The 288,358-nt window shown below is 40.7% G+C and overlaps 1 protein-coding gene and 2 non-coding genes across 3 annotated transcripts; 1 reads left to right on the top strand and 2 right to left on the bottom strand.

Moving 5' to 3' along the window:
- Positions 1 to 9,353: 9,353 nt before the first annotated feature.
- SH3GL2 (SH3 domain containing GRB2 like 2, endophilin A1) lies at positions 9,354 to 225,548 on the bottom strand. The gene is made up of 9 exons (XM_065907835.1): positions 225,038 to 225,548; positions 63,986 to 64,054; positions 49,206 to 49,278; positions 22,227 to 22,370; positions 19,874 to 20,007; positions 17,866 to 18,024; positions 15,337 to 15,440; positions 13,191 to 13,321; positions 9,354 to 10,917 (listed from the first exon to the last, which is right to left on the bottom strand). Exons 1-9 carry the CDS (start codon positions 225,080 to 225,082, stop codon positions 10,718 to 10,720), a joined length of 1,059 nt encoding a protein of 352 aa, XP_065763907.1. The 5' UTR covers positions 225,083 to 225,548; the 3' UTR covers positions 9,354 to 10,717.
- On the bottom strand, positions 25,401 to 25,507 carry LOC136148780 (U6 spliceosomal RNA). The gene has a single exon (XR_010659556.1). It is a non-coding gene; the product is annotated as a U6 spliceosomal RNA (small nuclear RNA).
- TRNAC-ACA (transfer RNA cysteine (anticodon ACA)) lies at positions 33,299 to 33,370 on the top strand. The gene has a single exon. It is a non-coding gene; the product is annotated as a tRNA-Cys (tRNA).
- Positions 225,549 to 288,358: the final 62,810 nt, after the last annotated feature.

The raw sequence follows: 288,358 nt of genomic DNA on the forward strand, positions 1-288,358 counted from the left end.
TCCATACTGTGCTCCCTAACAGCTATATCAATTTACATTCCCACCAAATAAAACTACCATATGTCCTAAGAATCCCACTACTGGGCATATACCCTGAGGAGGCCATAATTGAAAAAGACACATATACCCCAATATTCACTGCAACACTATTTACAACAGCTAGGACATGGAAGCAACCTAGATGTCCATAGACAGATGAACAGATAGAGAAGTTGTGGTACATATACACAATGGGATATTCAGTTCAGTTCAGTTCAGTCGCTCAGTCGTGTCTGACTCTCTGCGACCCCATGAATCTCAGCACGCAATGACTCCTTGTCCATCACCAACTATCAGAGTTTACTCAAACTCATGTCCATCGAGTCGGTGATGTCATCCAGCCATCTCATCCTCTGTCATCCCCTTCTCCTCCTGCCCCCAATTCCTCCCAGCATCAGGGTCTTTTCCAGTGAGTCAGCTCTTCTCATGAGGTGGCCAAAGTACTGGAGTTTCAGCTTCAACATCAGTCCTTCCAATGAACACCCAGGACTGATCTCCTTTAGGATGGACAGTTTGGATCTCCTTGCAGTCCAAGGGACTCTCAAGAGTCTTCTCCAACACCACAGTTCAAAAGCATCAATTTTTCGGTGCTCAGCTTTCTTCACAGTCCCAACTCTCACATCCATACAAGACCACTGGAAAAACCATAGGCTTAACCAGACGGACCTTTGTTGGCAAAGTAATGTCTCTGCTTTTTAATATGCCATCTAGGTTGGTCATAACTTTCCTTCCAAGGAGCAAGCATCTTTTAATTTCATGGCTGCAATCACCATCTGCAGTGATTTTGGAGCCCCAAAACATAAAGTCTGACACTGTTTCCACTGTCTCCCCATCTATTTCCCATGAGGTGATGGGACCAGATGCCATGATCTTAGTTTTCTGAATGTTGAGCTTTAAGCCAACTTTTTCACTCTCCTCTTTCACTTTCATCAAGAGGCTTTTTAGTTCCTCTTCACTTTCTGCCATAAGGGTGGTGTCATCTGCATATCTGAGGTGATTGATATTTCTCCCAGCAATCTTGATTCCAGCTTGTGCTTCTTCCAGTCCAGCGTTTCTCATGATGTACTCTGCATATAAGTTAAATAAGCAGGGTGACAATATACAGCCTTGATGGACTCCTTTTCCTATTTGGAACCAGGCAGGTTTCATGTTGTTGGACATGTTGTTCCATGTCCAGTTCTAACTGTTGCTTCCTGACCTGCATACAGGTTTCTCAAGAGGCAGGTCAGGTGGTCTGGTATTCCCATCTCTTTCAGAATTTTCCACAGTTTATTGTGATCCACACAAAGGCTTTGGCATAGTCAATAAAGTGAAATTGATGTTTTTCTGGAACTCTCTTGCTTTTTCAATGATCCATCGGATATTGGCAATTTGATCTCTGGTTCCTCTGCCTTTTCTAAAACCAGCTTGAACATCTGAAAGTTCACAGTTCACATATTGCTTAAGCCTGGCTTGGAGAATTTTGAGCATTACTTTACTAGCGTGTGAAATGAGTGCAATTGTGCAGTAGTTTGAGCATTCTTTGGGATTGCCTTTCTTTGGGATTGGGATGAAAACTGACCTTTTCCAGTCCTGTGGCCACTGCTGAGTTTTCCAAATTTGCTTGCATATTGAGTGCAGCACTTTCACAGCATTATCTTTCAGGATTTGAAATAGCTCAACTGGAATTCCATCATATCCACTAGCTTTGTTCATAGTAATGCTTTCTAAGGCCCATTTGACTTCACATTCCTCATGTCTGGTTCTAGGTGAGTGGTCACACCATCGTGATTATCTGGGTCGCGAAGATCTTTTTTGTACAATTCTTCTGTGTATTCTTGCCACCTCTTCTTAATATCTTCTGCCTCTGTTAGGTCCATACCATTTCTGTCCTTTATCGAATCCATCTTTGCCTGAAATGTTCCCTTGGTATCTCTAATTTTCTTGAAGAGACCTCTAGTCTTTCCCATTCTTTTGTTTTCCTCTATTTCTTTGCATTGATTGCTGAGGAAGGCTTTCTTATCTCTCCTGGCTATTCTTTGGAACTCTGCATTCAAATGGGAATATCTTTCCTTTCCTCCTTTGCTTTTTGCTTCTCTTCTTTTCACAGCTATTTGTAAGCCCTCCTCAGACAACCATTTTGCCTTTTTGCATTTCTTTTCCATGGGGATGGTCTTGATCCCTGTCTCCTGTACAATGTCACGAACCTCCGTCCATAGTTCATCAGGCTCTCTGTCTATCAGATCTAGTCCCTTAAATCTATTTCTCACTTCCACTGTATAGTCATAACGGATTTGATTTAGGTCATACCTGAATGGTCTAGTGGTTTCCCCTATTTTCTTCAGTTTAAGGCTGAATTTTGCAATAAGGAGTTCATGATCTGAGCCACAGTCAGCTCCCGGTCTTGTTTTTGCTGATTGTATAGAGCTTCTCCATCTTTGGCTGCAAAGAATATAATCAATCTGATTTTGGTGTGGACCATCTGGTGATGTCCATGTGTAGAGTCTTCTCTTGTGTTGTTGGAAGAGGGTGTTTGCTATGACCAGTGCATTCTCTTGGCAAAACTCTATTAGCCTTTGCCCTGCTTCATTCCGTACTCCAATGTCAAATTTTCCTGTTACTCCAGGTGTTTCTTGACTTCCTACTTTTGCATTCCAGTCCCCTATAATGAAAAGGACATCTTTTTTGGGTATTAGTTCTAAAAGTTCTTGTAGGTCTTCATAGAACCGTTCAACTTCAGCTTCTTCAGCGTTACTGGTTTGGGCATAGGCTTGGATTACCGTGATCTTGAATGGTTTGCCTTGGAAATGAAGAGAGATCATTCTGTCATTTTTGAGATTGTATCCAAGTACTGCATTTTGGCCTCTTTTGTTGACCATGATGACTACTCCATTTCTTCTAAGGGATTCCTGCCCACAATAGTAGATAAAATGGTCATCTGAGTTAAATTCACCCATTCTAGTCCATTTTAGTTCACTGATTCCTAGAATGTCGACATTCACTCTTGCCGTCTCCTGTTTGACCTCTTCCAATTTGCCTTGATTCATGAACCTAACATTCCAGGTTCCTATGCAATATTGCTCTTTATAGCATCAGACCTTGCTTCTATCACCAGTCACATCCACAACTGGGCATTGTTTTTGCTTTGGCTCCATCTCTTCATTCTTTCTGGAGTTATTTCTCCACTGATCCAATGGGATATTACTCAGCCATAAAAAGGAATACATTTGAGTCAGTTCTAATGAGGGGGATGAACCTAGAGCCTGTTATACAGAGTGAAGTCAGAGAGAGAAAAACAAATATTGTATATTAGTGCATATATATGGAATCTAGAAAGATGGTACTGATGAACCTATTTGTACCACAGCAGTGGAGATGCAGACATAGAGAACAGACTTGTGGACAGTGGGGGAAGAGGAGGGTGGGATGAATTTAGAGAGCAGCATTGAAACATATATTGAAGTGAAGTGAAGTGAAGTCGCTCAGCTGTGTCCGACTCTTTGTGACCCCGTGGACTGTAGCCTACCAAGCTCCTCTGTCCATGGGATTCTCCAGGCAAGAATACTGGAGTGGGTTGCCATTTATATGTAAAATAGGTAGCTGGTGGGAATTTGCTCTATGACACAGGGAGCTCAAACCTGGCGCTCTGTGACAATCCAGAGGGTGGGATGGGGTGAGAGATGGGAGGGAGTTTCACAAGGGAGGGGACATCCGTATACCAGTGGCTGATTCATGTTGAGGTATGGCAGAAACCAACACAATATTGTGAAGCAATTATTCTCCAATTAAAAATAAATTAAAATTTTTTAAAGAAAAAAAAAGAATCATAGATCTTCCTGACACAAGTGGGAGGTCACCATCTCTTAGGCACACATAAGAGGTGAGAGATATTCAACAGCCTGAGCCTTAAGTGGTTAGCTTTCATTGGATCCTTTCAAAAATGGCCTTTTCTTTTCCTTGGCATTGACTTTAATATGGGGACTTGTAGCAGGTCCCAACAACTTGATCTAGAAATTACTGGTAGCCACCTCTCCATGTAGCCTGGTAAGTCTTCACCAGTTATGACACAGTGTTCCTAATGGAAGCTTCAGGATGTCTCTTTCTTCAGCATTAAGTCCTTCCTGTCTCCATCACCACCCCCATGGAATGAAAGGCAGTCTGCAAAGCAAGTTTTTAACTTTATAATCATAAACCTACTTTTATTACTGAGGGGTGATTTTCTTAAGTGGAGTTGATTTATAATGTGTTAGTTTTCTTTACCCATTCATCTCTTGATGGACACTTAGATTGCTTCCATCTCTTGGGCTATTGTAAATAGTGCTACTATGAACATTGGCAAACTTTCAATATCACAGTAATCCAAGTCTATGCCCCAACCACTAACACCAAAGAAACCAAAGTTGAATGGCTCTAGGAAGACCGACAAGACCTTCTAGATCTAACACCAAAAAAGAAAGAAAAAGATGTCCTCTTCATCATAGGGGACTACAATGCAAAAGTAGGAAGTCAAGAGATACCTGGAATAACAGGCAAGTTTGGCCTTGGAATACAAAATGAAGCAGGGCAAAGGCTAATAGAGGTTTGCCAAGGGAACGCAATGGTCATAGCAAACACCCTCTTCCAACAATACAAGAGATGACTCTACATATTGACAGCACCAGATAGTCAATACCAAAATCAGACTGATTATATTCTTTGCAGCCAAAGATGGAGAAGCTCTATACAATCAGCAAAAACAAGACCAGGAGCTGACTGTGGCTCTGGCTCATGAACTCCTTATTGCCAAATTCAGACTTAAACTGACGAAAGTAGGGGAAACCACTAGACCATTCAGGTATGACCTAAATCAAATCCCTTATAATTATACAGTGGAAGTGACAAATAGATTCAAGGGATTAGATCTGATAGACAGAGTGCCTGAAGAACTATGGACAGAGGTTCGTGACATTGTACAGAAGACGGTGATCAAAACAATCCCCAAGAAAAAACGCAAAAAGCCGAAATGGTTGTCTGAGGAGGCCTTACAAATAACTGAGAAAAGAAGAGAAGTGAAAGACAAGAGAGAAAAGATATATCCATCTGAATGCAGCATTCCAAAGAATAGCAAGGAGAGATAAGAAAGCCTTCCTAAGTCATAAATGCAAAGATATAGAGGAAAACAACAGAATGGGAATGCTAGAGATCTCTTCAAGAAAACTAGAGATACCAAGGGAACATTTCATGCAAAGATGGGCACAATAAAGGACAGATTGGTATGGACCTAACAGAAGCAGAAGATATTAAGAAGAGGTGGCAGGAATACACAGAAGAACTATTCAAAACAGATCTTAATGACCCAGATAACCACAATGGTGTGATCACTCACCTAGAGCCAGACATCCTGGAATGTGAAGTCAAGTAGGCCTTAGGAAGTATCACAATGAACAAAGCTAGTGGAAGTGATGGAATTCCAACTGAGCTATATCAAATCCTAAAAGATGATGCTGTGAAAGTGCTGCACTCAATATGAGAGCAAATTTGGAAAACTCAGCAGTGGCGACAGTTTTCCAAGGTGGTAAAGGTCAGTTTTCATTCCAATCCCAAAGAAAGCTGTTGCCAAAGAATCTTCAAACTACTGCACAATTGCACTCATCTCACACACTAGCAAAGAAATGCTCAAAATTCTCCAAGTTAGCTTCAACAGTACATGAACCAAGAACTTTCAGATGTTCAAGCTAGATTTAGACAAGGCAGAGGAACCAGAGATCAAATTGCCAACATCCATTGGGTCATAGAAAAAGCAAGGGAATTCCAGAAAAACATCTACTTCTGCTTCAATGACTACAGCAAAGCCTTTGACTGTGTGAACCACAGCAAACTGGAAAATTCTTAAAGGGATGGGACTACCAGACCACTTTACCTGCCTCCTGAGAAACCTGTATGCAGGTCAAGGAGTACCAGTTAGAACCAGACATGGAACAACAGACGGGTTCCAAATTGGGAAAGGAGTACATCAAAGCTGTATATTTTCACCCTGCTTACTTAACTTATATGCAGAGTACATCATGAGAAATGCCAGACTGGATAAAGCACAAGCTTGAAGATTGCCGGGAGAAATATCAATAATCTCAAATATGCAGATGACACCATCCTTATGGCAGAAAGTGAAGAGGAATTAGAGAGGTGCTTGATAAAAGTGAAAGATGAGAGTGAAAAAGCTGACTTAAAACTCAGCATTCAAAAAACTAAGATCATGGCATCTGATCCCATCACTTCATGGCAAATAGAAAGGGAAACAATGGAAACAGTGACATATTTATTTTTGAGGGGCTCCAAGATCACTGCAGATGGTGATTGTAGCCACGAAATGAAAAGATGCTTGCTCCTTGGAAGAAAAGCTATGACCAACCTAGATAGCATATTAAAAAGCACAGACATTACTGACAAAGATCCGTATAGTCAAAGTTAAGATTTTTCCACTAGTCATGTATGGATGTGAGAGTTGGAGCATAAAGAAAGCTGAGTTTCAAAGAACTGATGCTTTTGATGGTGGTGTTGGAGAAGACTCTTGAGAGTCCCTTGAACTGTAAGAAGATCAAACCAGTCAATCCTAAAGGAAAACAGTCCTGAATATTCATTGAAAGGACTGATGCTGAAACTGAAGCTCCAACACTTTGGCCACCTTATACAAAGAACTGCCTCATTAGAAAAGACCCTGATGCTGGGAAAGACTGAAGGCAGGAGGAGAAGGGGATGACAGAGGATGAGAAGGTTGTATGGCATCACTGACTCAATGGACATGAGTTTGAGCAAGCTCCAGGAGTTGGTGATGGACAGGGAAGCCTGGTGTGAGGCAGTCCATGGGGTCACAAACAGTCAGACATGACTAAGAGACTGAAATGACTGACTGACTGATGAATATTGGGGTGTATGTGTCTTTTCAAATTAGTCTTCATCTTCTCTGCATATATGCCTAGGATTGGGACTTTTGGGTCATATGCTAACTCTTTAGCTTTTTTAGCTTTTGAGGAATCTCCATATTGTTCTCCATGTCTCAACTAATTTATATTCCCATCAGCAACTTAGGAGTGTTTCCTTTTCTCCACACCCTCTCCAGCATTTAGTGTCTGGAGACATTTTGATGATGGCCATTTTGATTGGTATGAGGTGATGCATCACTGGAGCATTGATTTTCATTTCTCTGATAATCAGCAATTTGGTTCTTAATCTGGTTACTAAGATGGTCTTGAAATGAGTCTTAAAAAGTGCCCACATGGTTTGATTTAGAACTCTAGAAGCTGTCTTGAAAAGAGCCTTGGGATAATCTTAACATCCTGAACCAATGCTAAATGGACACAGAATAAGAGTTGACAAATTCCAGGGTGTGTGTTATATACTATAAACAGTGTAAGGGAAACTTCAATTCTCAGTCATGCCATTCTTATTGTTCACTTTTTTTTTTTAGCAAAGAAAAACTAAAGGAAAATAGTTTATCAGGAAGTTTTCTCTTTAGAACTTATCAGACATATTACAAAAAACAAAATGACACAACTGTCTCATAATTTGTCATCTCAGTTCAGTTTATTTTCGTCCTGCTTCTCTTTCCACCTCAGACAGTTCATTCTATGATTAGACTTAGGAAAACACGTATATGGGGGTAGATTCAACTTCTCAATGGTGGTCCACAAAGTTGCCTGCTGTTTTCTGTATGTAAAGTTTTATTAAAAGGAATTTACTATTCTCCAATAAAAATAAGGAATTCAGATAGTTCCAAATCTGGTAAGTGTATTGTTAATGATCTCCAAAAGACTCCCTTAAACATTGAGTTCTTCCTGGAAGCTGTGGTTTTTAGTTTAATTTGACGTTAAAGCATTATGAGATTACTCTGTGTGGTGCTGGGTCTTGCTGTTAGCTTCCCTTTGATGTTACAGAACTACTACGACACAGGCACAGTCACATTGGTACGTGTAGCATTAAAGACTGGTTCTTTAAACCAGTAAAGCATTAAAGCTTTACTGGTTCAAATATTGCTTGAATATAATCGGCTGCTTTCTGGACTTGTTCTTCTGTATGGCTCATCTATTGTCCTGTCATTGTATCAACATCACACTTTCTTAATTACTGTAACTTCATGTTTTATATCGAGAAAAAGTCATCCATCTTTGTTGCTCTTCTTTAGGAAGAAATATACACTTGCGTTTTCACATAACTTTTATGATATGCTTGTCGATTTTCAAATACACACAAAAAACTTCCTGAGATTTTGGTTGAAATTGTGCTAAGCCTATAGGTCAATCTGAGTAGAAATAACATATTTACAGCATTGAGTTTTCCAATCCATAAATATCTCTTCACTCACTTAGGGTCTTCTTTATTTTTTCTCAAACATGTTTCATAAATTTCTACCTAGAGTTCTTACATAATTCTTATAAGATTTATATCTACGGACTTAAATTTTTAAGCTTTTGTAAATGATACATATTTTAATTAATTTTTTCTAATTGACCATTACTGGTATATTAAATTTTTGGATATTGATTATACGTCCAGTAATCCTATTAAATTTACTTATTGAGTCTAATAGTTTACCTGTGATTCCTCTGGATTTTCTCCATTCACAGTAAAGTCATTGGTAATTTCTTCTTTAAATCGATTTGAAGAATTGATCTGTAATACTCTAACTCACAGGGTGAAAAAAATTTCAGTTAGAGAAATTGATATATAATATACTTGTAGTAATGTATCTTCTGTAAATCTTTAGGAGTTAGATTAAAACTATTTGCTTTATATTAGAATATTTGCATTATTGCCCTCAGCATGGAAGAATACAAGGACACCCAGTACACAAAGAACATGTTTATTTTCTCAGGAGCTCAAGAAATGCATATTCTGTATGCACTGCTCCCCTCCTCCCACCCCACATCCCCAATATACACCCAAGAGAAAAGAATGCTGGCTTTTGGCCAATCTGTATTTCCATGTCCATTCCTTTCTCTTCAAGCATGAAAGAAAACAAAAGACTGATTGAAATGAAATCTCTTATTTGCTCCTCTGAACATTATATTCTTCTCATGATATCAACATGATGCTATCTTATTTAACTTTTATAGAAGTCCTTTTCTTCCTACTTTCTTATCGTTTTTTTCAAATCTCCTCCTTCCTGGGGTTACCAAGAGGTTACCAGTGTCCAGGCTAACTCCTTCTTGATAATGGAACTTGCCCTGCTTACAGAGAAGTAGGTCTGAGGTTGGAACCAGGTCTGCTTTGGCTGTGGCAGAAGGCAATGAAGATTAGTCCACCCACTGCTGGACCCAGACAACTAACACAAAATAAAGCACCAGAGCCTTTGGTTCTGTCTTCAGCAATATTTATTGGAAACAGCAACGCTTCCTGTGGGAAGACTTTATACATTAAGCAGTAAGATTTGCCTTTCACTCCACATGATCCACACCCGCGGGTGGCACATCCGAAGCAGCACACTAGACCTCTGAAAGAATCTGTACAGCTAGATAAATAGAACTCTGGATACCCAACAAGACTTTAGTGACTGATACAAAAACAACAACAACAACAACAAAACTCATAAGCATACGCATAGCACTGTACACACAAAATGAAGAGGAGATAGAAGAGACAGAAATAAATGTCGTTACTGAACTGCGAAAGAGTCTTGCATATGCAGCCACACATCTTAAACTGCTAAGCACAAAAATCATCTTTATTTGGTCCTCATTGAGGGCAGAATATGCACAAACGATGTTCAAAGAACACAAGGTGAAAGTGGAATGGGAAGATAGTTACTGTTTCTTGGTCTGTGAACTAGTCGGGAAATGGTTTCGAGTGCTCTTCTTCTTGTGTTTCTGTACCAAATGGATTCATGAAACATGTAATTCATAAACAGAACTGAAGTGAAGACATCTGTTCCCCCTTCCGTGTACCTTCAGAAATGCCCTGTATACATATCTGGCTTCTGTACAGCAAGAAAGGAAAGCTTGGAGACCAGGTCCTTTCCAACTCCTCATAGCAGAGAACCTCTTCAGCTCCTCCCACAACATGAGGACCATCTTACTTAGAGATAAAATGGGAATCACCCTCTGGTTTTAACAGCAGCGAGGGAAGAAAACCAGCTGAGCCTCAGAAATAGGCATAAGCAGGGGAACAAAGGAGACTTTTCAGAGAAGGTTTTGAACCCACACTCAACACTTTCTATGAGAGCGTCCAGGGATTCACTCATTCAGACAAGAAGATAATTTGCTGGTGAGGGAGGCTTTCTTGGACAGTTCTGTGACTCACACGTTTGGGAGGGGTTGATGTGAAAACAAGAACTTTCTCTTCTACTTAAACGGAGAACCTGAGACCTTGAGACGGCCCGCCAGTGATAGATAATATCTTCAGTAGGATGGTGGGTCTGTGATGTGGCTCATGGTCAACTTCTCAGAGGCCACAGCCTCCTGAGAACTGTGTAAACAGCAGTCTGTGACTACTGGCTGGTCTCAAATGGTACTGGAAAAGCACACGCCATGCCCACCAGACTAAGAAGATATCATCCGTCACCATGACTCCTGTGGGGTCACACAAGCCAACCAAACGTACTCAGTGGGGCTTGACGACTTGGACCACTGCAGCCTGCACTGGGATGTATTGTAAGCGGCATTACCAAAGCAGTGGTTAAACCTAACTATCTGGGTCAAGAAGAGGTGAGGCAGCCCGCGTTAACATCCTAGTGGGGCAGAGCAACCAGAATCTCCACATAGTTGATGGGGAAGAAGCCTGACTGGCCGTGGAGCATGCCCTCATACCAGTTCTCATCAATCTGGTTAGTGAGTGTGATGACATCACCCTCTTTAAAACCCAGCTCCCCTTCATTCTCAGGTTCAAAGTCGTATAGAGCTCGGCAGCACGGCTGATCCATTGGGGCACCTGGGGGAAGAGCAGGAGAGAAGAACAGAGAGACAAGGGGAATTTAACACACGTGACTACTGCCCGCCGCACCTGCCTGGCTGGCTGCCCCCGGGTTCCTCCCTCACTCCTCTTCCTGCTGAAGCGTCCTCCTGGCCCTGGTCCCCAGTGTCTGCTGCATGGCACCTTGCTCTCTGCCAGTCTTCCGAAGTTTTCTCACGTTTCTGGGAGTTGCTGAATTCCTGTTTCTTTTTCCAGTATTAAAATTTGGTCACATCTATTCTTTTGATACATACAACACAGTCCATCGAGGCTGGCCTTCCTAACAATGTGCAGAGATGGAAGGCCCCATGACTTAAGGAGTCTCAGTGAGATCTGGACTTCCCAAGTGGCACTAGTGGTAAAGAGCCCACCTGTCAATGCAGGAGACGTAAGAGACGAGGGTTCCATCTTTGGGTCGGAAAGGTCCCCTGGAGGGGGCATGGCAACCCTCTCCAGTATTTTTGGGGAAATCCCGTGAACAGAGGAGCCTAGTGAGCTACGGTCCATAGGGTTGCAAAGAGTCAGACACAAGTGAGGTGACTTAGCACAGCACAGTGAGATTTCGGTTCATCATGGAGCAAGGCCGAAATTCTTTCCACACTAGCATTTTAAGATCTCGGCCTATATGAAACAGTACAGTTCATTACATGGACAATGTTTTGCAGCATCAGAATAACAGTGCGGTCCACACTTCTTAAAGACCTCAGTCTCTGGAAGTTGCTATAATATAGCAAAAAACAAGACAGTATAAAATGTTGTGTTCAAGTTCTTACTCTCTGTGACCTTGCATAAGGCACTTCAGTCTCAGTTTCTTTGTCTAAAATTGGAATGAACAGCTAGAATTCATTTCATGGTACTACTGTGGCTATTAAATGAGATTATATAAAAGTCATATCATTATACCTGTGCATTAATATACTGCATATATGACTATGATGTGTGTCCATCAGAGCTATGGCATAGAAAAATAACATATTTTACCTTGATTTAAATAATGATGGATGGGCCCATATCTTAAAAGAGATCTATATTAAATCAGTAAGCATACTGACAGAGGAGGCATACACATATACTAACAAACTCAGAGAAGTGCATGCAGATCCATGCCACGTAGATGGCTTTGAAGGGGAACAATAACATTTATTTATTTTTACTTAGAGAAAGCAAGTGAATGAGTCTCTGAGAGAAAAGTGGAATATGTGATTGGTTTCTGAGTGCCAGAGAACAGGTTACCTATAACTTACATGACTAGTCCTTGTAACCGGCTAACTTCTAAAAACCACGCTGCCATCCACACCTGGAGTGCTCTGGGCAGCAGAGCTCAGCCCAAGGGGCAGAGAGCTCCCGCCAGCATCACACTCCTCACTTCTTCCCTCTGTCATCTCCTGAGGAACCTGTGTTTCCTCTCATCGAACACTCAGCACTGGGGATGCAGGAAACACAGAAGAAAGCTGCATATCCTTACAGTCCACATCTAGTATCAACAGTTCCTCTTCTTCAACCAAGCAGATCACTAAGGCTGAATATATCGCAAGCATAGGCTCTTATCCGATCTGTGTGTAGCAGGTGGACAGCAGTGGTGTCAGATAAAAGGATTCATTACTGGGTATACACCAATATCCTTGATAGAAAATAAGTTTTCACTTTTATTGTTCCAACCTGTTACCACAGCACAGTGAACTGGCTGGAGGGTAGGGAGAGGAGGAAAGTCGAGCAGCTACTGAGACTCAGAATATGTTCATCTGCAAATATATTCACCCACATGTTTCTTTGATCCCAGAAATCCAACAGTTTCCTAGAGCTGCTGTGGGTTATAAGTGAGTGTATGTGGGCACTCACTGTCCAGGGGCATTCACCTTTATGCAGGCAAGACTCACAGAAGCAGAAAAACAGGTGAAAAAAACCCCATGACATCCCTACAATGAAACTGACATATTAAGGTGACTTTAAGACCACAAAGTCAGGTCAAAATCAAATGTGTTTGCTGCAGCAGGTAAGTGTGGGCTGATGGTGAACAGTGAGAGGAAAAGGGACTTACAGAGAAAGTTTAATAGAGGAGAGAGAGTACAAGAGAGGAAGCGAGAGTCAATGAGACAAGAAGGAACTCCGTTAAGTTTCTGTCTGACAACACCATTCTGTAAGAAATATATTACTGTGTATTCCTCATGTGGCCAGACTGAACCACTCCTGAAGTGGTCAACTGGGGGTGCCCAAGGCCTATGGAATAGGTTCTGCAGCTATCAGCTCCTTACCTGCAGGTTTGGGGGTGCCTGTGTGGGAGAGGCCCCCATTGGGCTGAGTGCTGTCCCCAGTAGAAAACTCCAGGCTCATTCGAGGTTTAGGCTGATACTCCCTTCTTGGCTGGGATGAAGCTTGTCTTATTCTGCATTAAAAAGAAAAAAGGGATGCAGCCAATTAAGACTCAAAAAGAAAAGCCATAAAATCCAGAAAATACTTAGGTTACCCACCAATCTACCATTGTGGAATATGAGAAAGGATCCTCAGTTTTCTTTTCTGTGTCTTTCTCCATATTTTATGCCAAAGTCACACTCTCTATGGTTGTACCCTCACTGTCTTCATTCTTCCTCTCATTTTCTCCCTCATTTAACTCAGAGCTCACTTTGTAAGGATGCACTGTGTTAGGTGCCAGGAATACAAAGACCAGTAAGTCACAGGTCTTACCCTCAAGCTTATGGTCTGGTGGGAAGACAGAACAAAAACAACTGATTACTGTAAACTGCAGTAAACACTATTATGGAGGTCTGCATAAAATGTTATAGGAACACAGAGGTGGAGCTGGGGGTGAGGAGTCTACCTGTCCATGGAGAAGTCAGAGAGGGTTTGAGGAGAAAAGTAAAAGATGGTTAGCAGTCATTTCTAGATGAATAGCTATTCCCAGAAGACAGTTATTCCCTGCTGAACTTGAGAATGTGTGGAGGGAGGAGAGGAGGAAATATGGTATAGTTTGGGTATAGCACAGAGGAAGGAGAAAGAATCCAAGGGAGACAGGAGGAAATGGGAAAGGTACAGGCAGCAAACGTAATTCTGCACACCCCGAAGTGTTTTCCACAGCGCCAGATGCTCACTAAGCAAAGTGCACGGCCAGTCTGCAAGTGTAGGGGGAGTTTAGGGTATGGCAATTGTAGACTGACAGTGGCTCTGAACATAGTTCAGAGGGAAAAAAGAAAAGTGGCCTTCATGCTCAGCAGATGTCACAAAGATACATCGTGTTTCTTTAGTACGATGAAATGCATGGTTTCCAACCCTCCTAGAGGCTTCAGAGCATTACACAGGTTTCCACGAGGGTTCACTGTCCAAACACTAGTCAAGGACGACACTGAGGAGAGGAAGAGGCTGGCCACACGGCAACAGGCTGAGGCAGTTTCTCATAACACAGCCCTGTACCTGCAGGAGGCCCTGTGCATTTATAGCCGTATCAGCTCTGAGAGCCTAATCTGGCCATACGCTGAGAATAAAATCTGAGGCAATCCTTTGCTGTGCACACATTCAGCTCAAATAAAATAACACATATGACACAGCGCAGGGCCACCACACACAGCTGGGCAGGCTGTGCCCCACAGCCCTAATAACTAAACCACCCCGGCCAGGCTAGGGGCCCATCTGAGCAGGGGGACAGGCACGAGTAATCAGCCCCTCCGAGGGACTGCATCGCCACTTAGAGAAACACAAAGTGCGGAACGACGCAGGCTTTCCAAGAGGTTATGCTTACACGGGAGCCCCGGTGGCCCCGCGGCATGACCCTGAGCCCAGGTCTGTGGTCTGTTAGGTGAGGTTGACAAAGCTTGGTTTACGGGGCTGTTACGTGACCGACGATGATTTGCCTTCAGTACCCACGGCACAGCCGGCCGGCAAATCACACCCATTATCACTAGTAGCCTCTTGAGGGTCCCATCAAAGTATTACCTAAGTACTGATCGCTCATACAACACATGACGATTGTCGTTGAGTCGCTAAGTTGTGTCCAACTCTTCAGTGACCCCGTGGACTGCAGCTCACCAGGCTCCTCTGTCCACAGGATTTTCCAGGCAACAATACTAGAGTGCGTTGCCATTTCCTTTTCCAGGGGATCTTCCCGACCCAGAGATCAAACCTACGTCTCCTGCATTGGCAGGTAGATTCCTCACCACTGAGCCACCAGGGAAGCCCAAACACAACATTAGGAAGGAATGAAGGGAAGTGAAGGAAGTGAAGGAAATGAAGGAAATCAGAGCCTAAGACAGTATAAAATCAAAACAAATGATTCACAAGTTGCTTATGTAGGATCAGTAGGAATTTTGAAGAAAGTTTTCTTCTAATGTATTCTAATATTTCCACTTCTTTATACACCATTTCATAGCAAGAAAACGGAAATGGAAAATGCAGGGAACTGTACAATACCTTTCCTCCAGTCTGACAGTGACCTGCTGCAGGATCTGGACGGCCTGCTTATGGTATTCCAGCTGGGCTTGGACGAGCGCAGACAGCTGGCTCACCTGCTCGATCTGCAGATCAATGGGGGAATCACGTCTTAGTTATCAGTTTACAGTCCTTAATCATCTGCTACTGCTCAGTCCAAATGGCGCAGCTACCCCTGACATACAGCCCAGTGCTCAGCGGTGCCCATGAATGTGCAGTGAGCCAGGCTAACTGATAGTTTTGCAGGTAACAAATTGATTAAAGACAAGAAAGCATCCCTGTGCTTGGAAACTCTAGTTCTAGGAGAAGAAACATTAGTCAGAATCCTCCCAGAGATCACAAAGTTCTCATTAAACAGTCTCATGTTTAGCCACAACCTTCTGATTAGGATTTGGCTTCTTTGATTGATTTTCTATAGGACAAAAGATGCATTGACAAGAACATTCTTTGCTCTCTATACTTCTTATGCTAAGTCAATATCAGTGCTGTTAATAAAAATGTAAATATTGATTTCTCATATAAGGCACTATGGGAGACAGTGTAGTCTGACAGAAAATCTTTTGTTCTCTCTGACCCTCATCTGCAATGTAAAAGGGCTGGGTTAAGTGACACCTTGGGCTCACTCCACCTCTAATATTCTGAGCATCCTTGGCTACTCTTCATGTTGTGTCTTATGATGTGATCCAGTTGAACAGTGGCCTCTGAGTGAATAGAGGCAATGCTACCCCATGAGTATTGGAGGGGGCTGGGTCCTTGGTGAAGAGAAGGAACGTTGTCACTCAGGTCACCCTCTTCCTCATGGTGTTCCTCCTCAGTAGGTAGATGGACACATTGTTTTACATAATCACAAACTAGCAATGTTTCTGGAGAGTTTGAAAGTCTGGATATGTTCAACATGCCTCCCCTGTCGCCAGTCAAGGGGGGTGGCAAGTACCTAAAGACTCTGTAAACATCTTGGCAGAAGCTTGTGAGCAACTGATGCGGCTAGAGGTGAAGATGAGCAAGGACAGAAAATCTGGTTAACAGGTCTTATGACATGAGTGGTTAGAAAGCAACTTTTAAAGCCATGAAAAATAATTCAGCACTCTGGAAATGTGAAGGCAACTTTTAAACTATCTCACCTATGTCCCAAATGTAGTATCTATGTGACAATCTTCAACCTTAATCGTAATTACCTTTGGAAAGAAAAGGTTAACTTTACCTCAAAATATACACCATCTTAACCATACAGAAAGCTGAGCACTGAAGAATCAATGCTTTTGAACTGTGGTGTTGGAGAAGACTCTTGAGAGTCCCTTGGATTGCAAGGAGATCCAACCAGTCTATCCTAAAGGAAATCAATCCTGAATATTCACTGGAAGGACTGATGCTGAAGCTGAAGCTCCAATACTTTGGCCACCTGATGTGAAGAACTGACTCACTGGAATAAGACCCTGATGCTGGGAAAGACTGAAGGCAGAAGGGGAAGGGGATGACAGAGGATGAGATGGTTGGATGGCATCACTGCCTCGATGCACATGAGTTTGAGCAAGCTCCAGGAGATGGTGATGGACAGGGAAGCCTGGTATGTTGTGGTCCATGGGGTCGCAAAGGGTTGGACATGACTGAGTGACTGAACTGAACTTAACATATATTGGACACATACTTACTGACTACACTGACTGATTTTCTTATTTAATCTGAAATCAATTTGCCTTACATTTCACATTTCAACAGACTATTTGTTTAAACTATTGGACTTATATAGGCCATCAGAAAGTGAAAGTCATTCAGTTGTGTCTGACTCTTTGTGATGCCATAGATTGTAGCTTGACAGACTCCTTGTCATGGGATTCTCCAGGCAAGAATACTGGAGTGGGTAGCCATTTCCTTCTCCAGGGGGATCTTCCTAACCCAGGGATTGAACCCAGGTCTCCAGCATTGCAGGCAGATTCTTTACCATCTGAGCCACCAGGGAAGCCCATATCATCAGAAACATCCTTTATCTCCCTACTATTTATAATAGTTTAAGATTATTAGACAAAAATCTAGTTACACCAAATGTTTTATTGTGTTGTCACCTCTGTGTGTGTGTGTGTGTGTGTGTGTGTGCACGCACACACTCATTTGTATCTGACTCTTTGCTACCCCATGGACTGGAGCCTGCCAGCTCCTCTGTCCATAGAATTTTTCTATGCAAGAATACTGGAATGTGTTGCCGTATCCTACTGCAGGGTCTCTTCCTGACCCAGGGATTGAACCCGAGTCTTGTGTCTCCCTCACTGGGAGGTGGATTCTTTATCACTAGTACCATCTGGGAAGCTCACAGCAAACTACAAGAATATAGAAACAGCTTTACAGTTTCTCAGTCTACTTTGTAATTTTAAATTATTCTTAAAAATAACCACCTACTGAAGCTTTCATCACATAGTACTATCAGTCATTCACATTTTAAATTACATAACCCTTTAACACATTAATCCTGTTCCTCAAAGGTGAAGTTAAATTAAAAACCACAGGAGAGTCACTTACATCCATCTCTAAGAGATTGAACATGCTTGACTCAGCAATTTCCTTAGACTCATCAAATTTCTCCAGAGCTTGACGTAACTCTTCATCAGGAATCTTGCCTTGTCGTTTCTTCTTGTAATCAAAGTCCAGGCGTCGACCCTCCAACTTCTTTAGATGATGCTGAAAAAATCAAGGGCAGAAATGGGCTTTGAAGGGACCTATGGAAAAGGACTATTTACAGCTCGCTTCCCCACCATGCCTATTTGCTTCCAAAATAAGGCAGGCTAAGTTCTAAAACATCACATCACCAGAGAAATAAAGAAACACACATCAATGGGGGCAAATGCTTCTAAAGGCTAAGACATTTATGTCTGGGAAACACCTTTAAAAATAATTAACAGCAAGAAAGTAATTGTGGAAAATACTGATGCCCTTTACTGTTTGCCCCTGCTGGGTCAAAGCTAAGGTGGAATATATGCCTCTCCGCCCTATGACTAGGTGTGGAAGCTAGAAGGTGTGTACACACCCTGCAGGTTTAAAAAGCACAGGCATATGGGGCTCACAAGTCTCCATCTTCAAGGAAATGGTATCTCGTGGGAAGGCAGAGGAAAAATGGTTTCCTTAAAATGAAATGAGAAAGAAAAGTATTCTTCCTTTTCATATCAAAGAACATTAGTGCTGGAAGGGATTTATTTTTGAGGTAATCCAGTCTATTAGAATCACCTTAAGATGCTTACTAAAACTACCAATTCTTGATCACCTGAATTAGAATATCCAGGGCTAGGGCCTAGGCAACTCAGTCTCAGCACTTACCCTAGCAGACTGATGCAGCTTTAGGAGAATCATGGATTAATTTCAGTCTCCCATCTGACAGATGATGACACTGAGTCCAAAGACCTAACTTCAAAGGGACCTTCGTCAGGACCTAACCCCCAACACTGCACAGCAATTCCTCTTTGCATCACCCCTGGATGCATAGATGTGTGAACTGCCAGGTGTGGGACTGCCCAGCCTAGCCCCAACGCCTCCAGTAACCAATTAGCAAAGTAGTTTCACAAAGCCACAAAGTAGTTTTTTTTCCTATGAGCTGCAGTGTCCCACTACTAATGGGTGGGAAAAAGTGTGCTGGATTTCTCTTGACCCTGGGTGTTCAGGGAGTGAGAGGGAAGGAAGTGAAAACGAAGTTGGGAGTGGGGAAGAAATGAGAAGGAGGGAGGAAGAATATCCTTGATGGTCCTGCCACCGCACACCCTGCCTCCAGCCCATGCCCTGTCCAAACTAAGCACTTGTTCCTTTGGAAGGAATATCCTTTCAAAATGTCTGAACCTGCAGTCAGCTGCAAGACAGAGCACTGGAATCAGAGAGACATGTTAGGTTTGGAGTGAATCTGCCACCTAGCAATAGCGTGACAGGGTTGAAGATTTAAGCTAGAGATTGCAGAGACTTCATTTATCTGAAAATCAAATTTCAGACAAGTTAAACAGATATCTGTTGAAAGAATGAATGAGCAAACATTACACACCTAGTTAGAGGTTAAAGCCAGTTAGACATTATTTATTTGAAAAAACTAAACTGTTCTACATGTTTTAGAAAGGATAGTTGGGTATTCTTCCTCAAGTCTAACAACCATTATGAAAACACAAGTTTAAAGAGCAAAAGAACTATGTATACAAGCTAACAACTGGTATGGCTGGTATTTTAGAGGGTGAAATCATCTCAGAAAACAGAGAATAATTAATAAAATTGTGTAGTCAGGGAAAGAATATCCTTCGGGAGAAAAATGCTTGAAAAACTTGAAAACAACATGGAGAAATTAAATGTAATACTCATGAGTGGCACCATCATAATAGTGGGGCAAAAAGTACTACATTTATCATTTATCTTGATTTTTCATGCTGGATTTTTTGCAGTTCACATGCTCAGTGTTGACAACATGCATGTAAGTTTTTAAAAATGTTTCCTAAAGGAAAAGGGGACCTGCATCTGTTAAATTCCAACATCCAGTTTCCAAATAACTAGTAGCAGGTACCTGAATTTCCCTCAGATCTTTGTCATGAAGATTCTGAAGGGGGTCAATGAAGTTCTGCTTCACTTCCATGTCCAAGGAGTCCTTTACCTCCGAGAGTTCCCTCATGGCCTCCCCCACCTCACCAAGCGCTGGGCCTGCAAGGTAATAAGGAAGCCCTTGAACATTAAAGAACAAAGATGAAATGCAATTGCAATAACAGGGCTCATCACAGACCAAACCCAGGAACAGCTGCCTGTCTTCTGAAGACAACCAAGACAAGAGACAGAATATAATGCCCTCTGGAGATCAGTGTATCTTCCATCTGAGACAGCTCATCAAAGTTCACAGCAGTCTCAGTGCCCCTGGGGGTGGGGGCTGGCATTCCTCACTATAGATCACATAAAATTTTGCTTTTCCTTTGAAAAGGAATTGGAGGCTCCCTACCCTCCATTGGAGGAGCCTCTTCACGAACGTGAAAGAGGAGAGTGAAAAAGGTGGCTTAAAGCTCAACATTCAGAAAACTAAGATCATGGCATCTGGTCCCATCACTTCATGGGAAATAGATGGGGAAACAGTGGAAACAGTGGCTGACTTTATTTTTTGGGCTCCAAAATCACTGCAGATGGTGATTGCAGCCATGAAATTAAAAGATGCTTACTTCCTGGAAGGGAAATTATGACCAACCTCGACAGCATATTAAAAAGCCGAGACATTACTTTGCCAACAAAGGTCCATCTAGTCAAGGCTATGGTTTTTCCAGTGGTCATGTATGGATGTGAGAGTTGGACTATAAAGAAAGCTGAGCACCAAAGAATTGATGCTTTTGAACTGTGGTGTTGGAGAAGACTCTTGAGTGTCCCTTGGACTGCAAGGAGATCCAACCAGTCCATCCTAAAGGAGATCAGTCCTGGGTGTTCATTGGAAGGACTGATGTTGAAGCTGAAACTCCAGTACTTTGGCCACCTGATGCGAAGAGCTGACTCATTGGAAAAGACCCTGATGCTGGGAAAGACCGGGGGCAGGAGGAGAAGGGGACAACAGAGGACGAGATGGTTGGATGGCATCACTGACTCAAAGGACATGGGTTTGGGTAAACTCCGGGAGTTGGTGATGACAGGGAGGCCTGGTGTGCTGCAGTTCATGGGGTCGCAAAGAGTCAGACACAACTGAGCAACTGAACTGAACCCTCCTTTGTAAATACTTGTGCATGTGTGCTAAGTCACTTCAGTCGTGTCTGACTTTGTGACCCTATGGACTGCAGCCTGCCAGACTCCTCTGTCCATGGGATTTTCCAGGCAAGAATACCGAAGTGGGTTGCCATGCCCTCCTTCAGGGGATCTTCCTCACCCAGGGATCGAGCTCAGGTCTTATGTCTCCTGCATTGGCAGGTGGGTTCTTTACCACTAGTACCACCTGGGAAGCCCTCAATAAGTACTTGCGTGTGTGCATGCTAAGTCGCTTCAGTTGTGTCCAACTCTTTGTAACCCCATGGACTGTAGCCTGCCAGGCTCCTATGTCTTTGGGATTCTCCTGGCAAGAATACTGGAGTGGGTTGTCATGCCCTACTCAGGGGATCTTCCTGACCCAGGGATCAAGCCAATGTCTCTTACATCTCTTGCATTGGCAGGTGGGTTCTTTACCACTAGCGCCTTCTTTATTTTTATCTATTTATTTATTTTTGGCCACACTGAGTGGAGTGTGGGACCTTAGTTCCCTGATCAGGGATAAACCCATGACCCCTGCAGTGGAAGCGCTGAATTCTTAACCACTGGACGGCTAGGGAAGTCCCAAGTACTTGCTATCCCCTAGAGGAGATCTGTTTAAGGTCGATGTATTCAGCAAAAACTTGGAAGGGAGAGCAGGGCTCAATCAGGAAGGACAGTCATTTGCTGTGACCTCACATTGTGAAGGAGTAAAAACAGAAGGTGGTTAGTATGGCAGCTGAAGGTCCAAGGAGAGCGAGGTAAAGGAATTCAGTAGGGGGTGTCACATTAGGTACCCTATACAGGTGAGCAGAAGCTAAGAAAAAGCTTGTGGAGTGGGGTGTTGACCCATGCTGAGTGTGACAGTTCCCTCTGCCCCAACGCTCAGTCACCACCAGACACACACAGTGGTAAATATCCAGGCATCTGACTGTGTCTACCAGTTATGGTAATGATGGGATCTCGTGAGGGAGAAAGAAAATGAAAAAATTTTTAAGACAAATGACACTAAAAATGACAAAACAACTCTGAAAACAAATATGGGGCTCATGTGTACAAGACCCAAAACTGAGAATCAAAATGGTCTTAATTATTTCCTGCAGGGTTTTTTTCAGTGGCACTAAGATCCCCAGGACAAATGAAAACGGAAAATGTGAGGAAGCACACGTTACCAAAGTTGCAGTCATCTCCAAGCTCTCTTCCAAACTTGAGCATGGCTTCTGCCAGCAGTGCCTCTGCCTGGGGGTAACCTGGCCCTTTCTCCTGGCCGCGGATTTTTGACATGGTGTTGATCATGCTGAGTTTGGCTCTGGAAGCTGCAGGCAAAGAAATAAGAGACTTTCAAAGTAGGCAGTGTGATGTAGGAAAAACAGGGCTGGGTAGACAATCAGGCCTTGAGCAGACTCTAAACCAGTTCAGCTACTGAAAATTGTACCTTCACCAATGTCTTCATCTATAATATGTGCAGGTTGGTCCACAGATAAAATACAAGCATGCCCTTTTCATCACTAAACTCTCCCTTTCAGAATCTCATGAGGAACTTAACAGGAAAGTCGAAGCTCTCCAGGCGAAGCTCCCACCTTTGTGTCCTCCTGCCCATCTTCCCATGTCCTCTCCTCACTGCTGTGGCCATGCACTTCTTCTGTGGACCTGGGAAAGCACTTAGAAACCATGGGATTATGTGACCTCTAAGTTCTAGGACTCTACTTTTTTTTTTCTTTTATTTATTTTTTTTTAATTAGTTGGAGGCTAATTACTTCACAACATTTCAGTGGGTTTTGTCATACATTGATATGAATCAGCCATAGAGTTACACGTATTCCCCATCCCGATCCCCCCTCCCACCTCCCTCTCCACCCGATTCCTCTGGGTCTTCCCACTGCACCAGGCCCGAGCACTTGTCTCATGCATCCCACCTGGGCTGGAAATAAAAGCAAAACTAAACAAATGGGACCTAAAGAAACTTAAAAGCTTTTGCACAACAAAGGAAACTATAAGCAAGGTGAAAAGACAGCCCTCAGATTGGGAGAAAATAATAGCAAATGAAGAAACAGACAAAGGATTAATCTCAAAAATATACAAGCAACTCCTGAAGCTCAATTCCAGAAAAATAAATGACCCAATCAAAAAATGGGCCAAAGAACTAAACAGACATTTCTCTAAAGAATACATACAGATGGCTAACAAACACATGAAAAGATGATCAACATCACTCATTATCAGAGAAATGCAAGTCAAAACCACAATGAGGTACCATTACACACCAGTCAGGATGGCTGCTATCCAAAAGTCTACAAGCAATAAATGCTGGAGAGGGTGTGGAGCAAAGGGAACCCTCTTACACTATTGGTGGGAATGCAAACTAGTACAGCCGCTATGGAGAACAGTGTGGAGATTTCTTAAAAAACTGGAAATAGGACTCTACTTTTATATTTCAATTCTAGGAGCCTATGGACTGAAGGAAGAAATTCATTGCTAATTCTTGCAACATGGGCCTTCTGCCATGTTTCACTTCAGTTCAGTTCAGTTCAGTCACTCAGTTGTGTCCGACTCTTTGTGACCCCGTGAATCGCAGCACTCCAGGCCTCCCTGTCCATCACCAACTCCTGGAATTTACTCAAACTCATGTCCATCAACTCGGTGATGCCATCCAGCCATCTCATCCTCTGTCGTCCTCTTCTCCTCCTGCCCCCAATGTTTCACTTAGACCATGTATAAAATAGAACTATTTGCAAAATCACTTCTTTACTAAGATTCTGACAGTAAACAGACCCATGAAGAACAGAAATATTGTGTTCATTAAAAATACTTAAGTACTTCACTTGAACATAACTGCTTTGGAAAATGAGTTTTGTGCCATAAAGACAGCATTTCAATTTCCTTTTTGCTTTTATTTTTATAGGAGAAGAAGTCTAGAAGGTAAATCCAGTTTTCATTGATGAAACAGCTTTATTAGGACACTGTTAGACCCACTGATTAACTTGATGCTATGGTTTCTCAGGTTCATTATCAGAGTTGGGACTGTATATTAATGTAGGATTCCATCTGCATGGCAACCCCTTACAGAATCCCAGATAATGCATACACTTCAGTATTTAGTGGCTGACGTTTCATCTTGAACATTAGGTTCAAATAGGGTTTTATTTAAACTTCGGGTTTCAAAGGTTGAATCTGGAGACAAGGACAATTATTACGAGAGGATCCCCTTCTAAGCCTGAGCCAGGGATATTATAATGAACAAGACACCTATGGTCTCTATCTTAACAAAGTTTACAAGGTAGCACCTATTTTAAAAGCAATTAGAGTGAAGTGTATATACTAAGTGTCATGCAGGGAGATTACAGCAAGTCACAAAAATATAGCAACACCCTAGTTTGTATGGGTGGACCCTGCAAAGAAGGTTTTGGGAGAGAAGCATCTTTAAACTTTCAGTCACATAATGATTAGCTGTTAGTCCTGCTAATAGCAATATGCAAAGCCTGGTGGTACCTGGTTGGAAAAAATAAGAATATAAAATTCACATTTTCTTTACTCCTCATAGAAAAGTGTATCATCCATAGATTTAAAACTTGAAAATGGGATATGAAGACACATTTTTGGGGGGAATAATATCATTAGAGTTTATATTCAAAGATTTTTCTACAATAAGCCATATTTGAAATCCAGGAAAGACAGAGTCCCTGACAACATACTCATAGTATAGTGAGGCATCAGATACGTAACAGTGGCAGCAAATATGATAAAAGCACTACACACAAGGTATCAGGGGAACACAGGGAAGGAATAACAGCAGCACAAATAAAACTGAACTAAGCAGACGTCAGACAGTAAGAGGGAGCAAATGAATAGAAGGAAAGAAGATAAATGGAGATCAAGCAGAGTAATGAAACCACACATGGTGGTTAATCCTTTCAAATCCTGTTTTGACCATTTTACACTCTAAAGATTTATTCCTTTTAGGAAAGCTGGTTACTGATTCGTGCTTATGTCTTGGTTCTGCTGAGAGCTGTCTTCTGGTAAGTAATTACCTGAAGTAATTGTAATAGTTAAATATACTGTGGCTGATTTCCAGATTCATCATTTTGAATGCTGTTCAATTGTGAAGAACTTTATTCTTTCACTAAGTACTTAAGAACATCTTAAATATGTTCTACATTTTCATGAGAAGGGGGAAGAAAATCATGTTCTATTAGTTTATCTATTTCTTCAAATTAAAATATTTACCTACTGATTCATATATTTGGAGAAATGGGCTTTTAAATTTATTCACAACTATTAAGTATTTTTAAGACTCTTGGATTAGTAAGCTTCTGTGTTCTTGAAAAACTTCATCAGATCTCTAAACTAACTTTTTTTTTTGCTTCACAAATTTGTGTGTCATCCTTGCATAGGGGCCATGCTAATCTTTTCTGTGTTGTTCCAATTTTAGTACATATGCTACCAAAGTGAGCACTAAATTAACCATTTTTAAGTGTTAACATAAGTGTTTTTAAATGATTTTTAAAAGCAGTACTTTAAGAAACAGAGAGGAAGCCTGGAAATTACAAATCGAAGAAACTAAAATTCCTATAATCTCAGTCTAGATAGCATCACCAAGTTGAATCTGCTCCTAGGCACCTTTCTCTTGTTTTCTAGAGGGACCTAAGGCCTTTTCTTCATATTATCTTTATGTTTGCCATACCTTTCGTTTTTCTTTCAAATCGTTACGATCTCTGTAAATAGGGCCCCATCTTTACTCCCCCACCTTCACTATTCTAGTTCAAGTTGCCCCACTAAATTTATTATAGAGACAGCTTCCAAAAAGCAACTTCTCCCCTGGCCCATGAGAGCAGGATACAGGCATGTTGCTCTGCATATCTCCTAGACAGGATTAGCGTAAAGCTGTACATGCAATAGATGTGTAACCCTGGCTGCTGAAAAAGAATAAATGCATAAACAGACTATCTTGGAAATTCATATGATCATGGCAGTGGTTTTCATAAGGAGATGCTGCTCACCACAAATAGAGAAAGCCTGTGCATAGAAATGAAGACCCAGAACAGCCAAAAAGAACTAAATAAAGTTATTTTTAAAAGCTTTAAAAAACTATTTTCTTTTTTTTTTCATTTATTTTTATTATTGGAGGCTAATTACTTTACAATATTGTAGTGGGTTTTGTCATACGTTGACATGAATCAGCCATGGATTTACATGTGTTCCCCATCCCGATCCCCCCTCCCACCTCCCTCCCCATCCCATCCCTCTGGGTCTTCCCAGTGCACCAGCCCTGAGCACTTGTCTCATGCATCCAACCTGGGCTGGTGATCTGTTTCATCATAGATAATATACATGTTTCGATGCTGTTCTCTCGAAACATCCCACCCTCGCCTTCTCCCACAGAGTCCAAAAGTCTGCTCTGTACATCTGTGTCTCTTTTTCTGTTTTGCATATAGGGTTATCATTACCATCTTTCTAAATTCCATATATATGCATTAGTATACTGTATTGGTCTTTATCTTTCTGGCTTACTTCACTCTGTATAATGGGCTCCAGTTTCATCCATCTCACTAGAATTGATTCAAGTGAATTCTTTTTAACGGCTGAGTAATATTCCATGGTGTATATGTACCACAGTTTCCTTATCCATTCGTCTGCTGATGGGCATCTAGGTTGCTTCCATGTCCTGGCTATTATAAACAGTGCTGCGATGAACACTGGGGTGCACGTGTCTCTTTCAGATCTGGTTTCCTCAGTGTGTATGCCCAGAAGTGGGATTGCTGGGTCATATGGTAGTTCTATTTCCAGTTTTTTAAGAAATCTCCACACTGTTCTCCATAGCGGCTGTACTAGTTTGCATTCCCACCAACAGTGTAAGAGGGTTCCCTTTTCTCCACACCCTCTCCAGCATTTATTGCTTGTAGACTTTTGGAGAGCATGAAAAGATGCTCAACATCACTCATTATCAGAGAAATGCAAATCAAAACCACAATGAGGTACCATTACACGCCAGTCAGGATGGCTGCTATCCAAAAAACTATTTTATATTTTAATAATATGAGCATATATTACTTCCATTATGAAGAACTAAATTTAACATAGTTCCCACTTCCTTTTCCAGCAGGAGACCTAATTTAGTCGTGGAACTGGATAAACAATACTCACAGTATCTTCATAGTCTGGGCACTGCTCTAACCTCATGGGTCTTCCCACTAAAAAGTTCTACTGAAAACTATATTCAGTGGTGCAAAGAGAATTGGCTTAAGAAGAGGGAAGCTCATGAGGATTAACAGGTGAAATACCATCAAGGAAAAAACCATCAGAGGCAAGGTCTCAGTGAGTCCACATGTAGGTGATTTCTGGAAGGAAAGGCATCGGGTCAACTGAAACAGCAGGAAGTGACATCAGGGTGATCAAAACAGGCTGATGCATCCCGCAGAGGGCTTCCACTGCTTGGTCTTCTGCTAAGAAAGGGGGTGGGGAAGGCAGTTTCTTTTTTGTCCTCAAAAATCCAGATTATCTCTTCAGAAAGAGAAACAGGGGCAGCCAAAGCTCGATCAAATCAGCTCCTGACTCTAAAGCATCATCTGCAGCATCCCTTGACGTCCTTTTTAATTCTGGGCGCAGCTAAAGGGAAGCCAAAGCTCTGCTGAGAGTGAAACAGAAGCTCTCGTCACGCTGCCAGTTGGACTTATCCTCCTCTGACCTAAAAGTGTGTCCCTGTGAGTCACTGCTTGGTCTCTCCTAAGTAACTAGCATGGTAACTAACTGGAATGTGGCAAACCCAGAACTTCTGCTAAACCTAAATTTTAAAAAATTCATCTTTTAATTCAAATGAACAGAAAAACAAACCATTAGATCTTGTCTCTCATGAAAAGCAGCATAGGACATTAAAATACACATTAGTTTTGACTCATTCAAACAAAGGAAAAAAATCCAGGCTTTAAATCTTGCTAGATATGTATCCCTGAGCATCAATTCTTTCTGAAAGCAGTTATCAGGGTTCAGTGATAAACAGCCGAAAGAGTAACTAGCACACACACACACACCATAGGTGAAGGCACCCCTTTCTACCTTCCATGTTCCCTTTCTAGGGGTGTGTGTATGTGTGTGTGTGTGGAGTGTCCCACCACCAACCTGGGTGTAGGGGAAACTATATTTCCCAGAGCCCCTTCCCTGCATGTTTCCAAGCTAGAGCTGCTCCAGAGTGAGGCCGTACGAGATCTGGGAGGCAAAAGTGAAGCGGCAGCCATACACTCGAGCCTAGGATGAACCCAGGTTCCAGTGTGTCCTCGAGGTCATACTCTGTGCCTAGCTCTTCTTCTCGAATGTTGATTCTGGTGACCAAGAGTGCCCCCAGGCCCACCACAAGATTGTGCTGCCAACTCACAGAGGGGGTGACCTTAAGGAGCCAACCAGCTCCCACAGCTTTCCTTCCATGCCAGCTGCCCTTTGCAGCGCCGCTTCCAGAGCTGGGCCTGCACACCCTCCAGATCCCCAGAAGTTTGTTTACTGGTCAGGGCTGCTCAGTGAACTTTCTCTGATCCTTAACCCCACTTTTTTGATCTTTACTTACCCAGCTCTTTCTACAACTATATAAACTCTAGTTCCTTTAATAAATCTCTTAGTCCATAGTATCCACTATGGCTTCGCTTCCCTTACTGAATTCTGACCAATGTGGTGGCTGATGGACTAATATCTAAACTACAAAAATTTATGATCTATTCTTGATAGAGCCCTGAAAATAAGTCAATAAAAATGACCATAAATATTTCAATTCTGCAAATCTGTTTTCAGGACAGACATAAAAGAAAACAGCTGTAGGTGGGAGTTAGCTGCTAATAGTGGGAAGAACTTTTCCAGTAGTCATGTATGGATGTGAGAGTTGGACTATAAAGAAAGCTGAGTGCCAAAGAATTGATGCTTTTGAACTGTGGTATTGGAGAAGACTCTTGAGAGTCCCTTGGACTGGAAGGAGATCCAACCAGTCCATCCTAAAGGAGATCAGTTCTGGGTGTTCATTGGAAGGACTGATGTTGAAGCTGAAACTCCAATCCTTTGGCCACCTCATGAGAAGAGCTGACTCATTTGAAAAGACCGTGATGCTGGGAAAGATTGAGAGCAGGAGGAGAAGGGGGTGACAGAGGATGAGATGGTTGGATGGCATCACCAACTCAATGGACATGAGTTTGGGTGAACTCCGGGAGTTGGTGATAGACAGGGAAGCCTGGTGTGCTACAGTTCATGGGGTCGCAAAGAGTCAGACACGACTGAGCAACTGAGCTGAACTGAAGTGGGAAGAACACCAGAAAGGACAGTCGGTTTAATAAGGTGGAATTAAGACATAGACTTTGGAGTCAGATTGTCTGAGTCCAAATCCTGGCTATATTTCTTGCTGGATGATTTGGGCCTCATTTTACTCATCGGTAAAACAGTACTTCCCCCTTATTGGGTTAGGATGATGTAAAGATTAGATGATAATATTGTATGTCACAACATTGGTACATGATAAATACTCAGTAAATGTTGCCTATTTTAATGAATATCAGACATGCCAATAAGTTCCCTGTGGGATTTTGTGTGAGTTACTCTACCTCTCAGGTTCTTCACTGATAAAAAGGTGAAAAAAAGGAGGCAGTTGGATAATTACTAAAATTTTTCCAAGTTCTCTATATAAGGTGATTCTTCTTAGATAGAAGAAATCTCCAAGAAAGCCTTCAGACACAGGAAACTTCAGCAGTTTTCTTAAGTTGCTAGGACTGTCCCTCTTCTTGGAATGACCTTCCCTCTCTACTTGCTCAACACAATACCAGGCACACCTTTTCTACAGTCTTTCCCAATTACCCTTTACCTCTACTGCCTCTGAGTAGACGTGATCCTTCCCTCATTTTATATCTCTACCATGCCCTATACATACACTGATAGCTCACATGATACTTTATTTCTCTCTCTTCTGCATGTCTGTTTGCTGCTACAAGCTGAGAAATTACATTCTACTAATTCTAGCACAGGGCCAAACATATAGCAGGTGCTTACTTATTAACTGTGGGCTGACTTATTTTATTTAAAAATTCTGACTTTTTATATCATTTTCTGTATACATCATTTTTTCTAATCCTTAGAAAAGACTTCCCTGTTCAAAAGCACAACAGTCTCCTATTGTGCTCTGAACAGAGTGAAAGTCTGCTGATAAGATCTAACTACACAGAAACTCTGAGATCTGAAAGGATGATTTGGGAGAGCAGGTCATGCTGATGGCAATCTGGCTGATGTTTCCCTTGTATACAACCAGATTTTAAGATTTCCGAGACTGCTGGGTCTTTTCATGTCTCCTGACTCCATTCTTTAAAGTGCAGAAGGGTGGGACCTCATTTCCTATTCCCTCTTATTATTAAAACCGAGTATCAGGAAGCAAGTCATCTCTCAACTACACCATGAAATGCTGCTTTATGGGAAAATGGTAAGAAACTGATCATACAATCTCCTGAAATCAAGACAGAGGCTCTCCTTTTTTCCAACAAAAGAGGGCTCCTATGCTAAAGTATAAGCCCTAAGGGGATAAAAAAAGATCAATAAAAATCAATACATAGGGGAACTGGAAACAATTATGTATCCCCCATTACAGAAAAATTATGAATTTGTACCCCCTGAGTGAAGTGAAAACGAAACTCGCTCAGTCATGTCCGACTCTTTGTGACCTCATGGAATTCTCCAGGCCAGAATACTAGAGTGGGTAGACTTTCTCTTCTCCAGGGGATCTTCCTGATCCAGGAATCAAACCAGGGTCTTCTGCAATGCAGATGGGTTCTTTACCAACTGAGCTATCAGGGAAGCCCTGATTGAAGAGGTATTTCCTAAAAATCAGCTTTCTAAAGAATTTTTTTCACTAATTAAATGAACAAAACATTTATTGTCTGAATAGGACTATGACAGAGAGACTCTAAGAGAAATAAGGTCCAGTCTCTGTCCTCAATGAGCTTATTGTCTAGTTGGAGAGTGAGAACACGCTCTACTCACTGTGATCCGAGGCAGATTCAGGGCATACTGTGAGTGAAGTTATAACGTATTCACATCACAGAATAGAGCAACGAACTCTGCTAGAAGACTAAGGCCGGGAAGACTTGGGAAACAGGTGACACCCTAGCTGGGTTTCTGGAGAAGTGAGCTGTAAAGGCAGTGGGGTGGGAATAGGCGCTCTAGGCATCTGGAGAGTGTGAGCAAAGGCATATGGAAATAACTGGCACATCTGGAAACTCCAAAGTGTCTGTGGCTGAGGTGCAAGGGCAAGGAGAACAAGGTCAGTAGGAACCAGGTAGTGAAGGGCCCTGAATTGCAAGCTAAGGAGCTGAGATTCTCCTATCGAAGGTTGCTGACAGACAGTTATTTAACATCTAGACATTCAAAAGGGCTTTAATTCAAATTAAATTAAGTTTAGATTTGGGGGGAAAGAGTCCCATCATCATTGTAGGAAAAGAGGGATGTGGGAAGGAGTCTTCCCCAAATGGGAAGCCACTGGAAGCTGGGAGACCCATGAGAACACTGTAATTTAACAGATGAGTCCTAAGGAAACAGAGGGGAGAAGAGAAATGAACTTTAGAGTCCTGTGGTGAGTAGCACTAACAGGACCAGGTGACTGATTAAGTGTGAAGAAGGAAGAAGAGGGGCATTTAGGCTGGTGTTAGGGCAAAGGATGGCTGCCCATTAGAATTGCCTGAGGAGGTTTTTAAACTACTCATTCCGTCAAAGGAGGTACTGGGTCAACTAGATTCCATAAGAAAAAAATGTGACTCTTAACTCCACCTCACACTATACGTAAAATTAATTCTAAGTGGATTGCAGATCTAATTATGGACACCAACACAGTACAAGCTTTAGAAAATGAAATAGGAGAATACATCCCTGACCTGTAGAGTACACAAAGATGTTTAAAACAGGACACAAAAACACTCTGTCATAAAGAAAAGTATTTCTAAATTGGACTATGTTAAAATTGAGTACGACTATCCAAAAGAAATCATCATAAAGAATTAAAAGACAACCAAAAAAAAAGAGTTAAGATACTCACAATACGCATAATTCAAAATAGGACTTGTATCCAAAACATTAAAAGGAAAAAAACTCTTATAAATCATTAAGGAAAAGATAATCCAGTTTTTTAAATGGGCAAGAAGTTCAAACAGACAGTTCACAAAAGAAGATATTCAAATATCTAATAAGCATCTGAAAGGGGCTCAACTTCATTATTCTGGCAATGCAAATAAAACCACATTGAAACATACCCACAAAAATGGCGAAAGCAGAAAAAAAGAAAAAACTAAAAAAATATCAAGTGTTCAGAGGATGTAGAACAACTGGAACTCTTAAGTTTTGCTGATGGGAGTAAGAATTGGGAGAACATTTTGGAAAACAATTTAGCAATATCTAACTGCAAAAGCTGAAAAGACACCCTATGCCCCGGCAATTCTACTTATAGGCATACATCCATCAGAAATGTGTATAAGGGACATGTACAAAAATGGGCTATTCAAAATAGCCAGAAAATAGGAACACCCAAATGCGTATCAGTGAGAAAACAGATAAGTAAACTGTGCTCTATTCTCACAAAGGAACAGCAACAAGAATGAAAGAACTACACCTATATACAGCAAAGACAAATATAAAGTTGAGCAAAAGGAGCCAGATCTGCAGAGTACATGCTCCATGATTCCATTTAAGCAACGCTCTAAAACTGAAAGAACTATCTGGCATTAGAAGTCAGGGCAGCTTGCATCCGGCCAGGCACTCGTGGGAGGCCAGCAATGTGCAGTTTCTTAGACTAGGTACCTTTACATGATGGTATCAGTTTGCAATAATTCACTGGGCCATATACTCAGGATCTGAGCACTATACTTTCTTATATTGTAGACCAATAAAAAGCTCAGGGGAAAAAAAAAAAAACCTTGATGTCTGTGTCCTACTCCCAGATGTCTGAGAAATTGGTCTAACCATCTATAGTTTTTAAAATCCCTTAGGTGATTCTAACATACACCAGGTTTGAGAATACACTGCATTCCAATCTCTAGACTGAATACCTGGCTAGGGGATGATAAAAATTTGACATGATTTTGGGGAGACTTGTGGGAAGATGTATAGAGGTGCTTCAATTTCAGCAAATACAAAGTCTAATAGAATATCCACAAGATTGGACTAAACATACAACTAAATACATGGATCTTAAGCCCAAAAGGATCAAGGATCAACCTCAGAGAGGGCAACATACAGTTTGACTTCCCTGGTGGCTCAGGTGGTAAAGCGTCTGCCTACAATGCAGGAGACCCAGGTTCAATCCCTGGGTTGGGAAGATCTCCTGGAGAAGGAAATGGCAACCCACTCCACTATTCTTGCCTGGAAAATCCCATGGACAGAGGAACCTGGTAGGCTACAGTCCATGCGGTCCCAAAGAGTTGGACACAACTGAGCAACTTCACTTAAGCCCAAAAGATGGTAGATTATCTAAAATACCTGGAATCTTTTTTTTTTCTTTTCCAGTTTTACTGAGATATAGTTGGCCTATAATGCTGAATAGGTTCAAGGTATACAATATAATAATTTGATATATGCGTATATCAAGAAATGATCACTACAGGAATATGTATCCTCACACAGTTATAAATTTTTTCTTCTTACAAGAACTTTAAGGACACTCTACTCTCTTAGCAACTTTAAATATGGTATTGAAATACAGAATTCAAATCATGTGGTACTGTTAACTATGGTTATCAAGCTATACATTACATCCTTAGTACTTACTTATAACCAAAAGTTTGTACCTTGGCCAGGTTAAATCCCTGGGTCAGGAAGATCCCCTGGAGAAGGGAATAGCAACCCACTCCAGTATTCTTGACTAGAGAATCCCATGGATAGAGAAGCCTGGCAGGCTACAGTTGTGGGGTTGCTAAAGTGTTGGACACGACTGAGTGACTAATACTTTTTTTTCCCACCTCCAACCTCTGGCAACAATCTGATCTCTGTTTTTATGAGTCTGGTTTCTTTAGATTTCACATGTAAGTGAGATCATACAATTTTTTTGGTATGTATACATCCATTCATAACATGGAATATTATTCAGTCATAATAAAGAAGGAAACACCTGGAATCTTGAAGGCTAGGCCATTAGATAAAAGAGAGAAATTCCCCCAAAATCAATATTAAACAAAATTCTACAAGTTTTCTTTTTCATCTGGTTTTATATTTGGTAGGTAGCTTTAATTAGAGTCACCATCAACCAGGAGCTTTACCTAAACAATTTAAACTTAATCTTCACAACCATCGCCAGCCTGTGGGTCTCACTGCATCATTCCCATTGTGGAGACAGGACTGAGCTGCATGCACAAGGTGAAGATGTAGAGACTCAGGGAGACAGGAGAATCTGCCCAAGTTCTAAAGACAGAATTTAGACTCCTTTGAGGAGCCAGAAATAACCCCCAACTGCTTTCTAAACTGCTGAGAGAACCATCATGGAAGCAAATCACTGCCCTCCTGGCATGCTGCGCTTACTCCTTTAATATTCTCCTAATTGGGCTCCAAAATCACTGCAGATGGTGATTGCAGCCATGAAATTAAAGGACGCTTGCTCTCTGGGAGAAAAACTATGACCAACCTAGACAGCATATTAAACAGCAGAGACATTACTTTACCAACAAATGTCCATCTAGTCAAAGCTATGGTTTTTCCAGTAGTCATGTATGGATGTGAGAGTTGAACTATAAAGAAAGTTGACTGCTGAAGAATTGATGCTTTTGAACTGTGGTGCTGGAAAAGACTCTTGAGAGTCCCTTGGATGGCAAGGAGATCAAATCAGTCAATCCTAAAGGAAATCAGTACTGAATATTCATTGCAAGGACTGATACTGCAACTGAAGCTCCAATACTTTGGCCAGCTGATGTGAAGAACCACCTCATTGAAAAAGACCCTGATGCTGGGAAAGATTGAAGGCAGGAGGAGGAGACAACAGAGGATGAGATGGTTGGATGTCATCACCAACGTGATGGACATGAGTTTGAGTAGGCTCTGGGAGTTGGTGATGGACAGGGAAGCCTGGTGTGCTGTAGTCCAGGGTTGCAAAGAGTCAGACATGACTAAGCAACTGAACTGAATGACCACTATGCCAGGGGACGCCTTATCAAGTCACATGGGACAAATTGTGTAGTTAAGCTCAGGAAGACCCCTGCCCAGCGAGTGCTGCAGAGTCTTTGGAGCAATCTGAAAGATGTATCTTATCACTGTTGGTATTATTTTCTGAGGGCTTTTATAACAAAGCTATCATAAACTGGGTGACTTCAAACAGTCTAATTTTCTCACAATTACTGAAGCTTCTTCCCTACACTGACCCTATCCATCTCCTCCATTTGGCTGTTCCTCAGTTGCATCCTTTATAATAAATGGGTAAACATTAAACAAGTATTTTTCTGAGTTCCAGGAGTCATTCTAGCAAATTAGCAAGCCCACAGAGGTGGTCAGAAGCACCAGAGGCTCAGGCTTGGGACTGGCATCTGAAATGGGGGCCTTATGGGAGGACTGAGTCCTTAGCTTATCTGATGCCAACTCCAGATGGACAGTGTCGGAACTGAGTTGAACTGTCCGATCCCAGGTAGTCAGAGAATTGGCTGGTGTGGGGAAAAAAATATACACATACACATCTAGTGTCAGAAGTGTCTGCAGGCAGAGTATAGAGAAAACACAGTAGTTTTCCTTTTACAGCTCTGAAATAGCATGCAGCACACTCATATGAGTGAGCACTGAGGTTCTGACAGGTATTAAACCTTGCAGAGATTGCTTTTCTAGAAAGGTTTCGTGGAATGTCAGGACAAGTGGCCCCAAGCTTGTGAGGACAAGAAAATGTGGTGTGTTCTCAAGGGGTTTGGTCCCAAAGAAAGAGATGGCAGAAGATGGAGTGCTCCTTTACCTAGAAGGAAAAAAAAGAGAGAGAGAGTCCTGAGGTCGGGTGTTTTTTTTTAGTTTCATTATCTAGGACTGAGCTACTGAACTAAACTGTACTAGGATTTAAAATCAAGGTTTACAGCAAGTAGGATTTCTGTAGCTCTGGAAATAAGCAGTCTCTTTGGAACAGGGAGGGGAATGAAGAGTCCCAGCAAAAGGTGAGCAGAGGTAAGGGGCTGAAGGCAAGCAGGGTGGTGAGCATGGGTGTTCACTGCAGGGGACAGGGATGAGGGCGGAGTCTGCACCTCATCTTTCTCCTCCCACCAAACGATCATGTCAGGAGCGTTTACAAAGAGACCTTTCATAAATCATAAAAAGTACAACCCGCTTTAAACTGCTGTAGAATGCTCTCAAGAGTAGCTTCTTCCTCTCTTCAACTGGGATATTCCAGATAAGAAAACATATTGACAGGGTGTCTGTCACAACAGGGAAGAAGAAAAGCCACCCCCACCCTGGCTAGTGTTGATGAAGGCAGCTGACACACTCAGGCAGAAGATGTGGCCACAAAATTCCAAGCCACATCCTTGTCTTCTGACTGAGAGGGGAAACCTAATGGATTTAGCATCCATCAGGGAATAAATTTTCTGGAAGCCTATCACTTCTTTAAAGGACAGACTTCCTTTCTCATCTCTTACCTACATTACAGAAAACAAATTAAGCTGCCTCAAAGAGCAGAGATTTTTATCAGACAAATGCTTAATGATTTGTACTAGTCTTCATAAATGCTACCATCTGTTCTGAAAATTTAGAAAAATCCCTGAAATATCTTTGAATAACTGAAGATCATGATGACATTTCATCCCATAGCTATCATTTCAGTAATATCTCCTATGTGTAATTCACATACATAATCTCTTTAATCCTCCCCCAAACACGAGAGACAGCTTTGGCTTCTCTCATTTTCCAGATAAGGAAAATGAAGCAGAAAGAAATGATGCAGTCGCCCAAGGACACGAAGCAACAAGAAGCTGAGGAAAGACCAACCCCTAGCTGTGTCTCAAAAGCCGAATGTCCTCCCATGATGCCACTCCGACTCTGGCTGCTCTATTACTTTTTCATTAAAATAGGTCAAATTAAGACATGTCAGCAGCAAGATGCAGAGCTCCAGCTATATTTACACTTGCTAGCTGTTTGAAAATGCAGAGGTGAGGGAGTGTGATACCTGCTGTGATTCAGGAAGTAAGATGAGCAGTGCCCCAGAGTGAAGAGACTAGAGATCTCTCCACCTGCGTGACCTTGGATGAGCCACCTAAACTTTGGACCTCTGCTTCCTCACCTTGAACCTGAGAAGACTGGATTACCTGATTTTCTTAATGCCTCAGATCTAACAATCTCTTTTACATGCCCTCGAATCCACTAGGATAAGTGAAACAGGTCACTTGTAAATAAGTACGTGGTATCTAGCCCAGTATACACAGAGCCTTAATGTAAAATTTCAAAACCAAGAAACTCGTCCTTTGCAAAACCATCGCTGAGATCAAAACCAGTAAGTCTTACTTTAAACCTCCAACATAAAGATTTTACCTTTGTTCTATTTTTAAACCCTTCTTTACTCTGTTTTTGTTTCTACAAGAATGAAGACAATAGCCAGACTCTTTCCTAATGATCTGGTTTATGTGTATGGGTCTTAAGGTTATTTACTCTTCCTTATTGTAGAAAGTTAATAAATTTTATTATGAAATTAATTACTAAATACAACAGATATTGTGAACAAACACTGGTAAAATTAAGACAACCAAAGTGATATATTTAGATGTGCAAATACAGCCTCTTTTGGAAGATAAAAAAATTGAACTTGCATTTTCCTGTGATGAAATCTATTATCACTGCCTACTAATTAGTGCAAGGACATGTGTTGTCAAAGGAATACAGGGACAGGGTTCAGACTGCAGCTCTTCAGAGAAAAGCAGGCTGACCTCACCCTCACCATGGTTGGGTAAGGGGAGAGATACTAATACTTAGTGACCGAAGTGCAGTGATGGTGAAAGGAGGTGCTACATGTAATCAGAGCAGGCACTCAGCTCAGTGTTCATTCCTCTGTTCCCTTTCCCCACTTTGGGTGGGGGAAAAACGCAGATGATGACCACTGCGTGAAAAGGTCCACCAAGAGGAAAAATCTATTTACCTCATTATTATTTATCAAAGCTCAATGATATCTTTAGTTGGAACAAAAAGTTAAGTCTGAATTATATCAACTACATTTGTAAAGTCTTTTAGAGAGATTACAATTGGAATATGAACATCAATCCCCAAATCACACTAAGTTAGATTTGGGACTTAATACTTGCAATGAAATGTAAGTAATAAGTAACACTTTAGCATATATTTCATGTTAGCAACCTGTGATGACTGTGTATAATGGCTTAATTTTTCCAGATGAAATCTCAGAATATCTGCATGTCTGAGATGAACCCTCTGATGCTCCCTGCCCCGTGAGCAATGTGTTCCCCAGTCTTGCACACTAACAATTATTAAAGGGGCAAAAGATTTATATGGTAATTAGGACTTGGGCAAATATCTTCAAACATTTGCAGTTTTGTGCTTTTTTTGGCATTAAGTGTTAGAAGGTATTGAGGAAAGGAAACAGCATGTTTTTTTTTACTGATTTATACAAATATGCAGCTATACCAGGGAAGCATGCTACTCTCAACCCAAATAATAGTATTTATAAAACACTTCTTTCCATGGTAGCAAAGCTCTTGGTTTGCCCCTGCAGAGTGGGAAGCAGCAGGGAGGTGTTTTAAGACAGAGCTGTGCTATGCAGTCAGCATCCCTAAGAACCCATGAGATGGGACAGCAAACATCGCCCACCTCCAAACTGGGTGTTAGAAGGTACCAGCAGAGGTCTCACAGCGTGCCCTGGGAAGGCAGGCAATTACATCCCAGGAGCAGAGAATGGTTCCTGCTATTTGAAAAGCACACAACCCTTTGTGGACTAGCATCATGAGCCTCCGCTTCATCAGGTTTTCAGAGCAGACAGAACTAAGAGACTGCTGTGGGGAGGGTCTTGCAGGGGGACTTTCCCTGGAGGCCTTATCTGTGGAGGAATTGCTGGGTAAGCACCTGAAATACCCTGAGGCAGGGTGGCAGGCCACTGGGAAGAGGAGAGTGACATTTCTTGAGCCCTTACAAAGTTCCAGGCACTGTGCCAAGTGCTCTTCACTGTGACATGTTTCAAAGAGATCTTAGTCTCAGCACCAAGTGGACTTGTCCTACCACTCCCTGAGGGGTTCAGGGGATGCCATGCTAAGCTGAAAAGATTTGACAGGTTTTCCCCATCTACTTCCTGCTTCCAGGTAAAAGAGCCAAAAATGATAAAGTCAAATGGCCTTTTGATTCCAGCAGACAGTGATACGCTTGAAATAGGAGCTCTGGCTGGGGAACAAATAGCCATATTGTATTAATTTTCCACTGTGTAACAAGATTCCACAAAGTTAGTGACTGCAAGCCACAGATTTATGACCTCACAGTTTCTGCAGGTTAGACGTCCAGGCACAACTTAACTGAGGCCTCTGTTCAGGGTCTCACATTCAATTGAAAGGCGACATTCAATTCAAAGTATTGGCAGGCTGCCTTGTTTATCAGGAAACATCAGTAGGGATGAGTCTGCTCCCTGGCTCCCTCGGGTGGCTGATAAAATTTTACTTCTCTGTGGGAGTTTTGACTGAAGGCCCTGGCTTCTTACTAGCTGTTGGCCCTTAGATCCTTACAGGCCACCCCTGACACTCAGCCCCCTCCTATGACAGTCACAATATGGCAGCTTGCTTCTCATAGACCAGCAGGAGGATCCGTCTCACTCTAGTCTGCTAAGAAAGTTTTATATAATGTGATCTTGGGAGTAACAGCCCACAGTTTTGCCATATAATGGAACCTAATCAAGGGAGTGGTAAATGGTAACCCCATTACTTTTGCCATGTTCTATTAGTTAGAAGGAAGTCATCAAGATCCCACCTATACTCAAAAAGAAGAGATTACCAAGGATGAAATCATTAGGGGCCACTCTAAAGTGTGGGCTTCAGAAGGTAGCTCAAAAGGTAAAGAAGCCACCTGCTATGTGGGAGATCTGGATTCGATCCCTGGTTTGGAAAGAACCCCTGGAGAAGGATACAGGCTGCCTACTCCAGTATTCTGGCCTGGAGAAGTCCATGGACTGTATAGTCCACGGGCTTACAAACAGTCGGACACAACTGAGCGACTTTCACTTTCAGTTTTCTAGAGTGTATTCTACACACATGGCAAGACTGAATGTGGCTTCATATTTTGTAGCATATGACAATGAAGACAAAATGGACTAAGGAGACAGTCATATGTGAATATGAATTCTGGTTCCTTGGCTGCAAGACTTTGGACAAATTATTTAATCTCTCTTGAAGCTTCAATTTTCTAATCTGAAAATAGGAACAACTATTATCTATATAAATATGAATGTGTTGTCAATAGCTTCAGCTATTGTTTAATGGTTTAAATAATGTTCAATATCTTAAATTTGAGATTATATGCACTTTTGTACTTTTTCTAAAGCAACTGTGAACTGTGCAATGCATTAACTGTGCATGACACCAAGTAGGTATTATATATACAGAGTAATAGGCTCTGATTCCAGCCTGTTCAGGTCTGCAGACCATGACTCCATCTGAAAGTTTAGCTACTCCTATAGATGAAGTTTCAATATAATTAACATGATTTGATTCTCTCATTCAGCAAATTAAGCACCTAATAAGCACTACTATGCTAGGTGGTTGGTATTATCTATCTACCTATCTTTCTATACACACACACACATGCAAAAACAGACATACTTCTGTCTTTGATGAGTTTATGGTACATTGGAAGAGAAAAACTGCATTCATTCAATAAATAATGAGGGCACTATTTGTATATTAGGGATAATAAACAGGACAAAGTCCTTACTCTGATGGAGATTATATTCTACAGAAATGTGGGTGATCAGTGGATTTTTTTTTTAAAGGTAAAATAGAGGACAATTTAAAATCATGATAGACTATTAGAAGGGGATCTGAAAGTAATCAGGAAGGGCTATTTCAAATAGAGTGGCCACAGAAGGACTGCATAGGGGGGTGGAGTGACAAGAAAGAATAGCTATTATAGGGGCCAGAAGAAGAGTGTTTCAGGCAGAGGAACTTCCTGCAAAAAGGCCCTGAGGCAGGAACGAGCAGAGCACTGCTGAGGAATAGCAACAAATCAGTAAGAATGGACATCACCCCAGGCTCAGGGGCAGAGCAAGAGCTAAGGCCCCACAGCCAAGAAGTCTCTTCTCAGCTCCATGGGAGGCCACTGCAGGATAACAAGTACAGGAACCACAGACATGATTGACACCTGGAATGGAATGAACTGGTTGCTCTGTGGGAAATGTAAGACAGGGGAGTAAGAATGAAAGTTGTCAGGATACTGAACAAATGAAAACTTGTAAATATTTTGATAAGAACAATAAACAATAAGAACCAGCTTTCTGACTTCAACGTACAAACAACAATAGTTGCAGAGATAAGTCACACCTTACCAAGTAAATATAGAATAAAAGTTTAAATAGTAACAAGGGCCTTGAGAGAAAATAAAACAGGGAAAAATGGCTGAGAATGAAAATGTTTTAGACAAGATGGTTGGAAAAGCCACACAAATAAGGTGATGTCTGAGCAGAAATCTGAGTGAAGACTTTGGGAAGACCTGGAGACAAGAGATTCAGGCAGGAGGTCTGGTGCAATTCCAGGAATGAGGGTGCTAAGTGCGTGTGAGGAGCAGTGCAAAGGCTGGGGACGGTGATATGGATGGACTAAACAGAAACTGGTAGAATTACAGGAAAGGAAGTCTGATCATCGGATCCTCTAACCTACCATGAGGTTAGAGGATCATGTTATTCTATGTTGTCTATGCTGTCTTTCCATGTTATTCTCAATGGGGAACCACTGGAGAGATTTGTGGAGGGGACTCAAGTGAAGGTGTCATGACGACACTGAAGTGGACCTGATTCAGATATGATTCAGGGAATGCCTCTAGAAGAGGGATATTTAAGCTGAGGGATGAAGGATGACTAAGAAGACAGGGGTCACACACGGGGCAGGTGGGGCATTCCAGGAAGAGGAAATAGCCAGTGCCAAGTAATCTTTTGTAATCTGTCCTTATGCATTTTCATTATTTTTCAGTGTCAGGATTTAGAAAAGCTAAAACTCTGGCTATGAGACTCAGTACAGACTCTTTATTCTTTAAGTGGAAGATGGATATATTCATTTGTGCACTTATTTAACAGACATGTTGAGGGCAAACAACACAGCAGGCACAATGCCAGGAGCCCTGAAAGACAAAATGATGAACATGACTTGGGTCCTGTCCTCCACACAATACAGCAAATTCAATGTGTACTGCAGCCAAGCATTTGAAGGCATGCCTGCCAAACAATACATGTACTGATTTTCAGCTCTACTGCATAATCACTGTATTTATGCATCTTTGGAAGGAGATGACTAAGAGGGTAGCCCATGGGGAAGAAATACAATAATTTGATGTAATAGCTTTCCAGGGATTAATCAAATATTTTTAAATTAATAGAGGTAACTTTTATTTCTACAGGCAACATTCCACAAATGAGGTTTGAAATTATTATTAAGAAGTTTTGAATAGACATTTACTGACTCTGACTTAATGTCCCAACTTCAGGCATGTGGAGAACCCTAGAACGTATAGGCACTCACAAGAAAAGCACTTCTCTAGAGAACCAAATCTCAACGGAGCCTGATATTTTTCATGTTTCAACTGCTTTTAATCTACACATCTTGGAAGTTTGTACAGCATGATGACATCAGGGTCAGAATAACCTTTCAGTGCAAACTAAAAAGGTCTTGTGTCACCACCACTCTGCTAAGGTTGTGAAGGAAACACAAGCAATCCCGCATGCCTACTGTTTTATGTCATGGGAAGTTCTCCACTACAGTCCCAGAAAATGGATTTGCAGAAAGCTGAGAAAAAATGAACATCAAATCAAAGATGTCCTGATCCAAAATCAAGAGTCTATTTGTCTTGAAAAAAAGCAACCATCAATATACATTAATCAAGAAACGAAATGTCAAACACATATCAAAGTAGAATACAGAGTTTGAATGGTGAACTATCTAGTCCTGTGCTGACCACTATTGAACCACTGGACACACTGGGATGCTGAGCTCTGACCTGTTGTTGCTGTTCAGTCGCTCAGTTGTGTCCGACTCTTTGTGATCCCATGGATGGTAGCACGCCAGGCTTCCCTATCCTTCACCATCTCCTGGAGCTTGATCAATCTCATGTCCATTGAGTCAGTGATGCCATCCAGCCATCTGGTCCTTTTGTCCTCTTCTCTTTTTGCCTTCAATATTTCCCAGTATCAGGGTCTTTTAGAATGAGTCGGCTCTTTACATCAGGTGGTCAAAGTATTGGAGCTTCAGCTTCAGCATCAGTCCTTCCAATGAATATTCAGGATCGATTTCCTTTAGAATTGACTGGTTTGATTTCCTTGCAGTCCAAGGGACTCTTCAGAGTCTTCTCCAACACCACAGTTCAAAAGCATCAGTTCTTTGGTGCTCAGCCTTCTTTATGGTCCAACTCTAACACCCATATATGACTACTGGAAAAACCCCCAGAGTTTTGACTCTATGGACCTTTGTCAGCAAAGTAATGTCTCTGCTTTTTAATATGCTGTCTAGGTTGGTCATAGCTTTTCTTCCAAGGACCAAGTGTCTTTTCATTTTATGGCTGAAGTCACCATCTGCAGTGATTTTGGAGCCCAAGAAAATAAAGTCTCTTACTGTTTCCATTGTTCCCCCATCTATTTGCCATGAAGTGATGGGACTGGATGCCATGATCTTAGGTTTTTGAATGTTGAGTGTAAGCCAACTTTTTCACTCTCTTCTTTCACCTTCCTCAAGAGGCTCTTTAGTTCCTCTTCACTTTCTTCCATAAGGGTGGTATCATCTGCATATCTCAGGTTGATATTTCTCCTGGCAATCTTCATTCCAACTTATGCTTCATCCAGCCTGGCATTTCGCATGATGCACACTGCATATAAGTTAAACAAGCAGGGTGATAGTATATAGCCTTGACATACGCCTTTCTCAATTTGGAACCAGTTCATTGTTCCACGTCTGGTTCTATCTGTTTCTTCTTAACCTGCCTACAAGTTTCTCAGGAGACAGGTAATGTGGTCTGGCACTCCCATCTCTTTAAGAATTTTCCACAGCTTGTTGTGATCCACACAATCAAAGGCTTTAGTGTAGTCAATGAAGCAGAAGATGTTTTTCTGGAATTCTCTTGCTTTCTCTATGATCCAACAGATGTTGGCAATTTGACATGTGGCTAGTCCAAAAGGAGGGGCTTCCCAGTTGGCTCAGTGGTAGAGAATCTACCTGCCAACGTAGGAGATGCAAGAGACATGGGTTCGATCCCTTGGTTGGGAAGATGCCCCAGAGAAGGAAATGACAACCCATTCCAGTATTCTTGCCTGGCGAATCCCCATGGACAGAAGAGCCTGGTGGACTACAGTCCATGGGGTCACAAACAGTTGGACACAACTGAGTGACTGAGCACGCAATTAAGCACAGTCCAAAAGGGTATGTTCAGTATGTGTAAAATATATACCAAATTTCAAGACTTAGTATAAGGAAAAAAAGTAAAATTTTCCAATGATTTTTAATATTGGTTAAAATTTTGGATATACCAGATTAAATAAATTATCATTGAAATCAATTTTACCTTTCTTTCTTACTTTTTTAATATGACTCCTTAAAAAATATGACTACTAGAAAATGCAAATTACACATGTGGCTTGCATCTTATTTTTACTGGACATTGCTGATTTAGCATGCCTGCCACAGGTATCAGAATACTCACCTAAGAAAACGGATTTATATCCTCTCTGATGATCCATATGCTTAGGTATCATGAGACTAGGGCCTCACAGCCAGTAGACATTCACAGGACTTTTTGAGTTCAAATTACTTCTTATCTAAGCAGGTTGGGAATCTGTACTGGCTTACACTGTTCCTGTCAAGAGTAATTTCACAGTCCAAGCTGAAAGACTTCACAGCTCTCTGTTCTATGTCCTTTAAGCCCTGCAGACCTGTGACCCTACCTGCTAGTCCTTACCTCATCAGTTAGCTAGATTTCCAGAAGCGGTTAGCTGTGAAGGCCTCTGGGAAGCTCTCCTCAGAGTGTATGTACCTTGTGCTATTAAGACTGTGAGTCTCAGAGGGCAGGGGCCCAAACGTGGTTCTGTTATCTACCCCCACTACGTCGAGAATTGCATAGGTCTCTGTAAAAAAGCAAATGCATTTGATAAACTTGTTGGTTATATGAGTAGAGGTGATGGTCTGGGGAAAGGAGTTTTTCTTTCTCTCCTTTGAATTACAGCAGTTTTATCACATTAGCCATTGGCTATCAGCTGTGCTTCATGATTCATTTGTTCAAATATCCCAATGTCACGGGCTGCCTGGAACAGAGCTGGGTTATGGGGATATGGGCGGGGAGGCAGGGGTGGCAGGGGGCAGGGTGAGAGGTGGGAATAAGGCAGGCAGAGTGTTGTCCTTACTGGTGAGGACAAACCAAAGCACACAATGACAGTAAGTGTGGCATGTGTCACCAGGGGAAAGCAGTGGGGATCATGAGAGGGTCATTGGCCTGGGAAGCTAAAGTAGTCAATGTCCAGGAAGACTTCTAAATGACCCTCTTGCCAAACCTGAGGGGCTTGTTTGCCTGGCAAGGTGGAGGAGAAAGGGGAGGCTGATTATATACAGAGGGCCCTTAAGCTTTGCTAAAAAAAAAAAAAAAAGAAAAGGGTAAAGCACACAAAAAAGTCAGACCTGACAGAGTAGGAAAACAAAAACAAACTCCTAAAGGCAGAGAAAAGCCATCAAAGGCTTTTGTGCAAGACAATGACATGAACAGATCTGCCTTTTAAAATATCACTCTGGAGGTGGTCAAGAGCAGATGGGGGGCCTACACAGAGCACAGCTACAGATGCACAAGAAGAAACCCACTCTCTTCGGTCATCGTGTCAGCAGGAACTAAGTTTCGAGTCTGTAACAGATGTGTATGCCCATAAGCACAAGATCTGGAAGCCAGAATGCATTCTAGAGTATGAATCTAATGCAAGATACTCTCAAAATACCCTTAAAGCATTAATTTCCACAGATGGGCCTGTGCAGGTAAACCTGTTACTTTGCATAAGCCTCTATCCTGACCCCAACCTAATCGTTCTTATTTAAGACCAGAAGCCAGTGATCCACATGGGATCCAGTGACCCAATTTCTGGGGTCACAGAGAGGCTGAGTGATCGAAGCATTCATTCAACAGCACAAGTTTGGGAATGTTAGGCTCTTCTGAGCCCAAGGACTGGGGACCAGAGGGTGGTAGCTGCATTCTTGTGTCCTCTTTGCAAGGACACTGGGTCTGAACAAGTGTACTAGATCAGCCCTCTTGTCCAGGAGCTCCAGCTAAGGTCTGCTCTCAGGGCAAGAAATTCATGGAGGAACTAAGCCATACCTCTTATAAGCCAATTAAACACATCAAATTCTATAGAATGGGCATATGGAATTTTGTTTTGTTCTGGACCCTTTTAGATGACACTATACCAACTTGTGATTTCCTGGTGATGACCTTAATTGTCCTTCTTGGTGTCAGATGTTCATTCCATTTTTAAATAGCCATAAAGCCAATATGTTGGTAGATAATAAGCACATTCAAGGTTCTGTTAAAAATAAATCATTTCTAAAAATTCAAATCTCGCTCAATTACCTCTTCCTGTTATCTTTTTTATTAAAATAAAAATAAGCCTCAATCCCACAGTATGTTCCCTTTCTGGATTTCTGTCATATCCACTTAACTAAAAGACCCTCTGCATCTAAACAAAGAACTCACTCTTCTCAGAAGCAAGGCTGTGCAATGGAAAGTTCCTGTGCTCAGGGAGAAATCAGACCTGGGTTCCAGCCCTGGTTACATCCCTTCTTGGGTGTGTGACTTCGGTAAAGTTTCTTAAGTTCTCTGGCCCTGTTTTTTTTCCTGAAGAAAGTTAGGTTAGCCTACTAAATCAGTTTTCTAGGTCTGCCATAACAAGGTGCCACAAACTGTGTGGCTTAAAATGACAGAAATTTACTTTGTCACAGTCCAAAAAGCTTGAAATCAAGATGTGAGCATGGCTGCTTCTTTCTGAGGCTCTCTGGGAGACTCCTTCCTCACCACTGCCAACTCTGGTGGCTCCTGACATCACTCAATACTCTTGACCTCTGTCTTCATAGGGCCTTTGATCTTGTGTCTCTCTGTGTTTTCTCTTCTTCTTATAAGGACAGCAGTTGTTGGATTTAGGGCTCACTATAACTCAAGAATGAGTTCATCTCAAGATCACTAACTGATTCAAATCAGTTAGAATCACTAACTGATTCTAACGATCTCAAAATATGCTATTTTCAAATAAAGTCACATTTGGAGATTCTGGGTTGCCTTGGATTTAGACGAACATCCTATTCAATACAGCACATCTCCCTACACTGAATTCCACTATACCTAGGAAAACAGACTAAGGATCTCTGTTCATGGATATTTAGCCTCTTTCCTACAATATGAGTTGCTCAACTGTGTTTGCTTTTTATATCAGAAAATTACAGAGAAGACAATGTATATAACTAGCAAATACTGAAAATGCACTAATGCTGAATAAATACTATATTTTCCCTCCTCCTGCTTATATTTAATCTTAACCCAACAATAGTAAGATCAAGTAATCTTAGCGCCATTTATGTATAAATCCTGGGAAATGAGTGAACACTTTGAGGTCCTATTCAAAGATAAAGACAAAAAACGCCCTGACCTAAACAATGACTTCTATGGTAAGACAGGGCAAGTAATTCCCATTTCAGAACTGACCTACATCACAACTATTCAAATACTAAGGAACATGTGACATCTAAGGGAGTCCCTGCAACTCTGTGGAATACAGAGGGCATGACAAAGGCTCCAGGTAAAAATGAGAAACTTCATTTTTGTTATTCGTTACCTAATTTGCCAACCATCTGGTCCACTATCTGTTAAATGCCATAGCTTTTCATTTACTTCTATATTTTCATGGCTTTTCATTTACTTCTGTATTTTTCTTTCTCAAATAATCTCATCTCTGATATAGTTTAAAAACCAGTGAGAATGTCATTCCCATAATTTGTTCATGTTTAAAACACTGAAAGATGAGTGAAAGTTGCAGGCAGTGGCAGGAGGTGGTAGAGAGCCCGTCAGCACTGACTGTACTGGTCCACCTCTGCTTATTTCAGGTGGTTCCTTTTCTTTTCTCTCACCCACTAGGACTCAGTATCCAGACACAGGGGCTGACAGTGCCTGGACCACCTCCCTGAGCACCACCAAACACATAGAAATTTCAACCTGAAACTCCCAAATAAATGAGTTTCAGGATAAGCAGTTTTCCCGATATTCATACATTTCATTTAAATATATTCAACCTTGCTTCAAGTTTCTATACTCTGCAGTTAGGAACTGCTTTACAGGAGGAATGGCAAGGAGGTCTATCATATAAAGCCACTTTGCTCTGTTACACTGTGTGCTCTGGGAGATCACCCCATGTCTGCCTGGATCTTGTTTTCAAGGTATAGCTCCAATATCTCTATTATAATTCCCTTCTCTTATAAGTGTAACAGGTTAGCAAGAACAAACGCTGATTGACAAAGTGCTTGGAGAAAAATTGGGGCAAAGAATAGCCCTCCACAGACTTTAGTGGTGTATATGAACAAAAACCCTCTGTATTTAAAAAAAAAAAAAAAGTTCAATTTTCCTACTTTTTCACACCATTGGTATCTTACTATGTTTTATCTGAAAATTTTCCCTAAAATTCTTCCTTACAAGTCCTCTCACATGAAAGCTCAGTTATTACTAGCTTGCAGCTACCCTGACATCAAGTGCCTGCCACCCACTGTCCACACAGCACTGTTTGTTAATTACACTCTAGTCAGATAAATTATCACAGACGCTTCCAGTTACTTCAGTGTGAGCCTTAAAAAGTCCTCCCTCCCCAGTCAAAATGTTCCACCTGAAGACACTGGACCTCCAGAAGGGAGGATTGAGTATGCAGAAGTGCACCAAATGTAGCCTGTGTACCAAAGAGTAACTAGAAGCTCCCTGGAGGGATGCCATGAATGTATAAAATGACCCCTTACCTGGATTGGGTTGAAGGTACTCAATTGTTTTCGTCATTATTTCCATCACAGCCCTGCTGGTGACATCCACTTTCTGAAATGACAAAACAAATGTCTAAATCAAGCAAATAATTAGCTTTAGAAACAAAGTTTTTGCTTGAGCATATACACAGCCACTGATGGTTCAACAGAGCAATGATGAGTCCTGTGGTGGAAGGTGAGGGGCTCATGGAGCTGTCAGAAAAAGTCAGACCACTGGCTTGCATTCAGCTGTGTTCCATCAGGATTTGGAAAGCCCACTGAGCCAGAGAGGAAGCTGGAAAACATGTTTCAAAATATACTTCATTATCTCCTGGTAAAATCAGGTGAATACAGCCACCTTTCACTGTACATTGTCTGAGGTGGTCACTAAAAATGATTCACTATTCACTTGGTGCAGGAAACCCCACAGAATCTTGCTCATCCAGAGGTTCAAATCTTTAAGAATACTGCTGAAGCTGGCCAGGCCATGGAGGGTATGCATATCCAAACAGCCATCAAGTCTCTGAAGGATGTCACTTTACAGAAGCAATGCATGCCATTCCATCATTACAATGCTGGGGTTGGCTGATGTGTCCAGGCCAAAGAGTGGGGCTGGACATGGGCCATCACCCCAAATACAGTGATTTTTTGCCTCACCTTCCTAAACATTCAGGGAGCAATGTTACTCCCTGTTAAGGGTTTTGAGGTAGAGTCTCTGGCACTGAGCACATCCCAGGTGAAGCGAAGATGGGGCCTGGACTTCCAGAGTTCATGGATGGATTAATCCCAACATAAGACCTCCCTGCCATACTGAGATGACGCCTACTGAAAAAGAGCAAATTGCTCCTCAACCTGAAGAGGAGGTTACATAAAAGGAAAAGATGGACCAGAAGAAACTGAAGGAAAAAAACACATGACCCAGGAATAAATTCAGCTTAAAGTAAACATAAATTAAAAAAATTAAGGTCGATAGTACTCTGTTATGACCCTTTGTATTTCTGTTGTCTGTTATGATTTCACCATTTTCATTTCTAATTTTGGTGATTTGACTCTTCTCCCTTTTTTTTCCTTGATGAGTCTGGCTAATGGTTTGTCTATTTTATTTATCATCTCAAAGAACCAGCTTTTAGTTTTGTTGATTTTTGCTATAGTCTTCTTTGTTTCTTTTTCACTTATTTCTGCTCTGATTTTTATGATTTCTTTCCTTCTGCTAACTTTGGGGGTCTTCATTTCTTCTTTTTCTAGCTGCTTTATGTGTAAAGTTAGGTAATTTATTTGATTTTTCTCTTCTTTCTTGAGGTAAGCTTGTATTGCTATGAACCTTCCTCTTAGCACTTTTACTGAATCCCATACATTTTGGGTTGTTGTGTTTTCATTTTCATTTGTTTCTATGCATATTTTTATTTCCTTTTTGACTATATGATAATAAAATGAACAACTTGGAAGAAATAGATGAATTCTTAGAAAAGTATAACCTTCCAAAACGGAACCAGGAAGAAACAGAGAATCTTAACAGACCCACTATAAGCACAGAAATTGAAACTATAATCAAAATCTTCCAACAAACAAAAGGCCAGGACCAGATAGCTTCGCAGGTGATTTCTACTAAAAATTTAGAGAAGAGCTAACACCTATCCTCCACAAACTCTTCCAGAAAATTGCAGAGGAAGGTAAACTGCCAAATTCACTCTATGAGGCCACTATTACCCTAACGCCAAAACCAGACAAAGATGCCACAAAAAAAGAAAACTACAGGCCAATATCACTGATGAACATAGATGCAAAAACCCTCAACAAAATTCTAACAACAGAATCTAACAACATATTAAAAACATCATATATCATGACCAAGTGGGCTTTATCCCAGGGATGCAAGGATTCTTCACTCTTCAAAATTCAATCAATTTAATACACTGCAGTAACAAACTGAAAGATAAAAACCATATGATTATTTCAATAGATGCAGAGAAAGCCTTTGACAAAATTCAACATCCATTTACGATAAAAACTCTCCAGAAAGCAGACATAGAAGGAACATACCTCAACATAATAAAAAACCATATATGATAAACCCACAACAAACATCATCCTCAATGGTGAAAAATTGAAAGCATTTCCCCTAAAGTCAGGAGCAAGACAAGGGTGTCCACTCTCACCACTACTATTCAACATAGTTTTGGAAGTTTTAGCCATAGCAATCAGAGAAGAAAAAGAAATAAAAGGAATCCAGATTGGAAAAGAGGAAGTAAAACTCTCACTGATTGCAGATGATATAATCCTCTACACAGAAAACCCTAAAGACACCACCAGAAAATTACAAGAGCTAATCAATGAATATAGTAAAGTTGCAGGATATAAAATTAATACACAGAAATCCCTTGCATTCCTATACACTAACGATGAGAAAACAGAAAGAGAAATTAAGGAAACAATCCCATTCACCACTGCAATGAAAACAATAAAATTCTTAGGAATAAATCTACCTAAAGAAACAAAAGGTCTATAATAGAAAACTATAAAACACTGATGAGAGAAATCAAAGATGACACAAATAGATAGAGAAATATACCATGTTCATGGATCAGAAGAATCAATATAGTGAAAATGAGTATACTACTCAAAGAAATCTATAGATTTAATGCAACCCCTATCAAGCCACCAACGGTATTTTTCAGAGAACTAGAACAAACAATCTCACAGTTTGTATGGAAATACAAAAAACCTCAAATAGCCAAAGCCATCTTGAGAAAGAAGAACAGAGGTGCAGGAATCAACCTGCCTGACTTCAGGCTCTACTACAAAGCCACAGTCATCAAGGCAGTATGGTACTGACACAATGACAGAAATAATAGATCAATGGAACAGAATAGAAAGCCCAGAGATAAATCCACACACCTATGGATACCTTATCTTTGACAAAGAAGGCAAAAATATACAATGGCGAAAAGACAATCTCTTTAACAAGTGGTATTGGGAAAACTGGTCAACCACTTATAAAAGAATGAAACTAGAACACCTTCTAACACCATAAAAAAAGTGAAGAAGAACTAAAGAGGCTCTTGATGAAAGTGTAAGAGGAGAGTGAAAAAGTTGGTTTAAAACTCAACATTCAGAAAACTAAGATCATGGCATCCGGTCCCATCACTTCATCGCAAATAGATGGGGAAACAATGGAAACAGTGACAGACTTTACTTTTTTGGGCTCCAAAATCACTGCAGATGGTGACTGTAGCCCTGAAATTAAAAGACATTTATTCCTTAGAAGAAAGGCTATGACCAGCCTAGACAACTTATTAAAAAGCAGAGACGTCACTTTGCCAACAAAGGTCCGTATAGTCAAAGCTATGGTTTTTCCATTAGTCAAGTATGGAAGTTAGAGTTGGACTATAAAGAAAGCTGAGTGCCAAAGAATTAATGCTTTTGAACTGTAGTATTGGAGAAGACTCTTGAGAGTCCCTTGGACTGCAAGGAGATCTAACCAGTCCATCCTAAAGGATATCAGTCCTGAATATTCATTGGAAGGATTGACACTGAAGCTGAAACTCCAATACTGTGACCGCCTGATGCAAAGAACTGACATTTGAAAAGATCCTGATGCTGGGAAAGATTGAAGATGGGAGGAGAAGGGGATAACAGAGGATAAGATGGTTGGATGGCATCACCAGCTTGATGGACATGAATGTAAGCTCCGGGAGTTGATGATGGACAGGGAAGCCTGGCATGCTGTGGTCCATGGGGTCACAAAGAGTTGGACATGACTGAGCAACTGAACTTAACTGAACACAAAAATAAACTCAAAATGGATTAAAGATCTACATGTAAGACCAGAAACTATAAAACTCTTAGAGGAAAACATAGGCAAAACACTCTCTGACATAAATCACAGTAAAATCCTCTATGACCCGCCTCCCAGAGTGATGAAAATAAAAGCAAAAATAAACAAATGGGACCTAATTAAACTTAAAAGCTTTTGCACAATGAAGGAAACCATAAGCAGGTGAAAAGATAGCCTTCAGAAAGGGAGAAAATAATAGCAAATGAAGCAACTGATAAAGAATCAAAAATATACAAGCAGCTCATGCAGCTCAATACCAGAAAAATAAATGATCCACTCAAAAAATGGGCCAAAGAACTAAACACACATTTCTCCAAAGAAGACATACAGATGGCTAACAAACACATGAAAAGATGCTCAACATCACTCATTATCAGAGAAAGGCAAATCAAAACCACAATGAGGTACCATCTCATGCTGGTCAGAATGGCTGCTATAAAAATGTATATAAACAATAAATACTGGAGAGGGTATAGAGAAAAGGAACCTTCTTACACTGTTGGTGGGAATGCAGACTAGTACAGCCACTATGGAGAACAGTGTGGAGATTCCTTAAAAAATTGGAAATAGAACTGCCATATGACCCAGCAATCCCCCTGCTGGGCATACACACTGAGGAAACCAGAATTGAGAGACACATGTACTCCAGTGTTCATTGCAGCACTGTTTATAATAGCCAGGACATGGAAGCAACCTAGATGTCCATCAGCAGACGAATGGATAAGAAAGTTGTGGTACATATATACAATGGAACTTTACTCAGTTATTAAAAAGAATACATTTGAGTCAGTTCTAATGAGGTGGATAAAACTGGAGCCTATTACAGAGTGAAGTAAGTCAGAAAGAAAAACACCAATACAGTGTATTAATGCATCTATATGTAATTTAGAAAGATGGTAATGATGACCCTATATGCTAGACAGCAAAAGAGACACAGATATAAAGAACAGACTTTAGGACTCAGTGGGAGATGGCGAGTGTGGGATGATTTGAGAGAATAGCATTGAAACATGTATATTACCATATGTGAACCAGATGACCAGTCTAGATTCAACACATAAAGCAGAGCACTCAAAGCCAGTGCACTGGGACAACCCAGAGGGATGGGATGGGGAGGGAGGTGGGAGGGGTCTTCGGAATGGGGGGACATGTGGCTGATTCATGTCAGTGTACGGCAAAAACCACCACAATATTGTAAAGTAATTAGCCTCCAATTAAAGTAAATTAATTTAAAAAATAAAAAATGGGGAAAAAAAAGGTTGAATTATGAATCCTACTTTTTCCCCAGAGGCATTCACTGGATGTCAACAGAGGGCCAGGCATGGTGGCAGGTTTCACTGCTCTAAAGAAAGAAATGTGAAACATCGACTGTTTGAGTAAGAGAAGGAAAGTTTTTATTAACTTCCGAGAACACTGCAAGTTCTTGAACTTTGGGTTAATTGTAAATGAAAACCTTGGTCCTACGGTCCATCCTTGGGAAATTCTTAACGGTCAGTATTTGTACTCAGCACTTTTCCCCACATGGAGAGCCAGTGCAGGGAGGCCCTCTTTACACTCCTCCGTGAAATTCTTTTCTTATCAACTCGCATGGTTCAGTCTACAGGGTAAAATGACTACTGAAAATTAGTGCATCCTTCTATCCAAGCTAAGTACATAGAATACATTAAGTATGAATGAAAGGAATTGATTTTTTGATGGTAGAATATCAGGCTATCAATTAAGTTCATGAGAACTTCATTGCTTTGAGTTCGAGGGCTCCATCCTCAAAATTTTTCCATAACTTACTATATCTATAAAGTCAGCCTTTCATGGGTAGGGTAAAGCCTCCTTCTCTTTTATAATCAGAAACCAAACCATAACAAGAATATTTTATTTTTCAGCTTTGTTTTTCAATATTCAATCATTTCCACTTCAGTGGTAGTCAGATTAATGTGTTTTAAAGAGTTTGTAACTACTGGGATTAAGAGAGGAAAACAACTTTTTCTTATGCCGTCATCATGGTATCAAATTACCATAAAAAACACTCCTATTTTAGAGATGCCTGTTCACGTGTGTATTATGTACCACATCCTTTTGGCTAACTTGAGCTTTTAACACATCTTAGATTTGAGTATGTGGCTAAGTAGTATTTTATTCTGCAGTAAGTAGTGGCTCCCTGGAATTGTACAGTGCAAGACTTATGTGGCTGTACACGGAGGTCTTGGAAATATTACCAACCAACCACTATGCACGCAAGGTCAAGAAAATGAAGTCAAAGGGTGTGTTCAGGAAAAAAAAAAAAAAAAACAGGCCGAAAGTCTAGGTTACATGTGTGACAGGATGAAAACACATATTTTCTGCTGGCTATATGGCAGAGCTTAAGGCATCTGATGGCAAATCTATTCAAATGACCTGTGTGGTTATGATGGGAATGAAAAGAGTTCCAAAGGTTAAGGTTTCTAAGGGAGAGTGCCAGAAGGACTGAACTGGCCAATTGTTTTTCTGAAAGTGAAAGCATAGGCACGTATTCCTCTGTCTTTTTATTTCAGTCTTCTCAATACAAAGATTTTAACAACTCCCAATACATTAGGAGGTTCCTTCTCCACTATCCAGCCTTGTGATTAACAATTGTGGGTAGGGAGAGAAAGAACTCCCTCAATCCTCTTACTCACTATCACATTTTCCTTCTTCATGCTGAGACAAAGGTTGGAAAACTATGGCCAGCAGGCCAAATCTGGGCCGCCATCTGTCAAATTTTTTTTTTAAATGGTTGGAACAATTCAAAAGAAGACTATTTTGCTGCATATAATGACTATGTGAAATTCAAATTTGAGTGTCCTTGAGTAAATTTTATTGGAATGCAGCCGTGCTCCTTCATTTAAGCACCATCAGTGGTTGCTTTTGCTCTTCAGCAGCAGAGGTGAGGAGCCACAAAAGAGACCACAAATGCCCTCTGGCTCACGAAGCCCAATGTATGTACAGAAAATGTTTGCTGCTCCTGTGCTGAGGTTCTATTGTACTTTCACAAAGGCATGCCATGTTGAATCTGTGGATGCCCATCATTCCACCAGCTACCTCAGTCTTCAGAGACAAGATACAAGAGAACTGAAAAGCACCAGATTGACTAGAACGGGGCCTTTGTTTTGAGGCACCTGAACATGACCTGCCCTCATCGGAAAAGGAACAGTCAGTGTTTCCTGAACACAAGTGGCTGCATAGGTGAAAAATGCAGCATTTTTTGCGGACTAACAAAAGGACTGAAAGATCTGACCTCATACCATCAGACAACATTATACCAGATTATACAGCATTATACCAGATGATGTCACAGGGGACACAGTAGCAGAATTTAAGGACAAAAAAATGGACACCTTAAAATGGAACATAGTTTGTGGGCCTAGTGATCAATACTATATAGATGAATTAGGCATCCACTTGGACATAGGGCAAGTTACAATGTTTACACAAAAGAAATGTTAAAATATCATATGAAACATGAAAGTATTTCAAATTCTTAATTTTTATGTCACTGAAGTTAAGAAAATATACCTATTAAGAACGTACACACACCCACTTAAAGTACTGAGGACCTGAAGGAGAACATGTCACTAAATAAGCCATAGAGATCTGATGAAAACAGCATCCTGGGAAAGCTTGTCTGGCAGTGAGATGCAGGCTGGTCCAACAGGGGGTGTTTTAATAGTTCCCTCCTGACTTGGAAGAATCAGTGTACCTTCCCCAGACTGCTGTACTTTAGAGCAGTTACCTTATGTATTTGGAAAGCCTGATTAATAAACTGTGTGCTGACAACAAAAATAAACAACGCACTAGGCCAAGGTTGCCCCAACATATTTTTTTTTGCTAATCTTCTTAGATATTTACCTTTAATGAACACTGACTTGGGAATATGTGGAAAACACTTAACTGAGAAGAAGCTAAGTTTCAAGATAAGCAGAAAAATATCTTTAAAGCTCATCGTGTTTGGGGCTCCCGTCCATCCTATAATTCTATACCAGGGAATGAGTGTCTCAGTATAGTAATCCACATCTTCTTTAACACTACAATGAAGACATTCACATATATGACAGGTACACTCAGGGATGTGTAAAACCCTAAGCATGCTTGCTGGGACTCTATTCCTTTCCCTTCCATTTGAGATCTATCATTAGAATCCAAGTAAGAAGGACATTATTAAAAATGACACTATTGGTGGTGGTTTAGTCACTAGGTCATGTCCAAACCAACTCTTGTACCCAATGGACCGTAGCCCACTAGGCTCCTCTGTCCATGGGATTTCCCAGGCAAGAATACTGGTGTGGGTTACCATTTCCTTCTCCAGAGGATCTTCCCGACCCAGGGATCAAACCTGGGTCTCCTGCATTGTAGGCAGTCTCCTGTATTGTAGGCAGATCCTTTAACAACTGAGCCACCAAGGGGCCCGACATGACACTATTAGTAACAAATTACTTGCCACAACAGTCAAAGGGGATGACAACTAGTGTGCTTCACACAGAATACGGGAACTCTGGGTTTAGTCTCTGTTTAAACATGGGCAGTGATGGAGAACTCAGTAATTCCCAAGGCTCTTTTTTATTTAAAAAGTTCTGACAGCAGTAAGTTCTTTCTTCTGTTAAGCCTGAATCTGTTTTCCTATAGCTTCTACTCATCAATGCTAGTCTACCACATGGAGTTTAATAGAAGGATCTAGTCCCTCTCCACCCAATAACTAATTATATATGGAGATAATGGCTATGGACCTTCTCCTGTAGAGCATCTCCACAGCCTGCTCTGCAAATAATACACTCTCCGCTCTCATAAGGAATGACAATCGCTCCCTTCTTCCCCAAATCTGCTTGTCTTCAAACCTGAGGCTGCCCTTGTATGTATGGCTGACTGAGTCCCTTTGCTGTCGACCTAAAACTATCACAATATTGTTAATTGGCTATACTCCAATGTAAGGGCTTCACCAGTGGCTCAGCGGTAAAGAATCCATCTGAGATGAAGAAGATGTCATGGGTTCAATCCCTTGGTCGGGAAGATCCCCTGGAGGAGGGCATGGCAACCCACTCCAGTATTCTTGCTTTGGAGAATCCCATGGACAGAGGAGCTGGCAGGCTACAGTCCACAGGGCTGCACAGAGTCAGATATGACTGAAGTGATGGAGCATGCACTCCAATATAAAATAAAAAGTTTAAAAAAAAACTTGAGGCTGCCCCTTCAGATAAATTCCATTGTTGTTAAAATGGTCTATAGCAATGCTTTCAACTTGAGGACTCCTGGTTTCGATAGCTTTATCTTAGCCCCCAAGATGGTGGCTACACTTTGTCTTGGGATCCCAGACCAGCCCTCAAGATGATAGTGATAAGCTATCCTGATACCCTGTCTTGGGATCTCAGATGATCCCCCAAGATGGCAGCTTTAGCTTAGCCTTAAGATGATAGCTACACTTTGCCTTGGGATCCCGGATGAGTCCCCAAGATGATAGTGATAGCTATACCTTGTCCTAGGATCCCGGATGAGCCCCAAAGATGATGACTTATGGTGAATGGTGCTTCCAGATTTGTGGTCTCCAAAGAAGATTTAACTCCAGGACCAAAGACAATCTCAGTCACTCAGAGCTTTGTGTAGATTTTTATTTAAAGTGAAAATGATAGAAAAAGCTTCTGACATAGACATCAGAGGGGGTAGGAGAGTACCTGCCTTGCTAGTTTAAATAGAACATTATATACTTTTCTGCTAGCTGATGAGAATAGAAAAAAATACCTCAAGGCTGTGAAAATTTTGCCCATACCCTTTCCCATAACATACATCCTGGGATGACATCGGCACAAGATTAGCCAAAAGGAACAGGTTATCCCAGACCTCAAGGCTGTGAAAGTTTTACCCAGACCTTCTCCCATAACATACATTCTGAGCTCATGTCCATGAGCAAGAGATACTGCTGGCTAAGAGGCCTATGTGTCTAAGGCAAAAGAACGTGAAAAAGAAAGAATGTTCACCTCCTTCTGAAAGGGACCTTAGGCTTGGACTCCTCATCACCCTGCCTAACTCTCTCAGTTTCAACAGCAGAGATTTCCTATGATACTTCTCAGGCTGCAAAAGGAGACACTGTATTCCTTGGCTTGGACTTCTACATAACTCATGTACACAGAAACAAGAGAAAATTTCAGAATTTAACTCAGGTGTCCTCTCTTCTAGAAACATTCCACTGATCTACCCAGTCTGAGTTAGGTCTTCCATGATAATACTTCCCAAAATACCAAGCACTGTGTCATGTAAGACACTCATCTCTGTGCCTATTTATTCTATCAAAACTGAAAGCTCCTTGAAGGCAGGAACTGTACCTTAATCATCTTTGTATTCCTGGTGTTCAGCAGGATGCCTGTCACATAGAAGCATTTATAGTTATTTCATGCGAATTAATGAACATAGTCACACACACACATACAGAATCACTGCAGCAACTGATGCAAATCTGTGAGGAAACCAGAGGTCCCTTAAATTCCAGTACTTTCTCTTGTTAGGGGAAGCACATTGACGGAAACCACTCACCCTGGCCAGGCCCCATAGTAACCATCTGCATGAGTTATTTTGCAACAGGAGGTCCTCTGTAAGGAACACAGATCTAACAAGCCACCACCAACCAGAAGAATTTGGGAAAGATCAAAAGGTGGTCCTAGCACCTCCCAGAATCCTTCTCGCTGGCATCCATCTAGGCTGAGCAATCCAGGCACTGCCAGGAAGGACCCTGAGTCAGAATGATTAGCAAAAGATAATCTGAAAGCTAAACTCATCACCATAAAACCTGACACTGTAAGCCATGTGGCAGAGCAGTTCTCCTGGGTTCCCTAACCCTACTTCTCTCTGCCCGGGCACCACTTCCCAATAAACTCTCTTGCTTTGTCAGCTTGTGTGTCTCCTTGGACAATTCATTTCCATGTGTTAGACAAGAGCCCACTCTTGGGCCTTGGAAAGCATTCCCCTTCCTGCAACACTCTTGCCAAAAAATCTGAAGCTTTTCAAAGAAAAATATCCACACAATGGATTTTTGAGGAATCCACACAATGTTCGAAGAAGCTTGTAAGCAGCAGATCCTATTGAAAACTAACAAAGAATTCCATGTGAGACAACTATGAAGAGGACAGAATAGGTGATAGCAGGGTTCCTGCAGAGACAATACAATGGAAGGATTTCACCCAATCAGCTCCTTGAGGGGAAGGCTACAAGGGCTAAGAAGTACACAGGTAATTTTATTGCATCTCAGCAGGAGAGTTAGTCAGGGGGGCTTTTTTTTTTTAATTTATTTATTTATTTTAATTGGAGGCTAATTACTTTATAATATCGTAGTGGTTTTGCCATACATTGACATGAATCAGCCATGAGTGTACAAGTGTTCCCCATCCTGAACCCCCCTCCCACCTCCCTCCCCATCCTATCCCTCTGGGTCATCCCAGTGCACCAGCCCTGAGCATCCTGTCTCATGCATCGAACCTGGACTGGCGATCTGTTTCACATATGATAATATATATGTTTCAATGCTATTCTCTCAAATCATTCCACCCTCACCTTCTTCCACAGAGTCGAAAAGACTGTTCTATACATCTGTGTCTCTTTTGCTGTCTTGCACATAGGGTCATCGTTACCATCTTTCTAAACTCCATATATATATACACGTTAATATACTGTATTGGTGTTTTTCTTTCTAACTTACTTCACTCTGTATAATAGGCTCCAGTTTCATCCACCTCATTAGAACTGATTCAAATGCATTCTTTTTAATGGCTGAGTAATATTCCACTATGTATATGAACCACAGCTTTCTCATCCGCTCGTCTGCTGATGGACATCTAGGTTGCTTCCATGTCCTGGCTACTGTAAACAGTGCTGTGATGAACACTGGGGTACACGTGTCTCTTTCCATTCTGGTTTCCTCGGTGTGTATGCCCAGCAGTGGTGTTGCTGGGAAACTAGGGATACCCACTTCTCTTTCCAGTAGTCTTGCTTGATGCAAACCTCTAATCTATCTCATTTTGTTGCCTAACTGTAACCCTGAGAACACAGCTGAACATATAGGTTCTCTATTCTAAATGCTTGATGATCAAAAAACCAACCATGGAGAGGTGATTCTTCTGCAGGCTTGGGAACACTGCATAAAAATCTTTCTGTGAGTAATAAACACATTAACAGAAGGCAGTTTGGGAGTCTAAATCTAAAGCATGTGTTTTCCAATTACCACATAAGTCTCCACCTTTAATGTGAATTTTAACATGAGTGGAGAGTGCAAAACTTGGCACCGAACCACAGATAAGGCAAAAGATAAGTGGAATTAAATAATTTCCACACCTTACTGAAATCTAAATCTCTCAATTTACCTAGTTGTAAGTCCAAATACAAAACCACAGGTGTGTTCTTCAATCAACAAAACTTCATTACAGGAATAGTTAGATTTTGAAATAAAAACTTCAGAAACTCATTATTTTCTGGGAAATAGGAGAAATAAGTGTTACCTGGTGGCTCAAACAGTAAAGAATCTACCTGTCAGGCAGGAGATCTGGGCTCAATCCCTGGGTTGGGAAGATCCCCTGGAGAAGGAAATGGCAACCCCCTCCAATATTCTTGCCTGGAAAATTCCATAGACAGAGAAGCCTGGTGGGCTACAGTCCATGGGGTTACAAAGAGTTGGTCACAACTGAGTGACTAACTTTCCTTTTTCAGACTCAGAGGGACACCTGTGGGTCTTTGTCTGAAGTAGAATATTTGTAAGATGTTCTTTTATTTCAATTACTTTGCAAGATTGGTATGGATTCAAAGCCTTAATTAGTTGTTCAGTTATAAAGTCTATTCTTCGAATTTCTTCTTGATTTTAGTCTCATTTTTAAGAAAGAGAAAGTTAGTTTGTCTCAGCTTTGGCAGTGGGCTACCGAGCTTATCACCTTATGTCCTGGCAGAGGTTGAAAGCAGGACTCCAATTCTGATTTCTTAGTCCTAAATTCCTAAATATAATACCTGCCTAACCTGTCATTAATGACAGGATTCTGACCAAGTGGCATATTATACATTCCCTCTGGGGTGGGGTGGGGGGTGTAGGGAGACATCAAAGGATAAGAGGGATGAAGGAAGACATAGGCAAGATTGGTGCAAATTAACAGACCTAAGGGGCTGCTCATAAAGACAGTTATGGAACTCCAATACAAACGGGGAAGGAGGAGTCAAAGCCAAGTTATTCTGAGTGGGTGTGTCAGATTCTAGAGCCCCAGATGCTGTAAAAGAAGGATGGGTAGAATTCTGTTTCCAAAACTGTGAACAGCAGTGGCTACTGGCTTTGGCTGAAGTTCAGGTGGTATTTCAAACCATCTGGAGATGAGAAATAAGAGACCAATGCAGACTTCAGTTCAACGGAACCAAGTGACTGTCAGGCATTCAGTGTAAGAGGCTGGCTTTCCAGACTTCAGGTCGGGACTCAGGACTCTTATATTAAATCTCCTATCAGTGAGGGTCCTTATTCTATCAGTGAAGTCCACCTCAAAAACTTGGACAGAAATACCAGCTAGATAAACACTGAATAGTCTATTTCACAAGACTCCGGTCGCTGGGCAACTCATCTATTCTTCAGGAACTCCAACATGTTTGGTCCTCTCTTGCTTGCTGTTTCCTTTACTAAAAACACATTAGGCTCTGTTTATTCTTGCTTATTTTTTATATCCTCACTTAAGTATCAGGAAAGTCTTCCATGACCACCCTATGTGGATGAGTTTCCTCCATTCCAAGCTTCTCTAGTGCCATGTTTCATTACCCTTGCCACCCTGGACAGTAATTGTCTAAAGTCTGTTTTCCCCACTAGATTATGAATTTAATTCAGTCAGGAACCTTATCTATCCTGTTTACTAATGTATCCCACAAGCCTGCCTCAAAGGCGGTATAAAACAAAAATTTGCTTTAATTCATCAATGAACTCTTCAGAACAAAAACTGAAAAAGACAGGGCAGAAAGCCTCTAGGAAGTTTCTGCTTGATCCTTCATGCAGGAAGCAAAAAATTAATAGCAAAACTGAGGTAGCCCACTGCAACTGATATAGACTAAGTAAAAAATGTGGTTTCTGGGTATCACAGGCTTTTGACATTCTCTCTGTTCAAGTACATGGTTTGGATTCCCAGATCCTTCACTCACTCACAATTTAACATCTAAAATAATTAATTGCATGATGTAATATCTGTTCTCCATCATAAGCCTATGTATCTTTTTCAATGAACAGCCTCAAAATGAAAGAAAAGCAAAAGGGAGAATATGGCATCTGTCACAAGAAAAATGAAAAGGCGTGTGTTGTCCACCCCCCCACACTCCCACTTGGTGAGAGTCTGCTCTTTTAAGGAAGACTGTTACATGATTTATATTACTTTTAATCCTTAATAAATCTCTGAAGAATGAACTTGTATTCTCCTTCTACATTTATGAGAATACAGAGGCCCAGAGCAATACCCTGACTTGTGTAACAGGCAGTGCAGGTGGAACTCAGGCCAAGAGCAGACAGGCTCACAACTACATTCACTGCACCCGCTGACGCTTATGGCACAGTCCCCTCAGGGAAGTTCTCGAAAGCTAGAGAGTGACTCAAACTCTCCCCAAAATATCTGATACATCATTCCCCATCTTCTCTTCTTTTCATACCAGCCCAGTCCAATTCAAACACCAGCTCCAAATTGTCCCTATTTGGAAAAGTGATGATAAAATCCATCATGACATTTCACCTTCATGGAGGCTTTGTTATCATGATAGTAAAAAAAAAAGGAAAAAAAAAGCACTTTACATTTTCTGTTTTACAATATACATTAAAAACAGAGTACTTTTAAGAGTAACTTTTGCTTTCTCAGGGACCAGTGGAGAACAGCTTCTCCTTTCCTTTCTCCCTTCTCCACTTAGTATGCTGGGAGACTTTATGTCAAGGGAACTCTAAGTTATAAAGACTCACCCTCTCCATCTCTTTGAAGTCATCATCTAGCTTGGTTCCTTCAGCTCCTCCAACCTTCTCACTCACTTTCTGTAAAAAATAACCAAAAAAAAAGTAATTATTATAAATAAATTTTCTTTTAAAAATATGTGTCACAAGTTTTAAGTGCTTTGACAAATAATCATCTAATATAACATCACAACTATTCTCTGACATGGGTAGGCAGTTCCATTTTCACAGGAGGTAACTGTGTAATAGAGGATATGAATAATTTACCAAAATCCATGCGTCTGGTAGATACTGAAGCAAGAATTCAAAGCTGTGTCTTCTAATTTCAACTCCAGTGCTCTTTCTATTATATAAATCGTCATACAACTATCGAATCACTAACATTTTCCTTTTGAAAGTTCCAAGGGACAAAAGCATCATACAATAATCATTTCCCTCGATAATGGATCTAAAATGCTACCTAGGTAGAAAATTACTGCATCTTCAACCTATTCTTCAATGGGCTGTTGAACAGATAATCACAAGCATCTATCAAACTGGTATGAAAAATATCAACCTAACTGATCTTCAGATAAAAGAACTTAAATAGTTATCTTATAAATCATCCTGTAGCTGTCCATATCCTTATAAACATAAGATAAATTGTGTGTACAGATGTTGAGGGTATTTCTTTGCTACCCAGTCAATTCCCATTATCATACATTCTATATTCATCAGTTCACATATGCAAATGTACATTTTCTACTTGTAGGATTCATGCTCATTAAAAAATTAGATATCCTATTCTGTTTTGAAGTAAAGATCAAATTAAGCCTAATAAAAATTACAAAGGAATCACAAGAAAAAATACTTGCATTAAAAACAGGATATATTAAATGTTAATGACACCAGGATGTCATTCCTCTTAAAATAACTGTAAAGGTAGTTAGATGCTTTTTCCTAAGATGTCACTGTGCTACATAAAGTTATCAGATACACATACTGAAGTATAAGTTTTCACTTCCTTTAATAGCCATTGTGTTGAGGGTCTTTGCAAAAGATCCCCACCGTGGTCAGACCTGCAGCAACCTTAGTAACAACTGGGTCATCCAAGTAAGCTTGGTTTACCTCCTTCTAAAAGGGCCCTGGGGTACATGGCTCCACTTTCTGACCTTAGAAGCTCTGATATCCCCTTACTGGGGGCTGAGGTAGAGTGCTTACATTCCCTTTCTCTCACTCCTGTGTTCTGCCACCAGGAAGAGCTTTAGAAGAGATCACTCTTGGAAAAATCAAGAGTCTGAATTCTTTCACCACTCTGGCCCAGATTTCACCTCAGCAGCAGTAACAAAAGGAATATGCTGTGATGAAAGGTCATGGCATGGACTGCCATGGTACACAGTGTTGTTATGCAAATTAAATTGCATAAAATATAAAAACTCCTGTCTGAACCTTTAAGGCATGCAACATATCCTAGTTTACTTCTCTCACCAATAAACTGCATCTCCTGGGCTTCGCTGGTCTGTTTAAAAATCCTGCTCTTTTCTATCAGTTTATTTAACTGCTATTTAATACCTTAAGAAAAATCTAGCAATTTTCAGAAAAGTGAGACTTGCATAAATAAACTTTTTTATGAGGCTTGCATAAATTTTAAAAAATTACCTGGAAGGCAATTTCCCCAAGTAAGCCCTAGGTGGCTTTGCATTCACACCACAGTACTGAAGAGCTGTCCGTGGTGCTGGCCATTTCTGCCTAAAGTTCTTTAGATCCAAATGGTCAGATGGCCAGAGTTCGATTCACCGTTTCAACCCTCAGTCCTTGACATCAGCCCTCTCACTTAACTTGGTTCCTAAGTGGTGGTGGCTATCAATTATTTCAACAGTCTGCACAGATCTAGGCTTTGTGTTGCATCACTATCAACCAAATAAAAGCCCATATCAACTGATCTGGCATGGCAGTCAGTTTTTGCCTACTTTCTTAAAGATGTTACCAAGCCAGAGAGAGATGGAAAGGTTTTGGAATTCCTAGTGGAATTCCAAGTGTTAATAACTTAACCTGCATGTTCAAGTTTAAGTCATAGAAAATTAGGAATAGAAGGGAACTTAAAGGTTACTATTACCAAATTTTTCCTATCAGCAAATAAAATTTATTCTGATTTTTACACTAATTACCTCCCTTTCACACTTTGCTCAGTGATGGCAATTTCAGCTCATATTTAAGCCCCTCTTGGGTCTTATTCTTGACCCAAGAATGTGGTTATCTGTTAAATTTAGGCTGGGAAACTCTATAATCTTGTTGAATTCCTATGCAATAAAGAAACATAAGCCTCATACTCCCAACTCAACTGTCTCAGTTCTACCTGACTGTCTGCTATGTCAGGCCCAAGGCCCCACTTTGGTTAAAAAGAATCATTATAGATATATTCCTCCCATGATCCATGAATGAGATGTTTAATTTTCATTTGCAAAACTGTCACAAAAACCAAGTAGCTGAAAAATGTCTCCATTTATAGTAACATTAGAAAATCCTGGTAACCTTGGTTAATCACATTTTTACCATATATAAGCAATAAAGTAGGACCTTCATCAAAACCACAAGAGCTTATATTATACTTTCAACCCATACTGCTCAACTGAAAGTAATTTTAATTTCCTCCTTTTTTATATCCATCAATAGGTTAGCACCAGAGTGGCTCACTATATCATAGGAATACCATGGGATCACACTGGCCATTAGTAATTCAGACTAGTCCTGGTAACTCACACAAAGCACAACTCATCAGTCCATTGACTTTAACTATGTGGCTTAAGTACTCTGTGTATATGTGTATGTGTGTGTGAGAGAGAGAGAGAGAAAGAAAGAGTGTGTGTGTGAGAGAGAGAGATGGTGGGGAGAGAGAGGGATGAGGAGAGAAAGGGAGGGGAGGAGGGCAGACAGAGAGGAAGGAAGAAAGAGAAAATACAAATCTATTCTCCACAAAAGCTGACATTTGAGCTTGTCTAAGAGAAACTGTTCACCAAATATATTGAATGAGGCTAACAGATACTGGTCTTGGTCTGATTGTTGGGTTGATATAAATTTCTTACCTGATTTGATTCATGGCAAAAGAAAGAATATTCAAAATGACATCTACATTGTTCTCTGGGCTATTTTTTCCCCAAGTCACAAAGGATCTAAATATACCAAGGCACTGAATTAAATAATGTACTAAATAACCATCTTCTCATTCCTTGCTGCTACTAAGTCACTTCAGTCATATCTGACTCTGTGCGACCCCGTAGACGTCAGCCCACCAGGCTCCCCCATCCCTGGGATTCTCCAGGCAAGAACACTGGAGTGGGGTGCCATTTCCTTCTCCAATGTGTGAAAGTGAAAAGTGAAAGTGAAGTTGCTCTGTTGTGTCTGATTCTAAGCGACCCCATGGACTGCAGCCTACCAAGCTCCTCCATCCATGGGATTTTCTAGGCAAGAGTACTGGAGTGGGGTGCCATTGCCTTCTCCGTTCTCATTCCTTAGGAGTATGCCAAATATTTTCTCCTCCTGTTCTTTAAATAACATTACTAAAATGTCTATCACTTTTGTGTATGTGATTCAGGTGAGAAAGACAGGATCCCTGAGCTTATCTGGCCAACAATGAGTTTTGTTTTTCTTGGTGGTGGTTTAGTCACTAAGTCATGTCCAACTCTTGCAAACCCATGGACTACAGCCCACCAGCCTCCTCTGCCCACAGGATTTCCCAGACAAAAATACTGGAGTGGGTTGCCATTTCTTTCTCCGGGTGATATTCCCAATCCAGGGATCAAACCTGGGTATCCTATATTGCAGGCAGCATCTTGACCGCTGAGATACTAATATAGCTCTTGTTTTCCTTACCTAGTATCATTTATTTAAGAATTGTTTTGCTCTACTGTATTCCTGTGAGGTGGTTCCTAAAACCAAGATTTCATATTATTGAATATTTTCCGATGTTGTTTAGTATACTTTAGCTAGTGCACTCACTTTTTGAGAAATTGATCCCCTATTTAAATAAGCATTAGCAAAAGTTACTTAAATCAAACAAAACAGTAAAAATGAGTCAATACGCCCACCTGTACCACCTAAAAACAACTTTCCTGTTCAAAATCTTCCAGTGTACTCACCTAGCACAACACTGAGAACCTCTGTTTCTGATCTTATTTTCTATTACACTCTCCATACATATTCCAACCAAACTCAAAAATCTCATCTTCCTCTATTTATTCTTCATTGTATTCACCATAAGATATACTCAGTAAAGATTTGTGGACTGAACTACAGTGCAATTTTGTAAATGTTAATGTTAAAAAGACCAAAAGGACACGTAAAGTAAGGCAAACAGGACTGACCATTTCACTCAGGGATGGTTTTTCAAAAGGCACAACTCTTCAAAGAAAGAAAATAAAAAATATAATCAACTCACATTTTAAATTAAAAGTCTTAATTCTGAGTCTGCAGTCGTGTTACCTCACGCTATTGTTTTTATATGCCAAATAAGAAAAATAAGGGAACCAACAGCAGGAGGCAGCTTAAATAAATGACCACTGTTCTCAGCCCAAAGGATGAGGATGCTGCAGGCTCTCCAACAATGACTCATCCTCCCCTGCATGAAGTGTCACCTCTAGGTAAAAGACACTCCACCCTCTAGCTGCAGCTCTGATACTTCCCTATATTGCACTTCAATCAAACACTGAATATCCAACTACCTTATCTCCAACTGCCTTTTATAAAGGTCTCCTTGAAAATCACATCATCAGTGAAATTCAATAGACTTAAAGACCAAATTCATTCATACTACACACACCTGCAAAGTTATTTACTGTCTGATGTCCCTAATTTTGTTTAGCTTTGTCTCATTATTCATTATACAAAGCCAGATTTTCTTACCAGTCCCCAAATATGCTGCGTTAATTCCTTTTGCCTTGTACCTGAACCTACTTTATTTCTCTTTTCTAATTTTCAAATCCGGCCAGTTACCTAAAATGCTAATCCAACTTTCACCTTCTCCATCTTCATCTTGAATGCCCAACCTAGATGGAAGTTACTAGATTTCCACTGCACTCTTACAAAACACACCATCTGTTAGACTCCCTGGAACTAGCTACTTGATGAGTAAAACTGCTGAGAACTTTTGCTTATCTGATTATAAAATTCAAAGGTGGGAATCATATCACATGCAACTTTGTCTGAAAACCTTTGTAGTACCTAACACAATGCACAGCAGAAAATCATCAGTTGAAACAAAAATGTGTCTCAATGAATTATTCTAAGAATAATTTTATTCTTAGAATAAAATAAATAAATATTTATAAAATATTTATAAATATTTTATTCTCAAAATAAATCAGAGGAGGACCCTTAATTACGAGTGAGCACTGGTTCTTTATCTCATTTCTGAGAGTTTTATCTCCCCTGTAAAATGTCATAACTTTTTTCCTGTGGACAATAAGTAAAAATACAGCAAACTCAAAATACTGCTTTCCCAATATTTATAGAAAGATGTCACCTATGAAAGAAAGAAAGTGAAGTCGCTCAGTCGTGTCCAACTCTTTGTGACCCCCCTGGACTGTAGCCTACCAGGCTCCTCCATCCATGGGATTCTCCAGGCAAGAATACTGGAGTGAGTTGCCATTTCCTTCTCCAGGGGATCGAACCCCGGTCTCCCGCACTGCAGGCAGATTTTACCCTCTGAGCCACCAGGGAAGTCAAATAAAAGAAGTCCATACTCTAACTCTAACTCGATGAAAGTTCTTTATTATTCATTAGTTAGGTACTAAAATTAAAATGATAACACTTGACAACATACCTAATATTCAGAAGGAAACAGAAAAGTCAAAATCACAGCAATATTATCTTGGTATTTGGCTAAAAAGAAGTAGATCTAGCTTTTCCAGATGGTGGTGCTGCCATGTATCAAAGGGAAGCTGGATATAATTTATGGGATAAAGGTTTCACACTAGTTTTCCTCAGCTGTCATTAAATTGGAATGCTTAAATGCCATGATGTTTTGAAAGTGAATTTCAAAAACTATATATTATTTTTCTCAATCAAGAAATTTCATATTTTCTTGAAAACGAGTAAAGGCATTTTCATCTATCTAAACTAAGTTAATTGAACTAACTGCGCTAATTCTATTTCTCACTATATTGAAGAAAAATAAAAAGATTTGTCAACTACAAACTGGTGTTTGCCAAGGGCATTTGCCATCTGTCTCCATGGGGATTGAATCCCGTGCTGCTGCAGCTGCTGACCTTCGACACACCTGTGTCGAAGTTCAGGGTAGAGAATGAGTCACTCTGTGCTTCAGTGAAACCGGTAGAACGGGTCTTAAGATATTTTCAGGAACTGACTGCAGGATCCCAATCCTTGTATCTCCTCATATCTAGAAAGCACTAAATCCCTTCATGGTGACACCAGCTCCTCAGCAGTAACAGAAAACCTCTTGTAAAGTAAGTGCTTAATTGCAATGAACACTCCCTTCACCAAAATCACCTTCCCTTCACCTTCCCTCACCGTGTGGAGCAGCTTCTCAGAGCTCTCTCAGGTCTGTGTCCTGGGCTGCAGTCCTCATTCTGCCCCATATAAAACCTGACTGCAACCGCCACATCGTGCATCTTTTTTTGGTGGACAGGTTCCTCTCATAGTTATACCCCCTGCCCCAAGAATTCAACAGAATGAGGAATGCTTTTCTTTGAATGTCTGGAGCCAAAAACTTTAGAATGAGTTAGAAGAACCAAGCACTTGGCCCTTTTCCCAACTTTCAGCCTATCTTGCTTTTTGTCAAATACTATATAGAAAATGCAGAAACTGATTTGCATGACGTTCTAAGCCTCTGGTGTGGTTCACCTGGGTTAAGAGTAGTAAGTTTCTAAGCTCTGTTGCACCAAACTGAGAACTTCCCATGCACTATGTGGCTACTTAGTTACACACACACCTCAAAGGGAAACGGTAGTATTTATAATAGACATGTTATGCAAATTTCAGTCCCTCCCTGGAAAGACAGTTTATACTATCACCTACAGCTGCATTCACAAGTGATCCTATTTCTGTCTTCTAGAAAGAAAAAAGAAAATTAAGTACATAAAATGTACATGATAAAAAACCAATAACCACTTCTCTATTTTTCATTCATCCAAAGAATCTAGTTCCTCATCAGATAAGGGGTAATTTACTAAGGGGGATTCACAGAATTTGAAAATATATCCATAAAGTTTCCCATCCCTGGCAATAGGAAAAAAATCATGCATTTTCATAGTCTACAGCAATAAGCCACCAAAACTGAGCAAAATGTAAAAAGACAGAGTCTGCTAAAAATAGACTCCAAGACTTAGGGCTAGAATTATGTCATATACTATTTTTTTTAAGTTCTATTTAAAGCTCAGTTATAAAATCCCTTGAGAAAAAAGCAGAACTTAGAAAGAAAAAAAAAAAATACCAGTAATTCATTTGGGATTTCAGTACCCTCTAATGAATGGCCTAAAACCTAAAGCCCTATGACTCAGCTGATAAGGCAAGGGAAAGTAGCCCTAGGTCTTCCATTGTTAAGACCAACTGTTGGGAAGCTCTTTACTTTTTTGTAAACTGAAACCACAAACTTCTCTGGGTCTCTGTTTCCTCATCCACAAATTGGGGTAGGGTGTGGTGAGATAACCAGGAAAGTTCTAAGGTGTCTTTCTATTTAAAATTTGATGTCTACATCTAGTATGGTTAATTTGATGAATCAATTAAGCTAGGCTACAGTACCCATGCTAGCAAGGTAATGGTCAAAATCCTTCAAGCTAGTAGCTCAGTCAGTAAAGACTCTGCCTGAAATGCAGGAGACCCAGGTTCAATTCCTAGGTGGGAATGATACCCTGGAGAAGGAAATGGTGACCCACTCCAGTATTCTTGCCTGGAGAATCCCATGGACAGAGAAGCCTGGCAGGCTACAGTCCATGGGGTCACAAAAGTCAGAGATGACTTAGCGACTAAACCAACACCAGGCTTCAAAAGTATATGAACTGAGAACTTCCACATGTACAAGCTGGGTTTAGAAAAGGCGAGGAACCAGAGATCAAATTGCCAACATCCCTTAGATCAGAGAATTCCAGAAAAATATCTACTTCTGCTTCATTGATTATGCTAAGGCTCTTGATTGTGTGGATCACAACAAACTGGGAAATTCTTAAAGAGATGGGAATACCTGACTACGTGACCTGCCTCCTGAGAAACCTGTATGCAAGTCTAGAAGCAATAGTTAGAAGTGAACAAGGAATAACTTACTGGTTCAAAGTTGGGAAAGGAGTACGTCAAGGCTGTATATTGTCACCCTGTTTATTTAGCTTCTATGCAGAGTACATCATGCAAAATGCCAGGCTGGATGAAGCAAAAGCTGGAATCAAGACTATCAGGAGAAAGACAGAGATGACACCACCCTAGTGGCAGAAAGCAAAAAGGAACAAAAGAGCTTCTTGATGAAGGTGAAAGAGGAGAGTGAAAAAGCTGACTTATAACTCAACATTCAACAACTAAGATCACAGCATCCAGTCCCATGACTTCATGGCAAATAGATGGGAAAACAATGAAAACAGTGACTGATATTATTTTCCTGGGCTCCAAAATCACTGCAGATGGTGACTGCAGCCATGAAATTAAAAGATGCTTGCTCCTTAGAAGAAAAGCTATGACAAACCTATGCAGAGTATTAAAAAGCAGAGAGATCACTTTGCCAACAAAGGTCCATATAGTCAAAGCTATGGTTTATCCAGTAGTTGTGTACAGATGTGAGAGTGAGACCATAAAGAAGGCTGGGCACCGAAGAATTGATGCTTTCAAAATGAGGTACTGGAGAAGACTTTTGAGAGTCCCTTGAACTGCAAGGAGATCAAACCAGTCAATCCTAAAAGAAATCAACTCTGAATATCCATTGGAAAGACTGATGCTAAAGCTGACGCTCCAATACTTTGGTCACCTGATGCAAAGAGCCAACTTATTGGAAAAGACCCTGATGCTGGGAAAGATTGAGGTCTGGAGGAGAAGGGGGTGACAGAGGATGATGAGATGGTTAGAAGTCATCACCAACTCAACGGACATGAGTTTGAGTAAACTCCAGGAGAGAGTGAAGGACAGAGAATCCTGGTGTGCTGCAGTCCATTGGGTTGCAAAGAGTTGGACACAACTGAGCAACTGAACACCAACAACGGTACTCAGTTATTCAATCAAACACTAACCTAGGTCTTGCTGCACATACTGTATCTGGCTCTTTATGACCAATCTGGACTGTGGCCCACCAGGCTCCTCTGTTTGTGCAGGTTCCTAGGCGAGAATACTGGAGTGGGTTGCTATTTCTTCCTCCAGGGGATCTTCCTGAACCAGGGATCGAAGCTGCATTTCCTGCATTGGTAGGCAGATTCTTTACCACTGAGCCACCTGGAAAGCCCCAGGATAGTCTATAGATTTGTGGTTAATTCCACAATCAGTTGAGCTTAAGTAAACACAATTGTTCTTGAAAATGTGGGAGGGTTGCATCAGACCAACTGAGGGCCTTAAAAACAATACTGAGGTTTCCTTGAGGAAGAAAAAATTCTGTCTCCATATCCTACTGGGTCTCTTTCTCTGAAGAGCCCTAACTGATGCGATTTCTGCCTGCTGGAGTGCTGTTTATAGTACAACAAAGGTAGATAACAATTAGAAAAGGAAGGGAAAGAGAAAATACCATGAAAACTGTCTGAAGACAAAATGCTATGGAACTTTTCCCCTCTTGACCTCACATTCTCAGACTGGGGTTATTTTGAGGCAAATCTCCTTTTAAAATTAAAAAGAAATCATCTTTGGTAGGAGATGCCCATTAAAGTAGAGTAACTGATAGTCTCTGGGTCTCAGCTGCAGGGCAGGCAACTGAGAATATGATCCATTTCTCTCACTAATGCTTGGACAGTCTTCATCCATCCACTCAAGGTAAGTTCCTCAGCTTTGCAGAAAGCAAACATCAGGGACAAGCTGCAAGCCAATGGGTATTTGAAGACACTTGAGAGACTGCCTATAAGTATGTCACACATCAATTCATTCAGTTCTCCATACAGCATTTTATGTCACCAAATGTGGCACCTGAGCTTTATCCTGAAATAAATGCTCTTTTCCTAAAGCCAAAGGAAGCTGGCACCATGCTGTTAGCTGCAATAATAAATCGTAAGCTATAACTTAAGTAACAGTAAGGAGAAGATACGAAGAGGCTGAAGAGACAGTCATGAATGTGGAAGGACCACCTCTTGGCATTCAATGAAAAAATACCAGACCAACCATCTTATATAGAAAATCACTGGCCTGCTAATGTGTGGGTGGGCTCAGTCATGTCAGACTCTTTGCAAAACCCACCAGGCTCCTCTGTCCATGGAATTTTCCAGGCAAAAATACTGAAGTAGGTTGCCCTTTCCTCCTCCAGGGGATCTTCCTAGCCCAGGGATTGAACCCGTGTCTCTTGTGTCTCCTGTACTGGCAGGCAGATTCTTTACCACTGTGCCAACTAACAGAGGAATTCCACTGGGAACAAAGAATAACCACATAAAACTCAGAAAGATGGATCCCTCTCTGAGATATCAACTTTGGTAACTCATGCTGTAGAAATTCCATCATCTGAACCCAAAATGTTAACAGCACCTTAATGTCAAGGCAGATACAGATATAGATTTCATTTACAATCTGGGCAGAATTTCCCGAGTGCTAAGCAGCCTGTCGCTGCCTGAGAAGACTACGCCCTGATAGATGCACAGTCTGCTTCCACTCTGAGCTTCAGGCTCTGCTGCCTGCACTGCAGGCGAATCTCTGGAGACTCACACCTTGCCAGTTCACGCTGAAGTCAGAGGCGGAGAAGCGGAGGAGGCTCCCCACCCCAACCATACAGATTCCTGGTCTGCTTTTTACTCCTTATTTCTAGTATTAGGATTTTGAGTTCTAGTAAATTCTAGTATTAGAATTCAGTCCCTGCAAGGGACATTTCACAGAGAAGGCTGATGCAATAGTTAGAGCATGTATTCAAAGTAATGTCACTGCATCCCACATCTGAAAGCTAACCTGACACCTTGTTTCCCAGTATACTTTCAAGGTGGAAAAGAATCTACTCACTTTACTGTCCCATTTCCTACTGTCTCAGTCAATTCTGCACCAGTAGTTATACTCTACACTTTCATATACATATATAACATAAAGACACACATACATACATATATTCACATATACATATATAACGTACATACACATAAACATACTTATATACTTATATAAACACACAGATACATATATGTGTGTGTATATATAAGAGTGTGTATATATATATATATATATATATATATATACACATACTACATGATAAATAACAGAGAAATATTTGGCATGTCTACAGGCTCTGAGTTGCTCAAAGTTGTATACCAAACTGGGGACATGCTCTAGATGCACCTCAGCACTCCAAACTGGCACTAATAGCTGTCTTTCCTTTCAAGTTTCTGCCCAGTGCTTTTCAATCATGTGGGAGCCTTGCTCCTGAATGAGCTGACTGCTTGCAAAGCTCTAATAAAAATATGCCAAAAAATGAACTGTGGAAAATTCTGAAAGAGATGGGCATACCAGACCACCTGACCTGCCTCCTGAGAAACCTGTATGCAGGTCAGGAAGCAACAGTTAGAACTGAATATGGAACAACAGATTGGTTCCAAATAGGAAAAGGAGTATGTCAAGGCTGTATACTGTCACCCTGCTTATTTAACTTATATGCAGAGTACATCATGAGAAACGCTGGGCTGGAGGAAGCACAAGCTGGAATCAAGATTTTCGGGAGAAATAGTAACCTCTGATGTGAAGAGCTGACTCATTGGAAAAGACCCTGATGCTGGGAAAGATTGAGGGCAGGAGGAGAAAGGGACCACAGAGGATGAGATGGTTGGATGGCATCATCAACTAGATGGACATGGGTTTGGGTGGACTCCAGGAGTTGGTGATGGACAGGGAGGCCTGGCAAGCTGTGGTTCATGGGGTCACAAAGAGTTGGACATGACTGAGCAACTGAACTGAAAACTAAGGAAAGGACACAGGAAAGGATACTGTTTTTTAAAATTTTTCTCAGGCTCACTAAAGTGCTAAAGTCAGCTAGTGAGTAGTAAGTGGTGTACACAGAGCCCCCGGGAAGCTGTCCTCTTATTTGTTCAATTTGGACATGAGAGAAAAGATGGAGGAATATTTGGAAGGGGCAGACTCTTGAGAAGAAGCTGGCACCTCTTTTAATAACAAAAAAGGTGAAGTCAAATATGTGTCAAGACAGGGGCCCAAGGGTAATTGTTCTAAAGTCACTTTCCTTAAGCTCTGGAGTATAGGGAAAAGAAAAATGAATCAAAATTTTTAACAACTTTAATGACACAAAGATCACTCATTTAAAGTACACAATTCAATGACTTTTAGCATATTTACAGAGTTGTGTGACCATCACCATAATCTAATCAATAAATCAAGAACAGTTTCATCATACCAAAAAGAAGCCTGGTACCCATCAGCAGTCATCCCCTAATCCTCTCCCCGCCACTCCATTTAATGCTCCCTCACCCCGGCAGCCACAAATCTACTTTTTGTCTGTATGGATGTGTCTATTTTGGATATTTCATATAAATGGAATGATACAATTACGTGGTCTTTTGTTTCTGGCCTCTTTCAGTTATCATCATGTTATCAAGGCTCATCCATGTTGGGGCATGTATTAGTACTTCCTTCCTTTTGTGGTTGAGTCATATTTCATTGTATGAATATACCATATTGTCTTTGTCCATCCATAAGGTAAAGGACAGTTTGCGTTGTTTTCTAGATTGGGCAAATCATTTTACTTCTCAAGTTTTCTGACATAGGGATAATTCAAAACCACCTCACAGGGCAGTTGTGAAGATTACAGAAGATAACTAAGTGTTTTGCAGACTACAAGGCACTTCATCAATGCAAAGGATTAGTGTTGATCCTCTGTAAGCAGCACCACATGATTCTGTTACTTAGGAGTAACCTGGGGACACCAAACATGGTGACCGTAAGGTGGAGCCTTCCAAAATGCTTCTACCCAAGATTAACTTGTCCTAGAAGGAAGGCATAAACACCTTCCAATATCCAGGCCAAGTAACGATTTGCGGGCTGTTAATATACACAGCATCATTCCAGAAGAGGATCTTCAAAGAGCAAAATGGTGTGTCTGTGGGCACACATTACTAATTAAAGGCAAACTGAAGATTTTCATTTAGGAATGCAATGCTATTCTGAGAAACCATTTCTCAGAAGTGACCTCAAGTTTTCTGTATCAAATCAGCTCACATCACCATTCTGTGTTACAGCTGATCATGGAGTTAGCAAGAAGAGGTTAAACAGGAGAATGTGAGAGGAAAGTTAACACATTCATGAGCCCATGAAGTGTACTTTTTGTTTTGGGGGTATGGAGCTTTTTTTTGGGCAAAATGACAAGTTCCAATTCTAATGTGGGGTGATACTGTAGGAAAGAGGGAGTCTGGTCACCCTTCAGAGAGAAGCACTGTGGAGTAAACTTACGTTTCTGACAGGACTACATCATCCCTTGGGTACCGGCGTGTGCTGGAGGGTAGGGAGAGGAGCAGGGAAGGGAAGCACTGAGAATGTGGGGATGAGAGGAACACGTGTGTTATGGTGAGACAACCAGGACTTTCCAGAAACGGGACTGAAACTCAGGTTCCCTGATTCCCACATCAATAAAAATCCTGTTTTCAAGAGGGGGTCTACTTGGGTTAGCTTTAATCAATAGATGCCAATCTGTAGCACTGGAGGATGGTTAAACATACAAAAATCCTTTAAAATATTTAACTTGCTTTCCATAACTGTTTTTATTGTTAGAAGTCATTGTTAAGCATTTTCTAAGTAACTAAAAAGAATTGATTAATATCAATTAGGCTTTACTGTCCTTCAATAATAAATTCATAACTCCTTTCTTTTGCCTAAGGACTCGCTGTGATCAAATCATCACTAGATCAACGCTACCTTCCCCTGTTATAATTATAGTTCAGTCCTTCAGTTGTGTGCAACTCTTTGTGACCCCATGGACTGCAGCATGCCAGGATTCCCTGTCCATTACCAACACCCAGAGCCTACTAAAATGCATGTCCATTTAAAGGGTGATGCCATCCAACCATCTCATCCTCTGTCATCCCCCTCTCCTCCTGCCTTCAATCTTTCCCAGAATCAGGATTTTTTCAAATGAGTCAGTTCTTTGCACCAGGGGGCCAAAGTATGGAGTTTCAGCTTCAGGATCAGTCCTTCCAATGAATATTCATGATTGATTTCTTTTAGGATGGACTGGTTGGATCTCCTTGCTGTCCAAGGGATTCTCAAGAGTCTTCTCCAACACCACACTTCAAAAGCATCAATTCTTTGGCACTCAGCTTTCTTTATAGTCCAACTCTCATATCCATACATGACTACTGGAAAAACCATAGCTTAACTAGACAGACCTTTGTTGGCAAAGTAATGTCTATGCTTTTTAATATGCTGTCTAGGTTGGTCATAGCTTTTCTTCTAAGGAGCAAGTGTCTTTTAATTTCATGGTTGCAGTCACCATCTGCAGTGATTTTGGAGCCCCCCCAAAATAGTCCGTCACTGTTTCCATTGTTTCCCCATCTATTTGCCATCAAGTGATGGGTCCAGATGCCATGATTTTAGTTTACTGAATGTTGAATTTTAAACCAACTTTTTTCACTTTCCTCTTTCACTTTCATCAAGAATCGCTTTAGTTCTTCTTCACTTTCTGCCATAAGAGTGGTGTCATCTACATATTTGAGGTTATTCTCCTGGCAATCTTGATTCCAGCTTGTGCTTCATACAGCCTGGCATTTCTCATGATGTACTCTGCATATAAGTTAAATAAGCAGGGTGACAATATACAGCCTTGATGTACTCCTTTTCCTATTTGGAACCAGTCTGTTGTTCCATGTCCAGTTCTAACTGTTGCTTCCTGCCCTGCATACAGGTTTCTCAAGAGGCAGGTCAGGTGGTCTGGTATTCCCATCTCTTTAAGAAATTTCCATAGTTTATTGTGATCCAATAGTCAAAGGCTTTGACATAGTCAGTAAAGCAGAAATAGATGTTTTTCTGGAACTCTCTTGCTTTTTCAATGATCCAGCAGATGTTGGCAATTTGATCTCTGGTTCCTCTGCCTTTTCTAAAACCAGTTTGAACATCTGGAAGTTCATGGTTCACGTATCGCTGAAGCCCAGCTTGGAGAATTTTGAGCATTACTTTGCTAGTGTGTGAGATGAGTGCAATTGTGCGGTAGTTTGAGCATTCTTTAGCACTGCCTTTCTTTGGGATTGGAATGAAAACTGACCTTTTCCACTGGTGAGTTTTCCAAATGTGCTGGCATATTGAGTGCAGGGCTTTCACAGCATCATCTTTCAGGATTTGAAATAGCTCAACTGGAATTCCATCACTTCCACTAGCTTTGTTCATAGTGATGCTTTCTAAGGCTCACTTGACTTCTCATTCCAGGATGTCTGGCTCTAGGTTGGTGATAACCACACCATTGTGGTTATCTGGGTCATGAAGATCTTTTTGTATAATTCTTCCATGTATTCTTGCCACCTTTTCTTAATATATTCTGCTTCTGTTAGGTCCATAACAATCTTTTCTTTATTGTGCCCATCTTTGCATGAAATGTTCCCTTGGTATCTCTAATTTTCTTGAATAGATCTCTAGTCTTTCCCATCTTATTGTTTTCCTCTATTTCTTTGTATTGACCACTGAGGAAGGCTCTCTTATCTCTCCTTGCTATTTTTGGAACTCTGCATTCCAATGGGTATATCTTTTCTTTTTTCCTTTGCCTTTCACTTCTCTTCTTTTCACAGCTATTTGTAAGGCCTCCTCAGACAACCATTTGCCTTTCTGCATTTCTTGGGAATGGTCTTGATCACTGTCTCCTGTACAATGTCACAAACCTCTGTCCATAGTTCTTCAGGCACTCTGTTTATCAGATCTAATCCCTTGAATCTATTTCTCACTTCCACTGTAAAGTTATAAGGGATTTGATTTAGGTCATACATGAATGGTCTAGTGGTTTTCCCTACTTTCTTCAATTTAAGTCTGAATTTGGCAATAAGGAGTTCATAATCTGAGCCACAGTCAGCTTCCGGTCTTGTGTTTGCCGACTGTATAGAGCTTCTCCATCTTTGGCTGCAAAGAATATAGTCCATATGATTTCGGTATTGACCATCAGGTGATGTCCATGTGTAGAGTCTTCTCCTGTGTTGTTGGAAGAGGGTGTTTGCTGTGACCAGTGCGTTCTCTTGGCAGAACTCTGTTAGCCTTTGCCCTGCTTCGTTCTGTGCTCCCACAGCTCCTGGTGAAAATGAGCGAGACCCTGTGGGGCCTTCCCAGGGACAGACAGCCCCCACCCTTTGTATCCTACACCTGCCTCTTGTTTGTAAAAACTTTCTCCTAGGCTTTCCTGGAGTTCCAAAGAATAAATATAATCAGAAAAGTGAGAAAATGCAGAAACAAAGGAAGACAGTCAAGCAAGACTAAATAACAGTGGGTTAGTCATAAAACAAACTCAAGGACCTTTGGTTCCTCCTAAGAGCTATAGGTAATATCCTGGGCCACATGCTTGAATGGCTCTGCAGAGCCTAAAATCTCTGCCCGGTGGAAGAAGCTAACTGCTGATGACCATGCACATACAGCCCCCGACCAGCTGAGGCCTGAGTATAGTGCTGACCCCTGCGTCCTCATGTGCTTAGCTCACCACCCAGCAGTCAGAGAACTGTGCGCTAGCCAATCATGGACCCCTGACCCACTTCCTCACGGTGTCTTTAAAAACCCTTCCCTAAGAGCCATGGGGGAATTTGGGTCCTTTGAGCATACGCTGCCCACTCTCCTTGCCTGGCCCTGCAATAAACACTCTTTCCTTCACCACAACCTGTTGTCAGCACTGGCTGTGTGCACATTGGGTGAGTGGATCCAAGTTTGGTTCAGTAACAGTGGGTCAAACTCTATTCAGCACTTGTTAGGTTTTATTTTGTATTACCATCAACTACTTGAACACATCTCTAACAGATGTTCCTGGAAAGCAGTGATCTTGGTTTTGAGTGCCCAGAGCTGATCTGGCACATGGCTGGCCTACAAAATATATGCAGATGAAAAGGCGGTACACCAAGCTATACACAAGTTTGGTCTCATTTTTTTTCCCCTATTTCATTTCTATTTGCTATCATTTCCCTGAACAATCACGCATTTATCTTTTCTTCTTTCCTTCAAAATATCTCTCTATTGATGATGATGGCAAACGTGGATATTGTCACAGGATAATTAGCAGCAGCTCTGGAAATAATTTCCAACCGTAGTACCACAAACAGTTTTTTTTTTAATGATTATTAAGATACTACGCTGGTATGACTATTGATAAGGATACAATGAAAATTTTTTTAAAAATCTACAAATGATAAATGCTAGAGAGGGTGTGGAGAAAAGGGAAACTTCCTACATCATTGGTGGGAATGTAAGCTGGTACAGCCACCATGGAAAACAATATGGAAGTTCCTTAACAAAGTAAAAATAGAGCTACCATATGATCCAGTAATCCCACTCCCAGGCATACATCTAGAGAAAATCACAATTTGAAAAGACACATGCACCCCAATGTTCACTGCAGCACTGTTTACAATAGTCAGGACATGGAAGCAACTTAAATGTGCATCAATAAAAGAATGGATAAAGAAGATGTGGTACAGATACACAAAGGAATATTACTCAGCCATAAAAAGAATGAAATAATGCCATTTGCAGCAACATGGATGGATTTAGAGATTCTCATGCTGAATGAAGCAAGTCAGACAGAGAAAGACAAAAATCATATGATATCACTCATATGTGGGATCTTAAAAAAGGCTGCAAATGAACTCATCTACAGGACAGAAACAGAGTTACAAATGCAGAAGAGAAACTTATGGTTATGGGGGTAGGGGTGGAGATAAACTGGAAGAGGGGATTCACAGACACATACTACTAACCAATAAGGGCCTGCTGCAGAACGCAGGGAACTCTATTCAGTATCCTGTAGTGGTCCATGCAGGGAAAGAACCTAAAAGGAGTGGACATGTGTGTATCCATAGCTGGGTCACTTTACTGTACACCTTAAACTAACACAACATTGCAAATCAGCTATATCCCAATAAAACTTAAAAAAAGAATATAATGAAAATAAGAGAGTAGGATGGAAGCAAGGATGAAGTAGGATGAAAGTTGGACTACTCAACAGCCATTTAAAACACTAGGGATTAGACAAAACAGTCAAAAGCGGTTCCTTTTTAATATGCTTGTTGCCTACCACATCTCCACCACCACCACCACCACCATGTTAGAACCTGGCTACTTTCCAATCTCTATTGTTCAATCATTTGGGAAATATTTACTGAATTCTTTTTATATGTCAGGGATTCAAGAGACGAGGAGGAGGATGGGCAAGGGCCCTAGGGTATACTGGGTAAGCATGGCTCCTCCAAGAGCCCAGCATGAAAGATTAGAAGGGAAAGAGGATTAGAAAGGGAAAGAGAAAGCACCCAAGATGAAACTGGAGATGCCGGAAGTGAGAGAGTCAGTTCCTAGGTAGGTGGATGAGAAGTCCAGGGTTTCTGAGGAGGAGAAAGGGGTTCGGAGCCCTCAAGAAGGAGAAAGGGGTCTGGGGCTCTCAAGGAGAAAAGGAACAATGCTGTTTTCTACATTGCTTTGTCTTCCTCAATATAACAATGTATCTTGCTCGAGGAAACACTTCTCCTTAACAAGAACCTTCTGACTAATCTTGTCATCTTAAAATGTATATTATGGGAGTGGTCTAGTAAGGTCTTTCTATTGTTTGTTCTAATATTGTTAATTTAAGATGTACTTTGTGGAAGTGGGTCTGAAAAAAGTATATAAGGCCTTGATAAGGCTAGCCAGTGGGGCACTCTCTGCCCACCTTCTGATGTCTATGTCAGAAGCTTTCTCTGTTCATTTTCTTTCACAAAACTCTGCTACACAAAAGCGCTTGAGTGATCAAGCCTGGTCCCTGGTCCCGAAGCTAAATCTTCTTCGGAGATCACATACCAACATCATTCACCGTAAGCTATAAGGAGGCAGACACTGCAAGCCCTTCTGAAAATATGAGAGTCTTCATCAGAAGAGCAATGAGGGTAGAATGAGAGGATATATGATTTTAAAACCTCATGCTAGATAAACTAACTGCAAAGTCACTCAGCCAAATAAGAGGTCACAAAAGGATGGTGCTTTAGGAACAGGTTTCATCCCTACTGGGAGGGCTACACATTTTGCTTTCATTTGCAAGGCCACAAAATCGTGATTGTCACAAGTCTGGCATGCACAGGAGAACATATGGCTTCTTTCTGAAAGAAATCTTGCCTGCATCAAGTTCCAGATTTGCTAATAAAAACATCCTGCTCTGTAAGGAGGCTTAGAGAATACAATTTGGGTTTGTTGTTATTGTCCTTTTGTTTTCGTTTTGGTTTCCTTTTCTACACAGGACATGAAAACTCACAGTGGGATTTAATTTTCCGGAACCTAAAAAAGATATTCCCAATGAACTGTTATATAGTTTTCTGTAAACTGTGTTTCTCTGCAGTGAATTACCGTCTACTCTTACATAATATTTCCTAACTTAGAGCATGCTCAACCTGTCATTTAGAGCTCAGATGAGTATCTTTAATGCAGCAGGTTTTTGATATCACTACTGGAAGAGAAAATTATACTGTTAGGTAGTTTTTGTAAAAAAAAAAACTGAAGGGGAAGTCTCAATTCAATTCCTCTGGTACACATTCTCTACTAAATATAGGTGCCTTTCTTTTATTCACATAAGGAATTAATTTCACTCAAAAAGGTATGATGAACATATCATGGTAGAAGCTGGATTTTAAGCACCATAAGAAACAGTTCTCAAAGAAAAATTAAATTAAAAGAGGAAGACTATTTTCACGAAGAAATCTGGCACATGATTTCAAACTCCAAAATGTAAATACCCATCTACACATGACTCAGCTGTTAAAAAGCTAATCTTTTCTCCTATTTGTTATGGATACATACAAATAAGTAAAATGTAAAAATAAAATCAAAACTTCTTTTTTGTCCCCTCTGCCCTCCCCTCTGCTCCCCCCTTCCCTCCACCCCCCGCACAGTACCTCTCTCCTTTCCAGGGGCAGTTTTGTTCTTTTCTTGCCCACATGTCTGTCTTAGTTTGGATCTTCCCAAAGCAGAGCCTGGATCATGGATGAAGTGGCAGCAGTTTATGTGGATGGTGGTCCCAGGGAACAGGATGAGGGAGCAGGAAGACTAGGGCAGAGAAAGGCAAGGCCGTGCAGAGTGTGTGCTGGAGCTGGTTACCACATTAGGTGATACGGTTTGCCCCTGTAGGGGTCCCTGTGAGGAACCTTGTGGAACATACCGCAGTGCAGGAAGTCCCCTCTACTTAACATATATTGCTATGGGTGGAGGCAGACAATTCATTTTAACTGCTGTACTGTGTCTCATGGTAAGACTATATCAAAATTTATTTTTTCAGTAATATATACGTGGGTAGTTTTCTGTTCTACACTATTACAAACTGTGCAGCAACAAGTATCCCTCTGTGAGTGTCTCTTGGTGCATAAGTAAGAGTTTTCTCCAGGATATATGCCCTGAAGTGAAACTACTGTCACAGGTATGCATAAATACAAGAATCTTCAACTTATTTCATTACTGCCACGTTACTCTCCCAAGCAGCTGGACCAACTGATGGCCCACCACCGGTGTACTGTCTGCATATCTTCCTCAATATTCAGTTCTGCCACACTTCTTAATCTTTGCAAATCTGATGGTTACGAATGTATATTACAATAGTGTCTTAATTTCCATATTCCTGATGACTAGAAAACCTGAACATCCTTTCACACTAACTGATCTTCTGGGATACCTATTCTACGGGCTGCCTATGCATATCATGTGCCTATTTTTTTTTTATTGTGGTTGATACTGATATTTCCTCTGCAATTTTTCTTACTCATGCATCGTATGGTAGTTCTTTACACCCCTTCCATTTTTAAAGTTCTGGCTGTCTATGACTGGCCTAGGTCAGCAGAGTAGACCTCCACACCCAGCAGAGGTCCCAAGTACCCAAAAGCCCCACTGTATATACAATCCATTCTGAGTAAAAACAAACACATTTGAAAAAATCTGGTATTCATCTGCTCATCCATCCAGGGACATCTACTGAGTACTTACTATGAAGTGACAGTCATGGAATTAGCAACAGGGACATAAAGACATAAGAAACCACAACCTAAGAGGCTCATCCAACTGCAATGGATTAATCACCAGACAAGCTAAATGTCACTTAGCCTGGAGCATAGCCTTGAAAAATCAGGAAAAAAGAGTGTGATGGAATGGTGATGTATCTGAGTAGATATGGTGAAAATGGGGGTTCCCTCTCTTCCCAGATCCTGGTCTAGGGCTATGGTTTCATCCAAGAGGCATAGGCTATGCTGTCAGCACCTCTCATTCCTCCACCCCCAACCCTGTCATGAAGAAGCACAAATTTGGGCAGGTGCTGCTGAGAGGACTACATCTCCTTCCCCGACTCCCTTTTCACTTGCAGGGCAGGGCTTGGTCCCAGGAACACCAGGTTGAGAATGCTAGGACTCCAATCATCAAGTGAGCAATCCTAGCTCACTCATCAGGCAAAGATTCCACACAGAGGAATAAGCTAAGAGACCACTCGGCGCCTGCTTGCTGAGACAGGTTGTCACTCGGGGAGAAGTGAGCTACTCTCCCAACCCAGAGCTCTGATGTAATGGCACAGAGGTGCAGCCCAGGAGAAGAGGCAGGCCCTAATGAAAAAGAGCTCCACCATGCTGCCCATATCAGCTGGTTTTACCTGGGACATAGTAGGGAGATGTCTGGGGCTTCCCAGCTGGCTCAGTGGCAAAGAACACACCTGCCAACACAGGAGATGTAGGTTCGATCCCTGGGTTGGAAAGAGGCTCTGGAGAACAAAATGGCAACCCACTCTAGTATTCTTGCCTCAGAAATCCCATGGGCAGAGGAGCCTGGAGAGCTACAGTTCATGGGGCCTGAAAGAGTAGGACACGACTTAGCAACTAAACACCACCACCAAGGGAGAAGTTCATGCCTAAGGACACTGTCAAAAACCACGAGAATTTTGGTGGCAAACAAATAATTACCTGGGCTAGTAGCTTCATGATGTAAGTACCATGATGGACCATATATATCATAAAATCATAGACTAATCAAAATTTAACAAAGCTTAAGAGACATTCAAGAAGAATGTTCCTAGGATCACACTCATTACTGAGGGTTCTAAAGATTAAAGGCATATCCTAGGCTATACCCATTCAGGAGTAACCAGAGTTACTGGTGAGAGCAACAACCTTTCACTGGGGAAGACATGAAAGTCTCCCAAGTCATATGCAAATCCATCAGTAAAATTAGAAGCCTTCCTGACTCAAAAGACTTAAGTGCAAACTTTAACCAAAATACTGGCTAAACCATAAGTCACTCTAGCCTAAGAGGAAGAGGAATAAAATGATATTCATTCCTCATGGTCTGGAAGACTGTGCAGAGCCAGGGGTGAACCTTCCCTGGAGAGACGGAGAAAAGACCTCTGAAACACTAGACTCTGGTTAAAAGTGGGGGGAAACTGTAAAGTCCCTGAAGTGTGAAAGCAGTCTACAAACCACACACACACCTAAGTAGCTAAGGCACAGCATGGTATAGATGTGCTCAGTCACTCAGTTGTGTCCGACTCTTTGCAACCCCATGGACCCCATGCAACCCCAGGAGCCCACCAGGCTCCTGTCCACGGACTCCCGCAGGCAAAAATGCTAGATGCTATTTTCTCCTTCAGGGAATCTTCCTGATCCAGGAATCAAACCTGTGTCTCCTGTGTCTCCGGCATTGGCAGGTGGATTCTTTCCCAACTGAGCCACCAGGGACCCTGAACACTGGAGTGGGTTGCTGTTCCCTCCTTCAGGAAATCTTCCCAACCTGGGCAATGAACAGGTATCTCCTGTGTCTCTGCATTGGCAGGCGGATTCTCTATCACTGAGCCACCTGAGAAGCCCCAGCCAAGGCAACTTAAGCACAAACTTTGATCAATCAATAATTTATAAAGACACACCAAAAACTCCTAAGAAGTCAGGTCAAAAATAAAAACAAAAAAAATCTAAGCAAGAAAATTATAGTGTGGGAAAAACAGATTTCACAGATTTAGTCCAGCCAAGTCATTAAACAGATAAACAAATGACTGACCAAACAGCAACCTCAATAAACTTTCTTCAAAAGGGAAGTGGAAAGAGATGTCAGTATTCAGAGGTGCTACAATATCTTACCTAAAATATGCAGTTTTCAACAAAAAATTGAGACACCTCAAAAAACAGAAAAAAGAAAACTCAGAAAAGTATAACCCATACACAAGACAAAAAGACAATAGAAGCTTACAGGTGCCCAGAGTTATATTTAATAAGACTTGAAAATAGTATATTTTCAATATAGTAAATATTATAAATATGCTCAAAGAACAAAAGGAAACCATGCTTACAGAAGTGAAGGAAGATATGATGACAGTGTCGTATCAAATAGGAATATCAATAAAAAGATAGAAAATTCAGAAAAGAACCAAATGGAAATAATAGAGTTAAAAAGGATAGCTACTGAAATGATGAATTTAGTAGAGTGGTTCAGCAGATTTGAACTGACAGAAGGAAACTTGTTAATAGATGAATAGAGACTATGTAATCCAAAGAGCAGAAAGAAAAAAGAAGAAAAAAAATTTAAAAAGAGCTTCAGAAAGGTGGGAGACCATTAACTATAGGACACGCACATACCAAAAGTATGAGAAGAAAAGGAGAGAGGATGGAACAGAAATATATTCAAGGAAATAATGGCTGAAAATGTTCCAAATTTGACTTTTAAAAAAATACACTAATCTATACTTCTAAGAAGCTCCATGAACTCCAAATAGGATGAATTCATAGAGAACCACACCCAAACTCATCAAACTGCTGAAAGCCAAAGATAAACTGCTGAAATCAACAAGAGAAAAACAACCTGCTCCATTATGGAACCACAATAAAACTGACAGTTGATTTCTCATCAAAAGCAATGGAGGCCAGAGCAATGAAAGAAAAATAAGGAAAAGACATATAAGTTTTGATTGTGAGACAGAGAAAGTCCCAGAAAATACATTTGAGAAGGGTCTTCATAAAAAGCAGAAATGCTCAGGCCAAGAGAGGAAGAATTATCTCAGGAAGGTAATGCTGAGAGAAAATACGCAGAAAATATGGATCTCATCTGTTAAAAGGTCTTACCTAAAAACCTACCTTTTCATTAAAGTCAAATTTTTAAAAATCTCTCATCTACATGATTTGAAGTTTGTGAGAAGCTAACAGCTCTTTCGTCTCACAGATGACTGAGAAACCAGATCTGTCAGTGAGGCATTAAGAATTTAAACTGATGCATGAAACACATATAAACTCACTTTTTAATATTCAGAAAGAACTGACTAAATTATTAACTGCTTATAAATATGACATGCGGGTGATATTAAAGGCAAAAGTGGGTGAGAATAATTACATCAGGCAACCAATTTACTCATTCAATTTTTTAATTAAAAATTTATGATTTCAATGATTTTAAAAATAGTGGACATCCTGGAGAAACACTAGAAGGCTTCTAGAACACTGATTACTGATGCTACAAAAGAAGTAAGAGATATACAAGGTGAGAGTTTGAGGGTACACTATAAAAACTTCAGAAACAATGCAAATGAAATCCACAAAGACCTATTTACACCACGGCAGTAAGCTTGCTTCACCTCCAGAAAACACTGCAGTGAGTTTCTTTTCTTTTGCTGCTTTTGTATATTTTAAATGTGCTTTTACTGTAGAGTACTGCTTACTTTTTACAATTGAAGCAAATTTACTAATCAGGTACTGGGTGATTCAGATAAAGACATCTCTGAGAGAAAGGGGCATGCGGCACCATGAAGCTGAGATAATGAGCTAGCTCAGAGAACTCACTGATTATATTTAGAATGCCCTGGATACACCTACACCTGCTACTTTCTACTGGAAGCCTGGTTGTTATACTCAGATTTGGACATAAATTACAGAAGAAAATGGCTAATTTGCCAAGAAAATAAGCGGCAGTGGTAGCAGGAAGAGAAGTGACCCAGAAGTGTGTAAACCCTGATGAGCCATTTGGTAACAGAGCAAACTTTTGTAAACTGATACTTTATGGCACACTCAAAAGCCCAATAGTTAAAATTACAAATCTAAAACAAAACAGAAATATTTCCAAAAGGAAATGAATGTTCATGGTGGCACGGAGAGAATGTTTTCTCCTGACTAATGGATATTAACTATATTCAGTCAGTTCTTGTCCAGCACAGGGAGGATTTGTTGTTGTGTTCTGTCGCTAAGACATGTCCAACTCTCCGCAACTCCATGGACTACAATACGCCAGGCTTCCCGGTCCTTCATTATCTCCTGAAGTTTGCTCAGATTCATGTCTGTGAGTCAGCGATGCTATCTAACCATCTCATCCCTTGTCACCCTTTTCTCCTCTTGCCCTCAATCCTTCCCAGCATCAGGGTTTTTCCAATGAGTCAGCTCTTAATATCAGGTAGCCAAAGTGTTAGAGCTTCAGCCTCAGTCCTTTCAATGAATACTCACAGTTGATTTCCTTTAGGATTGACTGGTTTGATCTCCTTGCTGACCAAGGGACTCTCGAATCTTTTCCAGCACCACAATTCTGAAGCATCCATTCTTCAGAGCTCAGCCTTCTTTATGGTCCAACTCTCACATCGCACCTGACTACTGGAAAAACTATAGCTCTGACTACAAGGACTTTTGTTGGCAAAGTGACGTCTCTGCTTTTTAACAAGCTGTGTGGGTTTGTCATAGCTTTTCTTCAAAGGAGCAAGTGTCTTCTAATTTCATGGTTGCAGTCACCATCCTCTGTGATTTTGGAGCCCAAAGAAATAAAATCTGTCACTGCTTCTACTTTTCCCCCTTCTATTTGTCATCAAGTGATGGGACCAGATGCCATAATCTTAGTTTTTTGAAAGCTGAGTCTTAAGCCAGCTTTTTCACTCTGCTATTTCACCCTCATCAAGAGGGTCTTTAGTTCCTCTTCAATTTCTGCCATTAGAGTGGTATCATCTGCATATCTGAGATTGTTGACATTTCTCTGGAGAATCTTGATTTCAACTTGTGATTCACTCACTCGGCATTTCACATGTGTACTTGGCATAGAAGTTAAATAAGTAGGGTGACAATATATAGCCTCGTCATACTCCTTTCCCGATTTGGAACCAGTCTGTTGTTCCATGTCCAGTTCTAACTGTTGCTTCTTGACCCACATACAAAATTCTCAGGAGACAGGTAAGGTGATTTGATATACCCATATCTTTAAGAATTTTCCACAGTTTGTTGTGATCCACCATGGGGTAGCAAAGAGTCAGACACAACTGAGCAGAGAGAGGGGGCTCCTACAGTTTGGGCCAATACAAGGAGGGTAACAGCCACACACCTATGAGAACCTTTAACCTTGCAGGAAAAACTGTCATAAGTTTAAAAGTGGATACTAAACAGGCTCACTAAATAGAAGATTTTAATCATCACATTTGCCGTGTTTTGGCAAGTACAGATGAGGTCTGGGGTTAACTTAAATAGAGAGAAGAAGCCTGAAAAGCCACACTTTCTCAGTTCCAATTCCCTCAATTTCTGATTATGCCATCTTGGGCACAAATTGCACTTTCTCAACACTCTCAGATTGCTCATCTTAAAAGAGTCTACAGATTGTACTTCCAAGTAGATACCGACACTGGGAGAAAGTGAATCCTTACCTATACTTATGAATATTCTACACACATCTGGGGCTACATCTCATTTGACCAGATATAAATAAGAACTTCACAAAGAACCCCAAGCAGACCATCACTTCATATGTTCTTTTTTTTTTTCCTTTTGACAGGGCTAGGAACTCTGGCCCACCCTAATCAGAGCATTTTAAAATAACTATGAACAAAGTGTTTATACCTTCCAGTGCTTTTTCTGGTTGCTGCCTTTACTGATTCCCTCTCTTGATGGGTTCACTGCATCAGTAACTAGAGTATCAATGATGCACCAACGTGGTAAGGTCTGCTAACTTCCAGAGTGCTGTTCACCATCCCTATTCAACCTACCTTCAACCTTCATACTGTAGACTTTCAAAGCACATAAAAATTTGCTTTGTCTTTTTCCCATTTAAGTGTGAATTATGGCTTAGTAATTTGAAATATCCCCTCTATGTCTGTGTTTAAGGGTTCATGTCCTCCATAGGATGATTGTAAAGGGCCTCCCAGCTGGCTCAGTGGTAAAGAATCCACCTGCCAAGCAGGAGACCCAGGGTCGATCCCTGAGTCAGAGAGATCTCCTGGAGGAGGAAATGGCAACCCACTCCAGTATCCTGGCCTGGGAAATCCCAAGGACAGAGGAGCCTAGAGGGCTACAGTGCATGAGGTCACAATGAATTGGACATGGCTTGGACTAAACCACCACAGTGTAAAGATTAAATAAGCTAATATTGTGAAGGCAGTTTGAACAGTGCCTGGCACTCAGGAGTGCTTTAAGTGTTGGTTAAAACTGTAATCATATTGCTACTTTACTACTAATGCAGACAGGTAGAGTGAAGACTCTCTCGCCCTACCTAACTCAGCCTACAGAGTGCATTATCTCCCTCGGAAGAGATCTGGGATCACAGAGGCAGGAGGCCTGAGCATTACTACTGATATCACTACTGGGTTATCTGTAGAGCAGTCCCCGTCTCATTGTCCTTATTTTCCTAGTAGTGGGCAAAGCCACAGACACATACTGAGGAGTATGTGTGTAAGTGCATACATGTGTGATCACACATGAAAATACATTTTTTTCTTTACTTGAGTTACAATGGTACTGGGGAATTTAAGAAAAACTTTCCCAAGAAATTAAACAGACTGGTTAAGTAAAATATGGTACCTTCATTTTTAGTGGAATACACAGCAACCATTTATAATGATAGAAAAAAATCATATTACATTGCAAAATAAAAACAAGACAAGACAGGCTTGGACTTCCCTGGTGGCTCAGTGGTAAAGAATCAGTTTGTCAACGCAGGGGACACATTCGGTCCCTGATTTGGGACGATCCCACATGCCCTAGAGGAACTAAGTCCATGAGCCACAACTACTGAGCCTGCGCTCTAGAGTCAGAGAGTTGCAACTACTGAGCCTAAATGCTGCAACTACTGAAGCCCCTGTGCCCTAGAGCCTGTGCTCCGCAACCAATGAAAACCCAGCACAGCCAAAAATAAAATAAATTAAAAAAAAAAAGACAGATTTTAAAAAGTATAAATCCTAATTTTTAAAATATACATAGAGAAAAAGACTGGATGAAAATACTAAGTCCTCAATATATCAAATACTATTTTCTAGTGAGAGAAAGATAGATTTTTCTTCTTTCCTTTGTTAATACTTTTCATAATGAATATATATTACTTTTGTAACCCTAAAAAAAAAGAAGACCCTGAAATTGTCAAGTTCTGTGTAGCTATATAATTCACTAAGTCAAATAAGGGGTTGGAAGGGTCTGCATCAAGGGTCCTAAAGCATATAGTCAGTCTAACCAAACTGACAGTCTCGGGCAGTTGAACAGAGGTGCAGAATCCAAGCAAGTCAGCAAGGAAAAGAAGACCTACAGGATTCACAAAGGAGTAGTAATGGGACCTGAGATATAGACCTTGGTATATTACCAGTTTGGCCTTCCAACAAAGCTTCCTTCCTCTAACTTGCTAAAGCTGTATCCTGATCAATAACACAGTGCCACTCCATACTATCAAAATGCTTCTTCCAGAAGACAATGCAGCAATTACGGTAGCAAACATCCATTGAATACATTGGCCACATTTTGGCGGCTCCTGTATGAAGGGGTCATGCTACAAAAGGACACCATGACTCATAAATTAAGAACTACCAGTTTAGATGGCTCTATATCTTTAATTCCCGATCCCCAAAACCATTGGGCTTTTCTTAAAAAAAAAGTTAAATTTAGAAAATTGAGCATAAGTCCTTTGTTTTATTTTCTCACATTTCCTCATATCTAACTTTACCTCAAATATGAAAAAAATGTTAGAAAGTCAATTTCTTATTTCTTTTGTCCTCACCCCATTGCAGAGAGATGAAAGACCATGAAGCTAACTCATTTTCAGGTTATCCTCTGTATCATCTTGGTACCAGGTTAATTTCTTTGTGAGAAGGGAATGATAATTTTAGAGCCAAGAAGAGTAAATGAAAACATCTTTCCTCTTATCAATAAACTACAAATTAGTATCTACCATGTCAATGATTACTTGGTTTGTTTTAGACAACCACAACTTTACAAACAGAATACTCAACATACTAAAAATAAATGGAAGTATTTGTAAATAAGTAACAAATAAAAGTAATTCTACTTATTTAAAAATATATATGGTTTATAGTTTATTGTATACAGGTGGAATAAGAAATGAGGTGTATCAAGGACTCTCAACTAATACCATACTTTGAATATCAGTAATCACAAGGGCATTAAAATTTTCAAACATACTGGGAAAGACTTGCATCTGACTCTAAAAACTTAACTTGTAATTGTTCTTTCTTCATATTTATAATTTGTCCCATGAGGCTACAGTCATCTATTAGATTCTCCAGGCAAGAATATTGGAGAGGTCTGCCATTCCTTTTCCAGCAGATCTTCCCAGGGATCAAATCCACTGTGTCTCCTGTATCAGCAGGCGGGTTCTTTTCTGTTAGCACCACCTGGGAAGACCAGCTTAGAAATAATTGACTCACATATAGAATGCTTTAAGTTTTAGCATTTGGAATCTTATTTAGTTAGAGTTGCTACTTTGGAAAACATATTTAATACTAAAATAGAATACAGTAATATTTCCTATGAGTGTGAGAAGGCACTTAATTTCCAATCAGTTTCCCCAATAATCCTGAAGAACAGGTAGGTTGTATTATCCAAATTATACTCACTAAGCTTAAAAGTAACCCATTCTAAGTCATGCAGCTACTAAACCAGGATCTACTGACATCTTAAGGCTACACTGAAGATTCATTGAGAATGGAAATTACCTATCTCGCCTTATTGACTCTCCATGACATAAATTCTGATTTAAAGAGTAGACCCTCAGAAGTTGTGAAGGCAAGAACAAACACAGAGACAGAGGCAGGGCAAGATTTACTGCCCTCATATCACAAGCTCACTCCACCACCAATGTTTCTCAAAGCAGGACACATCTGTTCCAGGACTACCCAGGAACTATCTTCGGGCACACTAGCAGTTCTCACCTCCCCCCAAACCCATAAAATGGCTAAATCGGAGTGTCTGAAGTGGGGTCTGGGAATTTGTATTTTAAGCCCCCAGTGTAAGAAATGCTGCCATATTGTGGCAAACTCTAAACTCAGCATCATGTTACATCATCATACAGTTCTTCCTCTTACTTCCATTTGTTATATTATTGGCAAAGTAAAGAGATGCTTGAAATGTCACGACGAGAGTCTCCAACACCCTGTGAGGGAGGCACAGAGTGACCTAGAACTGCAAAATCATGATATCCAAATTTGCCACTGCTTTCTTCTGAAAGTTGCTTTCTGTTTCTCCATATGGCAAAAGCTGAAGTATTATCATCACCATCTGGAGTTTTAAACAATAAAGCATTAGTAGAGGTTTACAGTCCCCCTAACTTATAACATCTGAATTCACATAAAAATTCACTGAAAATAATTGTCTTTTACAAGCCCTGAACCCAAACAATGTTCAAGAGCAAGAGGAAAAATAAACTTACTGGCTTATTTCTACCCCCTGTGAGCACCATCACATATCCAAACTCATTCATTATGTACAGCCCAGAGGCTTCAAACAGAATTTTCAAACTTAAATGGTCAGAGACATAGCAGGCTTCAGAAAAAATAATGGGGACAGATCAGCTGTCCGTACATCTTTGACTACCACTAATAATAATACCAAACACACATATAGTCTTTTATAGTGTATAGACTACACTTCCAATATCTTAATTAATTTGATCTTCTCTAAAGTCCTGTGAAGGGCCTAGTACACTGCTATTAAGAGGGCTTTTTAGCTCTCTGCTGCATCAGTTGACTTTTCTTCCCTGGTGAGTTTCTGGGAGGCAGAGAGAGTATACCCTCTTCTGTATCTTTAGCATCTAGCAGGGTGTCTCACTCACTAAAGAAGGCACTCATAGATACAGGAATCCTCTTTGCAACTATATTCTAGAGATAAGGCAACTAAGGTTCAGAGAGATCAAGATATTTATCCTAGAGAGATGACCCAGGAAGAAAGCAGGCAATTGGCCCTGAAATGTGAGGGAGACTGTGTGGAAACAGGATTAATTTCACATGACTTCATTGGACAAATCTAAATCTTCCACCTAGAATTGTCCAATTTTAATTGTCCAATTAAAATTTCACATGACTTCATGTGAAAATTTGAAGAGAGATAGGGAGAAAGATTTTAGCTCATGTAGATAAGAAGGTTCTAACCATGGGAAACATCTAAACAGGAAATGTGTTCTTTAAAAAGAGAGTTGCCCAACATGGGACAGTATAGGAGAGACTACAGAAAGGGTTTTACACATCAGCTGGAGGATCAGCCACATGACCTGTAGAGTCCTGTCCAACCAGAAGACTCCAGGAGTCTATTCCTTGGGAAAACTTATACATCTGCTCACTGGTAGAAACATCTCACAGCCTTATATCACTGCACCCAATGGACCACAAGGGATACCTCTGAAGAACATTCAGCTAGCAGGTTCTGACAATTCAAAAGTATCTTATCAGACTTAGCTCCAGAGCCAGATGGAGTAAGAACTGATTTATCCCTCTGTCTGAAAACAATTAACCAGCCATCTATGATATGTATGTTTGCCCATGTGCATGTGTGTGCATGTGTGTAAGAAACAACAGTTTTCAAGACTAGGTATCAGGAAATGAGACATTGATCCCTGATAAGCAGGAAACAAATGGGATAAGCCCTGAAATTACTGCAACTTAACTGCTTTGAGAAGGAGACAAAATAAAGCACTTGTATCCATATAATATATCCATATAATGTATCCATATAATGTATAACCAATTACCAGAACTTAATAAGAAAATAAACAACCCAACAAATGAGAAAAAAAAAGATGTGAAAAAGATGTGAAAAGACCATCAAAGAAAATACAGGAATGGCAAATAAACACACTAAAAGATACTTAGCATCATTAGTCATTCAGCTCAGTTCAGTCGCTCAGTCCTCTCCGACTCTTTGGGACCCCATGAATCTCAGCACACCAGGCCTCCCTGTCCATCACCAACTCCCAGAGTCCACTCAAACTCATGTCCATTGAGAGATGATGCCATCCAGCCATCTCATCCTCTGTCGTCCCCTTCTCCTCCTGCCCTCAATCCTTCCCAGCATCAGGGTCTTTTCCAGTGAGTCAGCTCTTCGCATCAGGTGGCCAAAGGATTGGAGTTTCAGCTTCAGCATCGGTCCTTCCAATGAACACCCAGGACTGATCTCCTTTAGGATGGACTGGTTGGATCTCCTTGCAGTCCAAGGAACTCTCAATAGTCTTCTCCAACACCACAGTTCAAAAGCATCAATTTTTCAGCGCTTAGCTTTCTTTATAGTCCAACTCTCACATCCATACATGACCACTGGAAAAACCATAGCCTTGACTAGATGGACCTTGGTTGGCAAAGTAATGTCTCTGCTTTTTAATATGCCATCTAGGTTGGTCATAGCTTTCCTTCCAAGGAGTAAGAGTCTTTTAATTTCATGGCTGCAATCACCATCTGCAGTGATTTTGGAGCCCAAAAACATAAAGTCTGACAGTGTTTCCACTGTTTCCCCATGTATTTGCCATGAAATGATGGGACCAGATAACATGATCTTAGTTTTCTGAATGTTGAGCTTTAAAACAACTTTTTCACTCTCCCCTTTCATGTTCATCAAGAGGCTTTTTAGTTCCTCTTCACTTTCTGCCATAAGAGTGGTGTCATCTGCATACCTGAGGTTATTGAGATTTCTCCCAGCAATCTTGATTCTAGCTTGTGCTTCTTCCAGCCCAGCGTTTCTCATGATGTACTCTGCATATAAGTTAAATAAGCAGGGTGACAATATACAGCCTTGATGTACTCCTTTTCCTATTTGGAACCAGTCTGTTGTTCCATGTCCAGTTCTAACTGTTGCTTCCTGACCTGCATATAGGTTTCTCAAGAGGCAGGTCAGGTGGTCTGGTATGCCCATCTCTTTCAGAATTTTCCACAGTTTATTGTGATCCACATAGTCAAAGGCTTTGGCATAGTCAATAAAACAGAAATAGATGTTTTTCTGGAACTCTCTTGCATTTTTGATGATCCAGTGGATGTTGGCAATTTGAACTGTGATTCCTCTGCCTTTTCTAAAACCAGCATTAGCCATTAGGGAAACACAAATTAAAACCACAATTAAATACCACTCCACACCTATTAGAGTGGCTAAAATTAAAAAGCTTGTCATACCAAGTGTTGGTGAGTATGTGGAGCAACAGAATCTCTCATATACTGCTGCTTAGATGTAAAATGGAACAGATACTTTGTGAAAGGTTTGGGAGTTTCCTGAAAACCTAAGCATAAAATTTCTATATGATTCAGCCATTCCACTCCTGGACTTAACCAAGAGAAAAGTAATATGCCTGTTCATATAAGACTTACACATGAATATCTTAGAAGCTTTATGTGTAATACCCCCAAACTGGCAATTACCAAAATATCCATCAACAGGTGCATATGTGTAAACAAACTGTGGTATATCCATAAAATGAAATACTATTTGGCAATATAAACAGATGAACTATTCATATTATAAATATGGATGAATCCCCAAATAAATATGCTGATTGAAATAGATAAAAAGTATATATACTGTATAATCATATTTATATAAAATTTTAGAAAATGCAAACTAATCTATAGCAAGTCAAAGAATATCCTTGTTTGCCTACAAACATAGAACCAGAGGTGCAAGGGAGAATACATGGAAGAGAAAATTTGGAAGGTGATGGATATACTCATGTTCTATATGCCATGAATGGCTTCATAATGTATATACATAAGTCAAACCTTTGCAAACTGTACACTTTAAACAGGTGCAGTCATTGTATGTCAACTGTACCTCAATAAAGCTGTTAAAAATAAGATATCTCATCAAAGAACTAAGATCAATATGCTATATCCTATCCTCTTGCTGCTTCAAATAAAGTAGGAGTAGTAATAATAACAGCAAAAGCAGCAACAGCAGCTAATATTTGAGGAGGTGCTGTGCATCGGCATCCTTTGAAGCACTTTAGATGAGTTATCAGATGTATTTCTCAGGACTGCCCTGTTGTTTTATGAAGCAGATGCTATTATCACATGGCAGAGATGACAACTGGCTTATTTCACTTAGCATAGTATCTTCAAGGTTCATCCATGTTGTGACATGTGTCAAGATGTCCTCCCTTTTCAGGGCTGAGTAAAATTCTATTATATCTATTAATATATATATTTAATCTATCCATCTGTCCATGGACCTCTGGGTGGTTTCTACCTTTTGGCTACTGTGAATTATACTTCTGTGAATAATGGTGTACCTGACTTTCAGTTCTTTTGGGAATTTACTCAGAAGAGATTTGCTGGATCATATGGCAATTATGTCTTTAAATTTTTGAGGAATCACCTTACCCTCTCATTCTTAAGTTGCAATTCAAAGAAGAACTTCCTAGAAAGCAAATCTGACCATGCCACTCATAGGCTTAAAATTCATTAATGGTTCCCTATTGAGTTTATTGTGAAATTCAGATTCCTCAACATGGTGGGTCCTTCCCAGATAATTTCATCTTACTCTAAGGCCTCCTATCCCAAGGACCTCTCTCCTGGATCCTCTAAGGTTTCAAAGCACGCTATATTGGGTTGGTTAAAAAGTGCATTCATGTTTTTCCATAAGATCGTCTGGAAAAATCTGAATGAAAATTTTGACCAACCCAATACATAGAGTATTTCTATTAGCACTTCCCTCAACTCTATTATTAATGGTTCCACCTTGCTCAGGAGGCTGTAAGCTACTTAATAACAAGATTCACAATTTTATTCATCTTTGTATCTTCATTACCCTTCCACAGTGCCTACAATATAGTAGAAACTTGATACAAATATGTGAATGAATGCCAGCTCAGCAGCCCAAAGAATAAAAAAAAAAAAACCTGCCATTTTGTGAAGTAAATAATGTAACAGAAGAGACAGCTTATAGGTTAAACATGTGTGTGTGTGTGTGTATGTATAATGCAACAGGTTAGACACACATACACGCATGTGTATTGAGAAAACCTCTTTTCTTTACAGGAAACATGTAGTCATTCACATGTCACTTTCATTTTCATTTTTAAGTTCCTTATGCTGCAGTCTGGAGGCCCTTTTGAGCACACTGCCGGGAAAAGAGGCCAACAATACACAGCCTCCCCTTGAATGACAGACACAGTGCCAGAACAGGCTAATATCTAGGGTGTCTCTCTGCTAAGGAGTGTCATCCATCTACGTGTGGGCTGGGCCTTTGATTTTATGAACACGCCACACAAGAAATGTGTTCTCGCACCTGGGACTAGGAATCTGGTATGACTTCTTGATTAAAGGTTTAATAAGCTTCTGCTTTACGCTCATACACAGAGCAAAAATGATTTCACTGCCTAATGATAATATATTACAAGAGTACTTCAGCATCCAGCTAAACCTGATAAAGATTGTGGATAATGGTTTTCCTGAAACATCAATTCAAAGTAAGATAAATGACAGTTTCAAACTGTGCACACTAGATGACGAAGAGATTTTTTTCTTTAATTCTGTCAGTCTCTCTGATAAAGAAAAATATCCTATTTTCCACAAAGATTCTGGTTTTCCACACTGCACTGCCACGGGGGTGTGGGGGGGTACTGTCTCAGACCACATTACTGGGCTTTCAATTGACGAGCTGGATCTGAAAGGGGAATGGTGCTCTCAGCCCACGCCAGGTCACTGTACTTCTCTCACAAGATATATGTAAATAAAACGAGTTTCTTCCAGGTCAAAGCCATGCTCCATCGACCCTAACTAAATGAGCAAGCCTTGGGAAAAATTTCAGAGTGCACTATTAGGAACATTACAGGTCAGCAGAATCTCTGGACTAAACACTTCACCTACACTAGAAATAAGTGTTTTGATAAGCAGTAAGAATCATGGCAGCAGGGCATAAATAGATAAAAGTATATGGAGGCCACAGAATCTATTTCTGAATATGGAGAAAAATTATAGCCTGGTCAGTTAGGCCTCAGAATTAAAGAAAATAAACTGGTGCGAGAAGTGGAATTCTTACATAAACTTAAAAAAGCCTAAAATTCTGTTTTCCAATTCCAGTGAAGGCTAAGATCTATGGTAACCAAGAACCTCAAATGCACTTCAAATTTCTTTAGACCTATATCTTGTAATCAGGTTGGATTTGCATAGCCTAATTTCTTAAATGGGGCCATGCAGACAGCCTTTAAATAGCACTATTAAAACCGAACTCAGAAGTGGATCTCCTTCAACTCAGCAAATTGGAAGCCCAACAAAGGACATGTATTATGTGAGCTCCATGAGGTAAGAAAGTGTTCTGTTAAAGCCACCGGAGAGACCTGATAACTGTGCTTCTGGTTAAGGAAATTTAACTTATAAGTACATTGTAATACAACCATATATATTTGCTAACTGTATACCTGATGAAGTTCTAAGAAACTCAAGATCTAACAGGGTCCATCCTTAAATTTTACATGTTTAAAAGCCCAAGTGAGAATATTTTCCAAATGAAATTCTACTCCAGGATTCCTAAATTACTCAAGACAGAGTTTATCTATAAAGAAGTATCTGTTATGAACTAGGACTAAGAAGGGTCAAGCTCAAAAAATCAAATATATGAAATATGACAATCGATTAAGCTAAAGCAAAATTTAGCATCACCAACTATGAAAAACAAACTGAAGTGTAAGGGAAAAATAGTATAGAAAAAATAAAAGAAAGAAGAAAGGGGTAGAGGTGGTGGTAAGAATGTTAAGAAGCAAGCACAGCAAACGGAAAGAACAAAGATGAACAGGAGGGGAAAGATAGCTGACATGATGACCAGAATAATCCAGAATCTAGGAGCAGATCATTCTTGACCATCTCAGAGGCCCTGCGGGCAGCCCTGAATCACAGGACACTCAGAATGGAGATGCCCAGAGATAATGATCTGCTGAATGATCTTTGAACACTCTATTTAAAGGGGGCAGCACACAAAAAGTCCACATGTTTCCAAAAGGGCAAATGTGAAAATATGCAGGTGTCCCCTTGTATGTGGAATGTAGAGTGTGATGGGTAGCTATGAGATCAAGTGTGTCTGGAGGGTTACCTTATTACCTGTTTGTGCAGGGACAGGATTTCAATTATCAACAGCAAGTGGAAAAGACTTATGTATAGGCTGTACTTTATGTCTTAGAGGTAAGGAGTTAGGGTTAAGCTGGAACAGCTGTAAAGGTTTGATGCCAATGATAACTATCACTCTGCTCTGTCTGAAAGGTAAGTATATGTTCTCCAGAAGGTGAACAAGTTTTCCACATCAGTGGATGATTGAAATGAAACATGCAAATTTAATTTGAGCTTCTGTTTCTAAACACACTAAGTCACAAATGAGATTGTGTAGCATAAACTCAATATAACACAGTAAGAAACAGGTCTATCGGAGAGAAGGCTATAAGGTGCCACCAAACCCATGTTTTGTCTGCATCTGTTCTCCAATTACACAGCTTTCATATACACAAAGGACAATAAACAGCCCTAGAGAGATGAGATCTGAAATTAAATACCCCTGGAAGACAGGTACTGAGATTACAAACACATTTTGCATAGACCCAAGAGGCAGACTCAGAAGCAAGAGAACTAGAAGATACCTTCAGCTCAGCTTCCAAGTATATACTGAATAATGTGATTGACAGGCCAAGAACAATCATTATTGTGATCTCACTGAATTCTCCTAACAGCCTAATGAGGTTACTATAAGGAAACTGAGAATTAGAGAAGTGAGGGTTTTGCCTCACTTGCACATGTATTGCAATCAGGACACAGAGATCTACCAAAAGCGAAGGTTCTTTCTGTCATTCTAGCTGCACTTCAAAGCTTCCTGGTCTTCAGGCTGAGTCAAACAGTCAGCTGACTACTGGTCAGCAGTGTAGGGGCTTTGTAAATTAAATCGCTATATACAGATGTTGCCTGAAAGTTTCTTGTCATCATTAGTTCAGTTCAATTCAGTTGCTCAGTCATGTCCAATTCTTTGAGACCCATGGACTGCAGTATGCCAGGCTTCCCAGTCATCCATCATCTCCCGGAGCTTGCTCAAATTCGTGCCAATTGAGTCGGTGATGACATCCAACCATCTCATCCTCTGTCATGCCCTTCTCTGCCTCCCTTCAATCTTTCCCAGCCTCAGGGTCTTTTCTAGTGAGTCAGTTCATCGTATCAGGTGGCCAAAGTATTGGAGTTTCAATTTCAGCCTCAGTCCTTTCGATGAATATTCAGGACTGTTTTCCTTTAGGATTGACTGGTTTGATCTCCTCACAATCCAAGGGATTCTCAAGAGTCTTCTCCAACACCACAGTTCAAAAGCATCAATTCTTCACTGCTCAACTTACTTTATGGTCCAACTCTCATATCCATACAATGGAAAAACCATAGCTTTGACTATATGGACATTTGTCGGTAAAGTAATGTCTCTGCTTTTTAATATGCTATCTAGGTTGATCATAGCTTTTCTTCCAAGGAGCAAGCGTCCCTTAATTTCATGGCTGAAGTTTCACCATCTGCAGTGATTTTGGAGCCCAAGAAAATGAAGTCTGTTACTGTTTCCATTGTTTCCCCATCTATTTGCCATGAAGTGGGACTACATGCCATGATCTTCGTTTTTTGAATGTTGAGTTTTAAGCCAGCTTTTTCACTCTCACTTTCATGAAAAGGCTCTTTAGTCCTCCTTTCTTTCTGCCATAAGGATGGTGTCATCTGCATATCTGAAGTTATTTATATATCTCCTGGCAAGCTTGATTCCAGCTTGTGCTTCATTCAGCCTGGCATTTCACGTGATGTACTCTGCATATAATTTAAATAAGCAGGGTGACAATATATAGGCTTGATGTACCCCTTTCCCAGTTTGGAACCAGTCATTGTTTCATGTCCAGTTGTAACTGCTACTTCTTGACCTGCATACAGATTTCTCAGGAGGTAGGTAAGGTGGTCTGGTATTCCCTTCTCTTTAAGAATTTTCCACAGTTTGTTGTGATCCACACAGTCAAAGGCTTTGGCGTAGTCAATGAAGCAGAAGTAGATGGTTTTTGGAATTCTCTTGCTTTTTCTACGATCCAGCAGATGTTGGCAATTTGATCTCTGGTTCCTCTGTCTTTTCTAAATCCAGCTTGAACGTCTGTAAGTTCTTAGTTCACGTACTGCTGAAATCTCTCTTGGAGAATTCTGAGCACTTCTTTGCTAGGGTATGAGATGAGTGCAACTGTGTGGTATTCTGAACATTCTTTGGCGTTGCCTTTCTTTGGGATTGGAATGAAAGCTGACCTTTTCCAATCCTGTGGCCACTGCTGAGTTTTCCAAATTTGCTGGCTTATTGAGCGCAGCATAGCATCATCTCTTAGGATTTTAAATAGCTCAGCTGGAATTCCATCACCTTCACTAGCTTTGTTCTTAGTGATGCTTCCTAGGCCCACTTGACTTCACACTCCAGGATGTCTGGCTCTAGGTGAGTAATCACACCATCATGGTTATCTGGGTCATGATGAGATGTTACAATTCTCTTACCAAAGCCCACGGCTTCAATTTTCTTTCAACACTTACTATTTTGTTGAAGTAAAACCCTACTACAGCTTTCTCCTGCCTTCTCTGGCCTGGAATTAAATCTCTCCTATGTGAGAAGAAGGATCTTTTCTGTGTGGCATTATTTGTTTTAATAGTTTAAGATTAGGCTTAGATATCAGGAAGAGAAGGACAAATGAGGAAGAGCCAAGTAATCTGAGCTGCCTACCTATGATATAGCAGAAGCTGGGAGGGCAGAAAAATTCAAGTCTTCCTTCACATAAAATAATGAGAATGAAGACATAAACAGTATGGACCATATAACCGAACACATGAAAGATTAAACACACATTCATTTTTATGACAGAGAGATAAATGACCATGAAAGTTTACCAGCATAAGAAAAGATAAGAGGAAAATAAAGTGAGCTGTGGGTTTTTTCTTTTCTTTTTTTTAGGAACAGTGATTGCTCCTGCTGCATCTGGCAGCAATTTAGAGCATAGGAAAGTTCATGAAAAAGTACTAGCATCACAGGCAACATGGAGAGAAAAATTTAAAGTAAGAGGCCATAAAAATACATTTGTGTCTATCTTCCCTACTGAAAACTTCAGCACACATTCTAAGGAATTAAAGATAACTAATTTAAAAGTGTGAAAAGAAGTGTGATTCTATAGAAAGGGCACGGGCACAGGGGTTGGGAGACTGGGGGTCCAGACCTTACTAAGTGGCCCTGAGTGAGTCCTTAGCTACTCCAGGATAAAGAGGTGTTCTTTCTCAAAAAATACAATTATAAGTTTTACTTCAAAACTGAAATTTACAAACTGGATGAAACTGACACATGTTATTCCAAACAGTCATGCTCATTTTAAAAGTCAAATTTGTTATTATGAGGATGCATGGTTGGATGGCATCACCAATTCAATGGAAATGAACTTGGGCAAACTCTCTGAGATGGTAAGAGACAAGAGAGTCTGGCGTGCAGCAGTTCATGGGGTTGCAAAGAGTCAGACATGACTTGACGACTGAACAACAACAATCAAGATTCAACCTTGATCAATTTCACAATTAGCTGGTCTTACAGCATCTTAAATATCTTTATGAAAAGAGGTTTACTTAGTCTAGTTGCTAAAAAAAAAAAACACTTTATGAGCTACAAAATCCTTAGAGAGTTTTCTCTACCCATAGAATGTAGCTGAATTTCATGAGGCCAAGGGTCAGAAATTCTGGCTCACAGCTTTGTGATGATCCAGCTAGTGATCCAGGCTACCTCATTTTTTCTGGGTTGAGTCTTCTTTCAAGAACTTGAGGTTCCTACCCATGTCTAATCTATACACATCTTGAAGGATTTAGAAGAGACTGATGAGTTGTCTTCTGTCCCATGCCTAAATGATTTCTAAGAGGAGGATAAAGCAACTGGCTTCATCCAGGTCAGAGCAGGAGCCAGGATTAACAAAAGGTTAATCAAGTGACATAACCAGCTGACTGAGAGGCATTAACAGATTCAAGAGCATTTGGAACACTGCAAGGGGGAAGTGTCTAAATTTAGTTTAACAGGATTTTCTGTAGCATATTCACTCTTTTTATTTTTATTTTATCTACTTTTTATTTTTTCTAATATTTTCAATATTAGAAATATCAATAACCTCAGTTATGCAGATGACACCATCCTTATGGCAGAAAGCAAAGAAGAACTAAAGAGCCTCTTGATGAAAGTGAAAGGGGAGAGTGAAAAAGTTGGCTTAAAACTCAACATTCAGAAAACTAAGATCATGGCATCCAGTCCCATCACCTCATGGCAAATAGATGGGGAAACAATAGAAACAGTGACAGACTTTATTTTCTTGGGCTCAAAAATCACTGCAGATGGTGACTGTAGCCCTGAAATTAGAAGACACTTGCTCCTTGGAAGAAAAGCTATGACCAACATAGACAGCATATTAAAAAGCAGAGACATTACTTTACTGACAAATGTTCATATAGTCAAAGCTGTGGTTTTTCCATGGTATGGATATGAGAGTTGGACCATAAAGAAAGTTGAGCAGTGAAGAACTGATGCTTTTGAACTGTGGTGTTGTAGAAGACTCTTGAGAGTCCCTTGGATTGTGACGAGATCAAACCAGTCAGTCCTAAAGAATATTCATTGGAAGAACTGATGCTGAAGCTGAAACTCCAATACTTTGGCCACCTGATGCGAAGAATTGACTCACTAGAAAAGACCCTGATGTTGGGAAAGACTGAAGGCAGGAGGAGAAGGGGATGACAGAGGATGAGATGGTTGGATGTCATCACTGACTCAATGGACATGAGTTTGAGTAAGCTCTGGGAGCTGGTGATGGACAGGGAAGTCTGGCATGCTGCAGTCCATGGGGTCCCAAAGAGTCGGACACGACTGAGCGAATGAACGGAACTGAACTAAATATTTTCAAAGTCACAGAATGTGTCATATGTGTGTGTATACACATGCACACACTCACACATATATATGGGTATTACTACATATATATGTAGTATGGGTATATGATATGTAGTATATGGATATTACTACAAGAAGATTCATTTTCCTACTCTTTAAATATAATCATGAATATTAAGGAATCACTAATTTTTTGTTGTGATAGTGGTATCTTAAGCTGTTTTTTTAAAAGGCCTTTTATATACATATACATATATGTACACATATATGCATACATACATATATACACAGGTATTTTGTGGATGAGATGATACAATAGCAAAAATTAACTTGAAAGTAAACAAGATTAGACATGAGTTGATAATGGCTGAAATTAAGGGATGGGAACATAAAGAGTTTATGTTGTTGTTTTTTTTTCCCCTTCTTTTTCCATTTGTTTAAAGTCCTCCATGACTCTGCATGGAAGCTTTCTCTATGCACCATGATTTCTTTTTATGTAGATATATATGTTGCTTCTTTCTTTTATAGTTTCTAGGTTTGAAAGTCATAGCTAGAAAGGCTTTCACCATACCAAAATTATTCTTTAAATTCCTCCATCGCTTCCTCTAGTAATTTTATGGTTTCATTTATAAGCATTTAAATCTTTATTCCATTAAGTATTTGCCCTGGTGTAAGATACGAGCTATGAATCCAACATTTTACCAAGAGAACTACCCATTTGTCCCAATAACATTTACTGGATTATATATCCTGTCTTCACCGTTCTAAAATGCCACCTGTATGTTATATTAAATTTCTATACACTCAGGGTCATTAGTCTATTGATCTGTTTTCTGATGAACACACTATGAAGATAACACACTACTTTAAATAATAAAGATTTTAAAATGTGTTTTAGCATCTGTCAGGGCTAGCTACATTATGATCCTTCTTTATATTTTCTCAAGCTATACTTGATTATATCCCCATAAAATACATAATAATTTTACAACAGCAGTTTTTTACAAGTATCACATTACATTTATAGTTTAATTGCAGTAAAGCTGATAACTTTATGATGCTGAATTTTCTCATCCAAAAAAGGACAAGGTGTGCCTTTCTATTTCAATGCTTTCTTCTAAAAGGAAGAATCTTACTATTATAATTTATTTTTTAAGATAAAAAATTTATTCCTAATCATTTTATCATTTTTTATGCTACTGTAAATGAGGTCATTTCTTCCACTCTGTTTTCTAAACTGGTGGTTGTTTTTATTTATGTAAGCTATTTCTTTATATTAATATTTCTGTACATTAAAATGAATATGCTTATTGTTTGTCATGTCATTCTACTTGATCCCATAAAACTTTCTAGGTGTATAGTCATATCACCTGATAATAGTGATGATTTACTGTCTCTTCCAATTTCTATACCTCTGCTTTTTTCCTTGTTGAACAGTGTTAATGACAAAGTACTTCCAGAATAAAATTAAGCAGCAGTCTTATTCCTGACTCTAATGTGAGTATTTTAAAACTTTGGCATGGTGGTGGTTTGGTGAGACTCGAGGCAGATTAAGGAAGCGTCAATCTGTTCTGATAAGGAATTACTGGAATGAACGCTCAGTTCTGTCGAATGCCTTTAACACTTCTGAAAATAATTATATACATCTCCTTACACCCAATACAGCAAAATGTGTTAGCAGCCTCCCTAACAGTAAGCCATCATTGCGCTTGAATAAGACCCTGGAATCGGCTTCCCAGGTGGCTCAGTGGTAAAGAATCTGCCTGGCAATGCAGGAGATGCAGAAACATGGGTTTGATCCCTGGGACAGGAAGCTCCCCTGGAGAAGGAAAGGGTAAGCCACCGCAGTATTCTTGCATGAAAAATTACATGGACAGAGGAGCCTCGTGAGCTACAGTCCGTGGGGTCACAAAGGGTTGAACATGACTGAGGGACTGAGCATAAATCCCTCAAATAAGACCAATTGGGTTTCTCCCCCAACATTTTTTTTTTTTTTTAATATTATTTTATTAGTTGGAGGCCAATCACTTTACAACATTTCAGTGGGTTTTGTCATACATTGACATGAATCAGCCATATAGTTACATGTATTCCCCATCCCGATCCCCCCTCCCACCTCCCTCCCCACCCGACTCCTCAGGGTCCTCCCAGTGCACCAGGCCCGAGCACTTGACTCATGTATCCCACCTGGGCTGGTGGTCCGTTTCACCATAGATAATATACATGCTGTTCTTTCAAAACATCCCACCCTCACGTTCTCCCCCAGAGTTCAAAAGTCTGTTCTGTATTTCTGTGTCTCTTTTTCTGTTTTGCATATAGGGTTATCGCCACCATCTATCTAAATTCCGTATATATGTGTTAGTATACTGTAATGTTCTTTATCTTTCTGACTTACTTCACTCTGTATAATGGGCTCCAGTTTCATCCATCTCATTAGAACTGATTCAAATGAATTCTTTTTAACGGCTGAGTAATATTCCATGGTGTATATGTACCACAGCTTCTTTATCCATTCATCTGCTGATGGGCATCTAGGTTGCTTCCATGTCCTGGCTATTATAAACAGTGCTGCAATGAACATTGGGGTGCACGTGTCTCTTTCAGATCTGGATTCCTCAGTGTGTATGCCCAGAAGTGGTATTGCTGGGTCATATGGCAGTTCTATTTCCAGTTTTTTAAGAAATCTCCACACTGTTTTCCATAGTGGCTGTACTAGTTTGCATTCCCACCAACAGTGTAAGAGGGTTCCCTTTTCTCCACACCCTCTCCAGCATTTATTGCTTGTAGACTTTTGGATAGCAGCCATCCTGACTGGCGTGTAATGGTACCTCATTGTGGTTTTGATTTGCATTTCTCTGATGATGAGTGATGTTGAGCATCTTTTCATGTGTTTGTTAGCCATCTGTATGTCTTCTTTGGAGAAATGTCTGTTTAGTTCTTTGGCCCATTTTTTGATTGGGTCGTTTATTTTTCTGGAATTGAGCTTCAGGAGTTGCTCCCCCAACATTTTATTATTTAAAAAACTTAAAAATAACAGTGCAAAGATAGTATATATATACATATATATATATAAAATCTTAGTTTTTTAAATTAATAATTTTGTATATTTGTTTTAAATATGTGCATACATATTACAATACTTCCCAGGTAGCTCAGTGGTAAAGAATTTGTCTGCAAATACAGGAGACACAGGAGACGTGGGTTCAATCCCTGGGTAGGGAAGATTGCCCTGGAGGAGAAAATGGCAACCCACTCCAGTATTCATGCCTGAAAAACTCCATGGACAGAAGAACTTGGTGGGCTACAGTTCGTGGGGTTGCAAAGAGTTGGACATGTCTGAGCTACTGCACGCACACACACACATACATGTTACATACGTGTGTTGTTGTGTTTTTTTACTTAACCATGTGAAAGCAAATTCTAACTTCAGACACTTTATCCCCAAATATTTCATTAAGCATCTCCTAAGAATAAGCACACTGTCTCAAATAACCATATGCCAATACTATGGTTTAAAAAGTAACTTCCTAGTATCATCCATATTGTATCTACAGTGATTTACTTAGGTATCTTCAGAACATCTTTCAAACTCACTTTGCCAAAACACCAATCATGGTTCATGAATGACATTTAGTTTTTACATCCTTCTAGTCTTTCAATTCTTAAATGTTTCCCATGCCTCTTCTTTTTTTTCCTATACTACACCAATTTTTCTTTTCTTTTCTTTTTTTTTAACAGACCAGGCCAACTGTTTTGGAGAATGTTACAAACTTCAGATTCATCAAATTGTTTTCTGATGGCATCACTTGTTTCTTTGTGTCTATATTTCTTGAAATCTCAAAGTTAGGTGCAAAGCCTTAATTAGATTCAGGTTAATTATTTTTCTTAAGACTGCTTCCTAGCTGAGGATACGTGCTCATATTATGTCACATCAGAAGGCATACATGTCAGATTGTCCCACTATTATCAGTACCCAGTTTGATCAGTTGGTTGTTCTATGACAAAAATAAATTTCCACCTTCTCAATTAGGAAGCATTTTGTCTCATGACAACTTCAGTTCAGTTCAGTTCAGTTGCTCAGTCATGTCCAACTCTTTGAGACCCCATGAATCACAGCATGCCAGGCCTCCCTGTCTATCACCAACTCCCGGAGTTTACTCAAACTCATGTCCATCGAGTCGGTGATGCCATCCAGCCATCTCATCCTCTGTCATCTCCTTCTCCTCCTGCCCCCAATCCCTCCCAGCATCAGGGTCTTTTCCAATGAGTCAACTCTTCGCATGAGGTGACCAAAGTACTGGAGTTTCAGCTTCAGCATCAGTCCTTCCAATGAACACCCGACTGATCTCCTTTAGGATGGACTGGTTGGATCTCCTTGCAGTCCAAGGGACTCTCAAGAGTCTTCTCCAACACCACAGTTCAAAAGCGTCAATTTTTCGGCACTCAGTTTAGTACCATATAAACATACTAATGACTCTAAAATCATTTAGTGGTTCTTATCAAAATCATTTTTTAAATTGAAAGTTACAGAATTGAGATTTTCTAACTCTACCATTCCTTATACATTTACTAGGTGTCATTCTTCTGTAAAAAGCAAGCCATTTTTTGTTTCATTTAGTTCTTTGATTTCTACCCCCAATTTAAATTTGTCTGATAAGTAGTTAAAAATCCTACTTTTTAAAATTTTGGTCTGCCTTTACTCGGTATATGATCACAGAAGTAATCAAACTAAAATGAGGTCATAGTGGATTAGGATGGACCTTAATCCAATATTACTGATGGTTTTATAAAAAGAGAAGAGGCTAGGAAACAGACACACAGGGAAAATATGCTGTAACAACAGGGGTGGAGATGGAGTGATGTGTCTACAAGACAAGGATCACCAAGGATGCCAGCAGCACCAGAAGTTAGGAGAAATGTGGAACCTATTTTCCCCTGGAGTCTTCAGACAGAGCGTGGCACTGCCAACACCTTGATTTTGGACGTCTAGTCTCCAGAACTGTGAGAGAAAATTTTTCTATTGTTTCAATCCACCTAGTTTGTGACTGTTACAGCAGCCCTAAGATACACATACGTTTGGTCTTAATTCTGTCATACTTTAGGTAATATTTTGCTTTTAAGTACTTTTTTTTCCCCTACATTTGGATATTTTCCTTTGCATTGTCAGGACATGTATACGTGAATTTTAAAATTACTTGAGTGTCCCAAGTTTATGAGAGGGTGACTTGCTTCCAACTTTTCTCCTCAAAGAGAAGAAAAAACTCGAGCCCTACCATCCTGCCCCACCTCCTATGGTCTGACCCCATCCTGCACCCCAGCTTCTTCCAGGACAAGTCCAGGCTTCAGTTCTTGCTTCATTTTTGGTCCCTAATATTTCCTTTACTTTCTGGTTCTCCATAATACTCATTAAAATGTATAATTATTATATTTCACTTACCATTTTTAGGTTTTAGAGCAAGATACATTTTTTTTTTCAGGTTTTCTGACCTTATTCCTCTTGGAAGACTCTATGGACAGGTTTTTCCTGTGTACATACTGGATTCATTCAGACCTCAGAGGCAGACTTCCTTGCTGGACTGGAGACTCCGTTTTCATCGCCTCCCTCCCCTGCTTCTGTGAGCCCACTTGAAGGGGAGGGGTTATGAAATGATGGAAGGTTACAGCTCATTTTACCACGAGCAACGAAGGTCCAGCAGGAGAGGGCAGGCACACTGCACATGAGCGCAGTGAGACACAGCTGAACGCGCCATCCATCTCTTTAAGGCAAGCCTTCGAGATGAGCTCATCTGCCACTCTGCAGGATATGGTTCTAATATTAAAAACCATTTGCCTAGCATCTTTACACCATATGTTTAAGTCCTCAGAGTTTGATTCAAAATATCAGAATAAGTGTTTTCTTTAGTCTGTGGAACATCTAGGAAACCATATGGCCTTATTGCTGGCAAAATTTTAACAAGGGCCTTTAACATTTAGGAGAACCTTCAAAACAAAGTGCAGAATACAAGAAATTTTCCAAAGAAGGGTAAGATAAAGGGAAAAGACCAAAAAAAATTTAATGGCAAGTGAATCTGGCTAAAGAACAAAAGGTGGAAAATAATTGGTAATCTTCAAAAAAGCAACAAAGACAGAAATGAGTACTGGCTAACCCAACCTAACCTAACCATCAGGAAACCACAGAAAAAGAGCGCCAAGGGAGAGAGTTCTAACAGTTCACAGTTCTGTTGAGTTTTCAGCTCACAGCTGGGTTTCAGGATATTACTTCAGGAAATTTTAATTGGAGTTCCTGAACTTAAAATTTATTCTACTGGGAAAATCATATCTATACAGAAAAACACAATAAAAAATCATAAATGCCCAGCAGGTTGAGAGAAATCTTGCCACATCTTCAAATACGATGAAAGGACGTGAGATAAGCAGCCCATCCCCTCATTCCAAATGGGCTGAAACAATCAATTCAAAACAAATTAATTTTTAAGAAAATGAAAGAAAAACAGTTAAGTCCCTAACAGATGGATCCTGAACACACAGAGGAGCTCAAGTTCTCTAAATATAATTTTGCCTATGTGTGGGGCCATATGTTCTCCTTTGGAGACTGTGGTAGCCAGAACTATTTTCTTCTTTCACAGAAATCACCAGCAAGTGTGACAAAGCAGGGCACTCTCATGCATGCTCACTGAGAGTGTAAATTGTTCCCTCTATTATGGGATGCAAATTTACAAGATGGGTCAAAATTTAACAGGTGTATTTTTTGATCCAGCAACGTGATCCCTGGCTGTTAAGTCTAAAGAAACAACTGAATAGGGTATTTATTGTTACATAATGGTGACAAATACTGACAATCACCTAAACACTCACTATTAGATGACTGGCTAAACAAATGATGGTACATTCCATGTGATACATAAAATGGATGGGACACTGAACCAGTGAGCTGCCCTTGTTTAAACAGTCACATGGTCTTTCCTGGGAGTTTAGGACAACACAGTGACTTAAGCAAGCAGTGCTGGTCAGACAAGTGGAGTCAATGCTCAGCATAGCAGGAGGGCTAACAGGCAGGAAGATCTGCAGGAGACAGACTAAAGCTTTTCCTGCTTGAAAGCCAATCTCAGTGAATTTCCTCTTTGAACTATGTAAACATGGAGTGGAGAAGACAGGAGAGGACATCCCTAGAGGGTAATACTGACATTCCTGTCAATCTGGCAAGTATGTATTTCCGTGGGTTTTTATACAGTTTGGATAAACGTAAGATGTGACCATTTGTTTCCTTCACCTTGAAAGGTATGAAACAGTTTAGGCTGGTTGCACAGAAGTCTAATAATATCTTCACCAAAGGACTGACAGTGCATCCATCAGGGTTATACAGATGGAAGTGTTCCAGAGAATTTTGGCTTTTTATCCCACATGACATCTGTAATTTTATTTTTTACAGTTTGCCTATCCTATACCTTCAGGAAAAGGATAAAAATTGAAAGAAAAAAATTGATGAACTATCTAACTTCAAGGTCAGAAACATCTTCCACTGTACTTCTGACCTACACAGAACAGGAGCCTAAAGTTCAATTTGGTCCAACTCCTCTACGCATGCAAAAACAATGCTAGAGATCTTGTTAAATGACCTGCCCAGCATCATTTTATTCATCTAGTTTCATCTTTTACTTCCTTTTCATCTTTGACAGTTATTTAATATTGAGTTGGCCAAAAAGGTCGTTGAAAACCTGAATAAACATTTTGGCCAGCTCAATACTTATCAATTCTGGCCAATGAAATTTTACCTCTTGGTACTATCTCATACTACTTTAGTTTACCTGAAACCTGGGATTCAGAACCATTCCAATACAAACATACTCACACGGATGAAAAAATAAAAACAAAAACTTCCCAAGGAGTTTCTGGTGGTTCTCACCCATTCGTGAAGACTTCTCAGATATTGATTTATCTATTCTGTTCTCCTTCTGTCTCCTTCTCTCTCTTACACACACCCATACACACACACACACACACACACACACACACACACACACACACACACACACACACTCGCCGTTGAGCACAAGAGTCCTCACTTTCATTAACCCCCTAGAACTGTATGCCATAAAGCTTCTTCAACAACCACGCTGCATGCCCCCAGAGATTTCCCCACATCCCCACATAACCACTGTTAAATATTCTAATTGAAGGCTCAGCAACCACAAGGGCTTGCTTCTCTGTCCAACATAAAAGGTAAAGGGGTATAAAGCACAGAATGGGGTTGCTTTTCAGTCCAATTCCGTTTCTACATGGACCAAAAATAGACATTGGTTTAAACAAAATTCAAAAATGCCACCAGCTACATTTTACTTTCCTGGGGTCACTGGTACAGAAAAGCTTATGTATTTGTATAGTCCAGGACTTATTGGGCCAGGTCTGGAAAGCTATCTCAAAGCTAATGTGAAGAGCAGTCATCATTGACCACATGTCTTGGATTATTCCATGAGGCAGAAATTAAGAGTCAGACAGTACCATGCTTTATTAGACAAGACAATGGAACCTTGGGAGGTTAAGATTTTGACCAAAGCCATAAGTGAATAGCTGTATCTGGGGTTGGGTCCAGGTCTCCAAGTCGTCCTAACCAGGAGTCTATTAAAGTACATTATATTCATCTTTAAGTTCTTCCAGGATCCTCTAGAGAAGTACCTGGTCAAATATATCTAAGTTCTGATGACAGAATCCTACACACCACAAGATTAGATGTGTAAGATTAGGTGTGAACAAGATTAGGGGTAAAAAAGAGTAAGTACAGAAAGACAGAATGCAGAGGATGAATATGCTTTTCAAATTCTAATAGCCCATTTTCAGATCCTGGAGATTCAATGTCAATCTGGTATTTCTTTTTCCTTTCAAGCAACATCACAACAACAGAGCAAATGAGAAGATAAGAAGAATGCAGGAGAAGCCACCTAGGCCACATAGGAAGGAGGTAAGGCTTACAACACCTAGCAGTTTCTGCATCTGCAAAACTGTGGGATGTTCAAACCCTTCTTGATTCATTTCAAGCTCAGCAGTCAAAAAGACTGTTTGAGAAGCAACGATGGGGATTCCTTGATGAAATTATTAATAGAATGTATGCACTAGGGGATTTCTAATGAAGTTGCTAATATAAGAATTGCTTATGCCAGATGACTAAAAATGTTGCTTTGATTTCCTCAGGTTATGGTATGAACACGAACGCTGGGACTGGCTACTACACTGATGGAGTTTATATAGAAATTCATCTGAGGATGAGCCCAAGCTGAAAATGGAAAGACAGCTATGAACATAAAAGACAGCGGACGGTCTGTGCAGCTGTTGGCAGTGTATCTGCCCACCTCTTGGTACTCACATCCCAGTTTCCACATCCCAGGTGAACTCTAGTACCCATGTGGGGTCAAAGTTTCAACTAGACTTAGTTCACTCCCAAGCAGTACATCCCTTCATATATATATGTGATTATATATATATATATATATATATATATAACTATATATATACACATATATACATATACATATGTATATAAAATATGTATACATATATATGCATATATATATAATTATTTATGGCAGCTTCCCTGGTGGCTCAGATGGCAAAGAATCTGCCTTCAATGCAGGAGACCTGGGTTCAATCCCCAGGTTGGGAAGATCCCCTTGAGAAGGAAATGGTAACCCACTCCAGTATTCTTGCTTGGAGGATTCAATGGACAGAGGAGCCTGGAGGGCTACAGTCCATGGGATCACAGAATTGGACACAACTGAGCAACTAACAACATGATTATGAATATATTTACATAATACATATTTTTAAAAATTGGTTATTGTATCTATAAGAGACACTAACGTTTCTATAATGCTCAGCCTCTCAAAACCACCCTACAATAAGCACAAGTTCAAGAAAGGAAAGGAGGGTAAGAGGATCACAGAGACACCATGCAAGGATATGTATGGAGCTCAATTTAAGCTTTCATACCCACACAAAAAATGTGAAGGCTAAGAACCAAAAAAGGCAAGCAAGGGCCTGCATCCCTGAGAGTTAAGGGTAATACATGCAAGCAATCTTTCTTTTTCTTTTTGTTTACAAAACTATTTTCTTTACAGTCAACTTCAGGGGACAAACATAAGTCTGAAATCTTCATTATAAAATACAAGTGCAACAGCAATTTGTGGTTAAAATATCCTTCTTTGAGTTGCAAAGCAAGTTATCCTCTTTAAAAGGAAAAAAAAAAAAGGTATCTTCATGTCAGTAATATGGGCCTCCTGAGTCCTCCAGTCACCCCTAATTAGGATGGCACACTTCAGAACTGAGGGGGTTTGGGGATTACACAGAGCCTCCTTGAATCAAACGGCTAAACAAGGGAGACCACAACACAGCTTAGACTGGGCTTGCCTCCTCCTCATCTAGGGTTCCTCCCACCCAACCCCCAGTCAACGCCAAGCTACCTTTTAAAAATGCAACATCAATACAAAAGGCCTCTATTACTTATGAAGGTCATTCTAAGAAATGACCCTGATATTCCCTGCCAATTCCCTCAGATAATTTATTTACTCAGCAGCAATGTAGAAACAGACATAGAGAATAGACTTATGGACATGGGGACAGGGGAGGAGAAGGTGAGAGGTGAGATGCATGGGAAGAGTAACAAGGAAACTTACATTACCATATGTAAAATAGATAGCCAATGGGAATTTCAGTATGGCTCAGGAAACTCAAACAGGGGCTCTGTATCAACCCAGAGGCATGGGATGGGGAGGGAGATGGGAGGGAGCTTCAAAAGGGAGGGGATATATGTATACTTATGGCTGATTCACGTTGAGGTTTGATAGAAAACAACAAAATTCTGTAAAGTAATATCCTTCAATAAAAAAATAAATTAAAAAAAATGCCACCCCCAATTTGAGAGACTTCGAGATAGTTTGCTTTTCACAATGCTTCCATTAAAAAACAACAACAACAAAAAACCTTGAATAGCTTTTTCTTTGCTTATTCCTGCCAAGAAGAAATTCTCTCTCCTAGCTCTTTGAACAAAGGCCAACCTGATGGAAAAGGGACTGTGATTATATAACTGCCATTTGACCCACCACCACCTAGAGCATCAGTACAGAAAGAGCTTTTCACAGAGAAGGTCAAAGGCTCCTGGCGAGCACCCAGGAAGTTCGGATACCTCCTGGCTATAGAAAGTTTCCATCTGTTGGAGTATATTGAGACCTAAGCAATCACACTTCTTTCACTGACACTAAAAACCTTACTGACTTAGTGAAAATAATCCAATTACTCTGTTTGTGTGCAGAGGAGAGGAGACAGGTAAAGTTTCTGACCTCTTGGAAATAAATACTTCCAATATTTACTGACACCTCAGGCATCTGATCTGCTGTGTATCAAGCAGAAACAAGCTTCCAGGGCCGCTGAATTTCTTTCCCATCCTTCATCATGTGCCTGTCACCATTTGGAGGCAGAAGGATTGCATTTCATTAAGAGAAAATAAAAAGAGCTTGATAAAATGGTGAGTTGAGAGATACCACTGAACATTCCAGAGTTTTCACTCACTGAATAAAGCCATAAAAAACAGCCAGGGGAGAGAATAAGATGATATTCTGTATGACCTGTTTTTGTTTTGTTTCGTTTTGTTTTTTGCCTTTTTTCCCTGTAGCAGTCTCTGGCTATTTTTCTAATTTTTTCTTATTTGTTTATTGTATAGTACTACAATTGTTATTGGGTTTCCTCAAAATTCAGCATTATGATTGCTGTGAAAAATACCACTGAAGGGCTGCCTCCCTTACTGCATCCCCTACTACCAAAAAAAGAAAAAAGAAAAGCTCTATCTGCAAAACCGCTAGTGGGATCTATGAACACAAAGTTTGGTGTTTAACTTAATTATTTTAATACCTCAGAGCACCTCTTCAGGAAATTCCTCACCCCCATTTTAATAGCACACAGAAATCTAAAGAGACTATGCTCACTTTAACTAGATATGGATATTTTTCATTTCTACCTGTCAAGCACTTAAAATATTCACACTCCTAAATATTTGCTTTTTCCTATGTTGGTTTCAGCTCTACTGTCTCAGCTGACAGAAAGAAAAAAAAAGTGACATTTTATAAACTGAACTCTGAAGGTTAATTGATAGTTAATACTGTTAGCTGGTAGAGATGTGCCCAGTATATAGCAAATCCAGGACTATGGTACAAAAAGCAATAGCTGTTTTTAGAATAGAGCATTTGAGAAATTCCCTAGGAAAAAAAAAAAGAAAGAACTAATGCTTTCTTATTAGCATAAAAATGGGCAGGCAGCAAGACTTTTGGTATATTCCAACATCAGCTCCTGACTCCAAATTCCTCACCATGATTGATTTTTCTTTTCTGAATAAAATGGAAGTTTCCAACTAGCTAAAAGAGAAAACCACTGCCGAAGAAAATCCTGAAGAGTAGTAGGTATGGAAGAAAGTAGTAACATGAAAGCTAACATATATGTCACATAGCTTCAGGCCATTAATACACATCCTAAATTTCCATTATACATTCAATAATAAATTCTTCTATCAAAAGGAATTATCATAAAAATTTCCACCAAGGTATCAGTAGCTAACGTTACTCCAAATATACTGATGTTCAGTGTCTATCCTGAGAGCCAAATGAGACCCCTTTCCCATCAATGACTCCTCCATGCATCTTACTCACTTGCTGCTAGTCCATCCAGCAGGGAATGCATCAATTTCTTAGCAACTTCAGTTCTTACAAAGCAATGTTAGAGAAAAAATTATAAATTTTCACATGGCAATTTTGCTGCCCTCTTATACATCTATGGGAAAGTTTTTGTACAAAACAGTAGAATAAAAAACAACCTCTCATTTTTTTGTTTCTTTGAAGAGCCTGTATACCACTCACATTCTACCAAGCAAAATAAAAACAAAAATATCACCTCCACTGCCATTTTACAAAGAAGGAATGACACCTTCTAAAATGTAAAAATTCTGTATTTAGTTCAATTCTTTGTGTGTGTGTGTGTGTGTGTGTGTGTGGATCTAATGCAACCAAAAGTATATCCATTAGGTTTCTTACTGTTGGAATTTCTGTTCCAGGAACCAGAGTTCAGGTGCTTGCCAAAGGACAACAGATTGCCAGCAATCAAAAACTCAAAAGAGGACCCCAATTCATTGTACAAACATCACTTTTTCTTTGCTAATGGAGACATCCAGCAAATTTACAAAACTCGTTATCAACACTAGTATACATGTAAGGTCCCAAGTGGCGAAGACTTTAAAAAAAAAACTTTTTAATATTAATGGACAATATGGTGACATGGTTCAAAAAGTACCAAAAGTATTTTAAGTCCTCATGAACATCAATACAAAAATCCTCAAATGTATCAGCAAATTGAATCTAGCAATATATAAAAACTATATATACATATACACATAGCCAAAGGTGATTTAGCTTAGGTACACAAAGCTAGTTCAACATTCAAAAATCAATTAATGTAATATATCATATCAACAAGCTAAAGACAAAAAAATCACATGGCCGTATCAACAGATGCATAAAAATGATTTAACAAAATGCAACACTCACTGAAAACTCAGCAGGCTGGGAATGGAGAGGGACTTCCTCAACTGGATAAAGCATATTTACAGAAAAACCTACAGTTAGCATCATATTTAAGGTAAGAAACTAGAAGCGTTTCCACTAAAATTTACTGCAAAGCAAGGATGTGTCCATTTACCACTCCTTTTCAACAATGTACAGGTAGTCCTAGTTAATTCAAAAAGATCCCCACTCCCCACCCAAAAAAGGAAATAAAACGTACACAGATCAGGAAGGAAAAATAAATAAAACTGCCTTTGGTTGCAGATGACATGACTGTCTCTGTAGAAACTCTGAAAGAATCAACAAAGAAAATTACTGGAACTAAAAAGCAGTTACACCAAGGTTGCAGGATACCAGGTTATTACACAAAAATCAATTGCTTTCCTATTTACCAGCAATAAACAACTGGATTTTAAAATTAAAAACACAAAGCCGCTTATATCAGTCCACCCAGAAAAGAAATACTAAGTATTAATTGTAACAAAAATATGTAGAAAATATTTATGAGGAAAACTCCAAAACTGTGATGAAAGAAACCAAGAAGAACTAAATAAATGAACGAAAGTGAAAGTGAAGTCGATCAGTCATGTCCGACTCTTTGCAACCACGTGGACTGTAGCCAACCAGGCTCCTCCATCCATGGGATTCTCCAAGCAAGAATACTGGAGTGGGTTGCCATTTCCTTCTCCAGGGGAATCTTCCCAACCCAGGGATCGAATCTGGTCTCCTGCATTACAGGCAGACGCTTTAACCTCTGAGCCACCAGGGAAGCTGCAATAAATGAATAGATATTCCTAAATAATGAAGACTCAGTACTGTCAAAATGTCATTTCTCCCCAACTTGATTGACAGATTCAGTCCAATCAAAATTCCAGGAAGATATTTTGTGGAAATCAACAAATTGGTTCCAAAGTTTAAATGAAAAGGCAAAAGACCAGAATAGCTAAGCCAATGTTGAAGAAGAAAAGCAAAGAGTATGGACACCACTCACTGCAAGACTTACTGTGAAGTTAAACAACACGGTGTGGTACTGGAGAAAGAATAAATGAGGATCAATGGAACAAAACTGATGGCCCAGAAATGGACCCAGGTAAGTATAATCACCTAATGTTTGACAAAAGAATCAAGACAGTGAAATGGAGTAAAGAAAGTCTTTTCTGCAAATGGAGAGGAAACAATGAGACATACACAAGCAAAAAATAAATAATAGTAATAACCTAAACACAGATCTTACACCTTGCACAAAAATCTCCTCCAACAAATCAGAGACCTGAACACAAAATGTGAAAACCATAATATTCCTAGATGAAAACAAAGGAGAAATTCTAGATAAACTTGAGTATGGCAATGGCTTTTTCATATTAGTTGTTTTGAGACATCGGATACAGGACTGTCAGCGTGATGAATTGTTAACCTTAGATAAGGAACTCGGTAATGTCTGCAGGCAGACTTCACTAAGACAGAGGAGCAAACACAGAGGTCGGACCCCCTGGAGCCTAACTGTTAACACCCTACTGATGGACTCCTTACAGAGACCCCTGAGCCCAGGGCGGTGGAGGCTCTTTGCTGGAAGACAAAACTCCATGCTGCCGAGAGCTGCTCCAGGGACGCTGCCAGCAGCTCAGTCAGAGCGGAAGGCAACTTCCCACTCACAGGTGTCAAGAGACCCACTGCTGGACGAGGGATCCATGTTCACGCTGAGATGCCTGCTTCCCAGACTTCTTGGAGATGTTCATCACTCTCTTTTCTATTTTCATCGCTTGACTAACTTGTGTGGTAACTGTGTGGAATGAACTACTTGATTCTTGAATTGCATATTGGCTCCATTTCCTCAGTCTCCAATCCCGTGATTGTTACCCAGCCTCACTGCAGCAACAGAACCACTTACCCCTCTTCTGACAGAAAACTAACCGCAACAGGAGAGCTCTGCACCTTGCGTTCTTCCACAGCAGTACACAACAAGCCCCCTCGGCTTTTTTCCAACACTGGCACAGTGAGCCACGATCAACGTACCACCATAACCTATCCCCTATTAATACACCTGTGTATACATGGTCTCTCTCCAATACTCTGCCATTTCAAGAATGTAACTCTGCACAATTCACTTCACATGTAAGCAAGTATACCTCAGAATAAATTATCAGAAATTGACTGCATTTATAATTTTGACAGATATTTCCTAACTGGGCCATTTCTTCTAATGACTAAAATACCTCCCCTCCTCAGTATATGTTAGTCGCTCAGTCATGTTGACTCCATGGACAGTAGCCCACCAGGCTCCTCTGTCCGCGGAATTCTCCAGGCAAGATACTGGAGTGGGTTGTCGTGCCCTCCTCCAGGGGATCTTCCCAACCCAGGTACTGAACCTGCATCTCTTATGTCTCCTGCACTGGCAAGCAGGTTCTTTACCATTAGCGCCACATGGGAATCCCCCCTCTTCAGTACATACCCTTAAAGATTATCAGGCAACTTATATGGATTATGTAGTATTTTATAATAACTATCAAAAGCATCTGGTGCACTGGGAGGACCCTGAGGAGTCGGGTGGAGAGGGAGGTGGGAGGGGGGATCGGGATGGGAAATACGTGTAACTATATGGCTGATTCATGTCAATGTATGACAAAACCCACTGAAAAAAAATAAATAAATAAATAAAGTAACAAAAAAAAATAAATAAATAAAATCATTAATTTTAAAGTCAAAATTGAATATTGACAAAATGACAAATGATGATCAAGGAAAAATGTCTAACATTTGAGAATGGAAAAAAATATAATCCATTGAGTTACTAGAATAGCATGTTTGTTTTTTTAAATAAAATACCAACTATGTCATTGTAAAATCTTCTGTAACTACAATTCCCGTCAATTTTTGTCTGGACACAAAAACAGCAGATTTGACCCCATGGACTACACAGTCCATGGAATTCTCCAGGTCAGAACACTGGAGTGGGTAGCCTTTCCCTTCTCCAGGGAATCTTCCTAACCCAGGAATCAAACTGGGGTCTCCTGTATTACAGGCAGATTCTTTACCAACTGAGCTATGAGGGAAGCCCCAAGAGGAAAGCAGGTCAGTTTATTCGTAGGTTTAAACAAATTCATGTTTCACATGTTCAATAAATTAAATACTTTTGCTTTTTACATGTAGAAACCATATGCAAACAAACAGAAAAACAAGCTTAAACTGACAAAAACTAATTATAGAAGGGACTCACTTGTAGATTACCCTGAAAAATCAAAGTTACTAACAAATGCACTAAGTATTCACATTTCTCTAAGCAATGTACTGTGCTGGCCAAAATGTTTGTTTGGGTTTTTCTGTAACATTTTATGGAAAAACCCAAGCAAGCTTTTTTTTTGGCCAACCCAATACTACTAACCAATTGTGTGTTATCTGTCCAAGAAGTAAATAAAATATCTTTAATGTTTTTATTGATAATGATGGTAATTTCTCTGATTGGTAAGGTAAAGCACTAATGGACTAAGGATTAGGAAGGAAGTAAAAGGGCAGTTCAGGTCTCAAAAGAAAGGTTCAAAACTGGTAAAAAATCTATAAAACATCAACTAGAACAACAAATAAAGACAACTGAAAAAATACCTGGACATGATTCCACTGGCAAAGAGTTCAACAATCCATAGCTCTATTCAATGGAGTGTGTACAGCAGAACAATTAATATGAAGTTGCAAAACTACTGGGGAAGAAAGGGGAGCAGCATGGATCTTAGGCCACATTATAAAGAACTTTAAGGCATTCTCCTGGAACTTGCCTCTTCTCAAAATCATCACCTCCAGTGCCTAAGTCCTGAGTTCTGTTTTCTTCATGGCTTTTGCTCAGCATTCAGAAGTACCTAGAACACAGCAGGTGCTCACAGCATAACTGCTGAATGAACAATGGCATCTTCATAGGACAGTCAAGACTGCCCACTACAGCACCCTCGCAGATCTTTCCCCATAAGCCTTATTCCACAGCCCCAAACTATACTTCTGTGTTCTCCCTCATCAGAACCATATTCTTTCACTGTCCAGTCAATACAAACAATAAATCTGAACAACTCATGCAAAAATGCAAATGACTACCAGCAGTTTAAAGTCTTGTCCGTATAAACTCAAATAAGGATACCTGTCAATTCTAGAAAATAAAATCCAAAGGCTGATAATTCAAGTACCTAGGAGGAAACTGTAGGGGCTTAAAGGCAAAAAAAAAAAAAGAAAAATGTGAATTTTGACTTACCTCCCCAAGAGCCTTCAATCTTGTCTTAAAGAAGATAGACTATAATTAGATTCTTTAAGTTCCAGATCTATTTTGCCAGAAGTTACCAGATGAAGATAGTCTCACCATTAATTAAATGAGAATGGAAGCAATGAGAGATGTGACAGAAGGAAAAGGGATTTTGTTCCTTTGCTAAAAAGGAACTGAGAGGAGAAACTGCTTTCGTTTCAAGGTCACATTTGCCATCTCTGTATTTTGTATAAAGAATCCAGTCCATGAAAAAATAAGAACTGAGACCATAAATTGGGAATAAACACTTCAACAAAGACATCATCCAGAGAAGAAATTAGCTGAACAGAATCAATGGCTTTGCCACAAGCATAATTCCCTGTTTAAAAAAAAAAAAATACCATTATGTTCAACTGAACCAGCTTTTTATAATTGCAAAAAATCATTCTGAACCAACCTTAACACATAACAGTCATAAAGACAGTCTTAAAACAGTCATGACTTTAATTACAAAGACTTTCTTAGTTCAAAGGATCACTTAAGAAACCGTTCTTTAAAACTCCTGAGTCCAAAGGTTATAAAACACACAGTCCGGAATGAGACTCTTAAGGAAATTCTTTCCAAAGCAGAGGAGATAAACGCACAAAAATCTTAATCATTTGGTCACCACGCTCTTAAAAAAAAGAACTTATTTCTTGGCAGAGTAAGGTGAAAACAAAAATATAAATGTTACAAATATAAATATCAGAAATCTAGCATGCGGTACCTACAAGGGACAGATCTATCACTGATTTAACCAGACTCTAAGACTCTGGTTATGAGCTACTGCAAAAGTCTCCACTCCTCAAAACAAGTTCCTTTCTCCATAGGAGGAGCTTATTTAAAGCATAGTATTTCCCACTGCTCTGGGAGCGAGTTTTGGGAGGCTACAACTCAGGAGTCTGTCTGCTTGCAGCTAATCATTATGCCTACCATTCATTCATGGATGCTCTACCAAGTGGACAGGCGACTCTGGCTTAAACTTCATGAACAAATGACCAGGCTTTCCAGAGGGGTAATAATTCAACTATATGCAGACCACCTATTTGCATCTTAAGTTCTTCAAAGTCTTTGTATTTTATTCAGTTAAGTGTACTCAGTGCCTGGCACTTGACCTGTCATTGTTAATAAAAGTCAGGCGCTAAGAAGGAAGTGGGGAGGGAGTCCATCTCTGACCAGGCAGACTGCCTCCTGCAAGCCACAGGATACATTCACAGTGTTGACTTTCCTCCCCAGACAGATGCCCTGACACCTGTCGTGAGCTTCAGCTGGCCACAGGAGCCAGGCACCTCATAACCACAGTAACTGGCAAGATGAGCTGGCAACCTACAGGGTTTCTACAAACCAGGGCCTTGGTAAAAAATTAAAATGATGTTTCCGATTCTAAAGAGCACATATGATGCAGCAGAAACCAAGACCAAAGAGAAAGAGGTCAAAATCCAGGGAGCTGAAGCATGCAGAAGTTCATATTACATCTTACATCACAGCAAGGAGATGAACTGTCACATCCCTAAGCAAAGCAGATGTGTCTAACTTCTTCTGCAGTGCCTGCGGCATCCCACTGGGCTATGCTGAAAGCAGTTGTAAGACAGATGCAAAGCAGACACAAATATTTACCCCATAAATAGCTACTGAGCAGTAATTTCCTGCCAGGCACCAAGCTAGATACCATGGGAATAGGAGATACATCAGAGACAGACGACTGCTGCAGTGTAGCAATTTAGGAGAGAAATGATGTCTTGTACATACAAAACCATAATGCACAGCAGAGCACAATTTTTATGAGAGGCACAGGGAATACAGTACATGCATTAACAGAAAAGGAAAGAGTAGAATTAGAGAATTCTTTCATTTACTCGATATTTACTAGATGCCTACTTACCATGTACCAAGCGCTGGTCTAGTACTAACTATAGACGCAGGACTGAGCATGGCCAACCAAGTTCCTGACCTAATGTGACCTAAGGTCTGGGGGGGTGGACAGAAAAGCTTACAGATAAGTCACTTCAGGAAGCACTGAGTATCATGAAGAAAAAGAACACGGCTTCTGAGAGTACAGACTGCACCTTTAAGTAGGATGGTCAGGTGAGGGCTTTCCAATGACATGATATTTGCCAAAAGACCAGAAGCCAGAGAAAAGTATACATGAAAGTGTGTGTGTGGGGGGGGGGGGGGTGCAGATTCCAGGTAGAGGAAATGCCCAGTGAACGGCTCTACAGCAGGAAGAATCTTGAGGTGTTCAGGAAAGGCCAACAAGGCCAGGGCCCCTGCAGCAGCGCTAAAGAGGGCAGGGCTAACACCGGGAACTGAGAAGGGAAGGCCAGATCGGGCTCTAAGGCTGTGGTCGGGAGAGGCTGAGGGAGGGTCCACGGTGCCTCCTCTTTGTCTCCTGTTATTCACACCTTATGTTAGCATGCTGCCTTTGTTACAATTAATAAGACAATACTGATACATTATTATTAATTCAGTGCATAGTATATTCAGATTTCCTTCCTTTTGAAAAGTACTAACACGTCCTTCCCTTCTAGGATCCCGTCCAGAACACCACACAACCACCTTTGCATGTCCGCATAGCTCCCCTCGGCTGTGACAGTTTCTCAGACTTCTCTGGTTTTGATGACCTTGAGAGCCTTAAGGTTGCTGGTCAGGAATATGACAGAATGCCCCTCTACTGGATGTTTTTCTTATAATCAGCCTGCGTTGTGGATTTCCCACAGAGGTTAAGTGCCATTTTCATCATAACACGTCAAAGGCACATATTATTAACATAACTTGATACTGTGAATAGGACCCAGTCACCCAGCTCAGACCGTGTTTCTCAGGTTTCCCCACAGCTCTCTGTCATACTGCTGGGTTTGGAAGGAAGGCTGAGTAGCCCATACTTAAGGAGTGAGGAGTTACATGCCCTCTCCTTTAGAGGAGAGAACAGAGATTATTTGGAAGCCTTCAGCATGAGATATTTGTCTCTTTTCCTCCATGATTAATATATTCCATTATTAACTTATATTAGTATGAACTCATGAATTATTTATTAAATTTGGGTTATGACCCAATACGGGGATTCCCAAGTGGCACCAGTGGTAAAGAACCCACCCGCCAATGCAGGAGACGAAAGAGACGTAGGTTTGATCCTCTGGAGGAGGGCATGGCAACCCACTCCAGTATTCTCGCATGGAGACTCCGACGGTCAGAGAAGCTTGGTGGGCTGTAGCCCACAGGGTCGCAAAGAGTCAGACGTGACCGAGCAACTTAGCACAGCACAGCAATGACATCATCCAAGACTATATTTTTTCCCTCAAATTATTCTATCCTTGGCTATCTCTTAGAACTGATCCAACCCAGAGGGCTTTTGCAGGAACATATCATTTTCCATTTAATACCAAGTTTCCTTTATTCTAGTTATGAGACCTTCTGGTAACACAACATATCATGGGAAAGGATATAGCAGGTGTAGAAATAACGTGTGATTTTGTTTTTGTTTTAGGTAAGCTGAGAGAGAACAATACAAAGAGAGTAAAGAAAAAGAGAACAAAAGCATGAATTGATAATATTACACGGATGACACTCAGCGTCACTGTCCCTACCGTGCTCATGTGCGTGCTCAGTTATGTCTGACCCTTGGCAACCCCACGGACTGCAGCCTGCAGGCTCCTCTGTCCATGGGATTTCCCAGGCAAGAATACTGGAGCAGGTTGAGATTTCCTTCTCCAGGGGATTTTCTCAACCCAGGGATCAAACCTGTATCTCCTGTGTTGGCAGGTAGATTCTTTACCACTGAGCCAGGAGGCTTCCAGTCCTATGATTATACAGAGACACTTTTTGTCACTTACCTCTCCTTCCTTATGTTTAAGAGTAATAAAGCATTTACAAAAAATGATTTGTGGTATTTTCCATAATAAGCTTCTTTTTTTGTTGCTGTTGTTCATTTTAATGTAGCTACTTTTAGATTCCTCAGCTTGTAGAAGCAGAGGTGGCTAAAAGATTTGATATGAGTTGTATAAAATAATAACTCGTTCACTTAATACATTAAGGGAAACTCTGTAGACTCCAAAATAAGTGCTTGGTGGAAGGTTAGAAACTGCTGAAGGCTAATTGATACTATTTCAAAACATTCACTAGACATAGCAAAATTGAAATATCACCTGCACGATGTCAGAGCACTGCATCACTGGAAAATGATCCAATCCATGTTGAATGCATAAAGGCCAAACATAAAGTAAAGCCAAGATTATTTAATGAATGTGAATGTGGAGATGAGCAAAAAAGAAAACAATGAGCAGATTCCAAAGTTTGCACAAGTGAGCACAGATGTAGCTTTTCAGGAATCAAAAAAAAAAAACTTTTGAAATCTTCAGAGAACAAGTCAGAATATAACTATGGGTACTTTGAAGCCAAAAGCTCATGTTCACCCTTGCAGAAATTCCTAAGTTTACAGGGTGCCTGAAGGCAAATGAGGAAGTGGGTGGCCTCTCGGAATGCTTTTCATGGGGCACTGGCCTGTGACCTCTCTAAGCGGCCCTGGTGCTGCAACAGCTTCGGTCAGTCACTTCAGGAAAGAACCAAGACAGAGAAGTTAGGATATTTGGCACACAACGTGGAAAAGCCAATAAGAGAACTCAGGGAGAAGCGGGAAGGCAGAAAGAGAGGAAGACGACGTAGAGGCAACCAGGAAAGGTGGAAGAACAAGCTGGGGAAGCACCCGTTATGTCTTAGACCTACTTAGCCACAATCTCACTGTGGATGCAGGCGGAATCATTATTTTCATTTTAAGAGGACAAACCTGAGTTGTGAAAATGATATTGAGACTATGCAGGAAAATGTCATTTTTAGAGATGCATAATTATTTATTAAGGAAGAAAATGTAATGAGGCCTGTGATATACTTCTTAAATTTTTGGCAATAATAATTCTAAATACTTAATTATTTTTAGAGTAAAGTTGGGACAGGATAGAAAAAGGAGAGGGAGAGATATCAGAGATTAAGATGAGGAATTAACTTCAAGGATTTATGGATTTATATCTTTCAGATAGAACACAGGGCACAGTGAACTGAACAGTGTCCACAATCCCTACACTACAATGTATTTCTCTGCCTTCTTCTAACCTAACCTTCTCCCTTTCCTCATGTCCAGCTCCCTATGGTATATATACACACAGCTTCTAAGTACTCTGGGAAAAGCCTTCCATGAAATAAACCCAATATGCAACTAAAAGCCTTAGGATTTTTACTGGGTTTTACTGGTCATCTGTGAAGCCAATCCAATACACAACTAAAACTAGATTTTTAGCAGGTATTACAGTATAAACAAATAAGAGTGCTAGGCAGAGCATTTATACCCTTAAAGCACCTGTGTCTACTCTCTGTCTCTTGTAGCAAAGAATTTTGAAATTCCAGGGAAGAAAATAACCTCTATACAACTTAGAGAACTCTGTAATTAACTCATTCCTTACAGATAGATACTGACATTATCCAAATGCTTATAATATTCACATGTAGGGCTATTTCCTCAGCTTTGAAAGAGGACTCAACCAAATTTGCAAGGTGGAGCACTTGAATTCATTCACCCTTTGAAACAAGGTCATAACGGTTATTAAAAGCCCAAGTCAGGGAATTTCCTAGCAGTTCAGCGGTTAGGACTCTGTTTCCACTGCAGCAGGTACAGGTTTGTCCCCGATTGGTAAACTAAGATACCCAGCATGGTGCAGCCAAAATAATCTTCAAGGCAGCCAACAATATCTTATTATAAATCACATGTAACTGCACAGGCAATGCTATTTTAGCTATCAGTTCACACCACTATTTCTATCTCAGGAAAGATATTCAGAGTGGTAGGTAGACAGTCATATATTATATTGTTCTCTTACTTCTTTGTATACTTGAAATATTTCTTAATTGAAAAAAAGATAATCACTAGCTAAGTATTTACTGAAGGGCTGCCAAGTTAAAAAATCTGGTATTCACTATGAAACAGTGTTTATTATGCTCTTCCTAAATGCAAGGGGAAAAGAATTACTTAACTAAAGTAAAATGTACAAGATGTAAATCATGTAAGATAACTACCATGGAAGTAAGAGAATGTGAAAAAAGAATTCAAAAAGTAGAGCAGTCAATTCTAACAAAGAATACTCTGTTAATGGTTAAAAAAAAAAAAAAAGGTCACAAATTCCTCCCTGAACACACATTACTCTGCAATGTGACATGACTGCTATTCCCCAGTTTTCCCCATGCCTTCGAAGACATGGGCTGGCCTGACAACTTCAGTCAGTCAGTTCAGTTGCTCAGTCTTGTCTGACTCCTGACGACTTGCTCCAACCTAAAAATGGACAGAGGGACTACCATGTGACTTATATACCTTCAGCTTCCCCTCACTTTGCTGCAGTCCTGAGACCACCATGTAAAGAAGCCTGGACCAGCTCTTTTGAGGAAAAGCGACAAGCAGAGCTGACAGCTAACACCAAACTGTCAGATATGTGTATGAGATCATTCTAAACCACTCAGTCCTAGTTAAACCATCAAATGAACAAAGATACCTGAGTAACCCCAGACGAGACCAAAAAAAGAAACATCTAATCAAGCCCAGCCCGTTTAGGTGTCCAAAGTTTTCTAAGAAAATAATGAATAAATACAATGTTTGTTGTTTTAAGCATTAAAATTTTGCAGTGTTTTGGAATGCAGCGATCGACACCCTAAATAAATGCCCAAAAATGTCAGTACGGCAAATTGTCACTGAAAAGACAAAGATCCTCCTTGCTACCACTGTGAAGTTAATTCAGCACATCTTCACAAGAGGATGTGAATCAGTCTGTAATGATTTCAGAAGCCTTATTAGGTAAGGGGAATATAAGAAGACATAAAACAAAGAGCTTCCATTGAAGGAACTTAAAGATGAATTCAACAAAGTGAACAAGATTCTACTATGGAGACATGCATAGCGTACCCTATGGAGACCTTAGAGAAAAATCAACAGACAATCTGAGATGATAGTAGCTGAGTTAGCAGGAGAAATCAAGAAAGGCATCCTGGAGGAGCCACAGCAAAGTCTTAAAAGCAAAAATATTACAAGGGGTAAAAAGGTCAGTAAGAAAAGCCTGCATGATCACAAGTGAGGATGTGTGAAGCATCATGGTATCCAGGGAACTGAGAGCAGTTCTGAACTGCTGCATTCTGAAGGATGTGTGGAGAATGGCAAGATATTTAGCTGGAGAGGCAGGCAAGAGTGAGATCACAGTGGGCTATAAGGAGTTTCGGCTTTATCCCACTGGTGACCAAGCATCATCCAGGTGTTCAAAGGGCAGTACTGGTCAGAATTCTGTTTCTAAAAGATTACGGTTGCAGTATATAAGATACAGAAGATTGAAAGGGCCACACCCAGTGACAGGTAGAACAGTCAAGGTCAAGGTGAGAGACTACAGGAGAAGAGAGGGTAGACTTATTGGGGAGAAGTATTGATAAAGAATTGGCAGGCTATGGCAAATGACTGGATGTAAAGGGTAATAGGGAGAGATCAAAGAGCACAATTATATTCCCAGGTATCACCTCCAATCAGAACAGAGCAGAACAGGACAGTAGTATTCTCTGGAGAAGAAGGTAGGTAAGAGATAAATTCCTTCTTGGACATTTTGAGTTTGACTCACAGTTAAGATGTCCAGCATGTACTAGAATATACAAGTCTAAATTCTCTATAAAGAAAGTAAAACTGGAGGCACATACTTGGAAATCATGTGTTTAAGTACTAGAATTAAAACCATAAGCATAGGTGAAATCAACCAAGAAAAGCTTCTAGAGTGAAAAGAGAGATATCAGAGGGAAAATTAGAAGTGAAAGTTATTACAGGGTTTGATGAATGTAACGCTTACCATTCTTCGCATCGTTTATTAAATGATCACTCCTTAGGCCCTCTATGTAAAGCATGTGAAGGGAAAGAGTCCAAGGCTCTGTTGCAGTTCATTCACCTCCTGATGAGTTAAGAGCTCAGGATTCCCACAGTTATGAAATCAAAGCTTGAAAACTAAATGCCTACTTAAGTCCACCATATCTTCAAGATCCACATATATGCCAGAATTGTATGTGGGTTCCTCTCCTTGGAGAATTAGCCATCCTTTTCACTAACCTGACCATAACGAGCCCACATCAAGGAGTTTAGAATTCAGCAGACAACAATGGCTGTTTTCATCTCTGTTCAATCAATTATTTACACTTCAGGAAACTTAACATTAAGCAAGTGGTACATGGATCTGATATTATGTGTTCAGTTGCTTAGAAACCAATATTTCTCAGGTTTTCCTTCTCTGCTCCCAGTTTTAACTATTGCCAAACCAATTTCCATGTATTACCTTTACAGTAAAATTAAAAAGTCAGTATCTACATTTTTACATATTTTTAAATAACTATTTCACATGGCAGAGTAGATTCAGGCAAAATAAAACATCAGATTACAGAGGTCAGTTTCCTATTAGGTCTCTTGTGACATACTAGGCTCTGAAGTTAGTCCATGAATACCTTCAAGTCAATTTTATACTGATTTAAATTAATTGGTATCATTTCATTTGAGTCAAGATACAGGTACAATCTTTGATGAAGTAACAGTTATTAGGAGGAAAGATAAATACCTAAAGAAATAGTGTTTCAACAAACAGTCGCATTTATCTCAAGGTAAGGAAGACGTCACTGTCAGTTATAAAGGCTGTTATTAAGCTCATGAAATTAAACATCAGCTTTAACTTTCAGCTCCACTACAATAAAAGTCAATTATATGCAGAAAGAGGCACAGAACTGCTAAGGTTATCAAAAAGTCCTAAAGTCAGGACTTGACTTTTTTTTAATGAATAATCTTAGAAAATATAATTAACTTGTCTTAAGTAACATTCTTCAATATGTAAGATAGAAGTCCTTGCACTTTCTAGCAAATATATCTCAAAATCAATACATCTTATTAATAAACATATGATTCAATAAATGGATGACTTAAAGCTGGACTCTTCCATTCCTTTCAGTACCAAGATTTAAAGATCTGTTAGATATCTTGTCTTTTCAGCAATACAGACATGATGTCTTCTCTTCCATACAATCACTCAATTAATGTGAATCACAAGATCTAACAACTTCCTTCAGATACTCCACAAATTATTCTATTAATACAAACTACTAACTCTTAAAATGTCCCCAGATCAGCAGCATTAGCATCATCTGAGATTATAGAAGTGCAAATAACCTGTCCCCACCCTAGAGCTTCTGAATCAGAAACTCTGGGGGTGAGGCCCCAAGTCTGTTCCAGGGATTCTGATGCCCTCTCAAGTTTGAGAACCACTCAAAGTACATAGAAGTCCTACTGCTTTGAGTAGATAAAAGAGGAATAAAACCTGATTCTGTCACTTTATTTTCCAAGCTAAATTGGACCACAAATAGCACTGAAGTTGGGAAAAACAGGGCATGCTACTTGATGGCCCATTTGCAATTCAAAAGGCAGGTTAAATTAGACAAAATCGTGTCATGGATATAAAACAACTGTTTCTCCACATTCAAGCTAGAAAATCACTGGAAAAGAAAAGTTACCATGATGTATTAGCCAAGACTGTGCAGAAAGGCCCTCTCATACCTTTCTGTTAGGAATGAAAACTGGGATAGCCAAGGGAATTTGGCAATACTTAACAAAATTACTTATGTATTTACCTTTAACCTAGCAACCTCACTTCCCGGAATCTACTCTACATATGCACCTCTAACGTTATGAAAATATATATACATAAAGTATCCACTGCAGCATTGTTTCTCATTGCAAAATACTAGAAACAACCGAAATTCGGATATTTAGGAAACTGGCTGAATAAATTATGTGATATCCAGACAATACTGAAAGTGAAAAGTGAAAATGTTAGTTACTCAGTCATGTCCAACTCTTTGCAATCTCATGGACTGTAGACCACCAGGCTTCTTTGTCCATGGGACTTTCCAGGCAAGAATACTGGAGTGGGTTGCCATTTCCTCCTCTAGGGATTGAACTCAGATCTCCTGCATTGGCAGGCAGACTCTTTATCCTCTGAGCCACCAGGGAAGCATTTATGCTGCTGCAAAAGAAGAATGAGGAGGGTGCCTAAGAACTAGTATGTAATGACACCCAGAATATATTTTTCAGTAAGAAAAGCAAAGCTCACAAATATATACCATATATCACCTTGTGTGCATGAAAGAATGGGAAAATGTGCATATTCTTGCAAAGGGAAATAAAAGAAAGATAAACCAGAATCTAATGGCACTTGTAGCTACTTAGAGGTACTAGGATATGAACAGGGTGAAAAGAATTGGAGCTGTGACACTTCTGAGTACATCCTGTACTTCTGAATCCATCTTAGTATTTATATATTCAAGTAAATAAAATCAGCAAGCATGAGTAGAGGGATCCTAAAATGGAATACAACAGAAACATATGACCCAACGGTATTTCAAATAAAGAACATAATTACACTGAGTAAAGGAAAAGGGAATAAGCCCAAGTAATTTTTGAATGTGGTACTTTCACTACATACCTTCAGTCTAAAGATAAAATGAACTATTAACAAATACTGAACTCTAGTGAGTATTTTTTTTTCCATGGTAGTACAGGTTAGAAATTCTAAAAAAATAAAAAATATTTAGACTTCCCTGGTGGCTCAAATGTTAAAGAATCTGCCTGCAAGCAGAAAACCTGGGTTTAATCCCTGGGTCAAGAAGGTCCCCTGAGAAGGGAATAGCAACCCAATCCAGTCATTTTGCCCAGAGAATTCCAAGGACAGAAGAACCTGGCGTCCACTGGGTCACAAAGAGTCGGACACAACTGATCGACTAACACTTTCACTTTCAACAGATCAGAAATTCTAAAAAGCATTTTTTTAAGGATTGAACAAGTAAGTAGGTGCCCAATATGCTACTGGAGATCAGTGGAGAAATAATTCCAGAAAGAATGAAGGGATAGAACCAAAGCAAAAACAACACCCAGTTGTGAATGTGACTGGTGATAGAAGCAAGGTCCAAAGCTGTAAAGAGCAATATTGCATAGGAACCTGGAATGTTAGGTCTATGAATCAAGGCAAATTGGAACTGGTCAAACAAGAGATGGCAAGAGTGAACGTCAACATTCTAGGAATCAGTGAATTAAGATCGACTGGAATGGGTGAATTTAACTCAGATGACCATTATATCTACTACTGTGGGCAGGAATCCCTTAGAAGAAATGGAGTAGCCATCATAGTCAACAAAAGAGTCCAAAATGAAGTACTTGGATGCAGTCTCAAAAACAACAGAATGATTTCTTTTCCCATTCAATATCATGGTAATACAAGTCTATGCCCTGACCAGGAATGCTGAAGAAGCTGAAGTTGAACAGTTCTATGAAAACCTACAGGACCTTTTAGAACTAACACCCAAAAAAGATGTCCTTTTCATTGTATGCAAAAGTAGGAAGCCAAGAAACACCTGGAGTAACAGGCATACTTGGTCTTACAGTATAGAATGAAGCAGGGCAAAGGTTAACAGAGTTCTGCCAAGAGAACACACTGATCATAGCAAACACCAACAAGAGAAGACTCTACACATGGACATCACCAAATGGTCAACACCAAAATCAGACTGATTATATCCTTTGCAGCCGAAGATGGAGAAGCTCTATACAGTCCACAAAAACAAGACTGGGAGCTAACTGTGGCTCAGATCATGAACTCCTTATTGCCAAATTCAGACTTAAATTGAAGAAAGTGGGGAAAACTACTAGAAAATTCAGTCATGACCTAAATTGAATCCCTTATGATTATACAGTGGAAGTGAGAAATAGATTTAAGGGATTAGATCTGATAGACAGAGTGCCTGATGAACTATGGACGGAGGTTCGTGACATTGTACAGGAGACAGGGATCAAGACCATCCCCAAGAAAAAGAAATGCAAAAAAGCAAAATGGCTGGCTGAGGAGGCCTTACAAATAGCAGTGAGAAGAAGAGAAGTGAAAAGCAAAGGAGAAAAGGAAAGATATACCCATTTGAATGCAGAGTTGCAAAGAATAGCAAGGAGAGATAAGAAAGCCTTCCTCAGTGATCAATGCAAAGAAATAGAGGAAAACAAGAGCATGGGAAAGACTAGAGATCTCTTCAAGAAAATCAGAGATACCAAAGGAACATTTCATCCAAAGAAAGTCACAATAAACAACAGAAATGGCATGGACCTAACAGAAGCAGAAGATACTAAGAGATGGCAAGAATACACAGAGGAACTGTACAAAAAAGATCTTCATGACCCAGATAATCATGATGGTGTGATCACTCACCTAGAGCCAGACATCCTGGAATGTGAAGTCAAGTGGGCCTTAAGAAGCATCACTATGAACAAAGCTAGTGGAGGTGATGGAATTGCAGTTGAGCTATTTCAAATCCTAAAAGATGATGCTGTGAAAGTGCTGCACTCAATATGCCAGCACATTTAGAGAACTCAGCAGTGGCCACAGGACTAGAAAAGGTCAGTTTTCATTCCAATCCCAAAGAAAAGCAATGCCAAAGAATGCTCAAACTACTGCACAATTGCACTCATCTCACACGCTAGTAAAGAAATGCTCAAAATTCTCCAAGCTAGGCTTCAACAATACGTGATCTGTGAACTTCCAGGTGTTCAAGCTGGTTTTAGAAAAGGCAGAGGAACTGAAGATCAAATTGCCAACATCTGCTGGATCATCAAAACAGCAAGAGAGTTCCAGAAAAACATCTATTTCTGCTTTATTGACTATGCCAAAGCCGTTGACTGTGTGGATCACAATAAACTGTGGAAAATTCTGAAGGAACTAGGAATACCAGACCACCTGACCTGCCTCTTGAGAAATCTGTATGCAGGTCAGGAAGCAACAGTTAGAACTGGACATGGAACAACAGACTGGTTCCAAATAGGAAAAGGGTTATATCAAGGCTGTATATTGTCACCCTGCTTATTTAACTTATACACAGAGTATATCATGAGAAATGCTGGGCTGGAGGAAGCACAAGCGGGAATCAAGATTGCCAGGAGAAATATCAATCACCTCAGATATGCAGATGACACCATCTTTATGGCAGAAAGTGAAGAAGAACTAAAGAGCCTCTTGATGAAAGTGAAAGAGGACAGTGAAAAAGTTGGCTTAAAGCTCAACATTCAGAAAACTAAGATCATGGCATCCGGTCCCATCACTTCATGGCAAATAGATGGGGAAACAATGGAAACAGTGGCTGACTTTAATTTTTTTGGGCTCAAAAATCACTGCAGATGGTGATTGCAGCCATGAAATTAAAAGACGCTTACTCCTTGGAAGGAAAGTTATGACCAACATAGCATATTAAAAAGCAGAGACATTACTTTGTCAACAAAGGTCCATCTAGTCAAGACTATGGTTTTTCCAGTAGTCATGTATGGATGTGAGAGTTGGACTGTGAAGAAAGCTGAGCACTGAAGAATTGACGCTTTTGAACTGTGGTGTTGGAGAAGACTCTTGAGAGTCCCTTGGACTGCAAGAAGATCCAACCAGTCCATCCTAAAGGAGATCAGTCCTGGGTGTTCATTGGAAGGACTGACGTTGAAGCTGAAACTCCAATACTTTGGCCACCTGATGTGAAGAACTGACTCACTGGAAAAGACCCTGATGCTGGGGAAGATTGAGGGTGGGAGGAGAAGAGGACGACAGAGGATGAGATGGTTGGAAGGCATCACTGACTCAATAGACATGAGTTTGGGTAGACTCCAGCAGTTGGTGATGGACAGGGAGATCTGGCATGCTGTGGTTCATGGGGTCACAAAGAGTCAGACATGACTGAGCGACTGAACTGAACTGAAGTAAGTAGGTATATTGAGAATACTGGAAGCCAGGTTTTTCACAGATAGTGACTGAGTTATAAATACACAAAGGACAAATGCCAGAAAGAGTTCTGTGGCACTGTACTGAAAGTGATGGTTCCAGTAAGAATTCATGGTTTTTGATGGATGGATGGATGGATGGACAGATAGCTGCATATGTATACCCCATGTATATATGTATACACACATTATATGTAATATATCTGTCCATAGATTCTTTTTCTTTCTTTCCAGCCTTGAGCTCCAAGAGGGCCTAAAAGTTATGACACCCTGGTAGCAGTGAACACACCGAGCACCAAGATCTAAATATCATTCTACCATAAAATGAACTAGACTTCCTTGGTGAGTTGGCTGAATACAGGACTGAAGTAGAGAAGGGGAAAATCTATCTTCAAACTTTATGCTATGCATGAAAGTTAGAAAATAACTCAAATTATGATGAGGGCATGTCAAAAGGCTAAGATCCAGGTTGAAGGAGCTCCCTTTGGCCAAATTTGGGAGAATTTGAGCACAAAAGTCAATAATGGTATTAGCAGTTTAGAAACTGTTGACTAAGAATCCATGAGCTCATAAAATACAAGTGAATAAGTAAATGAATAAATAAACAAGCAAAAATATATCCGTTATAAATACAATATAAAGAAATATCAGACAAATCTAAATTTAGGTATATTCTAAAGAATAATTTGCCTGTATTCTTCAAAAATACCAAGGTCATGAAAGAACAAGTAAGGACGAAAAATGGTTCCAAATTAAAAGAAACTAAAGAGACACAACAATTAAATACTATTCATACAAATGGATCCTGAATCCAATATTAGGGGAAATGCTATAAAAGTCATTATTGGGACAATAGATAAAATTTTATATGTATTCATTCATATCAATGTACTAAGGTTATGTTAGAAAATGTGTTTGTTCTTAGGATGTATGTATTGAAATACACAAGAGTTAGTCTACAGCTAACTCAAACAGTTCAAAAAAAAAAACAGTATATATACAAGAGGAAAGAACTAACGATAAAGCCAATATAGCACATGGTTAAACCTTTGTGAGACGGTAAAATGTATGTATAGTAGGTTTTTAAGCTAATCACTGAATGTTTCTGTAAGTTTTCATTTTCTTCATTTTAAAATAAGAAGTTACTCAAAAGCTATCAATTTCTTTAAAATATAATTATAGCAAAGAAATAGAAACATTTGTTTTTCAAGCAGAGAAAATCTTCTTAAACCTCCCTCTGTGTTTTGAATCAATCTCCCCCTGAAATGTCACTGTTCTCTAGAGAGTTGAGAGAATTAAAGGGAAAAGAAAATGGGTTAGGAAAGAAATATTATTATTCATGGAAGTAGCTAAAAATATTTCTTAACTCTTCCCAAAAAGCACTTTTGAATTTTCTATACAATCACAGAGTCAGTCATTTTACCTTTCTTTGCCAATTAAGTTTGTTTCTCATATATTTGACATTAATATACTTCCATATATAATGTATATATGGAATATATTTCCATATAACTAAGATCATGGCATCCAGTCCCATCACTTTGTGGCAAATAGATGGGGAAACAATGGAAATAGTGATAGACTTTATTTCCTGTACTCCAAAATCACTGCAGATGGTAACTGCAGCCATGAAATTAAAAGATGCTTACTCCTTGGAAGAAAAGCTATGACCAACATAGACAGTATGTTAAAAATCAGAGACATTACTTTGCCAACAAAGGTCTGTCTAGTCAAAGCTATGGCTTTTCCAGTAGTCATGTATGGATGTGAGAGTTGAACTATAAAGAAAGCTGAACACCAAAGAATTGATACTTTTGAACTGTGGTGTTGGAGAGGACTCTTGAGAGTCCCTTGAATTGCAAGGAGATCCAACCAGTCCATCCTAAAGGAAATCAGTCCTGAATATTCACTGGAAGGACTGATGCTGAAGCTGAAACTCCAATACTTTGGCCACCTGATGCAAAGAACTGACTCACTGGAAAAGACCCTGATGCTGGGAAAGAGTGAAGGTGGGAGGAGAAGGGGACAACACAGGATGAGATGGTTGGATGGCATCACCAACTTGATGAACATGAGTTTGAGTAAGCTCCTGGAGCTGGTGACAGACAGGGAAGCCTGGTGTGCTGCTGTCCATGGGGTCGCAAAGAGTCAGACACGACTGAGCAATTGAATGGAACTGAACTGATATATAATGTATTTAAATGCAAAACTTTTCTGAGCCTTGAACTCCCTCAGGATCATGTGAGTTCAAACTCATTATAATTTCCTTTTTTAAAGCACAAAAAACTAAAGCCAAGACATATAATATTGTGTATACATCTCAGGATCAATAATGCAAGGCAAGCCAAGAACTGAAAATTCCATTGAGTCTGAGCCAATTTCCACATCACAATTGCCTTGATTTGACATGTTTTCCATCACACATTTCTAGATACTACCTATGGCAAGAGAAATTGTAATAGGAAGCCCACTTTGCTAACATGTTCATGGGAATTCATGTTTATTTATAAGAGATTAGAAAAAAAAAATATCAGTGTTTTAACCAGAGATTTATTAACAGTGTTCCCAATGGCTACTCCTTAACTGCTACCAACTTCATTTAGGCAAATTCAACGGAAGCTTTTTCATATAAATACAGGAAGGCTAAAACTAAAGACCATTTGCAAAGGACTTTTTGTTTTTACTGATAGCCATAATTTCTGTTTCAGAATTTTTCTCCCTTAGCACTCTTTCATTTAAAACTGCCACAGGTGGTGACTATAACCAAGAGATGTTGGTTGGTAGAGTGTCTGTTTCTATATCTGAAAAAAAGTTCATTTCATAAGTTAAATGGTGAGTCATTAATCCATGCTATTCCAATAGATAATTTTCAGTTTCGTCAGACAGGCTTATTTTTGCTTTTGCTTTGTAACTGTTTTCATCTTCTAACTGAAGTTAAGTCACTGGGAGCAACTTCACTTTAATCACAGATGCATTAACAGTAAGTCTGCAGTGCCAAGGCATGGATTAAATCATCTCACAGTAGATTTATATCAGCCTTCACATCTCTATGATGGATCACTCACCAGAACCATTAATGAGAATATAATTAACAAGTAACTACAAAATGTCAGATTGCAGTCACATAACAACAACAAATCCATCTTTGTGAACTTACTGCTTGTGTTTTTTGATATCAGAATTCCTATTTCCTTGATTCACAACTTTGCTAAAAGCCAAATTTATCTTTTGTAAAATGAATTGGAGCATATAGGTTAAAATTAAAGCCTAACAGAAATAAAATGCATGACATTCCAAACCTTTAGAAGGGAAATCACGAAAAAATTTAATCCATATAATCAACAGAGAAAGTGAAGTTGCTCAGTCATTCCAACTCTTTGCAACCCCATGGACTGTAGCCCTGCCAGGCTCCTCCATCCGTGGAATTTTCCAGGCAAGAATACTGGAGTGGGTTGCCATTTCCTTCTCCAGGAGATCTTCCTGACCCAGGGATTGAACCCAGATCTCCTGCATCGTAGAAGCAATAAAAAAGAAAAAGCATTAGCACATAGTAAAGAGAAAAATCAAAAGTAAATAGAATATGGAGGAAACAAACTGAGGAAATAAATCTCAATATAACAGCCATCACAGTTGATGCATCTGTCCTATACAAAAATCACCAGCTAACAGATCAATTCTCAGCTGGATTTTTTTTTTAATTCCAGCAGTATGCCATTTAAAAGAGATCCATCTGAAATATAATTGCATTGCTCTGGTATGGTTATCACTAAATGCTGATATTTCAGCAATCACATCTATGTGTCTTTTTTGACACCAAGAAATACTTAGCTGCTTTGGCTTCCCTTAATTCCAGTGTGGAATAAGCAACCAAAGAAGTTGACAACTTTCTCCATAAAATGAGGCACAGAGAAACAAAACGTAACTGTCAAGAATGACTGCTTTGTTATAAAGCCTGTGGCTATTTTTTGTCACCTAACATATTAACTCCTTTCTTTCACATGAAAATATATCCTCCCCAAGAAGTTTATTCAGAAAGGATTTGATCAGAGAACAGAAAGCATATAATTTTACATGTGCTACTGTGAAATGTGAAGACATGTTAATTGTACGTGCTAAAGGAGCATGCTGCAGTCCATGGGGTTGCAAAGACTCAGACATGACTGAGCAACTGAACAACAACAAATGTGTCCAAAAAAGAGGGCCAAATAATTGAACATCTGACCAACAATCACTAAAAGCAAGAAAAATAACTTACCCAGTTCATTTTATAGAGAGGAAACTGGAAGTTCTGGCATTCAAGTTTGCTCAACAACCATGAGGAGGAAAAAGACATGATAGTCTTTCTATAAATCTAGAGAGTTAATGGTGACAGGTTCAGGTACTAAATTCATGGGAAGCTGTAAGATGAGAACAATTCCCTTGTATGGTATCAAAAACCCTACCCTTGTGGTTTCTTTGCATTTGTTCAGCGAGGCAACCACTGTTTCCTTTTAGGCAGCCTTGCAAATATCTGGAGACCTAATATCATGTAGGCACTGCAGATGGTGACTGTAGCCATGAAATTAAAAGACACTTGCTCCTTGGAAAGAAAGCTATGACAAACCTAGACAGTGTATCAAAAAGCAGAGCATCACTTTGCTCACAAAGATTCATATAGTCAAAGCTATGGTTTTTCCAGTAGTCACGTACAGCTGTGAGAGCTGAACCATAAAGAAAGTTGAGCATCTTAAGAATTGATGCTTTTGAACTGTGGTGCAGGAGAAGACTCTTGAGAGCCCCTTGGACAGTAAGGTGATCAAACTAGTCAATCCTAAAGAAAATCGACCTTGAATATTCACTGGAAGGACTGATGCTGAAGCTGAAACTCCAATACTTTGGCCACCTCATGTGAAGAGTTGACTCATTGGAAAAGACCCTGATGCTGGGAGGGATTGGGGGCAGGAAGAGAAGGGGATGACAGAGGATGAGATGGCTGGATGGCATCACCGACTCGATGGGCATGAGTTTGAGTAAACTCCAGGAGTTGGTGATGGACAGGGAGGCCTGGCATGCTGTGATTCATGGGGTCGCAAAGAGTCAGACACAACTGAGCGACTGAACTGAACTGAACTGAACTCACTGGAAAAGACCCTGATGCTGGGAAAGATTGAAGGCAAAAGGAGAATGGGTGTCAGAGGATGAGATGGTTAGAAAGCATCACCAGCTCAATGGACATGAATTTGAGCAAACTCCATGAGATAGTGGAGGACACGGAAACCTGGGATGCTGCAGTCCATGAGGTTGCAAAGAGTAGGACAAGACTTAATGACTGAACCACAACAACAAAGCCTTCTCTTCTATGAGGTGTACTATGCTCACTACTCTGGGCACACGAGGGCCAGCACTTTACAAAAAATCATCTCACTATGGAGACTACAACATCCGACTCTCAGCAAATGATACGATCAGGTAGAAAACTAGCAGAGATAGAGAACTGAACAACACATCAACCACCAAGATCTAATTGACCTTTATAGAACACACCACACAACAACAGCAGAATACACACTCTTATCAAGCACCCAAGGTATATTCAGCAAGACACATCACATCCTGGGTCATAAAACAAACCTTAACAGGTTGAAAAGAACTGAAATTATCCAGAGTATATTCTCCCAACATGATGGTATCAAACTAGAAACCAGTAGCTGAAAGACAGTAAGAAAATCATCTTATTGTAACTATCCCAAAGTATCTTTTAGAAAAGTGCTTCAAAACACACTTTTACACTTAATGAGAGTGAGGCTCAAAGAAGCTATGTTACCTATGTAAGGCCATAAGCATGAAGTATTAAAGTCAAAAATTTTATTCAAGAATATCTGACTCCAAAGGCTATAGTTTTCACAATACTATGTTACCTCTTAACAAGCAGAGCTTACAATTCAATAATTGCCAAACTTGATCATACCCTCCCATGTTAGTTTTTTTTAAAAGCATGTAATCCAAATGTTTTTTATTCATGTATTATAGTCCTACTATCTAAGTCCACATATAAAAAGTAAATATTTTGAAAAGATACTTGTCTAAATAGAAATGAATAGAGGTTCTAATATTTTATTTGTATAACACAGTGATGGCCATGGTATCCCTCAAGATTTAGCATTCCATCTAAAACCCTACCTCTTTTCCACCTGCTTTTAAGGTATTCTCTTCCCCATCTTTACCCTTGCCATTCATTTTTCACCAGATTATACCACTGCCCATTTATCCTTGTTCAATTACAGTCCACTGGTCCATTCTATAAAGATATCTTTCCATCCCGGGTCTGTGATCCATCATTGACTGTCACTCCCAGCTTCACATGAGCTGCTATATTGATGGACCTGCCCTCAACAGCTTTATCCAATCAAGAATAGAAATTTCCACAGTACAGGGCCTATTCTTCAGCTTGTCAGACTGGGATTACCAACTATGTTGAACATCATTTTCCAGCTACTTTAAATTTCACTTAATTGTTCTCACAAACTATACTTCACCATTTTCTTTATAGGAGACCACACAAGATTTTTTCAAACACCCTGTGGAATTTTAAGTGTGGTATATACCACTTTCAGAAGTTCACTACTGGAAGAAACCTTGAAAGCCAACCAGTCCAAAGGTTTCAGTTTACCTGCGAGAACACTGTGATTCAGAGAAGTTAAGTGGTTCTTTCAGGTGACCCAGGCAACTGAGATAGATTCTAGTTCAGGGCTGAAATCACATGGTTTAATCCTGGGCTATCACTACATCATCAGTGGCCTAATAGAGAAAAAGGGAAACACTGATGGAGCATGTGATTAATGCCAACTGTTACACTCGATGCTACATACTGTCTAATCAAAACCTCCATTTACTGGCAAGACAGTAAATGCCTACACAATCAGCTAGGAAGTGTAAGTGAATGAGAAGGGAAGGTATAAATCAGCTGGAAGCAGTGGTCCCACCCAAAGGGCCCACAGCTTAAGCAGCCAGTCAGAGACACAAGGACAAGAATGTCAGACCTGATTTCTTCTGATGCTTACCTGTCAGCAGCTATTTCAAATGTGACAAGTTCTGGTCAAAGAAACCATCTCCAAATGGCAAACCACTCAATGTATGCCAGGCATTGTGCATACCTCCTCTTACTATGTTCTTTCCACAAACAGGGCTTTAATGGATGAGGCACTTGTAGCTCAGAGAGATTAAATAAGGTTGCTGACATAACTAAGAAAACCAGACCACCTGACCTGCCTCTTGAGAAATCTGTATGCGGGTCAGGAAGCAACAGTTAGAACTGGACAAGGAACAACAGACTGGTTCCAAATGGAAAAGAAGTACGTCAAGGCTGTATATTGTCACCTTGCTTATTTAACTTATATGCAGAGTACATCATGAGAAACGCTGGGCTGGAGGGAGCACAAGCTGGAATCAAGATTGCCAGGAGAAATATCAATCACCTCAGATATGCAGATGACACCACCCTTATGGCAGAAAGCAAAGAAGAACTAAAGAGCCTCTTGATGAAAGTGAAAGAGGAGAGTGAAAAAGTTGGCTTAAAGCTCAACATTCAAAAAATTAAGATCACGGCATCTAGCCCCATCACTTCATGGCAAATAGATGGGGAAACAGAGGAAACAGTGGCATACTTTATTTTGGGGGGCTCCAAGATCACTGCAGATGGTGACTGCAGCCATGAAATTAGAAGTCACTTACTCTTTGGAAGGAAAGTTATGACCAACCTAGACAGCATATTAAAAAGCAGAGAGATTACTTTGCCAACAAAGGTCCATCTAGTCAAGGCTATGGTTTTTCCAAGAGTCATGTATGGGTGTGAGAGTTGGACTATAAAGAAAGCTGAGCGCTGAAAAATTGATGCTTTTGAACTGTGGTGTTGGAGAAGACTCTTGAGAGTCCCTTGGACTGCAAGGAGATCCAACCAGTCCATCCTAAAGGAGATCAGTCCTGGGTGTTCATTGGAAGGACTGATGTTGAAGCTGAAACTCCAATACACTGGCCACCTGATGAGAAGAACTGATTCATCTGAAAAGACCCTGATGCTGGGAAAAATTGAGGGCAGGAAGAGAAGGGGACAACAGAGGATGAGATGATTGGATAGCATCACTGACTCAATGGACATGAGTTTGGGTAAACTCCGGGAGTTGGTGATGGACAGGGAGGCCTGGTGTGCTGCGGTTCATGGGGTCACAAATAGTCAGACACAACTGAGCGACTGAACTGAACTGAACATAACTAAGAAGTGGCAGTCATATTTCAAGCCCGTTTAATAAGCACCTCCACAATACTGCCTCTATCCCTGTAGCCACCTCAGAACAGTTATCATTCTCCATGTCTGCAGACTGGGGCAAGCAAGTCAGAGACTAGTAGATTCTCACCCGACATACCAAAAAATCAGTTCTATGTCTTCCAGTTTTAATAGGGACGAAGGACTCTTAAGCACTGAGTATTAAACTAGAAGGTATTTCTTGACTTCGGCTTTTTATTTAGGTTGGAGGTCACTGTCCAGATTCTTGTGCCTCTAAAGTAAGCCAATTTTAACTTTTATCAAACAAATAACACTAAATTTGAATTATATCTGATAACATAATCATAAAGCCTGAGAGTACACTTACTTCTGTATTTTAGCACCAGTTCCTAAATTGAATACAAGAGGACATGTAAATACAATATTCTGTATAACTAGGACTAGTTCTCTCCCTAAATCTAAATGTTAGAGTCCAAAGATGAACTATTCTATTTTCTGAACCTCTACTCATTCATAAACCTCTCTCCAGCCCAGAGGCATACAGAATGTGTTGGTGTGAAAATGTACACACACACCACACTTACTTCAGGGGCTGACAGGAACTCCAGGGATAACTACCCTGGTGGCTCAGTAGTAAAGAATCTGCCTGCAATGCAGGAGGTGCACAGGAGGCATGGGTTCGATCCCTGGGTCGGGAAGATCCTTTGGAGTAAGAAATGGCAATCTGCTCCTGTATTCTTGGCTGGGAAATTTCACAGACAGAGCAGTCTAGTGGGCTATAGTTTATGGATGGGATCACAAAGAGTCAGACATGACTGAGCATGCACGAGCACTCCATTCCACTCTCCACACCTATCAGGCATCTCAAAAATAGATGTAATGGTTCCCACCCTATAGCTGCAGCATCTACTGCTAATCCTGCACGTGGGGCTGAGAGTCATCCCAGGAACACACATTAGAGGACCAAAGAGAAGGAAGCACTGTCTGGGGAAGGGATCAGAGCCAAACAGGGCCTTCCTTCATAATTGAGGATCACAATGTATATACAGGGAGGAGCTTCCTGCCCTCTCCCCTTTCCCTTCTTCCCTGCAACTGTATATTCCCTCCCTAGGGCCCTCTTCTACCTCCAGTTAATTCCCTAGGAACTACCACTGACAAGATAATTTCCATCAACTTTTCTCTGTCTCTCATGAAAAGTCACTTGAGCTTTTGTTTGGCTTTATTCTTACTCAAAGGAAGATAATCTCATGTCTGATTTCCTACTTAATCTGTTACTTCTTAGGAATATTTGCATTTTCAGCAGGAGCTCCCAGAGATGGGAAGACTTAATTTAAAGGACTCGTTTCTCTTGGTAGGTGTTCTAGTCCTTTGGTAGGGCAAGGGGTGTTGACATCAAGGTACAGCTTCGAGGACTTCAGTCACATTAATGCAGCTTCAAGCAACCTTCAAATAACTAACCAGTATTTTTTAAAAAATTTGCTATGGGGGATATCTCACAATGTTTATAAATGATTTAGATGAGGTTATACACTAAAATGCCTAACACTGTGGATGGTATAAATAGTAAACATTTAATAAGCAATGTTGTTTGGTACTATTTTTTATTAATTGTTATTATAAGCCCATTTTCTTTCACACATCCAGTGTGATGATCCAGTGAAATTCAGATGAAATAAAAATTTTGTTAGATATCCCAAGGTGGGGGGGGTGGAGATTAAAATATGACACAAAAAGAAATCAGACAAAGAGGAAGCATTATAATTAGCTACTGAAAAAAGAAAAGGTATCGGAAATGGCTACTCACCTTGCTGAGGTTGTCTGAACCAAATAAATGTAGATATTTTACTTTTTTCCTAGAAAAGGAAAAAGTATCCAAAGGAAACTGACTTCAAACATCAGCGCTACACAGCCCTCACAAAAAAAGGAAAGTGTTTTTTTCCTTTATAAGTGGCCTACTGAAGGGATAGCACCAGACACTCCAGACTGAGGTTTTTCATTAACAATTTATAAATGACTGTTAAAAGGGCAGCATCTTAACCACTCTTCATTAAACCAACTTTCCGCAGCCAGAGTAGACTATATGGTATGAATACCAGAAAAAGGCACTTCCCGACAACTCGGCCTCAAGAGTGAGACTATGGGAAGCACCTCTTACATCCTGCCTGGAGTTAGTCAGTTAATCCAATTCTGGATGCTCATCTGTAACAGCAGTCCAACAACACACAGTTTTTATTAAGCCATTAAAATGCCGTGGACTCTCCATGTTGAGAGCACTGTAAAGTGAGCATGCTGAAAATCTTTCATTATAATCCCTGAGGGGTAGGGTCAACCTCTTCTGTTCCTAGAATAATAATTAAAATCATAACCAGTTTCTACTGTGTGCTGGACACTGTCTTAGGGCTTTACATATTGTGACTCATTTAACACTTACAAGTACCCTACATCAAAGAAACTATTATTATCCCCTTTTGCACACAATAAATACAAAGTATAGAGAGATTAAGTAATTAGTTCAAGTCACTATGTGAGGGCCAAGAGTTTTAGCTAACAGCATGTGTAGGCTGCTTCCCTGTTCACAAAGCACATTAGCTCTCTGGTCCTTATAACTGTTTGCTAAGGCAGGTATTTTCACTTCTGTTCCTAATCCATAGATGAAGAAACCACCTAGAGCGGTAAATAGCTTGCCTAAAGACACAAGTAGAGGCGCTAACATCAGATACCAAGCCAACCACAATAGCCTACCCAGGCACGCCGTGTGAGGACCTCCTGCCAGAGATCTCGCCTCTGAATGGGATGACACTGGGGGACTTTGAGGGCCATCTGCCCCTTACATCTCTCTGCTTTCCTGCCCCCAATTCTCCAACTGGTCACGTGTACACACCTTTATCACAGGGTTACTATATTTTATTAAAATGGCCCATTCATACATTTTTGTCTCCGAATAGACAAGAAGCACCTGGATGGCAGGATTATGTGTTATTCATCACATAATATACTCATTGTCAATATAAAGTGGCTGGCAACTAGTAGGCACTAAAAAAAGCTGAACTGAAATACTAATTCAGAGTGCTTAAATTTATTAGATTATATTTCTCTTTGAGGTAAATGACTAACCTTTATTTCATGGCCACTCCCTAGGAACAGTCACATTTTGCTTATAATTTAAAATGCCTTATGTCTATACTACCATGAGTGAGTGAGAGAGTGAAGTTGCTCAGTCGTGTCTGACTCTTTGCAACCCTGTGGACTGTAGCCTACCAGGCTCCTCCGTCCATGGGATTCTCCAGGCAAGAATACTGGAGTGGGTTGCCATTTCCTTCTCCACTATACTACCATAGAATACTTCAATTATGTAGCACCTGACAATGTTCTTCATTAAATGAAATCATCTTTTCAATCTATACCATGAATTAATAAATGAACTACTTTTTTATCCTATTTTCCTAACCTAAACTGTGTACTACTTAGCTTGTCAGGCAATCATGTATATTTTTTAAGCAAACATGAGAATACCCATTGAAAATATTTTTCTGATAAGCATTAAAGATGCTCAAACATGTTCCTCAAGATGCATGAATGTAATTTAAGTAGCTATTTATTATATATTAATTATTTCTTCTTTGCATGTCTGAGAGTAAGTTGAAAGATACCAATCGCAGGCACATACTTTATCAACTTACTATTTATTATTGAGTATCTGTGATATTATAAATATAACAGATAATTTTCACCAATGTACAGTAGGCAAGATTATCCATGTTATTTGTAATCTACACAGAAATGGCGTGGAATTATTTTTCTGAACTGTGGAATTCTTGAGATTCAAGATTCAAGAATAGTTAAAACCTCAACTTTCAATAAACTATTTTATAACTTTCAATAAAAGGACTACTTTATATTTTATCTACTGATTTTATGATATACTGGTCAGTTAGTTAATCCTCTGAGAAAACATTACATTTTAAATAATATTAAAATTTCCTCTGGAATATCCATTCATGGTTAACTTTCTTAGTGCAAACCTGTCCATCAAAATAACTAAAACTGAAAACACTCCTGTAGAAATGACTGAGATAATATCGTGCACAGCTTCAACAACATAATTCAAATAGAAAAGAAATTCAGTATTGCCTGTTTGGTAACAGAAGTAATCTTTAGAAAACCAGTCTAAGGACTGAGTTCTAGGCTAGTCTTCCACTTCCAAAAGTCAAACTCTGCTTCCCCAGTATACAGCCACCTAATCAATCATTCTGCTTAAAGAGCTGTGGGGAGGAAGGAAGAGGGCACTGCATTCTCCCCTGCATTTCTTCTCCAAATTCTCATCCCACTTTTTCATCTGAATGCCTCAGATTTTCTCTTTCATACATCATTGCGTCTAATGTTTATCACATATTCCATTTGGGACAAAGAAAAATCCCAGCAGCTCTGAGATCAGTTGGCACTGTATCACTAGCCAGCACCAACATTCCTTAAAAGCAAAACCAGGTTAATGAATGACCATAAAAGTCAAATGACTGAAGCCTCCGGGTAGAACACAAGAATTGTTTTTATAAAGAATCTAAGTTTAAAACTTACCTTTGAGGCATTTTTGACGTTTTTCATCTGAAAGTAGAACTTGGTCACAGATATTATCTAATCCATTCAGAAAGACAAATGATGAAACATCATTGGGCACTAATTTTACAATAAATTGTAGTCTTCTGGAACTAGATTGATTTTCTTTTTTCCCCTTTACAGCTTTCCCACTCATGAACCCTGGCTCAAAGCCTCATAGGGGTCCAGAGCATTTCCAGAGAAAAAGGAAAATGCATGCTGATCCAGTTCCTCTCTTCCTCACTGCCCTCTGCTGAGGGATTTTTCACAAAAAGGCAAAGAATTGTTTGATGTCTGAACATCTGCTGAACACTGAACCATGGTTTCTTCCTGGACCTGTTTAATCTCACTGCAGACCTCCCATCACATTCTCAGGGAGCAGCATGTCTCTGTCTTTAAAAGGAACAATTTAGATGGAAAATGTCCTCATGTTACCACACCCAGTTATTTTTCTTTTTTTTACTATTACCTCATTTTCTCCTCATATTATACGCTTAAAGTTGCAATAGGGCGTTACACTTCTGTCACAGAACAATGTGTTCTTTTATCTTTCATACACTATTTCTTGTTTACATTAACTTACTGGTTAATATAGTCAGTGGTGATTAAATTCACTTTTACCCAGAACTTCATTTGCATAAAGGTTCTCTTTAAACATTTTCTTATGAGATGCCTGAACATTTCTGCACAGGGCATACATCACTTTCATCATTAAAGTCTGTTGACTGAGCACTTATCTACTCTTTTGGACTAGTGTTACACAGACATACTGGCTCAGCGACGGGAGCTCTCCTATTAACAAACCAAAATACTCACTGCCTAGCATAAACGCAAGATTCTTATTTACTGCCACACATTCAAAGACTGCTCATCCACTCACTTGGATAACAAAACTTCAGTGAACAAACAGGAAAGACTACAAGAGTCACCCTTCTCTCTTGGAGTGCAGTTACTCAGGGGAAATAGCACAGAAACCCATCAGAGAAATAACATTATAATCACCAGAGTAAGGAGACTTTACAAATGATATAAGAAAACAACAACCCAGAGAAGGAAAGTTTAATTCCTTAGCAAGAATCAGAGGGTGGCAGAGGGGAGCAGCCAGAGAAGTATCACCTTTTCCAATCTGTTTGTTTTAATTAATTTTTATTGGTGTATAGTTTCTTTACAATGTTGTGTTAGTTTCCACTGTCTAGCAAAATGAATCGCCTTTATACAGATCCTCCCCCTTTTGGACTTCCTTTCCATTCAAGTCACTACAGTGCCTTAGTAGGGTTGCCTGAGCAATACAGTACGTTCTCACTGGCTATCTATTTTATACATAGTATCGACAGTGCATAAGTGTCAATCTCCCCATCTCCCCAGTCCCAAGGCCCTTGGGATCTATATGTGTGTTGTCTGTGTCTCTATTTCTGCTTTGCTTGCAAAGCAACCTGGTTTTCTTTTGACTGAGAAAAGGATTCTCATTTGTCAATTTCTTGCGTTCCCACCACCTGCCAGCTCTCTCCTCAGCTAGACACCTTCTAGCATCTCATTACTAATTAGAGTCAAGGAAAAGTCAAAGTTTAAAATGTAGACTGAATAATGACAGAGGCCCGGTTATGTGAATATACTGTACAACTGTTTTACTCAGAGTTAAAAAATTTTTTCTAGTCATTTCTTTTTTTATGAATTTAATGTTTTCTACCCACTTGAAGCTATCACGTACCCTCCATGTTAATCTCTTATGAAGGTCTCCATGAACATTCAGCAGCAAAACCTAACTCTAAACAAGGTATCCCATAACGTCTCACAACTCTTGCTTCAGAGAGTCTTCAATTCTCACTTAGAAAAAGGCTTTTCTTTCCTTTTTTTTCCATCAAAGCTTTCTAGTCTCAAGAAGACATCATCACCAAGACGGGATGATTTCAGGGTAATTAAATGAGTCAGTGAGTCCAGAGAAGATTTTAAGGCAGCTGAGGAACACAAGCACTAGAAATGGAAAACCACCATCTACATCGTGTAAACCAGGTCACGAGGCTCCCTAGATGAGAATCAAAAGAACACAGAAATGTAAATGGATGGGGGAGATAGTTGAAATGGTAACAGTTAAGAATTTCCAAGAATTGTTGAATTACAGGGGTCAGGTATGTGGTCAGGCTGGGATTGTTTTGTATATCATGTGATAAATTACAACGTCCCCTATTTCTTGAGCGTCACACTAACTGTTCTTTCCTTCTTGGCTCAGAACCATAACATGGCAGCGAAACCCACCTGAGCTCTTGGCAGGAAGGGATCCGATGTGTGCAGAAGGTCTACTGACTTGCGGGGATCCAAGCCCTGTGGAGGCTCAGCCCAAGCCTTGGTAATAGGTCACCCTTGGAGGGAGCACCATGGAGAAATGGTTGGCCATGTCATTAGGCCAAGCCTGAGCCCCAAACGGCTGGACTTTCACACCTCTGACCTGGGCGCCACTTGCCAGGAGCTATCACCACGACGTGACGACAGGGCCCTCAAAGCAGTGGACTGGAAACTGGGAGAGGGGCCGGGCTTGTTAAATGGGCATTTAAAAGATACATTGCACTGGAGAGAAGCCCCTACTGGCCCTGCTCCTCTAGTCATGAGCTGTCCGGAAAAGAGTCTGTCTGAATACTCTCCGAGTGTCTTCTTTAGAATGTAGAACCTGAAACTTCCCTGGTGGTCCAGTGGTTAAGAATCTGTTTTCCAATGCAAAGGGATGCAAGTGCGATCCCTGGTTGGGAACAAAGATCCCATATTCCACAGGGCCACTCAGCCCACATGCCACAATTAGAGAGAAACCTGCGGGCAGCAAGTAGGGAGCCGGCACACCGCAGCGAATGGCCTGTGTGCCCCAACTGAGACCCAATGCAGCCAAAAGAATAAAGAACTGACTTTTGAAATGCAGAACCTAAGTGGGTGCTTTTTAAAGCTCTTGAGGTTGTACGTCAAGGAGGAGCTTTGGCAGCTCTTGACAACCTAAGTGGGTACCATTCACAGGGCTGAGTTTTGTCTTTGGGGGGTTCAGAAAGTGAAATATCAAGAGAGGTTCAATCAGAGGGCTGAATGTGGCCCAGGCTAGGAGACAACAAAGCCAACCTGAACTCCTGTCCACCCAGCTGAGAGGAAGAAAAGAGTGCTAAAGAAAGTGGGAAACAGCCAAACCTCTGACGGAGGGAGCAATTGGAGAGTGCCCTTGTTAACAATACCAAAAAAAAAAAAAAAAAAAAAACCAACCAGGCTTGGTACAACAAGGAGGGAGTCGCTGGGAGGACAGCAGAGGCTCAGTCCCTCAGGGGCTGCCCTCACGGTCTCCCCTGTTCGCCCCTGAACGGAGACGGCCGAACACCATACACCTGACACCACTTGTGTATTCTTGTGCGACTCCTTCCAAATGTTACAACCGACTGCTATCATGAATACACAAATTCATTTTAAAGCAAAACAAAAGAAAGAATTTCCAAGAACTGAGAAGTGTGGGGAGAGGGGGGATAAATAAAACACCCAGTTGAAAGAGTTTCCAGTGGAAGGTAGAAAATAAAAGGAATGTAAGAAAGCAAGCAGGCAAGCAAAAAACAAGCACAATGAAGATAAAAGACAAAATCAGATGGCATATATAAGCCTGATGGAATAGTAATAAAGAAAATGGATGAAACAATGCCAAAAACACTCTCAGACTGAATTTTTAAAAACCATGACTCAAAGAGTCATGATAGATAAAATGTAAGTATACGAATTAAGGGTAACACATAGACCCAGGTGGCACAGTGGTAAAAATCTGCCTGCCGATATGAGACGTGGGTTAGATCCCTGAGTAGTGAAGATCCCCCTGGAGAAGGAAATGGCAACACACTCCAGTATTCTTGCCTGGAAAATCCCATGGACAGAGGAGCCTGGCGGGCTGCAGTCTATGGGGTCGCAGAGTTGGACACAACTGAGTGAGCATACACATAGAACTTTCGAAATACACACTGTGTTCTTTTTAATCAATCACTAATAGAATATTCACACAAACTGACCAATTCATGAACAACAATGGAATCCGCAAAAAATTACCAAAAAGTCCATCAGATTATATTATAAAATAATAAGTAAAAACAAATAATAAAATGATATGCTATCTATCTGAAATATACATAAAAGTAATAATGTGATTTCAAGAAGAAACAATGAGAACTAACCATCCTTAAAGCATAACAACAAGGGAAGAACTCATGCCAAAATCTGTGAACTGTGCCTAAAACAGTAATAGCAGGAAACTCTGAGCCAATAAGTGAATTCATTAAGGAAGACAAAGCCAAGAGAATAAAGCCAAAAATGAGAAGGCAGTGAATAAAGATTATGGGCAGAAGTTAATGAACTAGAAGAAGTTTCCAAAAAATAAATAAAAGAGATTAAGAAGTAACCAAGTGTTTTTGTTGTTGTTGTTGTTTTTAAGGCTAATAATTTAGAATATCCTTAGGCAAGGCTTACAAGAGAGAAGCAATGAAATGGCAAAATTCCCTCCTTCACTCCATTAAAAAAAAAAAAAAAAAAGGCAAAATCCGGGGAGTTTACAGGAGGAATAAAAATAGAGGGGATTCTTAAGTCATACAGCAAATTCCCATAGGCTATCTATTTTACACACGGTCATGTAAGTTCCCATGTTACTGTCTCAAACCTGAGCTCCGTAACAACCTAGAGGGGTGGGGTGGGGAGCGAGTTTCAAGAGGGAGAGGACATTGCATCCCTAAGGCTGATTCATGTTGATGTACAGCAGAAACCAACACAATTCTGTAAAGCACTTATCCTTCAATTAAACAAAAAATTAAATTCAAAATTTTTTAAAAAGTAAAGGAAAAATAGAGGGAAAATAATTATTAAAACAATGAGTAAGGGAACAAAAAATATCATGTGAAACACTTTTTAAAAGAAACAAAAGCCGAAAGAATTCATCACTTGCAGACTACTAAAAATAAAGCAAAGAGGGATGATAAAGTAGTGGAAAACTAATGGGAGAGTTTTTGCAAAATTGTCAAGTACAAAACCAATATACATAGAACCAATAATATTTCTTATCACTGTAATAATCTATTTGAAAATAGAACAACAAACAATATGCAACAACAAAAGCAATATATCTAGAAATTAACCTAACAAAGGTTGCACAAGATTTTCAAGGAGAAAATGTTAAAATCTTAAAGCATATTTTAAAATCTCCATATAAATAGGAAGAAAAGATACTCATGGGCAGAATGAGTTTCTCCAAGATCAACTTACAACATCAGTGCATTTCATACAAAATCTCATCAGGAATTTGAGGAAACTTGACAAATTAATTCTAAAAACATACATGGAGAAAAAAAGAAAATTAATAGCTAAGATATTTTATGGAAGAAAATAAAGCAAAAGCTGAAGAGGCTTACCCTGCCAGATATTAAAATTAATCATATCATAGTAATTGAGAACAGTAAAAACTGGTGAAAGAGAATCAAGAAACAAAGTCAAGAAACAGAACATGTGTTCTTTCTATCTTTATCATACACACAGGCACACACACACATGCACACACACATACACATGCAAAGGGAAAGAAGAGAGTCAGAGAAAAGTTCTGGGGTCAGTGACAGGGTGTCAGAATTTAGGTTTAGGGAAATTCAGTGGTCCTATAATTAGGACATCAGGGTGATCAGTGAAGAGAAGGAAACCCTGTATTCCATAGAATAAGAAACACACTTTCACAGCAGAGTAAAGGTCACCATGGTCTAAAACAAAGAATTACTATGAGCAATCTCCTGTATTTTATATGTTCCAAATAGGACCAGATTCTATATTGCACTAAGATGTGCTTTAACCCTTAATATTTACCTACAGTCTTACAAAAAATATGTTTCAGTTAGTTAACTGAAAACATGATGTGGCCATCATGTGAATATTGCATTAAATTCACTTCAACCATGGATTTCCAGGGATGCAGAACCCAGAAATACGGAGGGTGGACCATAACGGACTTCAGCTTCAATGAACTTTGGTATACACAGAAGTCCTAGAACTAATCCCCCATGGATAGTAGGGGATGACCACAGCATGATGATTAAGGCCTGGGGAACACACAAACCAGAGACCACGTTCTTCTGTGTACTTCAGATGATTACAAAAATGGCATTTATTCCTAGTTTAGGTAAAATCTTGGCAGAATCCCATCTTATTTTATATAGGTACACATGTGCAATTTTTCATTCCATAACTGAGTTGAGAATCTGAATGAAAATTACATCATCTCAACTGTTGTTTTTAGTTAAAGTTATAATCAGAGCTGGTATGAAGTCAGCTCTACTCCCTCCAGGGAAGATGTCATTGTCATGTATATTAGAAATGTGTGGGACTCAAAAACTGAACATGAAGGCTTTTCTTTTAGATTAAGTTAAAGTATGAGTCATTCCTCATTTTTTTCTGGGTAGAACATCTGTATTTATTAAATACCATTTTGGTACAAACTTGTCAAAACTGTTAACTGTGATTTTTCTTCCTTATTTCTTTGTTACAACAAATGTATAACAAATTGGTTTGAAATGTTTATCTATTCAAAATTTATGCAAAGAAGAAAAAGCACCTACATTCCTCTAAGAAAAACAATATATTTTCTATCCAAAATAACTAAAAACATTCATTATTTTCTGCATGACTATAATGATGCCTTATTTAGGTTTTTATTAGAAGAAAATTGCACTGCCTCATTGAGTTGTCTAATTAAGCAAACTCACCTGTGTTAATTAATTGGCACAGAGAAAACAAAAGTTTTATGACATCCTCCTTGCCCTTTTAAGTGTCATACCATTTGGTAACACAGATTTATCTTTATCATACCATTATTATCTCTTTCATCTAAATCATACTGAAAACACAGACCTTTAGACCAAATCAGAATACAGTATTTGTGAGGTGAGAAGAGTTGTTAAATTCAAAATATAGCTGTATTTCTGCCTTTAAAAACATATACTGTACAACCCAATGTTCATTACAGCACTATTTACAATAGCTAAAACATGGAAGCATCCTAAATGTCCACTGACAGATGAATGGGTAAAGAAGATGTGGTATACATATACAACGGAGTATTACTCAGCCATAAGAAGGAATGAAATAATGTAATTTACAGCAATGTAGATGGACCTACAGATTATCACAGTAAGTGAAGTCAGACAGAGAAAGATGAAAATTGTGGAATCTAAAAATGATACAAATGAACTTATTTACAAAACAGAAAAAGACTTACAGACTTAGAAAACAAGCTTATGCTTATCAAAGGGGAAAGAGGAGGAGCTAAATTAGGAATTTGGGAATAACATATATACACTACTATATCTAAAATAGATAAACAACAAGGATCTACTATATATCATAGGGAACTCTACTCAATATTTTGTAATTACCTATATGGGAAACAAGTCTAGATTTCATATATATACATGGGCTTCCCTGGCGGCTCAGCTGGTAAAGAATCTGCCTGCAGTATGGCAGACCTGGGTTTGATTCTTGGATTGGAAAGATCCCCTGGAGAAGGGAATAGCTATCCACTCCAGTATTCTTGCCTGGAGAATTTCATTGACAGAGGAGCCCGGCAGGGGTCTCCTGACCTGGGACCTGCTGACAGAGGACTCCTGGGAGAAGAGTCCATGGGGTCACAAAGAGTTGGACACGACTGAATGACTAACACTTTCTTTCACTTTCACATATATATATATGTGTGTGTGTATATATATGTCTGTGTGTGTGTATAAATATATATATATATATATGTATGCTTGGCTGTACACCTGAAACTAATACAACATTGTAAATAAACTATCCTTCAATAAAAAAGTAAAATTTTTAAAAATGTATACTGTAGAACCTTATAATGGATGCTTGAGTTAAGAGAAAAGGGCATAAAAGGTCACATTAACAGATTTACTTTTATACACACACACTCACACTGAATATCACACAGAAAAAGCATTTATACTCAGAATAAAATAATATACTTGATGTAGTGCTTTTTCTATCTGTATCTCATTGTAGTAATTTAAAAAGAAAATCGATTGTAGATGTGGTGAACAGTCCCACAGTACTCTGCTTCTGGGTTCTCAATTGTAACCTATATTGTCAGCTTTCTCCAGGAGTTGTCTTCATCATTTCCACCTCAATGAACCAAACTATCATGGAAAAGTCTTTAGAATACATCATATACACCAAAAGACAAACTTGAGACAGAGTCTGAGATCTGAAAACACAGTAATTTAGAACTCTTAAGAGTCCCTTGGACAGCAAGGAGATCCAACCAGTCCATCCTAAAGGAAATCAGTCCTGAATATTCATTGCAAGGACTGATGATGAAGCTGAAGCTCCAATACTTTGACCACCTGTTGAGAAGAACTAACTCATTTGAAAAGACCCTGATGTTGGGAATGATTGAAGGTGGGAGGAGAAGGCGACGACAGAGGATGAGATGGTTGGATGGCATCACCGACTCAATTGGCATGAGTTTGAGTAAGCTCCGGGAGTTGATGATGGACAAGGAGGCCTGGTGTGCTGCAGTCCATGGGGTCGCAAAGAGTCGGACACAGCTGAGTGACTGAAAAGAACTGAAGAAGCTACTTGAAAGAAACCAATGGTTCATTTTCTGAGCAGCTTTGATTCTATCAAAGCACCATCTAAGTACATTTTGGAAAATGAATGTATAAATGATAATGATAACAAGAAAATAACCCCAGGGAACTCTCCTTCTCAAGTGTCTAAATCATTAACTTACAAATGCTAAAGAAAAATGCTGCATATTTTTGAGCAAGTTAAATTGGCACACTGACTTTCCAAAAAAAGGATAAAGCCAAACTTCTTTGCCTGACATTCATCTTTAATATTCTGACCCCAAAGTACCTTTGCTAGCCAGCTTCCTATCTTCCTAGGCCAAACTGACTACTTAGCAGTCCTCAATCCCATCTCAGGGCTTTGTACATGCATTTCCTTAATCTTGGTCATGATGTTTTCCACCAACCACTGATCTCCATATATAGAGACACTGTCAATTTCTAAGGTCCAATTCAAAGGATGTCTCTTAGAGCCTTTGAGTAGTTAGATGCCATATTCTGTGCTAAGGACTTCACGTACATTTTATTTATCTAAATCTTTACAATCATAATAGCTACTACCATTATGTACTTACAATGTGATACCAAGTGTTTTTTTAGCATGACTGTATTTATCCCTCATGACAAACTAGTTTGTTATCCCCATTCTACAGATGTAGAAGGTGAGGCTTCAAATGTTAATCATGGGAGTTAAGAACACTAGCTCTGTGGTCTGAATTGGCAGCCCAGTGTCACTATTTGCATTTTCCTAAAGCAGCAGTTTTCTCAGATGTTAAAGTGTGTGTGTGCTTGTGTGTGTATCTAACAAGAGCTCTTTCACAGAATCTGTTGTATGCACTAAATGAAATCACCCACATAAAGCATTTAGCGTAGCATCTGGCACACAACAAGGTCCTGCTATTATTCGTTTTAGTCTTCGCCCACAATGTATTGTATAATGTTTTTGCACATTGCAGTAACAAAAAATATATTTATAATTAGAGAATATTCCATCTTTTCTTAAATTTCTTTTGCAAGTCAATTTAGAGAAGCAGTTTGTGCCTTGTTAATTTCATCATTGGAAAACAAGAATCTGAGCTCAAAAGGTTTATGTACCTTTGCTCCCACCTGTTACCAGAAGCCTCACACACTGTAAGAGCAGTAGGGAGACAGCAACTGAGCTAAGCTTCAGATAACCGGAAAAGCTATTTGCTTGGAAACACTACAGGCTGTCCGAAGGTAAAAATACAATATTCAACTCAAGTACAGTGTGTACACCATTAGAAAACTGATAAAAGAATCAGAATCTACCCACCAAACAGGGCTCCTTCTAAAAGCTTAAAGATATTTTTTACAAATGAACTCATCCAGGTAAAAATCAAACAAAATTTTTCAATTTTGTTATAATTGTATCCACAGGCATTGCCAGTACTTTACTTAGAATTTATACATCAATTTAGGGAAAGGCAGGCTTTTCTATATTTACACTCTTCCTTGAAATTAATTTTAAAAGTTGAAATCTTATGCTATTATGCTACATTAGGCAACACAATGAAGGAAAAAATATTCTCTTAGGCCTTAATGATGTGTTAAAACTGATCTGAATATTTTTATAATATAACCCTCATTTTAAGGACACAATAATAATAAGTAAATGGATAAATAAAACAGTCACAGTAAATAAACATTTTAAGTACACCTTTTAGAACATTCCCAGGCCTTGGCACTGAGAAAACTGGGCCAAGGGTCCTGGGGAGGCACCAGAGAGCCGCTGGCCGTGTGCTGAGACCGTGTCCTGGTCACAGACAGTCCTGTCACAGCTGACAACTGGTCGCAGCTCACCTTCACAACAGCCCTGAAAGGGCTAGGCCTGTTTCACAGGCAGGAAAAAAGGTTGAGAAAGATCCTTTTAAAATGCAAATATTACTGGCTTTCTTTAATATGGGATTGGCCAAAAAGTTCGTTCGGGTTTTTCCATACCATCTCACAGAAAATTCCACAAACTTTTTTGGCCAACCCAACAATATAATACACAGGGTCTCTAGTCTAGAACAGATTATGTGTCCCATAAATCTGTCTAGTCTTTTTAATAGTGAGTGGGAAAAGATGCTCTTGGGGAAAAAAGTAATAAAGGGCCAGTAAATTGAATTAATATGGTTTAAAAAAATACAGAATATGAAAGGGAGAAAGTAACCTCCGTTCAAATTCTTCACTCACATAGTGACTAGTAAAAGAACGAGTATAAATGTTTAGAAGAATAACCCTTTACTACCATACTTAATTAAGAAACACTGCAGAATGCTTCACTGGCAGAAGTAAGCAAGATTAAACTGGCAAGGGCTATATACATTTTAAATGTTTCCACTTTATGAGGCAAAATTCATAATTCCACAATTAATTAAAACTAAGATAATAAATTACAGTAATATTCACTCATTGTAGAGTGTGATAAATTTTGTAATTATATACAACCTTGTAACCTTCAATACCTCCATTCACATATCACAATCCCATCACTCTGAAACGCTTTCTGGTACTCTTTGCAATAAATATGCACAGACAACTTTCAGCATAGGCAATCACTGATCTACTTTCTATCATTGGTTTTTCCTATTACAAAATGTCATATAAATGATATCAGACAGGATTTATTCTTTTGAGTTTGACCTCTCTCACTTAGCATAATTTTTTAAGATTCATCAAAAGTCAACATGTATCTGTATGTATTAATACTTTGTTCCTTTTTTAGTTGTATTCTAGAGTACAGATATGCTGCATTGAGGTTTTGTCCAGTTTGGGACTGTTATGAATAACACTGCTATGAACATTTACATAAAAGTCATATGGACACATGTTTTCATTTCTCTTTGACAAATATCAAACTGTTGGACTGCTAAGTGAAATGGCAAATTTAGGTTAAACTTTAAAAGATACTGCCATACTGTTTTCAAGTTTGTATTCCCACCAGCAACATACAAAGATTCCAGGGATTCCACATTCTCATCAATATTTGGCATTGTCAGTCTTTTTAACTTCAGTCATTCTCATGGGTATGTGGTAGTATCTCACTGTGGTTTAATATGCAATTTCCTGACAACTAGTGATGCTGAGCATCTTTTCTTGTGCTTACTATTAATGTACCTTTTTATGACATGTTTATTCAAATATTTTGCCCAAAATTTTAACTGGGCTGTCTGTTTTTACTATTACAAGAGGTTTTTATATTTTCTGAACAAAAGCCCTTTATCAGATTTATGTTTTACAAATATTTTCTGCCAGATGATGGCTTGCTTTTTTATCCCCAGATGATCTCTGAAAGGTAGTAGGGTTTTGAATTTTGATAAAGTCCATTTTACCAATTTTTTTCTTTGTACTTCAGGCTTTTTGTATCCTCTTGAAGAAATCTTAAATTAGAGATGTAATCCAATGTCACAAGAGAAAATGGCAACTGTCTCACTCTAATCCTGACAATTCAGAATTCACAAATTCATTCAGCATACCTTTATAGAGCAACTGCAACATGAACTACACTTGTCTAGTACACTCTCCGGCCAAAAGTCACCTCCTACCTAGTCAGTGTTTTAACATACCGCAGGACTTAATAACTGGAAAAGTAGACTTTATTCTTACCTACGGAATAAGAATAATTAAAATATACACAAGTGTCAGCCCACAGCATAGGTTATCTTGTATAATCATCATTGAAAACCCTAGGAGATAGATACTGTCCCCATCTCTGTTTTCACCAAGTGCTTAAGAACATGGGCAGTACACTGCATGTGTTCAAATTCCAGCTCAACCATTACCTGGTTAAGTGATCTTGAAGCCATCTAACTTCTCTGCACCTCCATTTCCTCACCTATAATGCAGACAAAAATAATAACACCTGTCTCAAAGGACCACTATACATAACATAATATGAAAAAAGCACTTATTTAGTTCAGTGCCCAGTATACAGTAAGTACTACGTAAGTGTATGTTCTACCCACATTTACTATACAGATGGATCAAAGGGATGAGACACAAAACTGTATGTATCTGAGGGCAAAAAGGTATTAGCAGCTCTCAAGGTGTGATCCTTAGACCAGCAGCATCAACCTCACCCGGGAACTTGCTCAAAATGAAAATTCTCAATCCTGCTTGAATCAGAAACTCTGGAGGTGGAGTCCAGCAATGCAGTTCTGAGAAACCCCAGTGACTCTGATGTCCATTAACATCTGCAAACCAGGGAAATGAGAGAAGTCAGACCCATAGCACAGAGGGTTTTACCTACAGGCTGATGGGGAGGGGTGGATGGAAGGACCACTCTACTGGAGAAAGGAGGTCCATCAACCTGCTGAGGTTGGTTTAAAAGGCTGAGGTGACCACAGTGGGGGCTGGTGGTACAGGCGGAGCCCACAAGGCAAAGAGACCTTGTTCTGTAGACCTCCCAGGGCCCCAAAGAAGAGATATAGTGGCCCTGTCTCTTTCTAAGTCTCGGCTCATGTCATCTTCTCAAAGGACCCTTCACGCACCGTTGTGTCCAAAATAGTCTCCATCAGCTCAACTTCTCCCCCTTATTATTTGGTTTTCTGTGTGGCATTTTTCACAACTAACTATGCCTTCACTGGCTTGTTGCCTTTTTTGTCTGTCTCTACCATCCAAAGAATTGATGCTTTTGAATTGTAGTGCCGGAGAAGACTCTTCAGAGTAACTGAGACAGCAAGGAGATCAAATCAGTCAATCCTCAAGGAAACCAACCCTGAATATTCATTTTAAGGACTGATGCTGAACCTGAAGCTTCAATACTTTGGCCACCTGATGCAGAGAGTCAATTTATTGGAAAAGACCCTGTAGTTGGGAAAGGTTGAGGGCAGGAAGAGAAGGGGGTGACAGAGGATGAGATGGTGGGATGGCATCACTGACTCAATGGACATGAGTTTGAGCAAACTCTGGGAGATAGTGAAGGACAGGGAAGCCTGGTGTGCTGTAGATCTTGGGGTCGCAATGAGTCAGACACAATTGAGTGGCTGAACAACAACAACAGTAATAAAAGATAACATTAGGATAGGGAACTAACCCATTTTGTTCATTTTTCATATGTCTAGCTGTCAGCTTCAGGCCTAAAATGCAGCAAACACTCAATAAAATATTTGTACAATGGATGAGTAAATAAAAGAACATCCAATAACATAATGACTTTTTTGATATTGACTTGAAAAATTTGCTGGGGATTGAGAAAGTAGTTATGGGCTTCTCTGGGACATCTTGAAAAACACCAGTCCTATGAAAGCAGTGTAAGATCCTAAAGGTGAGTATTACGGAGGAGTGAAAACCAAGTAATGACGTGAGTAACAACTACTTTCTGGCCACCCGCTGGTACCACAGGCACTGTGCTGGGTACTTAACTGCATTCTCCAACTCCCTCAGAATAAGCACTGAGGTTGTTCTGAGCACAGTAACAATGACTTCTGAGGTTATTTCCCCACCTTAATTGATAAGGAACCTGAGGCTCAGGAAAAAACATTTGTCTATGGGTGCACAGCTAGTGAGTGGACAAGACAAGATTCAAATCACACGTCTGTAGCCAAAAAGCGTGTTGTTTCCACTATCTCTTTGTCCTTACAAAGAACAGTGTGGAATGCCATCTTTTACATGAACTCATTCCTTCAGAGATGTTACAACACAGCCCCTGACTTTAAGAGCTCACAACTAAGTGAGGAACACTGACACATCAACAGATAATAGTGAAACAAGTGCTACAAGGGAGGTGGGACTAGAGGTTCGTGGGAGTTCAGAGGGGTTCCCAGAGTTCCAAACCAACTCTCAGTTAAGACTAAGGATTTGAGAAAGTTTTGTCTGGCCCTAAATCTGATGGCCATATCCTTACCAATCTCCATTTACCAGCAACACTTTCTCAAGTAGTAATCTGCAGTAATAAAATACATGGAAAAACAGTGAGATGATCTTAAATGCTAGCCTAAAAATGTAACATAAGTTGAATTAACCACCAAGGGTTTATCCTCCTGTCCAGAAAAAATGCCACAATTTACTGCAAGCTGTACCCAACAACATCAGTTCTTCTCAGAAGACACACTAATTTAGCAAGAAATAGTACATGTATTAAGTCTGTCTTCTGATTCTTTTTCCTTCCAGGCAATCAGCACATTAGACCAGGTAGTCTGCTAAAAGCAAAATGAAGGAAATTTAGCAGTAACAACATATTAACATGTATGAAATGATCAAGGACCTCCTTTTTGCTCAAGTGTTCAACATGCCAAATTAGTTACTATGAATTTAAACCCACAAAGAACATCAGCCAAAATTAGAAGTACAGATAATTGCTTCAACCGCAAAGAGAGACAGTGGGCCTTAATTGTGATTTTGTCTTTAAAGACAACGCCAAGGCTAAGGTAACTAGTGCCGGCTCAGTGGACACAAGAGAAATAATATTTGAATTAAATGCCTACTTTAAACTGTTTTCCAGCATAAGTTAAATATTTGACTTGATGTGAAGGTTATTAACACTATGGCTAAAAACTTGCACAATGGGAAAATAATCTTCCTGGATGAAAAGAAGTATCTGATTTCCTTTAACATTATAAAAACAGCTAAACTGCTACAAGTTGTACCCCAGCATAATTCCACCAGTGAAGAAGGTCATTTTTCAGAGTTCATGATTGACATACAGAATGGAATAATGGATCTGGGCTATACTATGTTATTGTACACCACAAGGTTTCCTTACACAAATAGTTTAGCTGAAAGGAAAATACAACATGTTTGGAAAGACAGGAGGAGTCTTGGCATGGGATAAAATTCAGGGAATTCTAGGTAGGTTAGGAAGGTTGTTCATGATATGCATAATTCAACCATTTTTGAACTCTTCTATGCTGCCCACAATGGCAAGTTTCATACTAGAATCCAGAAATACAATGATAAAATGTAGTTTAGACTTCTCAATCCAAGGTCATCTTGTACTAGACACTTCTTTTTGAAGATTTACTGTTGCTCAAAAATGCCACCATTAATACTTCACACACAAGCACCTACACGTGTACACACACACATGCACACACACACATACACACATGCACAAGACCCAACATCAATCAGGATTCCATGAAAATCACAGCAAGACAACAAGAGATAACCAAACACTGCTAAAGAAGCAAAGCTTTGGCATCACTGTGCTTGAATGCCTTTGGAGGTCATGTGCCTGCCTAGACCTTAGCCACTGCATTCAGGACTTCTGGTTTACTTGCTGCAAGCACCTGGCTGATCCATGGCAACTAGAGAAAGTAGCAAACTTCATCCTCTCACAGCCTCCAGTGATACTCCTCCACTGGAGTCCAGAACAACTAAGAAATCTCCAGAAAGCCTTACAGGAACCACTCATTTTTCTCCCTTGTTCCTGAACCCCAATGGGTACCACAGCTAACTCCAAGAAACATTCTAAGAAGATTAAGTCAAACCATCCAGTTTCCCTGATGTGTATTCTTCACAGCAGACACCTGCCTTTTCAACTTGACTAAGTGGTCTGTGAAGACACAAACTCTGCATCCCCAGGCCCCAGAAGGCAAATGCTCAGTACATTTTAGGGATGTGCGGCTTCTGTTCAGTTGCTAAGTCGAGTCCAACTCTTTGTGACTCCATGGACTACAGCCCACCAGGCTCTGCTGTCCATGGGATTTCCCAGGCAAGAATACTGGAGTGGTTTGCCATTCCCTTCTTCAGGGGATCTTCCCAACCCAATGATCAAACCCATATATCCTGCCTGGCAGCAGATTCTATACAGCTGAGCCACAGGATTCTGAATTAAACTGAGTTCCTAAAAATGAAGCAGTCCAATGCCAGGCTTTATGGCTCAGGGCTGGGTGCTCATCTCACCACCTCTTTTTTCACTTCATCCTAATTAGAGATATTCTAATAAGTACTTGCATTGGACCCTGTGCTGCCCTGTAGATGCTTTCATCACATCATGACATAAAAGGATGCTAATCCTTCTCCGTTCAAGACCATGCTGCAAGCTCCATGAGGCAGAAAGTATAGCTGCATAGCCTAGTTCTATAGTTCCCTGTGCCACAAGAGTGTCAGGCATCTACTTTGGGCTCAATATTTATTGGCAAACTGAGGTGTCCAAAGATGTCATCTCTGCTCATCCACAAGAGACAGAAAGAGACACTGAACAAACTGTGGACCAACCAAGTCAAAGACTAAGAGAAGAGAGAATGGCCAAGCTCGGTTAACCTTAATTTTTTGCCTTAAAAGAACACCTTGAAACACTTAAGAGACTTTCCCAAATAACAATAGCAGCAGTATCAAGACATGAAACTGTCTACCAAGTGCCAATGAGCCCACTACTTTGCTAAGTATAGGTAAAATGGCGGCGGGGGGGGGGGGGATTTATTTCAGAGGTGCTGAAAACACCCCATTTATAGAGATTTTTACTTCCTTAAATGGCCAGCACCTTTCATTTCATCATCAAAGAACATTTCAACTCTGAAATTATGGGTTATTTTGTGTTCTTTATGATTTTCTGGGTTTTTGTTTTTCTTTTTCTTTTCCTGATTTTCCACAATGGAAAGGATAAAAAAGCTGACATAAAAATCTCAGAATACTGGGATACCTTAGCATCTTAGAATATTTGTCATTATCTTTATATCATCATCATCATCATAACTATAGTAGAGTACCATGCTGGGCTCAGGGCTTCGCTAGTATTAACCAACGTAACCTTCACAATAACCCTGAGCGGCGGGCACTGTCAGGGTCCCCACTGTGCAGATGATACCCTCTCGTAGAGAGCCGAGTCACAAAGTCGGCCAGGAGTCAAACTCAAGCAGCCGGAGTCTGGGATCAGCATCTTTACAGTTACGCTCCATGGCTTCCTACATGGTGTGCACGACTGAGCTCAGAGTTTCTGTGAGCCCGAGACAGAACCGGCCATGAGAGATGTGCATTACAGCGATGAAGGGAGGGCAGAAAGGGGCGGCCAGACGGTACTAATGGCACGCCTGGATACTTCAATCCTTCCCTTTAGCCTCCTACAGGGATTAGGATAGCAAGAAATTTTTCTGCTAAAGATACACTTCCTCCCTAGAGAGATCTTAACACATACTCGCACAGACATACAGCAAAAGGAGCACAGTATTCATTTCAGTTCCAGAAGATACACAGACAAAAGCATGCTGTTTTCAAGTTCCATTTCCCAGTAGCTTAACCAGAAAAAATCAAATCTTCCTCATTCAACTTCATTTCACAGATTTGAGGATCCTACATGTCTAAATTGAAAAAAAAACAAAAATAAATAACTTCAAAATTCTACTGAAAATCTGCTAAAATACTAAAGAACATGTTGGTGGGAAGGAGGGAGGAAGGGAAGCCCCTTAATCTCACCATATTCTGTTAAAACTATTCATATTTTCTTATATTATTTAGAATATATGCACAAATTTTAGGATCCTTGCACAATATCTAGACTATTTTGTATTTTGTTTTTACATTTAGTACATCCTAAACAGCTCTCCAGTCACTTGCATGGTCTCTCAAAACAATCTTTAATGTCACTGGCAGCAGTGCAAAGCAGTAGATTCTCATGTCATAGATGTCCATCAATGGACAGGGTTCAAGGGACCACAAGAGCTATCTACTCCACTCCTGCCAGGCAGGGTTAGCACCCATATTACTAGAGACTCCTATTCTACTGGCCTTCTCATATGCCTGGGTCACCAAAGTTAGCTTCCTAGATTTCCCAGTTCCACCCCTGAGGACATACTCACTGGAGAGGCAAGGACTACACCAGAAGGCTTGCAAGACTCTGTTGATAGAAAGAGAAAGGCAGTGCTCCAAAGACCAGCGAGGTGGCTCGGGAGAGGGAAAACGTGAGGCTAGCAAGCTCTAAGTGCTGATTGGCTAGCAATGGCAGCTTTGGTGCAGGTCTCTAACTTCTTTGTCCTCAAGCTAATATCCTTTCATTTTATCGAAACCTTTTCCAGGAATGAGCGTGAAGGACTAGAACACCACAATTAGCTACCATTTGATAAAAATACTGGACCAACCTAATTTAACTAGCAGAAGTCCCTGAGAGAATCCCTTTCAGGCAGACCCCAGATAACAGGCATACATTAAGTGCACAAAATCTTCAGAATGCATTCAAACATAAACAGCTTCAATTTTTTGACCCCTGTATGCACTCAACTTAAAACCTTACCCACCACTCATGACCTAGAGGGTTGGAAAAAGAAAAACTTCTTCTAAAAAGTGTAAAACAGACTATTATTTCAGGACCATGAAAGTATATTTGACCCAGACATTCCAAATTTAAAATCCAACTTTAATTTTTAAAGTAATCCTTAAAAGGACAATACTACAGGCAAAAACACTTTTCCAACAATATTGTCTACAGTGTCAAAAAACTGGATACAATAATCTAATTCTTAACAATATGAGAATGGTTGCAGTAAAACAACTGGATGACCCATTATATAGCCATTTCAGTAATATTTGTACAATAAATGGAAAAACTAAAAAAAAGATCATATATAAACAGCAGATAAAAAACAAAAGTACCAAATAAGTGATGTATAGCTCTATGAACAAAAATAAAAACATGCAAAACTAAAAACAGTTGAGCTAGAGGTAGTGAATTTTTTCTATTGTAACATTTTCCTTGCTGCTTCAGATGTTTTGTTTTTACAGTGAAAGACCTATTTGTTTCTAATATTTTATTTTTTATTTGATGCTAAGTTTTGATCCATTTCCAAAGTTCTCTCCCCATGCAAAGACAATTTTAAGCCAGCTTTAGAGAAAATGACATTTGCTAATTAGTGTTATGCTAACCTTTTCACTGATCCCTTTTCCCATAAATTTATAGATGAAATAATGATGCATATGGTTAAGAAAGTCCTTAAGCTTTATTAAAATCTTTCTAAAAATATCCCTTTAAAATAAAATGCTCAACCCTAAAAAGAAAATGCTTTTGGCAAGAAAATTAATATTTAAATATGCCTAGAAAGAAATTAACAGATAATTTTCAAGTCTAAAGCAAAGTATTGATGTTTTAGGTCAACTTCCAAAATGTAAAGATGAGCATAAGGAGAAGTTCTAAAGCCTTCAATAAGCCAACTTATCTAATTTTCAAAGTATGTCTTCCAGGTATATCATTGGGATACAAAAAAGCTCATTTTCAGGAAAAGTATGGAAAATTATAAAATGTTCGCAGAAGTCAGTGAAAAGTGGGTTAGAATAAAGGGTGTTTTAAAGTCCCACAAACCCCAAGATCCTATGCTTTGGGTGGTATTCTGAACGTGTGACCCTCACGCTTTCAGAGCACCCACTACCAGCACTGTAACCCAGCCCAGGTGACATGAACATCCAGTGTGGTGGGTCATATTTTCCATCTATGGAGATCCTAGATATCTTGTTTGGTGGGTTTACATCATAATAAGCCCAGAAAGGAATAGCAAGAGAAGGGGCAGCGTGAAAGAGTTAGAACAGCCAAGGCTCACCAAATACACCCCATGCCAAGGTGAACGTAAGACCTGAACAAGAGGGTATCAGGACACATAAGCTGCTGTTTTCATTTTAATTACATTATAAAGGCAAAAAAGTGCCTCCCTAAACACTCCTCTCTCAACACACCCCAAGATACACAGTAGTCAATAAAGGTTTACTGAATTGGACACACTCAAGCAATCATTCTTTATCATAATCTTTCCCAAGAAAAGATAGATGATTCTATTGCTTAATAATCACACACTGGAATGTCCTAATGAAATACATTCCTCTCAGCAAAAGAGACATATAATCTATTCCAGTGGTCTTTTAACCCTGGATACAAGCCCCAGTCAGTAAAAATTCAGCATGTGGGCCTCCTCTGATATTTTTATTTAGAAATGATATGGATCCTACATTAATTTAAAATATGAAAACAACTTTTATTTGAGGAAAATGTGGAATATAAGTTCTAATATTTTTTCCTACATCTCCACATACCATCTTATACAACCAGCATGAAACCACCCATTCTATTTCCATATTTATAACACCAACATTTGGTGAATTGTGTGAAACGTGTGTGTCACACTCAAACTACAACTAGCATAATTTCTTGGATGACTTACAAGACACTGGTAATTCGAAGCATTCAGTCAGTATTAGGTAATCTACTTCAATGCCTGGCTACTATAACCCTCTCACTTTTCTAATGAGCAAAAAAGGCAAAGACACAACCAGTGGCCTCCCCCAACCAATGTCACACAAGCCATGCGTGGCACGACCAGGACTATGTTATGGCCACTATTCCCAGAGACCTCATGTACAGAGACTCCTGATTCTCTTCACTCCTTCTTCACACAAGCCGGGCTTCCTGTCCCAGTCATCACTGCACTGCAACCTGAGATGGAATCTGGTCAACATAGTCCAAGGGATGCCACAGCAGAGAACCCACCACTAGCAGTTTTCAGGGAACTGATGAAACAGTAGCTCATCTTGGGAAGACAAACAGTTTATCTAAAATCCAAGTTCAACCTGATATTCATAATCTTTCTATAGGAAATTAATCAAACTAGAGAATACATTCTCAATAAATCTAAGAAAGGGAGGATAGAGGAGGAAAATTTTTTCAAAGGGAAGATATTGAGAATAGATTGCAAATGTAAAGAAATCTAAAGTGTTGCAAATGTTATCTTAGTTAAATTTAAAATTTAAATTTTTCCATTTAGGGAAAATAGTCTCTCATCCCAAATCTGTTAGAGCTGAAAGAGGCATTCAAGATCATTTGTAATACAAAATTCTCATTTTAGACATAAGAAAACTGAGACTCTGGAGACTAGGGGAAAAAATTTCATGTTAGAAGACTAGAAAAATATTTCACACAAACATTGATTATATGAAGGAGGTGACTGTGAATTCTACAGGGAATAAAGATGGATAGCATCCATCTCCCTCTCTGAAAAATGAATGACTACATTTTTTATTTTCTAAAACAAAATGTACTGCCAAAACAGAATTATTTAGAAGAAATGTGACAACAATGAAGAGTCTGCTATGCTCATACTATTAGCTATTAACTTTGTGTGTTTCAGCTCTTTAGGTGGGTTTTACTGGCAGAAAAGTTCCTAAGAATTAAGAAAGTTAGAGATGAGTTCAATTCCTCCTCTCATCCACCCCTCTAGAAAATCACCATCTCTCTGCTGTTACTCAAACTCAAGCTATACTATCAAGCAATGGCAGCATTCACAGGTTCTGGATACTACTTACTGCTACCAAAGGTCACATATTAAATCAACTGCTACTTACCTTTCCTTTCCATTATTCTGATTGGATCTATCTGCTGAATACCTAAGTTCCTCAACAATTCAAGTGCGCTAATCCTCTATCATCATGATGAGAGAAAGGCACCAAGACTGAGGAAATTCCTGATGCAGCCTTGCCTTGACCATAAAGAGCAGGCAGAGACCTGACCTCAGAACCAAAATCCACTTCCCATCCCCCAGGTGCCATTTGGGCTTTGGAAGCCCCTCAGGCTACATCATCTTTATAAAGTGAAGTAAGGAAATAGGCGGTTTCCAGATTAACTGCTAATTAGCAGGAGCTTCTGCTATCAGCGCATCTCTGGCCTTGCCGAGGCTCCAGTTTTAGTGATGTTATGTAAAAACCACAAAGCTCTAAGACAATAAGAAAAAGCAAGGAGCCAGAGCATGCATGTGCCTTTCATTTCTTACTCACCCACCACATCCTGCCCTTGAACTGGTCCACTTGATAGCCTTCTTAACACTGAAACCCTAAGCATATGTTCTCCTACAAATTTCTCACCATGGAGTGGTGTGCTTCTGAACACAAGGCCAAAGACATTTGTGCACAAGCAAGCACAGATAACGCTCAGTATGCATAGATATACTGTTTGGGGAAGACTGTTGTGAAATAAAAGATGGTAGGTTAGAAACTGATTATCAATGAAAAAATTACTTCCATCACCTTGTTATCAGCACCATTCATTCAATAAATATTGCACGGCCTTCAATATAAATGGACTGGTAAAGGAATTTTATAGCTTCCCAATAAACTACTACATATTCACTATTTACCCATTCATGCATTGATTCATTAGCTCAAAAAATAATCATGGAACTCCAGTTATGCTAGACCCAGAGAATATGAACAAAAATAGAGCCTCAATTTCCAAAGACAGTGATTCTGAGGTCAATTTAAATTTGAAAGAATCACTTGGGAAGTTGTCTTAAAAAATTAGGGTTTTTTTTTTCTTATTGCAAGAGACATGGATCCAGTAAGAACGGGATGTGAACAGGGAACCATACTCTTAACAAGAACATCCAAGTAATTCTATTGCAGGTGAACTGGGAACCAGTGATCTAAGAGAGGTTAGAATATATACAGAAAGACATACTCAAGGAATTATCTAAGAGTCCAAATGAGTATCAGTGAACAGGACTATAGGACTTCACTGAACTGAGAAACTGGATCACAGGTGTATGCAGAAGATGGACCTTCCGGTGGCATCACAAACATCACAGAACATCACAACATCACAAACATCACAAAACGTGAAACCTGGGTAAATGGGAAAGAAATTGGTGTAAGGCAAGGTGAAACTGCTCTTTGAATATAGAACAAGAGAATCCATTTGACAGGGCAAGGATGTAGTGCCAGACTGCCAAAAATCAATTTCTTGATTCTTTAAATCTGATTTATCCCCAAACTATTCTACAGAACTACCCAAGCTACACAGTTCTGTTGTTGTTTAGTTGCTAAGTCGTGTCCTACTCTTTTGCAACCCCACAGACTGTAGCCTGCCAGGCTCCTCAGGCCATGGGATTTCCTAGGCAAGAATACTGGAGTGGGTGGCCATTTCCTTCTCCAGGACATAGTTCTAAAGGATATAATATCATAATTTTAGGAAGGAGACTTAAAAACACTATACTTCATTTCTATCATGCAGTTATAAAAATAATTTATTGAAATGAAAACATATGGGAGTTTAAGAAACCCCTTATTAAATAGCTGCACAATCTGAGGGCCACAACGGCCTTGTGATGCAGAATCAATCACACATGTCAGGAAAAAGGCAGGACTGAGGCTAGAGTCCAGGTCTCCTGACCCCCAGGAAACCCTAACACCATATTATCCACAGGTCCTGAAAGTCAACCTCCTAGTTTACCTCTAAATTCTCTGCAAAGGCCCATTTCCTGAACTCTACTACAATTTCATACAGCTTGGACAGAAGGCATTGAGGGGGGAAAAGGCAATTTCATTTTCTAGAAATTAATTAAAACATAGATTTCTATAAACAGCTGGTATTCCATATCACCTTATGCTGTGCTTGGGCGAGCATTACTGCTAAAAATATTAAAGCTGCTCTGGTGGAATTGGATCCAAGATCGATTCTTAGCTGGCAACCTGGACAAATCCCCGCTTTACACTGAAGATCTGTAAAAGGGTAGCTGGCAGGACTTCATCCATTAATAGTTAGTCCCTAATGTGCAGTTCTCCCTTTAATTAGACAAACTTACCCAGAATTTTTGCTGGAAATTAAAGCTCCCCATTAAAAACATCCTCCAAACGAGTCACTGACTTTTCCAGCTTCGCATATATGTGGTTACTCTGTTTTTCCTCACTTCCAAGTCTTAAAATCAGAGTCAAGAAGACTGAAGTCACCGAGGCACGCTTCTTCTCATTAGGTGAGACCCTGACTTGTGCCTACTTACACACATAGATTAATACACACACACCCCATAGTAAAGTTATCTGGCCATCTCCAGAGCTAGATATGTATTTTTAAGCCTGGCTTAAAATGGTGTTTGAGAAATAGATTAATGCTCCTACCCTACCTCCTGCCAATCTAAAGATCCTCTTTGGGCAAGGGGCACTCAGGGATGTGAGGCAGCAGGGAAGAGATTTGCACACTCTCACAGGGCCCACGTCCCAGGGCTTGACTGGTGCTTGACCATGCTAGGTGCTTGACCTTTTTTGGCTCATTTGCACAACCACACATGATACTGAATGACGGACTCATATTCAAAAGAGGAAACTGAGGCTCACGGAGCTTAGGCAACTTTCTCACAGCCATGTGGTCAGTCTCTGATATTCAGTGGTTTGCACTTTGTACAGAAACACTCCTCAGAGGGACAGTGTTCCTCTGACAAAAGGGAGCTTACAGTGATTGCATCTTCTGTATATTCAGCTCCACAACCAGCCTCGTGATGGCTGGAAAGAAGGAAGAAATGTCAGGTGTTCAAAGGTTAAAATACAGCAGAGGAGAGGTTAAAAGCCAAATTTCACAGAGCACCACCGTGTGAGTGGCTCACTGCTGCTGAGTCACTAGAAAACAACAACAACAACAACACTCCCCGTGGTTCATGTACAGAGCCACACGGCCGCTCTGGATGCCAGGTGCCTCTTCAGCTGAGGCCATCTGGAGCCTCCATCTCAGGAGATTTACCTGGGTTTAATCTTTTGCTTACGTGATCACAGCAGATGAAGGGTATGGTAGGATGACAAATACCTTTACCTTCTCAGAGCACTAACAGAGCATAGCCACCGCAGTGTGCTTTTTTTTTCAACTGATGATATTCATCGCATTACAAACAAATTCAGTTCAGTTCAGTCACTCAGTCATGTCTGACCCTGCAACCCCATGGATTGCAGCATGCCAGGCTTTTCTGTCTGTCACCAATTCCCAGAGCTTGCTTAAACTCATGTCCATCAAGTCTGTGATTCCATCCTCATCTCATCCTGCCATTCCCTTCTCCTCCTGCCTTCAACCTTGCTCAGCATCAGGGTTTTTTCCAATGAGTCAGTTCTTCACATCAGGTGGCCAAAGTAATGGAGCCTCAGCTTCAGCATCAGTCCTTCCAATGAATATTCAGAGCTGATTTCCTTTAGGATTGACTGGTTTGATCTCATTGCAGTCCAAGCGACTCTCAAGAGTTTTCTCCAACACCCCAGTTCAAAAGCATTAATTCTTTGCTGCTCAGCTTTCTTTATAGTCCAACTCTCACATCCATACATGATTACCATCTCACACCATCCATATTGGAAAAACCATATCTTTGACTATACAGACCTTTGTCAGTAAAGTAATGTCTCTGCTTTTTAAAATGTTGTCTAGGTTGGTCATAGCTTTTCTTCCAAGGAGCAAGCGTCTTTTAATTTCATGGCTGCAGTCACTATCTGCAGTGATTTTAGAGCCCAAGAAAATAAAATCTGTCACTGTTCCCATTGTTTCTCCATCTATTTGCCATGAAGCAATAGGACCAGGTGCCATGATCTTCATTTTTTTAGTTTTAAGCCAGTTTTTTCACTCTCCTCTTTCGTTTTCATCAAAAGGCTATTAGTTCCTCTTCGCTTTCTGCCATAAGGGTGGTGTCATCGCATATCTGAGGTTATTGATATTTCTCCCAGCAATCTTGATTCCAGCTTGTGCTCCATCCAGTCCAGTATTTCACGTGATGTACTCTGCATATAAGTTAAATAAGTAGGGTGGCAATACACAGCCTTGATGTACTCCTTTCCCAGTCTGGAACCAGTCCGTTGTTCCATGTCTGATTCTAACCACTGCTGGTTCAGTAGTTAGAATCAGGCCCATTTCAGGTTTCACAGGAGGCAGGTCAGGTGGTCTGGTATTCTCTTCTCTTTAACAATTTTCCACAGTTGTTGTGATCTACACAGTCAAAGGCTTTAGTGCAGTCAATGAAGCAGAAATAGATGTATTTCTTGGACTTTCTTGCTCTTTCTATGATCCAGTGCATGTTACAATTTGATCTCTGGTTCCTCGGCCTTTTCGAAATCCAGCATGAACATCTGGAAGCTCTCAGCTCACATACTGTTGAAGCCTAGCTTAGAGAATTTTGAGCATTACTTTGCTAGCATGTGAGATGAGTGCAATTATGCAGTGGTTTAGACATTCTTTAGCATTGCCTTTCTTTGGGATTGGAACGAAAACTTTTCCAGTCCTGTGGCCACTGCTGAGTTTTCCAAAGTTGCTAGCATATTGAGTGCAGCACTTTCACAGTATCATCTTTCAGGATTTGAAATAGCTCAGCTGGAATTCCATCACCTCTACTAGCTTTGTTAGCAGTGACACTTCCAAAGACCACTTGAAGGCATTCAAGGATGTCTGACTCCAGGTAAGGGATCACACCTTTGTGGTTTCTGGGTCATTTAGATCTTTTTTGTATAGTTCTTCTGTGTAGTGTGCTCCTGTTCTTAATATCTTCTGCTTCTGTTAGGTCCATACTGTTTCTGTCCTTTATTGTGCCCATCTTTACATGAAATGTTCCCTTCATAGCTCTAATTTTCTTGAAGACATCTCTAGAGTTCCCCGTTCTATTGTTTTCCTCTATATCTTTGCATTGATCACTTTGGAACGCTTTCTTATATCTCCTTGCTATTGTTTGGAACTCTGCATTCAGATGGATATATCTTTCCTTTTCTCCTTTGCCTTTCACTTCTCTTCTTTTCTCAGCTATTTGTAAGGACTCCTCAGACAACCATGTTGCCTTTTTCCATTTCTTCTTCTTGGGGATGGTTTTGATCACCACCTCCAGCACAATGTTATGAAGTTCCATCTATAGTTCTTCAGGCAACCTGTCTATAAGATCTAATTCCTTGAATCTATTTGTCACATCCACTGTATAATCATAAGGGATTTGATTTAGGTCATACCCGAATGGTCCAGTGGTTTTCTCTACTTTCTTCAATGTAAGTCTGAATTTTGCAAAAAGGAGTTCATGATCTGAGCCGCAGTTGGCTACTGGTCTTGTTTTTTGCTGACTGTATACAACTGTCTAAGTTCTCACACTGTTGCAAAAGTTCTAGGGCCCACAACAAATTTCCCAACCTGGGGACCCAGCAAAGGGACTGAGAACCCCCAGGGAATTTGAGTTTGAAGGCCAGTTGGATCTATTACAGAACTTCCACAGGACTGGGGAAACATACTCTTGGTGGGTACAAACAAAACAAAGCATACAAATCACACTCCCAGAATTAAAAACCCTGTGCTTCACATTTATGTTTTTTCATGTCATTGCAACTATATTAAAAACACCTTATAATAATGATTGCTTTATTTCTAATTTTAAAATTCAGATAATGCATGGTGTCTGCTTGCTAACATGTTATTTGTGTTACTTTTCTCTTTCTGGCAAAATCACTGCAGGCAAGAAGGCCACAGCTTCTGGTCTTTGAGAAGAGCCACGAATGAGGACTCCAGCAAAGTGGCTGGGGAAAGGGCATCTTCTGAGAGCTCTGCTACTCTTCCCCACGAGAAAGTCAGCCTTCTGCCTCTCGCGGTGAGCTTGGCCACAGAGGACCCCAGGACTGTCTGTACTGTGGGTGTCATCTCATCGGGGGTGCTCAGACAGTGACAGGCAGTGCTTTCGTTCCCCGAGTGTACTAGAAGAAGAGTGGCTTTACAATCTGGCAAAATGGCTGATAGTCCCAGTCCCTCTACTCAATAGCTTGAAAGTGGTATTGAATGTTTCCCATCTCCCTCACAGGAGAATCTTGAGATTAAATGAGGGGAGGTGCACACAACAGGCAGTCCAGGGCCTGACAGTGAGTCCAGGAGAAAGAGAGTCGTCCCGGCTCAGAGTGAGGGGAGTTGGGCAGGGCAAGGCCACAGTGCTGTAGTAAGAGGCCAAGGCCTCTCTTGCAGAGCAGGCCTCCTCTTCCAGCACTCTACCAGAAATTAAAGGGCTCGGAAACATGAGGGGTATGACGGGCAAAGCCAAGGGAAGGTGGGAAAGGCATATTGGAGGCCATGTATTGGAGAGGGGCTGTCGAACACCTGCAAGAATATTGCAGAAAAACATATTCATGCACACATGTAACATTCTGCACTTCATCTCAGGTGATCCCCAGACTCCCCAAGAACTTCTGATTTGATGGCCTTCAAATTACTGGTGAAGGGTAGCTGGTATGTGTCTTGAAATAACTGCACTGGATTGCCAGTGTTTTACTCTTTAAAAAAAAAACATAATTACTGCCATTTGAAAAAAAATGCAAGCTCATGAGCCTTTAACAAAATAATGAAAACAAAACTGGAGCAGGAAATACAAGAGATAAGAACACAACCGAACTACAGTCATTCTGAAGCTACACCTCAGGCTCAGTTCCCAGGTGAAGCTTCGAGAAGGAACAGCTCTGTGGTTCTCTAACCTCAGGCCACCCCCTCAATATCACTCTAGTGTTCCCAAATCCAGCCCCAGGCCAGAGGAAATCTGGAAAAACTCATGTGGGGTGAGATCCTCCTGACATATGGTTCCGGGCAGAGGTCAGACCCCATCCCAGACTGCACCTGCTGAGGCAAACAAACACGACTCCCACGGGCTTCCATCTGCTGTGTGCTGTGGCCGGGGAGACCTCTCCCACCCCCAAAGAGAGCCCATCAGCTCAGATACGGAGGACCAGGTGCAGAAGTCCAAGGAGAAAAGAACAGCTTCTCTGCTGTGCTTCATCAACCACAGAGCAGTGAGACTGACTTGTGCTCTTTTCTCTAATTGCCTTGGGGGTAACCCTGGAGTGTGGACATACTGCCTGGGTCTGGATCTCCATGAGGACACAGAGTGACCTTGAGCTTTCTTTCACTTTGACAAATTATATCTTTGATATATGATGTTCCACACAGGAAGCTGATTAAGGAGGAAGACATCTACCCTACACCCTATCCCTACCAATTCCCACACCTTAGATCATTTCTAGAGGGCTCACTTACCTTCTTCAGTCTTTGAATTTCCAAGACCAAGGTGAAGGAGTGTGGAACTGAGAGATGGAAAAGCTAGACTGAAGTCCTGGTCCTTTGACTTACTAGCTGCTTCCGCTTTGGAAACTTACTCTCTGCCTAGCTCCCTCACGTGTGTGTGTGTGTGTGTGTGTGAGAGAGAGAGAGAGAGAGAGAGAGAGATGTGTGTGTGATTACCACACAAGGCTCCTGTTGAGAGGCTCCCATGAGGGGACAGGGAGGCATACATTTTAAATAGCTCCAAACAGTCATAGAAAGAAGGCAGAAAGACAAGAAGAAAGGAAGGGATACTTGCCTATAGTAGAATGCTAAAAGCTGACTGGTAAATATTGAAGGAGTAATGAATTGGAATTTCATGATTTTGTACTTATCATAGAAAAGACTGGATCTAGTAAGAATCAACAATGGATGCTAAACACTGTATGGATTTTGATGAGAAGCAGGATATTTTCATGATCTTACAGTGTCTCCTCATAGATTCATTTTCCCTCTTCTGCAACTAGTAAGCAAACAGTAATGATACAGTCAAGACACTGGACGACACCTTGGCAAAGTGATCAAAGTTATCTCTACCAACAGGACTTATTCATCTCCAGTTGTGACATCCTGAGATGGATGCAACATCATCTCTGCAATATTCCAACTGAGACTATATAACCAGAATCCATCCCCGAGGAAACATCAAACAACTCCAAACTTAAGACCATTCTATTTTTTTTAAGAGTGGAGGGGTATACTCTTAAAAACTGTAAATGTCACAAAAGATAAAACAAGGCTGTGGTGGTGTCTCAGATAAAACAAAGCTAATGAATGAAATAAATGGAATGATCTGAGCATAGACTAGATCCTATATTGGAGCAAAAAACATCATAAAAGATAATTCCTCAGGAAACAACACAGGCCCAGCACTGCACCAGAAAACCAAAGGTATTACTCCATTTGAACTAACATTCTCTCATATTTCCAGTAGTCATGTACAGATGTGTGTGTGTTGAACCATAAAGAATGCTGAAGGCAAAAAACTGATGTTTTTGAACTCTGGTGCTGGAAAAGACTCTTGAGAGTCCCTTGGACTGCAAGGAGATCAAACCAGTCAATCTTAAAGGAACTCAACCCTGAATATTCATTGGAAGGACTGATGCTGAAGCTGAGGCTCCAATACTTTGGCCACCTCATGTGAAGAGCCAACTTACTGGAAAAGACCCTGAAGTTGGGAAAGACAGAAGGCAGGAGGAGAAGGGAGCGACAGAGGATGAGCTGGTTTGATGGCATCACCAACTCAATGAGCAAACTTGGGATGATGGTGAAGGGCAAGGAAGCCTGGCATGCTGCAGTCCATGGGTCTCAAAGAGTCAGACACAACTGAGTGACTGAACAACAACAAATTTTTAGTTGGCATATTACATTTTTTGGGTGGGGGGGAGTCTTTGTAGAGGGATAAAAAAATAAAATTGAGAACACTTATGATAAAACATCAGAGAAGGCAACGGCACCCCACTCCAGTACTCTTGCCTGGAAAATCCCATGGATGGAGGAGCCTAGTAGGCTGCAGTCCATGGGGTCCCTAAGAGTCAGACACGACTGAGCGACTGCACTGTCATTCTTCACTTTCATGCATTGGAAAAGGAAATGGCAACCCACTCCAGTGTTCTTGCCTGGAGAATCCCAGGGACAGGGTAGCCTGATGTGCTGCTGTCTATGGGGTTGCACAGAGTCGGACACGACTGAAGTGACTTAGCAGCATGATAAAACACAGACATCCCATAGTTAGAGGCTAAATCTGGAAACGAGATTTTTAACTCACAGGTGGTCTGGGTACTCAATTCCAAACATCCTTATTCCTATGGGAACATTTTTAATCAAGCTACTTCCTAAGAGATTCCCGCCCTCTTAAGAAAACTACTGAAATTACTTCTCTGCTTCTGACAGATCCTTGACGAAGAACTGGAAGCTATCCTCCCATTTGGACAGTGCAGATGGCTTATTTGCATATTATAATTCTCCCAGTTGATGACTGTTTGGGGGGATATGGGAAGAAGCAGATGGGTGGGCAAACTTCTTTTTTTTTAATGTGTCACTCTGGCAAGTAACCAGGCTAATAAGTAATCCCTAAATAGTAAACTTTCACCAAAACTCATATGTGAATTCATTAAAAGGTTACAAGGAGGTCAGTTTATAAATACAGAAAATTCCAAAATGACAAATAGCCTGATTCTAGTTTCCCCAAAATATCATTTAAAAATAATCAAAAGAAGTCAAACTTCATGGCTCTGGAGGCAGGTATTCATGATTTTTAAAAAATGCATAAAATAGGAACACTGGTGATGGACAAATGATAGAAATTAAAGGTTGGAAAGTAAAGTTTTTACTGAGCAAAGTGGAAAATAAAGTACAAAACTAAGGCCACTACTGGCATAATTTCAGTCAACAAGTTTTCTTGATTTGCCCAAAGCAAGCAGATACTATAGTAAAATTCGTCTTTGTCATGAATTATCTATGTAATGGTTTAATTCTCCACTTATCACACACAGAGACAGGCAAAACGCAAGCTGAAGACCAGGCATGTTTTGCTGAATTCCAGATCTTTATGCCATCAGCCAGACTTCAATAGACAATCTCAAATGACTTTAAATATCCTGCCAACAATACTTTAGACAGAGGTAAAGAACAATGATGATAATCTCCACATCCTTCAGATGAGCTATGTAAAAATTCTTGGGAATATGTGAATCAGATCCTGATCAAAATGAAATAAAGACAACACAGAAAAGTCTCGTGTGATTGTGATTAGGGCATATGCTATACAAAGTAGGAAAAACGAATCAACAGTCAACTCACTAGCTGATCAAGAGGTACATCCTGCACATATTTGGTGGATGTAAATTAGCACAAGAAAGTAATTTTGCAATATGTACTCACGTCCAAAAGTTCCCATGCTGATCAATCTTCAAAGAAATACTCCTGAATGATGGAAGTGTCCTATGCACAGACACTCACTATAAAATTATCTACAACTTATCTAAAGAAAAAATGGCAATAATCTATCCCTTCACAAATTGTTGTTTATAGAAACAATGGTATAGCCACATTATAAAGCTGTCTATAAGCATTAAATGAGTTTTTTAAAGGGCATTAAAATGACACAATAAAATGCTTACATTTTTGATACGTGAAAACCAACGCCATCAACTAAAACTTTGTTGACATCTGTAAAAGCTGTAAAACCTTCTCATAAAGTATACAATGTAAATATTTAATGAAAAATTACTTTCTGATAAATAAACTATCTGGGCATCAAACCTAACAACTCTCAAGTATTTTGGAGATAATATCCTTCTGGGCATCTCCATCTTTCAAACCCCTGCAATATAACCAATGCAAAACTAGTCATCTCTACCTCCTCCTAAACATATTCCTCTTCTTACCCTGGTCTTCCCCAACCTACTGATGGTACCACCACACAGCAAATCTCTCAGGACAGAAAACCTAGGCTTGGCCCTCTTCCTTCACATCCAATCTGATGAATTTACCAAGTCTGACGAACTCCATCTTGAAAAATTCCTTCTTTCTGATCTTTCCATTTCTCTCCAACCCCACTGCTGGATCATCAGTTAATGCCACCATTTTTTCAGGCCCAGATAACTGCACCAACCTTCTATGTCTGCCCCCAAAACTTCTAGACTCAGGCTCTGCCTAGGGTCAGATCTTAGCTCATCACTTAGTAGTTGTATGTCTGGAATGATGTTACTTAGCTTCCCTGTGCTTCAATGTCATCAATTAACTGGAGACAACTATAGTACCTGCCTCATAGAGCAGTGAGAGTTAAATAAATTAATATATGTAAGCAGTTAGGACAGTGCCTGATACCTAAGAAGCACTACAAGTATTTGCTCTTATTGTTATTCCTTTTTCCTCACTGCATCCCAGTACAAAGAGCAGTGTTTGGTACAGAACAAATGCTCTGTGAACACTTAGTGAGTGGCTATTTCAGTCATACTTTGATCATACACCAATAAGATTTGAACCAAAATATTCCTCAATGTTATATATCCTAATTTCTGCCAACACTTTGTAATAATTTGAAATGGAGCCTCAATTAACTTCAGGGACCAACCTGAAAAGAAAATGGCTATACATTTTAATTTCTTTGAAATCTTAAGTTTTAAATTCAGTTGTTCCAACTACTTGAGTGTTTTTTCTTGGGAAATTTTTAACTGGTATCCTGAAAATTTTTTTAAATTATACTAAATGCCCAGCCATCTGTCTCATCTTCTCAGAAAGCACCAAGATACTATATCTCAGAATAAGAAATGAGAAAAATAAATTTAACACTCAATGCTGATGAGCGTGAAAGATTAGTGGGAGTATAAACTAGAATATTTTGTGGCCTATATAAAGTGTTTGTAAAAAGTTACACACACTGGCTAAGGATTTCCTTTAAAAATATTCCCTAAAAAAAATAAATAAAAAAAATTAAAAATTAAAAAAAAAATATTCCCTAAAGAAATAACCAGAGATGTGAACAAATATTTAAAGATAAACATGTTTGTGTCAGTATTCTATTGTGAAAAATTGAAAACAGTCTAAATGCCCAGCAATAGAAGTCTGCTTAAATAAATTTAGGGTCACTCAACTGTCCTCTCTAGCTGTTCTGAATATGGATGATTTGCTTCTTTATTACTAAGTTCAAAAAGGCTCAACTCTGCCATTTACTAGGTATGGGATCTCAGGCAAGTTACTATGCCACGGTTTCTTCACTTGTACACATAAACAACAGAATTCTGAAGACTGAATTAGTTAATTCATGTAAATTGAGAATAGCCCCTGCCACATAGCAAGCACTGAACAGGTGGTTAATAAAATTATTTTCTTTTTGAACTTATCAAATTCTTCACAAAGATCCTATGTCATTTTTGAAGCAAAAAAAAAAATCAATAAATATCCACTAGTAGTTCTTAATTTCTTAGAAGAAATCAAATTAGACAAAAATTCAGTTCAAAATACATAAATCTAAAATCCTTTACCAGAAATCTTTGGGGCTTGAAGTGCTTTCAAGTACAGATTTTGTCATATTTTAGAAAGATGATACAGTGTGCACGGAACACCCGATATAAAGCCCCCAGCAAGGTGTGGACCAGCACCCTACTATCAAAACTCTAACATTCACACAAACTCAAGAAAATCAAGACAATCAGTCAGTGCGGGTGAGATTTTACTGCTAAATAAATTATGCAGAAACTTTACATTTTCAGAGCTTTTTACTTAGTAGAACAGTGAATAAAGAGTCCTGAAGCTATACTTTCAAATGCTACCATCACGGCAGCAACAGTCCAAAAAGGCACATGACTGATTTATCTAGAGCAGATTTATCCACGGAGCACCACTCATGTTTTGGACTGGATAATTTTCTGTTGTGGTGTTTTGTCTGTATAACTGTAGACTGTTTAGCAGCAGCCCTGGTCACTACTAGATGCCAACAGCATTTGCTAGTCATAACAACCGAAACCGTCTCCAGACTTTACCAAATCCCCCTGGGGGTGGGGACAGGGGCTAAAAGCATGCCTCCTTGAGAATCAGGGCCCTAGAGGAAAAACTCCTCCTTTCCTCTCCATATTCCACAGTAGAAACTCCAGATTCCAAGTTCCGCTGCAGCGCTGCTTATTTGATTACGTTTCACCACTCTCCTTCACCCACTGCTACACCCCAAACCCCAGCCAAAACGAATTTTTTGCCTTTGTCTCCAAGTAGAAAATGATTTCACAGCTCAAGGCTTTAGTGCACACTGGGCTCCCCCAGAACCCTTGATCCCACCTGCCTTCATGCCCACGAACAGAAGATGGTCCTGACATACAGCTTTTCCAAGAAGGCATTTCTCACATTCGGCACTCTGGTGAGAGATGAGTAAACTACAGGTGTCAAGAAACGTGACTACAAAGGCAAGCAATTTGTCAGCTGAAGTTATCTATTGTTTAGCTAGTTTTCACAAGCTATGAAACTGGAAGACAGGGGGGAATCACACAAGTCAACATTTCCCAAACTGGTTTTTCCCAGAAACTGCTTTGACAGATGTTAATATGCATATTGATATTTGTGATGCTCAAATAAGTTTGAAAAATTGTCTTTGATCTTTTTTTCATTGTTGTTAGCACCACGTGATCACTTTAACTCTTTACTAATTTCCTTATGAAGCTCCAAGAGAAAACAGAGAACAATGCATTTCCCAAGCCTATCTGGACATTAAATACTGCTTTTCCTTATACTCCAAAAATGTTTACTTCCCTGAAGAGGGTTCCGAGCATCACCAGTCTGGGAAAAAAATGACAGAGTCCCAACTTCCAGAGACAATTATAAAACCATCATTCAGCTATTGGTTTCCACTTCCTTCTACACATATGTACCTAAGTTAACAATTTCATAAGTTACAGCATTATTCCAAAGATCAAACTGAAAACATTCACCAAAAGTACAAAGATTAAGTGATGACATAATTCTAGTACAACAGAACACTAATATTTTGTATTATGCTGACTACATTATATACTCACACAAAAAAATAAATTTAAGAATGGCTAGTCTAACTTTACCAGTCCTTTTAGAATAGAAATTAAAGAAGTTATTAAAACTGCAAACACCACTAGTAAAGAGGCAAAAAAAGAAACAATCTCTCACTGAAAGGATTCTAAAGGCAGATACTTTCTTGTTTTTAAAATAAAGGAGAAAATGCTTTTTCATAGAGTAGTAACGATATTTTATTTCCCTTCATGACTTCCTCAAGATTCATCATCTAGCTATTCACCTTGCTCTATCATTTATTTGTAGCCTCCTCCAACCCCCAGGCCCTTAGCCTCCTCCCTCCTGCACACACTTCACACAAAGAAAAATAAAACCACCACCTCCACAAAAAAATACAACAGCTTCTTTTATTAGCTGAGTGCACATGGAACTCATTTGGGCAGATTTCTGCTTGTTGATTCCAGTTTTTAAAGGGTATCAGTACAACCAATTAACTACAGTTGAACTTGTACCCATGTACTGTTTTCCCCCCAACAGAATAAAATGCTGCTGCTGGCTTTCTAAAAAATGGATCACCGATTCACTGAGAATATTCTAAAAAGTCATCACGCCTCTTTGCTAGCCCTGTGTTTCTTTGTAACTTTCTGCTACTGAATAAAGGCCTCATTAATTAAGGAGGCCCAATGAAGGCAGAATGCAAATGTATCAGAATCTCAATTCCCATAAATACCTTTGTAGGTCCACTGAACATACATTTTAACTTTCTTTTTTTTAATTTATTTTTAACTGAAGGATAATTGCTTTACAGTACTGTGTTGGTTTCTACCAAACACATATTTTAACTTTCTTATTCACAGAAGTACAACCTGCCATACAGTAGAGAAAGCAAAATGGTGCAAAACTATTTTTAAAGGACTACTAGAACAAATTATTAACTTATTAAAATGATTATGTTCCATTTGATTGAGTTCTACAAGGTTCATGTTAAAATTTTTCTATAGAAAAAATATAGAATTATTTTAATAAGGAACTCTTCATAATATGGTAAGTTTTTTTTTTTAATTTAACTTTTGCTCTAATTTTTTTTTTTACAATAATCATGTATTAATAGAGGGGAATTAAAAATAAGGCATTATAGGGGAAATTTTGAAGCTGAAAAGATTATGCTTTTCAAAAGGCCAAATTTATTCATAGAAAATGAAGTGGTCAATTACATGGCTTTATTTGAGAACTGTCAAAAAGTTCCAGAAAACACTTCCTACAAAACAGACTTTGGGTAGGTCATCGTCTCAACCCATTAGAGGGTACTCACTAGAAGTCAACCTCAGATTCACCAAACTGAGTAAGAAATAGTAAGCTGCTACTAGTTACTCAGCAACTGTGAGCAGGCAGCATGCAGCCAAAGTATCCGGTGTAGCTGGGAGGGGCCGCAAGGTCAGAGGACCCTCAGAGCAGGGAGGCTTGGGCATTCTCAGATGGACTTAATGGGGAGCTTGCTGTCATGAGGGGCTGTCTCTGACAGCTGGGAACCTCTGTGGATCCTTGGAGGCCAGGGAAGCTTTCCTGCATCCCAGAAATGCTGCTTATAGTTATCTGGATGCAGGGAAATTTGAATCTTAACTTTGCTGGGCCTCAGATTTTGCATTTATAAAGAAAGAGTGGTAATTACCACAATAACAATAGCAATACATACATCATAAGGTTGCTCCAGTATTGGTTGCCAGCCCCCTTCCCCAGTTTGACCTACTACCAAAAACAAAACAAAACAAAAGACCAACAACATAGCTCTCCTGTGCCAATTCCGAGGCCACTGAAGATACTGACACAGATCATTAGTGGGCTAGCCCAGCTTGCTCCCTGAAATCGAGCCAAATCAATTTCCCTGACATTAGGGCTCAATCCAATCTTTCCTATCTCTTCCAACAGAGCAATCTGCTTAACCCAGTCATGTTGATTTCCAAGACTAAGTGAGACAAGGATTTTTATCTTTTTTTCTTTTCTTGGAAACATGCATTTTTAGCATCACACACACACATGTACGTGCACACAACAGCAACTTTGTTGGGGTGCTGATGAAAAACACAATGCTTAAGATTTACTGAGAATGATCAGTGTTGAAAAGAAACAGTAGTCAGGTTAAAGAAAGAAACTTACTTCCCAAAGAGATCTGTTAAGAAAGTATGTCCCCAAAAGTTGAAAAGATAAACGGCATTTTGCCCAGAGTCTTCTCAAACGGAGCCAAATAATTGAGTCTACCCAACAAAGCAGAGGGAGAAAGCATATAAAGGAAGCACAAAACCCTTTAGAAAGTGACCACACAAAATCTCCAAGACTGTCAGTCATTTGATTTACCAGGCAGCCAGCCAAATAAGGCGCTGGTACTGTAGTGGCATTAAGATGAGCTTAGTGAGGGAGGAGAGCAGAGGGAAAAGGAGAGCTTCTCACACTGCTAAAATCAGAGTAAGCATCTCCACATGACTGAAGAAGGTCATCAGAGCAGTGACATGCTCAAAACACTTGTGTGCAGGTATGAAAACATCTTGCAGCCATTCTTCTCCTGGTCATCACACATAACAACGCATTCTGAACTGATCTACAGGCAGCCCAAGGGCCAAGCAGACATCTTCCTCAATCAGTAAAGTATTCTGCATGATAGATTTCTCAGGAGATCTTTAAACATCTGAATAAAATGAATTTGTCCTTTAAAGAGGAGAATGAAAAAGTTGGCTTAAAGCTCAACATTCAGAAAACGAAGATCAAGGCATCTGGTCCCATCACTTCATGGCAGGTGGATGGGGAAACAGTGGAAACAGTGGAAACAGTGGCTGACTTTATTTTTTGGGGCTCCAAAATCACTGCAAATGGTGATTGCAGCCATGAAATTAAAAGATGCTTATTCCTTGGAAGGAAAGTTATGACCAACCTAGACAGCATATTAAAAAGCAGAGACATTGCTTTGCCAACAAAGGTCCGTCTCGTCAAAGCCAAGGTTTTTCCAGTAGTCAGGTATGGATGTAAGAGTTGTGTGAGAGCTGAGCACCAAAGAATTGATGTCTTTGCACTGTGGTGTTGGGGAAGACTCTTGAGAGTCCCTTGGACTGCAAGGAGATCCAATCAGTCTATCCTAAAGGAAATCAGTCCTGAATATTCATTGGAAGCACTGATGTTGAAGCTGAAACTCCAATACTTTGGCACCTGATGCAAAGAACCGACTCATTAGAAAAGATCCTGATGCTGGGAAAGACTACAGGTGGGAGGAGAAGGGGACGACAGATGATGAGATGGTTGAATGGCATCACTGACTTGATGGACTGGAGTTTGAATAAGCTCTGGGAGTTGGTGATGGACAGGGAAGTCTGACATGCTGCAGTCCATGAGGTGGCAAAGAGTTGGACACGACTGAGCGACTGAACTGAACTGGTCATAGATTAAAAAAAAAAAATCTGCCCTCAAAATTACTTTTACCTGGTAAGCAAGCATCATCTGTTTTTAAGTAGGGAAGCAAAATCAAGTGCTTGCTCAGTGTCGCTCAGTAAGTGTCACTCAGTCCTGGGTGTTCATTGGAAGGACTGATGTTGAAGCTGAAACTCCAATCCTTTGGCTGCCTGATGCGAAGAGCTGATTCACTGGAAAAGATCCTGATGCTAGGAAAGATTGAGGGCAGGAGGAGAAGGGGACGACAGAGGATGAGATGGTTGGATGGCATTATCGACTCGATGGACCTGGGTTTGGGTGGACTCTGGGAGTTGGTGATGGACAGAGAGGCCTGGCGTGCTACACTTCATGGGGTCGCAAAGAGTCAGACATGACTGAGCAACTGAACTGAACTGAACTGAAATGATGGATAAAAATGCCAGATCTTAGCACAGACAACAAAAGGAAGAATGTTCTCTTCCTCTGGTAAGCTTAAAATTACTGAACATTCAGAACAGCAGGGAACAGACTGCTTGGGGGAGGGACAATTGTGGTTTCTTGCCAAAAATATAGCTATTGTTGTTATTTATCTGAACACAATATTTTGTCATTTTAATGTTCACCAACATCAGCTGGGTATTTTGTAAAGACAGGCAGAGTTTTCAGCAAAGCATGGATGGCATACCACTGCTTTCATGGAAAAAGTGACTGAAAATTAAGGAATCAAAACTCATAAAGAAAATGGAAAATAATACTTTATTCTTTTCAACTGCAAGCATGTTACAGTGCTCCTAGTATTTCTCAGACCCTAGAGCATGGGGCATTAGAAAGCAACATCTGCACTAAGAAATTACTCATTGACTCTTACCGTACAGTGAAAAAGCTGTCTCAGCTTCATCAGGACAAAGAAAAAAGGCAGCATATCCCTATCCCTGTTCAAAATAAACTTACAAAAAGTAAAATGGCAGTAAAAGAAAGAAATGAAGTATTGAGACCTGCTACAACATGGGTGAAGCTCAAAAACATCATGCGAGGTAAGAAAATTCAGACACAAAGGACCACATTTTGTATGAGTTCTTTCTAATGTACGGAATAGGCAAATCCAATCCATAAAGGCTGAAGTACATTAATGATTGTCAGGGGCTTCTGGGAAGGCAGGTGGACTTTGGGGGGAAGTGGTCAGTGTATGTTAATCGGTACAGAGTTTTTTAGGTGATGAACAAATTTTAAACTGATTGTGCTTATGATTGCACATGTCAGTAGATATACTAAAAACCACCCAATTGTATCCTTTAAATGAGCAAATTACATAGTCTGTGAGTTACATCTCATTAAATTTGTTTTTAAAAGTTGCGTGAGATAAACACACTCTCACATTTACACACATACACAAAATGAAGCATCTCAGTGACACACACACTCACACTCCGCCTCCTCACTTTAGTCTCAACTGGAGGGTCTCTTGTCCTCCGTATTCTAGGGCTGGTGCTCTGCAAACTTACAGTACACGAGAAGCACCGCAGACCTCATGAAAGGGCAGGTTATGATTCCTCGGTCTGGGGTAGAAACCTGAGGTTCTACATTTCTAGCAAGCTCCCAGGTGTGGAAATGTTAAGCAGTTCATGTCCTTCCCACATCACAGATGTGGTACCACGTATACGGACTCATAACATACTAAAACTCTGAGCGCTGACAAGAGCTACTGCCCCAAGTCCTGTCACAAGCCACAGCCAGGGACACCCCAGGCCGCGTGTGTCCTCCCTGCCCCTCCCGGCTCAGGACAACACAGGCAGGCTGAGAGGCGATGCCTCCACTGAACTCCTGGACTTCTTCACACGCGGACGGGTCACGCACTTGCCTTCTAGGCCAGCTTTGCTGCTGACAGGCCTTCCTCCAGGATCCCCACCTCTGAGACAACTTCCTTGTGTGTATAACTGGACCTAATACCACTGCCTGAGGATGTCACAGAGTTCTTCCCAGATCGAGATAAGAAAATGCTTGCAGAAGGAACCTGAAGAACCATAAAGTATTATATTACTATATGACAGGGAGAAGTGTTGAGATAGGCAAGTTCTCATTCTGATTCCCCTGACGGACTCGAAAGACAGAGAAGTGGATTGGACTCTGGGGGTAGGCAATTCCTGCTGCCTCTTCCTTGAAGCACGGAAGACAGAGCCCAAGGCAATGACCTCTTTTACCCCTTCAAAGCAGCTTAGCAAGGAGAGCGCTGATTCCCAGAGCAGGAGGGCTTCAGCGACCAAAGTGAGCCAGACATGTTCTGAGAGGCAGTAAAAGCCTTAGTCCATGCCTTTGGGATCCACCAACTTCCTGGGAGAAATATCACTGTGAGTACAAGAACTTAATAATGGGGAACTTGGGTTATTAGTCATGGAGTTTCAAGTGTGATGTCCCACCCTCCATTCATGTACATCTCACACCCACCACTGCAGTGCCATGAAAATTCAGCATCTCTGATTCTGCTGTAGCCAGAAGACACTGAAGCCAATAAAGTTCTAAATGAACTTTCCTTCCTATTAAATTGTATTGCCCTGAAGATAAAAGAAAACTTGTCTTACTACAGAATATATTTTAGTTTTACATGATCAATTTCAACCAAGAGAAAAAATGAAAAAAGAAACCAAAATATACCCTATTGTGGACCCATATTTACCCCATAAAAATGAATATTGCTTTCATATTCATGAAAGTACTCAAGAAATATAGAATTTATGATGTATTTCTCTAAAAACAGTTTCAAAAACAAGTTTAGAAGACTTGTAAAAAGAGTCATCCACTAACTTATTACAAGACTGTCTTAAAATCAGATGAAATTATTTTACCTGTGCTATTTCTTTACAGCAAAATAATTGTTAAACTTTATGAAATAAAAGACTAATAAAGCATACCTTACTGTTTGCAAGTTACATTCATATGCTATGTCTACATTATAAAACCAAAAGCTAAAGTTATTCACACCTTTCATAAAATGGAATCTGCTACAACGATTAAGTACCGTCTTAGAGAAACAGGGCAGGGGGTGGGGGGAGCTTCCCTGGTGGCTCAGATGGTAAAGAATCTGACTGCAATGCAGCAGACCTGGGTTCAATCCCTGGGTTGGGAAGATCTCCTGGAGAAGGGGATGGCAACCCACTCCAGTACTCTTGCCTGGAGAATTCCTCGGACAGAAGAGCCTGGTGGGTCACAGTCCATGGGGTTGCAAAGAGTAGAGAAACGGGAAAAACCTAATTGCTGATTCAAAAAAAGATGCATCATTAGAAAGAAATAAGAGCTTTATTTAACACCCTGGCATTATTAACAACTTTCCTTTATCCAGACAGTAATGTTTCAACTGTGTAAGAAGCCTAGGACCTAAAGAAAAAGATCAGTTAAGATAAATTGCTCATTGAAAATGTGCTCCTATAACATTAAAAAGGCCTCTTTTTAAAAGGGTCATTTCCCCATTCTATTACAATTCTCCTGTGAATCACATAAATAGCTAATAGGAGAATAGAATCTAAGCTTTTACTTAAAAAAAAAAAAAAAAAACAACTTTAGAAAATTCACTAGAGTTCTCAGAATAGCTTTGCTTTAAAAATTTGTATAAAATTTGTGCTGCCCTCCCAAAGGGGAAAAAAATCTAAACATTGTTCATCCATCACAATGTTTACATCCTCTTTTTTAAGTGTATATTTTAACAGTGCAAAGGTCTCCCTAAGTTCCCACTTCAGAGTACATTCACCCCATTAAAGTGATTGCAGTCATTTCAAAGTTTTCAAACACTGAAGCCAATCTCACCATCAGACATCCACTTTTGTGTGTGTCTCGCCCTGTATCATCAACTCCCCGAGAACAGAAACAACTTGAGTTCTCTTGATGCCCGAGCAGCCAGAACGAACGGCAAACAGCATCGGAGCCCTCCACAGTCTCATGGTTTCCTCCGCTCTCACACAGGACTGCTTTCTCTCAGAAAGCTCATTTGTTATCACTTCCATAAATCAAGTGATCAATGAAAAGGATGAGAAGAAAGAAAACTATCATTTGCTGTACACCAAACCCCTATGTGTATTTCAGTATTTAATCCTTCCAGTACCCTGAGGAAGCTCAACCTTGAGAAGGCAGAACTTGCCCACAGTTGCCAAGCTTCAATAAGACGGGGCCTCAAACCAAGTCCATGCCCAGAGAGTCAACACTGCATAACACACTGACCAATTTAGGAAAAATCTGAATAGTACAAGGGTTCCACCCTAACTTAGCAAGTAAGTACTTACTGGCATCAGAAAGTACTCTTGTTAGTGGCCTGGAGATCTCAGGCCAGCAGAACAGCGCCTTGAGAAGCCCAAGTACGATGCATCTTGCTGTAGCTTTTCAGAGCCTCCCACCCACCGATGAGCCAGGCAGGGATGAGCTGGGGAGCCCAAGCCCTTCTCAGGGGCAGCTCACAGAGTTCAGCTGTAACTCTGTAAGGTCATCTCTGTAACTTTAGTGAATGAAGTGTTTCCCCCACATTCTCAAACATTCTCCCCAACCATCTTTCACGTACATGTCCAGGGTTGCACACTAAAGATTGATAAACTTGTTATGGTACAAAGATCTATATTTATGACCCGCAGATGCTTTTTAGACCTTTAATTATGTGTCCTTCTAAAGATCAGTCATGGGAAGCTCCCCCCGCCAAGGCTCCAGCTGCACCTTGAGGCTGCCCCCCGGGAGGCTCTCCACCTCACTACAGCCCCACCAGGCAGGCTTTGCACTACCTGCCTGGCTACTGCAGGCATCAAAGTTATAATCGTCCCTACCTGTCAGAGTTTCATAGGTACAGAGACCATGACCCTACAAGTGCTCAATCGATCTTCTTGAACACAAGGCTGGGCATCTTTGCGTCTCCAGATTCAACCCTCCTTCACAAAATCCTAGAAAAAACTTCTCCTAAACTACTTAATTGGTTCTTGGGCTGCACACCCCTGACTACCTGGATCAAAACTGTAATTCTCTCTCATGTAAGTTGTGATTTTCAGGAAGCTATTATCACTCTGCATGTCACAGCCATACCTATAAATGGAGGTACCATTAGAAACTCTTTCACTAGGCTATGAGAGTTATCGTTTATTAAGCGCTGGACAGGGTTGATCGCCAGCACTGTCACCTGCTGGACTGAAGCCCACTGAGGGCAAGGCCACGTCTTCATCAGCTCTGCACCCCCGTGACGCCAACAATGTGATGCAGACAAAGGACGCTTGCACCAATTCACCACTATGGCTATGACAGTGAAAAAATAGGTCACCTTTACATGTCTGTGGGTCACCCAGATCTCCATTCACCAAAACAGAATGAATATACTAATGATGCATTACTTTTGAAATAATGCATTTATTTCAAATTTTTGAAATAAATTATTTGAAATTATTTGAAAGTACAGAAATTATTTGAAAGTACTTTGAAATTATTATAAAGTACAGAATTGTAAGTGTCTTGTATTCACTGGGAGTAGTTAGATTATTTTTTCCACTTTTGTGTAACTGAAAATAATTCATGTTTTGATCCACTTAATTTCAACCTCAAGATCCAGCTGACAACTCCTGTGCTTTGAGCCTTAAGTAATTTTATTTTCTGTCTCAAAATGCCTGTGTAAGACAAGACAGTGAAGAATCACAAAACCACGAGCAACTCTGAAACTTCAGGGCTCTGTTCCGAACAATACTTTCCTAGGGAATGTCAAAGCAGCTGAAAATACCACTGTGCTTCATCCATCAACAAACTGTCATGTCTCTTGATAAATTATGAGTCAAAAGAAAAATACTTGTCTCTTCCAACCTGGATAGATGAGAACCGGGTGAGGGAGAACCTAATATGTTTACTAATGTTTCCTTTAACAGGTTTTTCTACTAAGATCTAACCATAAAGAAGGCCACTTTCAAATTAAAAAAAAAAAAAAGATTTTATTTCTAAATACGTAATTTCCTCAGTTGTTTATACACAAGTGCATCCCAACCCTCTACACACAAGTATTCTGCTTTAATTTCAACAGATGAGCTAAATAGAAAGAAAAATCTTGAATTTCTCCAGGGTGAAAAACATCTCACATCATCAATACACCCAGCACTGAGTACAGACATTTGGGACAGAAAAGTATTCAACAAAAAATAAAACAAAATGAATTTTATTTAATTCATGAGTCTAAATAATCAGTTTGTGGTGGTATCACATTTCACACAATTATTTTCATGTACTTTCAATAGAGGCAATTCTGCTATGGGCTGCAACAAACACGACAACTCTTGGAGACTGCTGGAAGTTTTAACTATTCAATTTTGAAAAGGAAGATCGTATTATGCACATACCAGAATATGATGTAAACATATCCAGACTATGCAGAGTAAGCCTGTAAAAAATATTCTGGAAAAGGACTCTATGATTTGGGCTTCCCTGGTGGCTCAGTTCTATAGAAGAAAATAGAGAGTATATGAAATACGGTGAGGTAGGGAAAGATGCATGGCTCAGACTGTAAAGAATCTGCCTGAAATGCAGATGACCTTGGTCTGATCCCTGGGTCAGGAAGAGCCCCTGGAGAAGGGAATGGAAATCCACTCCAGTATTCTTGCCTGGAGAGGAGCCCGGTGGACTATAGTCCAGGGAGTCGCAAAGAGTTGGAGAGGACTGAGTGACTAACATGTTCACTTTATGATTTATTTCACTTAATCATTCAGCTAAATGTGTCATCACTTTAAAGAGACACGGTAAAACAGTCCTTCCCTTGGCACGCGAACTCGCTTCCTCTCTATCTGTAAGAGGAAGGAGAAAGGCCAGCAGCTGGTGCAGGGGCTCCTCTGAAGCTCTGTGGGTTTGTCCTTCCATCTTTCACATGAACTCGTGCAAAATCACAGCAAGGCCCCATTTTCAACCGCTGACATTCCGTCTCTAAGCTGCCATTTCACAACCAGAGAAGAAGCTGCCTAGACAAGAAGTGGGGCTGGTCAAAATACACCTTGAGTTCCATACATTTACCTACCTACAGCGGCAGCGCCCTGCACTGAGGTACAGAGAGCGCCGAACACCGAACTCCTCCTTCACTCCTTCGGTCACTGTGTGCGGACTCTAGGGGCTCAGCCCCCCACGGCAGGCTCATTTCACTCCTCTTTACGGCTCCAGCCTCTTACCCCGGCGAGGCGCACAGACGCCCAGTACCTGTTTGTGACACGAATCTGCCTTGAACACAAACGACCCTGCTAACAATCTTAATTTCAGATGAAGTCCTCCACCATGAGCTGGTGGAAGAGCTGACAAGAGCTGACGAGAGAATGAGTCAGTAGTGAGGGGATCCTCAGCATCTCGGTCAGAGACAAAGTGCTTGTGAGACAACCCTAACCTCTGTCCAGCCGTGAACGAGGCCGAGTCCCACCTGCAGGCCTTGGGCCAACATCTAGGGACAGCCCACCCAGAGGAGCCAAGGAGCCCCCCGTCAGGAGGCCCCGGAAAGCAGGCCTGTGAGAACACACCTCAGCCTGGGGCCTGGACGAGACTGAGCCCGTGTGCCCCCAGCACACTCCCAGGCCAGGGCTGCAGAGCTGCAGCTGCAAGGCCGCTGCCTGCGCTGACCTCCCCTTCACCATCATGACCGACCCAAGCTCTGCTGGGCTCCTCACTCTCCTCATCATAGCCACGCCACGACAGGCGCTGCATCCGCCCCCGGCACACAGGGTTCACAGGGACACAGTAAGCAGTTCGGCTCAGGGCAGGGAGCTAAGAAGTGATTACTGCTGAGCCTCAACCCCACCGCCTCGCTCTCCAAATCCTCTGCGGAAACTATGAACAGCAACAGGGTGAGAACGATAATGATAACTTTAAACAGCTCACATTTATTTGTCACTTACTGTATGTAAAAACATATGCTAAGTGTTGAATGCTAACAAGCCCACGGGACACTTCCGAGACTCCCGCTTGACAGATTCAGAAACAGGACGGGAGAGTGAACCTGTGCCTGCGGGAATGCAGGCTAAGCAGCAGAGGCAGGGGGAGGACTAGGCTCTAGGGCCCCCGGCCCGCCTCAACACTCTCTGCGGCCTCCAGAAACTGGGTGAGCCAGAGGTTGGAGGACTACACCCACCAATGAAGGAGGTAAATCCCTTCACTCGAGAGCCAACTTTCTCACCTGAAAAATGAGTGTCAGAGCTGATGAGGTCTAAGGTACGTTCCAGCTGGTAGTTCTGCTCACTAATCACAGGACCGAGAGAGCCAACCCAACTGTATCCCCAAAAAATGGATTTAAAAAAGAGAAAATATAATAATCAACTGTCTTGCTACCACTGTTGGTAATCTTTCTTTCTCAAATTAATAATACTTGGTATTTTTACATGGCTATAGGGCTTCCCTGGTGGCTCAGATGGTAAAGGATCTGCCTGCAATGCAGGAGACTTAGGTTCGATTCCTGGTTCAGGAAGATCCCCTGGAAAAGGGAGTGGCTACCCAGTCCAGTACTCTTGCCTGGAGAATTCCATGGACAGAGGAGCCTGCTGGGCTACAGTCCATGGGGTCGCAAAGAGTCATACACAATTGAGCAGCTAGCACACTTGACACTGCTATGTCCCTATGGGACCAGGCTACTCCTAAAAAGGGGTCAGATCTCACCTGAAGGGCAAGATCCACCACTCTGACAGTCTTCATCAGACCAGCCAATCTCTAGAAGGCAAGGGTGAAAGAGAGAAGCACTTGGTGACCTCACCAGCAGAAGCCACTACAAACACTTGGAAAGAGGGAAGCCAAAGTTGCATAAAAATGTTTTGGATGAAATGCACCAAATCAGAGATAGCTCTGTATGCTTCACCTCACCTGGCCATAAAATTAACTCACGTCAACTCTGACCTACCACAAATTCCCTAAGTATAACAAAACGAGTTCAGGTAAGAGCAATTTAACCAATACCACTGAGCAAGGTTTTGAGGTAAACAAGCTAAAGTAATGTCCTTACATGTGACAGTGCATCTTGGGGGAGAAAAATGGGCTGAAGTGCAGTCTGTCCTCCAGATCCACAGATGCAGAACCTGTGAATGTGGAGAACCAGCTGCACGGGGCATTCTGTATAAGGGACATGAGCATCCATGGACTCTGGTATCTGCATGTGTGTCGGTGGCAGGGGGGACAGGGGTCCTGGAACTAACGCCCTCCGATGCCAAGGGATGACTGCGGTGTGTCAGAAGCCAAGCCTCAGGGCAAGAGAGAGGAAGGGCAGACCCAGCTTGTTAAATAATACACTGAGAGCAAACTCAAAGGTTACTGCTGCTGCCGCTGCTAAGTCACTTCAGTTATGTCCGACTCTGTGAGACCCCATAGACGGCAGCCCACCAGGCTCCCCCATCCCTGGGATTCTCCAGGCAAGAACACTGGAGTGGGTTGCCATTTCCTTCTCCAATGCATGAAAGTGAAAAGTGAACGTGAAGTCGCTCAGTCATGTCCGACTCTTAGCGACCCCAAGGACTGTAGCCTACCAGCTCCTCCATCCATGGGATTCTCCAGGCAAGAACACTGGAGTGGGCTGCCATTAGTAATATTTTTTTAAAAAAACAAGCAATCCCATTTTAAGTCATGGTCCCATGAATTAAGATCATTTCTGTCTCCAGCTATCCTGACTCTGATGAAGGGTGCTGGGGCATCAAGAGCATTCCACCTCACATCCAGAGGAGAAATCAAGGATATCTGACTGTCATTCTTCAGTCTTCTCCTCTTAAGTCCTCCCAACAATAAACAGAGTTCTGCAGTTTTTATATAAAGAATGCCAATTTGGTTTTCAAAAAGATGCGAGAGAGTCTGGGAAGGAAGAGTTGGGTTTCGTCAAGGTAAGCCAGAAGGCTTTCTCGGATGCCCTTAAAAAACGGTAAGGTCTCAGTTTCACATAAGTCAAATGATCTGTAAAACTCCCAGCTTAAAAACACAATTCACAGTTCCCAAGCCTGAGCATTTCTCTTAACTACTTGAACCAGAACTACTTATAACCATTTGACAGAATCAAACCTACTACAGACAGATGCCCACAATGACATTCTTCCCCACTATGGCCACTTCCAAATTCTAGAATTCAGCAGTCACCCAATAAACTCAAACAATCTAAGAAAAACTACTTCCGGCTCTACTTGAGCATTCCAAAGTACATGAAAATTAACACTGTGATTTAACCAACTCACTGGATTTCTCCTCTGTATTCATTTATTTTTTTAATTTACTTACTGTCATGGTTTAGTTTTATATACCACTTCACTTTTCTGAGGCTACTGTGGGAAAAAGACTTGATTTCTGTAGCAACTAAAAGACACTTATCAAGAGACAGATAAAGGAAATACTATCCATATAGCCCTCAGACAAAATAATCACATTCCTTTCGATCCTACAGAACCGAACATATATACAGACATGTGCATGCTAAGTCGCCTCAGTCTTGTCCAACTCTTTTCCATGTAGCCCACCAGGCTCCTCTATCCATGAGACTGTCCAGGCAAGAATACTGGATGGGTTGCCATCCAGGGGATCTTCCTGACCCGGGGATGGAACCCAGGTCTCTTATGTCTCCTGCACTGGCATGCAGGTTCTTCACTGCTAATGCCACCCGGGAAGCCCAAACACACAGACACGCATATGTACAGGCAAGTCTGTGCAGTTAAAACCAGCATTTCATCCTTTAAAGAAAAACAGCCAGCCACAGAGGGAAACGTGAGCTACTAATTACACTCAACCATTTCATGGAAAGTAGTGAGCTACTTCTAAGTCTAAAAATATCCTCTGAACAATAAGCCCTATGTTTATTTTTCCCACCTTTCACCCATTTTGCTATATGCCCTTCGGGAATAGACTGGTTCAGATCAAAGAATATGATCTCACTTGACACTCCATGAGTTTCACAAATCAAATAAAAACAATGAAAACCACCGAACATGACCTAAATGGGATGAAGATGCTGAGCAGTGTGATAAAGGTGAAGATACGACAACATGCAGAAAGAAAAGCTCAGGTGATGCATCTGTAAGATGGTTTAAAGTGCTGAGGGACACATTGATTAAGGGGAAGGGGGACAAGAATCAAGGTGTCTATCACAGAGGTAAAGAAAAAGAAAAAAACTGAATGGAGCTGTTACCTACTGCAGCTCCAACAACGTATTACAATTTCCATATCCTAAACCCTAAATTCACCCGGCATTTTTCACCTACACAGACAATTTATCCCATTCTTCCCTATGCTCTGCCTTCCAGTGTTCCCTCACTGTACAATGGGTGAAGATTATCTGAAAAATCTCCAACGTGTCCACACATTGTAGATCATCATAAAAACCATTCTTGAAAGTCCATTCCCCACAAAATCAAAAACAGTGATACTCACCAAACCGGGTAAGAGTGCTGCATATCAAGTGCTGCTTAAGGATCTGAAATCAGCCTAACCCTCGTCACTAAAGAATAGATATCTTATAATAGGACAGAAACAGCATCCTGTAGATTTATCATTAGCAAAATTATGCAGCTAGATTATTCCTGTCTACAGTGTGTGTAGGGCTGCAACATAATTAATGTTTTACTAAACTGTTCTCTGAAGATCTGAGAAAAGATCAGAATCTGAACGAACTGTGCTATTTAATATTATCTCTGAGGGAGGTGTGCGTGGGGTGGTTTGTTTTAAATTCGCCCTTCAACATTATACTCTTATCTTTGATGCTGGTGGTTTCTTTTTTTCCCCTCCTTTGTCTTAGTTACTCCACCTTTTAAGGCTAAAGAACATAGCACATTTAATTAAAAACAGAGTTTAGGAACAATGATGCTTAAAAAGCTGTTTCCATTAAACATTGGTCCAATTCATCCAGGAAGGCTTTGTGGTGTCAAATAAACTCCAGTATTCATGCAATTTTAATGAAAATGCTTCTGAACCCCATTTCCTTCTTTGGTTTTTACTTTCTGTTCAGTATCCTGAATATTTCAAACCTCCCTAATACATTGGCTAAGAAGAACAAAGTAGGAATAGCATTTATAGGAACCAAAAGAACAAGTATTATAAGAGTTTAAATACTATGGTTACCAAAGGGGAAGGGAAGTAGAGGGATAAATTAGGAGTTTGGGATTAATATATACATACCGCTACATATAAAACAGGGCTTCCCTGGTGGCCCAGATGGTAAAGAATCTGCCTGCAATGCAGGAGACCCAGGTTCAATCCCTGAGTCAAGAGGATCCCCTGGAGAACAGAATGGCTACCCACTCCAGTATTCCTGCCTGGGAAAACCCATGAACAGAGGAGCCTGGTGGGCTACAGGCCATGGGGTCACAAAGAGTCAGACACACGAACAACTAACACTTTCACATATAAAACAGATAACCAACAAGGACCTCCTGAATAGCACAGAGAGTTCTCCAGTTCAAGAGAACCCATATTTTCCTTTTGTGTGTGTGAAAGTCACTCAGTCGTGTCTGACTCTGTGACTCCATGGACTATACAGTCCGTGGAATTCTCCAGGCCAGAATACTAAAGTGGTTAGCCTTTCCCTTCTCCAGGGGATGTTCCCAACCCAGGGATCAAACCCAGGTCTCCCTCATTGCAGGCGGATTCTTTACCAGCTGAGCCACCAGGGAAGCCCTATTTTGCTTTTACCACTTAATATTCTTTTACCTTAATACATTCCAATCACCTACAATCTATTTCAGCATAAATGTGATTAAAGGATCCAGTGTTCCAAATGGATAGATAACTATCCAAACACCATTTACTGAATAACCCATTGTTTTCTCTATCAATTTGAAAAACTGCCTTTCTCATATACCAAACTACCACAGTACACATTTACCACTTATCACTGAACTTTCCACTCCACCAACTGAATAAATCAAATGTTAAGTGACTGATTTAAAGTCTGTTCTAGCATCCAAAAGATGGACTGCCACTGGCAAATTCTGCCTTCACCATTAATAGCTGTGTTACTATTTCTGTTCATTTTTATTTATTTTTACTGAGGTGTTGCTAATGTACAATATTATATGTTTCATGTGTATAGTATAGTGATTCACAATTTTAAAGGTTATATTTTATTTATAGTTCTTATCAAATATTGGCTGTACTCCCATGTTGTACTATATATCCTGGTAGCTTATTTATATTTTAAATATACAGTTTTTACCTCTTAATCCTCTACCCCTACCTTTCCCCTCCCTCCTTTCCTCTCCCCATTGGTAACCACTAGTAGTTTGTGCTCTATATCTGTGAGTCTGATTCTTTTTTGTTATATTCACTAGTTTGTTTTATTTTTTTGATTCCACATCTAAGTGATAGTATAGAGTATTTATTTGTCTTTCTCTGCCTGACTTATTTCACTTCATAACTATGTTACTTTGGAGAAGACACTTAACCTCTCTGTGCCTTAGTTTCCTCATCAGTAAAATGGGCATAACAGTACCTACCTGATAGGTTTTTTAAATGAGGTTAAGCTAAATGATAAGCACTATTTTTATGTTACTCATCCTGATCATCAAAAGTCACCAAAGTCACCCTCAAAAGACAGCAAAGAGAAATCTGGTCCCTGCCTTCAGGAATTTAGAAACCAATGGAGATAAACATTTTACCAAAGGGCCACAAAATTAATACACAACGATAAACCACAGTAAACAGACTAGAGGAGAACCTCATCCAATCTAGCAGATCATGGAAGGGGCCTCCAAAAAGTAACATTTGAATTAAGGGCCAAGGGATGAGTAAGGGTAAAGTGTCCCCAGGGTGACAGGAGGTGGGCCACATGGCCTGGCTGTACAGCCCCACATCCACCGATGCCACTGGCAGCTTCACAAAGGGCTGGTTTCTTCTCAACTTCAACTTCTCAGTTTAAATTCCTGTCCTCAGAGAGACACTCTATGATCACTCACTTCTGAAAAGCCAGAGATACCGTCTTTGATAAGAAAGCTGACGCTGTAAATCACAAAATACCATCTTATTTTTCAACAGAAATTACTCCAGCTAGAGATGCTCCAAGACCTTGACTTCAGTCAAAGACAAGCAGCCTTTATCCTCAGGGCTATCCTTTCTGAATTAACACATACAGGTGCAGATGAAACCATCATCGCCTCTTTGTGTGCAAATCCATTCCTTTCTCACACTTGGAGTTGTCTCCGCTGGGAAGAGCTTCCCCTGCTGTCCCTAATGAGCACATGAACCTTCCTGCAGGCTGAAGAGACCAGGGTCTCTCTCCACAGCACCATGTCAAGTATGACCCCACCCCGCCGCCCGCCCCATCACAGCACCCAAGCGTTTCTTCTTTGCATTTGTGACCATGTGTAAGTATATATTTGCATGATTATCAGTCTGTCTCCCACATTACACTGCCAGTTCCATGAAGGCAGGAAATGAGTATTTTATTCAATTTTCTTCACTCAGGACTCAGCACAGCCCTGGCAGGTAATCTATTCAAGGCCGACTGTTCGTGAGACAGATGGATGACCAGAGCCTGGTGTGGGCGGACACTGCAAGACAGATGGATGACCACAGAACGGTGTGAGCGGACCCTGCCACTCAGCCAGGGGGGACAGGCAGGAACAGCTCAGGCAAGCCCTGCAGCTCATGATTTAGGATTTTAGTCTCTGCAACCAGAAGTCATCGGAAGGTTTCAAGCACAGATGTGTCAAGGATATATGTAGCTTTGATCTCCCTGGCTAAAACGTGACCTGACTGGAGGCAGGAAAGATGCCAGGTCACAGGTTGAACCAGGATGGTGGGGGTAGGGGGTGTGGACTGTCTGAGGAACGCCCACAGCATTTCAAAATGGACATTCCAGGGACTTCCCTGGCAGTCCAGTGGTTAAGATTCCATGCTTCCACTGCAGGGGGCTTAGGTCTGATGCCCCAGGGAACTGGGATCCCACATGCCAAGGGTGCAGCCATTACCGGTGTTTGATGGGGAGAGGTTTGGCATCAGAAAAGAGAATTCCATGTGATTAGTAACCTCGATACAAACGTGAGACTCTACAATGTAGGAAGAAGGCATTGTAATCAAGAAGCCTATAACACCAAGTGGGAGTATGGACTACAGTAAAGTCTGTTTCCCTTAGAGGAGTCCCAGTTCTAAGCAACTGCACTCACACAAGGCACAAGCATTGTCAACTGTGAAAAGACAGTTCCCATGTATTAAATAATCAAATATTAAATCAGAACCACACAGCTTAGTGGCTAAAGATCTTTGCACTGCCATATTTGCAACTCAACGGCACCGTGGTTTATTAAATAAATAAATAATACACAATGTTACAAAGAAAAACTTTACATGCTTAATCCTCAATGCTCCTAGTGAAAAAGCTTTAGTCGCTCAGCAGTGTCCGACCTTTTGTGATCCCATAGATTGCAGGCCACCAGGCTTCTCTGTCCATGGAATTCTCCAGGCAAGAATACTAGAGTGGGTTGTCATTCCCTTCTCCAGGGGATCTTCCCAACCCAGGGATCTAACTGGGGTCTCCTGCCTTGCGGACAGATTCTTTACCTTCTGAACCACCAGGGAAGCCCTCAATCCTAACATTTCTGAAAAACCTATGACTACATATTTTTAAGTTCTTTCTAATGTGAGAAGGGAACGGGTTTCTGTATTTGCAAAGGGCTTTTTGGCAGGAGCAAGCCATCTATCCATAGCACGTTGAGAACATCACACTCCTGTACTGCTCCTCTCCCTGCTGATCCCTCAGCTTCCATGAACACACACGGCACTGCTGTTAGTGGTTTAGGCACAAACGTCCTGCTGATTGGCAGGAAGGATGCATAACAAATTTGGGCCACACTCTCCTAGTACCATCACCTTTGGAGAAACTACAGGCAAGGTACTCAGACTCCATTTTCTCATATGCTATTATAAATGGTTCAGCATCAACATGCCTCCTCCGTAGAGAGGTGTTACAATAGTAAAATAAGTATACACACACTACAAAATGCTAAGGTGTCACTCCATATGCATCAACAAAGAGGAAAAAAGTTAATGTGAGTTTCCCAGGATGGATGTCAAAAAATCATGTATCTGAATAGTTTACTCACGAGACAAATCATACTGACCTAATTAGTTGACACATTAAATAAAGACCTTTCATTTGGTAGAAGGAATTATTGAAAAGACTCTAACACTTATTTCAAAATACAGATGATGCTTCCACTTGAGAAATCACATATCAAAACCAAACTTTAGAAACTTCTGAAGAAGAACTATTATTTTATATATGGGTAATCGGCAACACATCTTTTTTTAATTTTCTTTTTTCAAAAAGAGAAATGAATGCAGGGAAAAAGGAAAGAATAGAAGGGGTGCAGAAAGGAAACAGGCAGGAAGATTAGTAAATCAGCTATTCACAGTCATACCCTGCTTTAAGAATTCCAAACATTTCACGATGGTTAGGCTCAGGAAATTCCTGCAGTACAGAAACATGCTTAACTTTGTTTCCAATATTTCTTAAGCTTATTTGGTCTCAGTAGGTATGTTTCTCCCATGTTCTATGTATTAACAGAAGATTCTTTGGACACAGCAGTCCTAAAAAATGAGGAGCTGCTTATGGGTTTTCAAGTTTTTTAATTGTAATGTCTATGCTCCTCCTCAGATCTATTTCAGATTCCCATGAAGTAGGAGCTAGGTGTGACTGACGCAGCCAGGTTTAGGAACCACTGCAATAGTGTAAGTGGGCTTAAACTACTTGCAGAGATGCTAGCCTGGGGTGATAAATCACTACTAAATGAAGCATGAGTCAAAGATAAGTCATATTCAAAAGTATAAAGAAAGTGAAATAATTTAATCTACAGAAACAGAATTGCACACCTTTTCCCAGTCCGTGGGTACTCTATAAACCAAGACTCTAGGATTCCAACAGTCCACTCAGGAATAAGAGACTAATGTACTGATACAAATAAGAATGCATTAAAATTTTAAAATCAAGACAATTCATTGAGTATCTTGTTAAAGCATATTTTAATATCCTGCTCTAAAAAAATTTACAACTCAAATAGACTCATACCTCATCTTCCACCAGTAATGCCCAATTATAAGAGAAATGTCCTGCAGAACTCTTCCACTCTTCAGAGAAACACCTAAAAAGGGCACACACAGTGCAGAATGTACAGATAATGAAGTTCTATTATGCCACGTATACCTTAACTCAAAACTCACTCTTATGCAGGGATGTGTTTAATGTTTAAGTCTAAAAATACTTAATGAGGACCAAATCTGAAGTTCTGCAGCAAGTAAAGCATCAATTTAGTAAATGCAGGATGACTGTGCCAGAAAATAATACTTCTTGAGGCAGAGTCTTCAACTCTTATTTCTCAACTTACAAACTAATATTGATTCCAGAAATTTAAAACAATTCTGCAAAGGCTGGAAAAACAAGCTTTAATCCAGAAATGACTTCACAGCCTATTTGTCTCAGAGCGTGAAGCACTTTTCATTGAATCCGTTAAAGAGTGCCAGGCCCCAGAGAAAGCCAAACCACCCATAAAGTCACATTTGTGCCCAATCAGCAGCAACCCTCAGTGCCCCAAATGATCCTGCCAGGCAAAGCCTCTCTGGGAGGAAGCTGAAAGTGGCCTGCCCATCTCATTTCTTAGGCTGTGTTTTCTGGTCATGGTTCTTCCGTTCTGTTCTATTTTGCTGGAGTGGAAAGAAGGAGATACTATTTTTCTTCTATGTATGCCCTCTTAAACTCTGCATTTTCTATCTTCAACAGAAGCCCATGAAAGAATGTTAATAGAACTGTGTATTCATGTTCAATGAAGATCGCTCAGAATGTCTACCTCCTTTGAATGTCTCTACCACGCTTCATTCTTCTTTGCTGGATGCACTGCATACAGGCCTTCTGCTGAGAAGCTAAGAAGTAACAGACGCCCAGGAGATCCCCAGAACAGGGGCTGCAGGATGAGGCTGCTCAGTGTGCACCATGACTGAAAGCATGCTGCAGAAGTGGTAGGGGAAGCACGCTGATTGAAACCGCCCACCCTGGCCAGGCACCGTAGTAACCATTTGCATGAGTTGTTTTATGACAGGAGATCCTGATAAGGAATACGGAACTAATAAGCCACAACCAACCGGAAGAGTTCGGGAAAGGTCTGAAAGGAAACACCGTGTGTCCATCCACTTCCCAGAACCCCTCTCGCTAGCACCCAGCTTGGCTGAGCAATGCGTGCGCCACCAGGAAAGACTCTGAATTAGAAGGATTGGCCAAAGACCACCTGGAAACGAATCCCATCACCATAAAACCCGAGACTGCGAGCCAGTGGCAGAGCAGGTCTCCTGCGTTCCCTTACCTACTGCTCTCCACCCGGGTGCCCTTTCCCAATAAAATCTTTGGCTTTGTCAACACGTGTCTCCTCAGACAATTCATTTCCGCGTGTTAGACAAGAGCCCAGTTTTAGGCCCTGGAAGGGGTCCCCCTTCCTGCAACAGAAGCACTTATACACTAGACATGTCCCACCTGCCCTCCTTCCTGTTACGCAAAACAGTCAAAGCCATGGCGTTGTCTTTCCTGAGGATAAGACGAGGGATCCGGGGCGGGGCGGGGAGTCATTAAGAAATGGCAGCAAATGTCATTAGCAGCCTCCTTATCCATGAGGCCTCTACACTTCTTGGAGAAACAGGAAAAGCAGCCATGCATTCAGAAGAAACCCAAGCAGCATGATTTAATTTAGGACTCTATGGAGGGTGAAGCAGGTGCTCTAATGCTCTTAAGCTAAACAGAACAAACCCAGATTGACTGATGGTTCCCAGCTAGGGAACTGGGTTTGCTTCCCTGATGACTTGTAAGATTCTTCTATTCCTTGTTTTTAAGTTAACCTGAGGAAGTGGGGATGGGAATAAGAAGTAAGGATGATGGAGTGGAAAGAAAATTCACTGATACATAAAACTTCCTTGGTGGCTCAGTGGTTAAGAATTTGCCTGCAATGCAGGAGAGCCGGGTTCGATCCCTGGGCTGGGAAGATCCCCCTGGAGAAGGGAATTAGAAACCCACGCCAGTATTCTTGCCTGGAGAATTCCATGGACAGAGGAGCCTGTCAGGTTGTAGTCCACAAGATTGCAAGAATTGGACATGACTGAGTGACTAAGCCACCACAACCAAAATCTAATTACAAAAGACAAATGCAAAGACAAACTGCTCCTCGATAAGACCAACTGACCAGTAAAAGTCACTGTTTAAATGTTAGTTTTAAAAATAATCTTACAGCATTATAGCAAAGTGCCTGGCATATTAATTCTCAGAGTATTTTATTTATTATTGCAGCTCTTTTTCCCAACATTAGATGACTGCATATCTGTTTTACATCCTATTCTTCTTTCTTAGCAATCATCATAAATACCTCCCTATACTGATAAATACCCGCCTATGGACACAGTGGCTATAGATACTTTGTGATACAGACAATTTACTTCTCTATCCCCTATCACTTGATATTTAGGTTCTTTCCAACTTTTCACTACAATAACTACAAAGGTGTACTAAGGTGCACACAAGTGTTCCAAGCTCACACATTTCTGTAAATAGAGTCCTAAAAACAGAAATACAAGGAAGAAAACTGCCGACATCTAGCCTCCCACCACTAAAAGAGAGCCCACACCTTACACCTTTGCTGACTCAGAATGTTATCAGTGCTTTTAATCCATGCTGATGTAAACAACGGTATATGTCATAAACTGCTGTTTAATTTCCATGACTTTTGTATCTGTATCCTGGCCATGTGCAATCCTTTCCTATACTATCAGTTTCTCTATTATCACAGATGCAGAACCTGCAGATACGGAAGACAAGCTATACTTCACCATTTATATAAGGGACTTGAGCTTCCATGGATTTTAGTATCTGCAGAGGTCCTGGTATGAATTTCCTGTGGATAACAAGGAAAAGCTGTATTGCTTTTCCATATTTGTTTCTATTTTTCTATTAAAGTTTTCATCTTTATCTTACTGATTACTAAATATTTTCATATATCTCTTAGTTTGACATTTAAGGCTGGCATTGGGCTCATAATTGAGATTTATTGGCAGTTATCAGCTCTGAAACTAGGCAGCCTGGACAAAAATCCTAACTCTGCCACCAAAACCGTGTAAGCTTGGGCAACTTATTTAACTACTCTGTGCTTTAGTTTCCTCATCTGTGAAATGGTTATAATAATGTTCTTATGGGCTTGTTTGGGTAGTTAATGAGTTAACTACCTGGTAGCCATTTTTATAATTAAAGAAGTTTATTTTAAATTTATAATTTTATAAAAGCATATTTTAACTTTTAAATTAACTCTTAAAATATGTGATGTGTCTTTAAGCAGAAATGAATTTAAAAATACATATACAAAATAACCCCTTTTAAACATATATGTGTTAAGTCGATTCAATTGTGTCTGATTTCAATTGTGTTTGGCTCTTTGTGACCCTATGGATTGTAGCCCTCCAGGCTCTTCTGTCCATGGGATTCTCCAAGTAAGAATATTGGCTCTTTGTGACCCTATGGATTGTAGCCCTCCAGGCTCTTCTGTCCATGGGATTCTCCAAGCAAGAATACTGAATATACAAAATAACCCCTTTTAAACATATATGTGTTAAGTCGATTCAATTGTGTCTGACTTCAATTGTGTTTGGCTCTTTGTGACCCTATGGATTGTAGCCCTCCAGGCTCTTCTGTCCATGGGATTCTCCAAGCAAGAATTCTCCAATACAAGAAACTCCCTCTCCATTAATCATATATAAATATGGATAAAAAGAAAAGAAACAGGAAGGATGCATTCATTCAACAAGCATGTACTGAATGCCCACTAAGTGACAGGCATTGGGCAAACAGTGAAGAGCTAAACAGAGTCCTTTCTTTAGACCCACCCAGGGGGATATCAACAAGGAAGTAAACCAACAAGCAGGGCCGTGGCCAAGCCCTATACTTAGGAGACACACTAGCCAGGCAGTTTTCATCACACACGGCAGGGCGTTTAACCCAGGCCAAACGAGGGAAGGGCATCTAAGAAATTATCAAGCTGAGACTGGAAACAGAAGCAGTGATTCGTCAACTATAAAGCAGAACAGAGGGGAGGGGAATTTCCACAAAGAGGCCAGCACAGTGTGAAGGGTGAAAAGCAGGGAAGTGTGTGCAGTACAGAGAGAATAGGTAAAAGCCAATCACACACTTAAAGAGCTGTGAGAGACGACACCGGGTGGGGAAAACACCCCCAACCACACCCCAGACTTTCTCACGGGACTGAGAGGGGCTTTATGCTGGGGGCCGTAAGGATCACTGGTGAGTTTTAAGTGGAGGGGCAAAGTTAGAGTTGTTCTTTATAAAGATGATGAATAGCTCCATTCAGATATGAATCAGAGGGGAACAAGACAAGCAGCATGAATGTCAGAACCTATATTCATGTCCATCTTGCCTCAGCTGTGGAACTTAGGAATTGGGAGATGTGGGGGCTGAGATGAAATTAAGTGACTAGCAATTTGTCCAGAGTCTAACAGGTCCTCAGAATGGGAAAACCAGGAGGACATCTGAAGTTTCCGAGCTCCTAAACCCTGGCCGCTACTGATCATGTTCCACACTAATGATGGCCAGTCTTTCACCACTTTCTGAATGATTTCAAGAGTTCCTCCTGAAGCATTCCTCTGCCTCCCTTCTGAACATTAAGCACAGATGACTCACTGCTGCTTTAAACAAATGACTTCCCTTTTATGATACATGATCAAATCACATCATGGGTGGAAAATTCCCTGAAGGTCAGAAAAGAGTCAACCATTTACGTAGTGAAATTTGGGAGGGGGCAAGTTTTAAACAACACAGTTGGTGCAGACTTGTGTCCTCAATAACAGATTCCTTCAATGAAGATGTCATCTGCTTTAGTCTTCTTACAATCGCTCTGAAGGAAAAAGCCTTCAGTGTGTTGTTAGGATATTTACTGCTTGCCTAATATTTGTTAATTTCCTTTTTTAACAAAAGCAGAATAAACTTCAAGCTCACAGATTTACTCAAGCAAGAAGAGTATGTAGGACTTAACTCTCTTTTTTGTGTGGTAGTTTCCTATATCTCTATTTACCATAATGTGGCTTTTCCATCAATCAAAGTGATATGATTCATTTTTAAATTAAAGTCAGTAAACTAAAGATGAATGAAGATGCCCAAAAGTCATGAAGATAAAAATGAATGTCAAGTATGGGGAATAGTCAAATTACTCTGCAATAACCTATGGAAAAAGCCTACAGAAGTCAGAAGAGCCTATAGAAATTCATCTGATTCATTCCTGGCAGCAATTAGCAGACAACAATAATTTAAATTTATAAAGGGCAAGCAAATACACATCACATGATATCAGCATAACTCATTGCTTCATAAAATTAGAGTAACAGTAATCATATTTAGACAAATGCACTGATACAGAGATTTGATGATAAGCTTTCTGTTTAGAACATATTCTTTCATATAAGGTGATTTATGGTTAATATGTACCTAAAAGATTTAAATGCACATATTCTGAGACATAGAAAATAGCTGAAAGAGCTTGTAAGAAATGAATTAAATGCATCTAATTATCATAAAATACCTGCTGACCAATTTAAATTTTGTAAACAATAAGTTTTCCTAGCTTCTGTTGGAGCTAAGAAAAAGGAGTTTTCCGTGTCTGAATCAAAAAATTTAGAGAAGAAACAGATGATGAGCGTTATAAGCTTCTCTCTGGAAATTCTGGTTTGGATTTATGGTAAAGGTAAAGGCCAAAAAAAGTAGAAAATCTAAAGAACTTGGATTTGTGAACTTCAAAAGGGCCAAAGATGCACAGAGAGTAAGGGATGCCATGGACAGAAGAGCGCTAAATGAAAAACAAACTGGCTTGTTAAACTTAATTAAAAACTGGAGTAGGAGACAGTACTCAAGTACTGAAAAGTTGAGCATTAAGAAGTAGAACAGAACCTCTGGATAATAAGATACTAATTTGCATGAGTAAAATCTTGGTAACAGTAATGAACAAAACATCTCCAGAAAGCACTTCAGTCAGTCAGTCTACAGACATGATAGCAGCCAGGCAGAGCCAAAGGTTTGGGTTTGCAATACCTCTTGCCCAGAAGTAGCCACTTGAGCAGTTTAAGGAATAAACAAGGCCAGCATTCACGCAACGTAAAGAAGCAGCCCTGTCACTTCAGTGAGCAGCTGTAAATGCAGGGAATGACAAAGGTGAAAGCTGGACAATTAGAGAATGGTGACTACCCACTCTGCAATCGATTCCTACAGGATACCTCACCTTCAGGTTACTTCACTCAGACGCAAAGAGCGTCTGACTTCTCTCTCCTGGACCAAGCTGTCCAATGACACCAAGACCTCATGGGACACCTTAGGGTGCAAGACCTCATCCTTTCCAATAGATGTCTGGCACTGTCCACCTGCTACACCTAGAAAACCACTCAGGGCTTTGGGTCTCCGAGTCATGCCAAAGAGTGTGAAACAAACACATCACTGACAAACAACACGAAGCATGTCACAGGCATCTGGAGCTCTCAACAACAACTTAATGAACAACTTCAAACTCCCATGTGGCTGCCTAATGCGCCCGAACAAGATAAGGGCATTTCCCTGTATCTATATCGGCATCAGCCCTCCACAAGCAAACAGACAGATGACGAATAGTCAAGCACTCTGCTCTCACTGGTAAAGATTCCCTGATGCCTTACTGGAAACTGACAATTCAAAAAACTCTTCAATGTTCTATAGCCTCTCCATTCCAAAGTTAATGAAATTGTCACTGTGCTACCCGCCTACCAAGTAAGAGGATGCTCAGAAAGTAATTAACAGCCTCACTGTTTAAGACTGATCAGGGACTACAAAAAGAAAATTGTGTTTCACCAGAGAAAAATATCAATAACTAAACATAGGGGGGAAACTGTAAAATATACCACATGTTAAAAGAGGCTTATGTAATAAGAAAATCTTGAGAGCAAATGAGACTTAAATTTTATGTGTCAGTGTTTACATTGTATGTGTATGTGCAAGTACATATATACAATCATAAGCACACATACAGATAAATGTGTTACTAACACCCAGTTCTACATTCTGGGTACACAGAGAGACCACAGTTCCCAGTGTCCTCCCTTCTTCCCTTGCATTGAGGCATTCCAAGGTTTGGCAGGTTACAAGTTCCAGCCAACTGAAGACAAACATAAGTGATTATTCCTTCTATTAGTTTTCTGTTGTTGGATAACAAATTACTACAAACTTAACAGTTGAAAACAGTAGCTATTTGTTAGCTCAGACTTCTACAGGTTGGGCCAGCATGCCTGGGTTCCCTGCTTAGAGTCTCATGAGCCTGCAGGGTATCTGTCAGCTAGACTGGGCTCCTCTCTGCAGACTCTGGGAAGAAGTTTCCCATTCACATCGTTGGCAGAATTCAGTTCTTCAGGGCTGTGGACCTTAGAAGGTCCCTGTTTCCTTGCTGGCTGCCATCCAAGAGCTTCTCTCTGCTCCTAGAGAGTAAATACACTCCTTCTCACAAGGCCCCTTCATCTTTAAATAGCAACAGTACAGCCAGTCCTTTCTGACCTCCTCTTCTGCTACTAGTCCCCCTCCCCCAAATGCTCTTCTTTTAAAGGGCTCATGGGATTAGGTTAATCCCAACTGTGTAATCTCCCTTTTGCCATATAAAGGAATAATCTCAGGAGACATCTTTCCATAGTGACAGGCTGACCTACACGCAACAGGGAGGGGCCTGTACAAGAGGGAGGGTCACTGAAGGTCTTAACATTCTGCCAACCACACTCCTCTTCTAGGCTTGGCCCGTGAATATCTCCATGCTTGTTCCAACACTCTCTTTCCCTTTGGCAACCTTGAAAATTATGTGTTAAAGATGGCAGAACTCTATCTTGGATTCCTAAAGCATATAACAGGAGATAAGAATAAAAAGAGCTTTGAGGAGCAAAGATCAATTAAGACATGTTGGTTAAACCAAAGCATCAGAACATCTTTCAAAGTGCAGACAACAAAAACCAAATGTACTGGTTGAAACTGAGATCTAACAAAGATTGAATGGATCCAATGGAGAAGAGCAAGATTCCATGTGGTAACTGGCAGATGGAATGACAAGAAGAAAACTGATGAGAAGCCTTCAGAGATTTGCAGAAATGTCACCAGTCAAATCAGCCATAAGCAGTTCATAGTTAAAAGCCTGGGACTGTAAAGTGACAACCAAATTTAAATAAACAGGAAGCCAACTAAAGAATCTATGCAGCATCCAGAGGCCACACTCCTTGTCCCTCTCTTTAAATTTGGCCAAATGAGACAGAGAACAATAGAGTTCTTCCCAGATTGCAGAAACAGGGTGAAGGCCAGGATCGTCCTCTACTGTAGGGGCTGGGCCCCGCACGAGGCTTACTCGGCAGGTGGCACCACTGTCATGGAGCACAAAGGCCATGATCCCCATTCTTCCCTTTTCCAAGTGGGAGTGTTCACTGTGGATGATGCTTCTTGTACATGAAAAAGCAAGGCAAACCATATCTGCCTACATTGACACTAAGATATCACTTCAACTGCTCCAATGAGGATCTGTTCATACATTCAGTTTGAATTCTGAGAAAGATACTTCTGTTTCTATCAGATACCATAATTCAGAAGAGGCTAGACAATCAGCTCAGTTCAGTTCAGTTCAGTCGCTCAGTCATCTTTGCCACCCCATGAACAGCATCAGGCCAGGCCTCCCTGTCCATCAGCAACTGCCGGAGTTTACCCAAACTCATGTCCATTGAGTCGGTGATGACATCCAACCATCTCATCCTCCGTCGTCCCCTTCTCCTCCTGCCCTCAATCTCTCCCAGCATCAGGGTCTTTTCCAATGAGTCAGCTCTTCACATCAGGTGGCCAAAGGATTGGAGTTTCAGCTTCAACATCAGTTCTTCCAATGAACACCCAGGACTGATCTCCTTTAGGATGGACTGGTTGGATCTCCTTGCAGTCCAAGGGACTCTCAAGATCTTCTCCAACACCACAGTTCAAAAGCATCAATTCTTTGGTTCTCAGCTTTCTTTATAGTTCAACTCTCACATTCATACATGACTATGGGAAAAACCATAGCCTTGACTAGATGGACCTTTGTTGACAAAGTAATGTCTCTGCTTTTTAATATATGGTGTAGGTTGGTCATAACTTTCCTTCCAAGGAGTAAGCAAACTTTTAATTTCATGGCTGCAATCACTATCTGCAGTGATCTTGGAACCCCAAAAAATAAAGTCAGCCACTGTTTCTACTATTTCCCCATCTATTTGCCATGAAGTGATGGGACTGGATGCCATGATCTTAGTTTTCTGAATGTTGAGCTTTAAGCCAACTTTTTCACTCTCCTCTTTCACTTTCATCAAGAGGCTTTTTAGTTCTTCTTCACTTTCTGCCATAAAGGTGGTGTCATCTGCATATCTGAGGTTATTGACATTTCTCCCAGCAATCTTGATTCCAGATTGTGCTTCCTCCAGCCCAGCGTTTCTCATGATGTACTCTGCTGCTGCTGCTAAATCGCTTCAGTTGTATCTGACTCTGCATATAAGTTAAATAAGCAGGGTGACAACATATAGCCTTGACGAACTCCTTTTCCTATTTGGAACCAGTCTGTTGTTCTATGTCCAGTTCTAACTGCTGCTTCCTGACCTGCATACAGGTTTCTCAAGAGGCAGGTCAGGTGGTCTGGTATTCCCTTCTCTTTCAGAATTTTCCACAATTTTTTGTGATCCACACAGTCGAAGGCTTTGGCGTAGTCAATAAAGCAAAAATAGATGTTTTTCTGGAACTCTCTTGCTTTTTTGATGATCCAGTGGATGTTGGCAATTTGATCTCTGGTTCCTCTGCCTTTTCTAAAACCAGCTTGAACATCTGGAAGTTCATGGTTCACATATTGCTGAAACCTGGCTTGGAGAATTTTGAGCATTACTTTACTAGCGTGTGAGATGAGTACAATTGTACGGTAGTTTGAGCATTCTTTGGCATTGCCTTTCTTTGGGATTGGAATGAAAACTGACATTTTCCAGGTCTGTGGCCACTGCTGAGTTTTCCAAATTTGCTGGTATATTGAGTGCAGCACTTTCACAGCATCATCTTCTAGGATTTGAAATAGCTCAACTGGAATTCTATCACCTCCACTAGCTTTGTCCGTAGTGATACTTCCTAAGGTCCACTTGACTTCACATTCCAGGATGTCTGGCTCTAGGTGAGTGTGAGTGATCACACCATCATGATTATCTGGGTCATGAAGATCTTTTTTGTACAGTTCTTCTGTGTATTCTTGCCACTTCTTCTTAATATCTTCTGCTTCTGTTAGGTCCATACCATTTCTGTCCTTTATTGAGCCCATCTTTCTGAGCAAATCTCCTAGGAGCTGAATGGTTCCAAAGAATGAAGGATAGCTTCTCCACAGCCATCATACCATATGTAATTGGCGGAGAGAGGTTAGAGCAAAGCAAGGAAAAGATCATTTCCGAATTTAGAAGCTGTACTAGATGTAAAATCTTCATAAATAGTGAAGTTATTTCCCAAAGCATCAGATTCAGCTGAGGTTTTCATATCATTTGAATATATCTTGTTGATAGTCTGCAGGAACACTTGGCATAGTCTCACAACATAAAATGCCTCACAAAGTATTTTAAAAGTTGTGGCAACACATATTTCTCTTCTTAGTCTTTATTATCCATCATAGACCATATAAATCACTCTTAAACTTTGGGCTCCAAACTCATTAGGGAAGTAAAGAAAATCTAAACCACAAACACACACCAAAAAAACAAAAAAAATAGAGGTTGCACTGTAAAATTTTTAAAGCTTCATATTTTGCTTCCTGCTCCCTCACTATCCCCACACGCTCAAGCTGTGAGCACCCCACCCAGGTGACTGCACCCATGTGACACGGTGGGCCTGACCACAAGGTCCTTTCTCTGCCTGTGACCCAGTAACATTCTCATGCATCAAGGAGAGTCCCTCATGCCTTTTCTTGTGTACTCCATCCTGACCTTCCATAAAGGTGCGTGTCCATCTTGTCCATGGCTCTCCTCTCTTGGCTCCCCACCTGCTGGGCTGAACCCACTTTCCTGGTCCCCCGCCCATGTGGCCCCCTCTCGGTTTGTGGTGATTCTCTCTCTCCAGGACCTGTGAGTGTAGTAAACTTTGTTTTCCTAAACCTCCTTGTTCTCTACTTAAGTTCACACTCAACTGATCATCGCATAAAAAAATATAGGACAAGGGCACAAAGGATTAAAAGAACAGAAAAGAGGAAAAAGGAAAGCCGCAGACATCCTTTGATTTCCTTCCCCCTACTCTCTTGCCTATCTGGCCACCTGAAGGACTGCTCATCCCCAGGAAAGCCCCACCACTCTAAACCCTGGAGCTGCTCTTGAACTCACCTCACAGTTCTCATTATTCACTTATCAACAGCCTTCCCTTCTGCTTACTTCCTCAAACTGCCCACTCATAAGAAAGCCCAGGGCTCCAGACACCTTCATGCAGCACAAGGACTCTGCAGAATGGACTCCTCTCTGCCAGCGGAAGCAGCCCAATATAAAGTCCTCCCTCCAAAAACACATTTCTTCTCAAAACAATCACCATCTTACCCAACCAAGTCTTACCATTTTCAAGGGTATTTATAATTAATTTGGAAGGTACTTTAAATTTTCCAAGTAGATTGAAACCAATTTAAAACATTCAGAAATCACTGTGGAGTGGCAGAAGCCCTTGCATAAATATAACCATATCAACAACAAACACTTTAGTCACAAAGAATTTCAGGAGCTTCCCTGGTGGCTCAGTGGTAAAGAACCCACCTGCCAATGCAGGCGAAACAGGTTCCATCCCTGGTCCAGAAAGATGCTACAGACTGCCTGGGAACCACAACTACTGAGCCCACACGCCCCATCTGCTGAAGTCCAGCACCGGAGAGCCCAGGCTCCACAAGAGAAACCATGGCAATGAGAAGCCGGCACTCTGCAACTAGAGAGTAGCCTCCAGTCACCGCAGCTAGAGATAGCCTTCACACAGCAACAAAGACCCAGCACTGCCAAAAATAAAAGTAAATAAAATTATTTATTATTTATTTATTTATTATTATTATTATTCTTTTTAAAAAAGAAGAAGAATCTCAGTCTCAAGCAAAATTATTCTCCGTCAACACAGTCAAACACTCAACAGGTCCATTTGCCAAGTGTATCAACAGTCACGTATGGCTGTGAGGGTTGGACCATAAAGAAGGCTGAGGGCCAAAGAACTGATGTTTTCAAATCATGGTGCTGGAGAATACTCTTGAGAGTCCCTTGGACTGGAAGGATACCAAACTAGTCAATCCTAAAGGAAATCAACCCTGAATATTCATTGGAAGGACTGATGCTGAAGCTCCAATACTTTAGCCCCTTGATGGGAAGAGCCGACTCATTGGAAAAGACGCTGATGCTAGGAAGGAGTGTAGGCAATGGGAGGAGGAGATGGCAGAGGATGAGATGATTAGATATTAACAGCACCACCAACTCAAAGGACATGAACTTGAGCAAACCCCAGGAGATAGTAGAGGACAGAGGAGCCTGGCGTGCTGCAGTCCACGGGGTTGAAAAGAGTTAGACACAGCTTAGTGACTGAACATCAACAGCTACAAAAAACAATCAGGAAGTTAGAGCTCCCTAACAACATTTTAAAAAACATGGTTCAAGTTATCCTAATTATAAAAGCATGGCACTCTCACAAACATCCCCTTCAATTCTGACATCTCTAGAAATTTTTCTTTTAAATATATGATTGAGCCTAAAATTCACTAAGAGAAATCTGCCTTTTGATCAGACATTCTAAAGCCCAGTAAAAAAATAAATAAATAAATAAATGGAGGAAGGTATTATAAAAACCACTTCATTCTCTCCTGATGACATGATCAATTTCTTACAATGTATTTTTTTATTCTGGGAGGAAGAAAGTTAGGGACTAGGAATCCCTTTGAAGAAAGTTAGGGACTAGGAATTCTTTTAAAAAGCTGGTAGTAGGCTAAGGACAATCTCCCGCAGAAAAATGCACACATAAAATGTGGCATAATTTCAGGAAATAAACAGGCCCTCTGCAGTCTATTATGGACACCAGGCTAAGAAACTGACAAGATGCAGGAATAGAGATGAGCCATACTTGAGATTTCAAAAGCAGCAGAGATTTTACAGCTTACAGCAGGCAATTAAGGAACTGAGAGCCTCACTCAGATAAAATCATAGCTAATTAATTAAATACCTTAACCAGGTTTAAAGTATTTTTAAGTTTTAAGGAGCAGCAGAGGATGGGATGATTAGACAGCATCACAGATTTAATGGACATGAATTTGAGCAAACTCAGAGATAGTGAAGGACAAGGGAGCTTGGAGTGCTGCACTCCATGGGGTTGCAAAATCTCAGACACAACTCAGTGACTGAACAACAACCAGTTTTAAATCTTGCTGAATCAACAAATGCATAAACAGATTCATGTAACATTCTCCAGAGAAAACATCTATATAAAACACAGCATTTTAAATGTGATGAAACCATGAAGAAATGAGTTAAAACAGAAAGACACAAAGACCAATGTAGTTAAATGTTTCCAGCTGAAGAATCTGAATGTGACAATTACTACCAGGCTATATCATATGTAATTAACACAGGCTAATCAAATATGTTTTATCCTTTTGAAATATGCTAGGTATGTATACTAACCAAACTCATTGAAAAGAAGCCAGTGTTACTCAGTCAATTGTGTCCAACTGGTTGCAACCCCATGGACTGTAGCCCACCAGGCTCCTCTGTTCATGGAATTCTCCAGGCAAGAATATTGGAGTGGATTGTCATTTCCTTCTCCAGGGGACCTTCCCAACCCAGGGATCAAATCCGGGTCTCCCACATTGTGGGCAGTCTTAACCCTGTGCGCCACCAGCGAAGCCCAAAAAGAAGAAAGCATATCTCATTTTGGGCTTCGCTGGTGGCTCAGTCAGTAAAGAATCTGCTTGCAATGCAGGAGACCCGGGTTCAATTCCTGGGTCTGGAAGATTCCCCCCAGAGAAGGAAAGGGCAACCCACTCCAGTATTTTTGCTTAGGAAATTCCGTGGACAGAGAAGCCTGGCAGGCTACATACAGTCCGTGGGGTCACAAGAGCAGGACACAACTTAGTGACTAAACCAGCACCAACCACCATATCTCTTTTGTTGCAATAAAAAGTTATTATTTACAGAGTGAGCTGTCCTTTTACACTGAATCAAATACAGTGTTTAGAAGAAAACTGAATACTTTAGGAAAATAAGGACTTGTTATGGACTATTTATGACCACCCCCAAAATTCATATGTTACAGTCCTATCTACCCCAGTATCTCTGAGTATGACCTGATTTAGAAATAAGGTCATGCAAGTGTAATTACTTAAGATGAGGTCATACCCATCAAGTAGGTTGGACTTCCAATCCACCCTATTGTCCTGGTGTCCACAAAAAGGGGAAATTTGGAAACAGGCAGGATGACCACGATGTGAACATGAAGCTACAGATCAGGGTGATGTCTAAAAATCAAGAAAGGCCAAAGACTGCCAGCAAACCACCAGAAACCGAAAGACCTGGGACAGATTCTTGCCTAGTACTTTCAGAAGAAGCAAGCCCAACTGACACCTGACCCCTTACCTTCAGAAGTGTGAGACAATACATTTATGTTGTTTAGGGCACGCAGTTTGTGATACTTTGTTGCAAATGACACCTTGTCTTCAAAAGGGTGAGACAACAAATTTATTTTGTTAAAGACACTCAGGTACTGATAACTTTGTTGTTGATACAAAGTGACACTTAGTTGCAACATACCAAACTAATACAGAGACCTAAAATTATACTCTGAAGAACCTTCACTGTGCAGCAAGATATGTCCCTACTGAATGATTGATAATGTTTAAAAAAAAAAACAAACAGATTTTGTAAGAACAGCATGTTAATTGGAACTGGAGAGCTATTTTTACCTAATCTGCTGCTGGTTTAAACCAACAAATGGGGGGGAGAGGGGTGAATGGCATTACTCTTGCTAGAATGAAATTTCAATATGCATAAAACTCACAAAAGTAGAATAATGAATGCTTATTTGCCCTATTTTATAGTTTTAGAAAGATGTATCTTATTTATTCTAATTGCATGATAAATTGTATCTTTATGAGCAATTAAATAATAAAGTATATTCATGTTAAAAAGATGATCAATTTTTGCTATTTTAACATGTTCTCAAGCTTAAAGGATTTTCCCCTTTAATAAAATTTATTTGGCAAAAGCATTTTTAACCTTTAAAGAACAGAGATGAAAATAATTGTCAGCAACAAGGCAGAAATAGTCAAGTCCAAACCAAGAAAACAGTGGTGACACATCTAATCAGATTTCCAATCAGTGGGTAAACACTAAAAATTATACTGCTTTATTAATGCAAATATCATCCCTCACAAACACAAGCAAAAAGCTCAATTTCACAGAAACAAGAGAAATGTTCCTGAAGTGGAGCCTTTCACTTATAAACACAGTGTATCTAATCTAGCATATTCATTCTCAAAAGGAAGTAATTCTAGGTCTAAAGTTTCCTCTGTAGAGAAGATCAGGTACATGGAATGTATGGTGGGGGAGGAGGGTGGGGAAGGCATGGCTTTAAAAGTAGGACATGGCTATTTCCCTTAATATCTTTGTCACATGTAAACATTAGCACTGGCTTTAAAAGCCCTTGGAAATGCCCATACATGCTCAGGAAGAAAAACATTTGCCTTGGGCTTTCTCGGACTGTGCTACATTAGGTTATAGACAAGGGACTGCATGTCACTTCACCTTTAAAATGAAAGGTTTTCCAGTAAAAAAAAGAAAGAAAAATGACACAGTGATTCTGGGTCTCGATTTAGTGTGATAGATACTAACCTCATCTTATTACAAACAGACCTCCTCCAAGGCTCTAAGAAGTTCCTTCATATCACAATTCAAGTTTTTATTCTGAATTTCAGAGTTGTACATAACTTAGCTAAAATGGAGTGGCTTGATTATTTTTGTTGTTGTTGTTAAGGCAGCAAAGCTAGAAATCCTAGATGCTAGGATTTTCTCATGTCTCATTATTATTAATATAGGTCAGTATTTTATGCTAATAAAAATTATTTTTAATAATCATTTATTGAACACTTTCTATGTGTGTTCTACAAACTCATTTGTCCTTATATCAATTCTAAGAAATGGTTCTTTTCCTTATTCTAGCAAGGACAGATTCAAAAGTTAAATAACTTGCTGAAGGTCGCAGACAGCAGAGATGGGTCAATCTTAAGCCTTTCCCACTCCAAAGTCAAGGTTCTTAATTGCCTTTTAGGGCACCAAGGTTTACAAAGGAAGTCTTCAGCATCAAAGTGGAAAAAAGGTGTTGTGCTGGTCAGTTTGGTGCTGGAGGCAAGGGGGATCGGGGTGCTTTATAGAAATGACAAGTACCAGAAATAAAAAAGGTTAGTGACATCAAGGAAGTCCTGCCTGATAATTTATAGATAGCATATATGCTGCTTCTGTAACCCTGAAGGAATGTGAAGTATACAGTTATTAGAAACCTTCCAAATTACATCAATAATGCACTTTACTTGCAAATATTTCTGGCACAGAGGTCTCAGAAAGATCCAAGGTGATAAAGCAAAAATACATTAACGGTATTTTTTTACCAAAATAGTCTTAGTTCTCTCCATTTCTCAAGTTGACAAATATAACGGGTTCTATAAAGGCAAGTCTGTGATGACAGAGATGGCACATGGGCACACAGAGGATGCATTTCACACTGTGTCTGTCACCGTAACTTAACCAAAAATTCTGTAAAACATAACCCTCACCTTCTCTGGAGGTGGTTTACAATAGAACTGTTATTGTGGCAGCCTTGGAAAACCTCACTAGGTCTGAGATTCTAAAAAATGATGAGAAAGCTCGGTATTAATTATGGGCAAATCTATGAAAAAATATTTAAGGCTAAATTAGGAGAAATACTTAAAGAAAGCAACAAAGTTCTTAGCTTAAGACCTCTTAAACTAGAACTGTTTCAGAGGGTTAAAAACAAACAACAAAAAAACAGTAACCATACTCATTATATAAGAAATAGGTCACATTATAAGTATATTCTTATTTTTCCTATGTATGACTTTTCAACTCAGCTCAGTGAGACTTAAAATGATTAGAATCTAAATTAAGTTTTATTATAATCACAGCTTATTAACCCCAGAAAGATGGGCACATCCAAAACATAAAGGGCTCGCTAAAAATAATACGTTGAAATACATGATGATTTGGTAATGTTAAGGCTGCAAAACCCATGGGAAATTAAAGGCAAGCAGACTGCTGTCGGTTGCGGCTTGGCCCCAAAGGAGTTTCACGACCGCGTTCTCCAAGGAAAAGTTAATGCATGAGCTTTCCAGAAGGAAGCCCCAACCTCCCATTCCTCGGGAGCCCGCGGACTCTGTGGAAGGAGGGATCCCGCGACCGCAGGCGAGGAGCGCAGACCGCGGGCATCTCCGCAGCCACCCGAGGGAGGGCCACCTCTCGGGCCAGCATATCCCGGGACAGCCGGGCGCACCGACGCCGCAAGGTCACCAGGGAAGAGGCGACTTTACATAATCTCCCGCCGCGCCGCCCGGGCAGCCGGCCCCCTCCCTGCGGCGCCCGCGCTGGGCCCTGCGGGGGCGTCGCTCTGAGCGAGAGGCTGGACGCCCGGGACCGGTGCAAGCCCGCAGCGCCGCCCGCAGCCGGGGGTGGGGGACGGAGCCCCGGGATGCCCGGGTCGCTGCCGCGGAGGGCGGGGCGGGCGATGCGGGGCGAGGCCGGGGGAGGCTCGGCGCGGGCCGGGGTCCCCAGGCTCCCGGCCGGCTGCCGGCGCCCAGCGCCCCCCGCGGCTCCTCCCGGGCCCGCCCCCGCGGCGCACCTGTCCGGTGCCTTACCTGAGTGGCTTTGTGGAACTGCTTCTTGAGCCCGGCCACCGACATGGTGCTGGAGGACGCGCGGGCGGCTGCGGCGCAGGGATCGGGCGGCGGCGGAGCCGGGCGCGAGGACCGAGCGGAGCGGCGCGCTGGCCAGGCCGCCGCTCGTCGTGCCGCCGCCGGGGCTGTGGGCGCGGGGGCGCGGAGCTGCGCGGGACGCGGGCTCGTGCGGAGAGACACCCTGACGTCAGGGGCGGGGGATGCAGGCTCTTAAAGGGGACGCGGGAAGCCCCGCCCCGGGCGCGGGGTTGGTGCGGCAGGTGCTGCGGCACGCGCTACCTGGGCGCTCGCACCGGCCGGCAGCGTGTGCAGAGGGCCAAGGGCGTTCTGCAGCCCCGGGAGTGTCCGCGTGCCCCGCGGACTGCGCAGCGGTGGCTGCAGGTTGGCAACCCAGGCTCCCGCAAGACTCAGGTGATTTGCTTGGCTTCCAGGTAGCCGCAGAGGCGCTGCCTAAGCCTACCCTCCTGCCCTTTGAGCTTGCCCTCTCTGCAGCCTGGAAAGGAGTGGTATTCTCTCTGGGGTAATGAATAAGTCATTGCTCCTTGCTTGCTTGGTCACAGAAAACATTTCACTGTCCTGGTTTCACTATCCCTTAAGCCTCCTCAACGTTGGGGAAAGCCACAGTGCTGGGGTTTTTTTGTTTTTCGTGTTTGTTTTTCTTTTTTCTAGATCTGACACAATTTGATGACTTAAAAAGATGAAAAAAATGTTAAACCTTAAAGCTGGTCAGGTAAATAGAATTAAAATAGGATATTATTACAGTAATAACACTTAATCTTCTGTTTACAGTTATAAAAACATATGACTATGACATTCCTTTATGACAGCAGATTTAGGATTTAATCTAAAATAAGCACTGGGACTTCCCACTCATCCAGTGGCCGAGAATATGTCTTCCAATGCAGGGGACACAGGTTCAGGGAACTGTCAGCAGATCCCACATGTCAGATCCCACATGTCAGCAGGCAACTAAGCCCAAGCACTGCAACTACTGAGTCCCCCAGCAGCAATGAAGACCTATGGCAGCCAAATAAGTAAATAAATATTTTAAATTAATTAGATAAGTATTATATAATATAAAAAAGCATGAAACAAAGTTGTACAAATACTGCATATGTAACAACATATACATGATTGGGCTAAAGCAAAAGCATTTTAACTTGACAAATATTGTTTCACTTATAGGAGTTACCTAGAATAGTTAAATTCATAGTCAGAGAGTACATTGGTAGGTGTCAGGGGCCGGGAGTGGGAGGGTGGAGGGAATCAGGAGTTAGTGTTTAATGGGGACAGAGTTTCAGTTTAGGAAGGTGACACCTTGGGAGATGAATGATGGTGAGAGTTACACAACCATGTGAATGCACCTAGTGCCACTGAACTGTACAGTTAGACATGGTTAAAATAGTATGTTTTATATTATGTGACTTTCACCAAATTTAAAAAAAATTTAAACTCTGCTGTAACTAGATGAATTGGTAGAGCAGCATTAGTTGGCTTCTGTATTCTGGTCATTAACCACTTGAGCTGCTTTTTCTAGGACTAAGAAGCACATAGGGAAGAACTTGAATTGTGTCCCCATGTGGGAACCAAAAGCTATAAGGAGAAAAAGCCAGAATGGCAGAAGCCAAGGTGACAGACACTGCCAAGAATGAGTAAGAAACAGCACGGCAGAATAGGAGTACTGAGGATGCCTGGCATTATCTCTTCAACCCCTGTCACCTGGGAGGAACCACAGACCCCGCCCACACCCTTCCAGTCAGGCCGCTTGGGCACAGGGAGAACAGATGATATAAGATGATCTTATGCATCAGCTGATCTACCAATCACAGCCCTTGATAATGTGAATTGAAACTCATAAAGGCAGACTCAAGCAGTTAGTGGCAGGTCGCAGAGCAACAAGAGCACATGAACTCCTGATCTCAGGCAGCCAAGTGAAACAGGCAAAAGGAGCAGATCTCCAAAGTGAAAGTCATTCCCGATGCTTATGTACCTTTCAGATACAAGGTGGAATTGCATTTTCCAAATCCCTTGTGGTTAAGTGGGGGTGCTGTGACAAGTTTTAACTAGTGGGTTAGAGAGGAAAGTGACTGTCACCTCTTGGTAGAGAATTTAGCGGTTGGAACAAGATGCTACAAAGCCCTTTCCCCTCCCTAAGAGTATCTCAGGTGGTTGTGGTCTGTCAACCAGAATCCAGAGTGTGGACGAAGCAGGGCCAGGTCTCAAAAGACATTTAGCATGAGTGAGGAATAACCTGAGTCATTCTGAGTCACTGAGTCTAGGGTGGTTACTGCGACAAAACTAGTCTGCCCTCACTAGTGCATAAAAGAGAAAATGCTTTCCCATTTCTCAGAAGAAGATGGGAGACTTTCTATTTCCTGCCATGTGTATTTTAGTTTTTGTCATTAGATGTCCATGAAGTGGCCTGTATGTTCTTACAAAAGCCTCACTGAAGTTTGGGGAGGTGTATTCTCTTCTTTGCAGCCTCACTGAAGCAGTGGGCAGACTCAGCCCCGAGGCCTGAGGGTCAGAAGGAAGGGTGACTCCAGGCACTGACCCTACCCTGACCTCTGACCCTGTGTTTTCCTTACCAGTTAGAGATAGTTCTCCAGTAGTCATGCACGGATGTGAGAGTTGGACTATAAAGAAAGCTGAGCACTGAAGAATTGATGCTTTTGAACTGTGGTGTTGGAGAAGACTCTTGAGAGTCCCCTGGACTGTAAGGAGATCCAAGCAGTCCATCCTAAAGGAAATCAGTCCCGGGTATTGATTAGAAGGACTGATGTTGAAGCTGAAACTCCAAACCTTTGGTCACTTCATGCAAAGAGTTGACTTATTGGAAAAGACCCTGATGCTGGGAGGGATTGGGGGCAGGAAGAGAAGGGGACGACGGAGGATGAGATGGTTGGATGTCATCACCGACTCAATGGACGTGAGTTTGGGTAGACTCTGGGAGTTGGTGATGGACAGGGAGGCCTGGCATGCTGTGGTTCATGGGGTTGCAAAGAGTCAGACAGGACTGAGCGACTGAACTGAACTAGAGATAGTTCACAGTTAGCTCTGGGGAGCCATAGGAAATTCTAAAGGAATGTCAGAGCAAGAGACAGTCCATGTTTCACAAGAACATCAGGCAGGGAAAGATGAAAGTCCTGCTGATAGTTAAGTGGGGCTACTGGTCCATCAGCACCCAGGACAAACCAATAATGTGAGGTCAATCAGGTCCCAGCAGTGGTTTGCCTAGGGCACATTTACTTTCATCTGTAAGGCCCACCATGTTGATCTCCAGATTCTTTTTTTTTAAATTTAAATGTATTTATTTTTATTTTTTAATACATTTATTTTTAATTGGAGGATGATTGCTTTACAATATTGTGTTGGTTTCTGCCATACATCAACATGAATCAGCCATAGGTATACATACATCCCCTCCCTCTTGAACCTCCCTCCCACCCCTCACACCATCCCACCCTTCTAGATCATCACAGAGCACTGGATCTGAGCTCTATGCGTCATAGAGCAAATTTCCACTGGCTATCTAATGATACACATGGTAATGTATATGTTTCCATGCTACACTCTCATTTGGACCCACCTTCTCTTTCCTCCCCCTGCCCCGCCCCCTGTGTCTGCAAGTCTGTTATCTATGCCTTGATACTAGGAAACTGAAGGAGTTTGGACTCCCTGCAGGGCTAGGTGGAGCTCTAGGCTAGAGAGATAAGATTTCCAGTGTTACAATGGCTGCTTTTGTACTCTAGCAGTTGATGAAGCTGGTATACACAAACACACACTCCTGAAAAGGCTGCCATAAAATGCTCATTACAGTTGTGCTGCCAGAGCCATTCTCAGACTCTTGAGCATCAGAATCCCCTGAAGGATTTGTTAAAGCACACACTGCTGAACCACCTCCCAATTTCTAATTCACTAGGACTGGGTGGGGCCTGAGAGTGTGCATTTCTAACAAGTCCCCAGGTGATGCTAACATTCTGGTCTGAGGACCACACTTCAAAAGGAGAAATAGTGCATGAATGATATGATGGAATTATTGCTGACCATGAATTTCCTGCCCTGCGCTGGAGTAGAGATGTTAGGAATGAACTTTCTCCTCCATTCTCCCAATTTTTATAATGTTTTCCCATTACTTGTATAATACATGTATTTTATAGTTGATTTTTCCTTCCTGGTTCCTGATTTGAGCAATGGAACATGTTCAGAAAAGGATAGGCCTCAGTTGAAGGTGCTAAGAGAGTGAGAGAGAGTAATTCATCTACAAAGAAGAAGGGCCTAGGGATGTGTGAGTTCTTGTCTCTAAATGTGAACAGTGTGAAGGGGGCCCGGAAAAAGCTCCCCCCCAACCTGCCCCAGAACTCTGAGTACATGACAGAATCCTAAATGTAACAAAACCAAGTCTCTCTCATTGCCTGAGTCTTCATCCACCAACTCAGAATGCTGATCCTGCTGTCCTTCAAAGGAACTACTGTGCGGAAGGACTTTAAATCATTCTGAAACCACAGTTAACTCCCCCAGATACCCTCTGGGGTTCAGGTAAAGCCAGGATTTCTATTGAAGCCACAGCTTATTCCCATAAAGACCTTTAAGATGTTTTCAAAGAGATTCGTTGCGTTCCTTCCAGCAGGAGGCATGGGGGGTGAATATAGTGTGAACTACCAAGACACAGACTATACATTGCCCCCAAGGAGTTTCCACACCAGCAATTGGGGAAACTTACAGATGTTTCCTGTGACACGAAGGTAGCGGAGAAAATGCACCAGACATCGAAAAAAATTCAAACCTGGGTGCCCTCTTTGGTTGCAAAGAAGCCCTGACAGAGGCTTTATGGAGAAATGCAGAAACACAGTGCAAGAAAGGGAAATCAAAGGTCAGTGAGGAAGAACTTTGTTTTACAAAAGATTATTGTAATTCAACATGCTGCCCTCTCATCTCTTGAGATCAAATCAAAGTAAAATAGTAAATAAACCTAGATCTGCTTTGCAAAGTTCCAATTAAAAGAAACCCCACACAACCTCACCTCGATAATTGGGCAGGAAATTCATGGTCAGCAATAATTCCATCATATCACTCATGCACTATTTCTCCTTGCATTACACCAAGGCTTCTGGCAAATACCAGACCTCTAGTTTGCACAGAGCTGCTGAACCCTGACCCCCTTCAGAGGGCGTCTCATTACGAGCAGGCAGAGGACTCGCAGCGCTTCTCATCCTTTGCCCTTCAGCCCTGACGCCGCCCTTCTGGCCCAGGCCAGGATAAATTGCTCCTGACTTTACCTATAAGCTCAAGAAGCACAAGAAACGGAGCAAAGCAAAGGCATTAAATTCCAGCTGCTTGTTTAACAGAAGGGCAAACCGAAACAAGGAAAGGAAGTGATGTAATCATTATTACTTTTTCTACTCCAGCCTCTGGCCTCAGTTTCAGCCAGAGACTCCCATCAGTGTTGATAAATACAGATGGGGATGAAATACAGATGGGGATGAATTGCTTATCACTGTCACTGACGCTGTGTTCATATCACATTGGGTCTGATGTTCAACAATACTCACCCAGCAGCCTTGTACTAAAGCCTGGGTTGTGCAGGACGCAGACAGTTGTTCTGCAGTAGATGGCACTTAACGTGAGAATTTGAGCCTTTGGATGCTGCCAGTAGCATTGGGCCCCCAGCCAGTATCAACGGGGCTATTGAGCCCTTTCCCAGAGGAGGGAAATCAAATAAAGGCCACATTCATCTCCCTGCTTTCACCCTACCACCCACACCCCAGCATTCACCCTACCACCCACACCCCAGCATCCATCCTACCACCCACACCCCAGCATCCACCCTACCACCCACACCCCAGCATCCACCCTACCACCCACACCCCAGCATCCACCCTACCACCCACACCCCAGCATCCATCCTACCATCCACACCCCAGCATCCATCCTACCACCCACACCCCAGCATTCACCCTACCACCCACACCCCACCAGATACACTTTCGCCTCTTGGAGGTGGAAGGTGTGGGTCTCTCTCTCTCCCCGCTCCAAGTTTTGCATCTCTCCCACACAGCCCTCCCCCCTTCAAAGCACAGGCACCTCTCCCTGCAAAACTTTTCTCTTCATTTAGTAAACCCTATAAACTCAATCACAAGAGGAGGAGGAGGGCACTTCACCAAGTATGTGACTCATGTTAGGCTCTTACATCTGGGTCTCTATTTATTACTTGCAACCCATTTTGAAAAGCTTCCAATTTCCCTAGCAAAATTGGTCTTTCCCCATCCTTCTAACTCTATATCTTCTCTTCATTTGTCACACCTCAAAGCCCTAATTGGGCATCTCTGGAGAAGGCAATGGCACCCCACTCCAGTACTCTTGCCTGGAGAATCTCAGGGACGGGGGAGCTTGGTGGGCTGCCGTCTCTGGGGTCACACAGAGTCGGACACGACTGAAGCGACTTAGCAGCAGCAGCAGTGGCAGCCATGAACTTGGTGTAACATGTTTTACATACTGATATGTAGTGCTGGATTCTTAACTCTTTGAGCTCGGGGCCTTATCTTTACTTTTACAACTCTATGCAGAAAATGTAAACATTAGATATGGTCTGATGGCAATTTGAAAATCCAAATGAAATTTTAAAGCTAAATCCAGCAGAGGTCCAGAAAGACTGGAACTAGCTCGCTTCTCTCCCACTGAGCAGACTGAAGGCTTCAGCTGCTGCTCCCTTGCTGTATCTGAGCCTGAATCTCCAGGTTACTGTAATTTTGAGAGTTCTCAATCACTTTCCCATGGTTTTTCCTGTTGTTCAGCCACTAAGTCATGTCTAACTCTTTGTGACACATGGACTGTAGCACTCTAGGTTTCCATGTCTTTCACTGTCTCCCAGAGTTTGCTCAAACTCATGTCCATTGAACTGGTGGTGCCATCCAACCATCTCATCCTCTGCTGTCCCCTTCTCCTTTTGCCTTCAATCTTTCCCAGCATCAGGGTCTTTTCCAATGAGTCTGCTCTTCGCATCAGGTGGCCAGAGTATTAGAGCTTCAGCTTCAGTATCAGTCCTTCCAATGAATATTCAGGGTTGATTTCCTTTAGGATGGACTGGTTTGATATCCTTTCAGTCCAAGGGACTCTCAAGAGTCTTCTCCAGCACCACAGCTCAAAAGCATCGATTCTTTGGCACTTAGTCTTCTTCATGGTCCAACTCTCACATCTGTACATGACTATCAAAAAAACCCTAGCTTAGAGTATATGGACCTTTGTCGACAAAGTGATGTCTCTGATTTTTAGTATGCTGTCTAGGCTTGTCATAGCTTTCCTTCCAAGGAGAAAGTGTCTCTCAATTTCATGGCTGCAGTCACCAGCTATAGTGATTTTGGAGCCCAAGAAAAGAAAATCTGTCACTGCTTCCACTTTTATCCCCTCTATTTGCCATGAAGTGATGGAATCAGATGCCACAATCTTAGTTTTTTGAATATTGAGTTTCAGGCCAGCTTATCCACTTTCCTCTTTCATCCTCATCAAGAGGCTCTTTATTTCCCCTTCACTTTCTGCCATTAAAGTGGTATCATGTGCGTATCTGAGGTCATTGATATTTCTCCCAGCCATCTTGTTCCCACTTGGGATTTATCCACCCTGGCATTTCACATGATGTACTCTCCATATAAGTTAAGTAAGCAGGGCAACAATATACAGCCTTGTTGTACTCCTTTCCCAATTTGGAACCAATCAGTTGTTCCATTTGTTCTGACTGTTGCTTCTTGACCTGCACACAGATTTCTCAGAGACAGGTAAGGTGGTCTGGTATTCCTATCTCTTTAAGCATTTTCCACAGTTTGTGGTGATTCACACAGTCAAAACATTTAGGGTAGTCAATGAAACAGAAGTAGATGTTTTTCTGGAACTCCCGTGCTTTCTCCATGATCCAAAGATTGTTGATCTATGGTTCCTCTGACTTTTCTAAACCCAGCTTGTACATCTGGGTACATAAATAAGTAAATAAATTGCTCTTGACACAGTCAACCAATATTGCTTTCTGTTATTTGCAATCAACAAACTCCAAGTGATACACATCCCCGCTCCCCTCCAACCCTTGCAATAATGTTCTAATCTCCATTCTTGTTCAGTTCTAGCAACACAAACACAGCAATTTAGACAACTATGGTGACTGCTTAGCACTGCGTTAGCGTCCTTCTCAGACAAGGGTGGACAGACTGAGTGACAAGGAATATAGTCCTTTAGTAAGTGGCAAGTCTCCCTCTAAGACACTGACATTCTGATTTTCAAATCAAATCTTCTGTTTATTTGATTAGTATGTGTCAGGCCTGCCAGGGTCTGAACCTTTCAAGCCCCTGGGAATTGGCAGCTGAATGCTGGTAAATAAATGCCAAGCAGCTGCACTCAGAGACAGCAGTGCCCACTCCTGGAGTTAGAACAACTGTAATTAAGGGCAAATTGTTAGGGCATCAGTACCATTGGCTTATTTATTCTATTCCTGGATGGACATTATCATTAGAGATTCTGAAGGCATGTTGTTAGCCCTGAATGCAAGCTCTGGCTAGTCAGCCTGTTATAGCGTGGTGTTAAAGAGGCCAAGTTCTATTGCTATTTCAGTAGCCAGTTAGCCACGCAGAGAGAAGTTATTCCGAGTATAGTGTGCATTCCACCCTGCCATCTCAAGGCTGCATTCTCTTGATTGCAGAAAAGCCAAGGTGAGAGAAAAGACATAACTTTAGTTCAGCAAGAACCTGTCAATGAAACTAAGAACTTGGAGTACAACCTACTAATATTCTTTCTATCAGCATCAGCTGTATATACTTTAAAAAATGCTATATTCTACTTTATATTTTTAATGGACAGTTTATACATAGGTCATTTATCTTTGATTTGGGGGGACTTATTTTTCCCCTTTAAAAATTATTGATGATTTTACTTAATTTCACAGCTTGTATTTTCTCTGGCCCACACATATAAAGCTTCCTTCAGTGACACAGAATCAAATATAAAGCACTATTTTGAAAAAGCCTCTCAAACATTTAAGTTAACACAAATACATCACCCTCTCAAGAATACCAGCTTTCTTCTCAAGCTCCAGTCACAGGAAATTTGTCAAGTAGGGAATTCTTTAGAACAAAGATCATGGAAAGTTTCCTGTGAATAGAGCTGAATAAAATAGTGAGAACTTTTGACAGCAACTCTTAAGATGTCTTTAATTTGGGGGACCTCTCTGGTGGCCTAATGGTTGAGAATTCACCTTTCAACGCAGGAGATGTGCTTTATAACTGGTGGGTTTGAACCCTGGTCGGGGAACTAAGATCCCATATGCTGTGGGGCAACTAAGATCATGAGCTCCAACTGGAGAGTCCACACACTGCAACAAAGACCTGGTGCAGCCAAAAAAAAAAAAAAAAGATGTCCTTAATATTGAAGGGGCAGTACAGGAGGAAGAAAAGCCCGTTCCAGCCGTCAAGCACAGGACCAGTAAACACATACAACAGAGAGGAAATGGCAGTTGAGAGTCACAGTGGAGACATAAAGACTCCTGGAGCCCAGCCACTAGAGGATGCAGCAGGGAAGGGAAGAAAGCCCAGACACAAAGGTTGAGGAATACCTCTTCCCCAAGGCAGAACAGTGGTAAGAGGGGTGGAGGGATGAAGCCAGGAACAGTGAGGCAGGAGAGTAATCAATGGCATCAAGACCAATGCTGCTTAGGCTGTGAACGCGTGGCACCGGGGGCCTTATGACACCTGGCCCCTCCCCCGGTCTCCAGCCCCAGGTGCCCAGCCGGGCTCCTGTTGCCTAAAGCCCTTAATCCCCACGCTTAAACGTCCCTCGCTGGGCACTCCCACTCTGACCAGGCCTTTTCAGGCACCCCTCTCTCTGCCGGGAATAGTTTTCTACTATACTTCTTTCTATAGAAGACTAGAAATTCAGAACTACTCTGTAATTTTTTTATCTTCCTAAAGAAAACCTAGAGATGCTTGTAAACCACTTATCTTATGAGCACTTCTGCCCTTTAAGCATTAAACCATCAGGGGGAGAGATGGAAGTGGTGATTCAGTATTCACCAGCTCACCCCTCAGCCTTCTGGAAGGACTGTTAGCCTGTGGGTGTGCCTTACACTTCAGCAACTGCTGTTTAAGAATTCTGCTAGTCAGAAAATGATAGAGCACTCAAACCTACACTGTATTATGTAATTCTTTTAAACACAAGTACACACTGAGAAATCTACACTAGAAAATATTTTTTTAAAGTTTCAATTATTTCCATGAATGCAATTAGCCTGAGATATGCAGATGAGACCACTCTAACGGCAGAAAGTGAACAGGAACTAAAGAGCATCTTGATGAGGATGAAAGAGGAGAGTGAAAAAGCTGGCTTGAAACTCAACATTCAAAAACAGTGTTAATATTATTTGGCATTAAAGAGATGAAGTGCTGATACATGCCATGATATGGATAAGCCTTGAAAATATGCTCAGTGAAATATGCCAGTCACAAAGGACTGCCTATGGTATAACTCCACTTACATAAAATATCAAAAATAGGCAAAACTCTAAAGACAGGAAGTAGATTAGTGGTTACCTTGGGCTGGGAAGGATTGAGTTTGGGGATCATGGCTAGAAAGAGGGGTTTTATTTGGGGATAATGACAAGTTCTAAAATAGGTGGTGGTGAAGGATGCACAGTTGGTTCCAGGCCTGGATTTGCCATGTGTTGTTATCTGATTACCTCTGCCACTACAATGCTCTCTGAAAACACCATCAGCTGCTTCCCCAAATTCCTTTCTTTGTCCAGTTCTCAACTCCAAATAAGACTTTCCTCAGCTCCCAGCCTTTTCTTTCCTTTCACTGTGCTTTTCTGACTGCCTCATTCTGTCTTTTCCAGAATCCGGCTCGTGTTTCTGTGCACATTCTCTGATTCTACAAACGCAGACATCTAGGAACTAGCTGGCACAGACAGAAGTCCTTTTAAAGAGGACAGGAAACAAGCAGGCAAGGAAAATCCCCTCTGGCTAGCGAAGCACAGGAAGGTTATGATGGCAGTGATTTTTGTTCGCGCCATCACAGTCCAGCTTTCAAATGGGAGTCCCAAGGCTCATCTCATTCTTTTTGCCTCTTTCCTCCCCTCCCACTGCAGCTGCTGCCCATGGGAATCAGCATGCTTTATGATGACACAAAAATTCCTTCCCTGATCAGCTCAGCTGGGGATAGCCCATCTTCTCTGGTCCAGTAGGGCTTGATTTGAATAACTTAACTCATTCTTGGGGTTCTTAATGTAGCTGTGGGGAGGGAGGACAAGGTCTGAGTCAAGGTCAAAGCACTGATTTTCAAATGATGCTAGTAGGACTCCATCAACAGAAAATAGTTGAGCATCTTTCTGTCTGAGCATGACATTTCTAAGACATGACCTCATTAATTCTCATATAACTATATGTTGAATGGATTCTTTCCCCCATTCTATGAGTGAGAACACTGCAGTTTGGACAGATGGAGTAATTTTGTGGAGATGGTTTGGTAGCACCACTGATTCAATGGACATGAATTTGGGCAAACTCCGGGAGATGGTGAGGGACAGGGAAGCCTGGTGTGCTGCAGTTCACGGAGTCACAAAGAGTGGGATACGACTTGGTAACAGAACAACAATAACAAAAATTTGGCCAGAGATGGAGCAGAAATTCTTACCTAGCTCTGTGTTTCTCTCAGGACTCTTCTCCCACCAGCTGTGTTTCTTCTGCCACAGAGGATGTCTGCTTCTCCTATGTCTAGGTTATGGGCTTCTCTTCCTGCAGAGAGAAGAGGACTAAGTACAATCTGGAAAAGAAAATTCTTTCAGGAGCTAAGCTGATTGCATAAAAGAATGAAACTTTCTTATGGCCCTGTATGATGAAGACTAGAATTTGAGGTAGGTCAAGTGGAGAGAATCACATGATCTCTAGGGAATTTTTCACTAGATGTTGCTGTTGTTTAGTCGCTAAGCTGTGTCCACCTCTTTGTGACCCCATGGACTGTAGCCCACCAGATTCCTCTGTCCATGGGATTTCCCAGGCAAGCATACTGGAGTGGGTTGCCATTTCCTTCTCCAGGGGATCTTCCCGATCTAGGGATCGAACCTGGGTCCCCTGCATTGGCAAGCTGATTCTTTACCACTGAGCCCTTTTATGAAATGGTGCTTCTTAAAGGTAAGCTTTCACACGGTGCAGATAGTTGCTGATGGAGATTAATCTATCCTTTCCATATTCATGCAGTTTTTCCCCACCCCAACCTGTCTACACCAGAGGATAAACCACTTTCAGACTCGTCCTTTTGCCAGCCCAAGTTCCTTGGTCCCAGTTATAGAGGATTCTCCTGCAGGAATTAATTTTTCCTTTCTCTTATTGAACATTTGAACTGCTTTCAGTTTTGGACTATCAAGAACAGTGCTGCCGAGAACATTCTTGTATATGGTACTCTTGCCACACATATGCAAGCACGCTTGTTGGGGATTTACCCAGGAATAGAACTGCTCAGTCGCAGGATAGCATATGTTCAATTTTATTATAAAATGCCAAAATGAAACAATGATTGCACAAATTTACCCTTTCCCTAGCAGTGTTTGACAGCTTCCTTTGTTCCACATTCTCACAGCTACGTGGCAATGTTAGTCTTTTTGGCTAGCTTTTCTAGTAGATATGCAGTTATATCTCAAAATTTTAATGTACATTTCTCTGATTACTAATGTAGTGAGCATCTTTTCATTTTCTTATTGATTATTTGAATATTTTCTTTTGTGAAATAAATACCCACTTAAATCTACTGCCCACAATGGATTGTCTTTTCCTTATTGATTTGCTAACAATCTTGATATATTTTAGAATCAATGCCTGTATCAGTGATGTATGTCACAAATAATGTTTCTATATTCCATTAGTCCATTTGTCTTTGTTCAAGAAGGAGACTGGCCTATAATTTTCCTTTTCCAATGTGTCCTTGTCAGGTCTGGATATCAAGGTTATGATGGTCTCATAAATTATGTTGGGTGTGTTCTCTTTTGTCCTATTCTCTAAAAAAGTGCATGTGGTATTGAAGATATTCCTTTCTTAAATGATTGGTAAAATTCACTACTAAGGCCATTAAGGTCCAAAGTTTTCCTTATGGGCGATTTTAAATTATAAATTTAACATTTTTTGATATCTGCAGAACTATTTTATTTTCTGTATCAAATTTATTCACTTTTTCCATGGAATTTGTAAGTTTTTTCTAAATTTTTTAATATATTTACATAAAGTTGTTTATTATATTCTCCTATATTTGATGTCTGTAAGTTATAATTATATAGATGCTTCCTTTTTCACTCCAGAAATTGGTTATTTTTTACTTCACTTTCTTAATCTGTCTCAGCAGGAATTCATTAGTTTTATTAGTTTCTCCAAAGAAGCAATTTTTGACTTATTGATTTTCTGTATTTTATATTTGCCATTTCATTAATTTCTGTTCTTATCTTTATTCTTTATTTTACTTTAATTTGATATTCTTTTCAGACTTCTTATGAAAAATGATCAGCTCATTGATTTTTCAGATATCCCTACTGCATTTAAAGCCACAAATTTCCCATTAAGCACAATTTTAGCTGTATACCACAGATTTTAGTATGTAATAATGTATTCTGGTCAAAATATTTTCTAAGTTCTATTATTATTTTTTCCTTGACCCATAAGTTATTTAGAAATATATTGCTTAATTTCCAAATACATGGCAATTTTATAAAAATCTCTTTATAATTGATTTCTAACTTAATTCCATGGTGAACTTAGAACATACACTGTGTAATCTGAAACTTTTGAATTTGTTGAGATTTACTTCAGATCCCAGCATACAGTCAAATTTTGTAAACATGCTGTGCATTTTTTGAAATACTATACATTCTGTCATTGCTGAGTATAGTACACAATGTCTATGGGTGGTTTAATAATTATGTTTTTAAATCCTTATGTCTTCATTGATTTTTGTCTATATGTTTATCAATAACTAAAATTGCTGTGTGAAATTTTCCCACTATGAATGGGAATGCACCTGTTTCTTCTTATATTTCTGTCAAATTTTGCTTATTTACTTTCTTAGCCTCATACAATTTAGCTTTATTATATATTTCTGGTGAGTCAAACCATCTATTAATCATGTCCTTTATTTCAAAAGCTTTTTGATTAAAATATTTTATCTGATATTAATGTAGATGAAAGATAGATATTATACATTAACTTTCTTTTGGTTAGTCATTATATTTCAACCTTTCTGCATTCTCATGATTTAGGTGTATCTTTTATGAACCTTACATATATTTTTAACCTAGTCATATAAAACTTTATTAATTTCTTTTAATTTGATAAATCTGCTTACATTGAGTATAGCATCTGATGTATTTATTTTAAAATTGTCATCTTACTGTACTGTCTATTTGTTGCACCTGCTTTATCTTCCTCATTCTTGATTTTCTTGTTTGGATTGAGCCAGTATATATTATTCCATTTTTGCCTTCTCTTACCCTCAAAATTATAACCCTTTTTGCTGTACTTCTTAGGGACTACCAGTGGGATTGCAACATGCCATTCTGAGTCACTAGAATGTAACGTATTTCAGCACTCTTCCCCCACTGATGGACAGTGCAAGAACTCCAGAATACTTTAACTCCGTTTGCCTGCCTCCTGACATAGGCTTATAAGGTATTTTTACTATTGTTTTACACAGCCAATTGCATTCAGATTTATTCATAAACACCCCTTTCTGTTGCTCTTCCTTCTTCCTGCTTCTCCCACCTCCCATCTGGGAACATTTTCATTCTGCCTAAAAAATATCCCTTGGTATTTTCTTAAGAAAAGGTATGCTGGTGAAGAATCGTCTAAGTGTTTGTTCACCCAAAAATGTCTTCATTTCACTTGCATTCTTTAAGGATGAAAATAGCATTTTAGACTGGCAGTTATTTTCTTTCAGTACTTCATATATATACTCCATTCTTTCACATACAAAGTCAGTCTGCCATCAAATTGTAACTTGGGGGTAATATGTCTTCACTCCTCCCCACCCCTGGCTGCTTTTAAGATTTTTCTACTTGTCATTTGGTTCCAGCAGTTCAACTGTGATGTGCATAGCTCTGGATATCTTTTATTTAACCTATTGGTAGTTTGTAGGACTTCTTGATCTGCGCCTTAATGTTTTTCTTAAGTGTGATAAATTTCTTGGTCATTGTACCTCTAAGGATGAATTCTGCTAAACCCTTTCTAGGACTACAACTTCTCATATTTTAGGCCTTTTCACTATATCCTCTATATATTTTATCTTCTCCTTTGACCTTTTTCCCCTTTTATCTTTCTATGCTTCATTCTTGCTCATTTTTTTGGTCAGTTATATTCCTAAGTATGTTCTAATTCTCATTATTTAGATTTTTGAGATAGTATATAAAAATACAATGTATTTCTTGTGTACTAACCATTTAATTCAATGACCTTGGTGAACTCATTTATTAATTATAATAGTCTGTCTAAAGATTCTCTGGGATTTTTCTGTGAATACAAACATGTGTTCTGGGAATGGCAATTGTTTCTCCCTTCCTAATTTAGCCTTATTTCTTTTTTATGACTAGGACTGACCTTAGTAAAATGTTGACTAGCAATGGTAATAGGAAGCATCATTTTTATTTTTCCTGAACTCAGGGGAGAATTTTCAACATTCCCTCACTAAGTACTACATATGCTTTTATTTTTTGTAGGTAGCTTTTATTCTACTTAAGAGATTCCATGTATTACTAGTTTGGAACACAGTTGAATTCCATCATATATTTTGGCTGTATCTACTGAAATAAAGAGACATTTTCCCCTTTATTCTGTAGTGAACTACACTGGTTTTCAAGTATCTAAATAAATTCAGTTTCCTGGGAAAGATACAACTTGGTCATACATAAGCACAATATACTTCTGTATTGATTGGTTCAATTTGATAATATTTTACTTAGGATTTTCACAACTATATTCATAAGAGAAGTTGGCCTGTTATTCTCCTTTCTTATAATGATCCTTTTCAAGATTTCGGTTTGATTCTTTCAGACATCTGAAGGCACATGTATTCTAGAACCACCTTAATACTATTTATACTAAAGATAATCCCCAAATGGCAGCAGTTCCTGAGGTTACCAAGCTACATACTTCCTGTCAGCCCTTACAACCCTCTGGATGTCAACCCAAAACATGGATTTACCTGCCACCATGCCTTTGGCAGGCCTTAGACTTCAACTTTGGTTCGCCTCAACCCTGGAAGTTTTTAAAAGTATCGCTTAGCTCTCAGGCTTCTAGTGGGCTTCCCTAGTGGATAAGGAATCTGCCTGCAATGCGGGAGACTTGGGTTCGATCCCTGGGTTGGGAAGATGCCCCGGAGAAGGGAAAGGCTACCCTCTCCAGTATTCTGGCCTGGAGAATTCCACGGACTATATAGTCCACGGGGTCGCAAAGAGTCAAATACGACTAGCGACTTTCACTTTTGAGCCTTCTACCTGCCTTTTCCAGAATTTGCAAAGCTCCTCAAAACAAAGCAGCTCCAAAAACCATGTTTACTCCCAAGATTTCCCTCTTTTTGTGGGATTATGGCTTGTTAATTTTTCATTGCCTTAAGTCTCCAATGCCTTGAAGATAATTTATAAAAATATTTTGTTCAGCATTCCTAGGTGGCCTTAGCAAAATGTTGACCCGGTTTCTTTGTAAGCCATCACTGGAATCAGATGTTCCTGGCTGCCTTTAAGTAATGCAGTGATTGTATAAAATAAGGCCTGAAATTCACAGGTGGCTACCAAAACACTCATGTCACAAAGAAAGAGCTGCTTAATGCATAATGCACGGGGTAGTAGATTAAAAGCAAAGTTCAAAAAAAAAAATGTAATATGCCATCAATGATATGGCTGAATAAGACTTTAACTTATCTGTTGAATAATTTTATTCAGGATAAAACAATTCTCTTAACAGAGAAACCAGGTTTTTTTAATCTCTTGAGAGGAATCAGGAAGTGTGTTTATAGTGCTTAGCAACAGTATTGAAAATTTTAGAATTTTTTTAAAAGAGAAAAAAACTTAGATTGACACTTACATAGGTAAAATACAACTAAGATGGGGAACCACTGAATAATTAATTTAGTGACATTAATATCACTAAAATAATCAACCACTTAACTAGTTCCATAGTCATGACTGAAATGTCCACCTAGTGGACACTGGCTCTAAACCTTTTATTTTGTAGAAAAAGTAGTTAATAGCTCAGGCTTAGAGTGATAAGTCCCATCCCCTACCTCAACCCCAGACTGGAAAGATGAGAAAATAAATATGGCAAATGCCCACATTCAACAACATGCCGTTTTGTTTGTATTTAGTCTTATTTTCACATCTTCAAACAGGTGTTTCCTTTTCCTAAGATACTATCTAAAAAGAGGAGCCGACTAAGAGACTGGGCACATGAAATGAAAAGTGCTAAAATCAGCTTCAAATAAATGGCTCGGGAAGACTTGCTTCCCAGTGATCTGTAATGCATGTCACTTCCCCTCCATTCCTGCAGAGGAGCAGAGGCAGGCTCTTGCTGAGTGATAAATATATTCACAGATAACATCACCAAATCCTTAACAATCTTGAGACTGAAAAATGGGGCTTTAAAAAGTTATGAACAACACAAGAAATACTAAAGTAAAGCAAATAACATCTTGGAAGGGGGACATGCAATGAATGAATTCCCAATGTTACAGTGTTTTGTTGCAACAAAAATATTTGAATTTCCATAGAGTTTAATGTAGTGCGATGAAAGAATCTGCTTCAAGCAGTGACCAAGAAAGAAAAGTCGTATCTTAGACGGTAACTGGAGAACAGACGCCTTGCTCTAATCTGTACGTGTTTTAGCATCAATGTCAGTGAATGTTTATTGAGATCTCAGAAAGCATTTAGCCCATGTCTGCTAACACATGCAGTACAAATTTGAGAGAAATTGTAGCCCTTTCCCCCTAGGACATTCCATTCAAAAATATACCTTTCCATAGGCAGATAGCACTTAAATTTTTCCTTTTCCAACAGGGGGATCCTTAGCATCCACATCCCAAATGAGGATCAATGAACTTGAAATGTGTCTTTGTAGAAATGGAGAAGGAAGCAAGCATGACAACTGTATACAAAAGTGTTCCCACTGCAAGGAATCTAAGAAATCATGAATTTTAGAAGAACTAGATGCAGCCAGGAATCATGAAATCAAATGTCAGGGGATGCAGGCCAGATCATCTCCATGTAAAACAGGCTCTCCCTGTTTCTGCCTAAAGTATGAAGCCTTCACCATTTCTCTTTGTTTTTATAGGCCCAGAAATTCAGAAAAATACTTCTCTTCTTTAAGAAAATCTGCCGGCAAGTCTGATGATAAACACTGACCAGTCTTTGGTAGCAGGAGAGTGGAGAACAGAATGGCAGGGGTGGATCCAAGTTTCGGGAAATCTAAAACTTACACAACAGTGAAGGTCTCTTTACCAAAAAAACTATAGAATGCAATGGCCAAAGGCCTTGGAGCAGCAGGGCTCTGGAGCTTGCATTTCCTTGTCTTTGCAATATATGGGCCTCTTTTCCATGTTGGTGAAGAGCCAACTCATTAGAAAAGACCCTGATGCTGGAAAAGATTGAGGGCAGGAGGAGAAGGGGGCAACAGAGGATGAGATGGTAGGATGGTATCACCCAACTCAATGGACACGAACGTTGGCAAACTCCGGGAGATAGTGAAGGACAGAGAAGCCTAGCATGCTACAACCCATGGGGTCACGAAGAGTTGACATGATTGAGCAACTCAACAACAAATCTGTATCTCAAGGACCTCTCCACAACCCCAGCTGGCTCTTATGCTTAGGAAAACTGTTCAGAGTGGCGAGATCTTCTGGTATTGGAGGCATATGGGAAATTTCCCCCATTTGAAAATATTAACAAAAAATGCAAATTAATAAAGAAACTCTTCAGAAGACTTGGCCATTGGTCATCACTTTGCCACATCTGGCAGAGGGAGTCACTATGAGTCACTATGATGCACTTGCATCAAGGTCAAGAAAGGTTATTGCCCAAAGGACTCCACTCACCTCTCAGCTGTTCGACCTGGTGGGAGCTGACTGAAAACACTTCAAGCTTAGAGGATGATTTGGGGTGAGTAGCTTGAGAAGAGGGTGAGAACATAAAGAAAATGTTGGAACATAGTGGCAGAAGGAGAAGACAGCTTGAACGTGGGAGGAGAAAGAAAAACTACTTCCAGACCTTGCTCTTTGGAAATAAATTGAATGATGGCACTTCACACAGTGAGTTGATAGCTGGGGTACATGGAAAACTTTAGGGCAGCATTTCAGAAAAATGTGGTCCACAGACCACTTGACCTAGACCACATGGTGTGCTTAGAAGAAAGCAGTTGTCTGAGCCCAACCCCAGGAAGTCCCATGTGAATCGCTGTCAGTGGGGATCAAGAATGTTCACTTTTTTGACTTCCCTGGTGGTCCAGTGGTTAAGACTCTATGCTTCCACTGCAATGGGCACAGGTTCCATCCCTGCTTAGGGAACTAAGATCCCGCCTGCCATGCAGCACAGCAAAAAAAAGAGGAAAAAAAAAAAAGACTATAATGAATGTTCAGGCTTCCCTGGTGACTCAGATGGTAAAGCATCCACCTGCAATGCACAAGACCTGGATTTGATGCCTGGGTCAGGAAGATCCCCTGGAGACGGGAATGGCTACCCACTCCAGTATTCTTGCCTGGAGAATCTCATGGACAGAGGAACTTGTGGGCTACAGTCCACAGGGTTGCAAAGAGTCAGATATGACTGAGTCACAAACACACACATAAATAATGTTCACTTTAATCAGTACTGGGTGATTTGGGGGCAAAATTAAATTTGCAAAACTGGAGAAATGGTTTGTTTTTATTTTCTTAACCTAGCCAAGTTCTGCCTAGGGGATGGATGCATGGGAAGTTTGCAGTTACCAGAAGTGACACTTCTGGAAAGCATCAGTAGGTCAGCTTCCAACCATTCACTGCCTTCTTTGTGGCCTGAGTACTTTCAGTTCTGACCCAGGATGGTGCTCCCAGCTGCCAAACATAATGAGCCACCGACACTTTCAGAAGTCTGTGTAAGCTAGACAAGCCATTCCCTGCAGATCTGACCCTCCAACTCCCTCCCCATCATCCTTGCTGACACATTACAACCTCAGCTGTACTGTGTTGACACTCAGCAGATAAAGTGTCCTGAACACCCAAGGTCTGCTTTATATAAATTACAAAATGCTTAACAAAGACAGTGTCAATCCCAGGGCCTTCTCAGTATTAACACCGTGTTAATTAGATTAACTTTATAAGTCTTGTGAGAAAGATGAGTTCCCAGGTGTATCTGTGCTACTATCAGAGTGAGTGCATGTGGCAAAGAAACCAAGGAACCCCTCTTCTCGAAATATCTCAACTATGCTGCCGCGGGGCCTGAACATGGAGTCCGTTTGTCTGCACATCCCTACTTAACATGAATAGTTTGATGTCATCTGTGTCTATACTATTTTGCTCTATCAGAGTTTAAACTCCTTAAGAGTTAAATACATATAGTTAAAACTGTATGTATTTTTTTTTTTAAATAAGAAGTCAGTATCAATTAAAAAAAAAAAAAGAGAAAGTGTGTTAAGTCCTGCCTAGAAGGCCTTAAGACTTCCCAGGTGGTGCTAGTGGTAAAGAACTCATCTGCCAATGCAGGAGACATAAGAGATGCAGGTTCGATCCCTGAGTTGGAAAGAGCCCCTGGAGGAGGACACAGCAACTCACTCCGTATTCTTGCCTGGAGAATCTCTTGGACAGAGGAACCTGGGGGGCAAAGAGTCGGACGCGACCAAAGCTACTGAGCACATCACACAAGAAGGACTTAAGATAACACGAGAAAGGCCAAAATGCACCCTGACAAGGCGGACACAGGGAAGGAGACTGTCTGGCTTACTAGGGCTTTTTAAGTAATCTGAGCCTGAAACAAAGACACAGCCCTTGCATGAAGGCAACCTGCTCTCCGGCACTGGCAGACTGCAGTCTTAAATATCTCTTCCTACTCTTAGCACAGTTTGCTGTGTTCTCCTCACCAGCTGTGCTATCTTTTCTCCGGACTGATCTATTAGCCCTTTCTGGTTAATGGGTATCTCTGTTCCTAGCTTTACTTCTAGACTCCTGTTTTCCTCTTTTTCTTCCTCCTTGGATAATTATAGAAGGAGCTTCCAGGCACCACCTCCTAGTTCAGCTTGCTCCCAGTGGCCATCCCTCCTGTTCCCTGTCAAGAACAACACACAGATGGAACGGGTAGGAAGTATTTAAAGAAAACTGGGAAGGGAACAGGGAGATGAGAAGGATATATCATAGTTTAAGGTCCACCCTAACCACATTTATATCTCAGTTTAGATGTAATAATATCATATTACATTTGGATATAATTTTCATATTGTAAAAAATGACAGAGTTTGATGTCCTGTGTTTTGATTAGCATTTTGAATAAAGGATGCTCCAAGGTCATAGTTTTCAAAGTGGCCAAGAAGCTACTGGAATGATGCCAGCTCTCTGGCTGGTGACCGTCTGTAGCAATTTGAACTCTTATGGACTGCTGGTAAACTGGTACTACCACTTTGGAAAACTGGCAGTCTCCATATACATACCCTGGCAGTCTCCATTTGCATGACCCATCAATCTACTCCTCAGTATACAACAAACAGAAATGAACACATATGTACATGAAAAACCTGTACAAGGATGTTCTCAGCAATATCATTTATAATAGTACAAAATGGAAAATAACTCAATTTATCAAGAATAGCATAAATTAATAAGTTGAGGTCTATTCATACTTCAATCTCAAATACCTGAATCTCACAAACATAATTCTTGGACTGAGAGGCCAAACATAAAAAAAACAGCACATATTATTTATTCTCATTTACATAAAGTTGCTAATATGTTGCTAGATCAGAATAGTGGTGACCTGGGGGAGGGGCATACAGAGGATTCTGAAGTGTTGGAAGTATCCTGTTTTGGGACTTCCCTGCTGGTCCATTGGTTAAGAATCTGCCCTGTAATATAGGGGATGCAGGTTCAATCCCTGGTCAGGGAACTAAGATTCCACATGCCACAGAGCAACAAAGCTCTCGCTGCAACTAAAGATCCTTGAGAAGATGTCACAAGCTGCAACTAAGACCCAATGCAGCCAAATAAATAAATAATTTTTTTAAGTTAAAAAAAAGAAAGTATCTTGTTTCTTGGCCTAAATGATGCTTAATTGGACGTGATGACTTTCACAAACTTCATTAAGCTATACACTTATACTCTTTACGCTTGTCTATATGTTAATTTGTCTTAATTTGGGCTCCATGGACTGAGTGACTTAAATAAAGTACATTTATTTCTCACACTTCTAGAGATTGGGAAGTCCACGATCAGGCTTGGCAGATTCAGTATCTAATGAAAACTCACTTCCAAGTTCATAGAGGGTGTCTTTTCACTATGTCCTTGCATGGTGAAAGAATTGAGAATGCTCCCTGGGGTGTCTTTTATAAAGGCACTAATGCCATTCATGATGTCATAAAATCGGCGCACTGGTAAAAGAACCCGCCTGCTAGTGCAAGAGAAAGTGAAAGTGAAGTCGCTCAGTCATGTCCAACTCTTTGCAACCCCATGGACTGTAGTCTGCCAGGCTCCTCTGTCCATGGGATTTTCCAGGCAAGAGTACTGGAATCGGTTGCCATTTCCTTCTCCAAGAGATCTTCCCAACCTGCAAGAGAGGCAGGTTCAATCCTTAGGTTGGGAAGATCCCCTGGAATAGAAAATGGCAACGCACTGCAGTATTCATGCCTGGAAAATTCCATGGACATAGGAGCCTGGTGGGCCTGCAGTCCATGGAATCACAAAGAGTCAGACACAAATGAGTGATTGAGCATGTATGCATGTGCTTGAAACTCAACATTAAAAAACTAATGTCATTGTTCGACAGAAAACCACAAAATTCTGTGAAGCAATTATCCTTCAATTAAAAAATAAAGTGGTTAAAAAAAAAAACAAACTAAGATCATGGCTGGATGGGGCATCCAGCCCCATCACTTCATGGCAAATAAGTGGGGGAAAAGTGGAAATAGTGACAGATTTTATTTTCTTGAGCTCCAAAATCACTGTGAATGATGATTGCAACCATGAAATTAAAAGACAACACGCTCCTTGGAAAGAAAGCTATGACAAACCCAGACAGCATATTAAAAAGCAAAGACATCACTTTGTCAACAAAAGTCTGTAGAGTCAAAGCTATGGTTTTTCCAGTAGTCGTGTACAGATGTGAGACCTGAACCAGAAAGAAGGCTGAGTGCTGAAGAATTGATGCTTTTGGACTGTGGTGCTGGAGAAGACTCTTGAGAGTCTCTTGGACAGAGAGGAGATCAAACCAGTCAATCCTAAAGAAAATCAACCCTGAATATTCATTGGAAGGACTGTTGCTGAAGTTGAAGCTCCAATACTTTGGCCACCTGATAGGAAGAGTCAACTCACTAGGGAAAAAAAAAAAAAAAAAAAAAAAAACCCTGATGCTGGGAAAGATTGAAGGTAAAAGAAGGGGGCAGCAGAGGGTGGGATGTATTTAGATAGCATCGTCGACTCTTGCTGACTCAATAGACATGAATTTGAGTAAACTCCAGGAGATAGTGAAGGACAGAGGAGTCTGGTGTACTGCAGTCCATGGGGTTGCAAAGAATCAGACATGATTTAGCAACTGAACAATGATAATAATTCCCATTCACCAGGGCTCCACCCTCATGACCTAATCAACTCTGAAAGGCCCCACCTTCTAACACAATCAGATTGAGAACTAGGCCTCAATAAATAAATAGCAGGCATGGATGGGGGCCATTGGGGAGCCAGGGACCAGGGGCATAAACATTCAATCCTTAACATCATTAAATTAAACTTTATTAAAGAGAAAAATATCATTTTTTCAAAGTGACCTCCTTTGACTCCCTAGAGGTAACTGACGGCTTTGGCAAATGTGGTGAGTGGAGACAAGGGGAGAGAAGCCAGATTGGAGGAGGTTACAGAGTGAGTGAAGAGTGCAAAGCTGGACACAGAGTATGTAGATAACTCGTGAGAATAATGGATAAGAATGGAAATATAAGGCAGAAATCTAGACGGTCAAAGAAGGGCTGTGCCCTGATTATTTGGTTTTGTTTTTTAAGGTGGGAGATTAAATTAGAATATTTGTTTGCTGACTCTTCCAGCTACATCACATTCCATACTAGAGAGAGGGCAGCCGTGGGGCTGGGGGAGAGGGAGGCAGCGGGGCAGTGGAGGGGGAGGAAGCACAGAAGACTGTGGGAATAAAAGAAGACAGAACGGGGTGGGGGTGGCGGAGATAGAGGTGGGGAATGCCTCTTCAGCAGCCTCAGAGCTTCACAGGGAAGCAGAGTCTGGTTGGAACAGCTTCTCCTGAGGGTTTTAGTTCCAATAACCTATTAAGTTTCCTTATCTTTTATTCCACAATAGAAGTTTTGCTCCAAGGTTATTTAAAGGCAAACCAAAGACAAAGCCAGAGGCCTGGGGCATAATTTTTTTAAACAACATTTCCCTTGGGGGTAAAAAATTGATTGAAGCCTCTAGCTACCCCCCACACCTACCCAAAAAACTGAAATCAGAATCTCTGGGGGGTAAGGGAGGCCTGGGTATTTGTATTTTTTGACTCTACAGATTATTCTAACACCCAGCCAAGTCTGAAAAACATGGGGTCGGGGGATAAACGTCATTTTGCTCTTTATCTTTTGTTGAGATGTCTACTCACAAGTTCTCTGACACTGGGAACCAGGGGCATTTTGCTGGTGATGGAGGCCCATTTGCTGGGCTGCAAGGACTCCGGTGTGTTAGTCACTCGGTCGTGTCCGACTCTCTGTGACCCCATGGACTGTAGCCCACCCTCCAGGATCCTCTGTCTGGCGTTTTCCAGGCAAGGACACTAGAGTGGATTCCTGTTCCCTCCTCCAGTGAGGACTCGAAGGACATACCACTTCAGGTGTTTAAATGGCAAAAGCGGGACTTCCCTGGCAGTCCTGTGCTTCCAACGCAGGGAGTCTGAGTTTAATTCCTCATCAGAGAATTAAGATTGCAAATGCTATGTGCCAGGGCCAATATAATAAAATGAAATAAAATTTAGAAAGAAAAATTACATGGGAAAGCGAAGGATGTATGCACATATGTGTGCTGTTGTCGCTCAGTTGTGTCCAACTCTTTGCCACCTGTGGACTGTAGCCCACCAGGCTCCTCTGTCCATGGGATTTCCCAGGCAAGAATACTGGGAAAGGTGCCATTCCCTTCTCCAGGGGATCTTCCCCACCCAGGGACCAAACCTGCGTGTCCTCATTGCAGGCGAATTCTTTACAACTGAGCCACCAGGGAAGCCCTGCAAACATGTGTGGACACACATATATTTATAATAATTATCCTGTGGTGACCCTTTCTGGTTTATGAAGCACAGTCATTAATAGGGTCTCACCTACGCATCAGGGACCCTCAGTGGAGAATTCTTACTGTCAATGCCCCCATTTCACAGATGAGGACAGTGAGTCTCTGGGGGGAGTCAGAGCAGCCGCAGGGTTGCCCTGGCTGGTCCTGCACAGGGCTCCCCGGCAGAGGCACAGTGCCTGCCCGGCAGAGTTTGACCTCTGTTGAGTAACGTGGGGTTTTCCTAACACACAAAGGAGCTGATGCGGGAATACAAGAACCTGAAATTCCTTCCCTTCACCCTGTACTATGACGTCTACATGGAGCCCCACCCGCTGGGTGCCTCCTGGTGCTCGGCATGGAAGGATGGGGCTGGCGTGCACCCTGGCTAACAGGCCATCCCCCAGGCCCAGCCAAGGTCAAAGAGCAGCCCCGACGCAGCGTCATCCAGGTTGGGAGCACTCGTCTGAGAGTCAAAGGCTCCGGGCATGCTTCCGGGGCCCCCGCTGAACCGGGAGATGGAACAACACGTTTACTTTCTCTGGGCTTCCATTTCTGCAGCTGCCTCACCTCTACATCTAACAATCTGCATGCTTTCAAACTATTATTAGCTTCCTGAAACCGGGTCCACTGAATCCCAGGGCTTTATAAGAAGAAACCATGAGGGGGTGACTGTCGATCCTACTTTAAGGAGACATTCAGACCTGTGAAAGATATGCTTCGTCTCCACTTTGCTAAAATAAGAAATTCATCTGATTTCAGCATCCCTAGAGGTGAGATACATAGAATCTAAATAAAGTTTAAGCTGAAACTGACAGTGGTGTCTTTTTCTTTTTTTTCTATCCATTTTTTTTTAATTGTGGAAGTAAGCCAATCTAATGAAACCCAGAGTGTGGCATTTATAGTTCGTGTATTCAGAGTTATGGAACGTACACTTGAGAGTCGTGAGAATGGATTTTCCTTCTCCTCCTTCCTCTTTAACCACTTTGGGGCTTCAGCATGCCTGCTTCTGACATGGTTTCTCTCTCTCTCATGCTACAGAGAGGTCGCAATGTTGTCTCTGACATAAAGTTCTTCCACAGCTACCCACTACGAGCGCGCTGAGCCTTGACTCCAGGGCTGCAGTGATTCTCAAGGCCTGCGGCCAATTGTCCCTGAATCTCCTAACAAGAAGCACGAGAGCGGGCAGAGAAAGATGCTGGCCTAACACCACTTCCCAGGGAAGGTGACTTGAAATGCTAGGATATTTAACCAGGTAGCTCATCTTTCGCCGTGGAAAAAACGAAGCAGCACAATGCAATCCTGTTTCCTGGAAGACCTTCTGATGGTGACTCAACACAAGTTATAAATGCACAGATGCATAGCACTTTAAAATAAAACTGTTTCTTTTGAATAAGCCTCTGAGCATGCTGACTTAAAATGCCCATTTCTATTATGATGCTAATAATAGTCACCGAGTTAAAAGAAATGATTCCATAATGGCACATCCACTTTGGAAAGCAGTCTGGTTGCTCATCACAAGGTTCAACACAGAATTATCCCATGATGCAGCAATTCTACTCTTAGGTATCTACCCAAAAGAAATGAAAATAAACATCCGCATTAACTTGTACACAGATGTTCACAGCAGCATTATTCATAATGGCTAAAAAAAAATAGAAACCACCCAAATATTCATCAGCTGATGAATGTACTCTATACAATGGAGTACTATTTAGCAATAAAGAGGGATGGACTACTAATACATGCTATACCATGAATGAACCTTGAAAACGTTAAGTCAAGTAAAAGAAGCCTGCCACAAAAGACTACATACTATGTAATTCTATTAATATTGTGTACAGAATAGACAACTCTATAGTAACAAAGTAGTTTCCTAGGGCTGAGGAGGGAGGGGGATAAGGAACAGAGAAGGAGAGGGACTCTGATGGGTAAGGGATTTTGACAGCTGATTAAAATGCTCTAAAACTGATCGGGACGATGACTGCATAACTGTGAATGTACTAGCATTTCACATGGGGGAGCCCTGTACATTTTAAACCGGCGGGCTGAATGGTCTGTGAATTACGTCTTAAGATGTTATTTGTACAGTGACTCTAAAGAAGCGAACAGAGCAGAAGTGAGGAGCACGAGTCAGTCTAACTCGCGTGCCTAACTCTTCATCTGAGCACGCGCTATCACTGTCTAACACGCTAGTGCCTTAGTTTCGAAAATATACACTCACAAGTCAGCTGCTGGCAATGCCCGATCGTGAAACGTGACAGCCGCACAGGCAGGGCATCTGAGACAGGACAGAGCCACCTGAGAACAGGCAGCCCAACATTGCCTCAGCGCAGATCCTGACAAACCCAGGAACACAGAAGGCTCCCGGCCCCACGTCAACACCACGTGAAAGAAGATCAAGTTGCGTAGTCAGGAGCCCTCTTTGCAAAACCGTGTGGTGGCTGAGACGTGTATCATGCCTGAACATTATAGGGGAAGATTACAAAGACTCTTCAAATGACAGGATATTGGGAATGAGGGAAAATAAAGAGACAAATATAGATCTACAACTGCACACCTCGGGGCTGGAGAAGAGAGATGCTATTAGTGGGAACACAAAGTGATCACAGTTCTGTGCAGAAGCCAGGAGTGACACTACTGTGGAACAAGATTGGTTTGGGGGTGCTTCAGGACATTCAGGCAGTGGCCCGTACAGGCAGACGTGCAAGGGTGAAGGCAGAGCTAAAGGCTGCAATCCAGTTGCCATAGGGTAATCATTCATTTATTTATTTGTCCAGCCAGTCACCTGCTCAGCCACTCACTGAATGAATATTGAGTCCTAAGCATAAGTATCATGCAAGTTCTGGGGAGACGAGGATAAGGACAACACAGCTCTGCCCTCTGGGGTCTCAGAGCCTCATGGTCCAAGAAGGTCACAGCAGTCCTTGGACCCAGAGGCCCCATTGCCCCTGGTCATAGTGGTGGTGGTGGTGGTGGTTTAGTCGCTAAGACGTGTCTGACCTCTTGTGACCCCATGGACTGTAGCCCGCCAGGCTCCTCTGTCCAAGGGATTCTCCAGGCAAGAACACTGGAGTGGGTTGCATTTCCTTCTCCACTGGTCATAGTAATAGCATCTTATTTCATATAAGACCTTAGAGAGTTCGGCTTCCCTGGTGGCTCAGACGGTAAAGAACCTGCCAGCAATGCAGAAGACCTGGTCTTTGACCCCTGGGTTGGGAAGACCCCCTGGAGAGGGAATGGCTAACCCACTGCAATATTCTTGCCTGGAGATTCCCACGGACAGAGGAGTCTGGTGGGCTATGGTCCATGGGGTCACAAAGAGTCGGACATGACTGAGTGACTAAGCACAGCAGAGTTAGAGTTCAGAGTGCTGACTGGTGCATTCTGAGATCTCAACAAATAAGCAAAAAAGTGATCCCATCCTTACAGATGAAACACTGAAGGCTCCGGGGACTTGGCCCAGATTTCTTGGTGGGTGGCAGAGCTGGACTAGAATCCAGATCTTCTGATGTCATGTCTAATCTTACCCTATGACTACTTGAAAAGCAAAAATTAGAAAAAGGAGGGACTTCCTTGTGGTCCAATGGTTAAGATGCTGCACTTCCAATGCAGGGGGCACGAGTTTGATTCCTGGTCAGGGGACTAAGAGCCCACATATTGCACAGTGTGGTAAAAAAATATATAGGAAAAAAGGAAAGAAAAAAAAAAAAAACCGAAAAACCTGGTGCCTCAGACAGTGAGTGCAGCATCGCGATGCAGGCAGGTAACTTGCTAGGAAGCACGAGGAAGGCGGTGGCAGCATTTACAGCCTGTCATCATGGGATGCTGGAACACGGCTGTCTTGGCAGGAGCAGGGGCAACCAGGGCACCTGGGGGCCCTCGACAACGCGGTTGCTCTGACCCAGCGTGTACCCGTGGAGGTGGGCTCTGAATGCTGCTCGGTCATTTAACTTCCACGATTCTACAGAGCTAGCTGGGCAGGAATCTATTACCAAATAACTCAAAACAAGGGTATAGACGCTGTGCACCGGCCTGATTTAGCATTCTCCACCCGATCCCTGTTCTGGCCAGTGGGATGTAAGTGGAAGTCAGCTATGGGGACCCTAGGAAAGCGTTAGGACTTGGGATGCAAGCTCTGCCTGCTCACCCTTTGCCCCCTCGCCCTGGAATCTTACCACCATGAAGAAAAAGCCAGAACAATTACAGCACCTGCCCCTGCTACCACGGAGCCACTGGACCAAGGCCAGCTGCCAAGCAACTGCGAATTGTCTTCTGTGTGAGAAAATAAACTCCTGCTGTTTCAAACCACCACAGACAAAATCTGTTACCGCAGAAGGTGTTCTTGACTGATGTCATGTGTGATGTTTGGAAACAGACATGTTCAAGTTCTGAGTGCCGAAGGATTGACGCTTTTATTTATTTATTTATTTATTTATTTTTTAATATTATTTTATTAGTTGGAGGCCAATCACTTTACAACATTTCAGTGGGTTTTGTCATACATTGACATGAATCAGCCATATAGTTACACGTATTCCCCATCCCGATCCCCCCTCCCACCTCCCTCCCCACCCGACTCCTCAGGGTCCTCCCAGTGCACCAGGCAAGAGCACCTGACTCATGCATCCCACCTGGGCTGGTGGTCCGTTTCACCATAGATAATATACATGCTGTTCTTTCAAAACATCCCACCCTCACGTTCTCCCCCAGAGTTCAAAAGTCTGTTCTGTACTTCTGTGTCTCTTTTTCTGTTTTGCATATAGGGTTATCGCCACCATCTATCTAAATTCCGTATATATGTGTTAGTATACTGTAATGTTCTTTATCTTTCTGGCTTACTTCACTCTGTATAATGGGCTCCAGTTTCATCCATCTCATTAGAACTGATTCAAATGAATTCTTTTTAACGGCTGAGTAATATTCCATGGTGTATATGTACCACAGCTTCCTTATCCATTCATCTGCTGATGGGCATCTGGGTTGCTTCCATGTCCTGGCTATTATAAACAGTGCTGCGATGAACATTGGGGTGCACGTGTCTCTTTCAGATCTGGATTCCTCAGTGTGTATGCCCAGAAGTGGTATTGCTGGGTCATATGGCAGTTCTATTTCCAGTTTTTTAAGAAATCTCCACACTGTTTTCCATAGTGGCTGTACTAGTTTGCATTCCCACCAACAGTGTAAGAGGGTTCCCTTTTCTCCACACCCTCTCCAGCATTTATTGCTTGTAGACTTTTGGATAGCAGCCATCCTGACTGGCGTGTAATGGTACCTCATTGTGGTTTTGATTTGCATTTCTCTGATGATGAGTGATGTTGAGCATCTTTTCATGTGTTTGTTAGCCATCTGTATGTCTTCTTTGGAGAAATGTCTGTTTAGTTCTTTGGCCCATTTTTTGATTGGGTCGTTTATTTTTCTGGAATTGAGCTTCAGGAGTTGCTTGTATGTTTTTGAGATTAATCCTTTGTCTGTTTCCTCATTTGTTATTATTTTCTCCCAATCTGAGGGCTGTCTTTTCACCTTACTTATAGTTTCCTTTGTTGTGCAAAAGCTTTTAATTTTCATTAGGTCCCATTTGTTTATTTTTGCTTTTATTTCCAATATTCTGGGAGGTGGGTCATAGAAGATCTTGCTGTGATTTATGTCGGAGAGTGTTTTGCCTATGTTCTCCTCTAGGAGTTTTATAGTTTCTGGTCTTACATTTAGATCTTTAATCCATTTTGAGTTTATTTTTGTGTATGGTGTTAGGAAGTGTTCTAGTTTCATTCTTTTACAAGTGGTTGACCAGTTTTCCCAGCACCACTTGTTAAAGAGATTGTCTTTTTTCCATTGTATATCCTTGCCTCCTTTGTCAAAGATAAGCTGTCCATAGGTTCGTGGATTTATCTCTGGGCTTTCTATTCTGTTCCATTGATCTATATTTCTGTCTTTGTGGATTGACGCTTTTAAACTGCAGTGTTGGAGAAGACTCTTGAGAGTCCCTGGGACTGCAAGGAGATCAAACCAGTCCATCCTAAAGGAGATCAGTCCTGAATATTCACTGGAAGGACTGATGCTGAAGCTGAAGTTCTAATACTCTGGCCACCTGATGCGAAGAGCAGACTCATTGGAAAAGACCCTGGTGCTGGGAAAGACTGAAGGCAGGAGCAGAAGGGGATGACAGAGGATGAGATGGTTGGACGGCATCACCGACTGAATGGACATGAGTTTGAGCAAACTCCGGGAGATAGTGATGGACAGGGTGGCCTGGTGTGCTGCAGTCCATGGGGTCGCAAAGAGTCGGACATGACTTAGCAACTGAACAACAACAGCTACTTATGGAATAATCTATAAAGTCTATGAAATTACTCTTATTAGATAGGAGTACTGTGTATTAGTACTTTACACATGAAGAAACACTCAAGGCTCAAAAAAACTTAATTTGCACAAGCTCCTACGGCTATCAAGGAATAGAGTGAAAGTGAAAATCTGAGAGATCTTCTTCAGAGCACATGTTCTATAAAAGGAGATATACTAATCACTGAGATTGAGCTAAAATATCAAAGGACATAACAATCATGAATCTTTCTGTGCTAAACAGATTAGAAATAGAAAGAGGAAAACTAGATACAATATACCAGAGAATATGATGAATCTAAGATCGTCTTTAAAAATCCTATCAAGAAAAAATCAAGACAGATTTCAATAGGATAATTAAAAGCCTGAACTTTAAAAGATTTGGTAGTGTGTTCTCTGAATCTGGTACATATTAGCGGAGTAGAAACTTCGTTCTCTTGAATACTTGGTAAGTTTTCAAGCATGTCTAGAACCCTTTCTCTATTGGTTTAGATCCCATGCTAAATAGTCCAAATGCTAAATAGATCATGACATAGATGTGATTCTTCTCCTGAGATGTCAATTTCTAGTAGAGGATACAAAAGTTAAAAAATAAATAAATAAAAGATTCTGTAACTAGGGAGAGGAATTAAAATAATTTAAGCCAAAAAAATCCCACTATAAGTTTCAAATAAGACTTATATATTTCACTGTAAAAAATAACATTTTTGTACCAACAAATTATATGCACTCAAATTATTTACTCAAATTATTTCAAATCCAGTTGCATATGTGGGCTGTCACTCAGTCGTGTCCAACTCTTTGCAACCACATGGACTACAGCCCACCAGGCTCCTCTGTCCATGGAATTTTCCAGGCAAGAAAACTGGAATGGGTTGTCATTTCTTACTCCAAGGGATCTTCCTGACCCAGGGATCGAAACTGCTTCTCCTACATCTCCTGCATTGGCAGGCAGATTCTTTACTAGCGCCACTGGGAACTGAAATTCAAATCAAAACTTTCATTCACAGAAGGCAACTGCATTTCTCATTTTGAGAGTATCTTTGCATACATATAGTAAAGAGTGTGGGCTCTGGTATCAGACTGCCTGGGTTCAAATCCCAGTTCTAATAGTAGGTGGTGTGTTCTTGGCTAAGTCATTTAACATTTCTGTACCGCAGGATCCCCTCCTGTAGAATACAGTAATTATGGTAACCTACCCCATAGGATCGTTATGAAGATGAAATGAATTTTGAACAGTAGCTGATTCCCAGGAAGCACTATATCGAGTCCCATTAAATAACAGCTATTTTCCAGGATAAACCTGCAGTTTATACTTATTTCCCAACACATCTCAGACACTTGAGGGGTTCCTTCTCTCCTGCACACTATAAAAATAAGGCAGCAGCTTTCCGAAGCTTTGAGGACTTGCTATTCTGTTTCTGGCTGAGTTTATTTTCCTGCCTTAGGTGCCCAGAGTCTAAAGGAATACCAGGAGCTACTGACTGAGTTGAGGCACTTGAGAAAATATGAAAAAAAGAAAACACAAACAAACCCCGGGGCTTCCTGGTGACAGGAAAGCCAGAGGGGGACGCCACTCTCTACCTTGCCAGAGCAGCTCTGCCCAGGGGCCGGGGGGGCCTGCACCTGGTCCGACCCTGAGGAAGGCAAGCTCTGGGCTCCGACGGCTCTGCACCCGCTTCCAAACCACAGGCGGCTCCCGGTCTCCACTTCTCTCCTCCCCTTGGTGCCTCGTGCCCTTGACACAGTCGCCAGGCAGAAGTCTACCATGTTGGCCCCTGGGGAAGGACTCTGTGGTCACGCCAGTCGGCACGGGCACCCTCGTCCCAGGGGACAGTCTGAACACATCCCTCACGCCCCTCAAACTGGGATGACAGGAACACGGAGACAAGCAAAGATCGCTTTTGGTGATTCTACCATGAAAATGAGACAAAATAGCAAAAGTCAATCATAAAAAAGGCCTTCCTAGTGTTGAGTCTAAGAAATAAAAAGGCAAACAATTTACTTTGCAAAGTCCCATCAACTGTCAAGATAACAAATAAATTCTCAAAATGAATCAGATCTGATAGACTTAAGGTCCAAAAGAATAACATTTTGGACCATGTATAATACCTGTTGAACAACAGAACCTACTGGAGAAATTCATCTTCTCAGTGGAGACATAGCAAACCATTATTTAATTTGATTGCTGTTGTTCAGCCACTATGTATACATGTTGTTGTTCAGTCTGTTAGTCCTGACTGACTTTGCGACCCCATGGGCTGCAGCATGCTAAGCTCCTCTGTCCTTCAGTATCTTCTGGAGTTTGCTCAAATTTCCATCCACTGAGTAAATGATGCCATCCAACCATCTCATCCTCTGTTGCCCTCTTCTCCTCCTGCCTTCAATCTCTCCCAGCACCAGGTCTTTTCCAGTGAGTTGGCTCTTTGCATAAGGTGGCCAAAACATGGACTTTCAGCTTCAGCATCAGTCCTTCCAATGAATATTCAGGCAACCCTGAATCTCTTTAGGATTGACTGGTTTGACCTCCTTGCAGTCCATGGGGATTTCCAGAGTCTTCCCCAGCACTACAGTTCGTAAGCATCACTTCTTTGGTGTTCAGCCTTCTTTATGGTCCAACTAGGAACTTACCTGGTGGCTCAGACGGTAAAGCGTCTGCCTACAATGCGGGCTGGGAAGATCTCCTGGAGAAGGAAATGGCAACCCACTCCAGTATTCTTGCCTGAAAAATCCCATGGACGGAGGAGCCTGGTAGACTACAGTCCATGGGGTCGCAAAGAGTTGGACACTTCTTTTTTTTTTTTAATTTTTATTTTTCAGTGGGTTTTGTCATACATTGATATGAATCAGCCATAGAGTTACACGAATTCCCACTTCTTGATGTAAAACTTTGGTGACAGCAAATGTTGCATGTGTTGTGTTATACCGCCACCTCGTGTCCATTGTCGTTATTGCACGAGGCAGATTTGACGAGGAGAAAACTTGCATTTGCTGTGTTACACTGCCGCCTGGTGCCCATTGCCATTATTGCAAGGATTTTATAAATACATATACGGTCTTCCCTAATAGCTCAGTTGGTAAAGAATCCGCATGCAATGCAGGAGACCCCGGCTTGATTCCTGGGTCAGGAAGATCCACCAGAGAAGCCATAGGTTATTCTTGGGCTTACCTGCTGCTGTCTCAAATGGTAAAGAAGTGTTGGCCGCTCAGTACTGTCCGACTCTTGGTGACCCATGTACAAAAGCCCCCCAGGTTTCTCTGTCCATGGCATTTTCCAGGCAATACTACTGGAGTGGGCTGTCATTCCCTCCTCCAGGGGATCTCCCTGACCCAGGGATCGAACCCAGTCTCCTGCAGCTCCTGCACAGGTGGATTCTTTACCCGCTGAGGCACCAGGGAAGCATATCACACACACACACACACACACACACAATGTGTTGAGTAGCTCAGTCAAGTCTGATTCTTTGAGACCTGATGTACTGCAGCACACTTTTAATTTCATGGCTGCAGTCACCATCCGCAGTGATTTTGGAGCCCAAGAAATCTCTCACTGTTTCCATTGTTTCCCCATCTATTTGCTATGAAGTGATGGGACTGGATGCCATGACCTTAGATTTTTGACTGTTGAGTTTTAAGTCAATTTTTTCACTCTCCTCTTTCACCTTCATCAAGAGGCTCTTTAGTTCGTCAGTGAAGAGGTGACTCATTAGAGAAGACCCTGATGCTGGGAAAGATTGAAGGTAGGAGGAGAAGGGGACGATAGAGGACGAGATGGTTAGATAGCATCACTGACTCAATGGACATGAGTTTGAGCAAGCTCTGGGAGTTGGTGAAGGACAGGGAAACCTGGCGTGCTGCAGTCCAGCAGGGTGGCAAAGAGTCGGTCACAACTGACTGAACAACAATACCATATAAAGTCTATAACATTAAAAAAGAACATAATCATTCCAATTTGGAATGAGACTATTTTAACAGCAATAATAGGTGTTTTTTTTTTTTTATTACTCTTAGAAAACATGCATCTAAAGCTTGCCATTATCAACATGTTAACAGTCATCACTGTTTGATTGAGTTACGGTGAACCCCGACAGAAGACACATGGAATTGAACACCCTGGGTTATTACGGTTGCACTGGTGGGGGCTCTCACAATGGGGTGCCCAGGGCTCTGAAAAGACTTATGAGATGATGTAAAGTTTAAGGAAGCAGGGCTTTGTCCTGGACTGGAAGCTTCCATTTGTATGGTATGTATGTTTATAAATGAATATTGATGTGTATTTAAAATGTTTGTTTATTTATTTTTGACTCTGCTGGGTCTTCATTGCTGCGAGGGCTTTCCTCTAGTTGTGGCAAGTGGGGGCAACCCTCTAGCTGCGGTGTGTGGGCTTCTCATTGCAGTGGCTTCTCTCGTCGCAGAGCACCAGCTCTATGGCGCACGGGCTCCAGCAGTCATCGCTCCCAGGCTCCAGAGCACAGGCTCGGTTGCTCTGCTGCATGTGGGATGTTCCCGGATCAGGGTTCAAATGGGTGACCCTTGCACTGCAAGAGCCCTTAACCACTGAACCATCAGGGAAGCCCCAGTATCGATGCATTTTTATTAATGAAAGTCCACAGCTAAGTCATATTTTCTTAGTTTTAATCTAAAGTCCTAAAAAAGTCTAATGTGCTTTTTCTGTTTCCAGGAGGTCAATCACATTACATTTAGTTGTCATGTCTCCTCAGGCTACTCCTAGGTATGAAAATTTCTTAAGACTTTCCTCGTTATTGATGAACCTTGACAGTTTTGAGAAATACTGGTCAAGCATTTTACAGATCCCACTGGAACCTGTCTGATTCATGACTATTCACGATTCATTCTATTTCATGACTAAACTGAGAGGATGAGTTGGGAGAGAAAAACCACAGAGGTGAAGTGCCATTTCATCACATCATGTCAAGGGTACATACTCTGTATGCACACCTTGATCCTTGAAGTAGAGTTTATCAGGCTTTGCCACTGTGACGTTACGATGCACCCACATACTGTCCTTTGGAAAGAAGGCCCTAGAGCAACCCACACAGAAGAAGCAGGGGTTCATGCTCCCCTCCCTGAGGCAGGGCATCTACATAACTTATTTGGATTTCTTCTGCTCAGCAGGTTTGTCTACTCTCCCCCATTTAAAGAACTGAATGACTTTTTTGAGCCAATATGGATTCATTTAGTTTATATGTTCGGTGATAATCCACTACTACTCTTTTTATTTTGTTGATCAAATTATTCTAGCCATTGGGAAATCTTCCAGTTGGCTCCTGAGTCCCTCTAACAAACTTCTTCCATGTAGGTTTTTCTGTCTGGTTTTTACCTCAAGCACTTCCTTACTTTGACTTCCATCCTTTCTAGCACTAACAAGATGCTCCAGGTTCATCTTGTATATTTCCTGCCTTTGTTCTAGAATCAGTCCTTTGTCCACTTAGCCCAACTTCCTTATATTAGAGATCAAGATCCCAGCACACAAGTAAAGTGTGCCTGTTGCTATTGGGGTGTTTTCCTTCTAGCCTTTCTCAGCTGAGAGCAAGGAAACAGGTGCGTGTACTAACCAGGTATACACACGTGTTCTGTAAGCATTTCTATAAGGGACTATCTGTATCTATATTAAGCTAAATATGAATCCATATTCATGTCTCCAACTCTAATTCTTGACCACATGGATCCTAACCTCCTCTCATTGACCAGTCAGTTCCTATCCCAACAGGAAGAAACCTGGCTCTCACCATTCCTCATCCATTTCCTAAAATCTTCAGTTCCAATGTATGTGTATACCCCTGGGAAACAACTTTATCCACTAAGAGTAAAATGAGAGCTTATATTTTAAGGATAAACTTAAGTCTTGGATAGCATAGTCTGCTTGGATATTTTTAGCTTTTTTCTTAAAAGAAAAAAAAAAATGAACTACTAGCAAACATAATCGGGCTTCCCTGGTAGCTCAGTCGGTAAAGAATCCACCTGCAATGAGGGAGACCTGGGTCTGATCCCTGGGTTGGGAAGATCCCCTGGAAGAGGGCATGGCAACTCACTCCAGTATTCTTGCCTGGAGAATCCCATGGACAGAGGAGCCCGGTGGGCTACAGTCCATGGGGTCACAAAGAGGTGGACACCACTAGCAACTAACCACAGCAGAGCAAATATAATTAAGTCAAAGACTAAGAGGAGTCCCTAGCAAGGTAGTGAAGGATATAGCAGTTTGGACAACAGAGGCAGGCAACCATGGGATTTTTTTTCTCCTATAGGCAAGTGAAAGAGGATGGCTAAATCTGGGGCATCACAGCAACGGGCTGTGATGTGTGAATGGAAAAGCAACATGATTTCATAAGAGGTTAGGTGACTAGATGAAAAGTGCTGAGCATTTGTGATCAATAGAAGTGTATGTAAAACATGGAACTTATTAAAGTTAGTGGAGACGGCAGAAACAAACTGAGGTTTTTACATGTTTTCCCATTACTGTTATATCTTTGAGGAGGTACATATGACTTAGCTATTGGAGCCGATGAAAGACTTTAGTCTTACACTAGGTCTCTAATGATTCACATGAGTCAGTATTCTAAGTATGTCCAAATCTTTTATGAACAAAGGGGGGAAAATGCTTGTGAATCTAGAAGCCTGGAGAAATCCTTTGGCACAGCATTACTATATCAGCCTTTGTGTTTATGCAGGAGTATGCTTCTTCTGGGCTTCCCTAGTGACTCAGACAGCGAAGAATCTGCTTGCAATCCAGGAGACGTGGGTTCGATCCTTGGGTCGGGATCCCTGGAGAAGGGAATGGCTACCCGCTTCAGTATTCTTGCCTGGAGAATTCCATGGACTGAGGAGCCTGGGAGGCTACAGTCCATGCGGTCACAAAGTGTCAGACACGACTGAGTTACTAACACAACAACATGCTTCTTTTAAACTGAACGTTATTTGATAACTGAGATATTTGTGTTAGCATATTCAACTTAAGTACATTCCTCCAAAGAAGATTAAACTCTCTTTATAATTTGTCAGTTTTTGCATATTAAGTCTGGTAAGAAGTTTCTCATAACAATTAGTTATTAAAATTTGGGGAGTCTATGACAAACCTAATTACGCTTAGTGCCTATTACTGACCTATGAGAACATACTTCATGTAATTTTGACTGTTAGGAGGAGGACCATTATGTAATTATCCAAAGGCACTTTTATATATTGTTATTCTATTGCCACTTTAAGAGATATGTTTAGTAATTTGTGGTTTGTACCTTTTAAAAATTTTATTTAGGAACTGTTCAGATTTTCAAAGAACTTAATCATTTCTCTATGATCTTAATGTCACTGAAAGATCTGAAAATTACAATTTAACTAGTATTATACTTTTTATTTGCAGCACTGTAAGCTCTCATGAGATTAAACCTTTAAAGATATTAATTATTATCATTCTGTTTACTTGAGTATAATAATGTATATTTCATTTTAAGCAAGCCTTGGAAACAATGTCAGTTTACTCAATTCATAAAACCATGGTAGGAAATTTTGAATTATGAGAAATTTAACCCTTATTTTTAACAAATCAAAATATTTTGCTAAGTTTTAAAAACTCTGATCATGTTCCAAAGTTCCTCTTTTATTTTGAAATTAAAACCTTTTTTACTACCTTGTAGTTATAAAATCAGAATACTGATTAATCAGATACTTCCCTACACTCATTAAAACACAATTTAATAACTTTTTTTTATTTTAGAAAATGTTTACTGTTTATCTGTAGTATATAGCCCGACAGTGCATGAAAAATGATTTTTTGATCAATTCTTCAGGAAATTTTTGAAGCATAATTTTTTTTATCAGTTGACCTTTATAAGAAAGGAGGAAAGACAAAAAAGAAAGTGACATATGGCTGGATTTTTCACACTTGGGCCCTAGATAATATTATCAAGTCATACAGTTGGGGGGATAAAAAACCATCATTGACTAATCCTGAAAGTACAGAAGCAAAGAAGAGGAAAACTTCTAATGCCCTATGTTGAATAAAACGATCTCTTTTAGATGAGCAAGGCAATGTTCTCATGAAAGCTCCTTTTTTGTTTTTTTTTCCCTCAAGTAAACAATTTTGTTCATGTCAAAACCTCCCCAAAATGATCACAGCAATTCCAAACTTTTCTTGGTGAAACTTTACCAGTGATGAGACCAGTGTACAAGTTAGCTTTATGGTGAGAAAACATGATGAAGGAGGCAGAATGTCAGGCTGCAAGAAGGGTCGCTGTAGACTGAGACAATTCCATGAGAACTGAGTGATCTGAGCTATAAAGATAACGCTGGGTACCTCTGAGTCTCTGGAATCTGGCCAAAGCCCAAGAATCACTGATCAGGGACTGATAACATCAGAGCTCCATTCAGTGTGGATTTCTTTCTCAGGCAAAGGGCAGGTAGAGGACAGATAGAGAAGAGGGATCTCAGATGAACACTTGATTCCTGCTTTGAGAGCAAGCTGGGGTGTGTCTTTGAGGGTATTTCTGGGTGAGATTAACATTAAAATCATTTTTTAAAAAAAGTAAACCAGATTTTTCTCCCTAAAATGAGTGGGCCTTATCCCATAAATAGAAGACCTGAATGGAATAAAAAGACCAAGTGAGACAAACTCCTCCCGCCTGACTACCTTGATCTGGAACATCAGTGTCCTGCCTCCCAACCAGGACACAAACATGAGCACTACTGGGATCTCGGGGAGCGACATCTTCAAGTACTGTAATCTACAAGTACAAGATGAACTGAGGCTTCCCAGCTGGCGAAAATGGTAAAGAATCCAACTTCCAATGCAGGAGACATAAGAGAAGCAGGTTTGAGCCCTGGGTTGGGAAGATCCCTGAAGAAGAGACCAGCTACCCATTCCAGTATTCGTGTCTAGAAAATCCCATGGACAGAGGAGACTGGTGGATTACCATCTATAGGGTCACAAACAGTCGGACACCACTGAAGCAACTTAACACATATGCATAAGATGGACTAGGTCTGATAACTCTTTGTTGGAGCCAGCCCAAGGCTGAAAAGTTCAGATGTCAAAAAAAAAAAAAAAAAAAAACTGGACATCATACCATCAGCTCTCCCAGTTCTTAAGCTTTCAGACATGGACTTGAAGCTAAACCATCAGCTCTTATGAGTCTCCAGCTTACTGAGTGTAGATCTTGCAATTCTCAGCCTCCATAATCTTGTGAGCTAGTTATTAATAATAAATTTTTTTTATCTCTTAGAATGAATCATATGAATCATTCTGTAAATGATTATACAGTAATCATACTCACACACACACACACACACACACATACACACACACACTTCCTATTGGTTCTGTTTCTCTGAAGAAAGCTGACTAATCCAAATATCAAAGTACAATGAGCTGGTGTAAGTCACACACAGAAAGTCAATTTACAAATAACCACTTCTTGAAACTTTCGTATTTTAGGAAACTTTCCACAGACTTGAAATAAGAGTAAAGGGATCTTTTCAAAAGGAAAAGCAAAGGACTTCATAGTAAAAACTGTTCTTAATGTTCTTGAACCAAAGAAATTTCTACAGATCTTCAGGGGTCAACCATGTGATGGAGGAATATGTTCAGTTAATGAGTGCTCCTGAGTGCAAGATTTAATTGATTCTCTGGCATAGGCCCAAACTTCTTTACAGGGTCCCCAAGAAACCAGATATTCCAGTTTCTGAAATATAAATGCAAAATTTCTGGAAGTTTCAAAGATACTAAGCAAATGCAAAACAGGAAGATTGTGCAAGGCCCAATATTCACTCAGAACACGCTACTGTTAAACAACAACTGAAAGCAAACAATCCAGAAAATCGTCATCAAATTCATTTTCCATTGTGAAAAGTCAACATAGAATATATGCAGGTTGATTTTTATTTACTAACGTGCTTTAAAGAAATACATGTGTATTTCAAGGAACAATCTTATGGTTATAACGTTATGAAGTTTCTTAGACGAGGCAGTCTCTAGATAGAGGAATTTCTGGATTGGTCATAAAGGGGTGAGAAAGCTGGGGCCTCCTTAACGGATTCTAGGCATCTACATTCTAAAGGTTTCCAAGTCTTCCATACATCCTGGGGTCCATTAGTACCTTTAACTCAATGATTTTGGAAATGAATCACCAAAAAAGAGGCAGAAATTTAGAAGAAAGTGCCTGTTGAAAAACAAATAAGACTCTGAAAGAGGGGACCAGAATTCAGTAAGACTTGGAGAAGTGGACAGGAATCCACAGGATTTTGTCTGCAGGTGTCAAGCTGACAAAAGGAAAACCAAGGTGGACAAGAGCAAACTGGATCCGAGTTTGCACATCATGTTTCAGAACAGGGTAGTTAGAAATACTTCCTTTAACTTGGTTATCCTCATGTGTGTCATACAAAAGGCTAGAGGAGCACAGCCTCCTTTGACCCCTGTGCCATGGAAGAAAGCCAGGCTCACTGCCAGTGGTATGCCCATCAAGACTGCCTTTCTGAGCCAGTCTTAAGATTCAGGGCTTGGCAGTGTTATTACTGGAGTTTCAAAGACTGAATGAGGAAAAACCACAAAAATTTTTCTTCCGCAGGAGTCCAGCACAAATGATCCAAGGCTGCACAAAGTGTGATAGCATTTCATATGTGGTCTGAAGAGTCAACGGCAGGATGTTATTTTGATAAAAGGTTTGACAGTCCAGCATACCTACATATTGGCGCTGGGATCTTGGGCAAGTTAGTATCTGAGTCTCATTTTCATTACAAAGCTGTTTTAGAGATGAAACCAGTTGGCATAACGCCCAGTCCATAGCTCAACAAATGGCAACCATCTGAATTTTCATCACCTAAACTTCTCTCGAATGGAGAAAAGCCAATTCCCATGTAAGTGCTGGTGGCTCAGACAGTAAAGCGTCTGCCTATAATGCAGGAGACCGGGGTTCAATCCCTGAGTTGGGACGATCTCCTGGAGAAGGAAATGGCAACCCACTCCAGTATTCTTGCCTGGAAAATCCCATGGACGGAGAAGCCTGGTAAACTACAGTCCATGGGGTCGCAAAGAGTCGGACACGACTGAGCGACTTCACTTTCACTTTCTACGTGGCAGGCACTGTACTAGTCATTTCCAGGTGTGACCTCCTTTAATCTTTACAAAGTTCCTGAGAGATACTCTTCTATGTCATAGGAGTCTAGAACCTGAGACTGTATCACAGCAAAGTACAGTAGAAAATGCACTGTGAGGGGACTTCCCTGGTGGTCCAGCAGCTAATCCACGCTCCCAGTGCAAGGGGCCCAGATTCGATTCCTGATCAGGGAACTAGATCCCATATGCTGCAACCACGATCTCACATGCTGCAATGAAGATCCAGCACAGTTAAGTAAACAAATGTTTTTTTTAAAAGAAAATACACTGAAAAGGGTAGGGGAGTTGTCTCATTGTAAGCAAATGATGGCTAACTCCCTTTTCAGCTAACAGGCCCTAATTCTATGACCCAATATGGACAAGGAGCAAGTGTCTTTTAATTTCATGGCTGCAATCACCATCTGCAATGATTTTGGAGCCCAAGGAAATAAAGTCTGTCACTGTTTCCATTGTTTCCCTATCTATTTGCCATGAAGTGATGGGACCAGATGCCATGATCTTAGTTTTTTGAATGTTGACTTTTACTTTGCCAACAAAGGTCTGTGGAGTCAAAGCTATGACTTCTCACTAGTCATGTATGGATGTGACAGTTGGGCCATAAAGAAGGCTGAGCACCGAAGGATTGACGCTTTTGAACTGTGGTGTTGCAGAAGACTCTTAAGAATCCCTTGGATGGCAAGGAGATCAAACCAGTCAGTCATAAAGGAGATCAATCCTGAATATTCATTGGAAGGACTAATGATGAAGTTGAAGCTCCAATAGTTTGGCCACCTGATGTGAAGAGCTGACTCATTAGAGAAGATCCTGATGCTCTGAAAGACTGAAGGCAGGAGGAGAAGGGGATGACAGAGGATGAGATGGCTGGATGGCATCATTGACTCAATGGACATGAGTCTGAGCAAACTCCAGGAGATAGTGAAGGTCAGGGAAGCCTGGTCGTGCTGCAGTCCATGGGGCCACAAAGAGTCGGACAAGTCTGAGCAACTGAACAACAATATGGCCAAGAGAACATGGATAGAGTTACAGTCAGATTTCTCAATATTAACAGGAACTTTAAAGAGGAAAATAAACCTTTCACAAGCTGTATTATAATGATCAACATTCGCAAATTTTCTAGAGCAATGCTTGGGGGAAAAAAGAAAACTATGAGCCTAATTTTTTCAGAATTTATCTAAGTGATCCAAAATCTGAAATACCGTTTTTCCTCCAAGGTTTGGCATATAACGTCAAAGACAGTCAAAATTTCAGGGCTATTTGATGCTTGAACAGCAGTTTCTTCTCTCACCTGCAAAGTTGTGAGTTGCCACCTGGTGATAGCAGAGTTCCATTCGTGCCATCCAAGAGGAAAGGGTGGTCTTAAATCTGAAAGAAATCACAAAAATGCCGACTGGTTTTGGTTCAACGAATAGGTTTCTCTATTTAAAAAACAAACAAACAAAAAAATGGCTAAAATCTAGATTATTAAGTGAGTATTATCCACACAGACAGACTCAAGAGTGAATTGGGGGAAAAGGAATTTTGCAGTTGAGCAAGTCTCTCGCTGGTCCTCATTGCTAGAACCAGCTAACTCACCTTCCTATTCTGCTGTGTTACAGAACCTGGTCCCAGGGCTGATCTGGCTCCCTTATGGCTTAGATTGTTCTAGCAACACCCCTGCAGCCTCCTCTCCACTCACAGTTCACTGCAATTCTTCCCGTTACTTCTTGTGTCCCATCCCTCCCACTCTTCTGCCTTCCCTCTCTTCTCTAAGGCATTTTGAAACTGCAGGGAACCTTTTCCTGTCTTCTAGGAACCTTCACATCCCCAGATAACAGCAGAATCTCTACCCAAAGCTTGCAGTCCTTCTCCTTTTGTTAAAGCTTCGTTTTGACAATTACTCTGTGCCCTTTTTGGTTGTACTATTTGCAGATAAACAATCTGAAGGCTCATGTATTCATTTTATAAACTTGTATTGCAATCCAGTTTTCAATTCTACTGCAAATAACAGTCAGTGGAATTTTTCATGCTTCTGAACTATGTTTTATACCCAGAAGAAGAGGGCAGCTTTAATTAATTTCTTTATTACACAATAGATCACTCAAAATATTGCCATTGTCTGGCCTCAATCACCAAGACATTAAGGCCAGGGGCTGTCTTGACCATGAAAATTAAGGCTTTTTTTTTTACTGAAAGCACACATCTAACATCTAATGGAAATAATTTCAGGAAAAATTAAAAGTGCATCAGCTGATATTTTGTCCTTCTTTAAAATATTTTTTTATTAACAAAAGCAAAAGGTACTAACTCAATACCTGATTTTATCCTACCACTGCCTATACTCCAATTATTAGTTAAAATAAATAAGCCTTGTTTTTCTTTTTAGGTGGACCATTTTTTATAAGTCTTTATTTGTTACAATACTGCTTGTCTTATGCTTTGGTTTTTTGACCATGGGACGAGGGATCTTAGCTTCCTGACCAGGGATCGAAACACACCCCTGCACTAGAAGGCAAAGTCTTAATCATGGACAACCAGGGGAGTCCCAATAAACCCTGTATTTAATAAACAAAGTTCTCCTTGCCTTTTGCCCTTGACTGTGCTGAGTTTTCTGGTCATCTCAGCAGAACCACCTCTTACTTCCAAGGTTGGGTGCCATGTTTCCCAGAATGCCCTTTCTGTATGGGTTTGATTTTCTGCCATCAGAGGAACTTGCATGGGACTTAGAAAGTTAAGCCATCCTTCTCAGAGGGTCACAGTGGCCAGGGGTGATGGCATCCTGGGTTTTTGACTAATTTCAGCTTCCTTCTCCCCTGCAGTTCTTCAGGCTGACATTTCTCCAATCCTCCCCTGTAGCATTCTCCATAAGCTGCCTGACATGTGTGTAAGTCCTGATACCTTTATTAAATCTCTTTCTTTCTGTAATACTTGCAATGGCTCTATTTTCTGGACTGAACCCATTTCCATTACTAAAAATTGTACTAATGTTTGGTACAGGATATCAGGTAAGGAAAAGCTTCACAAAGTCCTCCCAAGGTTTGTCCAGTGAAAGGAAGTAATTAAAGGAGCAAGTTGAAAAGAAGAGTTGTCTATTTTTACAAACCACTGAATTCACACAAGAAAAAGAAATATTTGAATGCAAGTGAGGGATTTTGTATTAGGCATCTTTACTGGTAAAACACCTACATTTTTTTTACTCTTGAAAACTCTGTTTTTTATTGCTTTCTCTCCTATCTTTGAAATGACTGACTGTACTTTCCAATTCCCAGGAGTAATTTAGCATATTTCCTGGCATGCCTCTTGCCTCACTCCAACTACACTGCAGCTTTATGTACTGTTTATTAATATCTGAAATAGAAACTCTACTGACACCTAATGCATTCCATTGACACTGGCTAGCAGATATTTTGGAACTGTCTGACCTTCTTATCAGCGAACTTCCCAGGTGGTGTTAGTGGTAAAGAACCCATGTGCCAATGCAGGAGACATAAGAAATGCAGGTTTGATTCCTGGGTTGGGAAGATCCCCTGGAGAAAGGCATGGCAATCCATTCCAGTACTGCTGTCTGGAGAATTCTATGGACAAAAGGAGCCTGGTGGGCTATAGCCCATAGGGTTACAAAGAGTCAGACACGACTGAAGCGACTTAGCACACAGCATGACTTTTTTACCCTTGTTGCATTTTAAAATTACTTATGGAATGGATGTGCTAAAAGTTTGGGCACTGAGCTTGTTGGAGGAAAAGGTCACACAACTCCAATAAACACATACTTTTATTTTTCACTGGTGATGAAGTTCATGCTCTGATACCATACACCTTGCAACGGAAGCAGAGAAGAACAGCGAGCTTTCAGAGTGCTGGGGTAGTGTGTGGCGGGGAATCTCCCTTCATCCTGCAAATTTACCCACATATCCATCTATGACTGCACAAAATTTCTAACTGAGCGTTCTAGAGTAGTAAACTTTTGCTTTACACTTTAAAATGCTTTACATCTTAAAATTTAATACATAATATGATCAGTTCTTACTAACATATTAAAAAAACACAGAAAAGTTTACAGTTATGTTTTAAAACTTTATTGGTTGCTCCTGTGAGGACTATGTAAATGAAAATTAAAACAAAAGAAGAGTTAATTTTCTGCATCTGACTTTTTCCCCATGCAATACTGTATTTGTCAGGACAGGGTAGGTTTTTCCATAGTAACAAGCAACCCCCACATCCCAGTGGATTTCTCACTCACATATATGGTACAGTGTTAGCCATGAGGGAAGCCCTGCCCGTCACCGTCACCCAAGTGTTCTAGGTACTGGAGACCCTAGTGCACCTGTGTTACCACAATCACAGAAGCAGGAGGGAGAGAGGTGGACACTCTTCCACTCGCTCTTTAAGCTTCTGCTTGGAAGTGAAACATGCCACTTGCGTTCACATTCCAGGGCCTAAAGCAAGTCACAAGGCTTCACTTCACTTCAGAGTGGGTGGAGAATTAAAATCCTACCATACACCAGAGGGAGAGCTGGAAAACGCATGCCTGCTGTGCTGTACTGAGTTCCTCGCTCGTGTCCGACTCTGTGACCCCATGGACTGTAGCCCGCCAGGCTCCTCTGTCCATGGGGATTCTCCAGGCAAGAATACTCAAGTGGGTTGCCATGCCTTCCTCCAGGGGATCTTCCTAACCCAGAGATCGAACCCAGTTCTCCCTCATCGTAAGCAGATTCTTTACCATATGAGCCATGAAGGAAGCCCAAGAATACTGGAATGAGTAGTCTATCCGTTCTCCAGCAGATCTTCCCGACTCAGGAACCAAACCAGGGTCATCTGCAACGCAGGTGGATTCTTTACCAGCTGAGCTACTAGGGAATCCCCATGCATGCAGATTATAGAAAACTGTTTAACTCACTGCCATTGTTAGATTACATTACAACCTAGTGAGTGCATGCATTATCTATGAGACAACAGTCTCCCTAGAGGATGAACACTGGTTCTTTAAGGGGTGGGGGCCAAAATTTAGATAGTACGATGGTCTGTTTATAGCCCTCCAAAGTGACACATCACATAAATACATATACTATGATATTAAAAATTCATTTGTGGGTGATTGGCAAAAAAAATCTAAAAAGGCTCCTTAAAGGGGGTTGATAATGAAAATAAAGTTGAGAAGTACTAGTTTAGGGGGAAGCATACTGAGTTTGGGGCTTTCCTGGTAGCTCAGCTGGTAAAGAATCTGCCTACAATGAGAAAGACCCTGATTCAATTCCTGGGTTGGGAAGATCCCTTGGAGGAGGGTATGGCAACCCACTCCAGTCTTCTTGCCTGAAAACTCCATGGACAGAGGAATCTGATGGGCTACAGTCCATGGGGTCGCAAAGAGTTGGACATGACTGAGCGACTAAGCAAAGCACATCAGCATTCTGAGTTTGAGAACCAGGAAGGAGGCATTCTAATTCTGGCATTGAGTGAAATTAGTTAACCGACCACTCAGCTTGAAAAGCTTAGTTCTTCTCATCCTTTGTATTCGTTTTCTTGGGCTGCTATAACAAATGATCACAAAATGGGTGACTTAACAGACATTTATTCTCTCACAACTCTAGAGGCTAGATGTCTAAAATATCAAGGAATCAGGTGTCAGTAGAGTCATGCTCTCTCTAAAGGCCCTGAGGGAGGACATGTCCCATGGGTCTGCTCCAGCTGCTGGGGGAGCCGGCAATCCTTGGTGTTCCTTGAGTTGTGAAAATGGAATTCTAATCCCTGCCTCTGTCTTCACTTTGTCCTCTCTGTGTGTGTATCTGCATGTCTCCAAATCTCTCTCTCCTTGTAAAAACAATATCCACTGGAATTTGGCCCATCTTAACATATTATGGTACCATCTTAACTTCATATATCTGCAAAGCCCTACTTCCAAATAAGGTCATATTCACAGGTACTTGGGGTTAGGAGTCCCACATATATGGTTTTTGAATCAACAGAATTAGAATTTATACCCTTTGATTCTATAACTATCTATGTGACTTTTGTTTGTTTGTTTGTTTGCAGTGCCCACTACATTGTAGGCTCTGTGATTGAGACAGAAAGATTCCTTTAGTTGGTGAAAACTTTTTAGTCCCTATTATGCGCCAGGCACTGTTCTAGGCATTAGAGTTAGTTATAATAATACAACAAACAAGGAAATCTAGACCAATTTCTACCAATTTTTTAGGGCTTATAATCCACAGTAGAAATGGATGATAGATATAAATAATATTAATACAAAAACACTAAGAAGACAGACAGGACAGAGTAAGATGATAGAGAGTGACAGAGTGGAGGATGTAATTGTGGGTAAGGTAGCTGGGAGAAGCCTCTTTATGGAGGCGAGTTTGAGTTAAAGGCTTTTAACGAAGGAAGAGAAAAACCACGTGACTACCGAGGAAGGAGAGTTCCAGACAGAGAACAGCAAATGTAAAAGTCCTGAGCTTGCAGGACCATAAAGGGTAGTGCAGGCACGTGCAGAAGAAATGTGCCTTGGGTGAGTGTGTTTGATGGGGACAGCATGGCAGAGTGGAGGGAGCGAAAAAGCAGAGGAAAGATATGAAGTTTGAGAGGTCGTAGGGGATCAGATCAGACAGTGCTTAAAAGCTGTAGGAAGTATTTTGGCTGTTATTTTGAATATGCTTGCTTGCTAAGTCGCTTCAGTTGTGTCTGACTCTGTGTGCCCCATGGACTGTAGTCTGCCTGGCTCCTCTGTCCATGGTATTCTCCAGGCAAGAACACTGGAGTGGGTTGCCTTGCCCTCTATCAGGGGATCGTCCTGGCCCAGGGATCAAACCCGTGTTTCCTGAGGCTCCTGCTTTGCAAGTGGATTCTTTACCACGGAGCCAACAGGGAAAGACCCCACTGATGCTTAATTTATCGCTCCACTAATCATATGGTATGGTATTTACAGAGGAAAAGACACATGGATCAGTGAAACAGAATAGAGAATTCAGAAGTAGACTCACACAAACTTCTCAGGTAAATTTTGAAAAAAATACAGAAATGACTCAGTAAAGGACTGTGTTTTCAATAAACGGTATGGAGCAACTGGATATTTCCAGGCCAAAAAGAAAAGAAAAAAATGAGCCTTGACCTAACCCTCATAACTTATGTAAGAATTAATTTTTTTTAAAGTCACCAATTTAAAAAATAAAATATAAATCCATGAAAGTTTTTTTCAAATAGGAGAAAATGCTTGGGACCTAGAGCTATACAGAGTTCTTAGAATTGCCATCAAAAGTATGACCCATAAACAAAAAGGTTTGAAAATTGGACTTTTTGAAACAACTTTTGCTCTGCAAAAGCCCATGTGGAGAGGATGAAAAGATAATGTACAGTCTTGGAGAAAATATTTACAAACACACATTTAACACTGGGTTTACCAGGTGGCGCTAATGGTAAAGAAACCGTCTGCCAATGCAGGAGAGGTAAGAGATGTGAGTTTGATCCCTGGGTCAGGAAGATCCCCTGGAATAGGAAATGGCAACCCACTTCAGTATTCTTGCCTCGAAAATTCCAAGGATAGAGGAGCCTGGCGAGCTACAGTCCGGAGTATTGGAAAGAGTTGGACACGACTGAGTGCACACCCATGTACATAACATATAAAGACTTCTCAAACTGACTAGCAAGGAAGAAACAAACAAACAAAACTCCCAAACAATCCAATTAGAAAATGCACAAAATGCATGAAGAGGTATTTCACTGGAGAGAATATGCAGATGGCAAATAGTGATGTAATAGTTGTTTCACATCATCAGTCATCAGAAAAATGCAGATTTTAACCAAAATGAGATATTACTACACACATATCAGAATTACTAAAATAAAATGGTAACAACATTAAATGCTATCAAGAATGTGGAGAAACCAAATCAGCCATACACTGCTGGTGAGAGTGTAAAATGGTACAACCACTCTGGAAAACATTTTGCCAGCTCTGAAAAAGCTAAATACCTAACTACCCAAAAAGCCAGCAATTGTAGTCTTGAGTATCTATCCAGAGGAATGGAAATTCATGTTTACACAAAAATCTGTATACAAGTGTTCATAGCAGCTTTATTTGTAATACCTAAAAAGAAGCATCGGCCCAGATAATCTTCAACAGATGAAGTTTTACAAACTGTGGTACATCCGTGCCATGGAAAGCAACTTGGCAGTAAAATACTTTTTACTGTATGTAGCCATGAAATTAAAAGATGCTTACTCCTTGGAAGGAAAGTTATGACCAACCTAGATAGCATATTAAAAAGCAGAGACATTACTTTGCCAACAAAGGTCCGTCTGGTCAAGGCTATGGTTTTTCCAGTGGTCATGTATGGATGTGAGAGTTGGACTATAAAGAAAGCTGAGCACCAAAAAATTGATGCTTTTGAACTGTGGTGTTGGAGAAGACTCTTGAGAGTCCCTTGGATTGCAAGAAGATCCAACCAGTCCATCCTAAAGGAGATCAGTCCTGGGTTCATTGGAAGGACTGATGCTGAAGCTGAAACTCCAACACTTTGGCCACCTCATGCGAAGAGTTGACTCATTGGAAAAGACCTTGATGCTGGGAGGGACTGGGGGCAGGAGGAGAAGAGGATGACAGGATGAGATGGCTGGATGGCATCACCAACTCGACGGGCATGAGTTTGAGTAAACTCCGGGAGTTGGTGATGGACAGGGAGGCCTGGCGTGCTGCGATTCATGGGGTCGCAAAGAGTCAGACACGACTGAGTGACTGAACTGAACTGATTGATACATACAAACTGAATGAATTTACAGGGAATTATGCTGAGTGAAAAAAGTTACAAATTCTAATTCCAAAGGTTATATACTGTATGATTCCACTTTTATAACACTTTTGAAATGACAACATTTTAGAACCAGAGGACAGTTAACAATGACAAGGGCGAGGCAAGCAGGTTGGAGGGAGGCAGAATGGTTATAAAAGGTCAAAAGAAGGGTTATTGGAATGAGGGAACCATCCACTATCTGGAATGTGATGGTAAATACATGAATCTATGCATGTGATAAAATTGTATAAAGAAGAACACAGAAAAACATACAAATGAATACAGGTAAAAGTGGGGAGATCTGAATAAGACTGGTAGATTGTATCAATATACTGTTTTTTATATATATATCATACTTTTATAAGTGCTGCTATTTGAGAGAAACTGGGTAAAATACACATTAGTTCTTTTCTGTATTATTTCTTACAACTGTATGTGAATCTACAATTATGTCAATAAACATTTCAATTAAAATTTTATCTAGAAGAGAAATTGCACAATAACAGGCATCTAAAAATACAACAAACACAAACAAAAGAATACTAAAGGGGATATATTGAACTAGCGATCAAGAAGTAATATAAAGCCATAATAATTAAACAGAGTGCTATTAGTACAGGAAGTCAATTGCACATATTAGAGAATCCATAAACAGAACCATGTATATTTGAGAAATTAGTATATTATGAACGCAAAACTTCCTATCATTGGTGAAAGGAAAGGCTAAGTGATAGAAACATTTACCATTAATTTGGAAAAATAATAGATCACTATGTTATACTACGCATAAAATAAATTCAAGATGGATTAACATCAACATGTAAAGAATGAAACTACAGAACCAATACTAGACTGAACATAGGAGGATACTGTAAAGTAGATAATCATAGCTATGAAAGATGTTTCAGAGAAAGACAAACACAACAGAAAATGGACACACTAGTTTTAAGGAATAATCTGCATACCATTTATCAAACAATTGTCTTTATTAAACTAATTCTGAGACTGCAGTTTGTAAAATTCCCATGGGAGTTTCTTTGTTATGACACCTAGAAGACAATCAAATTGCCCAGGTAAACAGATGAATTTGCCTTCCTAGATGCGACTCTATTGTAAAATAGGATACTGCCCTGACATACGACTTGGTGGGTGTGACAACAGATCATAGTGGACAGCTCTGCTCTGGTCACACAGTCCCTTGATGTGCAATGTTCAAACACTCAGTAGTCTGCCTGGAGCTGCTTTTTGCAGACAGTGTGATCTTCCTCCAGAAACTTACAAGTCTGCAATGTGACTGTCCCATTGTCAGAATGGGACAACTTGTCAGAAAACCCTCACAGCATTCCTGAGGAGAACCTCAGCACCGTGGGGTATGCTGGGTTCAAGTTGGAATGTTGCTTATACCAGTTTGAATTAGTTGCAGAGCTCTCTCTTACACCAGGCCTTCTGAGGCACCAATGTGTATGTGTGTGTGTTAGTCACTTAGTCATGCCTGACTCTTTGTGATTCCATGAACTGTAGCCCTCCATGGCTCCTCTGTCCATGGGGATTTTCCAGGTAAGAATACTGGAGTGGGTTGCCATTTCCTTCTCTAGGGGATCTTCTTGACCCAGGGATCGAACCCAGGTCTCCTGCATGGCAGGCAGATTCTTTACCATCTGAGCTATATACATGGATCAGAAAGTAATCTTAAGTGAAATATACGCTATCTCCAAAGTCTGAAGCAGCCTACCTAGTGCTGTGTTTTTTTCTCCATGGGAAGAAGTACAAGGATTTATCTTACATTTGTGAGGGGGTGTTCTGGAATGCTTCAAACCATTAGATTTCTAAAATTTTCAGATAGGACAGGACCTTGAGTCTTTGTAGGGCTGTTATCTGTTCTCTGGAGTATGTGTCTGGCCATATCCTCCACAGTGCTTGCTTGTTCATCTGGTCCAGTTACCATAATATCATTAATATAGCAGACCAGGCTCTATTCTGCACAGTGTACAATCAAGATCGCTTTGGGGACTTTCCTGGTGGTCTAGTGGTTAAGAGTCTGCTTGTCAATGCAGGGAACATGGGTTCAATCCCTAGTCCAGGAAGATCCTACATGCTGCAGGGCAACATGCACCAGTGCCCTGAGTGCCCTAGAGCCTGTGCTCCACAACAAGAGAAGCCACCTCAGTGAGAAGATCGTGCACTGGAGAAAGTCTGCACAGAGGAACAAAGACCCAGCACAGCCGAAAATAAAATAAAATAAAATAAAAACAAATATTTCTTTTAAAAAAAAGAATCCCTTTGGACAAATAGTGGGAGAGTAAATACAGCCCTGGCACAAAAGAATGAATATGTTTTTCTGTCTGTTTCAGGTAAACGTTCACTTGCATACTGCTCTGATCTTTTCTGATGGGATTGAAAATAATAATTTTTTGCCATATCAAGAGCTGCATATCATTAACCTGAGGCACTGTTGATTAGTCTGGTAAAGAGACCAATCCGGTATGGAAACTGTAATTGGAGCTTCCACTTAGTTGAGTTATGTAGATCACCATCAACTGCTATAATTTCTGCAAGGTCGAGACAGCTAAAATGATTGGAGAAGTGGATGACCACCATCTTGGCACCTTTAACCTTTTGGTATTGACTTAATTTCTGCCACTATATTCAAGATGCAGTATTGTTTTTGATTCACTATCTTGGCTCAGGCAGAAGGCAGCTTCCTAGATTTCTATTTGGTCATTCCTACACTTATGACTCTCACAACAGGTCAGGACAACAATATAATGATTCTGTCAAACTGAAAATTACATCCATTTTGAGGATGCTCCCAGTGGGACTAGGAAAATTACCACATAGCAGATGCTTGGATCCACCGAACCAATATGCTATACTCTTGAACCAGAACTCCACTGATCTGATCTCTGTATGGTCCACTTTAACTGGGGGTCATGATAATGTTTCAGGTCGTGGGTACCAGTGTCAGTTCAGATGCTGTATTCAAAACAAAGAGTACTGTATTCCTTTTTTCACAATGTGAAATGACTCTGCAACTGTAGGATCACTTGGGGGAAGAAGTGGGAAATCACTACCATGTATCTAAGGTGTTGCAGAGCACTTCCTCAAGGCAGTCAGTCAGTTCAGTCGCTCAGTCATGTCTGACTCTTTGTGACCCCATGGACTGCCACACGCCAGGCTTCCCTATCCATCACCAACTCCCAGAGCTTACTCAGACTCATGTCCATAGAGTTGGTGATGCTATCCAATCATCTCATCCTCTGTCGTCGTCTTCTCCTCCTGCCTTCAATCTTTCCAACCATTAGGGTCTTTTTCAATGAGTCAGTTCTTTGTATCAGGTGGCCAAAGTACTGGAGTTTCAGCTTCAGCATCAGCCCTTCCAATGAATATTCAGGACTAATTTCCTTTAGGATAGACTGGTTGGATCCCCTTAAAGTCCAAGGGACTCCCAAGAGTCTTTTCCAACACCACAGTTCAAAAACATCAATTCTTCAGTGCTCAGCTTTCTTTATAGTCCAACTCTCACACCCATACATGACTACTGGTAAAACCATAGCTTTGACTAGACAGACCATTGTTGGGAAAGTAATGTCTCTGCTTTTTTTTTTTTTCTTAATTATTTTTTATTGAAGGCTAATTGCTTTACAGAATTTTGCTGTTTTCGGACATGAATCAGCCATAGGTATACATATATTCCCTCCTATTGAAACTCCCTCCCCATCCCACCCCTCTAGGTTGATACAGAGCCCCTTGTTGAGTTTCCTGAGCCACACAGCAAATTCCCGTTGGCTATATATTTTACATACGGTAATGTAAGTTTCCATGTTATTCTTTCTATACATCTCACCCTCTCCTCCCCACTCCCCATGTCCATAAGTCTATTCTCTATGTCTGTTTCTCCACTGCTGCCCTGTAAATACATTCTTCAGTACCATTTTTCTAGATTCCTTATATATGTGTTAGAATACAGTACTTATCTTTCTCTCTCTGACTCACTTTACTCTGGGTAATAGGTTCTAGGTTCATTCACCTCATCAGAACTGACTCAAATGTGTTCCTTTTTATGGCTGAGTAATATTCCATTGTGTATATGTACCACAACTTCTTTATCCATTCATTGTCAATGGACATCTAGGTTGCTTCCATGTTCTAGCTATAGTAAATAGTGCTGCAACGAACAATGGGATACATGTATCTCTTTCAATTTTGGTTTCCTCAGGGTACATGCCTAGAAGTGGGATTGCTGGGTCATATGGTTGTTTTATTCCTAGTTTTTTAAGAATCTCCATACCATCTTCCACAGTGGCTGTATCAATTTACATGCCCACCAACAGTACAAGAGTGTTCCCTTTTCTCCACACCCTTTCCAATATTTATTGTTTGTAGACATTTTGATAAGGGCCATTCTGATTGGTGTGAGGTGATATCTCATTGCAGTTTTGATTTGCGTTTCTCTAATAATGAGCGATGTTGAGCATCTTTTCATGTGTTTGTTAGCCCTCTCTATGTCTTCTTTGGAGAAATGTCTGTTTAGGCCTTTTACCCACTTTTTGATTAGGTTGTTTGTTTTTCTGGTATTGAGTTGTATGAGCTGCTTGTATATTTTGGAAATCAATCCTTTGTCAGTTGTTTCATTTGCTATTATTTTCTCCCATTCTGAGGGTTTTCTTTTCACCTTGCTTATAGTTTCATTTCCTGTGTGAAAGCTTTTAAGTTTAATCAGGTCTCACTTGTTTACTTTTGTTTTTATTTCCATTACTCTAGGAGGTGGGTAATAGAGGGTCTTCCTTTGATTTATGTCACAAAGTGTTATGCCTATGTTTTCCACTAAGAGTTTTATAGTTTCTAGTCTTACATTTATGTCTTTAATCCATCTTGAGTTTACCTTTGTGTATGGTGTTAGGAAGTGTTCTAATTTCATTCTTTTACATGTAGCTGTCCAGTTTTCCCAGCACCATTTACTGAAGAGGCTGTCTTAGCCCCATTGTATGTTCTTGTCTCTTTTGTAAAAAATAAGGTACTCACAGGTGCATGGGTTTATTTCTGGGCTTTCTATCTTGTTTCATTTGTCTATATTTCTGTTTTTGTGCCAGTGCCATACTGTCTTGATGACTGTGGCTTTGTAGTATAATCTGAAGTCAGGAAGCTTGATTCCTCCAGCTCCATTCTTCTTTCTAAAGACTGCTTTGGCTATTTGCGATCTTTTGTGTTTCCATATGAATTGTCAGATTGTTTGTTCTAGTTCTGTGAAAAATGCCTTTGGTAATTTGATAGAGATCGCATTGAACCTGTAGATTGAATTTGGTAGTATAGTCATTTTCACAATACTGATTCTTCCTACCCAGGAACATGAAATATCTCTCCATCTGTTTATGTCATCTTTGATTTCTTTCATTAGTGTCTTATAATTTTCTGTGTACAGTTCTTTCATCTCCTTAGGTAAGTTTATTCCTAGATATTTAATTCTTTTTGTTGTAATGGTGAATGGGATTGATTCCTTAATTTCTCTTTCTGGTTTTTCATTGTTAGTATATAGAAACGCAAGTGATTTCTGGATATTGATTTTGTATCCTGCAACTTTGCTAAATTCACTGATTAGCTCTAGCAATTTTCTGATACTATCTTTAGGGTTTTCTAACTACAGTATCATGTCATCTGCAGACAGTGAGAGCTTTACTTCTTCTTTTCCAGTCTGGATTCCTTTTATTTATTTTTCTTCTCTGATTGCTGTAGCTAGGACTTCCAGAACCATGTTGAGTAATAGTGGTGAAAGTGGACACCCTTGTCTTGTTCCTGATCTTAGTGGAATGCCTTCAGTTTCTCACCACTGAGAATAATGTTTGCCGTAGGCTTATCATATGTGGGTTTTACTGTGTTGAGGTAGGTTCCTTCTACGCCCAGTTTTTGAAGAGTTTTAATCATAAATAGGTACCAAATTTTGTCAAAGGCTTTTTCTGCATCTATTGAGACAATCATATAGTTTTTATCTTTCAGTTTCTTAATATGGAATATCAAATTTATTGATTTCCATATATTAAAGAATCCTTGCATCCCTGGAATAAACCTAACTTGATCATGGTATATGAACTTTCTGATGTGTTGTTGAATTCTGTTTGTTGAAATTTTGTCGAGGATTTTTGCATCCATGTTCATCAGTGATATTGGCCTGTAGTTTTCTTTTTGTGTGTTTTCTTTGTCTGGTTTTGGTATCAGGGTGATGGTGGCCTTGTAGAATGAATTTGGAAGTGTTCCTTCCTCTGCAATTTTTTGAAAGAGTTTTAGAAGGATAGGCATTAGATCTTCTCTAAATATTTGATAAAATTCTCCTGTGAAGCTATTAAGTCCTGGGCTTTTGTTTTTTGGGAGATTTTTTATCACAGCTTCAATTTCAGTGCTTGTAATTGGGTTGTTCATAATTTCTATTTCTTCCTGGTTCAGTCTTGGAAGATTGAACTTTTGTAAGAATCTGTCTATTTCTTCCAGGTTATCTATTTTATTGCCATATAGTTGTTCATAATATTCTCTTATAATCTTTTGTATTTCTGCATTGTCTGTTGTAACCTCTCCTTTTTCATTTTTAATTTTGTTGATTTGATTCTTCTCTCTTTTTTTCTTGATGAGTCTGGCTAAGGGTTACTCTGGCTAATTTTGTTTATCTTCTCAAAGAACCAGCTTTTAGTTTTATTAATCTTCACTATTGCTTCTTTCATTTCTTTTTCATTTATTTCTGCTCAGATCTTTATGACTTCTTTCCTTCTACTAATTTTGGGGTTTTTTTCTTCTTTCCAGTTGCTTTAGGTGTAAAGTTAGGTTGTCTACTTGATGTTTTTCTTGTTTCTTGAGGTAGGATTGTATTGCTATAAACTTCCCTCTTAGAACTGCTTTTGCTGCATCCCATAGGTTTTGGGTTGTTGTGTTCTGATTGTCATTTGCCCAATGTAGAGGCAGAGTTTTATAACAACAATAGAAAGTATGACTGAATATACACATATACTTATACAGTTCAGTTCAGTTCAGATGAGATCAGGCATGTTCAGGGTGGTATGGCTGTAGACTCAGATCAGTTCAGTTCAGTCACTCAGTCGTGTGTGACTCTCTGCGACCCCATGGACTACAGCACGCCAGAACTCCCTGTCCATCCCCAACTCCTAGAGTTTACTTAAACTCATGTCCATTGAGTTGGTAATACCATCCAACCATCTCATCCTCTGTTGTTCCCTTCTCCTCCTGCCTTCAATCTTTCCCAGCAGCATCAGGGTCTTTTCAAATGAGTCAGCTCTTTGCATCAGGTGGCCAAAGCATTGGAGTTTCAGCTTCAACATCAGTCCTTCCAGTGAACATATACACCCATGAGCAAAATCAAAACAGTCCAACAAAAATTAAGTACAATAGATTGACCTGGCAAACAAAGGAAACAAAAACTTATACCTACCAGAACAAAACTAATTAAAGCACAAACTGGGAAACAAAACTGAAGCAAGGTGCCAACTGGGGAATAAAGCAATGAAACAAATATGTTAAAAATAAAACAAATATGTTAAAAGGAAAGGAGAGAAAGAAAAGAAAGAATAGATATGCAAAATTAAATAGAGGTAGATAAAAAAGATTTGTATATGTTAAAGATTAACTGCAAGGGGAAAAGAAAAGTAGGAAAATCAAACAAAGGAATAAATGTAGAAAAAATAATAATAGGTTTAAAAAATTTTTTAAAAGAGGAAAAAAAAAAAAAGGATAACTCCACAGGACTGCAAAAGCCCAACATAGAGGCAGAGGTTTATGACAAAAATAAAAAATGTGACTGAGGAAAAAGGGCAAAAAAAAGCTGGATTTCTTACTGCCAATAAAATTGACAACTACAATGGGGGGAGGAGGGAGGGAAAAAAAGGAAAAAAAAGAAAAAATCCAAAAGAATCTACAGAACAAGTCAAAAAATAAGAATAATAAATGTTTTTCTTGAGTCACTGCTGTCAGAGTCCTTTCCAGCACTGGAAATTACAGTCCACCTTACTTCCCTAGGATGCCCTCCAACACCGTGCTATCTCTAGACCTGCTGTGGGGTCAGTTCAGATTCTAATTTGGCCCTACTCCTGTGTGTTCTTGCCTCTAATGTCCACAGATATCAGAACTAGTGTGTTTTCTTTTGTGGGAGCTCTCAATGTCCTTTTATATATTCTATAGACACAGCATCTGCCTAGTTGATCGTATGGATTTAATCTGCAGCTTGTAGAGCTGGTGGGAAGGTTTTGGGTCTTCTTCCTTAGCCACACTGCCTGTGGGTTTCAATTGTGGTTTTATTTCCACCTCTGCATGTGGGTCATTCACTGGGGTTTAGCTCCTGAGGCTGCCCTGAAGGGCTTGGGTTTGCCCCTGTGAGGGCCAGGTGTGGAGGTGGTGCAGGTGTTTGGGTCACAAGGGTTCTGGCAGCACCAGGTACTCAGAGGGGTTGGTGGCTTAGGGTAGCAGGAAATATAGTGCTCTAGAAGGGTATGGCAACCAGTATTGGCCGATACGTTCCAGTATTCTTGCCTGGAGAATCCTCTCTCTGACAGGGAAGCCTGGCAGACCACAATCTATAGTGTCGCAAAGAGTTGAACACTACTGAAGCGACCCTGCATGCATCAACACAAGACTTTTTTTTTCTGCCTGTGGCAGTTCTGCCCCAGTGAGAGTTGAGCGTGAAGGTGGCACAGCTGCTTGGCTTGTGGGACCCTGGTGGCACCAAGTTTTCAGGGACACAGACTGCCTCCACAGCAGGAGCTATGGCCCTATCAGAGTCTTTTTTCAAGCCTCTTGTAGCTGGCTATCAGAAGGCCTCTATGGCCAGTATTTCTCCGAAGCTCCCTGCCTTCAGGCACTTAGAGGGCTCCCTTGCCTGGGATCCTCCTCTATATGTATCCACGCGTCAGGCACATAGAGGGGCCCCCCTGGCTGGGGTCTTACTCTGTAAATCGGTGTGTCGGGCACTTGAAGAGTCACCCTGGGTGGGTCCTACTCTGTAGTTCAGTGCGTCAGGCATTTGATGGGCCAGCCTCTCTATTGTTCAGCTGCCAATGCTGGTGTGTGGAGAGAGAGAAGCTATGGTGATTGCTGCACCCCCTACGGAGGACTCAGCAGTATAGCCTTGCTTCCATGGCTGCCTGGCTTTCCTCCACAGGCATTTCCCACCTCGATCTCCTCCCTCACATCCCCTCAATCCGTTTCTCCACAATCAACAGCAGCCCTCACCCTGGGACTGCTCCACAATCCCTAAACTCCAACTCCCAGCCTCTGCCCCTTCCAGGAGACCTGCGTTTCTGCCTGGAGGTATGTATGGCTGTGGCAAGGACTGTCTGATTCCCATTCCATTTAGGCTGCCACAGATCAGTTATTTCACTCTCAGCCTTAAAAGTTTCTCCTGACTCAGACAATTGCCCCGATGTGGGGACTGGATCTCTGCTTCACTTCCCTCACCCACCAAGGGCAGGTCCAGTCCTACTAACTCTCCTGCTTTCCCCTCTAGTTCTTTTGTCCTACCAAGTTTTGCATGGTTCTATATACTCTTTTCCACTGGTCAAGTGCTCCTATCTTCTCTCAACTGGTGTTCTGCATGCACTTCTGTGTCTGAAGGTGTATTCCTGATGTATCCATGGAGAGAGATATACTCCATATCCACCTACTCCTCTGCCAGCTTGTTCGCCCCCTGTCTCTGCTTTTTAATATGCTGTCTAGGTTGGTCATAGCTTTTCTTCCAAGCAGCAAGGATCTTTTAATTTCATGGCTGCAGTCACCATCTGCAGTGATTTTAAAGCATAAAATCTCTAAATTTTCTAAAATCAGTGATTTTAGAAACTAAAGTCTCTCACTCTTTCCATTGTTTCCCCATCTATTTGCCATGAAGTGATGGGACCAGATGTGATGATCTTAGTCTTCTGAATGCTGAGTTTTAAGCCAACTTTTTCACTCTCTTTCACTTTCTTCAAGAGGCTCTTTAGTTCTTCTTTGCTTTCTTCCATAAGGGTGGTGTCATCTGCATATCTGAGATTATTGATATTTCTCCTGGCAATCTTGATTCCAGCTTGTGCTTCATCCAGCCTAGCATTTTGCATGATGTACTCTGCATATAAGTTAAATAAGCAGAGTGACAATATACAGTCTTGACGTATTCCTTTCCCAATTTGGAACCAATCTGTTGTTCCATGTCCAGTTCTAACTGTTGCTTCTTGACCTGCATACAGATTTCTCAAGTGGAAGGCCAGGTGGTCTGGTATTCCCATCTCTTGAAGAATTTTCCACAGTTTGTTGGGATCCACACAGTCAAAGGCTTTGGCGTAAACAATAAAGCAGAAATAGATGTTTTTCTGGAACTCTTGTGCTTTGTTGATGATCCAAAAGGTGTTGGCAATTTGATCTCTGGTTCCTCTGCCTTTTCTAAATCCAGCTTGAACATCTGGAAGTTCACAGTTTATGTACTGTGGATGCCTGGCTTGGAGAATTTTGAGCATTACTTTACTAGTATGTGAGATGAGTGCAATTGTGCTGTAGTTTGAGCATTCTTTGGCATCGCCTTTCTTTGGGATCAGAATGAAAACTGATCTTTTCCAGTCCTGTGGCCAGTGCTGAGTTTTCCAAATTTACTGGCATATTGAGTGCAGCACTTTCACAGCATCATCTTTCAGGATTTGAAATAGCTCAACAGGAATTCCATCACCTCCACTAGCTTTGTTCATAGTGATGCTTCCTAAGGTCCACTTGACTTCGCATTCCAGGATGTCTGACTCTAGGTGAGTGATCACACCATTGTGACTATCTGGGTCATGAAGATATTTTTTGTATAGCTCTTCTGTGTATTCTTGCCACCTGTTCTTAATATCTTCTGCTTCTGTTAGATGCACACCATTTCTGTCCTTTATTGTGACCGTCTTTGTGTGAAATGTTCCCTTGGTATCTATGATTTTCTTGAAAAGATCTCTACTCTTTTCCATTCTATTGTTTTCCTCCATTTCTTTGTGTTGACCACTGAGGAAGGCTTTCTTATCTAGCCTTGCTATTCTTTGGAACTCTGCATTCAAATGAGTATATCTTTCCTTTTCTCCTTTGCCTTTTGTTTCTCTTCTTTTCACAGCTATTTGTAAGGCCTCCTCAGACAATGATTCTGCCTTTTTGCATTTCTTTTTCTTGGGGATGGTCTTGATCACTGCCACCTGTACAATGTCACAAACCTCCGTCCATAGTTCTTCTGCATGGTATCAGAGCTAATCTCTTGAATCTATTTGTAGCTTCTATGGTACAATCGTAAGGAATTTGATTTAGGTCCTACCTGAATGGTCTAGTGGTTTTCCCTACTTTCTTTGGCAACCTTCCATCAAAAGCCTCTAGGTCTGAGAACAGGTTCACGTTCAAAAATAGTGAGGGATTATGATTTTTTTTAATCGCAGCAGCTGACATCAATATTTTCCTTACCCAGACATGAAATTATTTGATTTAGATCAAGAAATACCCTAGTTGGTTACTATCCAACTATTTCATCCCTAGGAAAACTGACTTTTCAGTATGGCAATTATGTCCACCTTGGCTCTCACTGTCTTGCATGCTGTCACCTGGCTTCTGATATTT

Source organism: Muntiacus reevesi, chromosome 17, assembly GCF_963930625.1.
Source record: "Muntiacus reevesi chromosome 17, mMunRee1.1, whole genome shotgun sequence".
In the NCBI taxonomy this organism is placed as follows: Eukaryota; Metazoa; Chordata; class Mammalia; order Artiodactyla; family Cervidae; genus Muntiacus; species Muntiacus reevesi.

Excerpts from the sequence above, each read along its gene's own strand:
- SH3GL2 (XM_065907835.1), bottom strand. The coding sequence starts at position 225,082 with ATGTCGGTGGCCGGGCTCAAGAAGCAGTTCCACAAAGCCACTCAG. Across the intron at positions 22,371-49,205 it reads GTACCTTCAACCCAATCCAG|CTTCCAGAGCCAAACTCAGC; the intron begins GTAAGGGGTCAT and ends CTTTGCCTGCAG. Across the intron at positions 20,008-22,226 it reads TGGAGATGACTGCAACTTTG|GCCCAGCGCTTGGTGAGGTG; the intron begins GTAACGTGTGCT and ends ATTACCTTGCAG.